We start from the raw sequence: 288,358 nt of genomic DNA, 5'->3' as shown, positions 1-288,358 counted from the left end.
TTAAAATGGCAAATCTGCGGTAGTCTGCTTTGTATATTTCATGTGAGTTAGCTGGGCTTCCAAGGTGATCACAGCAGCTTTTCTTTGGGCAGCAGTGTCCCTTTTAAAACCATTTATAATTCACTAACGTTTCAGTTATTAAAGTCAAAAAATCAAGATTGGCTATTGATTGTTCAGTGTTGAAAAATGTGGTGCTGGAAAAGCACAGCAGGTCAGGCAGCATCCGAGGAACAGGGGAATCGACGTTTCGGGCATAAGCCCTTCTTCAGGAATGAGGCTATTGATTGTTCAGCTTCACTACAATCATAACTCACCTCACCTTGGCACAGCTAGCTGAGCCTTACGTTCTGAATTACCCTTCTTATATCTCTCTGCCTCTCTATCTTGCTTGCATTCATTTAAGACTGTCCTTAAAAATTTACATCTTTGATCAGCTGTTGGTCATCTGATCTAATACTCCTTATGTGGCATGATGTGAAATTTTCTCTTATCATGTTCCTGTGAAGTGCTATAATGTATTTTATTACATGGATTCTGATTTACAAACACTCATACTTATAAACATGATCCCACTCAGGGTGGAAATTCCTGCATTGTGTTCTGACTTGCATACAAATTGACTTGCAAACAGACTCAAGAATGGAACCTGTTCATAATGCAGAGTCTGCTTGTATGTTAAACACCCCGCACGAATTAAAACTGTTGTTGTTCAGATAGAAAAAAAGTGATTATAATGGCCCCTTTCCCTCAACTGAAGCATTTGAATGTTTCATGGCCTAGTAAATAATATGATTATGGAGAAGGGTCCCATATTTAGATATTTCCATTCTCCTGCCTAACAAAAATCCAATCCATGGAAAAAGAGCCTGTAATGATCAGAAACACAAAGGAAGTTATATTCAATATTAATATATATAACAATCTGAATATTGACTATAGGAACGAACACTGACTCTGGATAATTCTCCATTATAAAGGTACCTGCCTCATCTTCAGTCACTCTATGTGTTTAATGGAGTAATTTTAGTCAGTCAGCCATCTGTGAGTAATTTACAGCAACATCAGTAAGCACAGAATCCAGACTGTATGTATGACACATTGTAGCTTTGTAAATAGTATTGTAAATAAACTTCAAAATATCAGTTTCAATGGATAACATACACCATACTACAAAGATCATCAATACTCTAGAATTTAATATCAAGGTATCTATCATTTTAATTAAGATCTTTAGCAATTTCAAACAGGCTGAATAGTGACTGTGGTTAACTTTTTGTTAACAGGATGATCCTGTATACATTTGTTCTTCAATGATATACACAATTATTGCACCTGTAACAGTTAATATTTGCCTGGGCCTGTTCATCACAAAAATACAAAAATGCACTAAAATAAGTTGTACATTGTCCTTGCATGATGTACAATGGTTTCTAGTAGGTCACAATAAGGAGGATTAACACCTAAAATACTGGTCTGCTTTTCAATGGCTTCAAGCTCCCAGTCATCAGAATGTACATCTGACAATTGATTTGGATTGTCTAGGCAAAAACATAGCTCTGAGCATTGAGGGGGGGAAGGCGGTGGAGGGGTGGGGGGGTAGGTGGGTGGTGGGGGGGGGTGGGGAGGGTTTGGGGATTGAAGTCTGAGAGTAGGAAGACAGAAGTGCAAGGATAGGTTTAAATGTGGACTGCATTGGATGATGAACAGGAATTGGAGATGCCGGTGTTGGACTGGGGTGTACACAGTTAAAAATCACAAAACACCAGGTTATAGTCCAACAGTTTTAATTGGAAGCACTAGCTTTCAGAATGCTGCTTCTTCATCAAGTGGTTGAAGGAGCAACGCTCCAAAAGCTAGGGTTTCCAATTAAACCTGTTGCGTGATTTTTAGCTTTGGATGATGAAGATTGCAAAGTTCTCAATCAGGGAGAAATGAAAATGGACTGCCAAATATAAAAAAAAAACTGCATAAACACAACCGTGAGTTGAGATGAAAATTATCAGTCATCTTCAGCACAGTTTTGAAATTTGTTATCCTCTTTATGATTGAAACATAAGGCACAAAATACAAAGGATTCATGAGTTGTGACCAAGTCTAAATTGTGCACACGAGGCAAATGTGCTAACTGTTGCAGATGCATTTTTTTAATGAGTCATAATGGTACAAAATAGGAACTGATCATAGAGTCATAGAGATCATAGAGCCTCAGAGATCAGTTTCAAAGATCAATACATTTCAATAAATATTTCTAACAGTGAGCAAACACTTTGGCTAGCAAACAAGATTGGCAAGGACCTTGTTCAGAAATGAATAGAGATTCAATTCAGCCATTGTAGCTATAGAAAAGGAAGGGAAAAGTTTAGTTTTCAATTACAGTAGGAACTGAGAAGGTCCACGATAAGGGAGAAATGAAAAATGGTGCAACTGAGTGATAGAATTCCATAAAGACACCAGAGAAGGATCTGTAAGCAGCTAAGGAGAAAAAAGAAAGATAATAGAACTCATAGAACAAAGAACATATAATAATACAGTGCTGGAACATGCCGTTCAGCCCACCATATCTTTGCCATTCTAAACTAATTCCATCCGCCTGCACATGGTCTATATTGCTATATTCCCTAAATGTTCATGAGTCTGTCTAAATGCTTCTTAATCATGCTACTGTATCTGTTTCTATAAATTCTTCCAGCAGCACATTCCAAGTACCTCCACCTTCTTCAAAGTCTTGCCGTGCACATTTCCTTAAACTTTTCCTCCCTCACATTAAGCCCATGCTTCCTAGTATTTGGCATTTCCACTCTGGGAGAAAGACTCCAACTAACCACCTTATCCATGCCTGTATAATTTATTGGATTATCCCGTTGCTCTTCTTAAATAAAGGAATAACGTTGGCTATTTTCCAGTCTTCTGGCTAAAGAGGATACAAAGGTCTCAGTCAAGGGCCAGCAATGTCCTCCCTTGTATCTTTCAGTATCCTGGGATAAATCCCATCAGGCTCTGGGGACTCGTATACTTCAACTTTTTTTTTCAAGACCCTCAATACCTGCTTTTTCTTAAGGTCAAGGAACCCTAGAATATCAACATACCCCCTCCTTAATTTTACCATCATCCATGTCCTCCTCCTTAGTGAATACTGATGAAAAGTGCTCATTGAGGACCTCACACAATTCCTTTGGCTCCAAGCGTAAATTCCCTCCTTTGCCCTTGAGTGAACCTATCCTTTCCCTAAATACTGTCTTACTCCTAATAGACATATAACATGCCCTGGGAAATTCCTTAATCCAACTAGCCAAGGACATTTCATGGCCCCTTTTTGTCCTCCTAATTTCTTGTTTAAATCCATGCCTGCTTTCTTTATGTTCCTCAAGGGTCTTGTCTGATTTCAGTTTCCTAAACCTTGCTTATGCTTCATTTATCTTTTTGACTAATCTTTCAATACCTCTTGTCATAACACCATAAGATATAGGAGCAGAATTAGACCATTTGGCCCAAAGAGTCTGCTCCAGCATTTGGTCATGGCTCATGCAATTCTCAAGATCATTCTCCTGTCATCTCCCCATAACCCTTGGTCCTACTACTAATCAAGAATCTCTCTATCTCTGTCTTTAAAACACTCAATGACTTGGTCTCCACAACCGTCTGCAGCAATGAATTCCACAGACTAATCACCTTTTGGTTGAAGACATACCTTCTCATCTCAGTTCCAAAGTGTTGTTCCTTCACTCTGAGTCTGTGCCCTTGGGTCCTAATCTTTTCTTCTAGTGAAAATATCTTCTCTGCATCCACCATATCCAGACCTCTCGGTATTTTGTAAGTTACAATGAGATTCCCCCATTATCCTTCTAAGCTCCTTCAAGTACAGAATCAGAGTCCTCAACAACTCCTCATATGACAATTCCTTCATCCCCAGGATCATTTTTGTAAACCTCCTCTGGAACCCCTCCAATGTGAGGACATCCTTCCTCAGATAGAGGGTCCAAAACTGCTCACAGTATTCCAATGCGATCTGACAAATAAATCATGCCCACAGTCTTTCTTCTTCTAACATGCTCATTACCTCCTCAAAGAATTCTAACTGATTTGTCAGGCATGACCTCCTCTTGACAAAGCTATGCTGAATCTGTCCTATCTCACCATGCACTTCAATAGAGTCATAGAGTCATAGAGATGTACAGCATGGAAACAGACCCTTCAGTCCAACTTGTCCATGCTGACTAGATATCCTGACCTGATCTAGTCCCATTTGCCAGCACTTGGCATATATCCCTCTAAGCACTTCCTATTCATGTATTCATCCAAAAGCCTTTTAAATGCTGTGCTTGTACCAGCCTCCAACACTTTCTCTGGCAGCTCATTCCATTCACACACCACCCTCTGTGTGAAAAAGTTGCCCCTTAGGTCCCTTTTAAATCTTTCCTCTCTCACCCTAAATTTGTGGCCTCTAGTTCTGGTCTCCCACACCCCAGGGAAAATACCTTTCTGTTCACACTATCCAGGCCCCCTCATGACTTTATAAACCTCTGTAGGGTCACCTCTCAGCCTCCGACACTCCAGGGAGAATGGTTCCAACCTATTGACCAAGGTTACCAAACCTTCCCATCCCCATTTTCATCCTCACAGGAACATGCTGATCCTGACGTCTGACTAACTGGCCTTTAAAAGGATCCTACAAATCAAGTGTAGATTTACCCTCAATCAAAGATCCCCAATTTAATTTCTCCAGTTTCTGCCTAAACTGGTATAATTAGCCTTCCCTAATTTAGCAATTTTACCGTAGGACCAGTCTTATCCTTATCCATAACTGTCTTAAAGTTTTGGAATTATGATCACTGTTCCCAAAATGCTCCCTTACTGAAACTTTGATCACCTGGCCAGGATCATTCCCCAGTACCAGGTCTAATATAGCCCTTTCCTCAGTTGGAATATCTACATATTGCTTCAAGAAATCATTCTGGGGGTGCACTTAACAAATTTTGTCCATCTAGGCCTCTGGAACTAAAGGAGTCTCAGTCAATGTTGAGGAAGTTAATATCACCTACTGCAACAACTCTGTACACCTTTCTATGATTTGCTTGATATCTGTACATCTATTTCCCATTGGCTTTTGGGGAGCCTATAGTACAACCCCATTAGAAAGACACAGACTGAATTTAGGTTTAAAGGCATAGCCATACATAGCATTAGATCAGAAGAAGATTGAAATACATTATAATCAGAGGTTGTGAAATACAGGGTGAAAGGTAAAAATCAATGAGACAAGAGTAAATAATGGAACTGATTCAAGGTTATAAGGAAGTGAGGAGTGCACATGATTAGGAGTTTGAGGAGGTAGCCCTACCAGCCTGCTGACAGGTAATGGAATTGATCTACAGGATGAATGGAGTTTGTGACCAAGGGAAATCATCATAAATCAACAAACCGGAGTTCATTCAACAGTAAAAGATTCAAATCAGAAAGGGATGAGGACAAGCCGGAAATTGTACCTAAAGGGGTAGGCAAGGTACTGGTTTTGAACCAGTCACGCAGAAAATGTAGTCTCAATAGAAAGCTGAGGTTACATTAAAATTAAATGTATCAGCAGAGTAATAGACTGCTTCCCAGCAGAGCTTCAGTCCAGGAACCCTATATTTGCAGAATACAATGTGCAGATCTTAAAATTCAAGCATCTTGTCTTATCGGTGTTTGCAAATTGCCTTATCTTCTAGGTAACTGGGTTTTCAGTCAGTAATGGTTGCTGCAGAACCATACAGAACAGGAATGCTTGTTCGAGACCTCCAGCTGATCATGCTGATCACCCCACACTCACATACCTCACAGCCAATTCCTGATTGAATCCCTCTGCTCTCTCCAAAGGCAGCTCAGCCATGGGACCCAAGGCCCAATTTCAGACCTGCCTCAAGCATGCCCTCCTTTTGTGGTGCACGGCTAACTGACCCAAATTACTACCCCTTAATGTTCTCACACTTAGTGTTTTATGAGTACTCCTGACATTCCATGTTGGACTCCTTTTCCCAGTTATGTAAGAAATAGATGTTAATTTGAGTGTGAACCATTATCAGATAGTGATAACCATACTTACTGAAAATGGTCCCAAATTTCCAAAACCAAATGAAGCGAATAATTATGATGTTGGCTACTGCCTATATGAGTTAAGGTATTCTGTTCTGTGGGTCATGGTGAAAGTTTAAATTCAGCACAGATATCTATGAAATGTTGTTAGAATTCTCCTTCCTTTATTTGAACTTGTACTGAATAACCTAGCCAGTTCCATAATGGAATGGAAGGTTGAAAATCTACTTTAATAAAGCGATGAGCACAGATGCTTAACCAGTCATATCACAGTGGGAAAAGGCACTTTAACTTTCCTCAGAACATTTTGTTGTTTTCAATAGGTACTTTGTGTCGTGTTGTACTCAAAAGAAAATTGCTAAACCGATTCAACAATTAAGGTGCTTGATTTAAAGCAGAATCTGTGCAGTATGTGAACTTGAAATTTTGTTGTGAACAATTTCTCAGATGCTATTGCAGACACAGAAAAATATGACATGCCTTTGCTAATCTTGTATCTGTGACGTTCTATTTGCTAAATTAAACCCTTTGAAAGAGGGCTGTTATAATCCTGAAGAACTCTTTGGTACTTTAAGATTTAAAAATGAACAACAGACAACAGGCAATAGGTGCAGGAGTAGGTCATTCTGCCCTTTGAACCTGCACCACCATTCAATATGATCATGGCTGATCATCCTTAATCAGTATCCTGTTCCTGCCTTATCTCCATAACCCTTGATTCCACTATCCTTGAGAGCTCTATCCAACTCTTTCTTAAATGAATCCAGAGACTGGGCCTCCACTGCCCTCTGGGGCAGAGCATTCCACACAGCCACCACTCTCTGGGTGAAGAGGATTCTCCTCATCTCTGTCCTAAATGGTCTACCCCGTATTTTTAAGCTGTGTCCTCTGGTTTGGCACTCACCCATCAGCAAATTTGATAATGTTATTACTAATACCATCTTCTATATCATTAATATATATTGTAAAAAGCTGTGGCCCCAGCACTGATCCCTGCGGTACCCTACTGGTCACTGCCTGCCATTCCGAAATGGAGCCGTTTATCACTACTCTTTGTTTCCTGTCAGCCAACCAACTTTCAATCCAAGTTAGTACTTTGCCCCCAATACCATGTGCCCTAATTTTGCTCACTAACCTCCTATGTGGGACTTTATCAAAAGCTTTCTGAAAGTCCAGGTACACTACATCTACTGGATCTCCCTCGTCCATCTTCAGAGTTACATCCTCAAAAAATTCCAGAAGATTAGTCAAGCATGATTTCCCCTTCATTAATCCATGCTGACTCTGACATATCCTGTTATTACTATCCAGATGTGTTGCAATTTCATCCTTTATAATAGACTCCAGCATCTTTCCCACCACTGAGGTCAGACTAACTGGTCTATCATTTCTTGCTTTCTCTCTCGCTCCTTTCTTAAAAAGTGGTTCAACATTAGGCACCCTCCAATCCGCAGGAACTGATCCCGAATCTATCGAACTCTGGAAAATAATCACCAATGCATCCACAATTTCTCGAGCCACCTCCTTCAGTACCCTGAGATTTTTTGGAATGAACTGATCCTGCAACTTCTGCATTATACACGGAAATATCTGTCATTGTTCCTCCACTGTCATCCCTGCTAAGGTATTGCACCATTGAACTATGGCCAGCTCCTCCTTCATAGCTCCATAGTTCCCTTTTTTCAACTGCAATATTGTCACTACCGATTGTACCCTCTCCCTTTCAAATTGCAGATTGAAGCTTATTGTATTATGGTCACTACTTCGCAATGGCTCCTTCACTTCGAGGTCCCTGATCAATTCTGGTTCGTTACACAATACCAGATCCAGAATTGCCTTCTCCCTGGTAGGCTCCAGCACCAGCTGCTCTAAGAATCCATCGCGGAGGCACTCCACAAACTCTCTTTCTTAAGGTCCAATACCATCCTGATTCTCCCAGTCTACCTGCATGTTGAAATCCCCCATAACAACTGTAGTAACATCTTTGTGACAGGCCAATTTCAGCTCCTGATTCAACTTATATCCAACATCCATACTACTGTTAGGGGGCCTGTAGATAACTCCCAAGAGAGTCTTTTTACCCTTAGTATTTCGCAGCTCTATCCACACTGACTCTACATCCCCTGACTCTAGGTCCTCCTGCGCAAGGGACTGAATATCATCCCTTACCAACATGGCCACCCCACCCCCTCTGCCTGTCAGTCTGTCCTTACGATAGCATGTGTAGCCTTGAATATTCTTTTCCCAGGCCCTGTCCACTTGAAGCCACGTCTCAGTTATCCCCACAATATCGTATCTGCCAATTTCCAAAAGAGCCTCAAGCTAATCCACCTTATTTCTTATGCTTTGTACATTCATATATAGTATTTTTAATTTGTTACTGCCCTCACCCTTCCCATCAACCCCTATTTCACTCAACCTTACAACATGATCCCTTTTTGAGTTTTCTGCTTCATTGATATAGTTGTTTTTCTTGACTTTCCTTGTTCTAACTTTCTCTTCAATTTCCTTTTTAAACATCCAATTTGTCCCCTCCCCCCGCTACTTAGTTTAAACGCAGCTGTGTTGCAGTAGCAAACCTGCCTGCCAGAATGCTGGTCCCCAACCTATTAAGGTGCAAACCGTCTCTCTTGTAGAATTTATGCTTACCACAAAACATACCCCAGTGATCCAAGAATTTAAATCCTTGCTTCCTGCACCAGTTCCCCAGCCGTACGTTCAAGTCCGTTATCTCCCTGTTTCTGGCCTCACCAGCCCGAGGAACTGGAAGCAAACCGGAGATAACCACCCTGGACATCCTGCTTTTTCGTCTTCTTCCTAGTTCTCCAAAGTCCCGCTGTAGTATGTTCCTCCTCTTCTTCCCGCCATCATTTGTGCCGACATGTACCACCACCTCTGGCTCTTCACCTTCGTCCTTGAGGATTTCCTGCACTCTGTCTGTGATGTCTTTAACCCTGGCACCAGGAAGGCAACACACCATCCTTAAGTCCTGCCTGCTGCCACAAAAACCCCAGTCAGTTCCTCTCGCTATGGAGTCCCCTATTACCACGGCTCTGTGCGATGTCCGACTCTTCTGCTCTGCCTCCACGCCAACCTTTGATTGACAGACCTGGCCGCCTGGCGGACTGGCAGTGTCATCTGTCTCTACTGTTTCCAAAAGATTCAACTTGTTCCTGACAGGTACTTTCCCCGGGGTCTCTTGCAACTGTCTCCTCTCTGCCGTCCTCATCATCTGCTCTCTTCTGGTATGGTCGGTGTAATAACCTCGCTGAAGGTCTTGTCCAGAAAGATCTCGTTCTCTTGGATGAGCCTAAGGTCCTCGAGTTCTTTCATCAGTGCTGCAATATGCTCTGTCAGTAGCTGAACGTGCACACACTTTCCACACTTATACGAGCCAGACACACCAGAGTCGTTGACCTCCCACATCAAGCACGTAGCACACTGAACCAGCTGGGCAGTCATGTCTTCACCCTCTTCAACTGTGGCGTAATCACTTCACTCAACCTCCTTGTCAAAGACTCCTGAGCTAAAGTCTCACTCTTCACTCCACAGGAACTTCCTTGGACCCTCTTTTTGGGGCAAGTCTGTGGACTTTCAATTTAGGTTAGAGGAGGAGGGAGGGAGGGAGGCCCTACTTTGTAGGACCTGGAGCCTAGAACACACCCACTCAAATAACAATCACTTACCTTCCCGACCGGCTTTGCGCTCCGACTTCACTTCTGCCCACCTCCCGCCGCTCTCTGCTGCAAAAAGACTTTTGGCGTTGAGATAAGTTCTTAAATACAATGGCTGTCTGTTTGCTGCGCTACAAGATAAAGGACTGACTCATTCTATATTTTGACAAAATGTCGCTTCCATCAAGTTTCATAGAGCGTTTTTCTCTATGAGAGCCGATGGGCTTTCTCATCTCAAATGCACCTCATTAACTACCTGCCAAGCATCTATTGTGCACCTCTCATCTGATGCTAGCCTGATTCCCCCATTCTCTGTACTCAGAAGTATCCACCACTTAGTGGGATATCCTCAGATCTCTGGCATGGGCACCATCTTTAAAAGGCCATTGTGCATCCAGTCAAGAACTGATAGTCTGGAGCTGCCCTATACTGTCATGAGGTTTCCTCTCTAGCACTGTCACCAACTTTAACCTCACTAAGTCTCTCCCGTTCTCTCACCCAAGGAGGAAGCAGCCACTATTGGGCAGGACCACACATAATGATGAGGTTTGGGGTGCCCGACATTTGGATCCTCAACCCCTATGAGGAGACAACTCTAATCCTGAACACCCTAAGCAAACGAATGATTGGAAAATTCACTTGGTTGAGTTTTCAAACTATCGGCAGGTTTGACCGGATTGGTTTACCTTGCTGGCAGTGAAGATACAAAACTATTGGCAATACATTAACTTACATTACATTTTTTGCATCTACACACTTGGCTCATAACCCCAATTAGACAAAAGAGCCAGGATGTTGCCAGGAATGGAGGGTTTGAGTTACAAAAATAGGCTGGAACCTTTTTTTACTGAGAGTAGGAAGTCGAGGGGTGACCTTGTTGAGGTTTATAAAATCATGAGGGGCATAGATAAGGTGAATAGCAGAGGTCTTTTCCCTAAGAAGGGGGAGTACAAACCTAGGGGGCATATTTTTAAGGTGAGAGTAGACTGTTTTAAAAAGGACATGAGGAGCAATGTTTTTTACACAGATTAGTTAGTGTGTGTCATATGAAGTGGTGGATGCAGGTACAATTGCAACTTTTAAGAGACATTAGGATAAGTACATGAATAGGAAAGGTTTGGAGAAATATGGACCAAATACAGGCAAAAAGGACTAGTTTAGTTTGGGAATATGGTCAGCGTGGACTGGTTGGACCGAAGAGTCTGTTTCCATGCTGTATGACTCTATTTCAGCATGGATTTAGGAATACAGTAAAGGTCACAGTTAAATTAATGGCTATTTAACTAGTCAATGGATAGAAAGTGGCCAATTCAGTCTTTACGTATGTTTATTCTTAAAACACATTAGATGTCTGCTAGCATTGAGCTTCAATGCTGGTGGAACTGCTACCCAACCTAATTGACACAACTTAGTAAATAGGATCATAGAGTCATACATCACAGAAACAGACACTTCGGTCCAAACTAAACAAATGTTTGATTCTGAAATTCCTCAGGATTTTTCCAGGCTTGGCAATATATGATATTCAATTCTATTTCCCTGATTGCAACTTTTGAGTTTGCCATGTCTTAAAAAGTTTAGGTCATCCTTTGAAGTAATATTATCTATTTTCTGGCATGGGAAAGAAGAGTTTTGCAGAAGCAATGTTTCAGTGACATGCATCAATATAGAAAGAAAAATGAAAGACCAGAACTAATAGTGACATTGAATCTGTTAATCATAAGACTTTGATGGTTGTTGGAGGTGATGCTAGACTGAGGAGAAATTATTTGGCGATCCCTAACCATTATCTGATCACAGTGACCTGGAAGTCATTATAACTGTCATCAAATGCAATTTGGCAAATGCTCTGTTCACTGGCATTAACTAATGGCAGGGACAAGACGTTCTTGAATGTCACTGTTGTACGATTTATTATCCCAATGTGACATTTCAGAATACATATTTTGTGAACGAGGCAATGTTCTCATAAAATAACAAAAGAAACTTTGACTGAAAACCTGTCCATAGTTTGTGTCTTCAGTCTCTGCTACAAAAAAAAGAGAAACTGAATCTGCTGTCTTTTTAAACTAAAGCATCTCACTATGAACTTTGCTGTAGATTTTCTGACTTGTGAACTGGAAAATCAACAAGATTTCAAATAAGACTGCAATTACTTAATTACCTGAGGTTTGGTGCTTTTTCTTTGATTAATGCCTTATTAAATGTTTTAGACTTCAAGCAAATTCCATTTGAAAAATTGCAACCACTTTATGTTTCAAAAAGGTTCACTTAATCTTAGATCACCTTTTTTTCACATTAGTTTAACTTAGATTTGTTTTTGTTTTTGAGTGAAGCTGGGGTTTAATTCACATCTTTTGTTTATCTCCAGAACTTGTAAAATCAAGCTTTGCTATTATTAATTTTACACCTTAATTTGTAAATGGAGGAGGCATTTGTAATGTATACAGTATGATGTAAAGAATGGATAAGATAATCACATAAAAGCAGTTGTGCGTCAGGCAGTTTGCACAGGCATAACACCAAAAAGAGACAAAATAAATAATAGACCTTCTATTTCAGCATTTAGATTATGTGCAGATAGCCATGTGGAAGGAAAGCTTAAATTAAAGGGTTTGGAGAATTTACAATTCTGTTTAGTTTCTCCTTAAGCTCAGTACAAAGTATTTTATATTAATAGCCTGTGCTGTTAAGCCTTACTTTGGTTGCAATCATAATGTCCAATGCTTTCCTGTGATGGTTCTTAGGAACATGAAGATTGATTGCTTACAGTTTTTAATTGTAGAGTGTTTCCTGCTTCATGTTGTTCACCTTCCCTAATCTAAATGAACTTCAATGTTATTGCAAGTGGTATTTTCAATCCCTCTCAATGTAAGTAAAGCAGCAATATAACTGATTGATGTGGACAGATAGATGATAAACATTTCATTTCAATCTTTTAATCTCTTTTACACACTTACCTCTCCTGCTGGCCCCAACACACCCAATCTACACTGAGTATTTTATCGATTACAGGCACCTTACCTACCTGGCACCCCAACCCTTGGACAAACTGCCACCCTTACTCCACACTTACTTTACATACTTAACCTTTCACAGAAATTGCCTGTGTCTGGACATTTAAATCTCAGAACAAAATGCACTACAGTGGAACTGCGTTGATTTCTGCTATATTCTGTATTTCTGAAGGAGCCAAGATTAAAATTCCTAACTAGAAATGCAGAGCTGAGAATTAGCATAAACAAAGTAACAGAGAGGCACTCTAACTCTGATTGCCACTACTCATAACACCCAGGCCAGTCTGTTCAAGACCTCTTTATGTTACATTACTTTGTGGTTTTTCCTCTAATGTTGTATGCCAAACTAGCACTTATACCCAATTAAAGAAAGAGGCTGGCAGTTGCCACACCCACACATTTGTAGCCTTATAGCATATGCAACATTCACAAACTGAGCTATCAGATTATCAGAATGAATTTTTTTTATGTTTCCCCTTTTCATTTAGTTATGTCCTGATTACCAGGACCTGTGTGTTGGTCATTGAGACACATTCTAGTCTTGTCAGCTGGCCAGCTAACATTTTCTATTAACTTCAAACTTGGCGAGTTGGAGGGTTTGGCAGAGGGTGAGGCGTTTAGATAATGTCCTTTAAATGATGAAATAGTTTACACAGAAGATGTGAGATGCTGATCATAAAAAGTGCAGAGTAGGTAAAGAGGGGAAGCTGGACTGATGGAGTGAATATATGAATGTGGTAGGAGATCAGGAAAAGGAACATTATGAGTACCAAGGCAGTAGATGTGAAGATATCATACAACTTGTCCATGCCAACCAGATATCCTAAATTGATCAAGTCCCATTCGCCAGTATTTAGCCTATACTCCTCGAAACTCTCCCTATTCATATACCCATCCAGATGCCTTTCACATGCTGTAATTGTACACAATTCCATCACTTCCCCAGGCTATTTGTTCTATACATTCACCATCTTCTGTAGCTAGAAAAGCTACTCCTCAGGTCCTTTTGAAATCTTTCCCCTTTCATCTTAAAGCTCTGCCCTCTAATTTTGGAGTCCCCTACCCTGGGAAAAAGACCATGGCTATTCACCTTATCCATGCCCCTCACGATTTTATAAGCCCCAATAAGGTCACCCCTCAGCTTCCAAAGCTCCACGGGAAAAGGCCCTAGACTTTTCATCCACTCCCTATAACTCAAACCCTCTAATCCCAGCAATATCTTTGTAAATCATTTCTGAACCTTTTCAAGATTAATAACATCTTTCCAGTAGCAGGGTGACCAGAATTGTATGCAGTATGCAGTATTCTAAATGAGGCCTAACCAATGTCCTGTACAGCCATGACTTGACATCCCAATTCTTATATTCAATGCACTGACCAATAAAGGCAAGTGTGCCAAATACCTTCTTCCCCACCCTGTCCACCTGTGACCCTACTTCAAGGAACTGTACACCTGCATCTCTAGGTCTCTTTGTTTGGTAACACTCTTCAGGGTTATACCATTAACTGTATAAGTTCTGCCTGGTTTGTCTTATCAAAATGCAAGACCTCACATTTATCTAAAATAAACTTCATTTGTCACTTCTCGGCCCATAGGTCCATCTGATCAAGGTCCCGTTGTACTCTGAGATAATCTTTACTGTTCATTACACCACCGGATTTGGGGTCATCTGCAAACTTACTAACCATACTTCCTACACTCACATCCAAATCATTTATGTGAATGATGAAAAGCAATGAAATCAATGCCATTCATTGTGGCACACCGCTGATCACAGGCTTCCATTCTGAAAAATAACCTTCTACCACCACCCTCTGTCTCTTACCTTCAAGCCAATTTTGTATCCAATTGGCTAGCTCCCCCTGGATTCCATGCGATTTAACCTTGCTAACCAGTCTACCATGTGGAACCTTGTCAACTGCCTTGCTGAGGTCCATATAGGCAACGTCCACTGCTCTGCCTTCATCAATCTTCTTTGTCACTTCCTCAAATACATCAATCATTAGTCATTAATATCATTAATCTACTTTGGCATTGTGGTCTGGTCCTGGATGATGAGAGCTTGACACTTACTTCTACTTAACCTCAGTTGGCAAAGTGTTCTATGGAAGGTAATCTGCATCTTTTCATCGCCAGGATATCTCCCATCTTCCCATTCACGACATGGACAAGGTCTTCAATGCTGCTTCATGCAACCAGGACAACCTCTCTCTTCATCTGTTTTGCTCCTTGCACATATTCCTGGCTTTCCTTATCCAGAGTGCACACCTTCTATGAGAGGTGTTGGCTGCCTTTAAGTAGCATCGGTGAAATTTGATTTCTCACCCCATCTTAACAGCAAACAACCAATGATTAGGGTGAGTCTTGCTAGCTGCGTATTTGCTTACTAGTAATGACCAGCCAACACCAATTTCACATCATACCTGGAGAGCAGGATCAGTATCAACTTCCACTTGCAATGTGCCTTTAGTGTTGAAAGCTGCTTCAAGGTGCTTCATAAAGGAAGAGAATCAAGAGGAAATATTTTGCAAAAAATACCAAATAGAGAAAAAGGGATAACACAGATTATTTACAAGGGCTATTGGATATTGATCTGAGAAGGTAGAAGACCAGTGATTCTTGAATGATCTTCCTTCAAAAGGAATTGTGATTAAGAAGCTGGAGATACAGGTCAACGATACAGTGTTTTTAATGACACTGAGGTGCATAGCAGTCTGTTAGTCTGCATCTGTCTGCTATGGGCCTTCTAATCCTTGAAATTATAACTTATATACCCAACGTTCAATACAACTTGCTTAATTAATTAAACAAAAGACTCCACTGAATGTCTGCTCTAATTCTAAATTCTAATTGATATGTGTAGAACTGAACCTCTCCAAGCTAAATCTTTCATGATAGAAGAAATATGGTTCTGTAGTTAACTGAAGCTATGCTTCTCTACTGTCCTGACCTATTGAGAAGGATGTTAACAGTCTTGTTGCATTATTGAAAGGCAAAGAATACTTCTGGTGTCACAGAATATAATCCCTTCCAACCAACACCATCAAAAATAAACAAATGGTGTGTACACCTTGTTACGGAATGCCATTGTTCAAAACATGGCTGTTATGTTTATATCCATCAAGTCTGCAACTGAGCTCACTTTATTTTAAACGTCTTCTGCCTTTTCAAAACAAAATTTTGGAGAAGGGATAAAGAGTTCAGCAGAAGTGGGGGCTAAGCTAGGAGATGTAATCAGAGTAAAAGTAATCATCTGTGTAGTGCCTAGAACACCGACAAACTGTGGGGGTTGGGTGGGGTTGGGGGCAGGGGTGGGATTTTATAAAAACCTGTAAAATTCTAATAGAACTAGGCAGGGTAAATACAGGAAAGATGTTCGCAATGACCTGGGAGTCCAGAACCAGGGATCACAATCTAAGGATACACAGCAGGCTATTTCAGACAGAGTTGAGAAAGTTCTTTATCTAGAGAGTGGTGAACCTATGGTATTCTCTATTACAGAAAGCAGTTGAGTCCAAAACAGTCAATTCTTTCAAGGGGGGGTTACCTTAAGCTCATAGAGCTAAAGGGATCAAGGGTATGAGGCAAACGCAGGAGCAGGGTACTGAGTAGGACGATCAGCCCTGGCCTGAATAGCCAATTCCTTCTCCTATTTTCTGTAGTACATGGGTGGGTGGGGTTGGGAGGGCATTGATAGTTAAAAAAAACTCATAGTTGAATAAAATGGCAAGATTGCGAAATTTGGGTCAGAGAGAATGGCTGATGAGGGGGTTAAAATCAAATGAAGAAAAGGAAGGCGTCAAATAAAATGTTGATTGGGGGGGAGATTGAGACACATCCAAGACTCTGTATTACCTGTTTGATAAATCCGTGTACAGCATATTGATTTACACCCTCATCAGATACTGGGAGAAACGTTGACAGCAGTGGTAAACCATGAGCTACGTTGTCCCTGTGGTGCATCTCACTTCAGATCTCCTTACAGCAGATCACAACCAGTCAGCCAGCTGGCCAGCAACTGTGCAGACAATTTTCCTGGTCATTGATAGTTAGTGTGCTATGTTTTGCAGATGTAGTTGGTGAGATAGTAGCAGGTGTGGACAATCTGCTTTATGTGCCTACTGATCTCTCTAATATGGCTTTATTTAGCTTGAACCACTTGAAGCATGAATACTGTGTTTGTGATGTAGTCATATCAATTCCTGTCATCAATTTTAACTTGACTTTGAGACCACCGAAGGATTCTGCATCATGTCTGTTTTGTTACTCACAGACCCCTCAGGAAGCTTTATATTGTAAAAGCTTCTTTCCATGATATGTTTTATTTTAACACTTTATATTTTACATTCAAGTCTGGTAAATGATTCAATTATGGTTGTTTTCTGATACAAAACAATTCCAACTGCAAACTGAAAAAAAATTGGAAATATAAATTTGATGGGCAATATCCAAATAATAAGCATAAAAATTAATACTAAAAGAAAACTACAGGAAAAGTTAAGATGAAGAAATTCATCAATTGTGTTAAGCTAAGAGTTTGGTTTTAAGACTTATAAAACTTCTAAATCTTAATTTGTTTTGTTTTTGTAAATCTATGATAGTGAAGAAAGCGAAGGCATTTCTTATACTTATACTGTGATTTCTCTCTTGATTGACTTTTAATATTCAAGATTGGTATTAAGTTATCCCAGGACAGTGTTTTGGGTCAGTAAGACTGTGCTAATGCTGCATTTTTAAGCAAAGTGTGTTGTGGTTGTTTTTAGGTAATTCCTGGGTCTGTAGTTTGTTAAAGGGGCAGAAATGGCTTTTGGTTGGAACCTGTGCCCCCACCTCCCCTCTTACCCCAAAGGAGCCTACCTCATTCATCAACGTTTCCCCTGCACTTCCACACATGTCATTTACTGTATCTGTTGCTCCCAATGCAGTCTTCTCTACACTGGGGAGACTGGACACCTTCTTGCAGAGCACTTTAGAGAACATCTCCGGTACAACTACACTAATCAACCTCACCATCACATGACTGAAAATTTCAACTCCCCCTTCCACTCTGCCGAGGACATGCAGGTTCTGGGCCTCCTCCATCGCCACTCCCTCACCACCCGATGCCTGGAGGAAGAATGCCTTATCTTCAACACCACAGCATCAATGTGGACTTCACCAGTTTCCTCATTTCCCCTGCCCCACCTTACCCCAGTTCCAACCTGCCAGCTCAGCACTGCCCTCATGACCTGTCCCATCTATCAATCTTCCTTCCCACCTATCCACTCCACCCTCCCTCCGATCTATCACCTTTACCTCCACCTCTATCCAACTATTGCACTCTCAGCTACCTACCCCCAGCCCCGCCCCCTCCCATTTATCTCTCCACCCCTGAGGCTCCCAGCCTTATTCCTGATGAAGGGCTCTGGCCTGAAATGTCAATGGTGTGTCAGGAGAGATGATTGCACAGTGTTCAGCACCATTTGTGACTCCTCAGATACTGAAGTAATCCATGCTCAAATGCAACAAGATCTGGACAATATCCAGGTTTGGGCTGACAATTGGCAAGTAACATTCGTGCCACACAAATGCTAAACAATGACCATCACCAATAAGAGACACTCTAACCACCGCTGTTTGACATTAAATGGTATTATCATCACTGAATCCCCCACTGTCAAATCCTTGGGGTTACCTTTGACCAGAAACTCAAATAGACTCACCACATAAAGTCAGTGACTACAAGAGCAGGTCAGAGAGTAGAGATACTGCAGCAAGTAACTCACCTCCTGACTCCCCAAAGTCTAACCACCATCTACAAGTCACAAGTCAGGAGTGTGATGGAATACTCCCCAATTGCCTTGATGGGAGCAGCTCCAACAACACTCAAGAAACTTGAAACCATCCAGGATAAAGCAACCTGCTTGATTGGCATCGCATCTGCAAATATTCAATCCCTCCACCACCAGTGCTCAGTCTGTACAATCTACAAGATGCGCTGCAGAGGTTCACCAAAGATCTTTAGACAGCACCTTCCAAACCCACGACCACTTCCACTGAAAAGGACAAGGGCAGCAGATGCTTGGGAACACCACCACCTGCAAATTCCCCTCCAAGCCACTCACCACTCTGATTTGGAAATATACCACACAGTCATTGGGTCAAAATCCTGGAACTCCCTCCCGACCAGCATTGTGGGTCAACCCACAGGAAGTGGACTGCAGTGTTTCAAGAAGGCAGCTCACCACCTCCTTCTCAAGGGCAAATAGGGATGGGAACATGGGACTGGGATATCATAGCTATTGTAGAAATGTGGCTCAGGAAAGGGCATGACTGGCAGCTTCATATTCTGGGGTACAGATACCATGAGAAGGATAGAAAAGGAGAGAAGAGTGGAGGAGGGTGGCGTCTTTAGTCAAGGAAAGCATTACCGTTGTATTGAGGGAGGATATTCTGGGAAATCATCCAGTGAAGGTGTATGGGTGGAACTGAGAATTAACAAAAGGAAGATTACCTTGTTAGGATTGTATTATAGGCCCCGAATAGTCATAAAGTCATATATGGAAAAAGACCTGTTGGTCCAATTGTACATGCTGACCATGTTCCCAAATTAAACTCGTCTCACCTCCCTATACTTGCCCCATATCCCTCCAAACCTTTCCTAATTAATATACTTATTAAGGAGAAAATTGAGAAGCAAGTATGCCAAAAGAACTTGGATATCTGTAAGAATAATTAGGTTGTAGTTAGGATTTAAACTTTCCTAACATCGACTGGGACTGTCATAGTGTTAAGGGTTTGGATAAGGAGAAATTTATTAAGTGTGTACAAGAAAACTTTTTTTATTCAATATGTAGATGTACCAATTAGCGAAAGAGCAATACTTGACCTTTTGTTGGGAAATAAGACAGGACATTACAGAGATGTCAATAGGGGAACACTTTGGGTCAAGTGATCATATTTCAATTACATTTAAATTGGAGTAAAGTCAACTTTGATGGTATCAGACAAGAACTTTCAAAAGTTGATTGGGAGAAGTTGTTAGATAAAGGGATGGTTGGGATGTGGGGGGCCTTTAAGAATGAGAAAATGCCAGTTCAGAGGCAGCATAGTCCTGTTAGTGTGAAGGACCATGCCAGTAGGTCATAGTCATAGAGTCATAGAGATGTACAACATGGAAACAGACCCTTCGATCCAACCCATCCATGCTGACCAGATATCCCAACCCAATCTAGTCCCACCTGCCAGCACCCGGCCCATATCCCTCCAAACCCTGCCTATTCAAATACCCATCCAAATGCCTCTTAAATGTTGCAATTGTACCAGCCTCCACCACTTCCTCTGGCAGCTCATTCCATACATGTTCCATCCTCTTCGTGAAAAAGTTGCCCCTTGGGTCTCTATTATATCTTTCTTCTCCCTAAACCTATGCTTTCTAGTTCTGGACTCCCTGACCCCAGGGAAAAGACTTTGCCTATTTACCCTATCCATGCCCCTCATAATTTTGTAAACCTCTACAAGGTCACCCCTCAGCCTGCGATGCTCCAGGGAAAACAGCCCCAGTCTGTTCAGCCTCTCCCTGTAGCTCAAATCCTCCAACCTGGCAACATCCTTGTAAATCTTTTCTGAACCCTTTCAAGTTTCACAACATCTCTCCAATAGGAAGGAGACCTGAATTGCATGCAATATTCCAACAGTGGCCTAACCAGTGTCCTGTACAGCCGCAACATGACCTCCCAACTCCTGTACTCAATGCTTTGACCAATAAAAGATAGCATACCAAATGCCTTCTTCACTATCCTAGCTACCTGTGACTCCACTTTCAAGGAGCTATGAACCTGCACTCCAAGGTCTCTTTGCTCAGCAACACTCCCTAGGACCTTACCATTAAGTGTATAAGTTGTGCTGAGATTTGCTTTCCCAAAATGCAGCACCTCACATTTATCTGAATTAAACTCCATCTGCCACTTCTCAGCCCATTGGCCCATCTTGTCAAGATCCTGTTGTAATCTGAGGTAACCCTCTTCGCTGTCCACTACATCTCCAATTTTGGTGTCATCTTCAAACTTTCTAACTGTACCTCTTATGCTCGCATCCAAATCATTTATGTAAATGACAAAAAGTAGAGGGCCCAGCACCGATCCTTGTGGCACTCCACTGGTCACAGGCCTTCAGTCTGAGGTGTTTCGGAATGCTGAATAACTAGAGAAATTGTGTCTCTGGTCGAGTAAAGGAAAAAGCATATGTCAGCTGGGATTGAGTGAATCCCTAGAAAAGTAAAAGGATAGTAAGAGTATACTTAAGAGGGAATTCAAGTGGGAAAAATGGACATGAGGCAGCTTTAGCAAATAGATTTAAGAATAATTCAAAAAGGTTCTATAAGTACATTAAAGGCAAAAGGGTAACTAGGGAGAGAATAGGACCCCTTAAAGATCTGTAAGGCCATTTATGTGTGGAACCACAGGAGATGGGTGGTATACTAAATAACTATTTCACACTACTATTTATTTTAGAGAAGCAAATGGAAGAAATAGGACTTAGGGAAATAAATAGTGATGTTTTGAAAAGAGTGCATATTACAGAAGAGGAGGTGCTGGAGATCTTAAAATGCATAAAGGTAGATAAATCCATGGGACCTGATCAGGTGTTTCCCAAAACCTTGTGGGAAGGCCTTTCCTGAGAGATTTGTATCATCGATAGCCACGGGTGAGGTACTAGAAAACTGGAGGTTGGCTAATGTGGTGTCATAATGTAAGAAAGACTGTAAGGAAAAGCCAAGAAACTATAGCCTGATGACCCTTACGTCAGTGGTGGGTAAGTTGTTGGAGGGTATTCTGAGGGACAGATTTCCAAGCATTTGGAAAGGCAAGGACTGATTAGGGATAGTCAACATGACTGTGCTTGGGAAATCGTGTCTCACTAACTTTTGATTGAGTTTTTTAAAGAGGTGACAAAAAAGATTGATGAAGGCAGAGCGTAGGCTTTGTCTCTACGGAGTTCAGCAAAGCAATCAACAAGGTTCTCATGGTAGACTGGATGGTAAGGTTAGATCACATGGAATTCAGGAGGAGTTAGCCAATTGGATACAAAATTGGCTTGAAGGTAAGAGACAGAGGTTGGTGGTCAAAGGTTGCTTTTTGGACTGGAGACCAGTGATCAGTAGCGTGCCCCAAGGATTGGTGGTGGGTCTACTGCTTTTTGTCATTTGCATAAATGATTTGTATGTTAATATAAGCAAGTGTGATTAGTAAGTTTGGAGATGACACCAAAATAGGTGCTGTAGTGGACACAAAGAAGATTATCTCAGAGTACTTCGGGATCGTGATCAGATGGGTCAATGGGCTGAAGAGTGGCAGGTAGAGTTTAATTTAGAGAATGTGAAGTGTTCTATTTGGAAAGGCAAACCAGGACAGGACTTCCCAGGGAGTGATGCTGAACAAAGACACCTACGGATGCCGGTGCATAGTTCCTTGAAAGTGGAGTCGCAGGTAAACTGTGTGGTGATGAAAGCATTTGGCATCTTGCCTTCAGAACATTGATTGTATGAGTTGGGGTGTCATATTGTGGCTGTACAGGACGCTTCTTAGGCCACTTTTGCGATACTGCATACAATTCTGGTTACTGTTCTATAGGGAAGAAATTATTAAACTTGATTAGGTGCAGAAAAGATTTCCAAGGATGTTGCTGGGACTGGAAGGTTTGAGTTATAGGGAGAGGCTGAATAGGTGAGGTCTTTTCTCCCTGGAGTGTAGGAGGCTGAGGAGTGACCTTAGAGAGGTTTATAAAATTATGGGGGGCATGGATAGGATGAAAAGCCAAGGTCTTTTTCCTGGGGTGGGGGGGTGAGTCAAAAGTAGAGGGCATAGGGTTAAGGTGAAAGGGGAAAAATTTAAAAATGACCTGAGGGGCAACTTTTTCACACAGAGGGTTGTGCATGTATCGAATGTGCTGCCAGGGGAAGGAAAGTAAATTAGGTCTCAAATCAACATCTTTAACTCAAATAAGGGCAGTTACTGAGATTGAAGGAAACAATTTTGGAAGTGATCTAGCAAAATAGCATCAAGGGAAGATCAGTAGATGTGCAGTGGCAAACATTTGATCAGATATTTCATAACGGTCAAAAAGAAGAACTGGAAAAGGATGAACCATCCATTGTTAATAAAGGCAGTCAAGGAAAGCACCTAGCCTAAACCTGAGGCATACAAAATGGTGAAAACTTATAATAGGCCACAGGATTGGGAATTAAGTATAAACAAGCAGCTGATGACTAAAAAGCTAATAAAAGCAATGAAATTTTTAATGCAAATAAATTATTAAGGAATATAGGAACAGCAAGAGGTTCTTTGAGTATATAAAAAGCAAAAGAGAGGAGGTAAAGTGAGTGTGGGATCCTTGGAGGTGTGACTAGGAATTGATAATGGGTAACAGGGAAATGGCAGATAATTTAAGCCTGTATTTTGCACTGTCCTTCACAGTGGACGACACTATAAACAGCCCTTTATATTAGATAAGCAATGTGCTGGAGGGAGGAAAGGTCTCATAATAATCTCTAACATAAAAGTATTTGATGAATTAATGGGGCTAAAAGCAGACAAGTTGCTAGGACCTGATGAGCTGCATCCAAAGGTTTTAAAGGAAGTGGTGAAGGCATTGGTCAAAATACAATGAACCTTTTATTATCCCGGACCTAGGGGACTGGGGCATGTGCCTGTTGGTCACATATTCCGGTTCATCAAGAGGTCAACATAATTGATGTAAAAACACACTTTTTCACACCATCAACTGACTACTCGGAAATTGTGATAAATAGTAAACTTCCAGTATTTCAGGTATGTTGAGATGTTCGGTTCATAAAGTGCTGATTAAAACAAAGCAGTATTCCTGAACTCACCATTTTCTGGGAAGTTTCCAGTGGATTGAAAAATCACTAATGTGATGTCCCTATTAACCTATTAAGGCAGGAATAAGACAGGAAACTATAGACCAATTACCCTAACCGAGAGGAAACTTTAGATTCCATTATTAAGAGGAGCATAACCTTCAGAAAAAATTTAACACAATCAAATAGAGTCAATGGTGCTGTGAAATGGACATCATGTTTGACTAATTTTCTAGAGTTCTTTGAGGATATAACAAGGAAAGTTGATAAAAGGGAATCAGTAGATGTAATGTATTTGGATTTCCAGGAGGCATTTGTTAAAGTGCCACATGAAAGGCTATTGTACACTGTAGGAGGTAATGATTTGCCATGCTTTGACAATATGTCAATACACCAAAAAGCAGTGTCAAGATTAATGTATCTATTTCAGGTTGAGAGTATGTAAACAATGATTTGCCAAGAGGATCAATCCTAGGACCTCAATTATTTTCCATCTATATTAATTACTTGGAAGAAGGGCACAATGTAATGTAACCAAATTAGTTTATAATTCAAAAATTAGGTGGGAGAGCATGTTGTGACGATGACATATGGGATCTACAAGGGGATATAGATAGGTTGAGTGAGTGGGCAAAACCTGGCAGAAGGAGTTTAATGTAGGAAAGTGTGAGGTGATGCACTTTGATAGGAAGAATCAAATGACAAATTATTATTTAAATTGAAAGAGATTCCAGAAAAAATGCATTACAGAGAGATCTGGGTGCCTTTGCACATAAATCATAAAAGGTTAACACATAGGCATTGCAAGTAATTAAGAAGACAAATAGAATTTTGGCCTTTATTGTGAGAGGGGTGGGGTTGGAGTTTAAAAACGGACTTTTTGTTACAATTCTGCAATGTGCTGGTGAATCTGCGCCTGGAATATTGTGTACAATTTTGCTCCATGCCCTTAAGAAAGGATGGACCAGTATTGAAAGTAGTTCCAAAATAATTCATTAGACAGATTTCTGGGACGTAAGGGTTGACTTATCAAAAATTGCCAAACAAGTTAAGCATTTATTTATGAGAGTTTAGAAAAATGAAGGGTGACCTTATTGTAGCATATAAGATTTTGAGGGATGTTAACAAATTAGTTTTCGAATAAGGGGATACTCAGTTAAAAATGAGTTGAAAGGGAATTGCTTCTCCCAGTCAATATCTGGAACTCTTTGCTCCTGAGAATTATGGAGGCTAAATCACTGAAAGTATTTAAAGAGGAGATGGATAGATTTTTGTAATATCAAGTTTTTCGAGGACTAAAGAGGCTCTGGCATGACATGCTACTTCTAACACCAGGAGTTGTTATCTTATTAAATAGCCTAATACATAGAACCTTATTGAATGCCTTTTGGAAACGAAGTGTCTACTGCCACCAATAATAAATTCTGACAGTGCATGTTCACCTCCAGATTGCACATACACATACACAAGATAAAGCTGATCTTTAGAAAATTAAATAAAAATCTACTTTGTTTAAATTTATGAAAGAAAGTTCACTGATTCTGCACATGTTCCAGGGTGTCAGCAGACACAGCATTTTGGAAATCTAAATATTTTACATTTACTGGTTCCCTATATTGTATCCTACTCGTTACCTATTCAAAAATTTTTAACAAACCTGTTCGGTATGATTTTCTCTTCAAGCAGCCTAACTTTGTGGATTATATTGTGCATTTATAAATGCTCTGGCTGTTTCCTTCCCTATCCTCATTGGTTTTTTGATCCAAAGGACCTCTAGGAGAGGGTTAGCAATAGTCAGAATCAAAGACCCAATGATGCATCTTTGTAACAAAGGAGCCCCAAAGGACCTTTCTCTCTTCCCTGGCTTAATATATTCTGGTTATTAGGTTTTGAGCATGGCTGTGGCCTGACATTGAAGTTTTTATTATGTCTTTGAGATTTTTCTGTTCCATTAATTTGACAACATCCACCTCTGATACTTTATCAGATAGTTCAATGCATAATCTAAGTTATTTGACTCAGTTTGAGAGGCAAAACACAGCAATTTCTCCATGGAATGTGTCTGCTGGGTAAATACAGCTTTCTGCATTTATAGCAAAAACGAGATTTTCAATCTTCAGTGATAACCAGTGCCTGGTTCCAAGTTGGTGCAGTGGGAACTACACGTGTCAGTGGATGTAAGTTGTTACAGTTCATTGTTTTTATCTAAAAGATAGAACATACAAACTTCATGAATCCTTACACTTTTTTTTCACAAAGTACTTTAATTTCTATTTAACATGAACACGACTTGTTCCTAACCGTGGGACAGACTTTGAGGAGTTAGGAGGTGAGTTGCTTGCCTCAGTATTCCTTGCCTTTGATCTGCTCTTGCAGCCACTATGTTTATGTGGTGAGTCCAGTTGAGTTTCTGGTCAATGATGACCCCTAGGATGTTGATAGTGGGGAATTCAGTGCCAAGGAGTGGTGGTTAGCTTGTCTGTTATTGGTGATGGTCATAGCCTGGCATTTGTGTGGCGTAAATGTTACTTGCCACTTGTCAGCCCAAGCCTCGATATTGTCCAGATTTTGTTGCACTTTAACATGGACTGCTTCAGTATCTGAGAAGTAGAAACATTGTCTGATCATCAGTGAATATCCCCACTTCTGGCCTTATGATGGAGGGAAATACATTGATGAAGCAGCTGAAGATGATTGAGCCTAGGACACTATCCTGAGGAACTCCTGCAGAGATGTCCTGGAGATGAGATAATTGACCTCTAATAACCATGACCATCTTCTTATGTGTCAGGTATGACTCTAATCACCAGAGAGTTTGCCCCCGATACCATTGATTCCAGTTTTGCTCGGGTTCCTTGATGCCATACTCAGTCGAATGCGGCCTTGGTGTAAAGGGCTGTCACTCTCACCTCATCTCTGTAATTTAGCTCCTTTGTCCATGTTTGAACAAAGGCTATAATGAGGTCAGGAGCTGAGGGGCCCTGGAACAACCCAAAGTGGGTGTCACTGAGCAGATTGTTGCTGAGCAGGTGCTGCTTGATAGCACTGATGATGACACCTTTCATCACATTACTGATGATCAAGAGTAGATTGGTGGGGTGGTAATTAGCTGGGTTAGATTTGCCCTGCTTTTTATGTATAGGGCTACTTGGCAATGTTCCACATTGTCAGGTAGGTGGCAGTGTTGCAACTCTACAGGAAGAGCTTGGCTTGGGGAGTGGCAAGTTCTGGAGCAGTTGCCTGAATGTTTAGGGTCCATAGCCTTTGCAGTGTCCAGTGTCTCCAAACATTTCTTGATATCACATGGAGTGAATCAAATTGGCTGAAGACTGGTATCTGTAATGCTGGGGACCACTGGAGAACACCAAGATGGATCATCCATTCGACATATCTGGTTGAAGATTGCTGCGAAAGCTGCAGCCTTATCTTTTGCACCAATGTGCTGGGCTCTTCCATCATTGAGGATGGGGATATTTGTGGAGTCTCCTCCTCCAGTGAGTTGTGAAATCATCCACTACCACTCACGACTGGATATGGCAGGTCTGCAGAGCTTAGATCTGATCTGTTGGCTCTGGGATTGCTTAACTCTGTTCATCACTTGATGCTTATGCTGCTTGGCGTGCAAGTAGTCCTGTTTGTTGGCCTCACTTGGTCGACACGTCATTTTCAGATATGCCTGGTAATGTTTCTGGCATGCCTTCCTGCACTGTCCATTGAATCTCGGTTGATCTCCTCGCTTGATGAGAATGACTAAGTTGGAGATACGCCAGGCCAGGAGGTTGCAGATTGTGCTGAGCTCAATTCTGCTGCTGTTGATGGCCCACAGCACCTCATGGATGCCCAGTCTTGAGTTGCTAGATCTGTTTGAAGTCTCTAGCTTATCTCTCCACGCTCCAGGCTCACTGTCTTTATTCCTGATGAAGGGCGTTTGCCCGAAACGTCGATTTCGAAGCTCCTTGGATGCTGCCTGAACTGCTGTGCTCTTTCAGCACCACTAATCCAGAATCTGGTTTCCAGCATCTGCAGTCATTGTTTTTACCCTGTTCAAAGTCTGTCCCATTTAGCATGGTGATAGTGTCACACAACACAATGGAGGTAATTCTTCATCTCTACAAGGACTATGCAGTGATCACTCTTACTGATACTGTCATGGACAGATGCATCTGCAGCTGGTAGATTGGTAAGGATGAGGTCAAAACTTTTTTCCCTCACTACCTGCTGCAGACCATGTCTAGCAGTTATGTCCTTTAGGACCTGACCAGCTCGATCAATCGTGCTGCTGCCAAGACACCCTTGGAGATGGACATTGAAATCTCCCATCCAGAGTACACTTTGTGCCATGCCATCCTCAGTGCTTCCTCTAAGTGATGGTGGTGACTCAGACAAGGGTATAACTTCATGAGTATGACAAACTTTTGCAAGATTAGAACATGCTTCACATAGAAGATCAAAGTTCCAGGGTCAGAGCTAATTAGAAAATAATGGCTCCAGCAGTGAACTTCACTCATCCCCTCATCTAACAACTATAGTTGAGGCCGCAACGGTTCATCCTACTTCTTAATTACCTAGATTATGAGATAAAAATCCACATATTTATATTTGTCTTCAATAATGAGATCGGCAGTATTGGAATCAATGTAGACAAAAGCATAAAAATACAAGATCAGTGTTGTCAGCATGCTTTAGGAAGGATGTGCTAGCTCTCGAAAGAGTGAGAGATGTATCAGCATTGTTCCAAGGTATAGGATTTTAATGACAAGATTAGGTTGGAGAAACTAGGGTTATTCCCCTTGCAACAAAGGTGATTGAGGGGACTTTTTTAGAGGTGTATGAGGCTGCCACAGGTTTGGGTAAAATGGACAAGATAAAGCTGTTGCCGTTTCCTATTCTGAAATATTGCGTTCAATTCTGGTATCCCTGCTAAAGGAAATATGTTGTTAAACTTGAAAGGAATCAGACAAGATTTACAGGACGTTGTCGGGGTTGGACGATTTGAGCTATAGGGAGAGGCTTAACAGGCTGGGGCTGTTTTCCCTGGAGCGACCGTCACTGAAGAGTGATATTATAGATTATTATAAATTCATGAGGAGCATGGATAGAGTGAACAGTCGTGGGTTTATTTTTTGCCAGGGTAGGGCAGTCCAAAACTAGAGGACAGTGGTTTAAGGTGAAAGGGGAGAGATATAAAAGGGACCTAAGGGGCAAACTTTTCACGCAGAGGGTGGTGCGTGTATGAATGAGCTGCCACAGGAACTGGTGGAGGCTGGTATAATTACAACATTTAAAAGGTATCTGGATGGGTATATGAATAGGAAGGGTTTCAAGGGATTTGGGCCAAGAGCTGGCAAATTGGACTAGAGTAGTTTAGGATATCTGATCTGCATGGACTATTTGGACTGAAGGGTCTGTTTCCATGCTGTACATCTCTATGACTCGATTATTTGGTGGTACAAAGATGGAGTCACGTGTTCTTTTGATAAGAATTGCAGGGTAGAAATATAAGGAAGGACTTTATTATATAAAACCTGAAAGAACTGCAGATGCTGTAAAGCAGAAACAAAAACAGAAGTCGCTCATAAAGCTCAGCAGGCCTGGCAGCATCTGCCGAGAAAAATCAAAGTTAACATTTTGGGTTCGGTGACCCTTCCTCAGATCCTTCCTCCAATTTTGGGAAAGGGCTACCAGAAATTCTACTTGACTTAGAAGTGGGTAGTATGGCCATTGAGGTGGAAGATATGTTTAAGGTCGAGCTAATGATTTAGGTATGTACCATCTTCACTCTCCCCTGTTTATCAATACATTTGTCCAACATTTCTGAGAACTTGGTTGGTGATGGCTGAGAGTTTTATCCTAACTTGTCTCTAAATGTGATCACTGCTAGTGATGCCAAACCTATATCCGGAGGTATAACTCTTAGCTACAGGAGAGCAATACAGAAACTTTGTTTTGTCACTCTGCACTTCATGATAAGTGCTTCAATGGTATGAATCATTCACTTAGCAAGACCTTTTGATCTAAGATAGGGTAGCAAGGCTGCCATATGATTTATGCCTGACAAGTCCCTATGAAGTCTGTTTCTGTGTTGTGGTCTATTTCAGATAGAGTTTCTTTAAGTGTATGAAATAAACTAAATATTACACTCATTGAAGTGTCCTTTAATAGTCTGACAAATTAAAATTTGGAGAAGGTGTCAGTGATGAGGAGAAAATTGACACCATGCATTATGAATAAACCTGTTGTGATTTTGGACCAAGGAACTAATTAGCCTTGTGAAGATATAGAAGTTCTTTGTGTTGTTGTGGTAGTTGACTCTGGCATGCCTCACACATGTTCACTACCTTCTCAACGTCCTTCTTGATCCCTGTCTGGTACACAGTATGTTGTAATGAGGGGTCAAGTCTGAAACGTCGACTCTCTTGCTCCTCAGATGCTGCATGACCTGTTCTGCTTTTTCCAGCAAAACATTTTATCGACTCAATGTGTTCTACCATGCACTTCATTGACTATGTCTATATAGCCATGAGGTAGCTGTGACAATATGCCCTGGTGAAGAGTTTGGGGGATAAACACTTGTTTGCCTATAAAATTACACCACTTGAAGTATCTAGCTCATCTTTGTAAAGACAAAATTAGTCGAGAGTCTCTGGTCCTTTAGTCTATTATAACTTGCCATAGTGCCTTTTCTTCCTGAAGTTGGTTGCATTTATGCTGACCTAAATCATCAGATTGACCTTAAGCATATCTTCCACTTCAATAACCATACTTTCTACTTATAAGTCAAGTAGAATTTCTGCATGCTTATTCTGAGTTTGTAATCTACTCAGTGAGGCTGAGGTAATCATTTTGATACCAGCTTTGTAAAACTATCATAATCACCTTGCTTTGGAGATGCCGGTGTTGTACTGGGGTATACAAAGTTAAAAATCACACAACACCAGATTATAGTCCATCAGGTTTATTTGGAAGCACTAGCTTTCAGAGCGCTGCTCCTTCATCAGGTGGGTTGTCACCTAATGAAAGAGCAGCGCTCTGAAAGCTAGTGCTTCCAAATAAACCTGTTGGACTATAACCTGGCATAATCACTTTGCTGTTTGTGAAAGCTTGCTGTGAACAGATTAGCTGGCACGCTTCCTACATTGCAATGGTAACCTCACCTCACAAGAATTTTATTTATCATCAAGGGCTTATTTGACCTTTGGTGATTGTGAATGGTGCTACATAAATGCAACCATTTCTTTTAAACCTGCTTTTTGTTTTGTTAGCGGAAGGTATTTACTGTTACTGAACAAAGACATGCATCTTGAGTTACATTGCAGGTCTGTCAGGATCCCATTGAATGGTGAAACAGACTTGAGGGGCTATATGGCTTACTCCAATTCCTATGCCCTTTTGTCCTATCTAGAAATCTGCACACTCTCCTCGCAGGAGTGTCAAATTATGATCTAGAGAGATTGAATCTAAGACTTCCAGGTATATATAGCTGTGTGCCACAGCAATGGTGCTGTTAAATACTGAGTCGCTCTTGTTATTAGGATACACTGTGACAAACGTACAGAATATTTCTCGTTTACTGTTGTATCTAATATCTGACAGGTTTGACTGTGCGCAGCAAACAATTGACATTCAGGCCATGTATGTTGCAAGTGGGATTGTTAAATTAGACTCTAAATTTAAATAACTGTAGCTAATTTGACGGTTTTGATTTATATTGAACAGTTTAAAAGGTACCTAATTACATTTGGTCTCCTCTTGGGTCAATACAACCAGTTTCAACTTTGTGTAATTTTACACAAATCAGGTGATTTTGCTTAAAATTGCAGCACTCTTGCCAGTAATGGAAACCCTGCTAATAAAGGGAGTTTACTGGAATGCCATACAAGATGCAGAAATTGTGCAGCACATTAATCACAGATCAATCGACTCTGGATGATAGACTATGAATCCCAATTAGCATCATTAACCATGGTGTCAGGGACATTGAGTCCGCTCTGTTTCACCTGCTTTAATCACAAATGAGAATAACACGAAAAATAAATGTTTTTTTCTCTGCGGCTAAATATTTGATAAATGATACTAAGATGTGTATGAGTGCGGGCACAGTCTGGAACGCAGCAGTGATCAATATTATGTGGGGACACAGCTGCACAGAAACGATTCAGTTCATGAGTTTTGACCTTATAAACATAGATGCCAATCCAGCAAGTAAAAATAATGTGCACGCTAAGCTGGAATTATCCACTTTGTGATACATTGCTAGTTCACATGTAGCTTTTTCGTTGTGGGTGTTTATAGGTACTTTGGGACCTGGTGCAACTATTCCATTGGCACTATTTAACAGCCATGAAACTGCAAGAATTGTTTTCAGGTAGTTTTTTGTGATTTTTGGCTTCTTTGTTTTCCCTATCCACTTCAGTCAGTAGTCAGGTTGACTGTCACAGATGACCCTTCAACTTCCATGCTAACCTTTTGTTCCTTTATGTTTGCAATAAAAGGGCACTACTCCTTTTATATTCCACAGTCAGCTTTGAACAATTCATTCCTTGTCCAGTTTAAATATGATTCTAATTCTGACTAATTTCTCCCTATCTTGACTTTGTTGGGTACAGTTTGATTTTAGTTCCTTCAGGAGTGAGGGCCATAAGGTATACCACATGTGGGGATACAGAGTTGGTTTCAGGTTGCTATTCAGTGAGTTCTGCTAGAAAGTGTCTATCATGAATATTTAATGAGAATAAAATAAGGATCACTATGATGACAATCACTGTTGAATAGTGTAGTTACATATTTAGAGAAAGATCAATTGAAAAAAGTACTGTTTTGCAACAGGCAGCTGTAGATTTGTAGCCCAGAATAAATCAGCTCCATCAGGAGAGGAGAGAAGGAAGTGAAAAGTTAAAATGACTGTCAACTGCAGATTCCATTCAGATTATAATGATAATAAACCATTTAAACTTGTCATAGCGACTGAAGACTTGTCATTTTGTAACCTGTTCTAAGCATAAAAATCATCAATTGGTTTGCATGCAAAACAATACTTTTCACTATATCTTGGTGCATGTGACCATAAATCAAAGCAAAACTTTCTTCAGTTTGAAATAGGGAACAAATTACACTAAGCGAAGACTTATTTGTTCCACTATTACAAATCTCAAAATAGTTTTAAACTTGTCTTTTCACAGATTTGAGCTTGTGACTTTTTATTAAACATCAGAACCTGTTGGGTCTGACAGTAATCTTCATTGGCTTATTTATTTACTTTCTGAGAAGGAGACTTGAAAAATATGTGGCAATTTTACAGATTACCTTCGAGCCATTCGCATCTGACAACACAATGAAATTCCTTTTTGGCAATACAGGCACACATATTCAGAGAAGCAGTCAATTGGTGCCATCAGCTATTACCAAGCACTCCTCTTGATGCAATGTTACAATTCAAGTTTGATGATTAGCATTGTGTTGAGATATGCAATAGCCTGACAAAGTAAATCAGCAGCATGTTGATATAAGCTTACAGTAAAATACATTTATGTCCACCAGTCAGTGTCCATATATTAACCAGTATAATAAGGCCGGTTTGATTTTCCAATCTCAAAATGCATGCATTGATTTTTCCCATTGATTTTTTTTTAAAAACTGATCTCACTATTAAAAATAAATGGGATATCTGATCTAAATTTGGGCCAAACTGCAGACTGCTAATGGCTTCAGCAGTGCTTTTTATAGTCAGGAGGTGGATTTTGGAGCAGCTGCCTTAATCTCATTTAAAAATTTTCAAAACCCTTGTGCCTAATCCTGTGAGTTGGCTTGTGGCGAGCAGCAAATTCATCAGCAGTAAGTTACACAGAAAATAAACAATTCTGGACCAATGAGCAGGTTCTGCACAGAAAAGAGACTCTCCTGTGTAACACAGCTTAGGCTATTATCGTGATGAATCTGGTCTTAAGATATACCAACTGTTCCTGTGTTAAAGTTGTAGTATCTCTTCTCATGGGCTTGCTGGAAACCTGTGTTAAATCAGAAACAGTTTCAGTATTTCTAGGTTATAGAGGGAAATTAAACGTTAGAAGTGGGGAGGAAAGTAAGCTGGATGCGTTGCGGCTCTTAAAGGCAATTTGGCAATTGAAGTTACCTAACAACAGTTTAGACTACCCATTAATCTGCCACTCATCACACCAGTTGCAGCTTTAACAGCAACTACATTGCTGCCACTTAACATTTTCCTCAGCATTTTTTTCCACTTCGGTAGACACAGAGTGCTTCATTTTTATCTCCTATTTTCAAGTAACTCTATAACTGAATACATGATGTCTCTCTTGAACAATAATTGCCACTAAAGAACCTTTGACCACTACCTGTGTCAAAATGCAAACATTGTGATGAGCAGATAACTCTTGCAAGGATTTTGTTGCACTGACAATTGCACCTACATTTAGTTTTATAAAAATTAAAGCTTATTTTGAACCTAATGATGGACCGTGGATGTGAGTTTAGTCATTGCAGCCAATGCAACAAAGCAAACGTGCATTTTGTAGAGCAGAAGTGAAGGAGAACACCCCAAACATGATATTTCATCTTTTTAGGCATTCTTAGTCATCAGTAACCACTCATCCCTTCCCACGATATCCATAGAGTTCAGAGCTGTTGCTACCAAATACTCTAGCTATCCTGACAAAAGTAAATTCCAGTAAACTTAAAGACAGTTATCTCACAGATCAAGTCCTGACAAGTAGAATAGGGCATGTGGACCGTAAAACCTAACAGAACTACACGGAGCAGGTATTACCAAGTCTTCACTGCTCTATTTTTAAAAGTATGTTTCTAACAGTAGCTGGGACAGATGACCACATGAACAGTCTGTGTGTTGTTATCGTTATCTCTTTACTACAAAGAAATCTGAAAATGCTGCAGTTGGTTTGAAAGGGAGCTTTTAATTTCTTTACAGAGCAACATTTAGCAAAAAGAATGAAAGCTTACACCAGCGTCTTTATAGTTTAAAGAATGACATCCATGCACAATAATTCTGATATAAGATCGCCGATATGAAACACTAACTCTATGCAGAATGTGACACCTCAAAAGGAGATATTGTTTGAAGCAAAGAAGATTGAGGGAGTTTTGATGGTGGTGTAGAAGACTATGATGGCTTTAAATACGATTGACAAAGGAGCATGCTGCTCAAAAGTTGAGAGTACAAGGACTAGAGAGCACAAATTGATGGTTTTGCAGAATAAAGATAGAAGGAAAATGTGTGGAAGGACGTTTTCATCCAGCAAATGCTAATATGCTGGAACTCGCTACTTATAAGGTTGTGGGAACAGGAGACAATCAGTGATTTGAAAAGGAAATTGGTTAGGCATTTGAGGGTAAGAAATTTACAGGTCTTCAGGAATATTTGGAATGAATGGATTGCTCTGTAAAAAGCTAGCATAGAAACAGCCTCACTCTGTTTCATAAGGACACTATAGTTCTATATTCTGCATTCTGAGGAAGGTAATTACGCAGACTAACAACAGAGTGAAACAAACCTCTCTTTGTCTTTGTCTTAAATGACAGACTCTTTATTTTAAATAATTGCCCAGTTCTTCTCTCTTCATGATCCATCCCAGAATTCAAGAGACAAGGGAAGAGATTGCTGAGGCCTTGGCAGAGATCTTCCTATTCTCTTTAACAACAAGTGAGGTCCCAGTGGACTGGAGAATAGCCAATATTGCTCCTTCATTTAAGAAGGACAACAGGGATAATGCAGTAGCTAGTCAGCCTTATATCCGATTCTCAAGGACAGGATTTACTCACATTTGGAAAAGAATGGAATGATAGTCAGCATGGCTCTGTATGACAGAGATGTTGTCTCTTAAATGTGAGTAAGTCTTTTATGGAAGTGATAAATGATTAATGAGGGTAGAGCAGAGGATGTATTCTAAGTGGACTTTACTAAAGCATTTGACAAGGTCTTTCATGGCAGGCTGGTCCTGAAGTTTAATTCACGTGGGATCTGCAGTGAGATTTTAAGTTGGATACAAAGTTAGCTTAGTTGTAGAAGATATAGCGTAGATGTGGAGGCGTGTCCTTCTGACTGGAGGTCTATGATCATTGGTGTTCTGCAAAGATCCATGCTGGAACCTCTTTTGTTTGTAAATGATTTCGATGAAAATGTTGGTCTGATTAGTCAGTTTGTAGACAGCACTAAATTAGTGGAGTTGCAGATAGTGAAGAAGGTTATCAAGGAATATAGCAGGATATAGATCAGTTTGAAAGTTGAGCGGAGAAATGACAGATGGAGTTTAATCCATAGAAAGTGTTAAAGAATGCATTTTGGAAGGCCAATAAATAACAGGACTCTTTGGAGTATTGATATACAGAGGGATCCTGAAGTACAAGTACCTAACTCCTTAAAAGTGGCAACACAAGTCGATAAGGTGATAAAGAAGGCATACAGCATGTTTGCCTTCATTGGTAGGGGCTATGAATATTGGATTGAATGTGCTTTGATCTATGTGTGTGTGTGTGTGGTGTTGGGGGAGTAAATGGTTCACTGATTAACGAGTTAGTATTTCATGAGTTTTTGAAACCATTACGAGATACTAAACTTTCAATGTGATAATGGTGGCTTGTTTGCATTGGCAGAGTTCTATGAGTAGATATGGTAAACACTGGGGATTTTTAATCCCCTTTTTTATTTTACATACCTCAATTAAATCTCATTCTTCTAAACTACAAAATTGGCTTGATGATAGAAAACAGAGGGTGGTGGTGGAGTTGTTTTTCAGTTTATGACCAGTGGTGTTCTGCAGGAATCGGTGCTGGGTCCATTATTATTTGTTATTTATATGAATGATTTAAATGAGAATTTAGGAAGCATAGCTAGTAAATGTGCAGATAACACCAAGATTGATGGCATAGTGGACAATGAAGAAGGTTATCTAAGATTACAAAGGGATCTTGATCAATTGGGCCATTGGGCTGAGGAGTGGTAGATGGAGTTTAATTTATACAAGGCGAGGTGTTGCAGGACTTAAGCAGGGTAGGGCCCTGGGAAGCATTGTTGAACAAAGGGATTTTAAGCTTCCAGGTACAGAGTTCTTTGAAAGTTGCAGCACAGGTAGTCAGGGTGTTAAAGAAATTGTTTGGCACACTTGCCTTCAATGCTTAACCCATTAAGTATAGGAGTTGGGGCATCACGTACAGGATGTTGGGGAGGCCACTTTTAGAAAACTGTATATAGTTCTGATCACCTTGCTATAAGAAGGATATTATTAAAATGGAGTAGGTGCTCAAAATATTTACCAGGATGTTACCAGAACTGGAGGGTTTGAGTTATAAGGAGAGGCTGGATAGGATGGGACGTTTTTCCCTCGAGTGTAGGAGGTTGAAGGGTGACTTTATAAAGGTTTACAAAATGATGAAGGGCATAGATAAGGTGAATAGCAAAGGCTTTTTTTCCCACTGGGGTAGGTGAGTTCAAAATTAGAGGGCCTAATTTTAAGGTGAGAGGAGAAAGATTTAAAATGGTTCGTATGTAGAATGAACTGCTAGAGTGGTAGATGTACGTACAGTTGTAACATTTAAAAGACATTGGACAGGTACATGAATAGGAAATGTTCAGAGGGATATGGGCCAAAGGTAGGCAGGTGGGGCAGTTTAATTTGGGAAAATTGGTGAGCGTGGACAAGTTTCATCAAAGGGTCCCCTTCTGTGCTGTATGACTCTTTGACTCTATGACTCTACCTGTCTGTCCATTGTTTGTTTCCATTGGATCTTCAACAAGGTACTATTAATGTATAGCCATCTTTTTGATGACAATTTTAACAAGTAATATTCAAGCAGGTTTGTATATACTACATTCCAATTTAATGTGGAAATGTGACCAAGAGGAGAAAGTGCTGTTTATTGAATGGTATTCTCGTACAGTCAGGCTTCTACTTTCTAAAGTATCGGGATCCATTGCTGAGCATTATGGCCTTGGTATACTAGTCATTAGTTATCTAAATAGGGTTAGATGGAGGGCCTTGTATATTACAATAATGGCAAAAATGGACTATCAATATTCAACTTCCATCACCTGATGGCAGATTGAGGCATTTCTAGGGAACCCAAATGGAATACATTAAATAAGCTAGACTGAAATCATCATTTTATCTTAATACAGTAAAACAAGACAACTAAGTTAGCGTCAAGAAATTTGCATTTATTTAGAAGACAATAGAGGTGGAGTCAGAAATATGCAACAAACCAGAATTTAGCAGCTTTCTTGGCAAAACAGAGCAGAGAATACGGGCTCACATTAACAGAATCTATAAGGCTTTCTCTCCATATTTCTCTGTTTCTCTCAACCTTCAAATTCAATTCTGGGTGAAAACGTAACTTGGCAAAACAACTACTCATCAAGATCTCCAGAACTCTGCCAAAGTCACCACTGGGAGGAAACAAGCCATAAGTTAAAGCTTTGGTTTTCCTCTCACATCTCAAAGACTTTCAGCACTTTCAAGCTGCAAGTCTTTATTCTCTCTGTACCTTTGTTCTTTTATAAATTTACCTGTGTTTGTTTGCTGTTATGCTCCATTATGTTTTCCTTAGGTTTAGTAAGTAATAAAATTCCTCTTTTTTCACTCAAGAAAACCTTAGCAATTGGCTCCTTCATTTTCCTGTGTACTATGTTTTAAATGAAGCATGATAGATGTATACTGAAAACTAAATTTAAAAACTAATAGTTACTGCCAACCAAAGGGGCTTCAAAAATTAGAGAACTGATTTCCTCTCCTCAACTGGTCGTTGGCATTTTGGATAGTCTCCACAGTTGAGCAACAGAGCTGGAGAGAGGAATATGTTGTTCCTTCAAAAGCTGTTTAAAAAAAGAAACTGGAAATAATTTATTTTTAATCTCCAATATTAATAGTACGATAATGCCCATGCTTGATATTAATGCTTTTATGGAGCAGGTTGGATAACTTATGAAAAATTAAAAGGACATAGCCAGGCACTTAGCAGTTGTGTTCCACCTGAAATCCATGGAATTGCAAAATTGTGGCAAAAGGCCAAGAGGTGGAAACTGAGAACTGTCACACAGATACATTAACATCGAAACAGCTAAGGATAGAACTGAAAATCCAACAGAGGCAAGAGAGATTTCCAGGAAAAGAGGGAGACAGAAAGAAGAACAGAGAATTCCAAGAAAGAGAAAGGGAATTCTAGGAAAGGAAACAATTACAAAGAAAGGGAGTTTAAATTGAAACAGTTTGAGATGAGTTGGGAGAATGAAGGAAGCTCTGGTCAGGGAACTGGGACTTAAGAGCCAAATTATTCAAGACTGTCCGTGTTAACCCTAAATCTTACAAGGAAGATGACACCACTTTTATTATTTTTGAAAGTTTAGTATAGCAGTGAATGTGGTCAGTCCAGCTGGGGAAAGTTCATGAAATATCTTTCTTACTACAGGAGAGTGCAACTGACTGTAAAGGAAACAAAAAGAGCTATTTTAATTATGTACCAGTTAATGCCAGCCCTTCGAAAGTTCTTTACCTCAAGAAATGGCCTGACCGGACATTCCTGCAAATTTGAATAGCCTAAGCAGTTCACTTTTGACTGGTGGCACTTAAAATTGAGGCCGCCTATGAAAACATCCATGAGATAATTCTCCACAGAGTTCAAAAACTCAATATCGTTTTCAATTTAGATGATATATAGAACAGAGGGTTTTGGTGTCGAGATAGGTGGCAATTTTGGCTGATTATTATGACTTAACACACTGAACATTAAGTTCAAGGAAGCTGAGGTCTGGAATCTGTCAGACAATTCGGGATAAGGGTGCGATGAAATAAGTTGGAGCAAAAAGGCAAACTAAGAAGAGAAAATGACATTGTCCCTGACCATGAGTTGGAGATATCTATGTGGAAAACAGTTGGGAAACCATCTCAATGGCTTCAGCAGTGGAAAAACAGGAGCTGTAAAGGTCCTGGCATTCCACAGGAACTCGATAAGCAAGGCCAATGTCTATAGCATTAAAGGGGTCAGTGTCTGCTCAAGCATGGCAGTTGCCCAGGATAAACAATCAGAGAGAAGTCAGTATTCTTTGACACACTGAGTGCTTGCGGATCTTGGTAATGGGGTAGTTAAAAATTGTTTCCACCTGGAAATAAATCAAATTCCATACAATTATAGAGTAATAGGGATGTATAGCATGGAAATAGACACTTCAGTCCAACTCGTCCATGCTGACCAGATTTCCTAAATTAATCTAGTCCCATTTTCCAGCACGTGCCCCATATCCTTTCAAAGCCTTCCTATTCATAGACACTTCCAGATGCCTTTTAAATGTTGTAATTATACCAGCCTCTACCACTTCCTCTGGCAGCTCATTCCTCTGCATGAAAATCTTGCCCCTTAGGTCCCTTTTAAATCTTTCCCTCTCACTCCTTAAGCCTATGCACTCTAGTTTTGGACTTCCCTACCCCAGGGAAAAGACCTTGACTATTAGCCCTATCGATGCCCCCCATGATTTTCTAAACCTCTATCAGGTCACCCCTCAGCCTCCAACACTCCAGAGAAAATAACCCCAGCCTATTCAGACTCTCCCTATAGCTCAAAGTCTCTAACTCTCCTGGGAATAGGACTCTTGGGAAAGTGAGTACAATGCCACCAATTACAGTTTAATTCGAGAGTGAACTTTTTAAAAGTTTGATATCAATAGGGGTCAATCCAAGCTCACCAATTCAGGGACAGAGATTGCATTGGGTAATAATTTGGCTGGAAGTACATCATCTCCCTCAACAGAAAAGGAAAGCTCAGAGGGGCTGGGATGCTGGAGAAAGCATCTTATAGTGAGATTTCAGATCTTAAAGTGAGCTGTAAATATTTGGAATCGTTCAGGGAGGATCACGTGAATTACACCTGTGGTAAGTGGCAATGCCCTTCTGAATTTGCACCAGCCTAAATCAATCTTCCTTAGTTAAAGTAGATTATGTAAGGGGCATTTAGCAGATGTTTACCATCACAAAGAAACCCAGCATGCACATGGGAAAAACTACAGCAGGAGTGTGACTGGGCCACAAGCTAACCTGATGACAGCTTCCTCAAATGTTTCCACACTGTAAGTAATCTAATCTAAAAAAAAACTTCCAACAATGTTGGCTGAGACCAGGGTCTTTCATTGATAACTGTGGGCTGAAAAGAGTTAGTTGGAAGACATTGTCCCACCAATGGGGCAACATCAGACTGATCAATCTGCGTCCTCGACTGACCTTTATCTTTCTTATAGTTACCTTAGAAGGTAATGATAATTTACAGTGGGCGGCACGGTGGCACAGTGGTTAGCACTGCTGCCTCAAAGCGCCAGAGACCCGGGTCCAATTCCCGCCTCTGGTGACTGTCTGGTTGTCTATTAATCTGTGGAGAAGCTACTTGGCTGGTATATATGCAAGTTCTGAATTACACCTGGCTGAATTCTGAAAGAGCAGGAGAATCGACGTTTCGGGCATGAGCCCTTCTTCAGGAATGAGGAGAGTGTGCCAAGCAGGCTAAGATAAAAGGTAGGGAGGAGGGACTTGGGGGACCTATCGCATTTCCAATGTCCCTCCTCCCTACCTTTTATCTTAGCCTTCTTGGCACACTCTCCTCATTCCTGAAGAAGAGCTCATGCCTGAAACGTCGATTCTCCGGCTCCTTGGATGCTGCCTGACCTGCTGCGCTTTTCCAGCAACACATTTTCAGCTCTGATCTCCAGCATCTGCAGTCCTCACTTTCTCCTGAATTCTGAAAGAGGCAGGATTGTCCATGACTGATCCCAAGCTGTTTATATCAATATCATAATTTCCATAGTGAAAGATACAGTTGTCCATAATTCTTTTGTTGGAGGCAGTTTCTGCTCTAGAATATTGTAGTTGACATTCACTCCAGAGTTTATTGTAGCCTTATACTGACTTGTGGTTTGTCCTTTATGGTGCCACAGACTTGGTTGGCAGGTTGCTTTAACTGAGTCGCTATCTCTGATAAACGTAGGAGCATTGCTCTCATTGTGTGTGCATATCTTCGATACTTTACAAGTGTATTTCTTTTGAAAGCATAATTCCTCAGGTCTCAGTCCCAAATTTCTACAATCAGGGCCGGGATCCCCTGATCCCCTGAACAATGACATCAATTGTTGCAGTCAGGTGATTGGATGTGTAGACTGCTATACAAAGTGATGATTCTGAAAAGATTAATACTGAAGACTCTATTAAGCTTAACCCAATCTAATGTTGCATAGGAACTTGGGTGGAGAAATGACAGGACCTCTTTGAGCCTCAAACACGTCAGACCTGCTATCCTATATCTCCCAATAGTCTTAGTAATAATGGCTACCTTGTTAATGGAAGTTGCACTTGGTTGCTATCATGTAATAAACAACACTATGTTTAAAATGAGGGCCTCTCCACTTTAGACTACCTAGTGATTTTCCTCTACCACTTGAGACTACATAGACCCTGCACACCAAGCTTGTAAAGGAGAATGGTGGCAGCAGTCTAGCCAAGTACATGTCAGCAATGCTTGGTACTACATGTTCACAGGACCTGGTATGTAATGATGTGGATTTGAATTTGATTTAATTGTACGGGAGGAGTTCCAGCAAAGCTGGGATAAATTTCTAGTTACAGCTTTCAGAACAACTAAGACGGACAATCAGCAGCACAAGATGTTGAATGATCCAGCAGTTTTCAGTGGATACATGTGTGGCAAGATTCCACAAGGCCCAATCAGCTTGTGTCGGAGAAACCACTCAGACCGGTAGGAGAAGTGCTAAGCAAGTGTTGGCTAGAATTCACAGAAGGTGGCAAATTAGTCTTATCTGGCAGATTAGAGCTTGCATCGGCAACCAATGACCTGTAGGAACAGTGCTGATTATTTTAGCCGCTCAGAGCAAATAAATATTGGAGACATCAGGAGAAAAGTTAAACTTCCTGGTGGGCAACGGCTTTCTAAAATAAAAGTAAACAGCACAGGTACAGGCTGAGAAAACTAAAGGCTAAAAAGGAGCATTTATATGTTTGACTGAGTCTTGCTGGGCAGGGATAATGATGCATGCCTACAGTAAGGCAAATTAAGAGCCATAGAGGTGATTTAAAGTGAGGTCACAGCACTGGGAATGTCACAAAACCAGAATTAAAATGATAAAGGGGCAAGTTAAAACTCTAAACAGACAGAGTCCAACAGAAGGATCCATCTAAGAGAAGGGAAGTCATGGTTAAGGCAGGAAGAACTTATTAAGGTTGCAGAAAGTAGGATTCATTCAGAGAATGGGAATCTTTACAAGATCAAGATATTATTTGAAACGTTGCAGACAGCATGAATCATCTAATGGGCTACTGTTAAGCTATTTGATTACAAATAGTATCATACTTTCATCAGCATGTGGTCCCCACTAAGATGAGTATATATTATACCTTTCAAAGATATCCTGCATACCAGCGTGAGACATAACACGACAGATCCAAAGACTGTTTCAGCATCAGAAGGGAATCTGTATTAGTTCAATTTTTGCCAAGTCGGTATTATAATTTTCCAGTTAGTCATATATGATCTGGTGCATTTTTTACATGTTTTTAATGACAAAGATTGAATAATATACCTGAAAAAGATGTGCTACTTCTCCTTCATCCGTCCTCTCACTGAAATATTACACAACCCTTATTGTGCATGATGCATTTCCCTCTACAACATGAAGGTAAAAGACAGACTGGATGACAGCTTTATAGAACTTGTCCATTCTATCTGCATGTGTGGCCTTGATCAAATCTGGTTCCCCACTTCAACTTTTCCACCACCCCTTCTCAATCCCAGTCAAGTGTCTCAGTTTTACACTTGCTGCCTTGTTCCAATGAAAAACACCACAAACCTCAGGATAAGAACTTTATCTGTCTCTTGGGCATTGCAGAACTCTTTAACCTCAACGTTGTTCTTGATCACTGAGACCTTCAATTTTCTACTTTCCACAGCATTTCCTATTTGCCTATTGTTCCAATCCAAATTTTATTTTCTCCTATTATGGACTGTTTTGATTTTCAGTTCTGAAGAAGGATTTACACACAAAACTCTTTTACCTTCACAGATATTCGTGGTCCTGACATGAATTTCTAACATTTTCGACGTTTATCTCGCATTTCCAACATCTTGCAATGTTTCTTTGTTTTTGAATGCAGACATAGATAAAGACAATAAACTTACAGCCTTTTGAACCTATGTTGGTGCAGTTCAATATATAAGAGTTAATACATGTCAGTATCAAAATCTGAAGCTTAGTTTACTGAGCAGAGGGCAGGTTTTTGCCAATCATGTTGATCTTTCAATGGGGTCACTGTGCAGCAGGCTTCCTGTCTTCCTCCATCAATCCTCATTTCAAAGCTTCTGATTTCTTTGCATGGATGGCTTCTACCACTGGTACTTTGCCAATAAGGATAGGGAATGCTCTCAGGCTCTGGCAGCTATAATATATCTACAGCTTGAGATTTAACGTGATTCATCCACATTAAGGTAAATGGTTGCATGAGGGAATAATTTTTGTCTGACAAAGACTTCATGGGACTGATTGTCTGTAAAACATTGTCAGATGGAAAAGCAAATTGGGAAGTTGAAAACTGGATAACCGATGGCGTGCAGTAGTAACTGAATCCCAGTTTGATGGAAGTGCAGGTGTTGTTGCAGGAAACCATTGAGAAGAGGGCTGCTTTGTTTGGCACTCCAGGCCACCCTCCACTAAAGATAACTGCATATCATGTCTAGCAGGATGTGAGCTAATAACAAAGTACCTGCAGATCTGGGAACAGATGCGGAAGCAGATGGACAGCCTTAAGAAAGCTGCCAATGTAAGGTTGCCCAACAACACCATACACCAGATAGATGTCCCATGTAAGTGTGCCAGCAAAGTGTTGACTGCCAACCTGCTAAACATTCATTGCTGTCCCATGCCAACCCTTCACACAACCTTACAATGCTTAACTATGCATGCCCATACTTCAGCATGGCACTCATTCAAGCTGCAACTTACAAGTGAAACCTATGGCAAACTGACATTGTATAAAGGGCAATTCACAAGTCAGGCCTGCTTAAGATACTTTCTCAATTTCAATTAGGTCAGTCACTGCTGGAAATGGTATAAACATCTTATTCTTATAGGGTCTGATTCATGTTGCCCTACATTTGCACATAAAGCCTTAATCTAAGGATGTGATCTGGACCAGATGCACAGATGTTCATTCAAACCCTTTGAAAATGGATTGAGAAAGCTGGAAATATGCACTGAATTATAAACTGCTTTTCTCATAGCAAAGTGACAGTTGCTTAGTTGAATTGAAATACTTTGGTTTAGTATAATGATATAAAAAATGTTAAATGAGTATCTCACTTTGGTGGGTTTTCTTACTAAAATTGAATAGCCCATAGATTCCTTTAAAAATAGTAATAAGCCAATGTTGCGTTGTAAAGGATCAGCAGTACCAATATCCCGAGAATAGCTACTGAGTATGTGTGTAAGGAGTTAGGTCATCACAATGTCAGATCACATGGGACTGAATCACAATGGGAGGAGGAACTAGCAAAGCTTGCTTCATGTGCTTATCTGCAAAGTTCATAGGCAATAACTATTTGTGGTTTGCGCCAGCCTTACCTTCGGCCTTCGTATGCTCCTAGAAACTTCCAGCAATATTTCTTTGTGGTAGCAAGCAGTTACCAGACCAAGAAAGATGACAATAAGCAGCAAGAGAAAGCCTGAGGAGAAACCTAGCAGCACTGGAGTGCAGGGGAGGCAGGATTTTGAAACCAGCTCATTTAATCAAACCACAGAGAGGGAGAACAATTGCAATAGTAACAAAGAACAGGAAATTAATAAACTGTGACGACCAGCTATTTTCTAGAAAAGACATGTACAACAATCACTAGAGCAGCTTATGGGTACTGGAGCCAAAAGTGAACATACTCCAATGATGGGAAAAGCCTTGCTTTCACTTGATCCCCTGAGCCATGTGGTTGAACCCAACCTAACTATATATTGGCTCAGCAGGCATTGACGTTTCACCAAGTATTGGACTACCTCTAGCCTCAATTATAACCAGACAAGGATCAGGCCAGTCCCTTGCTGTACACAATCAGCTACAGAGCAAATGCCATTCTCATTAGGTAGTGTATAGATGAACAAACCACCAAAAATGCTGACATCACGAAGACCTTTGACTCTTGTTTTAGTTTTATGATGCAACCTCACCATAGACTATGTGCAGTTTTTTCAGCACAACCAGAAGCTGGGGAAACTATTGATTTTTATTTTAAAAACTTGTACCACCTGGTTGATAATTACCAATACAGAATATTAAGAAATGAATTCATTAGGAATTCATCATAGTGGAGTTATAAATTAAGCTCTATCAAAATATTTGCAGTTGAAGTAGGATGTTACATTGACAAAGGCAGTGCATTTCATCATTCAGGCTGAATTCTACAGGAAAAGTAGGCTTTTTATCTGGTGGGGTCAGAATCTTTCCAGGACGCAGCCCACCAAGGCCATTTCAAGCTAGTTCACAGACACAGCAATAACATAGTTCCATCTCTGAGAGAAAAACTTCAAACAAGACCAGTCCAATCTGTAACTGTCCAAGAAGTAGATGCTACTGAGCAACAACGCACAATCTTGTTTGGGACTGAAGTAAACCTACAAGCTGATGTTCTGGCATTCAAATATCATGGTTCGTGGCAAGAAAATTAATTTTGAACTGAATATTGGAACAGGTGTATTCATTCCTTCAAATTTAACAGTGTAATTGAAGCCTCAAATTTCTCCAACCATCTTCAGTCACTAGCGGTGTTCCGCAAGGATCTGTTTTGGGACCATTGCTGTTTGTCATTTTTATAAATGACCTGGAAGAGGGGTTAGAAGGTTGGGTGAGCAAGTTTGCGGATGATACGAAAGTCGGAGGAGTTGTTGACAGTGAGGAAGCATGTGGCAGGTTACAGCAGGATATAGAGAAGCTGCAGAGCTGGGCAGAAAGGTGGCAGATGGAATTCAATGTAGCTAAGTGCGAGGTGATTCACTTTGGGAAGAATAACAAAAAGATGGGGTACTGGGCTAATGGTCGGATACTTGGTAGTGTGGATGAGCAGAGGGATCTTGGTGTCCATGTACACAGATCTCTGAAAGTTGCCACCCAGGTAAATAGTGCGGTGAGGAAGGCATATGGCGTACTGGCTTTTATTGGTAGAGGAATTGAGTTCCGGAGTCCTGAGGTCATGATGCAGTTGTATAAGACTCTGGTACGGCCGCATCTGGAATATTGTGTGCAGTTTTGGTCGCCATACTATAGGAAGGATGTGGAGGCATTGGAACGGGTGCAGAGGAGGTTTACCAGGATGTTGCCTGGTATGGAAGGAAAATCGTATGAGGAAAGACTGAGGCACTTGGGGCTGTTTTCACTAGAGAAAAGAAGGTTTAGGGGTGACTTGTTTGAGGTATACAAGATGATTAGGGGGTTAGATAGGGTCGACAGTATGAACCTTTTCCCGCGTATTGAGTCGGGTATTACAAGGGGGCATAGCTTTAAATTAAGGGGGGGTAGATATAGGACTGATGTTAGGGGTAGGTTCTTCACTCAGCGAGTCGTTAGTTCATGGAATGCCCTGCCAGTAACAGTGGTGGACTCTCCCTCTTTATGGGCATTTAAGAGGGCATTGGATAGGTATATGGAGGATAGTGGGTTAGTGTAGTTTAGGTGGGCTTGGATCGGCGCAACATCGAGGGCCCAAGGGCCTGTACTGCGCTGTATTCTTCTATGTTCTATGTTCTAATGAGACACTTAACTTCAAACGGCATCAGAACATTATGGTAAGTCCTGAGGTAATTAATCTGTGCATTTGCAAGTTGAACTCTGCAATTGAATCTCATCAAAGAGCCATTCGAGCACTCAAGTCTTCTTTCAGTGAAAACACAATGGTCCAAAGTACAGAACCTCTATCTTAGAAAAGCTTAAAGCCAAGAATCATATGGAGCTTTAAAATATTAAAATTTACCAAGAAATGGGAAAGTCAAAGCAGATGAAAGAGATTGCTGAATTTAAAACCTGGCTATCTGCAGCCATACTATCAGGCCACAGAAAAGGATTCACACACAACTCATGGAGCAACAAAAGAAATTGAATATTGGCGTGGAACAATGTTATCCTGCATCTAAAGGGATTAGCAAAGCATCAGACAAAAAGGTTCGGTATGGAACCGTTTTCTGAAGAAGTACCAGCACCAATTGTGTCTTTTGTAGAGAAAATTCCTAAGACCAGTGATGAGCACTCAAACAAGTCTGCAGATCAGAGAGCTACACAAGAGCTCCTCTAGATTCTCTTCTAGAATGTTATTCACCCTGAGATGTAGTGACCACCTTTTTGTCCTCGCTGCTGGAGACTCCAAAATTTCATTATCTGCAGCAGTGTAACTGTGGAAGTGATCCCACTACCTATAGCAAAAGTAGTTCATGCTCAGATTCAATTCAAATTCAGAGGGAAGTCCTAATTTCCTAAGTTCTGGCAATGTTTTGAGGTTGTTCTTTGTTCATCATTTCATCAGCTAGGCAAGTTGCTGGACCAGAGTGGCCCTGAGAATGAAATGAGAGAAAATTTCATTCATTGTCTTCCATTTCAAGGAATTGTTAATGTCCGAGTCCTGGAATGTGCTCTCATGAATCGGTTTTGCCTTAAATGTTCTTCACTGCCTTTACGTTCAGGTGTCATTTCATATGTGTGGCATCCAGGAGCAAACTATCATGGGAGCTGCCATCACACTGTATGATGTGTTTGTCCTCTCAGTAAATGTAAAGCAAGCATATAAAGCCTATATGACCTCCCAGAGAGCAAGAGCACTGTTGGAAAATGAAATGTAGCGAAAGATATGGTGGGGTGGGGGTGCTCAGTGGCAATTTGGTTGGAATCCACAAAGCTTCATACAGTGTAACAATTTTTAGAAATGTGAACTTGAAGGCATGTAGTGTAAATGGATAAATGTATCAATGTTCTGACAATTGCTTCCAGCATGTGTGCAAGGAGGTGATGTCATTGGTGGTGTCAGATAACATGGGGCTGAGACTGAATGGATGAAAGAACCATCTAAGCCCTACTCCATCAGTGGGAAATGCTAAGACAATACTCAAAAACATTTAGACTTTGCCTCATTTGCTAAATAACTATTGTGCATTTTAGTTTTAAAAACACAGTACTTAAAAGTGAAGATTTGAATGCAAGTCACATGGGCAAAAAAAGCACATACACGTTTGTTTTAGCATACAATGTAAATCATTTAATTTCAATTAAAAGAAAGGTATTACTTTGAACAATACAATACAAAACAAACTTTTGCTGATCACAAAGGCTGAGCACAAGTCTGGCTTTGTATTGAAAAACTCCAGGCCAAAGCCAGTGAGCTGTACCAGAAGCTGCCCCCATCTCATATTGGGTCACCGCTTACAGGAACACAAACACGAGGCTTGTGTTTGGCCCTTTAAAATGGGGCCATTTAAAATCTCCAAACAATATTCCTACAAATCACGCCCTCCCCATTAGTTAACACAAATTGCACCGATATTTCAGGTGAGGGCAAATGAAAGACTATGAAAATTGAATATGAATATGAAAATCCTGGATTATGATCTGCATCCTTCCATGGTGGAAATGGAACCTCATAACCAACTTACTATTAAAGTGCATTGAAGTATTGTTTCATGGAAGATATGAATAAATATAAATTTAGAGGGTACGATGATCTAGTTGTATTGTCAATGGACTAATAATTCAGAAACCCAAATAACTTTCTTGAACTTGGGTTTGAATCCTACCATGGCAGATGGTGGCGTTTGAACTTAATAAAAATATGGAGTTACAAGTCTAATGATGACCATGAAGTCATCAGATACATCAGTGTCCTTTCAGGAAAGAAGCTGCTATCACTGCCTGCCAACAAGTGACTCCAGCCACATGATGTGTTTGACACTTAACTGCCTTATGACATGGCTTAGCAAGCTATTGAGTTGTATCAACCACTAGAAAGGAAAAAAAGGAATGAAACTGGACGGACCACCTGGCAAAAGACAATGACAAACATACAATTCTGTCAACCAAACAAAATGCTCCACATCTGAGAGCTAGTGCCAAAATTGGGAATGCCATCTCACCGACTAGTGAAGCAACAGCCCGGCTCATGAAATCATATCTTACAGATAACACTATTACTAAACCTTGATGTGTCCTGTCCCATTGGCAGGACAGGCCCAGCAGAGGTGGCAATGCAGGAGAGAGCTGCCCTAGGAATTCTCAATATTGACTGCAGACCCTATGAAGTCTCATGGCATCACTCAAACATGGATTTGGAATCTTCCTGTTGATTGCCACATGTCACCTCCATACATACCGAGCCGATGAATCAGCACTGCTCGATGTTAAACAGTACTTGGAGGAAGCACTGAGTGACAAGGGTTCAAAATGTACTCCAGGCTGTAACTTCAATGTCCACCACCAAGAATGTCTCAGCAAAAGCACCACAGGCTGAGCATTGAATAAATCTGCAAGCTCCAGTCTGGGCATTCATGAGGTGCTGTCAGTCATTATCAGCATCTGAATTGTACTCAAACTCATGGTCCAGTATATCCTTTACTCTACCATTACCATCAAGCCAGGGGATCAACCGGATTCAATGAAGAGTGCAGGAGGATATGTCAGAAGCAGTACCATGCACACTTGAAATGAAGTGTCAACTTGATGAAGCTACAAAACAGACTACATACATGCCAACCAGCAATAAACAGCAAGTGATAGACGGGTCTAAGTGATTCCACAGCCAATGGATCAGATCCAAGCTCTATAGTCCTGCCACATCCAGTCTTGAAGGTTAGTGACCAATTATATAACTTACTGGAGAGGGATGCTCCACACATATATCCCCATTCTCAATGATTAAAGAGCTCCAGTATATCAATGCAAAAGATAAGGCTGAAGCATTTGCAGCAATCTTCAGCCAGACATGCCAAGTGGATGATTGATCTCAGCCTTCTCCAGTGGTCCCCAGAATCACAGATACCAGCCTTCAGCCAATTCAATTCACTCCACATGATAACAAGAAACAGAAGGAGGCACTGGAGACTGCAAAGGCTGTGGGCCCTGACAATATTCCAGCAATACAATTGAAGAATTGTGCTTCAGAACATACTGCTTCCCTAGCCAAGCTATTCCAGCAGAGTATAACACTGGCATCAACCCAACAATGTGGAAAATTGCCCAAGTATGTTCTTACACAGAAAGTAGGACAAAACCAACCTGGCCAATTACAGTGCAAACAGTCTACTCTTGGTCATCAGTAAATTGATGGAAGATGTCATCATGATCCCTTCAAGCCACTCACTATCCTAACTTGTTCAGTGCCATTCCTGACTCCTCAGATACTGAAGCAGTCCATGTTCAAATGCAACAGGATCTGGACCATATCGAGGCTTGGACTGACAAGTGACAAATAATATTCATGCCATACAATTGCCAGGGAGTGACCATCTCCAATAAGGATCAACACAAGCACCACTCCTTGACATTCAATGGTGTCATTATCACCAAATTTCCCACTATCAACATCCTGGGGCTTACCATTGACCAGAAACTTAACTGGTCACGCCACATAAATATAGTGGCAACCAAAGCAGGTAAGAGGCTAGGAATACTGTGGTGGGTAACTCACCATTTGATTCCCCAAGCCTCTCCACCATGTACAAGACACAAGTCCTGAGTGTGAGGGAATGTTCCCCACTTGCCTGGATGAATGCAGCTTCAACAACACTCAAGAAAGTTGACACCATCCAGAACAAAGCAGCCTGTTTGATTGGCACCATTTCATAAGAATCCACTCCCTCCTTGGCAGAATACTCAGTAGCAGCAATGTGTAGTATTTATAAGATGTACTCCTGGATCCTGAGACAGAACCTTTGTGGGCGGCACAGTGGCACAGTGGTTAGCACTGCTGCCTCACAGCGCCAGCGACCTGGGTTCAATTCCTGCCTCAGGCGACTGACTGTGTGGAGTTTGCACATTCTCCCTGTATTTGCGTGGGTTTCCTCCGGGTGCTCCGGTTTCCTCCCATAGTCCAAAAATGTGCAGGTCAAGTGAATTGGCCATGCTAAATTGCCCGTAGTGTTAGATAAGGGGTAAATGGAGGGGTATGGGTGGGTTGCGCTTCGGCGGGTCGGTGTGGACTTGTTGGGCTGAAGGGCCTGTTTCCACACTGTAAGTAATCTAATCTAATCTAATCTAAAAACCTTCCAGTTCTTTGACCACTTCCATCTAGAAGGATAAGGGCAGCAGGTACATGAGAACACCATCCTTGCAAATGCCTCACCAAGCGACTCACCATCCTGACTTGGAAATATATTGCCATTCCTTCAGTGTCATTGAGTTAAAATCCTAGAACTGCCTCCCTAACAGCATCCTGGGTCAAGCTACAAAACTTCACCAATTCAAGATGGTAGCTCACCACCACCTTCTCAAGGGCAACTAGGGGTGGGCAATAAAATGCTGGTCCAGCCAGCAATACCCCCATCTCTTGAGTGATATGAAAGAAAAAGTTGAGTCCAGATGTAGCTGGACCTTCCCTTCACTTTGTTAAGCAATTTTAACCTTGCTCAACTGGCAGAAGGTGGTTACACCATTAGAGTGTATTGGGAACAATATGCCCAGCACTCATGGTAATAGCAGTACAGAGGGAGAGAGAATATAGTCAGCAAGAAGTGGCAAGAGTGAGCCCACCAGTGAGGGCAATGGCAGCCCAGTGGTCAGCAGCAGGCACCATTATCACCACTAGCAGCCAACTCAAGATGTAACAGCACAGGGAAGGAGATAGTGACTTGTTGAGTGAGGAACTCGAAGGAGAAAGATGGATTTGGTTAGTTAACTCCATGAAAAAGGGGAACTGTCAGGAAAAGTCTGGAGAGAGGTGTGACCAGTCAGCTAATCCAGTGGGGCAGGGGAGGCCCAGAGCCCAGAGTTTAAATCAAGAACTCATTTTCAAATGCACCAAGGGAAGACTTGAGTGGCGATTTATGAAGCAGGCAGTTAGCTTTGGAGGCAGCAGTGATATTATAGAGGCTGATTGATATGGAACACCCTCTGTGCTCTGATGGCCACCCAGAAGCAAGCAAGGACATTGGGCTCCTCAGAAGGTAGGGTTCAGGTTAGATTAGAGGCAACAACATTTGTGCATATATCTGGCTTTATCTATGAAACATAACCTGCAATTATTTCTGCTAATCCTGTCACTGGACAAAGATCATCAATTCCTGATGAAGGCTTTTGCCCGAAATGTCAATTTTCCTGCTCCTCAGATGCAGTCTGACCTGCTGTGCTTTTTCAGCACCACTCTAATCAAAGATCTTTCTCCACCAGGACTGTGTGTGGGGTCATCACTTGATATGAGATATGAAGAGATGTAGACCATTCAAGCCTGCTGTGCCATTGAATAGGGTTAGGGTTCATCTGTTTTTGTCTCAGATTTCATGTTCCAATTCACCCCCAATAATGCTTGATTCCCCTGTCTAACAGATTTCTACCCTTTCTTTGGTTTCACTGATCTCAATCTCAGATCTAAATTAAAGATTGCCGCTGGGAGAGAGAAGGAGATTCCAATGGAGAGTGAGGGAGACCATAAGTGTGGGAGAGAGTCAGAGACTCCAAGAGTTGTTGAAGAGACAGGCATGCTGCAAGACAGAAGAAAAGAGAGAAAAAAGCTGCAAAGAAGTGAAAACCAAAAAAAAGTTTTGTCAACAAAGAAACACTTAACTAACTGGGACCTAGGAAAACTTGAAATCACTGAAGTAATTAATTACTTGCAATTGAATGTGATATCTCTAGCTTGAGGCTATTTCTGTTCAAGAGCTGTTCTATGGTGATAATTGTAGTTTTCCATTTGATTTATTATTGTCACAAGTAACTAGGCAAAGTGAAAAGTTTTGTTTTACATGCAGTACAGGCAGATCATATCATATAAAGTGCATGAGGGCAATAGAACAGAGGGAAGAATGCAATGATATGGCTACAGGGAAGAGCGAGATCCACGTTAAATTTGAAATTTGAGACGTCCAGTTAGAAGTCTAATAACCATGGGGAAGAAGCTGTTCTTGAATCTGTTGATACATGTGTTTAAGCGTTGTATCTTTTACCCCATGGAGGAGGTTGGAAGAGATTGTAACCGGTGTGGGAGTGGTATTTGATTATATTGGCTGCCTTTCTGAGGCAGCAGGTCATCTAGATGGAGTCAATGAATGAAAGGTTGGCCTGCGTGATGGACTGGGCTGCATTCATAACTCTCTGTAGTTTCTTAAGATCCTGGGTAGAGCAATTGCCATACCAAGCCGTGATGCATCTGGATAGAATGCGTTCTATGGTGCATCTATAAAAATTCTATGAGTCTTTACAAACATGCCAAATTTCCTTAGCCTCTTGAGGAAGTAAAGATATTATTGTGCTTTCTTGACCATTGTATCAACATGGGTGGATCAGGACAGATAATTGGTGATTGTCATTCCTCGGAACTTGACACTCGACCACCTCCAGCTCAGCTCCATTGAGGTATATAGGGGCGTGCCCTTCATCTTGCTTCCTGAAGTCAATGACCAGCTCCTTTCATTTTGCTGACATTGACGGAGAGATTATTATCTTTACACCATGCTACCAAGCACTCTATCTCTTTCCTGTATTCTGTCTCATCATTGTTTGAGATCTGGCCTACAATGGTGGTATCATCTGCAAACTTGCAGGTGGAGTTAGGATGAAATTTAGCCATGCGGTCCTGAGTGTACAGGGAGTATAGTAAGGGTGCATAACAGGCTCTTACAGATGGCAAGGTGCCAGGATGTCAGTCAATTCAAATGAGTGGTGGAGTTGTTCTGGAAACGGGGTATGGTAAAAGGGTAAATGTTAAAACAGAACTGAATGCGAGAGTAGGGTAGAAAGCTAATGAGCTGAGTTTGGCAAAATACTCTGAGATATGGCTGGGCCTCACAGTGAAAAATCCTCAAAAACCTCAACGCAACTTAGACTTCGCCAAAAAAACACAAGAAACAGCACAGTAATTCCATGCTGGTACTGGTTAATTTTCAGTGCCAGATAGATATTTTGGCAGTCATAAGACTTGTTAATTGCCCTAATTTTTTTGGTGAGATTTCTATTTATTGACTCATGGAATGTTCACTTCTCTGGCTTGAAATATATTTCCAAGTCAGGATGGTGAGTTCTTTGGAGTTGATATTGATGACACCTTCCATCGCTTTACTAATGCCCGAGAGTAGAGTGTTGGAGTTGTAATTGGCCAGGTTGGATTTGTCCTGCTTTTCATGTGCAGAACCATACCTGGGTTATTTTCCACATTGTTGGGTTGATGCCAGTGCTGTAGCTATACTGGAACAGTTTGTCGAGGGTTGAAACAAGTCTTAGAGCACAAATCTTCTGTAGCCTTGCCAGAGTGTTGTCAGGGGCCATAGCCTTTGCAGTATCCAGTGCCTTCAGCCATTTCTTGATGTCATGTGCAGTGAATTAAACTGGCTGAATCAAATTGGTTGTGATGTTGGGGACCACTGTAGGAGGCCAAAATGGATCTTCCACTCGGCATTTTCTGCCTGAAGATTACTGCAAATGTTTCAGCCTTATCTTTTGTACTGATGTGTTGGCACTTTACTCATTGAGGATAGAGATATTTGTGGAGCCTTTTCCTCCAGTAAGTTGCTTAACCGCCATTCACAGCAGGATGTGGCAGGACTACAGAGTTTGGATCTGATCCATTGGTTGTGCATTCGCTTAGCTCTGTCTGTCACTTGCTGCATATGCTGTTTGGCACGTACATAGTCCTGTTTGGTAGCTTCCACCAAGTTGACACCTCATTTTTAGTGTGCGTGGTACTGTTACTGGCATGCCCTCCTGTAGTCTCCATAGAACCAGGATTGATCTCCTGGCTTGATAGTAATGGTTGAGTGAGGGATGTGCCAGTCATGAGGTTACAGATTGCGCTGGAGTATAATTCTGCTGCTGCTAATGACCCAAGGCACCTTATGGATGCGCAGTCTTGAGTTGCTAGATCTGTTCAAAGTCTGTCCCATTTAGCATGGTGATAGTGCCACAGAACACAATGGGGTTTATTCTCAATGTAAAGACGAGGCTTCATCTCCACAAGGGCTGTGTGCTGGTCACTCTTACTGATAGACAGAAAGTAGGGCTGCAGGTGCTGGAGAGTCGAAACGTGTGACGCTGGAAAAGCACAGCAGGTCAGGCAGTATCCGAGTCAATGTGTTGGGCATAGGCCATTCATCTTACTGATGGAGTCATGGACAGATGCATCTGCAGCCAGCAGATTGGTAAGGATGAGGTAAACTATGTTTTTCCCTCTTGTTGGTTCCCTTACCATCTGCCGTACACCCTGTCTAGCAGCTATGTCCTTTGGGACTGGACCAGCTCAATCAATAGTACTGCTGCCAAGCTACTGAGGACATTGAAATCCCCCACCCAGAATACATTTTGTGCTGTTGCCACCTTTATTGCTTCCTCCAAATGTTGTTCAACTTGACAGAGTACTGATTCATCAGTCAAGGGGGGACGGTCTGTGGTAATCAGCAGGAGGTTTCCTTGCCCATGTTTAACCTGAAGCCATGAGGCTTCATGGGGTCTGGAGTCAATGTTGAGGATTCCCAGGGCAACTCCTTTCCAACTGTATACCACTGTGTCACCACGTCTGCTGGGTCTGTCCTTTCAGTGGGACAGGAAATATCCATGGATAGTGATAGTGGTGTCTGGGACATTGTCTGGAAAATATGATTCTGTGAGTGTGTCTTTGTCAGCTGTTATAAATACTGTATGTATTTCTTCAACATATGATATCTGTTTCTGCATTTGCAAGACAAGGTGATACCTCATGCAATATAGAGACCTGAACTGGAGGAAGACTCAATAATTAAAAGCCTTTGGAGCATGTAAGGAGACACTCTTTCCTTAAGAAGCTAAGGCCAATAAAGGAAAGTGATGCCAGAGGTTTGAACTCAAACTCAGAGTTTAGATCATCCTGCTGTTTTTTTTAATGCCTCAGATGACTTGATAATCATAGATTATTAACTTTCTAATACGTGCAACTGAGGTTTCTACATGCTATAAATAGATACTTGAGGTAGAGAGGGAAATGATTGTTGTGATCTAAGAAACTGTTCCTTGCCACCTTGAATGCAGTAAGGTTAAAGGCAGAGACTGACAGCTGTGTGGGGTTTTATACTTTGTTGGTGTTGAGTTAAACGGCAGACTGAACATCAGACTAACAGGTGTTGGACACATTCCAACCTCTAATTGACTGCGTGAATGAGGACCAGATTGGTTGAAATGTAAAACAGAGAACAGCATGTATGAAATCTACAGCAGAAGTACATTTCAGTGTATCTGGCTCAATACTTGTGAAGGATTGCTTTGGTTTGTTAACTATGGTGTCAAGTATATCAAGTTAAGGTTTTGCAACATGGTTCTGCTGTGAGGTTGACTACTCTAGTCCAATATCTAGTTCTATATTCGAAGACAATCCAATATCATTGCCTATTTAAACTATACACCCAATGTTCCAGCAGAAAGCTCCTCCATAAGCTGAAAGGGGACCTATTAACATAATGCTACACTGTTTTACATGATAAAATCACACCTGGTGCATTAACAGGACAGATCCATATAATTGTGCCGATAGTTTGAGCAGGATGCAGCTTTGCTTTGAATGAGGGTGACGTGAATGCTAACAGTTCAAGGCTTGCCAGGTGCTTCATTGTAATACTTGTACAGCCCAGGTTTTGATGGTGCTGGTGGAGGTGGGGGCAGGAGTCGGAGGGTTGTGGGTTCGTGCTGTTGATGTGAACTAAAGGTTTCCTCTTCTTTGCTGCTATTCATGTTGATTTTACGTTTTAGAATGTTGTCATCACTTATAAAGCTATAGCACTGAGCAAAAAGCAGCAATTATGGAGGCTATTACCGGTGATAACTGTACTGATGATATGAATGGTTACAGAGGAATTTACTGATAGAAACTTTGGAATGAATAATTGCCAGGTGGCACACAGGAGTCGGGACTAAAAGCTATTAATGGAGCTAAAGATCAGGTGATAACAAGACCAAACCCTATTTTGTTCAGCCTGAAATCATGTTACTTCAAATGCTCCCATAATACTTTTACTTTATTCTACCGTTTATGGTTCAGAAGCAAAACATAAAGCAAGTTGGAAGGAAAGTTGTTGCAATGTAAGAATTACTGAGCAGTCATCTGAGGAAATGGGAAATTTCGAACGAGGGCATGACAGTGTTACAAATGGAGTTAATGTGTTCATACTGCATGGAAATTTTATACAGGCAGTTTCCATTAGAAATTGGGCATAAGAACTTATAAGGGCAAGGTTGATGAAAAGATATGACAACAACATTTTAACAGGGAGTAATGTTCATAGGCAGTGCAAACGCATAACAGTTAATAGATTATAGGTAGATGCAGCATCTAACATATAAAAGAAATGATAGGTTTCTATTATAGCCTGCTTTATTTTTAACCAGATTTGTACATTTTCTCAATATATTTTTATTTTTTTGATAAAAATTTGTTGCTTCCTGCATCATCCAACACTGTCTCACAAATGATTTTATTTTTGGGACTTTCAGCATCATGATTTGGTGCCTGACCACATCTAATCGTGGACTGTCTCTACTTGGTATTTCTGTCTCTTTTGTTTAGTCTTTGCAGGCATTTTGTCTGCCTTTGCTGCATCAATTTGCCCACTGACCCTCTCCAACCTCTATTCTTTCTTTATATTTCATTGAATCAATTCCTAATTTTACATCTCCTTCCTAACCATTCGATGCCTCTAGTTTTCCTTTTCCAGCCTTTCTCCAGATCTGCTGTCCCTACTCTAGTCTTCACATGTTCCAGCCTTTCCCAATTCCAATCCTAAACCTTCTTTTAGTCTTTTTTACTGACTGCTTTTCTCACGGGGCCTCCAGCCCAGTTCAACGTCCTGATCTCACTCGTCATCCTTTTCTCTGTTCCAATTCCTGAAACCCCAATGGCTGAGCCTTTCCTTTTACTGCACCTCTTTAATTCCAGCTCCATTTTGATTTAACATATGCTGTTTACAACAAAAACCTTACCAAATCCCAAATGCTATGACCAGGATTCAAATCTCTTGTCCATAAGAACTTGAAACAGGAGTAGGCCCTTCAGCCCTAGAGCCTGCTTTGTTGTTCACTGGGATCATGGCTGATCCAACAGTCTTCATGACCACTTTCCTGCCCTTTCCTCATGAATCTTGATTGCCCTACTGATCAACAATCTATCAACATCAGCCCTATTTATACACAAGGACTCTGCCCTAACACCTCTCTGTGGAAAAGAATTCCAAAGACTCTCAACACTCTGAGAGAAGAAATTCCTCTTCATCTCCATCTTAAATTGACACCTCTTCATTCTGAGACTATGCCCTCTGGTCTGAGACTCACCCATGAGGGGAAACGTCCTCTCAGCACTTACCCTGTCAAGCTCCTTAAGAATTCTGTATGTCTCAATAAGCTCACCTCTCATTCTTCTAAATTCCAATGAGTTCAGTCCCAACCTGTTTAATCTTTGCTCATAATACAATCCCGAAAAAAAGGTCAAAGAATTAAAGTGAATTTATCTTTCCTAGATACCTAGGTGGCTTTCCTGGGCTGCACAGTGGCTCAGTGATTGGCACTGCTGCCTCACAGCACCAGAGACCCAGTTGATTGTCTGTGTGGAGTTTGCACATTCTCCCTGTGTCTGCCTGGTTACTGTCCCAGTGCTCCAGTTTCCTCCCACAGTCCAAAGATGAGGTGGATTGGCCATGCTAAATGGTCCATTGTGTCCAGAGGTGTGCAGGTGGAATTAGCCATGGGAAATGCACGGTTACAGGGATTGTGGAGGAGGCAGGGTCTGGGTGGGATGCTTGACAGAGTGTCAGTCTGATGGGCCAAATTACCTGCTTCCATACTGAAGGGATTCTATGATTCTAACACCCAGGACTACATCTGTCTGCTGGTGAAAGTGAAGAGGAACATATTATTCAAAATATTCAACATATCTAGGGGATTAGAACTCTCTTGATACCTAAAGGCAGAGCATGGACCCATTGGCCCTGAAATCTATCGGGTTGTGTCATAGTGACTTCAACAAGAAACTTTTGGCCCACCGGAGAAACTTCATTCATGTCTGATTACATTGTTTCTGCAGTAGTCCCCCTGAATATAAAACAGGAATCTGGATTGTCTTCTTTTTAATTCATTCCTAGAATGTGCATATCCACCTCCCCAATGATTTTTCCTTTTCTTCCTTTGGCATCTCTCATCCTTTCTCTTTTTTTCCATTGTCACTTTGTGCTTTCTGTCATTCTCCCTCTGACTCTGATCTAGCTGTTAGTGAGCTACTTACATGTTTAGATTTGCAACAATAATTTTTGCTTCTATTATAATTTTGCAGTCAAAATCAAAATGTATAGGTCTACGAGCAATGCCAGATTTCTTGCTGTCATGCCGCCAGACCCTGTGCAGTCTAGTAAGGGGTCTTGAACTTTATTTCCATAATGTTCCATGCAATCTATTGTTTCACAGCTGGTCCACAAACTTCAGATTTGATACTACTTGAACCATACAAACTCCAGAGTTGAAGTTCCTTTTCCCCATTCCACCAAAATGACACTTAATCCAATTGCAGGCAACATAAGAGACTCTTGTAACTATAGGCCATGTTTTCAGGTGAATATAGTTGAGCCCTCTTATGCCTCTTGATATGGCAGACACACTCGGGATGTAACAGTTTTTAAAGCAAATGTCATCATTAATAGCCCTTCTCAAAAAAAATTACAAAGAGTTATAATTAATTTTAACCCTTTGGTTGCTATGTTTTGACTCCTACAGTGATTTCAAATGCAATTTCATGTTTTCAGCAGACTAAAGATGAATATTTCTAATATAATTCTGGCATTTTTGACACCTTCAGCATTCACAAGAATACAGGGAAATCCAACTACTTCTGAACTCCTCTTGTATTGCTACACCTTACCTCGCTCTGGCCCATGCAGTCTCGAGCTTGAGAGTAAAGCTCATCAGATCTTCAGAGCCTGCATGGCCGTGGTGGTAGAGAATATTCTTGGAGGTGTTTAATTGTTTGGTCTGCCTCTCTGAAGTTGACAGGGTTTATTTGGCTCTACTTTACTGTTACCATTGAGGACTTGCAATAGATAACACCAATACGGACATGAATGTGACACAGTCAAGGAGGCTAGGATTCTTTGCCTGTTGATGGGACGAATTCCTCTGAGCCTGAGAATTTTTGTGACTTCCTCTGTACTGTGTACCTGAATCTGTATCATCAACTGTGTTGATCAGTTAGCAAGGCAGCAACTCTAGAGTTTACAGTCTAGAGGGTGAACATTGTGTTAGAACCTATCCCTTGACTTGAGCCTCTTTGTTGCTGGCCCTTTGTGACAGAGTGGATGATAGAGTCATAGAGATGAACAGCACAGAAACAGATCCTTCAGTCCAATTTGTCCATGCCAACCAGATATTCTAACCCAATCTAGTCCCATTTGCTAGCACTTGGCCCATACCCTTCTAAACCCTTCTTATTTGTACACCTGTCCAAGTGCCTTTTAAATGTTGTAATTGTACCAACCTTCACCATTTCCTCTGACAGTTCATTCCATACACTCACCACCTCTGCATGAAAAAGTTGTCCCTTCGGTCCCTTTTAAATCTTTTTCCTCTCACCTTTAACATATGCCCTCTACTGTTGGACCCCCAGCCCCACCCCCACCAGGAAATGATCTTCTCTATCCCTATTCATGCCCCTCATGATTTTATAAACCTCTATAAGGTCACCCCTCAGCCTCTGACACTTCAGGGAAAACAGCCCAGCCTATTCAGACTTTCCCTATAGCTCAAATCCTCCAACCCTGGTGACATCCTTGTAAATTTTTTCTGAACCTTTTCGAATATCACAACATCTTTCCTATAGCAGGGAGACCAGAATGCATGCAATATTCCACAAATGGCCTAACCAATGTCTTGTACAGCTTCAACATTACTTCCCATCTCCTTTACTCAGTGCACTGACCATTAAAAGAAATCATACTAAATGCCTTCTTCACTGTCCTATCTACATGCAACTCCACTTTCAAGGAGCTATGAACCTGCACTCCAAGGTCTCTTTGTTCAGCAACATTCTCCAGGACCTTACCACTAAACGTATAAGTCCTGCTCTGATTTGCCTTTCCAAAATGTAGCATCTCACATTAAACTCCATCTGCCACTCAAAGCCATGTTGACTTTCCATAGACAGTCCTTTCCTTTCCAAATACATGTAAATCCTATCCCTCAGGATTTCCTCCAAAACCTTGCCCGCTATCAATGTCAGGCTCACCGGTCTGTAGTTCCCTGGCTTTTCCTTACCACCTTTCTTAAATAGTGGCACCATAGTAGCCAACCTCCAGCTTTCTGGCACCTCACCTGTGACTTTTGATGATACAAAAAACTCAGCAAGGGGCCCAGCAATCACTTCCTTAGCTTTCCACAGAGCTCTCGGGTACACCTGATCAGGTCCTGGGAGTTTAACCACCTTTATGTATTTTAAGATGTTTAACGTCTCCTCCTCTGTAATATTGACATTTTTCAAGATGTCGCAATTTATTTCCCACATTCTCTGTCTTTCATGTCCTTCTCCACAGTAAACACTGATGCAAAATACTCATTTAGTATCTCCCTAATCTCCCATCATTCTTCACATTAAGGCCTTGTTGATCTTTAAGGGGCCTTATCCCTTTGTCCTTAATGTATTTGTAGAATCCCTTTGGGTTGTCCTTAACCCTATTTACCAAAGCTATCTCATGTGCCCTTTTTGCCTTCTTCATTTCCCTTTTAAATATACTCCTACTGCCTTTAAACTTTTCTGAGAATTCACTTGATTGCCACTGTCTATACCTGACATATACTTCCTTTTTATTCTTGACCAAAACTTCAATTTCTCTAATCATCAGGTCATTCCCTAAACCTACCAGCCTTGCCCTTCACCCGAAAGGAACATACTGTCTCTGGACTCTTGTTGTGTGATGAGAGTCAGTGGTCTGATCTTTCCAGATGTAACTTGCCTCCTTACAGTGGATGGACCAGAATCAGCAAACAGGACTAGATTATTAGGTAGCCAGCAGGCTGCACTGACTTGGTGTGTGACGAGCATTCCCAAACTGGGCAGGTTTGTCTGATGAGTAACATAAAGTAAGGGCTATGTTTATAACATTTTGATTTGGCCAGGCTCTTACAATATTATTTCTGGCTGTCAACTTCACTTTTAGTTTTATGACGTGATTTTTTTGGTTTAGGGTGTAACCTATTGCTGCCCCAAGATATACTTGGCTTAAAATTGTATGCTAGTGTTCTTCCATACCAGTGTAAAATGAAAGGAACTGATTTATTTCTTTTCAGGGTTGGCTTACAGATGATTGATTAATCGCAGCATTAAATAATCAATAGTCAGTCCATCTAATGCATTTTCAAGCAACTTCTCAATTGAAGGGTTGGTTCTAAGATGCTATGGGCATAGGTCATCAGCAAAAAGGAAACCTGGTATATGGATGAATGAAAGGGTTGTTGGTAGAAATATTGAACAGCAAGTGTCCAAGAAGCACTATCTTGAATCATTTTTCTGTATGTGCTATCTGCTTTGCTTATCATTTAGGTCAACAAAGAAAGGCTTTTATTGGCTTATCAGCTTGATTAATCTGGTATCTTTGGTGACATGGAATAATTTAAATCCAATAATTGACTGTGTCATATGCAGCAGAAAAATCTGTGAAGGTTGAATCTGTTTTTGTCACGTTTTGGAAACATCCTTAACTGGTCTGAAACTCACTTGTTCAAGAATCAGACTTATACAAAGTGGACCAAGTAATTTAGGATATGTCTCTCAAACAGTCTGTAGCTGAGGTACCACATTGGGATTGATCTGATGTGATGTGCTTGAGATTTTCTATATGTTAGGCCATGTAACACATAGCATGGAGAATTGGGTTCTTATTAAGGCAGCTATTTGAGTCATGGAATTTCTATAGCATAGAAAGAGACCTTTTAGTCCATCTTGGCTACATCAGTTAACAAACATCTTCCTTTCTAATTTGAGCCCTTGCCCCTAGTCTTGTATGCCATGGCCTTTCAAGCCCTTATTGAAATAGCTCCAAAATGTCTTGAAGATGCCCAGCTCTACCATCCTTCCAGGCAGTGAATTCCAGAAATCTACAATCCTCTGAGTGAACATACTTTTCCTCAAGTCCCTCTGAATCTCCTGCTCCTTACCTTTAAACAAGACTCCTGGTTATTGACTACTATACTAAGGGGGAAAGCTTCTCCATATCTACTACCTTTGCACACCTCAGTCATTTCCCCATCCACACAGTCCCCTCCCCCAACCTTCTGTGCTCTAAAGAACACATCCCAGCCTATCCGGTTTCTCATCATAGCAGAATCATTTCAGCAATACAACATCCCAACGAATCTCTTCTATAGCCCTCTCTAGTGCAAGTTCAGTTCAATTTCTGGTCAATTGTAATCTAATACCAAAATCCCCTCTAGGACATTCGCCTTTTTTAAGCAGAGTGGATTTGGAAGTGTACTAACAGTTGGGTGCAATAAATGACATCTCAGATTTATAGACACATGCTTATTGTCATATGAGATATATATAGGTGACTGACTTGCTAGCAGACTGATGGATTGCTTAACTGCTGACTGAATGAACAGATTATAAAATGGGGATATCTTATACTAGAATGTTATGTGTCATAATGTCAACTAAATGTGTTAAAGTTATAGCATGTTTCTGAGATCAGCATGAAGCTCTTAGGCCCGACTGGGTCATTTCTTGACTTCACTTTTGCCAATATTCCGGCTCAACTCCACAGCTTAAGAATCTTGTTGGCAACCATGCAATTGTTGGGCATACTGAGTCACCAAAGCGTTTGATATGTTTGCACAAGATATCATCAAGCCCACTTACTTTGTTTAACATTTTATTTGTATTTGTCACTTCAGTACAAAGGCAGAACAAATTCATTTTCTAAAAAGCTCCTGCATCATGGACAAGTTATTTTTGCTGAGTCTGATCTACAAATGGAATGTGATCACTTACAATGCAGTAGTGAAGCCCTTGTTCATGCAATTTAAAAAAAAGACTCAATTCATTTGATTAGGCTTGTGTTAAATGACATTCAATTGTTGGAAAATGGCACCCACTAGTTTTTAACATTTTTGCTTCTCAAGTTATTTCAGCTCCTCAGAAATTGAGGATGGGATCTGGGAGATTTAGAAATCTAAAGAATCAGTTTCCTTGGAAAAATTAGAACTGAAGCATGCCATTCAACCTCTTGTGTCTGTTTGCTGATCAATTAGATTGTAGCTGATCCATCACTTCCTGACATTTCCCAGACTTCACCTTTTTCGTGAAGTGGCTGCCTCTATTTTGGTCAATTTAATCGGTGCAGCATTCACCAGTCTTTTGGGGTAAGAATTCCACAATTCTACTGATCTGTGAATGAAAGAATTCTAAGTTCTAACTTGAAAGCTTCCATCTGAAGGCATTGTTCATCTCTACCTACAGTGTCCAATTTTAAACACATCAACCGCATCATCATACAACCTTCCAAACTCAAATGAATACAAGCCAATTATAAGCAACTCCATAAATACTTTAAACTGTTATAACATTCTGTTGTTTCGGCATTGTCCACCTGTCCTTTAGTACAGGGCTCAAAACTGGATTCTGTAGAATTGGCTCATGACTTCTGTCCTTTTGCTTTTCAATGCTATTGAAATAAACACCAATCTATTTGGCTTTTAGATTACTCTTTGTATTTTTGCATTTGATTTTAGTGTTTTCGCTTTACACACACACATATACATTACTGTCAGGTGTAGCCATTTCTCATCTCTTACCATTAAGGGAACATTCTGACTTTACATCATTGTGATATAGGCGTATAACGAATAGTTATAATTTGTGAATTTTGATTTTCACAATAAGTGCAGGTGGCTTTTGGATTTTTTTTTGTGAAGGTAACTGTTGATTTTTAAGAGGTCAGCAAGTAATTTGAAAAAGCGACCTGAATACACCATTTCCAAGAAAGCATGTGATATACTAAGGGCCTAGTCAGATACGTGTGGTACTAATTGATGAAATGGTTCCACTACTAAATTTATAACAGACATAAAAACACTGGTAGTTTAACTAAAGTTCATTTCCAAAAAACTTAGGTTCCAAATTCATCTTTACAGGTGAATCAGATTTTCAGTTCGGTAGAACAATTTCATTCGGTTTATACCATCACAAACTGGAGGAGAAAGTGAGGTCTGCAGATGCTGGAGATCAAAGTTGAAACTTTATTGCTGGAACAGCACAGCAGGTCAGGCAGCATCCAGGGAACAGGAGATCCTGTTCCCTGGATGCTGCCTGACCTGCTGTGCTGTTCCAGCAATAAAGTTTCAACCATCACAAACTGTGTGAGTTAGAATAATGTTTCAAGCTTGCAGAAATGAAAAGAGGTTTAGGCCATCAGATTCTACAAGAAATCTTAAAACTATTTCAGTAGTCCAAGAAGATCAGGAAACAAGTTTTAAGACTATTTCAGCAGTCCAAGAAGGAAATGGGAAAGATTCCATTGTTGGGGAGGCTTTCATTATACTATTAATCCAGAGTCCATCCCAGATAACGTCCTGGGGACCCGGGTTCAAATCCTGCCATGGTAGTTGGTTGAATTTGAATTGAACAAAGAAGCTGGAATTAAGAATCTAATGATGACCATCATTGATTGTAAGAAAAACCCATCTTTTTCACTTTAAAGAAGGAAATCTGTCACCCTACATGTGACTTCAGACCCACAGCAATGCGGTTGACTCTCTCTGGGACAATAAAGACCAACCAAGCCAGAGATGCCCACATCCCATGAGTAAATAAAATGGAAGAAATTAACAAGTTAAAATAGGTATAAAAGCAAATTACTGCGGATGCTTGAATCTGAAACCAAAAGAGAAAATGCTGGAAAATCTCAGCAGGCCTGGCAGCATCTGTAAGGAGAGAAAAGAGCTAACGTTTCGAGTCTAACTGACCCTTTGTCAAAGTTTTGTAAAATAGGTATAATATTCCCATGGAATTGAGTATCTGAAGAGCATATTGCTGACAGTAAAAAAAAAATTAAATGGCAAATGGAGTTTAATCCAGACAAATGCGAGGTGATGCATTTTGGAAGATTGAATGCGGATGGGAAGTATACAGTAAAAGGTAGAACCCTTAGTAGCATCAACATTCAGAGGGGTCTATGCACAAAGGCCCACAGTTGGCTGAAAGTAGCAACACAAGTGAATAAGTTAGTCAAAAAGGCACATAGCATGCTTTCCTTCATTGGTTGGGGCATAGAGTATAAAAATTTGGCGCATCATGTTGCAGCTATCTCGACCTTTAGTTAGGCCTTTGGAATATTGCATCTCATTCTGGTTGCCACATGACCCAAGGGATGTGAATATTTGGGGAGGGTACAGAAGGATTTACCAGGGTGTTGGTTGGTTCGGAGGTATTAGCTATGAGCAGAGATTGGACAATCGTGGTTTCTTTTCACTTGAATGTCAAAGGATGAAGGGTGAACTGACAGAAGTTTACAAGACTATGAGAGGCATTGATAGATAGTCTTTCTCTCAGAGTAAAAAGTCAATTACTAGGGAACGGAGATGTAAGGTAAAAGAAGTTAAGTTTAAAGGAGATGTGAGAGGCAGGTTTTTACACAGTGCCTGTAATGCACTGCCAAAGAAGATGGTGGAGGCAGATACAATTGTAACTTTTAAGAGGCATCTTATTGACTAGGCAGGGAATAGAGGGATACGGACCATGTTGAGGCAAAAGGCTTGTAGTTTAGGAAGGCATTATGTGTCAGGGCCTGTTCCTGTGCTCGAAAAGTGTAGTGCTGGACAAGCACAGCCAGTCAGGCAGCATCCGAGGAGCAGGAGAGTCGACATTTCAAGCATAATTTCTTCATCAGGAAGCACACTGTTCCTGTGCTGTACCGATCATTGATCTTTGTTCTTTGAGTTCTAGTTTTAAAAGAACATTGACAGCCTTGTTTAACCATGTTCTGTGCCTAACCACTGTTGTAACCAAATGCAAAATAATACTTACAATCTGCAAAGATAAATTAATTCCAGGAACCTGACCTGTCCATCATCTGGGATTATAACACAATTGTCTTGAAAAGAATAAACAGCAAATGTAGATGGCAAGTAAGCAATTGAGGGACAAAATAAAGTAGAAAGGAATTGTTCACATTTCTTACTGAAAGACAGCATGGAAATGGGTATGGTAATTGAGGGTGATTTCAGAAGTCAACCAAAGTACTTTCGATGGTATAACACTTTTAGAATGCTGCGGAGAAAGGGAAAAGAAAGGTACTTAATTGTGTCATCATGCTGGAGGTGCTGGAAATGTCACAGGATGATCTGTTGAATGTAAAAATGGTACAACAGAAGGTAAGAATGAAGGAGTTTTATTGTGATTCTAGGATGGAGTGGAAAAGTGTAAGGGCAAAAATGAGAGAAGTTAGAAGGACATGATCAAGTGATTTATCAGTCAATGTAGAAGGAACTCCTCGTGGTGCCAAGCATCGCAGAATGTTTATTTTTATAAGAGATTAATTTATGATAATGGGGTATTCCAACCACCTTCAAAAAGATATTGGAATGGCTTCCATTCATTGGGCATAGTAATGGTCTGAGTTAAACATTCAATGTTGACACTATCACTTACAAAAGGGGAAGGGCAAATATGTTGTTAATTTTGCTTTGCAAATCAGGCAGAGAATCGTCAAAACAGAGACCTGGAAAAGGGAAAGACTGAGCTTTAGTTATGGGCGCAAAGGAGCATTACTTTATCTTGAAATAGTTGAGAGGAAATAAATTTCACTAAGTATCACCAGTTAATGATCTCGGCCCATGTCAAATTTAATATTCTGCTATGAAGGGTAGAGTGAAGTGCTTGAAACTCATTTGAAAGCTATGATCTATTCATTTCTACATTCCATTCATGCATCAATGAATTTTCTTTGGATTACATTGGACTTTATCTCCCTGAAGTATATATCATTCCACCTTCCTGAAGATGACATAGAGAGGCATGTATAGAATGACAGAAGCCATTACCTGCAATGAGTACTCTTACCACAGAGGACCCTGGACTATAGTTTAACCAGGTGCTGAGCAATAAGGGTTTACTGCTTATTATTGGAATACTCAGATATCATTTACTGAATTCTGGATTAGTGGTGCTGGAAGAGCACAGCAGTTCAGGCAGCATCCAAGAAACAGTAAAATCGACATTTCGGGCAAAAGCCCTTCATCAGGAATAAAGGCAGAGAGCCTGAAGGGTGGAGAGATAAGCTAGAGGAGGGTGGGGGTGGGGAGAAAGTAGCATAGAGTACAATAGGTGAGTGGGGGAGGGATGAAGGTGATAGGTCAAGGAGGAGGGTGGAGTGGATAGGTGGAAAAGAAGATAGGCAGGTAGGACAAGTCATGGGGACAGTGCTGAGCTGGAAGTTTGGAACTAGGATGAGGTGGGGAAGGGGAAATGAGGAAACTGTTGAAGTCCACATTGATTCCCTGGGGTTGATGTGTTCCGAGGCAGAAGATGAGGCGTTCTTCCTCCAGGCGTCTGGTGGTGAGGGAGCGGTGGTGAAGGAGGCCCAGGACCTCCATGTCCTCGGAAGAGTGGGAGGGGGGAGTTGAAATGTTGGGCCACAGGGCGGTGTGGTTGATTGGTGAGGGTGTCCCAGAGATGTTCCCTAAAGCGCTCTGCTAGGAGGCGTCCAGTCTCCCCAATGTAGAGGAGACCGCATCGGGAGCAACGGATACAGTAAATGATATTGGTGGATGTGCAGATAAAACTTTGATGGATGTGGAAGGCTCCTTTAGGGCCTTGGATGGAGCTGAGGGAGGAGGTATGGGCGCAGGTTTTGCAATTCCTGCGGTGGCAGGGGAAGGTGCCAGGATGGGAGGGTGGGTTGTAGGGGGACATGGACCTGACCAGGTAGTCACGGAGGGAACGGTCTTTGTGGAAGGCAGAAAGGGGTGGGGAGGGAAATATATTCCTGGTGGTGGGGTCCGTTTGGAGGTGGCGGAAATGTCAACGGATGATTTGGTTTATGCGAAGGTTGGTAGGGTGGAAGGTGAGCACCAGGGGTGTTCTGTCCTTGTTACGGTTGGAGGGGTGGGGTCTGAGGGTGGAGGTGCGGGATGTGGATGAGATGCATTGGAGGGCATCTTTAACCAAGTGGGAAGGGAAATTGCAGTCTCTAAAGAAGGTGGCCATCTGGTGTGTTCTGTGGTGGAACTGGTCCTCCTGGGAGCAGATATGGCAGAGGCAGAGAAATTGGGAATACGGGATGGTATTTTTGCAAGAAGTAGGGTGGGAAGAGGTGTAATCCAGGTAGCACATCCACCAATATCATTTGCTGTATCCGTTGCTCCCGATGCGGTCTCCTCTGCATTGGGGAGACTGGACGCCTCCTAGCAGAGCGTTTTAGGGAACATCTCTGGGACACCCGCACCAATCAACCACACCGACCCATGGCCCAACATTTCAACCCCCCTCCCACTCTGCCGAGGACATGGAGGTCCTGGGCCTCCTTCACCACCGCTCCCTCACCACCAGACGCCTGGAGGAAGAACGCCTCATCTCCGCCTTGGAACACATCAACCCCAGGACATCAATGTGGACTTCAACAGTTTCCTCATTTCCCCTTCCCCACCTCATCTTAGTTCCAAATTTCCAGCTCAGCACTGTCCCCATGACTTGTCCTACCTGCCTATCTTCTTTTCCACCTATCCACTCCACCCTCCTCCTTGACCTATCACCTTCATCCCTCCCCCACTCACCTATTGTACTCTATGCTACTTTCTCCCCACCCCCACCCTCCTCTAGCTTATCTCTCCAAGCTTCAGGCTCTCTGCCTTTATTCCTGATGAAGGGCTTTTGCCCGAAACGTCGATTTTACTGTTTCTTGGATGCTGTCTGAACTGCTGTGCTCTTCCAGTACCACTAATCCAGAATCTGGTTTCCAGCATCTGCAGTCATTGTTTTTACCTAGTATCATTTACTGAATACTAGGTGTCCTTCTGATTCACATCATCTTTGGTCCCACTGATGGATGGGAGCTGAGAGAAGATCTTCTGGCCAGCATACTGACTCCCCAACTCCATCCCACCTCCAGGCCATTTCAGCAGTGACAGGACTGGTGGCTGACCATGCTCCCAGTTTACACACAGTGGATATCCATTAGCCTGATTAAGAATTTAATCTAGGCTCTTATAGGTGGGAAGCACTGGTTTAGGTGTCCGGATGTGGCCTCCCAGCAGCTACCAGAAAGGGCCCACTGCTCCACGCAGCACTGAAGCCCCCTCTTTCCTGCGTGGTTGTGGGAACAATCTTAAACCATACTATGAAAGGGCTCCTCTACAACTCAAAGTTTGTGCGAAGATTTGTAACTCGGGTGCTCGTTGTTGTGGTTCTGTTCACCGAGCTGGAAGTTTTTGTTGCAAACGTTTCATCCCCTGGCTAAGCGACATCCTCAGTGCTTGGGAGCCTCCTGCGAAGCGCTTCTTTGATGTTTCCTCCAGTGTTTATAGTGGTCTTCCCTGCCGCTTCCGGTTGTCAGTTTCAGCTGTCCGCTGTAGTGGTTGGTATATTGGGTCCAGGTCGATGTGTTTGTGGATGAATGCCATGCCTCTAGGAATTCCCTGGCTGTTCTCTGTCTGGCTTGCCCTATGATAGTAGTGTTGTCCCAGTCGAATTCATGTTGCTTGTTGTCTGCGTGTGTGGCTACTAAGGATAGCTGGTCGTGTCGTTTCGTGGCTAGTTGATGTTCATGTATGCGGATTGTTAGCTGTCTTCCTGTTTGTCCTATATAGTGTTTTGTGCAGTCCTTGCATAGTATTTTGTACACTACATTAGTTTTGTTCATGTTGGGTATCGGGTCCTTCGTTCTTATTCGCCAAAAACGGATACCCGCGCAGATGCCTAAGAGAAAGACCACGGAACGAGGACATACCACAACCAAAAGGACTAGCCACACTACCATACATCAGGAGCATCTCAGAACTGACAGCCAGACTACTGCGACCCCTAGGACTGATAACGGCACACAAACCAACAGCCACGCTCAGACAACAACTCACCAGAACAAAGGACACGATACCCAACATGAGCAAAACTAATGTAGTGTACAAAATACTATGCAAGGACTGCACAAAACACTATATAGGACAAACAGGAAGACAGCTAACAATCCGCATACATGAACATCAACTAGCCACGAAACGACACGACCAGCTATCCTTAGTAGCCACACACGCAGACAACAAGCAACATGAATTCGACTGGGACAACACTACTATCATAGGGCAAGCCAGACAGAGAACAGCCAGGGAATTCCTAGAGGCATGGCATTCATCCACAAACTCCATCAACAAACACATCGACCTGGACCCAATATACCAACCACTGCAGCGGACAGCTGAAACTGACAACCGGAAGCGGCAGGGAAGACCACTATAAACACTGGAGGAAACATCAAAGAAGCGCTTCGCAGGAGGCTCCCAAGCACTGAGGATGTCGCCTAGCCAGGGGACGAAACGTTTGCAACAAAAACTTCCAGCTCCTCTACAACTCTCCACATATTACGGAAGGTCTCTGATGAAATCCATTATTTAACGAAAGATTTTACAATGTTGAAGGGAGGTTGCCACCATCTTTAAGTACCCTCTCTCTTATCTTATGTCTCAGGTGGCTGCACTTTTCATGCTAGCCGGTCTCTGATTAGACGTCTAACTTACAGTGCCCATTAACAGTCCTTAATTCTACATTCAATGAAGAATGTGGGAAAGTGTACCAAGAGCAGCTCCAATCTTACCTAAAAATGATGTCAACCCAGTGAACCATTTCATTTTAAATACATTTATTGACTTTGCTTCCATAGCCTTGTGTATTAGAGAATTCCGCAGGTTCACCACGTCACATTCTGAAATAATCTACTGTGTATCCTGAGACTGCAAACACTTGTTCTGGACCGCCATCCGAGGAACATTATCCCTGTATATTGTCTGTCCAGCCATGTCAGAATTTGAGATGTTTCATTGAGATTTCTCTCTCATTCTTTTCTACTCCATCATATACAAGCCCATTGGACCTAATCTCTTCTCCTACTACTAAACCTGCAATCCCAGGAATCAGTCTGACGAATCTTTGCTGTACTTCTTTTATCCAAGTATATATTTGCTTAGGTAAGGAGACAAAAACTGTACACAATACTCCAGTTGTAGTCTCATGAAGGCCTGTACATCTGTTCCTTGTTCCTGTACTCAAAACCTCTTGCAATGAAGGCCAACAAACCAATTGCATTCCTAACTGCTTGTTGCACCTGCATTTCCATTTTCAATGACCAGGGCACAAAGGCACGCAGGTCCCTTTGTGAATTAACATTTCTCAATCCTTCACCATTTAAATAGCTTTCTGCCACTCTATTTCTCTTAACAAAGTGGACAACTTCATGTTTGTATGTTATATTGCATTTGCCATGTATTGGACCCCTCACTCAACTTGTCTAATTTGCCTTGAAGCCTCTTTACATCCTCCTCAGCATCAGGTCACTGAATTCCCCACAACTCCACAATAATCTAGCCCATTAACTCTGCCTTCTCCCTTCACAGATGCAGTCACCTTTTGTGTCTTTCCAGCATTTTCTATGACTTTCAGATTTTCACCCTCCGCAGCATTTTACTTGGAGAGGGTCTTGAATTGTATTGCTTTGGAATTTTTGAGAGACTCTGGAATTAGAAAGAGTTAGTTATAATATTACCAATTTGGTTGTCTGTTCAAATATAGGAGTACAAAGAAGATTAGTAATGAACAGAAATTACTAAACAGTTTGAATACTCTTTAGGAAGTCACTGAAACTTTTCTTTGATCGTGTCAACATTACTTGGAAAAAAAACAAAGTAATGAAGAAGTAGTGGAGGCTGATACTATTACAACATTTAAAAGAGAACTGAATAGAAAGGGCTTAGAGGAATATGGGCCAACTACAGGCAAATGTGATTAAATCAATTTAGGATATGTGGTTGGCATGGACAAGTTGGACCAAAGGGTCTGTTTCCATGCTGTATATCTCTATTACCTTGTGATTGGGGTCCAGCTGGACTCAATATGTCAAAAGGAGATCAGAGTCAAAACGTGTAGCACTGGAAAAGCACAGCAGGTCAGGCAGCATCCAAGGAGCAGGAGAGTCGTTAGGAAGGGCTATGCCCGAAATATTGCCTCCCCTGCTCCTTGGATGCTGCCTGACCTGCTGTACTTTTCCAATTCCACACTTTTTGACTCAATATGGCAAAAGACTTGTTTGTGATTTTGAGTGAAATACATGTATTCCTATATATTAAACTTGTCACTTTTAGCGCATAAGCGTAACTCAGTTCAATTTTACTTACTATCAGTGGACTTGAAATATGCGCATTGTTAAAAGAAATCTGATGGTTCCTGCCCAGCCTAAAGACAAAGCAAGTGAAGAATTAATTCAATGGTCAAGGATCATCTAAGCTCAAAGCCAATTGTTACTGGGAAACAACTCAAGTGTAACCAGAAGAAGTAAAAGAATGATACAAGTGTGTTTCCTTTTATGGCAGACAGAAGCAACTGTCTGTAGCATGTTACTTTGGTGAATTTCTCAACAATATAATACAAGTGATTTTATCTGGCTTTTGAAGGTAGTATTGATACAGAATAAACTGTTGGTAAACCATATGTCTGTTAAATGCGACTTTGTAGCAATTATACTCTAAGGTCTTCCCTTGTATTACTTTGACAGAATCTCCTAAATGGTCTGAAGGTAAAGTAAGTTATTGTCTGATATATTTGAATGTTTGTACATAACGTCACTAATCACAGAGGATGAAGAGTTCACACATCATGGAAGTGATTGCTGCAACTGAGCCGAAAAGGATATCAAATGCAAACCAGAAATGTACAGTAACTCAGCCAAATTTGTAAATCTGTGGCAATTAGGCTGGACAGCCAGGGTGTATGAAGTCATGGAAATGAATAAAGATCTGATGTCAGCTTGCTGCTTTCACTGGGTTATATGGCAGAAAATTCTTTAATTCTGAATTCACATTCAATGTCACAAAATCAAAGTACTGATTAAAAGGCAAGAGTGTTTTTAAGAGTAAGTTAAGAGAGAATGAAGTCATTCTTTGTTCTTTCTAAACTAGTTTGGTTACAAAAACCAGAGGCACAAGTTTGAGGTGAGAAGATCTCAGGAAAGACTTTTCACCCAGAAGGTGGTAAAAATATGGAAAGTGCTGCTTGATAGAGTGGTGTAGGCAGGTACTTTCACAATATTTAAGAAACATCTGGATGAGCACTTAAAATACCAGGGCTGTGGACCAAGTGCAGGTAAAGGCATTAGTGTGGTTTGATGTTTGTTAGTCAACATAGACATAGTGGGCTGAAGGGCCTGTTCAATGCTGTATGACTTGACTCTATAATCAGCAATGGGAAGAAAGTCAATGAAGATGGGAAGAAATTTTAACTATGAGGTTGTTTGGAATGGGTGGTTGCAATTCAATATCCCATTTCTATCTTTTCTGACTTGTACTTCGATTAAAATCAATGGATGGACATTTGGAAAGGTATGGAATGAGCTACTGACTTGTTCCTTTCACACTGTACTACTCAAGTTAAATTACCATTGGTGACGTTTACACTTCTGTGATGAGGAATGTTGTCGTCAGCAGTATCCAGACTTCCACTGAAGCCTGAACTATTTCATAATGCACTGGCTCTAGAATGCCAGCATTGGTAACTGTTAGATGAACCTTTCATCTCCATATATGTGAAATTATCATATATGTGTGAATTAAAAAAGGGTTGCAGATTTGATGTTTTTATTGCAAAAATATACTTTATTCATTAAAAAAAACTGTATTTACATCTGCAGGTACTAAAGCAGTTCTATATAGTCTTTGCATATCAAGAAATACAACCATTGGATTTTGACATTTCCTGCAGTTGCAAAATCCCAAAGGTATTTCTTACTCATGTAGAGACATGAAGGCAATGAGAGCATCTGGCAACTGAAAAGACCCTCGTTATACTATGGCAGAAAGACCTCAGACAGTGGTCTTTCCCCAGTGCACCATGGCAGCACCTTGTCCTGTCTGCAACACTCAGTGGAGGTCAGCTCCTTACACTGGAAAATCAACAGGTTTCAGGCAGACCAAAGAGAGTCTTTCACTGAGTTAATGGCCCTCTGGGCACTGTCGATATTTGTCTCAGTGCGCGTCCTGGCAAACAGAACGTATATCAGAGAGTTCTGTGTCATGGAGCTACTTGAGATGAACCTTGACAAAAACTACAGCATCTCCCTCCAGATTTTCTTTGGATGAAAATGAGAATTGCAATGTAGATAATTGCTATTCAATATGTGTCTCTCAAAGCTTCGCTCAACCTGCAGTCAAGGGACCGCTGCAGCCATTTTAGGTCCATGGTTCTTCTTCTTTTTGCCCATGCTAGGTCTAAGTTATAAAAATAAGATGATGGAAGTTAAAAAATAATGGTCAATACTTACCATTATTGTAAACACAGGACACATTTTATTCTTCAGCTAATGTATGCAATGTAGGTAAAGCCATCTATGGGTCTTGATCATGCTGATGATAGCCCATAATATCTTCCTAGCTGTGCTTTTACTGCTGAGTTCCTCGTGCGATTAAATGGAAACAAAAAACAAAGCCTAGAAATTTATGACAGCAGATTCAATGGTATAAAATGTTTTGAAGAAATTGAAATAATAGTTGCCACAATGAAAACATCTGCATTTTCTAACAGTAGGGGGAGTGTTCCAGTCAGTGAAAAAGAAAGGAAGGCTATGGACTGTCTAAATGCATTAAGGAGAAAACTGCCTCCCACATTCAGTTTATTTTAGTTTGTCAGTACTACATAAGCCGATTTAGTAAGAGTTAAGTAGGGAGTTAAAGAGGTTGTGACATATTCCTTATTGTGATAAACATATTTGAGGAGTGGATACTGCAAACTGATTAATAAAGAGGCAGAAGGTGAAAGGAATGGACAAAAAGATTCAGCCCACCCTCTGCAATTCAGAACAACATTGTATTCTTTCAATGTTTCTAATGTGAAAAGTGAATTGTATCTAGGTTGAGTCACGCTTTTGATCATAGGGAAAATGCATATGCTCTAGAGGTCATCCCACTTGGAAAGCCAATGTGTTTTAGTTTCTTTTAAAGTTCTTGCTCACATACTATCAGACAGTGGCTGAGCAGTTTAACTCTTGATGCATTCAGGACAACATCTGTATTTTTTTGATGAACTCTGAAGTTTGCAAGATTGTCAGCAAACCAAACATGCACCAATCCTGGCTTCAATTCAGTTCCTCACCATTCATTCCATTTGAGACTCCAAACTCTGCAGTGAAATCACAGTTAAAGCATCGCAGGATTTGGTGCCAATATCATGTTTCTGCATCCACTGTGCTGTAGGGGAACACTCCAGGCCCATGCAGTCACAATGCACATGACATCACTGCCAGCACCCAATTGAGACTTGGACAATGGTTTCATACTGAGCGTCTTCAGTGTACAAGGCTGGTGGCCCTGATGTAAGTGGTAGAAATATTGACTCAGAGGAATGCTCAGAAGTAGGCTCAGCCCGTCAGCTGCTACCTCCCTAAGTGGTGTGGCAAGCTGGGTGGTGAAGGGGAACAGAGACCAACACAGAGAGGTGGGCAGCAAGGGGAGCAGCGATCAGGGTGGAGAGGGGAGTGAGGACAGGGTGGATAGGCGAGTGGGGACAGGGTGAATAGAGGAGAGGGGACAGGGTGGATAGGGGAGTGGAGACAGGGTGGAGAAGGGAATGGGGACAGGGAGGATAGGGGAGGACAGGGTGGATAGGAGAGTGGGGACAGGGCGGATTGGGGAGTGGGGATAGGGCAGATAGGGGAGTGGGGACAGGGTGGAAAGGAGAGTGGGGACAGGGTGGATAGGCGAGTGGGGACAGGGTGGATAGGCGAGTGGGGACAGGGTGGATTGGGAAGTGGGGACAGGGTAGAGAGGGGAGAGGGGACAGGGAGGATAGGGGAGGACAGGGTGCATAGGGGAGAGTGGACAGGGTGGAAAGGGGAGTGGGGATGGTGGATAGGGGAGTGGGGACAGAGTGGATAGGGGAGTGGGGACAGGGTGGATAGGGGAGAGGGTCAGGGTGGATAGGGGATTGGGGACAGAGTGGATGGGGGGAGGGGACAGGGTGGATAGGGGAGTGGGGACAGTGGATAGGGGAGTGGCGACAGAGTGGATGGGAAGAGGGGACAGGGTGGATAGGGGAGTGGGGCAGGGTGGATAGGGGACATGGTAGTTAGGGGAGTGGGGACAGGGTGGAAAGAGGAGTGGGGTCAGGGCGGATTGGGAGAGGGAGAGGTTGGATAGGGGAGTTGGACAGTGTGGATAGGGGAGTGGGGACAAGATGGATAGGGGAGAGGAGACAGGGTGGATAGGGGAGTGGGGACAGGGTGGATAGGGGAGTGGGGACAGGGTGGAATAGGGGAGAGGGTGGATTGGGGAGAGGGGACAGGGTGGATGGGGGAGAGGGGACAGGGTGGATAGGGGAGTGGGGACAGGGTGGATTGGGGAGAGGGGACAGGGTGGGTAGCGGAGTGGGGACAGAGTGGATGGGAAGAAGGGACAGGGTGGATAGGGGATTGGGGACAGGGTGGATAGGGGAGTGGGTAAAGCATGGATAGGGGAGTGGGGACTGGGTGGATAGGGGAGAAGGGACAGGGTACATCACGGAAAGGGGACAGGGTGGACAGGGGAGTGGGGACAGGGTGAAAAGGGGAGAGGGGAAAGGGCGGCTGGGGAGAGGGGACAGGGTGGATAGGAGAGTGGGGACAGGTTTAATAGGGGAGTGAGGAAAGGGTGGAAAGGGGAGAGGGGACAGGGTGGATAGGGAAGTGGGGACAGGGTGGATAGGGGAGTGAGGACAGGGTGGATAGGGGACTGGGGACAGGGTGGATAGGGAGAGGGGACAGGGTGGATAGGGGAGAGGAGACAGGGGGATAGTGGAGAGGGTACAGGGTGAATAGGTGAGTGGGGACAGGGTGAATTGGGAGAGGGAGAGGTTGGATAGGGGAGTAGGACAGGGTGAACAGGGGAGAGGGGACAGGGTGGATTGGGGAGTGGGGTCAGGGTGCATAGGGGAGTGAGGACATGATGAAAAGGGGAGAGGGGACAGAGTGGATAGGCGAGAGGGGACAGTGTGGATAGGGGATTGGGGACAGGGTGGATATGGGAGAGGATACAAGGTGGAAAGGGGAGTGGGGAAAGGATGGATAAGGGAGTGGGCAATGATGGATAGGGGGGGTGGGGACAGGTTGGATAGGGGAGAGGGAACAGGGTACATCACGGAAAGAGGACAGGGTGGACAGGGGAGTGGGGACAGGGTGAAAAGGGGAGAGGGGAAAGGGCAGCTGCGGAGAGGGGACAGGATGGATAGGGGTGTGGGGACAGGTTTAATAGGGGAGTGAGGACAGGGTGGAAAGGGGAGAGGGGACAGGGTGGATAGGGGAGAGGGGACATGGTGGATAGGGAAGTGGGGACAGGGTGAAGAGGGGCATGAGGACAGGGTGGATAGGGGAGTGGGGACAGTGGATAGGGGAGTGGCGACAGAGTGGATAGGGTGGATAGGGGAGTGGGGCAGGGTGTATAGGGGACATGGTAGTTAGGGGAGTGGGGACAATTTGGATAGGGGAGAGGGGACATGGTGGATAGGGAAGAGGAGACAGGGATGACAGGGGAGTGGGGACAGTGTGGATGGGGAGAGGACACAAGGTGGAAAGGGGAGTTCGGACAGGGTGGAAAGGGGAGCAGATATCAGGGTGGATAGTGGAGTGGGGACAGGGTGGATAGGGGAGACGGGACAGGGTGCATAGGGAACTGGGACAGGGTGGATATGGGAGTGGGGACAGGGTGGATAGGGGAGTGGGGACAGGGTGGATATGGGAGTGGGGACAGAGTGGATGGGGGGAGGGGACAGGGTGTATAGGGGAGTGGGGACAGAGTGAATAGGGGAGGGGGGAACAGGGTGGATTGAGGGGTGGGGACAGGGTGGATCGTGGAGAGGGGACAGGGTGGATAGGGAAGAGGGGACAGTGTGGATAGTGGAGTGGGGACAGGTTTGATAGGGGAAAGGGGACAGGGTGGATAGGGGATTGGGGACAGGGTGGATAGGGAAGAGGATACAAGGTGGAAAGGGGAGTGGGGAAAGGATGGATAGGGGAGTGGGTAAAGCATGGATAGGGGAGTGGGGACTGGGTGGATAGGGGAGAAGGGACAGGGTACATCACGGAAAGGGGACGGGGTGGACAGGGGAGTGGGGACAGGGTGAAAAGGGGAGAGGGGAAAGGGCGGCTGGAGAGAGGGAACAGGGTGGATAGGGGAGTGGGGACAGGTTTAATAGGGGAGTGAGGAAAGGGTGGAAAGGGGAGAGGGGACAGGGTGGATAGGGGAGAGGGAACAGGGTGGATAGGGAAGTGGGGACAGGGTGGATAGGGGAGTGAGGACAGGGTGGATAGGGGAGTGGGGACAGGGTGGATAGGGGAGGGGGGACAGGGTGGGATAGGGGAGAGGAGACAGGGGGGATAGTGGAGAGGGTACAGGGTGAATAGGTGAGTGGGGACAGGGTGAATTGGGAGAGGGAGAGGTTGGATAGGGGAGTTGGACAGGGTGAACAGGGGAGAGGGGACAGGGTGGATTGGGGAGTGGGGTCAGGGTGCATAGGGGAGTGAGGACATGATGAAAAGGGGAGAGGGGACAGAGTGGATAGGGGAGAGGGGACAGTGTGGATAGGGGATTGGGGACAGGGTGGATATGGGAGAGGGTACAGGGTGGAAAGGGGAGTGGGGAAAGGATGGATTGGGGAGTGGGGACAGGGTGGATTGGGGAGAGGCGACAGGGTGGATAGGGGAGTGGGGACAGAGTGGATGGGAAGAGGGGACAGGGTGGATAGGGGCGAGGATACAGGGTGGAAAGGGGAGTGGGGAAAGGATGGATAAGGGAGTGGGTAAGGATGGATAGGGGGGGTGGGGACAGGTTGGATAGGGGAGAGGGAACAGGGTACATCACGGAAAGAGGACAGGGTGGACAGGGGAGTGGGTCAGGGTGAAAAGGGGAGAGGGGAAATGGCAGCTGCGGAGAGGGGACAGGATGGATAGGGGTGTGGGGACAGGTTTAATAGGGGAGTGAGGACAGGGTGGAAAGGGGAGAGGGGACAGGGTGGATAGGGGAGAGGGGACATGGTGGATAGGGAAGTGGGGACAGGGTGAAGAGGGGCATGAGGACAGGGTGGATAGGGGAGTGGGGACAGGGTGGTTAGGGGAGAGGGGACAATTTGGATAGGGGAGAGGGGACATGGTGGATGGGGAGAGGACACAAGGTGGAAAGGGGAGTTCGGACAGGGTGGAAAGGGGAGCAGATATCAGGGTGGATAGTGGAGTGGGGACAGGGTGGATAGGGGAGAGGGGACAGGGTGCATAGGGAACTGGGACAGGGTGGATATGGGAGTGGGGACAGGGTGGATAGGGGAGTGGGGACAGGGTGGATATGGGAGTGGGGACAGAGTGGATGGGGAGAGGGGACAGGGTGTATAGGGGAGTGGGGACAGGTTTAATAGGGGAGTGAGGACAGGTGGAAAGGGGAGAGGGGACAAGGTGGATAGGGGAGAGGGGACATGGTGGATAGGGAAGTGGGGACAGGGTGAAGAGGGTCATGAGGACAGGGTGGATAGGGGAGTGGGGACAGGGTGGTTAGGGGAGAGGGGACAATTTGGATAGGGGAGAGGGGACATGGTGGATGGGGAGAGGACACAAGGTGGAAAGGGGAGATCGGACAGGGTGGAAAGGGGAGCAGATATGAGGGTGGATAGTGGAGTGGGGACAGGGTGGATAGGGGAGAGGGGACAGGGTGGATATGGGAGTGGGGACAGGGTGGATATGGGAGTGGGGACAGGGTGGATAGGGGAGTGGGGACAGGGTGGATATGGGAGTGGGGACAGAGTGGATGGGGAGAGGGGACAGGGTGTATAGGGGAGTGGGGACAGAGTGAATAGGGGAGGGGGGACAGGGTGGATTGAAGGGTGGGGACAGGGTGGATCGTGGAGAGGGGACAGGGTGGATAGGGAAGAGGGGACAGTGTGGATAGTGGAGTGGGGACAGGTTTGATAGGGGAAAGGGGACAGGGTGGATAGGGGATTGGGGACAGGGTGGATAGGGGAGAGGATACAGGGTGGAAAGGGGAGTGGGGAAAGGATGGATAGGGAAATGGGAATAGGGGTGGATAGGGGAGAGGGGACAGGGATGGATAGAGGAGAGGGGACAGGGTGGATATGGGAGAGAATATAGGGTGGAAAGGGGAGTGGGGAAAGGATGGATAGGGGAGTGGGGGAAGGATGGATAGGGGAGTGGGGACAGGGATGGATAGAGGAGAGGGGACAGGGTGGATATGGGAGAGAATATAGGGTGGAAAGGGGAGTGGGGAAAGGATGGATAGAGGAGAGGGGACAGAGTGGTTACGGGAGTGTGGACAGGGTGGATAGGGCAAAGGAGACTGGTTGGTTAGGGGAGTGGGGACAGGGTGGATAGGGGAGTGGGGACAGGGTGGATAGGGGAGAGGGGACAGGGTCGATAGGGTCGTGGGGACAGGTGAATAGGGGAGAGGTTGGATTGGGGAGAGGGGACAAGGTGGATAGGGGAGTGGGGACAGGGTGGATTGGGGAGAGGGGACAGGGTGGATAGGGGAGTGGGGACAGTGGATGGAAGAGGGGACAGGGTAGATTGGGGTGTAGGAACAGGGTGGATAGGGGAGAGGATACAGGGTGTAAAGGGGAGTGGGGAAAGGATGGATAGGGGAGTGGGGACAGGGTGGATGGGGAAGAGGGGTGTTGATGGATAGGGGAGGGGGGACATGGTGGAAAGGAGAGTCGGGACAGGGTGCATAGGGGAGTGGGGATCAGGGTGGATAGGGGAGAGGACACAAGGTGGAAAGGGGAATTCGGACAGAGTGGAAAGGGGAGCAGAGATCAGGGTGGATAGTGGAGTGGGGACAGGGTGCACAGGGAACTGGGACAGGGTGGATATGGGAGTGGGAACAGTGTGGATTGGGGAGCGGGACAGCGTGCATAGGAGAGAGGGGACAGGGTGGATACGGAAGTGGGGACAGGGTGGATATGGGAGTGGGGACAGGGTGGATATGGGAGTGGGACAGAGTGGATGGGGAGAGGGGACAGGGTGGATAGGGGAGGGGGGACACGGTGGAAAGGGGAGTCGGGACAGGGTGGATTGAGGGGTGGGGACAGGGTGGATAGGGGAGTGGGGACAGGGTGGATCGTGGAGAGGGGACAGGGTGGATAGGGAAGAGGGGACAGAGTGGATAGGGGAGAGAGGACAGGGTGGATAAGGGAGTGGGGTCAGGATGCATAGGGGAGTGAGGACATGATGGAAAGGGGAGAGGGAACAGTGTGGATAGGGGATTTGGACAGGGTGGATATGGGAGATGATACAGGGTGGAAAGGGGAGTGTGGAAAGGATGGATAGGGGATTGGGGAAAGGTTGGATGGGGAGTGGGGACAGGGGTGGATAGAGGAGAGGGGACAGGGTGCATAGGGGAAAGGGGACAGGGTGGACAGGGGAGTGAGGACAGGGTGAAAAGGGGAGAGGGGAAAGGGTGGATGCGGAGTGGGGACAGTGTTGATAGGGGAGTGGGGCAGGGTGGATAGGGGAGAGGAGACAGGATGGATAGGGGAGTGGGGACTGGGTGGATAGGGGAGTGGGGACTGGGTGGATAGGGGAGTGGGGACTGGGTGGATAGGGGAGTGGGGACTGGGTCGAAAGGGAAGTTGGGTCATGGCGGATGGGGAGTGGAGTAAGGGTGGATTGGGAGAGGGAGAGGTTGCATAAGGGAGTTGGACAGTGTGGCTAGGGGAGTGGGGACAGAGTGGATAGGGGAGAGGGGATCAGGGTGGATAGGGGAGAGGGGATAGGGTGGATTAGGGAGGGGGGTCAGGGTGGATAGGAGAGGGAGGACAGGGTGGAAAGAGGAGAGGGGACAGAGTGGTTAAGGGAGTGTGGACAGGGTGGAAAGGGGAGAGGGGACTGTGTGGTTAGGGGAGTGGGGATAGGGTGGATAGGGGAGAGGAGATAGGGTCGATAGGGGCGTGGGGACAGAGTGGATAGGGGAGTGGGGACAGTGTGGATTGGGAAGAGGGGACAGAGTGGATAGGGTAGAGGAGACAGGGTGGATGGGGAGAGGGGACAAGGTGGAATAGGGGAGACGGTGGAAAGGTGAGAGGGGACAGGGTGGATGCGGGAGAGGGGACAGGGTGGATAGGGGAGTGGGGACAGGGTGGATTGGGGAGAGGATACAGGATGGAAAGGGGAGTGGGGAAAGGATGGATAGGGGAGTGCGTAAAAGATGGATAGGAGAGTGGGGACAGGTTGGATAGAGGAGAAGGGACAGGGTACATCACGGGAAGGGGACAGGGTGGACAGGGGAGTGGGGACAGGGTGAAAAGGGGAGAGGGAAAATGGCGGCTGGGAAGAGGGGACAGGGTGGATAGGGGAGTGGGGACAGGTTTAATAGGGGAGTGGGGACAGGGTGGATAGGGGAGTGGGGACAGGGTGGATAGGGGAAAGGGGACAGGATGGATAGGGGAGAGGGGAGAGGGTGGTTAGGGGAGAGGGGATAGTTTGGTTAGGGGAGTGGAGACAGGTTTAATAGGGGAGTGAGGACAGGGTGGATAGGGGAGTGGGGACAGGGTGGATAGGGGTGTGAGGATAGGGTGGATAGGGGAGTGGGGAGAGGGTTGATAGGGGAAAGGGGACATGGTGGATGGGGAGAGTACACAAGGTGGAAAGGGGTGTTCGGACAGGGTGGAAAGGGGAGCAGATATCAGGGTGGATAGTGGAGTGGGGACAGGGTGGATAGCGGAGAGGGGACAGGGTGCATAGGGAAATGGGACAGGGTGGATATGGGAGTGGGGACAGGGTGGATAGGTGAGAGGGGATTGGGTGGATATGGGAGTGGGGACAGAGTGGATGGGGAGAGGGGACAGGATGGATAGGGGAGTGGAGACATGTTTAATAGGGGAGTGAGGAAAGGGTGGAAAGGGGGGAGGGGACAGGGTGGATAGGGGAGAGGGGACAGGGTGGATGGGGAGTGCGGACAGGGTGGATAGGGGAGAGGAGACAGGGTCGATAGGGTCGTGGGGACAGGGTGGATGGGGAAGAGGGGACAGAGTGGATCGGGTAGAGGGGACAGGGTGGATAGGGGAGAGGGGACAGGGTGGAATAGGGGAGAGGGTGGAAAGGGGAGAGGGGACAGGGTGGATGGGGGAGAGGGGACAGGATGGATAGGGGAGTGGGGACTGAGTGGATGGGAAGAGGGGACAGGGTAGATTGGGCAGTGGGGACAGAGTGGATAGGGGAGAGGATACAGGGTGGAAAGGGGAGTGAGTAAAGGATGGATAGGGGAGTGGGGACTGGGTGGATAGGGGAGAGGGAACAGAGGTGGATTGAGAAGAAGGCACAGGGTACATCATGGAAAGGGGACAGGGTGGATAGGGGAGTGGGGGCAGGGTGAAAAGGGGAGAGGGGAAAGGGCGGCTGGGGAGAGGGGACAGGGTGGATAGGGGAGTGGGGACAGGTTTAATAGGGGAGTGAGGACAGGGTAGAAAGGGGAGAGGGGACAGGGTGGATTAGGGAGTGGGGTCAGGGTGGATAGGAGAGGGAGGACAGGGTGGAAAGAGGAGAGGGGACAGAGTGGTTAGGGGAGTGTGGACAGGGTGGATTGGGGAGAGGGGACTGGGTGGTTAGGGGAGTGGGGACAGGGTGGATAGGGGAGAGGGAACAGAGTGGAAAGGGGAGAGGGGACAGGGTGGATAGGGAAGTGGGGACAGGGTGGAAGGGAAAGAGGGGACAGAGTGGATAGGGTAGAGGGGACAGAGTGGATAGGGGAGAGGGGACAGGGTGGATAGGGGAGAGTGGACAGAGTGGATAGGGTAGAGGGGACAGGGTGGATAGGGGAGAGGGGACAGGGTGGATAGGGGAGAGTGGACAGGGTGGAATGGGGAGAGGGTGGACAGGGGAGAGGGGACTGGGTAGATGGGAGAGAGGGGACAGGGTGGATAGGGGAGAGCAGACAGGGGGGATAGTGGAGAGGGGAAAGGGCGGCTAGGGGAAAGGCGACAGGGTGGATAGAGATGTGGGGACAGGTTTAATAGGGGAGTGAGGACAGGGTGGAAAGGGGAGAGGGGACAGGGTGGATAGGGGAGAGGTGACAGGGTGGATAGGGAAGTGGGGACAGGGTGGATAGGGGAGTGAGGTCAGGGTGGATAGGGGAGTGGGGACAGGGTGGATACGGGAGTGGGGATAGGGTGGATTAGGGAGAGTGGACAGGGTGCATAGGGGAAAGGGGACAGGGTGGCCATGGGACTGGGGACAGGATGAAAAGGGGATAGGGGAAAGGGCGGCTACGGGAGAGGAGACAGGGTGGATAGGAGAGTGGGCACAGGTTTAATAGGGGAGTGAGGACAGTGTGGAAAGGGGAGAGGGGACAGGGTGGATAGGGGAGAGGGGACAGGGTGGATAGAGAAGTGGGGACAGGGTGGATAGGGGAGTGAGGACAGGGTAGATAGGGGAGTGGGGACAGGGTGGATAGGGAAGGGGGGACAGGGTGGATACGGGTGTGGGGTAAGGGTGGATTGGGAGAGGGAGAGGTTGGATATGGGAGTTGAACAGTGTGGATAGGGGAGTGGGGACAGGGTGGATAGGGGAGTGAGGACAGGGTGGATAGGGGAGTGGGGACAGGGTGGATAGGGAACTGGGGACAGAGTGGATAGGGGAGTGAGGACAGGGTGGATAGGGGAGTGGGGACAGGGTGGATAGGGGAGAGGGGACAGGATGGATAGAGGTGTGGGGACAGGGTTGATGGGGTGAGGATACAGTGTGGAACAGGGAGTTCGGACAGGGTGGAAAGAGGAGCAGAAATCAGGGTGGATAGAGGAGTGGGGACAGGGTGGATAGGGGAGAGGGGCCAGGGTGGATAGGGGAGAGGGGACAGGGTGAAATAGGGGAGTGGGGACAGGGTTGATAGGGTAGTGGGGACTGGGTGGAAAGGGGAGTGGGGTCAGGGCGGATGGGGAGTGGGGTAAGGGTGGATTGGGAGAGGGAGAGGTTGGATAGGGGAGTTGGACAGTCTGGATAGGGGAGTTGGACAGTCTGGATAGGGGAGTGGGGACAAGATGGATAGGGGAGAGGGGATCAGGGTGGATAGGGGAGAGGGGATAGGGTGGATTAGGGAGTGGGGTCAGTGTGGATAGGAGAGGGAGGACAGGGTGGAAAGAGGAGAGAGGACAGAGCGGATATGGGAGTGTGGACAGGGTGGATAGGGGAGAGGAGACAGGGTCAATTGGGTTGTGGGAACAGGGTGGATAGGGGAGTGGGGACAGGGTGGATGGGGAAGAGGGGACAGAGTGGATAGGATAGAGGGGACAGGGTGGATAGGGGAGAGGGGACAGGGTGGATTAGGGAGTGGGGTCAGGGTGGATAGGAGAGGGAGGACAGGGTGGAAAGAGGAGAGGGGACAGAGTGGTTAGGGGAGTGTGGACAGGGTGGATCGGGGAGAGGGGACTGGGTGGTTAGGGGAGTGGGGACAGGGTGGATAGGGGAGAGGGAACAGAGTGGAAAGGGGAGAGGGGACAGGGTGGATAGGGAAGTGGGGACAGGGTGGAAGGGGAAGAGGGGACAGAGTGGATAGGGTAGAGGGGACAGGGTGGATAGGGGAGTGGGGACAGGGTGGATAGGGGAGAGTGGACAGGGTGGAATGGGGAGAGGGTGGACAGGGGAGAGGGGACTGGGTGGATGGGAGAGAGGGGACAGGGTGGATAGGGGAGAGCAGACAGGGGGGATAGTGGAGAGGGGAAAGGGCGGCTAGGGGAAAGGCGACAGGGTGGATAGGGATGTGGGGACAGGTTTAATAGGGGAGTGAGGACAGGGTGGAAAGGGGAGAGGGGACAGTGTGGATAGGGAAGTGGGGACAGGGTGGATAGGGGAGTGAGGTCAGGGTGGATAGGGGAGTGGGGACAGGGTGGATACGGGAGTGGGGATAGGGTGGATTGGGGAGAGTGGATAGGGTGCATAGGGGAAAGGGGACAGGGTGGCCATGGGACTGGGGACAGGATGAAAAGGGGATAGGGGAAAGGGCGGCTACGGGAGAGGAGACAGGGTGGATAGGAGAGTGGGCACAGGTTTAATAGGGGAGTGAGGACAGGGTGGATAGGGGAGAGGGGACAGGGTGGATAGGGGAGAGGGGACAGGGTGGATAGAGAAGTGGGGACAGGGTGGATAGGGGAGTGAGGACAGGGTAGATAGGGGAGTGGGGACAGGGTGGATAGGGAAGGGGGGACAGGGTGGATACGGGAGTGGGGTAAGGGTGGATTGGGAGAGGGAGAGGTTGGATATGGGAGTTGGACAGTGTGGATAGGGGAGTGGGGACAGGGTGGATAGGGGAGTGAGGACAGGGTGGATAGGGAACTGGGGACAGAGTGGATAGGGGAGTGAGGACAGGGTGGATAGGGGAGTGGGGACAGGGTGGATAGGGGAGAGGGGACAGGATGGATAGAGGTGTGGGGACAGGGTTGATGGGGTGAGGATACAGTGTGGAACAGGGAGTTCGGACAGGGTGGAAAGAGGAGCAGAAATCAGGGTGGATAGAGGAGTGGGGACAGGGTGGATAGGGGAGAGGGGCCAGGGTGGATAGGGGAGAGGGGACAGGGTGGATAGGGGAGTGGGGACAGGGTTGATAGGGTAGTGGGGACTGGGTGGAAAGGGGAGTGGGGTCAGGGCGGATGGGGAGTGGGGTAAGGGTGGATTGGGAGAGGGAGAGGTTGGATAGGGGAGTTGGACAGTCTGGATAGGGGAGTTGGACAGTCTGGATAGGGGAGTGGGACAAGATGGATAGGGGAGAGGGGATCAGGGTGGATAGGGGAGAGGGGATAGGGTGGATTAGGGAGTGGGGTCAGTGTGGATAGGAGAGGGAGGACAGGGTGGAAAGAGGAGAGAGGACAGAGCGGTTATGGGAGTGTGGACAGGGTGGATAGGGGAGAGGAGACAGGGTCAATTGGGTTGTGGGAACAGGGTGGATAGGGGAGTGGGGACAGGGTGGATGGGGAAGAGGGGACAGAGTGGATAGGATAGAGGGGACAGGGTGGATAGGGGAGAGGGGACAGGGTGCAATAGGGGAGAGGGTGGATAGGTGAGTGGGGACAGGGTGGATGGTGGAGAGGGGTCAGGATGGATAGGGAAGTGGGGACAGGATGGAAAGGGGAGAGGGGAAAGGGCGGCTACGGGAGAGGAGACACGGTGGATAGGGGAGAGCGGAAAGGCTGGATAGGGGAGAGGGGACAGGGTGGATAGTGCAGAGGGGAAAGGGTGGCTAGGGGAAAGGCGACAGTTTGGATAGGGAAGTGGGGACAGGTTTAATAGGGGAGTGAGGACAGGGTGGAAAGGGGAGAGGTGACAGGGCGGATAGGGAAGTGGGGACAGGGTGGATAAGGGAGTGAGGACAGGGTGGATAGGGGAGTGGGGACAGGGTGGATACGGGAGTGGGGACAGGGTGGATTGGGGAGAGTGGACAGGGTGCATAGGGGAAAGGGGACAGGGTGGCCATGGGACTGGGGACAGGGTGAAAAGGGGAGAGGGGAAAGGGCGGCTACGGGAGAGGAGACAGGGTGGATAGGAGAGTGGGCACAGGTTTAATAGGGGAGTGAGGACAGGGTGGAAAGAGGAGCAGAGATCAGGGTGGATAGGGGAGTGGGGAAAGGATGGATAGGGGAGAGGGGACAGGGTGCATAGGGGAGAGGGGACAGGGTGGGTATGGGAGTGGGGACAGGGTTGATAGGGTAGTGGGGACAGGGTGGAAAGGGGAGTGGGGTCAGGGTGGATAGGGGAGAGGGGACAGGGTGGATTGGGAGAGGGAGAGGTTGGATAGGGGAGTTGGACAGTGTGGATAGGGGAGTGGGGACAAAATGGATAGGGGAGAGGGGATCAGGGTGGATAGGGGAGAGGGGATAGGGTGGATTAGGGAGTGGGGTCAGGGTGGATAGGAGAGGGAGGACAGGGTGAAAAGAGGAGAGGGGACAGAGCGGTTACGGGAGTGTAGACAGGGTGGATAGGGGAGAGGGGACTGGGTGTATAGGGGTGAGGGGACTGGGTGGAAAGGGGAGAGTGGACAGGATGGACAGGTGAGAGGGGACAGGGTGGGTGGGGAGTGGGGACAGGGTGGATAGGGGAGTGGGGACAGGGTGGAAAGGGGAGAGGTGACAGGGTGGATAGGGAAGTGGGGACAGGGTGGATAGGGGAGTGAGGACAGAGTGGAAAGAGGAGCAGAGATCAGGGTGGATAGGGGAGTGGGGACAGGGTGGATAGGGGAGAGGGCACAGGGTGGATATGGGAGTGGGGACAGGGTTGATAGGGTAGTGGGTACAGGGTGGAAAGGGGAGTGGGGTCAGGGCAGATGGGGAGTGGGGTAAGGATGGATTGGGAGAGGGAGAGGTTGGATAGGGGAGTTGGACAGTGTGGATAGGGGAGTGGGGATCAGGGTGGATAGGGGAGAGGGGATAGGGTGGATTAGGGAGTGGTGTCAGGGTGGATAGGAGAGGGAGGACAGGGTGGAAAGAGGAGAGGGGACAGACCGGTTACGGGAGTGTGGACAGGGTGGATAGGGGAGAGGGGAATGGGTGGTTAGGGGAGTGGGGACAGGGTGGATAGGGGTGAGGGGACAGGGTGGAAAGGGGAGCGTGGACAGGGTGGACAGGTGACAGGGGACAGGGTGGATGGGGAGTGGGGACAGGGTGGATAGGGGAGAGGAGTCACGGTGGATAGGGGAGTGAGGACAGGTTGTATAGGGGAGAGCGGACAGCGTGGATAGGGGAGTGGGAACATGGTGGATAGGGGAGAGGAGACAGGGTAGATAGGGGAGAGGGGACAGGGTGGATAGGGGAGAGGGGACAGGATGGATAGGGGAGTGGGGACAGGGTTGATGGGGTGAGGATACAGGGTGGAACGGGGAGTTCGGACAGGGTGGAAAGGGGAGCAGAGATCAGGGTGGATAGGGGAGTGGGGACAGGGTGGATAGGGGAGAGGGGACAGGGTGGCTAGGGAAGAGGGGACAGGGTGCATAGGGAACTGGGACAGGGTGGATAGGGGAGTGGGGACAGTGTGGATAGGCGAGAGGGGACAGGGTGGATAGGGCAGAGGGGACAGTGTGGATAGGGGAGTGTTGACAGGGTGGATAGGGGAGAGGGGACAGTGTGGGTTTGTGTGTGAAGAATAGGAATTAAGGGAGAATCCGCAACAATGGCTTCACCACAGCACTGCGGATGCATACCGCTGAAGTTAAGAGTGGAATGTTGGATGCTGGCCACCATAGTAATGTATCCAAAAGCTGCCTAGTTGAATATTTTTCACCATTTAATTGATGTATTGACATTGCTTTGTGCTTATGAAGCAATCAATTGGATTTTTACAGCAATTATTAAGCACAATGAATTAATATCTTTGTATCTACGCTATACAAGCAAATTAAACATTTTAAATCTATTTTGTTGGATATTTTGATGTACACCAAATGTACAGTTTATCCTATTGAATAGAGTCTGTTCAAATTGGTGGGTGATATGTTTGTATATATGTCTGTTCTTATGGATGTAATTAATGCTAAACTCAGCTTAATTTTACCCTTTGAGCCAAGTGACTGCTTATTCAGTTAATATTTTGTTGAATAAAACCATGAAAAATGTTTTTTTCTCTCTCTTAGGCCTGGATGTACTGCAGAATACCTCTGAATGACATCTTCTTAAAAACATGGTGTGCAAGTTTGAATGCTGTGTTTGGGACAGCGCTGATCTGTGCAGGTCCTGAATATGACTTGTTCACCACATGCTTAACTCAAAGATTGTTTTATTGGATCAGTGGATATTGCATTGAGGAGTCGGTATTTTGGTTCACTTCCAGCTGCTCTTTCAAAATTGCAACTATTTAACCTCTGGCCATCCAACGTTCATGGCATTTGTTGAGCTACTGATTTAATCATTCACACCTTCATTTCTACTTTCCATTTGCTAGTCCCTCTCAACCTGGCCATTCCCCCACCTAAGTATCTCTGTTGCCTAAGGATAAGTAATGCAAGCCTGAAACAAAATGATTTAGAACTGGTTTAGCTACCCACCACCAAATCTATCTGGACTAGTTCATCCACTATTGTCCTGTTCTCACACACTAAAACAGATCATGATTCCAGGATCAATCTGGAATAGAAAGATAACTCCCAGCTTATTTGTAAAATGACCCTTTGAAATCATATGTTCCTGTCTCCTCAACCCCCATCTCCAAGAACAAGTGCAAGTAGCTCCTGAACATCTTTTCCCCAAAGATTGAGATAATCCAATCAGCTTCCTCCATGGCATTCCTCCCAGCAAACCTGACCAAACTCCCTTTAATGGCTCTCCCCTGCCCGAGCCTTGAACTCACATCTTTCTGTAGTTACTCTCTTATCTCCCCCATGCCTCAGCCCATTTTCTCCATCACAGCTACCTATTTTTGTCACCAGAGCACCCGATCATTAAACTTCCCGTCTTGGCCACCACATTAGCTGACATTAGAGATAGAGACAGTGAGGTCTGCAGATGCTGGAAATCAAAGTTGAGAGTGTGTTGCTGGTAAAGCACAGCAGGTCAGGCAGCATCCGAGGAGCAGAAGAATCTTGATGAAGGGCTCTGGCCCGAAAAGTCGATTCTCCTGCTCCTCGGATGCTGCCTGACCTGCTGTGCTTTCCCAGCAACACACTCTCAACTCTGACATTAGAGATAGCTCATTCTTTTTTGCTGTAGTCTTTCTCTCCTTCAAATCTGCCATTATGACCCCTCTCCTCAAAAAGACCCCTTCACCTCCACTGTTCGTTCAAACCCCATTCCGTCTCCAATCTCCCTTTGTCCTAACAAATCCTTGAATATGGTGTTGTCTTCTGAATTTGTTCACAGTTTCTCAGAATCCCATGTTTGAATTCCTCCAATTGAAGTGCTTGCCCTGCCACGGTTCTAATGTGCCTTGCTGGTGTTTTTTCCATCTTTCCAGTCTTTTACAGCAAGTTCTCTTTATAACTATCAAGAGATCCAGATCCACAGGTTAAAGGGAGAAAATTCGCCAAGCATTAAGAGGAGATTTTTATTTTAGAAGTGTTCAGAATTATCTGAGGTTTCATAGAGAAGGTGGAGGGTGACTGTTTCCCCCTGGAGTAGGGACAGTAATCAGAAAAGACACGTTCAAGATAATGTTTAAAATTTCCAGAGGAAAATTGAGAATTTTCTTTCTTGACAAAAATAGCTAGTAAGATCTGGAATTCACATCGCTCAGCTCTCCAGAATGAGCAGCAAAGTGAGGCTAATTAGCGAGCTCTTTCAAGAGGTCAGCATAGACATGGTCGGCTGAATGGCGTTTTTCTGCACTTATCCAATTTCTCGATCAAGAGTTACAATATTAGAAAACTGCAAGCGTGTTTACTGCAGCACCACAGTTGTATGATGCAAGTGTGAAGAAAGAAATTGAAAAAGCAATTTAAAGACGATGAATATAAAACAGAGGAATATTATTCAAAATATTCAGTCCAAGATAAAATGAGGTCTGTGTTGTTTGTTTGTGTGTGAAACACTAATATGACATATACGGCATGGGAATGTTCAAACTCCAGCTGAGTAGAAACTGAGTAGTAAATGAAAGATCTCATTGATTTATGACATGCTTATTTACTCAACAGTCTTGTTTATCATATATATGCATATTTTACTTCAAGGTTTAAGTAAGTGGTTATCTGCTTTTCATCTTTAAACTATCTTTGAGGCTGTTTCACAAATGGTGACTTGCATTTTTCATTATTCTATTAGTTTTACAAAATCAGAGACTTTCCAAATAGAACAAGGATGTGGAAAAAAATGAATTATTCTTAAAAGTGCAGGCGTTGAAGGGTTCTCTTTTTTTCTCCAGACTTTGCAATGAGACATGCGGTTGGGACATGCAGTTTGCCAGGAAGGGGACAAGGTGCTGTAACAGTTTACAGCTTGTCAAAGTCTGAGCTCATGTAATATGCATGACCCCAATGAAAGCCCTACCTACCACTGTCATATCATTCCGTATATGCAATGCAGTGCAGTAAATCTATCAGGGGATTTTATAACCTTAAAAAGACATGGAGTTTAATTTTAAAGTTGAAGAATGAAGTGATATTTTTAAAAGAAAAATCTACCTGGCTCGACATCCAGAAAACCCTTCAACTTTTATTGTTTTCTTGTCACCAAATCATGAAGAAACCTCCATTTCAGATTGTCATTGTGTCTGTAATACCTGCACTAGAGGGTTTGTACTGTCAATTGGCACCAGTCAATCAGCTTTTTAAGGTGTTTCTTCCCGAAGTGGGCACTGTATTAATATTAACATAGATAAGTGCTTATCAGTGAAAACATTGACCTGTACAATTGCATTCTACTTCAAGAAATGCAATGCTTTGAGACTGAACTGGCTGTGCCAAAATGATATTGAATCTTTGCACTGTAGGATTTCAGTTTTCATTTAGACTGAAGCAAAATTTCTCCCTGAAAACTACCTGAATCCTACAGCCAAATGTGATTTCTGGAATCGGACGGTTCTGTGACCAGACGAGTCAGAGACGACAGCATTTCAATTTCATTTTCAATTACATGCATTTAAAAAAAATGAAAGCTGAACAAGCTTTAAATGATGACGAATAATGTGAAACACAGCTGCCAAAGAGCTGTTATTCTGAAATGAACTCAACCCTTTGCACTACTTGGTACTGAGGCCTACTTTTTATGAGGTGCAGGGCTGCAGTAAATTTGTAGAATTCAGTACGATGATTTAAAAAAGTGATTATTTGTAAAATAAGACGCAAATATATTCAAGTAGATAAGTACTGAGTGTTCCCTTCTATATCTTTAAGCAAACCAGCTTTAGCTTTCCAGAAACTAAGAGAAAGTCTGGAGAGACAAATCCTTTTCTCCGTGGCCTAATACATTGATTTGACACCATTGATTTGATAACCTTTGAACTGAAATAGAAATTAAATCTATTTGGATCTAAACTGAAAAAACCTGGATTAATTTAGATGAATCCACATGTCTCTAATTTGACTGTTAATGGTTTTATGCAAATCAAATGCTAATCATGTTGACATCGCATATATTCCATAAGAGAAAGCTTTCAACAAAATCTGTCTGCTGCAATGTGCAATCTTACTTTTCCCTTTTAGTGCCTTCGGAATGTATCAAGCTAGGGTGTATCTCTGTTTAGAAATGAAATGCTTTCAGTTCATGCATCAGCCACTTCTTCACATCGCATAGGTTATTTAATGGGTAAAATTTTCTTCATTCTGACCAAATAATATAGTTAAACCACTGCTTCAAGCCAGATTTTGCTGAAACACGAGTAAATGGCTATTGGGAACGTTTCTGGGACTCTCCAATTGCATTTTGTATAGTTTCTTATAGGGAGCAGAGAGAGGAAACCTCCATTTAACTGGGATTGGACTGAAGCTACATCCCAATGGAATATAGAGTCATAGAGATGTATGGCACGGAAACAGACCCTTCAGTCTAACTCCTCCGCGCCAACCAGATATCCTAAATTAATCTAGTCCCATTTGCCATCACCTGGCCCATATCCCTCTAAAACCTTCATATTCATGTACCCATCCAGCTGCCTTTTAAATGTTGTAAGTGTATCAACCATTACATTGCACACTCCCCTCATGTTGGTGTGTCTTAATCTAATGGAAAATTGAGATCTACTTTGCTAATCAATAGGCATGATAGTGAATAATCTGATATTTTACTAATTTGTTTCCAGAATGTGTAGACTAAGTGGATTAACCGTGGGAAATGCAGGGTTACAGGGATAGGGTAGGGGAGGTGGGACTGGATGGGATGATGTTTGGAGGGTTGGTGTTACTTGATGGGCTGAATGGCCTACTTCCACACTGTAGGGATTCTATGATTCTAAAATGTGAATACAAAACTCTAAAATTGTTCAAATATGAATTTACTGTTCATTCAATCCTGTTAGATCAACTGTTTTACCTCCACATGTGAGCAAATGATTCATAGATGCATAAGCGGCAAGGTCAATAGATTGGTGTTTCTGATATGACTTTGCATTGCAATTGACATTTGTTTTAAACTTAGTCCTGGATTGGCAATATCAGTTTTTTTAAGCTCATGATGTTGTTTAGTTCTCTAGAAGTGAAATTTCATTTTGTGAACGTGGCTTTAAGCCAATCGACAAGCTGGTACATGATTTTAGGTTGTAAAAGAAGACAAATGCTAGGAATTCTTCACAGGTCCAGCCGTAGCTATCTCAGTGGAAACAGAATTGGTGGTCCAGGTCAATGAACTCACATCACAACCCAAATGATAGTTCACCGAACTGAAACATTTGGGCTCAGATTTTGCCAAAATGGTCAGAGTTCAACAACAGCTGGGAACGAGCATCAGGAACTCGGACAGCCCCAGAAGGGAGACTCCCCTCTCAATTTGTATCGGTAACAGAGTGGCCATCCCAAACAGAGGGCCAGTCAGCAACTGACCAACCCCATCAGCGCCACAGTTGAGCCACACAGGAGCAAGTTGCAGATTGGGCTGACAAACTTATTACAAAATAAAAATGACATTATTGGAAGGGTGACCCATCTTCTTAGATCTCTGGGGCTGCAGCAGATTCCACTCCCCTCTGCAAGCCCCTTGATGCATTGAAAATGCTTCCCCCATGGACTGGTGCTGGTATATTCTGCTCGCAGCCTTCCCACCCAACAGCAACCTTTTCTGCTCTCTATAAAAATCTCTGATGGCCAGAAATGACCCAGCTTCCTATAATTTTAGCAAATCTCACCAACCCTATTGGGATTTTGCCTTTCAGTGGCTTGTAAAATTTTCCCGATCAACTCTGATCCTTTCTCCACAGATAGTATCAGACTTCTGAGCCCTTGCAACATGTTCAGATTTCAATTCAGATTTTCAGTAGCCACAGTATTTTGCAAGCAGACAGACTTGCATTTGTGTAGCACCTTTCACACACTTGAATAGGAGTAGATCATTCAGCTCCTCAAGCCTGTTCTACCTGTCAATGAGATCGACTGATATGAGGCCTAACTCAATACACCTGCCTTTGACCCATGTCCCTTATGACCTTTGCTTTTCAAAATGTATGCATCACAGATTTAAAATTACCAAATTATCCAGCATCTGCTGCCAGTTGTGGAAGAGTTACAAACATTTACTAGCCTTTGTGTGTAGAAGTGCTTCCTAACGTCTCTCCTGAACAGTCTGGCCATGATTTTTCAACTATTGCCGCTAGTTTTAAACCAGTGGTTGAGGGATTCACCTCATAAATAGTTCACCTTCATTTACATTGGTTTTTCTGTTAATATCTTGAAAACCCACCGGATCACTCCTTAAAATTCTATATTTTAGAGACTTAAACCTGAAGTCCAGGTGTCATTCTTGTAAACCTATGACATCTTAAAGTGCTTTATAGACAATGAGGTACTTCTGTGGCACAGTATCTGTAAATGTATCTGTACAAAGGTACAAAAAAAAGTTTTTAAAAATAACCCAGCTCAATCCCAACAGCTCATATGGCCCACTGTACCCAAATAATGTGCACAAAATTCAAATCCCAGGATAGCATCTCATTGCAACAAATATGTCTAAGCTGATAAATCAGTCCTGGCGCAAAAAAATTAGATGGAGCACCACATCGATATGAGGCATTTTATCATGATGGGGAAGCATGGAGATTATCTACAAATATCCCGCTTTGTAAGTAGTAATCAAAGAAAGGAATTGATAGCAGCTGAGGGTCTGATTGCTTCTGATTACCATAGGTTTGAGGCAGTTGGAGCCCCCCAACATGGCAGGCAAATCACCATACTTTCCCAGTCCAGCCACTCACCAGGAATGAAGGTGACTGAGGAGAGAGCAGGTTGAAACACTTAAGTGGTCACTAATTAAACTCTGTAGGGTCTCAGTTGCTGGCTAGTCAGGGAAGTTCCTAGTGGACCTTTTCTCTCAGTGCTTAATTGGAGAGGTAGGGAGAAGGGGGCGATTTTCCCTCCAGATTTGACTCACCTCATTATTTGTACTTCTCAATAGCTCCAGGGAGGGGGAAGAGCTGCACCTTTTATCTGGGTGTGTCAGTGCATACAGCGATCCCATTCCTACATCAGCAAACTTCAAAAACAAATGATTTTGTAGAATTCGACTGGTGTATTTGAACCAAAGGGGAAAGTAATGAAAACAAAATTAGCAACTTAATGGTTGTAAAAGTAGTAGTGTTGTAAAAGTACTAATTCTTTTCATGAAGAAACTGATGAATTATAATTCAAGCCTGCAGTACAGAAATTAACAAGAGAATTATGAGTCAGCATTTGAAGTAAGCACACCAAAGTTATTAGCAAAGATTTAGTGTTAGATAAGAACATGAAAATTAAAGCTGCCCAGTAGAGTTTTGATTCTTTTAAATAAGAATCAAAGAATGCATGTGCACCAGAGGGTTTCTTTTTGAATGAATACTGACTTCCACTGGTAGATTATCTCTTTGTGTAATGATATAGTTCAGGTGTACGGAAGCTACCAGCAAATAAAAGGCTTCCTGCTAGGACAGGCCTAACAGCAGGTGGACGGTTTTTGCATTTGAGGTGTTGATAACAGTGACCCTCGGTGTCCTTTTGTGCTTCATTGGTGAGGCATGAAAGAGAGGCTTGGAGAATTTGTCACATTAAAACTAACAGCCCAGATTGGGGCATCCCTTTTCAACAGCTCAGCCTTGGACTATGGATGAGGGCTGAAACGATAAAGAGATTATCCAAGGGGGATCAGTTCATTTGTAAAAGCAGCAAGAGTCTTCAATCATCAATAATACTGCTCTCTAAAGACCAATATGAAGGTTATCTAAATAGGATAGACCTGATCTAACCCATGGATTGAGGTCTCAAGGCTTTTCCTAACATTTATGGCTATTTGATTAGCCCATTCTTAGGGAAAAAAATAATGACTGGCTGCTTGCTTAATAGCCAGAGAGGCCAAATCTTTGCTTTGTAAACCCTAGGCCTGTGCAGTATATTCCATCTGCTTTAAGTAGATAAAATTCCATAATGAACAGACAAGCACATTATGAATTCAAAGTTTCTTCAATTAGAATTTGCATTTTTTTAGCTCTATGAGAGATGCAAATAAAAATCCAGGCGTGCTTTATCAGATAAATGAAACCTATTCCCAGTAGCTAAGTCCTGTATACTCATGTGAAAGAAGCTCTAGTGTTTTAATCCACTGCTTGTGAAGCAGAACAGGAAAACGGAAATTAAATATATGCATCATTTCTACACCAGCTTATTCTGCATCAGTCTATAGAGCTGTGCTGTTTATAGCGAGAAAAGGAGACGGTTGAACTAAAATCTGCACGTATATATTTCTCATATGCAGCTTCATGGTAAATTTTCTTACATATATAAATTGTCAGAACATCAATTGTGTTAGTGATGGTTATTTAAGTCAATTTCTGGTGCTCGCAAGCCCGATTATACACAAAATTATTTTGCCATGATTTATTTCACGTGTGCTGAATGGCGACTATAAAGTGAATTAGGAAGCATTCTTTTGAATGGGCTGGCGTCTCCCCAATTTTGCCTCTTGGTCCTTCTTTTCCTCTTGCACCACTGTCAGAAGTGAACCCTGATGCTGAAAGTCAGCAGATTTTCAATCATGGAATGCGTGCATCACAGCTAAGGCTGATCCTCTCCTTATCTGACATGTGTCCATTCCAGGTCGTGCTGGTGATCAGAATTGGGGACTCTGGCTGACCTCTCCTCCTTCAGCCTAGCCAAGCGATGCTGTTTTCAGCGATAGCATTAAGAGTATGGATTGACATGAGGAGTTTGCTACTCTATCGAGCTAAGCACCAGATTGAGTATTGACTCTCGAAAAAGTTGGGGGAAGCTCGGTTCAGTTCATCAATTGAAATGGTTCTTTGTTACTGATTTTTCCCGACACAGGACTGAAACTTACAAATTCATCTGCAAATATCCAGCTGTGCTCTTCCAATGTTTTCCCCTTAACCATTCAAGTAGTAATTCAATTGAGAATTTGCCCATCCAAACTCTGCAGAAGGATGACCACAACCTACAGAATCAAACCTAGCCCTTGTTTGTGTGTGAGATTGAATGCCATTCTGGGCAGTTAATAACCAAACCCAATCCTCGGTCAAGCATGTAGTTCCCAGTAGTTATGGATAGCACAGAGGCCAATATTAGTTAAAAAAGCACTCAAGGCTGGAATCATAGATATCTTTCCAAAGTTTTCAACATGACCTCATTACAATATTCTTTTGAATCTACCTCCCAACCAGCAGCCAGCTAAATCGACAGTCTGCCGACAGCCAGGAGAGGGAATGAAAAGAGTTATTGATTTTTGTTTAGTGGTGCTGCAGTTGAAGCTATAATATTTCATGGGACAGAAGCTGCAGGATTACTGCATCCTTCTCCACCCACCCCCGCCACTCCAACTTAACACATTTCGTTACAACAGTACACCCCATGTTATTAAATCAGATGATCTGGTTATTCCAGTTGGACCTTGCGACCATATTGGCTGTATGTTTCCTATGTGGAGAAGGAAGGATGAGGAGTAGTAATTAATTGGCTGTGAGAGTTATGTGGCACTCTAAGGTTGTGTAATGAAGGATGCTACAGAAATGCAAGTATCTCTTTTCTTTCTCTGTGGTCAGAGCAAAAATATTTTGTTCTATCTTACCCTCTAGTACTTTTATGGTTTAGGCAGCATTGGAAGGCCAAGACCTGGTAAAAAATGCATTCCTTTATATTCTAGCCAAGAGCAGTAAACAATGATTTCAGATAAATCTATGGTTACCCAGTGTGCTGGGCACAGTAGGGCAGCTGCTAAGCTGGCAACACAATTGTTTGCAAAGTGTAGCAGAAAATCCATCAAATATTTATTGGCTAGCTCAAGGAAGAATTCTAAGCCTTTAGGGAAAATTTTCTTTTCCTGTCTATTTACCCTGATTTTTTAGTTTTGTTTTAGTTTAGTTTTTTTAGTCTTGAAAATAGTAGTATGGAAATCTGGCTTGTATCAGCCAGACAGCATTAAACAACTGAATTAATCTCAGCAGTTAGTTATAAAAACAAAACTGCTACACTGATTATGGCACCTTGACAGAATATGTTAGCCCAAGTTCCTCTTACTCTCGACCTTAGTCTCTTCCCCAATCCAAGTCAACAGATGATATCATCATTACTCACTTGTTCATCCATGACTCTAGGTTTTCGGCTTCAACAGGACAAAACCTTACACTAATTATTCTTTAAAAGTGGATATTTCTGCATTGATGTTCTTTCCTCTTTTGTCCAAAGTGAAAAATTATACTGGGCTTTGCTAGTCATTGCCTAGTCATTTCCCTCAGCCACCCCATTCAAGTGTTCATTCAGTGTGTGAGCTTAGACAGTGAGCATTTGTAGGTCATTGAACTGCAGAAAAATGGTAACCAGGCCCAATCCTGTACACATCTGATATCTATCTGTAAATACTATACTTCCCAGCAGGGGTCACTAGATAGCACATTTCCTTTGGTCACATTGTGAGTTCAAACCAATTGTACCTTCACATAAACCTCACAAATATTTTCAATGGTTTAATCTTTGAAAGTGGAATTAATTGTGAAATTTCCTCCCGGGGTGAATTATTGTATAACTTTTTATCGAAAGCATCTTGAAATTACAGTCTAATTCTTATGATTTGAACTGAGCTTTTTTTTTAACAATTTAATCACAAACAAGCAATTTGAGATTACATGACTTTGAAGAAAAGATTTTTGCACTATTATAATTATTAAAACGTCGGAGCAGAAATTAGGATAACGACTGAGTTTGGACTGAATCAGAGCAATTGTGTACACCATAAAATCATTTCTTAAACAAAGCAGTTGTTTTCCTTGTTAAGAAGATAATCTGCTGAAGAAATATATTTGTAACAGAGTTGAAAATGATCTCAAACTGCTTTAGTCTTTCTGCGCTTCCAACATTCACATAATCTTCTCATAAAAGAGTATAATCTTTCAGTGGATGGTCTTTGATGAGCTTTACGTGTGAAAAGCTATTTTTAATCAACTTATTCAATTGGCTTTGTTTTTAGCTTGAAGGAAAGAGAAAGTGTTGCCCAAGAAAAGTAATGTTAAGCAATAATGTTCTGTGTATAACTTGAACACATCAATTGTAACAAAGATCTTTGTTAATACAGCAGCCATATGAATTATCTAATAAGTCTATTCGTTCAACAATTGTACTCATTGTTAAAATTAACCTGTAATTGTTGTGAAACTCATTTCATTTCTTAAAACATTTTGAGTGTTTAAACACTCAAGTCATTGCCATACCTCCCTTTCTTTACCTTGAATGGAGTGGTGATGGCCTCACAATAATGGGACTGGGCCAATAATCCAATATCCCTAGCTAGGTTCATGGTAATGCCACTGGGCCAGTAATCCAGTATCCTTAGCTAGGTTCTGGGGACATGGCTTCAAATCCCACCATGGCAGATGGTGAAGTTTGAATTTAGTAAAATCAGGAATGAAAAGTTAGTCTGATTATAACCATGTAACACTTGTTGTAAAAACGCATCTGGTTCACTAATGCCATTCTTCCTTGGTCTGGCCTACATGTGATTCCAGACACCTAGCAATGTGATTGACTCTTAACTGCCCATTGGGCAATTAGGTTTGGTCAGTAAATGCTGGCTCAGCCAGTGTTGCCCATGTTCTCTCCCTGAGCTGGAAGGTTCATTTTCAGACATTTCGTCACCATAAACGGTAACATCATCAGTGAGCCTCCGGATGAAGCATTAGTGGCATGGCCTGCTTTCTATTTATGTGTTTAAGTTTCCTTGGGTTATCCTGGGCCTTCTGCCCAGGTCAGTGAATGCTGTCCAGATCATCCAACTACACTGCATTCCTGACATTGCTCACCTGCATACTTGCAAGACATACAGCAAACAAGAAATGTGACTATATTGAAGTTCCTCATACTTGGTTTCATGCAATTACAGGAGGACGCATCTAGTTTGATTTCAAACCTTGATAAAGTTAGCCGCCAAGTGGCGAGGAGACAGAAGCTATTGGTACCAATGCTCAAATATGGGTTCAAGGAACATTTTAAAACAGATATATAACCTAGATTTCAGGAACCAACATTTTGAACCTTACATTTTAATGTGAATTCCTAGATATGATCAAGCTCCTGAATAGGATAAACCTCATCCAGACATTTCCAGCTGAACTATGCTTCCCATTGCATGAGGCAGTATGTCAGTGGTCACATAACGATGCATGAAATTTCAAATTCCTTCTTCCTGACCCAAGCATTGAGAGTGGCAGAGAACGGAGAAACAAATCCAATTTTTCTTTCCCTTAACAATGCGTTTGATAAGTACCATACTGCAGAAGAAGGAGCAAACCAACTTCCGAGTAACTTACTGCTTAAGTAGTCTCTTACTTTTAAAGTGTCTGCAATGATTCCTCCTAATCCAATCCAATGTAATTATTTTCTTTATTATGACCAAGCCTTTACATTGTTATTTGCAAAATTGTTGTACAACTTTTCTCTGATGTTCAGATTTGCTTTTTCAACATATATTCTCCATGTTTTAAAAAATAACAAATACTGGTGATAATTTGAAGACAGCGTTTCAGTCTTAAAGATCATTTAATCTTCATAAGCCACTTGAGCTTTATTGCATTGTTAGAGCTAGCCGATTAACTTAGTACCTGCTATCTATTATCCTCGATTTCATGTTAGCTTTGTAATTTTAGTTCATAATTTCTATTTAAATAATGAATATTAAGAAAAGCAGACCAATTAAGTTGAAAATTTGGTAAAGTGACATTGTTGGTTTTCATTTGCACAATCTTGCGCTTCAATTGAAACCCTTAAATAACAGTCTGTCTGCTTTGATCTTTGAAGAGGGTAGAATATTTCAACATGTCTATGTCCTACAAATTAGCTACCTTGTTGTCCCGAGCAACAATGACGGCTGTTTGTAACGGTTGTTTTCCATTTCTGTAATCCACAAATCTGTTCCTTTCTTTCATTCTCTTCCCCCACACCCTCAACCACCCCCACCCCCCCGCCCCTTTTAAGCAGCTGCCATCTTTTCTCATTATGAGTGCTTGTGCAATGCAAGCCAAGGCAGCTTGCAGACAATCGGTAACTAATGGACTGACTGTGCCTATTGTGAGTGTTTAGAACATGGATCTGTCATTGTGTCCTGTCACTGCTGCTGTTGTATAGGGAAAATACAGAGACAGATGTAATTCCTGGCCTCTGAGTCATCACAAACAGATGTAGATTTCTCAGAAAGCTTTTGTACACATGAAATTTACTATTCACATGCATTGGACAGTAAAAAAAGGGCGGAGAGGGGGAACGTCCCCATCCAGAAGGAGAGGGGAAGTGATTGATATCTGACAAGGAATGGAAACAAAAATCATTTTCTAGGTGAAGCTGTGACTCTTGGCATGATGGAGGGTGTATGTGCATTAGCAGCACTTTGCAAATTGTGTCCTTTAGTTTCTATTCACTATATTTAGGAAGTAACCATAACATACATTCTATGATATACAGTTGTATCCGACAGTCATAGCTCAGTTCAAGTTAAAGATCTGTGCAGGTTAGAGCTGGATTCTCAATTTAAAAGAATTACCTATTTTAAATTAGACAATTGTGGCTCATTGCAAACCTGATCTCCTGTCTGAATAAGTTCTGCTGAACAGCAAACTATTTAATAAAATAAATTGTTAGTAGTAGATGCATCCAATAATGAAAATTATTAGTCCACTGATTATAGAGTTTCATGTACCTGTAGTTGAGATTCAGTTCAATATACCAATGACACGCTTGAAGTCTGATTTGTTTTGCTACCAGATTATTTTCAGTATTTATTGTGAGAGGTGTGAGAGAGGGTTCTGTTTATTTTTCTGCTTAATTGAAGAGAAAATTTGATTGACAAGATGGCAGTGGCAATCAGCCCAGTGAAGTCTATGTTGGCAACAATCCATCATGTTGGATATTGTCTAGGTTGCCAATTGGTCACTGTGATTGATTTCATGTTTTTTTTCCATCATATGCAAATCTACCAGTCAAATTTAGTGAGATTAATCAGCATTGCTGTGCTTATATTCAAACCATCAACAATTTAACTGGATGTCCATTTCCACTCTCACTTCATCCAACATTGCTTGGTCAGTGAATATTGAAAAGTTTGATTCATGCTCAGTGTTTCAGAACATTTAAGCTATAAATTTAACATTAGGGCAAGGCCAAAATGAATTAAATCCACTTTGCATCAATGCTAAACATTTGATCAAGTACAACCACCCAAACTGACTCCAAAGATGAGCAAAGATGACTCCTTTCTCCAAAGGACGTATTAATTGTACCATTGCTGTAGTTAAAATATGAAGGCATGGTAAATTTTCATATTCTTTTTAAAAATTCCCCAACTTCTTCATTCAGTTTTTTGAGAATGCAATGGGTAAGTTGGATGTGATCCAAATTAGTAGCAGTCTGATTTCTGACATAACATTGTCTGTCTCAACTGAAGAATGAACAATGATCATCTTTATCCCAGCACCCTCGAGGAAATGATTCTGGATGCATTGGTGGTCATCTTCCAAAATTCTACAGACTCTGGAGCGGATTTCCTACAGATTGGAAAATCGTAAATATAATCTCACTATTTAATAAGGGGTGAAGAGAGAATGAAGAGAATTATAGACCAGTTAGCCTGTTATCAGTAGTGTGGAAAATGCTGGAGCCTATTATAAGGAACATTTGGAATGCATTAGCAGGATTGGACAAAGCCAACGCAAGTTTATGAAAGGAAAATCATGCTTCACAAATCTACACGAGTGTTTTGAGGGTGTAACTAGTAGGACAGATAAGGCAGAACAGTTGAATAGGGTATATTTGGTTTTTCAGAATGCTTTTGACAAGGCCCTTCAGAAGAGATTAATGAGCAAAGTTAAAGCACATAGGATAGGGTATTATGTTAGCATGGATCGAGAATCAGTCAACAGACAGGAAACAGAGAGTGAGAATAAGTGAGTCTTTTTCTGAGTGGTAGGCAGTGGCTAGTGGGGTACCATAAGGTTTGGGCTCCAGCTATTCATAATATATACAAATGACCTGGATGATGGAACAAAATGCAGCATTTCCAAGTTTACTGATGACACAAAACAGAGTGTGATTGAGAATTGTAAGGAGGAGGCAGGAAGATTTAGACGTACTTTAGACAAGTGGGGTGAATGGGCAAATACATGGCAAACTCAGTATAACATGGCTAAATGTGACGTTGTACACTTCACACAGTGTGAAGAGTATTATTTACATGACAACATATTGGGAAGTATAGAAGTACAAAGGAAATAGATATCCTATTACAACAACCAGTGAAAGTAGGCAGATGCAATAGCAAGTAGGAAGGCAAATGGTATATTGTCCTTCATTACAAGAGGATTTGAGTTCAGAATTCCTGAAAGCAGCTATATAGGGCCTTAGTGTACAGTTTATCTCTCCACCTAAGAAAGGATATAAAGAGGAAATGTGGCAGAGGTTTGTTAGGCTGATGCTATAGAGATGACAGGACTGTTCTAAGGGGAGAGATTGGTTCAACTGGACCAAACTTCGTAAGAGTTTAGAAAGTTGAGAGGGGATCAGTTGTAAATGTAGAAAATTCTAACAGGGCTGGACAGGCAGGATATTTTCCCTGGTTGGGGAGTGTAGAATTATGGATTCAGATTCAGGAAACAGGGTATATACAGGTCTTGATGAAGGGCTTATGCCCGAAACATCGTACCTCCTGCTCCTCAGATGCTGCCTGACCTGCTGTGGTTTTCCAGCAACACACTCTCGACTCTGATCTCCAGCATCTGCAGTCCTCAGTTTTTCCTCAGGATACAAGGTAGACAATTTCAAACTGAGTTGGGGAAAAATGTCTTCACTCAAAGAGTAGTGAACCTGTGAGATTCTCTACCACAGAAGGCTGTGGAGGCCAAGTAATTGAATATAATCAAGAAAGAGATCGATGAATGTCTAGACTTTAAGGACTTATGAAGAGAAAGCAGAAATTTGGCATTGATAAGCCATGATTCTATGGAATAGTGGCTCAGGCTCAAAGGGATGAATGATTAGATTAGACTACCTCTAGTATGGAAACAGGCCCTTCGGCCCAACAAGTCCACACCGACCCTCCGAAGAGTAACCCACCCAGACCCATTCCCCTACATTTACCCTGAACACTATGGACAATTCAACACTGCCAATTCACCTGACTTGCACATCTTTGGATTGTGTTAGGAAACCAGAGCACCCAGGGAAACCCCATACAGACATGGGGAGAATGTGCAAACTCTACACAGACAGTCGCCCAAGGCAAGAATCGAACCCAGGTCCCTGGTGCTGTGAGGCAGCAGTGCTAACCACTGAGCCACTGTGCCGCCAAATGGACTGCTAAAGCTCAAATCTCATTTTTTCTACATTTCTATGTTTCTTGGTTTCAATGAACCAACAAATGAAATTGTTATTCTTTCAGTTTCACCAGGTATGGTTCAACAGTAACTACAAAATTGTAACTATCTGATCTACTTTCAAGGTTTCTATATTTCTGTATAAAAGATACCAAGACAATATGTTTTTTAAACTCTTGCGGCAAGTGGGCACCAGCATTTATTGCCCACCCCTGATTACCCTTGAGAAGGTGGTAGGAAGCTGCTGCAGTGCAATTGCAGTGGGTTGGCCACTGGGGAGGGAATTCAAGGATTTTGACCCGGCGACAGTGAAGAAACAATAATACCAAAAGAGAAAATGCTGGAAAATCTCAGCAGGTCTGGCAGCATCTGTAAGGAGAGAAAAGAGCTGATATTTCAAGTCTAACTGATCCTTTGTCAAAGCTAAAACAAAAGGGAGAAATAGGGAGGTGTTTATACGAGGCTGAGAGAAGGTGAGTCATGGCTCCAGAAGCAAAGGTAGCAATAAAGAGGTGATACTGACAGCGCATAGAGAGATTATAGGGAGATTAGGAGCTGTGAATGACCAAGGTGCTATGTGACAAAATATGTGAGGGATCGGGGGAGGGGGGGTGGGGGTTGGGTGAAGCAGAGGCAAAATGGAAAACAGGGGAGAAGGGTAGCAAAGGGGGAAGAGGAGAGAAAAAGGCGATGAGAGAGTAGGGAGCAAGAGAAAGAGAGACAATCAAGAAATAAGAGGTACAGAACAGTGAAAAAAATATTTTAAAAAATAAATTAAATAAATGAAATAAAATTATGGAGCAGAATGAAAACAGATTGGTCGAGATGAGATAATCATCTGAAGTTGGTCTTGGGTTTCAAAGATGCTGACTAAGGACCTTTGGTGAATTTCTGCAGTGCATCTTGTAGATAATGCACACTGCTGCGACAGAGCGTCAGTGGTGGAGGGTGTGGGTGCTTGTGGATGTGGTACCAATCAAGCAAGCTGCTTCTATTACAAAGAAAAGCAGGGGAATTAACACTGGCTAATATTTATCCCTCAAACTGGAAAATTCAGTGATTCTGGTGTCATCTGGTGAGATCTCACTGCCCCTAGAAAATTGGGGAGGGGGGAGAGAAGGTGTTTACCTCACGTGGGCCATACTCACATCTGCAACAGGTCTCCAAAGTGAATAGGCACTGACAGTGTGAGGCAATGCACTTTGGAATGGCCTAGTGGTATGATCACTGGACTGTTAATCCAGAGATGCAGCTAACATGCTGGTGACCTGGATTCAAATCCTGCCATGACAGATAGTGTAATTTGAATTCAATAAATATCTGGAGTTAAAAATCTAATGATGACCAGAATGCATTGTGAATTGTTGGAGAAACCCATCTGCTTCACTAATGTCCTTTAGGGAAGGAAACTGCCATCCTTACCAGCATATTTGACCAAGTGGTATCATCACAAGACTATTAATCCAGCCACCTTAATGTTCTGGGTACCCAGATTTATATCCTACAATGGCTGATAGTGGAATTTGAATTCAAAAAAAGAGAAATTTGGGATTAAGAGTCCAATAATGATCTTGGAAACATAAAATACCACCCCCACGCTGATTGATGACGTCACTTCCGCCCCCATCATGGCCACTCCCACAGCCACTTCCGCCCCTCACATCATCGCCGATGCCACACGCTCAGTGACTTCTGCCACCCCTACTGCCGTGTCTGCCACCACTTCCGCCCCCACCAGCGCCACTCACCTGCATTCTACTGACACGCCCCCCCCCCCCCACAGACCCCACTGTCACTATCCCCACCCCCCAGAACCCCGAGGGGAACACTACCCCTGCTCATGCCTCCACCCCCATTCCCCCCACCATCACACCCACTCCAGGTACTGGCTCTGACCCCACTCCCAGCTCCACACCCACACCAGATCCCAGCTCCCAGCCCTGCCGAGTTTTCATCATCCCTCCAGACCTCCCACTCACTGAGGACGAATGATCAGTCCTCAGCAAAGGACTCACCTTCATCCCCCTCTGTCCACGCATCAATGAATTTAATACACGCCGTGACATCGAACACTTCTTCCGTCGCCTCCGCCTCTGAGCTTACTTTCACAATCAGGACTCCCGCCCACCTTCCGAGGACCCCTTCGCCTACCTCCAACACACTGCATCCACCTGGACACCCCGCGCTGGCCTATTACCTGCCCTCGACCTCTTCATTTCCAACTCCGCCGGGACATTAACCGCCTCAACCTGTCGACCCCCCTCCCCCACTCCAACCTTTCACCCTCACAACGCGCAGCCCTCCAATCCCTCTGCTCTAATTCCAACCTCACCATTAAGCCAGCGGATAAAGGGGGCACAGTGGTAGTCTGGCGCACTGACCTCTACACCGCTGAAGTCAAACGTCAACTCGAGGACACCTCTTCCTACTGCCCCCTCGACCATGACCCCACCCCCCATCACCAAACCATCATCTCCCAGACCATTCAGAACCTCATCACCTCAGGAGATCTCCCACCCACAGCTTCCAACCTCATAGTCCGGGAACCCCGCACTGCCCGGTTCTACCTCCTTCCCAAGATCCACAAGCCTGACCACCCTGGCCGACCCATTGTCTCAGCATGCTTCTGCCCCACTGAACTCATCTCTACCTACCTCGACACTGTCCTATCCCCCCTAGTCCAGGAACTCCCCACATACGTTCGAGACACCACCCACGCCCTCCACCTCCTCCAAGACTTCCATTTCCCCGGCCCCCAATGCCTCATCTTCGCCATGGATATCCAATCCCTCTACACCTCCTTCCGCCATGACCAGGGCCTCCAAGCCCTCCGTTTTTTCCTCCCCAGACGTCCCCAACAGTACCCTTCCACCGACACTCTCATTCGTTTGGCCGAACTGGTCCTCACCCTTAACAATTTCTTCTTTGAATCCTCCCACTTCCTCCAGACCAAAGGGGTAGCCATGGGCACACGTATGGGCCCTAGCTATGCCTGTCTCTTTTTTGGCTACGTAGAACAGTTGATCTTCCGTAATTACACCGGCACCACTCCCCACCTCTTCCTCCGCTACATTGATGACTGCATTGGCGCCACCTCGTGCTCCCGCGAGGAGGTTGAGCAATTCATCAACTTCACCAACACATTCCACCCTGACCTTAAATTTACCTGGACCATCTCTGACACCTCCCTCCCCTTCCTGGACCTCTCCATCTCCATCAGTGACGACCGACTTGACACTGACATTTATTACAAACCCACCGACTCCCACAGCTACCTGGATTACACCTCTTCCCATCCTATCTCTTGCAAAAATGCCATCCCGTATTCCCAATTCCTCCGCCTCCCCCATATCTGCTCCCAGGAGGACCAGTTCCACCATAGAACACACCAGATGGCCTCCTTCTTTAGAGACCACAATTTCCCTTCCCACGTGGTTAAAGATGCCCTTCAATGCATCTCGTCCACATCCCACACCTCCGCCCTCAGACCCCACCCCTCCAACCGTAACAAGGACAGAACGCCCCTGGTGCTCACCTTCCACCCTAAAAACCTCCGCATAAACCAAATCATCCGCTGACATTTCCGCCACCTCCAAAAAGACCCCACCACCAGGGATATATTTCCCTCCCCACCCCTTTCCGCCTCCACAAAGACCGTTCCCTCCGTGACTACCTGGTCAGGTCCACGCCCCTCCATGACCCACCCTCCCATCCTGGCACTTTCCCCTGCCACCGCAGGAACTGTAAAACCTGTGCCCACATCTCCTCCCTCACCTCTATCCAAGGCCCTAAAGGAGCCTTCCACATCCACCAATATCATTCATTGTATCCGTTGCTCCCAATGCGGTCTCCTCTACATTGGGGAGACTGGGCGCCTCCTAGCAGAGCGCTTTAGGGAACATCTCCGAGACACCCGCACCAATCAACCAAACGGCCCCGTGGCCCAACATTTCAACTCCCCCTCCCACTCTGCCGAGGACATGGAGGCCCTGGGCCTCCTTCACCACCGCTCCCTCACCACCAGACGCCTGGAGGAAGAATGCCTCATCTTCCGCCTTGGAACACTTCAACCCCAGGGCATCAATGTGGACTTCAACAGTTTCCTCATTTCCCCTTCCCCCACCTCATTCTAGTTTCAAACTTCCAGCTCCGCACTGTCCCCTTGACTTGTCCGGACTTGTCCGACCTGCCTAGCTCCTTTTCCACCTATCCACTCCACCCTCCTCCTCCTGTGCACCTTCATCTCCTCCCCCACTCACCCATTGTACTCTATGCTACTCTCTCCCCACCCCCACCCTCCTCTAGCTTATCTCTCCACGCTTCAGGCTCTCTGCCTTTATTCCTGATGAAGGGCTTTTGCCTGAAACGTCGATTTCGCTGCTCGTTGGATGCTGCCTGAATTGCTGTGCTCTTCCAGCACCACTGATCCAGGATCTGGTTTCCAGCATCTGCAGTTATTGTTTTTACCACCTTGAAAAACATATCTGGTTCACTCATGTCCTTTAGGGAAAGAAATCTGCCATTCTCACCTGGTCTGGTCTACATGTGACTCCAGACCCACAGCAATGTGGTTGACTCTCAACTGCCCTCCGGACAACTAGAGATCAGCAATAAATGCTGCCAAGTCAGTGATTTTTTTTAAAAGTAAGTGTACTCAATGAATGGCAGGACATTAGGAAGGTCAGAGGAACAGAGAGGCCTTGAGCCTCTTGGCCATGGATCTCTGAAGATGGCAGGACATGTTAATAGGGTCATTAAGAAGGCATATAAGCCTTTATCAGCTGTGGCTTAGATTATAAGATCAGAGAGGGTATGTTGAAGCTGTGCACAATGTTGGTTCAGCCTCAGCTGGAGGACATTGCAGTGTCAGAAGGATATGACTGCACTAAGTCATAGAGTCATAGAGATGTACAGTATGGAAACAGACCTTTCGGTCCATCTCGTCCATGCTGACCAGATATCCCAACCCAATCTAGACCCAACTGCCAGCACCTGGCCCATATCCCTCCAAACCCTTCCTATTCATTTACCCATCCAGATGCCTTTTAAATGTTGCAATTGTACCAGCCTCCACCATTTCCTCTGGCAGCTCATTCCATTCACATACCACCCTCTGAGTGAAACCGTTGCCTCTTAGGTCTCTTTTATATCTTTCCCCACTCACTATAAGCCTATGCCCTCTGGTTCTGGCCTCCCCCACCCCATGGAAAATACTTTGTCTATCTATACTATCCATGCCCCTCATGACCTTATAAACCACTATAAGGTCACCCCTCAGCCTCCGACGCTCCAGGGAAAACAGCCCTAGCCTAGTCAACCTCTCCCTATAACTCAAATCCTCCAACCCTGGCAACATCCTTGTAAATCTTTTCTGAACCCTTTCAAGTTTCACAATATCTTTCCGATCAGAAGGAGACCAGAATTGCACGCAATATTCCAACAGTGGCCTAACCAATGTCCTGTATAGCCGCAACATGACCTCCCAACTCCTGTACTCAATAATCTGACCAATAAAGGAAAGCATACCAAATGCCCTCTTCACTATCCTATCTACCTGCGACTCCACTTTCAAGGAGCTATGAACCTGCACTCCAAGCTCTCTTTGTTCAGCAACACTCCCTAGGGTCTTACCATTAAGTGTGTAAGTCCTGCTAAGATTTGCTTTCCCAAAATGCAGCACCTCACATTTATCTGGATTAAACTCCATCGACCACTCCTCAGCCCATTGGCCCATCTGATCAAGATCCTGTTGTAAACTGAGGTAAACCTTCTTCACTGTCCACTACACCTCCAATTTTGGTGTCATCAGCAAACTTACTAACTATACTTCTTATGCCTCCATCCAAATCATTTATATAAATGATGAAAAGTAGCGGACCCAGCACCGATCCTTGTGGCACTCCACTGGTCACAGGCCTCCAGTCTGAAAAACAACCCTTCACCACCACCCTCTGTCTTCTACCTTTGAGCCAGTTCTGTATCCAAATGGTGAGTTCTCACTGGAGGGGCTATAAAGGAGATTCACCAGGATGTTGCCTGATATGGAACAGTTTATTGATGAAGAGAGGCTGGATAAGCTTGGATTGTTTTCTTTGGAGCAGAGAAGGCTGAGAGGACACCTGATTAAAGTGTATAAGATTATGAGGAGCATAGACATGGTGGATAGAAAGCAGCTATTCCTCAGTTGAAAGGTCAATAACAATGAGACATAATTTTAAGATGAAAGGTAAGCGATTTAGAGGAGATTTGAGGAAAATTTTTTTTCAGCAGACAATGGTGGGAATCTAGAATGCACTGCTGAGAGGGTAGCAGAGGCAAGAAGTCTCATGTAAAATGTCATGGCATTCAAGGCTATGGGCCAAGTGTTGGAAAGTAGGACTGGTGTAGATTTATAGTAGTTTTTCGCTGGTGCAGAATTGATGGGCCAAAAAGCCTCTTCTGTACTGTACGGTTCTATGATTCAATGAACAAACACAGCTATAAAAGAGATTACTTGATTATTTATCTCATTTCTGTTTACGGGATATTTTTGTATGTAAATTGGCTGCCATTGTTTCCTATAACAGTGACTACACTTCAAATGTAAACCCTGAGTGAAGGACACAATATAATTGTATGTCTTTCTTTCTTCCTTCTCTTTTCTCTCTTTCATTACCATTTTTTTTTCTTTCCTTTTTATTGCTTCCTTTCATTGTTTGAGATTTTTATTCAAAGACTTGGAGCAAGTACCTTTTATGCATTACTTTCACAAAACCATTAAATGTGTACTTCTAGATTCAGAACCAAAGAGATTTCCTTGATATCATCTTCTCTCCAAATGTGCTCACACGCAGTTTCAGAATTACCACCAGGCACCAAGTAGTCATTCTTTCTCAGTGAACAAAGTCAGTGAGGATGGGAAGGCAATTTGACCAAGGAAGGCACGTTCCAAAAGATGTTAAATAACAATCAGCAGTAAGAACACTGCTACTATTTTTCCCCTCCCAAATAGAGAAACATGTGTCACAACTGGATCCCAATCGTTGGATGAACCTATGATAAAACTAGGCATTACATTTACTCTTTAAGTTACGGAAATCCTCCTGGAATTCTGGACCCAAAATTTCTGATTGACGGTATTTTGTTGCATTTATTTTAAATGATGGTTGATGGTATTAAAATATTGACAAATGGAAAATTTGGGCTTTGAGATTTTAGTTAATTGGATATTTATATATCCTAAGAAAGGTATATTGTACAATTTTGATTTCTTATAAACCATATATGCTTTTTTTCTCCTGCCTGTAGTTCAATCCATGATAACTTCATGCTCTATGTTCTTAACAGTAAAGTTCAGTTGCCCTTCCTCATCTTTTCAGATGGTATTGGGAAACACTCCAATATTGGGTCCACCCATTCTACGATCAGCACACATGCTTGAGTACTGTAAGAGGGGAAATAGAGTAATTCTGACACACATGAGGAAATTAAGTGAAGCGACTCTCAAGCAGCAATAAGTGCTTCTCTGTCCAATTTTTTAAAAACTGGCCTAGAATGAATGTAAGCAGAGATATCATGGAAACAAAACATGCTTCAATTGGGAGGCATGTACATTGAACATACTGTTAACTTGGTAAAAGTGCCTGCTGAGATCAGGATATACAATTTCTTATTGGTCAGGTATACTTTGATGCATTATTACAATATTAAGTGATTTATGGACAAAGTTGGCAAGATAAGAGAAACTAGGCTATATGGGTTTTTTATTTAAATATTGAGCAATTGTTAGCAAGAATATTGTTTTAAAATGCTGAATAAACCTTCCATCTTATTGGGGCTCTGTGTATAGCGTATCAACAAACATTATCACTGTTTTCTTTCTGGTGCTATGGAGACATTCAGCTCAAAATGTTTCTGTTATTATCCACCAGGAGACACCATTTCAGTTTATATCCACAGTATAATCTGGGCTGGATGGCATCACTTCTGTCAAGCATGTGATCTCTAACCATGTTAGATAATTGTCCTCAAAACTTGGACTCATTAAAGATGACCATTAATATATATTCTAATTAGGAACCCAATTCAAAACTGAGTTCTCAACATATGTCTACAAAGCACAAGTTGGATTCAGCGATGTCATTATGAGTTGAGTGCCCTACAGATATGAAATGTCAATCTGGGCAGTGGTGTAAATTAATACCAGGTGTTACAAGCACTAACCCTCCACAGTGATGCACAGCTCAGGACATTAGTTTCTGACTGATAATTTTTGCTTAACAGGTTCCTCCCAGCAGTTATATGAGCTGTTTCAGCAGGTACGTAGTGTGAACCAACTGTTCAACCTTGTTTCAATCTGGAAATTACTATTATCATCACAACTCTTTGTCTGTTCATCGCAAATTAGTTAAGATTAAGATGGCTTAGTGGATAAGTGTTATCCCCATAACATACTGTGTCACCCTTTATAAATAGTGTAAATTTTGTACATTTATATGTGAATGCAAATTTGGAGCAGGGAGAGGTAACTAATCCCCTTGACCCTGGTCCAACAGTCATTTAGATCATGGCTGAACTTATTACTCACCATTTCTGCCTGCTCCCTAGTAACTTTTCAAACCCTTGCTTTTCAAGAATCTATCAAGCTCTGCCTGAAAAATATTTTAAAACTTAACGAGTTTTGGGAAGATTTGTAGCAAAGGTTGAGGTTCTGGATGTAGTTTTGCTCGGTGAGCTGGATGATTCATTTCCAGACATTTCATCACCATACTAGATAATATCCTTAGTGGGCCTCCGGGCAAAGCACTGCTGATGATTTCTGCTTTCTATTTATATGTTTGGGTTTCTTTGGGTTGGTGACATCATTTCCTGTGGTAATGTCATTTCCTGTTCTTTTTCTCGGGGGTGGTAGATGAGGTCTAACTTGATGTGTTTGTTGATAGAGTTCTGGTTGGAATGCTATGCTTCCAGGAATTCTCCTGCGTGTCTCTGTTTGGCTTGTCCTCAGATGGATGTGTTTCCCAGTTGAAGAGATGTCCTTCCTTATCTGTATGTAAACTTCATCCCAACATTACTTCAATGAACCAACACACACTGCAGCACAGAGGAACTACGTAGAGCAGTGGAAAATCACATATACTGAATATTCAAAAAGAATGAGCACAGTCCGCCAATTTCCCAGCAACAAACCCAAACAAGCAGACAAAACACGTCCAGAAGCCTTGGTCACTCTCCCCTATATCAAAGGCATCTCGGAAATGACTGCCAGACTAGTCAGACCTGTTGGCATCATGGTAGCCCACAAACTCACCAACACACTGCAACAGCAGCTAATGAATAAAGACAACAAGCAAAACTAATGTCATTTACAAAATACCGTGCAAGAACTGTAACAAAGATTATTTTCGACAAACAGGCAGAAAACTAGTCACCTGGATACATGAACATCAACTAGTCACAAAAAGACATGGCCCACTCTCACTAGTGTCCTTACATACAGGTAAGGAAGGACCCCACTTTGACTGGGACAACACATCCATCCTAGGACAAGCCAAACAGAGACATGCACGAGAATTCCTAGAAGCATGGTATTCCAACCGGAACTCTATCATCAAACACATCAAGTTAGACACCATCTACCACCCCTGAGAAAAAGAACAGGAAATGACATCGCCCACCCAAACATATAAATAGAAAGCAGAAATCATCAGCAGTGCTTCGCCCGAAGGCCCACTGATGATGTTACTTAGTAGGGTGACAAAACATCTAGAAGTAAACCTTCCAGCTCACTGAGCAAAACTACTTCCAGAATATTTTAAAACTCTGACTTTAAGAAAGAAAGTTCCAAAGACTCCATGAGAAGAAAATTCCTATCATCCATTCTTTCACACCTTAGGGATTTTATGATATGGTTTCACCAGTGCCGTGTATAACTGAAACACAGCCTTTTTACTTTTGTATTCCTCTTGTCTTATTGATAGCATACTAATTACTCGAGGTACGAGCATACTAACCCTTCATGGTTCATGTAATAGGATTGCCATATCTCTCTGCCTTTCAGAACTCTGCAATATCTCACCATTTAGATAATATACTTTTTGAATTTTCCTCTCAAAACAGACATGTTCTAATTTTCTTGTGCTGAGAGTGTGTTGCCGGGAAGCACAGTAGGTCAGGCAGCATCCGAGGAGGGCTTATGCCCAAAACGTCAATTCTCCTACTCCTCGGATGCTGCCTGACCTGTTGTGCTTTCCCAGCAACACGCTCTCGACTCTGATCTCCAACATCTGCAGTCCTCAATTTCTCCCTATTTTTATTGTGCCCAATTCACATATTGGCTTCCACAGAAAAACCCATCTTCGCATTGCAATGCAACTTTATACGATGCGATTTGGAACATTTCATCCCCTGAGGTGACCAATAAATACGTTGCTGATAAATTCAGTGAAAAAATTCCTCATGTCTTTTTGCTGGATGGTCAAATAACACTTTAATAGACCATATCTATTGTCCTGTGTTGAGTGAAGCTTATTAAGAAATTGAATGAAACTGAAGCAAAAACAAATACAACCGATTTCATTCGATGAAAACACACCCCACAGGGTCTCTGTCAGTTTCAAAGTAAAAACAAAGAAGTCTGCTTTAGCAATTCTTTGCAAATAACTGTATTTTTAATTAAATAAAACCAGGGATGCTGGGCAAGACTGAACATCAAGCAGCAAATGTGAATGAGAAGCTGTGTTAGTGTTTGAGGTTGACGGTCTTTCGCCAGAACTTGATATATACTTGATGATATGTTTTTGCATAGGGAAGAATATCATTAAGCTTTCCATTAGCCTTCCATGCAAGGTTCAATACAATCAAAAGAGGATTGAGTGATTTGGGGAAGTGTACCACACATATATAGAATAGTCAGCTTCTGGATTTTGAGCGAGCCATCAAAAATAGAAGTCAAACGTATTAGATTGGTGCTCTGAAACCTGTTTCCAGTCCTTTAAAAATTTCTAAGACCAGGCAAGCTGTGTATCTGATAACCAATGTCTTCTTGGTTAAGACAGTCATGAAGCTGCTAGCTCATTGCAGCCTTGGTACAATATTACACAAAACAGCCTGTAAATCTGGAAGGATCACAGCCCTCATAGTTCATGTTAATTGCTTCTCTCACCTGGGTCTCACTCTGAGTCTTTTCTCATTTGCACAAGTGGATGATAAGATTTCAATTCTATCTCTCTGGCCTTGGCTACATATTCCCTCGCATGTAATTTGCAGCACCAGAGGAGAATAGGTATGAGCTGAGCAGTGTGTATATTTCAACTCTGGTCAGTCAGAGGAGTAATGAAATAAAATAATTATGGCCAAAGGTTCACACAAAGAATATTAAATTGTGGCATTAGGCAAAATCGATCTCCCATGTCACAGTTTCAGACCACAAGTACCTAGAGTTGATTTTTGGTCTATGATAGTGTGCTAATTGAGATGATATATTGTTAAAGGACTAGTAATCTGAAATTAATAATCTTGAGAATATGAATTCAAATCCCACCATGTCAATTTGAGAACTTGAATTCATTTTGAAAATCTGGAAATGAGAAGTGACCATGATACTGTTAGATTCTCAGTGAAATTAAACTGATTCCTCAGTTCCAGTTTATCCAATTTCTCCTCATAGTTCAGATCCTTTAGCCCATGCAGCATCCCAGTAAATCTCTGTTACCTCGCTTTTGCAATCTCATCCCTCCTACAAGGTGGTGACCTGAACTGCATGTGGTAGTCCAGCTATAGCATTACTAATATTTTAGACAATTCCAGCATAGCTTCCCTGGTCTTACCTTTTATCCCTCTACTAATGAAGGCAAGCTTTCCATATGTCTTAATACGAGAAGTTCATCTCACTCAGTCCCTCTTATTCCAGGACAAAATCTAGAAAACAGTGAAGAGGCCCAACATTCAGCTTGTCAACCCCAACGAGGAGAGGATTATGGCCTTGGCCTAGTGAGGACCATGACCATTCATGTGGTGATGCCAAACTTTCATATGCTGGCAAACAAGTACAACGCATCGTCCTTTGCTAAGCCGCACCCATTATTGCCTCTGTGAATGTGTGTGGGTGCTCTGGTTTCCTCCCACAGTCAAAGATGTGCAGGTTGGGTGTGTTGACCATGCTACATTGCCCATGCCTTCCAGTGATGTGCAGCTAGGTAAATTAACCATGGGCAATGCAGGGTCACAGGGCAAGTGTGAGGGGGGTGGGTCTGAATGGGATGCTCTTCAGAAGGTCGGTGTGGACTTGGTGAGTCAAATGGCCAGCTTCTGTTCTGTAGGGATTCTGGGATTCTATGATATAATTTCTAAGAGCAATGGTTAGACTGTCTCTTGCTGGAGGTGGTCATGGCCCAGTACTTGTGTGGTAAGAATATTACTTGTCACTTAGCAGCCCAAACCTGGATGTTATTGCATATAACATGGACTGCTTCAGGGTCAGCGGAGTCATCAATGGTGCTGAACAATGTGTAATCGATAGTGAATACATTCACCTTTGAGCTTGTGAGAAAGGAAAGATCATTGATGAAACAACTGAAAATGGTTGGCTTAGTTTCAATTGACTTGCAGTGAAGCTGCCAGATATTTTTCTGCCATTTTCACAGCACCTTGCAGAATTAGACATGGGTTCCAGGGAAAAAAAACTAAAGACACAACTGAAGCAGTAATATTAAAAATTGGATCCTGTTACGTATTATTTTGTTTGATGCTGTCCTCTGGAAAGAGCAACATCAGATGGGACAACCACTAAAATGCCTTCAAATCCCTGTTCGTCTTCCCACTGCTGTCCACCTGAAAAATGCATGTTAATGCAGAAAAAAAGATTAAGATATAACTGCATCCAGTCTCACAGAGGAGGATAACCATTTGCATCAAACCAGAGAGTATCCAGTGTTAATGAAATCACATCCCTCAAAAGTCTGTGTCTTCACATATGAAGAAGAGAAAGCAGAGGAAAAATATATGCTGAAGCTGCTCAGCATATTAGGAAATAATGAATACAATAGAGTCCATTTGTATTCTCAGCAATTGATTGGCAGGATTACTATCTGCCAAGTCACACAATGGAACAGGTGGAGTATGCTCTTTGCAGATATTTATCCAACTATCATCGTTACAGATTATGTATTTATTTTTTGCTTATTGTATTTATAATAAGGTAAAAGATATATAAATCAGTATTTCTCCAGTTAGATAGTTTTATGGACCAGTTTAAAGAAGCATTAACTAGCAGTCAGCATTTTAACCAGCACCTGCATTATAAAGTGATTTGCCAGATGCCCTTTGACCTGTGCGAGAGAAGCCTACCTACAGCTTGTCCTGAATCTCAAGGTTGTTTTGTATGGATATCATGCACAAGCACAGGATCAAACTAAAGTCCTTTGTTGCATGTAGTAACATTTTTTCACCATGTCTAAATGCAATGCATAGCTGGAATTTTCCTTTGCTCTTGTTATATTGTATATGGCATTTATAATGTCCTTGTGCAAAATTCAACTTTAATAATTAGATGTTTGCATGACAGAAGCAAATTGTAAACATGTAAATGCAATGTTCATCAAGTTTTTTTTATATATATCTGCATTTACACTATGCCGTCACCCTGAAGAGTCTAACTTCAGAAATGTAGATCACCTGGAGGCATCACTATTCTCCCAGAACATAATCTCTTCAGAAACTGAAAATTGACAGATCTCTAGACTGAAGACTGTTGACTTTTGATTCTGTTCTCAACGATATGAAGTCTGTAACATCCCTTAAACTGGAAGCCTTTTTACCTCTCAAATTTCCTTCACAGACAATATCTTTCCTTCTGAAATAGGAAATAATTCCATTACATTATCTTGAGGACATTCAATCTCATGAATTCCGTCATGGATTGTGGCTATCCTGATGAAATGGGCACTTTTTTTTGCAATACCCCGAGATCTCTAGGACACAATTTATTCTCGTACATTGTATCCAGTACAGGCAATTCTTTCTTTGCAATATCCTTAATCTGTGAACCAGACAATTTCCTTTTGATCACATCTTAAATCTTCAGATATTTGCCATCCCATTATGGTGGTGGGCTTGGAAGAAGTTGTATGCATTACATGTCCAATCTGTGTGGACAGTTGTTTATCCCAATCTGATGGTAAAACTGGGCTGAAGTGTAAAGCCTCTTTACTTCAATGTTTTCATGAGGTTAGTTGCCTCCATGTGCTTTCAGTGACTGCATTATTGGTGAAACCAACAAGTTCACCTCCTTAATCATACTACTTGAAGATTGTCTCTTGCTTTGTGTGATTTGTGTTACTGATTTCAATTATTCTTTCTGGGAAGAAAAATAAATACACTGCTCTGTTTGAACGTGCATGTTCCCAGCATCTAACATTAAATTTGAATCTGTCTCTCTGATTCATTCATCAAGCCATGTTGTATTTTGAATGACTTCTGTTAAAATATCATCTGGTACTCAAGTGGGGTGTATTGTTCATTCGCTGTCTCATATTTTGCATTGCCTCACAAACTGTGCTGCTCCTTCAGTGTATATAGTGGTCAATTTTTTTTTTCTCTACCAACTCAAGTCTCCAGCTCGCTGACAGTTTGCAACAAATTTCTTCGGTTAACATTGCTAATCTGTTTGACTTCCACTTTGAATCTCGAAAGCTCCATTAAATTTTCCAATATTTGTCCTTTGACCAACTATTCCACAGCCAGAAGTTTCAGCAATTAAAAGGTTTTTGACGTGTTGTTCCATCAATAGTGTTATTTGACCATTAGTTTGTTGACTTTTGCTACTTTGACCCCATCTACTATTTAAGGAAGATTCAGATCAAACACACTTTTATGTTTAAGAGTGATAGTTATTGATACTGAAGTATGTAAAATGAAGTACTGCAGACTGATGCCCGAATTCACCCTTTGTATTGCTGGTTTGCTTGTAGCATATCTTTTAATTTAACTGGCATACTTCCTGGATCACTGCTGTAGGCTATGATCAGTATTTCTTCAACCATGGCACATTGTTTAATAATAGTGACATTCATCCTGTATCAACTTTAAAATTAGGGAGATGTGTAAAGACATAAATATCTTTTCATCAAAAAGCTATGTCTGATCACTTATTTCTCTAAGAATAACTTTGTTTCTTCTGCTGCATGTTGTCTTGCCTCAAAGTTTTTAGTGTGAATAATTGTTTGTGTTCTTGCTTATCCATGACTGCATCCTACTTCAGCACATTTTCTAAAAGTGACTCTGTTGTCTCACAGATAAAACATTTCTTTTTAATAGCAGGCACTGCTTATGTCTGTGAGATTTTCTTGCTCCACAGTGCTCCAAGGAACTGTCAGTATCTGGTGTCTGTGTTGCTCACTGTACTGATATCTTACTTGTGTCTTTTTGTTTTTTGTACCTTAAAAGCTGAATGGATTCTGCAGATCCCCTATGATCTTGATCTTGACATTGACCTTCTTTTCTTCAGCTTGATCTGCGATGCTACTATACTGAAATTATAAGAAAGAGTCATAGCAAACTCAAAGCAAGTTCCATTGAATTCTTTTACAAGGAAGCCAGGTTTCTATATTAGTGGACTTGAGGAGACAGAGACTGGGAGACTTTAAAATATTTCAATTTCTAGTTTTTAAATGCATAAATGCTAATGTACTTTCAACTGTTATCTATGTAGCTGTGGTCTGCAGGCTGACTCTTTCCTTCTTCCTTCCCTAGGGTCTTGAGATAGAGAGATTCATTGTATGTAATCCATTTTGGTCACATCATCAGTATTTCTGTTGTACATCCAAAATGATTTAAAGTCATAAGCCATTGATATACAATGTCGAGTGGTTGGTGATGATTAACTTATACTTGGACTGGCTTCTCCAAAGTTCTCATTGTTACACTTTGTGCTTATAGACAGTAAATATAAGTTTTAGGTTTTGGTTTAAGTCCACAAATAATAGATGTTTTGTCCTGTTATATGCATTCAAGGGAGCATATCACCCACAGTCAACTAATTAGGATCTTTTCCAAGACTTGCGATAATCTGCCCAAAAGTTATAAAAGTCACCTGACCTTCAGTAGCCATTTTAGCAGCACTCTGATGTCCATTTTCTAAAAGGAGGCAGTTCCAGAAAATTCTATACTGACTATAATTCATGTTTAATACTATGAACACAGCTTGACTTTACTGAGCATGACAATCTGTCTGAGAGGGAATATGTTACCTAAACGTAGCTTCTCATTCAAAAGATGATAAATAAGACAATGTTGCAGCCCCTAGTGTCAGCCTCCTTTATCAAGTCTTTGAAGTGAGACTTTGACCTCAGTCTATTGACTCAGCTGTGAAGCTGCTTCTAACTGAGCTACTCCAGGCTGGACAATCACCAGATTTGTTATAAAACCTCAAATTGCTTTGCTAATAGCTTCCAGAGAAAGGAATCAGCTACCTAAGTTTGGCTCTGAATGGCTAAGGCTAATGAATACAGATTTGTCAGGGCCTCCCCTATCACGAAGTTTTTAAATGTGTTGCATTCCACCCTATTTGTTGCTCTAGCTTAGATTTCCTGAGTTGTAACATACTCTATCACACATGGGACCCCATGGGACACTCATCAGCAGCTGACCTGTATAACATGGGCAGGATGTTTCCTTCCCTGGTGTGGTGCAAAAAAATGGGAGAGAGAATCAAATTATTGATATCAAGAAAATCTTTCCTAAATTTCCCTCAAGACTTACATGGTGTGTTTGAAATCTCGCGTTTGAATGACAACTAATTTATTTCCAGGCATTTACATACTATTAAAAACCCAGGTCATTCTATTTCCTTACATTTCCAATTCTTTCCTCCATCAAGAAGCTAGTCAGCACAAATTCCTGGCATATTATCAGTGTGGGTACCTGGTGTCTGCTGCTTGTTGAATGTTTGCTCTGGCCGTCATGCAACTGCTCCTTCAGAACAACATCCTCACAATGTTCCATTTACCACCATCCCCCTCAACACACCATTCAAGCAAGCAATCATGAGCAAGCCACCATCATCACATCACCAACTCAGACATAACTTCACCATGTACACACTTGCAAGTTGCTGTCAGGTTATTTTGTGTACAGGAACAGACATCGCATGCATCTACACGGGATGCTTTTGCACTGACATGGACACATGAATCTCAAGGCTCTGAGCTTCTCCTGAGAACATACTTCATTGTACCAGGTCATTGAGGGAATGGTTACTGTGAGAGAGGTCAATATAGATTATAAAATGGGAGCTCCCACAGAATAGGACATATTCTGGAATGGATCAGTTCAAGAAGGTTACCGTAATCATGACCTCATAAAGGTGAGAAGGATGTAGTGCCAATAAAGACATCACTATGTCCAAAGTAATGGGCTCTGAGTGTAAAGTTGGCACATTAATAGCTGTGTAACAGGGCTGAACTGAAATGCAAAGAGGTTGAAAGTCTTCAGAGTTGTAGCAAAGGCAACACAAATGGGGCCATGAAGGGTCAGGCGAGATTCGTGTAATGGAGGCAGAGTCTACAAGTCACTTACACTGAAATGAAGTTGGAACATTGCCATTATGGATCTAAGGCCCACTACATAATAACTTCACAAAATGACTGCCAACATATACAAACTGGGCTGAGTAAGTTGGTGCTTTTTTCAACAGGAACAGAACAAATGCCTTCTGATTTGAGGCCTTGCCAGAAGTAATTGCAGTAATCATATCTCCAAAGATTAAATGCTGCCATGTATCTACCTTTAATTTGCACTTCATTGGCCAAGAATGAAGGGTCAAAATAATGGTTTGAACCAATCAAGAGCATTGCATTGTGCACTCTAATTGCCTCCTTGTCTGCTAAGCAGGTGGCATAAAAAGCAAAACCAGAAGTTCCCATTTCTTAACAAGTATTGGAAGACAATGCTTTGCAGCTGCCAGATTCTCTCACTGAAAGTACCATTCTCTTTCTGACATTCTCCAAGAAATTCATATGGAGAAGGTTGTTGCTGAAGTCATTGTCAGCTTGATGCAACACTGAACATAATGCAGAAGGAAACAACAGTTACAAGTTCTTCAGCAAGAGTGCAGTCTCCAATGGCTGCCTCACCATGTCCAGAGGAAGGAGCAGCAGATGAAGACCCACCAAGGTGGACGAAGCAAATGATGAAACCCTTGGTCCACAAGGCCTTGCTGTCATTTTCGTAAACTGGCTGATGAAGGCTGTCTCACCCCACCATCTCTGAACTGTAACATCTACTGGATGAGGACTCATGTTCAGAAACACTGGATGGTAATCTCCTCCTGGTGACTGTCTATATCACAACTGTCCTGAATTTGTACACCAGTGGCTAGTTTCCAGGAGCCACTGGGAACCTGTGTACCAACCCTCAATCTGAACTTATTAAAGCCTCGAGATATTACTGATGACAAATTTTCCAGAGCACAGTATTTCATATCCTTCCATCATGATGATGAGAGTCAAGCAGCCCAGGCGGAGCAATTCTCCACCATTACTAACTTCCCCAATGCACTACCAACTGCATCCACAGTGTTTTGACAGTGTTGTATCACCAACCTCCAGATTTTGTCAACAGGAAAGACTTCCACTCTGTAATTGTTCAAACAAGTTAAACATTACCATCAGTGTCAAATTTTGGAGATCTGCACGAAGTGTCTTGGAGCTACTGTGACTCTTACATACTCGAGAACTCATTGATTCTTGCCTCTTTGTAAAGTCCTTGTGCTATGCGGAGGTCACTGTTGGGAGATAAGGGACATCCCTTTCAAAAATGGCTCATCTTTACAAAACCCACAGATTAATGCAGAATGAAGATAAAATGCTGATCATGTGTCTTACAGGATCAGAGCAGAGCAGACCTTAGACTTTCTAAAGATGCAGTATTGAAGCCTATACTGCTCCAGACTAATGATTCTAATGAACCTAAATGGTTCAACATGCTGTGACCTTCACAAGTAGAGACAATAAACTGGAATATTCTATAAGCAAACACCATGAAGGAAGAAAAATGAACTTTGGAGGATAAAGGTGAGGCTGATGATCAGAACATCAAACAGGCGCATCAATCAAGTGAACATGATAAAACAATGCAGCGTCCAGCCTTTGAGGCCAGCCAGAATCTCCCTGCCAACTGCTTCCAGGATGGGTGTGGACTTCATTTCATTGTTCCAGGTTCTGTTGCTAGTATGTGAGGTCGTTACTCGTCAAAAGTGCTATGTAGCTTTGCTTTAACTAAGACACTAGAGGTGGGTAAGTAAGAAAATCTCTCCAATGGCAAACATCTCCACGCCTCCAGCCATTGGCTTCTCCAGGAAATAGGACCAACAGTATTGTGACACAATTAATAAGGTGAAAAATAGAAGATTTAAAGGTGACAATTCATCCCAGTCCATGGCAGATCAAACAACACAAAACATATTTTAATGGAAAGACATGATGTTTTTACTCCACCTATTACTGATAGGCAGCCCAATGTCCTTCATCCCTACATTTAGCCTATAGGCAGCCAATGTCCTTCATGCCTACATGTTAGCCTATAGTCAGACAATGTCCTTCATCCCTACATGTTAGCCTATAGTCAGCCAATGTCCTTCATGCCTACAAGTTAGCCTATAGACAGCCAATGTCTTTCATGTCTACATGTTAGCCTATAGGCAATCCAATGTCCTTCACTTCCACAAGTTAGCCTATACATAAAAACACCTTTCTGTGGATTGCCATCTTTCTGCAATGGACAGGCTTGACTGGTCCTTTGACCCTGAAAACGCTACCAAGATCATTGTGTACAGGGTGGTCATCCTTCTAACACTTTTATGTGGCTCCAAAATGTGGACTATGTATAGACTCCACCTCAAGCACCTGAAAATTACTATCATTAGTGTTTGAGAATGATTCTCTACATCAGCCAGGAGGACAGGCATGCTAACATTAACATCTTACAGCATTGAGGCTGGGATCGTCCAAAACTAACTCCACTGGGCAGCTTCTGCTTAAAATGCCTGTGTTCCGATGACCAAAGCAAACCTTCAGCCAGTTCAAAGAAGACACTCAAATAAGATGAGTACACAGAAAGTGTTTCAAAGACTCACTGAATGCTTCTCTCAAGAAATGTAATATAGGTGTCAATGCTGGGGAGACCCTGGTTCAGAAGAAACTGACCTCTACTGACTCCGGCATGAAGGGACACGATTCTTTGAGAATACCTGTTGGCAAGAGAGAGTATGGAAAAGAACCGGAGAAAAGGATGTCAATGATCTCGTGACCAAGGGCCAATTCCACTTCCCAGAAACACCTGCTAAATGTTTGGTTGGAAATGCAACTCAAGAATCAGGCTCATCAGCCACACAAGGACTCACAGCACCTATGATCAATGACACAGAATTAAATCATTTTAATTAGCAAGTGGCTGCCAATAATGACATAAAAACACAAGGAAACAGGAGCTGAAGCAGGCAAATCAGCACATTGTGTCTGCTCCACCATTTGAAATGATCATGGCTGATCTCACCTTAGCCTCAACTTCACTCACCTACCCATTCTCCAGAATCCTTCAATCCATCACTAATAAAACCTCTTCTATATCCCTCCTTAAATTTACTCAATGTCCCAATGTGCGAATTCCACAGATTCATACCTCTTTCAGAGAAATGATTTCACCTCATCTCTGTTTTAAATCTGCTACTCCTTAACCTGAGAGTATAACCTCTCATTCTAGATTGCCCACATAAGGAAACATCCTTTCCACATTTACTTTGTGAATCCCCTCTACATCTTCTCTACTTCAATTAGATCTCCTTTCATTCTTCTTAACTCCAGAGATGTAAAGACCTAAACGACACAATCTCTCTTCTCAGCCCAATGTATTTTCGATATGCCAGCCGAGAGGCAGCCCAATGCCTTTCAGTCTATATGTTAGCCTATTAGCCAGTCTAATATCTTTCATTTTATGTGTTAATCTATATATAATATGCTTCAGCCTGCATATAATCCTATGTTTAGGAGAATAGAAGAAATTCATTTGGTGCCTCAAACTATAGATTTTTATTGGATTGTCCCAACTTTTTATTGATTCTAGTGCTGCTTTCTAATAGTTTATAACATAAGCAGGTTTCCTTTGAAATAACTCTCTAATTTGCATAACACTTAAACACAAAAGTCAAGCAGGTGTCATTAAAAGTTACTTTAAATCAACCAGAAAGCTGGTTGCTACAAAGCCAGGGATTAGTACTGCCAGTCACAAATCCAGTGAACCAGATCTCAGAACCAAAAGTTACTCATAATCAATGATAAAAAGACACATTCCTTTTGGAGAACTGCACTGAACTAACTGCACAGAGGCAGGTATCCCATTACCAAGTCACTCTTTATTTACTTGTGTGCAGTATACTGGTTGTAGCCAGCCAGCTCGGAGTCAGTCCCCTCAACTGAGGAGATTCTAATCTCCTGGTGATTTTTTTTCTTTCTTATTTATTTTATTCCCATCTAAAAAAAAGAAAAAAGACAAACACAACAAAAAAAAACCAAAAGAACAAATGTCTTCCCTAAACAAGGGGAAAGAACAAGAAAATTCTCCTACAAAAACACAGGAACCAACAGCAGCAGGGACATGTTCACTGTGGCTCAGCCAGCACAGACTCAGTTCTCTAAACTAAAGGGACTCTAAATCTCCTTGTTATATTTTTTTTTAGAGGGGCAGGCAGTCGGCCCTAAATCTCCTGTTTATTTATTTATTTTTTAAAATTAACCCCCACACTACCACCTAAGCGCGGTAGTGCTTATTTTTCCTCAGCACCCATGGTGTGTGTGTGCGCAGGTGTGAGACACAGTGAAAGACACAAAGTGCACGAATCTTTATTCAATTTCCACCACCAGGAAGATAGGAAAACACCCGGGTGGCCAGTGACAAACACTGCCCTTCACATCAAAGGGCAGTGCTGTGTGATCAAAACAGTGAAGGGGAGGGTAGGGACTAAATCAAAATAGAGTTGGAGGGAGAAATGATGCACTCCACTCCCTGCAGCGCCCACCTCTCCCTGAACAACTCCAGGGTGTTGGTAGACACCGCGTGCTCCTTCTCCAAGGACACCCGGGCTCTAACGTAATCTCCTGGTTATATTTTTTTTTCTTTTTAGTCACCTTCAAGGAGAGTACTTGCACAAACACCCGGGTGGCCAGTGACAAACACTGCCCTTCACATCAAAGGAGATCTTCTGTTTATTTTTTTTCTCTCTTTTTTTTTCTTTTTTATTAATCTTCCGGTTATACCTCTTTTAACCCCCACACTACCACCTAAGTGCGGTAGTGCTTATTTTTTTCCCCAGCACCTGTGGTGTGTGTGTGCAGGTGTGAGACACAGTGAAAGACACAAAGTGCATGAATCTTTATTCAAATTCCACCACCAGGAAGATAGGAAAACACCCGGGTGGGCAGTGACAAACACTGCCCTTCACATCAAAGGGCAATGCTGTGTGATCAAAACAGTGAAGGGGAGGGCAGGGACTAAATCAAAATAGAATTGGAGGGAGAAATGATGCACTCCACTCCCTGCGGCACCCACCTCTCCCTGAACAACTCCAGGGTGTTGGTCGACACCGCGTGCTCCTTCTCCAAGGACACCCCGGCTCTAACGTAATCTCCTGGTTATATTTTTTTTTTTTTTTTTTTTTTTTTTTTTTTTTTTTTTTTTTTTTTTTTTTTTTTTGAAAAGGAACAGACTATGGGGCTAATGAATTCATTATTTTCCGAAAGATTCGCAAGTCGCATGCAACCACACTAAAAATGCTGTAATGTGACCTTAGAGGTTTTGTATTGCAATGGGTCATGCCAGAAGCTCTGGGTTTGAGTCCTTTTCTGGGACTAGATGGCAGGGGAAGGTGGATTTATTTTTTTCTCTTTTTTTTTTTTATTTTTTAACTGCGGTAGTGCTTATTTTATCCCCAGCACCCATGGTGTGTGTGTGCAGGTGTAAGACACTGTGAAAGACACAAAGTGCACGAATCTTTATTCAGTTTCCACCACCAGGAAGACAGGAAAACACCCGGGTGGCCAGTGACAAACACTGCCCTTCACATCAAAGGGCAATGCTGTGTGATCAAAACAGTGAAGGGGAGGGCAGGGACTAAATCAAAATAGAATTGGAGGGAGAAATGATGCACTCCACTCCCTGCGGCACCCACCTCTCCCTGAACAACTCCAGGGTGTTGGTCGACACCGCGTGCTCCTTCTCCAAGGACACCCCGGCTCTAACGTAATCTCCTGGTTATATTTTTTTTTTTTTTTTTTTTTTTTTTTTTTTTTTTTTTTTTTTTTTTTTTTGAAAAGGAACAGACTATGGGGCTAATGAATTCATTATTTTCCGAAAGATTCGCAAGTCGCATGCAACCACACTAAAAATGCTGTAATGTGACCTTAGAGGTTTTGTATTGCAATGGGTCATGCCAGAAGCTCTGGGTTTGAGTCCTTTTCTGGGACTAGATGGCAGGGGAAGGTGGATTTATTTTTTTCTCTTTTTTTTTTTTATTTTTTAACTGCGGTAGTGCTTATTTTATCCCCAGCACCCATGGTGTGTGTGTGCAGGTGTAAGACACTGTGAAAGACACAAAGTGCACGAATCTTTATTCAGTTTCCACCACCAGGAAGACAGGAAAACACCCGGGTGGCCAGTGACAAACACTGCCCTTCACATCAAAGGGCAATGCTGTGTGATCAAAACAGTGAAGGGGAGGGCAGGGACTAAATCAAAATAGAATTGGAGGGAGAAATGATGCACTCCACTCCCTGCGGCACCCACCTCTCCCTGAACAACTCCAGGGTGTTGGTCGACACCGCGTGCTCCTTCTCCAAGGACACCCCGGCTCTAACGTAATCTCCTGGTTATACTGGTCAGCCAGGGCTTTCCTGATTGGCCCAAGCAAGGGTCTCACAGTCAACTAGATCCAGCTGGTTCCAATCATTACATGCATGAACTAGATTATGCCTTTTTTCCACTGTTTTATTTTTGGATTTTATGCACATATTACATGTTAAAATTCTGTCTGATAATATTCCCTTCGGGCATAGAGATAACAAGTACTGTATAATGTTCTGTGTGAAAGATTTTGTTTTAAAAATTGCCTGGAAAGAAAGTCAAGAAAGTAGTTCCTTGCCGAGAATATCAAAATGTGAGATTGTCTCATGAGGATGCAGGCGTTTCTTTCATGAGGAACTAGAAATATTAAACTTATGAAAAGATTACACTAATTTCCATCATTCTTTTATTATCAAATATCTTAGTAGTTAATAACAATTAAATGGTTCTCTTCAGTGTATGCTTAATTGTGGTTTATTTTTATTCGGAAATTTGCCATTGCATACACTGTTCCTAATAATGCTTTTTTGCATTTTAGTTCTGTCGGTTCTTACCCATCTTTGGATGGGGAGACAAGGCATTCAGGTAGCAAATGGTAAGCGAATTGTGAGTTGGAAGATTGTAAATGATATGGTTCAATTTGTTGGTGCTTTTATGAGTCAATCATCTGGTAAGTGTGATGTAGAATTTTGTGTATAAGGAATTGTGACATTCAAAATGACGAGACAGCCATGACCCTACACCCTAGTGCGGCAGTAGGGGAATGGGTGAGAGGTGGTGTTTGGGGCATTTTAATACAAAACCTTGTCTATTGTTCCCATTGCCTGAACCTGGTGTGGCTCAGGTTTCAAATGCTCCACCTGATTGGAGATGCCAGTCCCCAGTAATATGTCGCAATCTGATTGAGCAAGGGAAGCTGGAACATCTATTATAAAACAAAAAAAACTAAAGTCACCATAGTCTTCCTGGACCATAGGGTACTCTCTCATTAGAGAGAGACATCTGGTGGTGTTGAAGCAAAGAGTCAATATGGGGGTCAGTTAGTTCAGTTGACTGGACAGCTGGTTTGCAATGCAAAGTAATAACAACAGTGTGTGTTAGTTCCTGCACCAGCTCATGTTACTATGAAGGTCCCTCCCCTTATCTGAGGCCTGGGAGCCCTCGGATTAAACCATGACCAGTTGTCTTTCTTTAATAAGAGGGCAGGACTCAGCCCCCTACTCACTCCCCAGTCTCTCACACCCTAATTTCTCTCACACACCCTCTCTCTCACCCTCTCTCTCTCTCACCCCTCTCTCTCACCCCTCTATCTCTTACCCCTCTCTCTCACCCCTCTCTCTCAGCCTGTCTCTCTGTCATGGTGATGACTTTAACTTTTATCTTTGTCACTACACATTAGACAAGGGGAGGGATTGAGAAGGTGGAAACTTTATGGTAATTTTAGCCAGGAGTTGAATCCATACTGTTGGCCTGATTCTGCATTGCAAACTAGTTATCCTGACAACTGAGCCAACCAACCCCGTTTAGATGTAGTATTTTCCCTGGGGTGGGGGAAGTCCAGAAGTAGAGGGCATAGGGTGAGAGGGGAAAGATATAAAAGAGACCTAAGGGGCAACTTTTTCATACAGAGGGTGGTACGAGTATGGAATGAGCTGACAGAGGAAGTGGTGGAGGCTAGTATAATTGCAACATTTAAAAGTCATCTGGATGAGTATATCAATAGGAAGGGTATGGAGGGATATGGACCACGTGCTGGCAAATGGGACTAGGCTAGGTTCAGATATCTGGTCAGCATGGACAAGTTGGACCGAAGGGCCTGTTTCCATGCTGTACATCTCTATGACTATGACTCTATTATAAGGAATATGATCTGGCTGTAGGTTTGCTCGCTGAGCTGGAAGGTTCATTTTCAGACGTTTCATCACCATACTAGGTAACATCTTCAGTGAGCCTCCAGATGAAGCACTGGTGGTATGGCCCATTTTCTCTTTGTATGTAGGCATTTGTGCAGGAAGTACAGCTGTTCGTGGGTGGCGCTCTGTCGGATTGCATTGGTTTCCCATTTTTGAGCAAATGTTCGTGTATTGCGCCCATAGGTGTTAGCGAGATTTGAGAAGAGTTGTAGCTCAGGTTGGGGTTCTGGATGTAGGTTTGCTCGCTGAGCTGCAAGGTTCATTTTCAGACGTTTCGTCTCCGTCCTAGGTAGCCTCTTCAGTGCTCCAGATGAAGCATTGGTGGTATGGCATATTTATATGTTCTACTGTCTCTAAGTTTGGGGATGCTCCTGTTGCATTTGGCCTTCACATAAACAACACATTACAAATTCAACCAAAAAACTCTGCAGTGTGTTGGGATGTGGCTCAAACAGGCTTCCTTTGTTTTCCAGTGATTCTGATGGACTCCCAATGCAGTTCAGGTGGCAGCTTAGTGTGACCCCTGAGGAAATCTGGTGTCGTGTACTGCTCTGATGTTAAAGTGCATGTGTGTATTTCTTTAAGGCAACAAATAAAATTACTGTTCTTCTTGTAATGAATGTTCTTGTTGGTTGTAGGTCAGGCTGTGGATCAGAAGCTGAACTTGCTGATGGGGGAAATGTTTCTGGAATTTGCAGGTATACTGGACTACAACATTATGATTTGTGCCTCAAAAAATGAAAGTTACAATTTGATTCAGTCAGAAAGTTAAGCTTTTTTCTCCATAACTTCAGTGTGATCATATTGTGCTTGCAATACCTTAAGCTAAATGAAATGAGTTGCCTAAATCTAAATTTGAGCATAGGCACCATCTCCGGGCTCAATGTGAAAAGGTTTTTGTGTGAAGGAATTGCTATCATAAAACGGTACTGGGGATATAATTGTATTTCTAAAACTACTGCTACCTATTAACTTTAAATATTTTATACTTGGCCAAATAATGAACCCCAAAGATCATCAGACATTGTGTTAATGAGGTAAAATAAAGATAACATATTTATTTTACAAAATACTGCAAAATAATTGTAGGTGTACCTTTAAGCTCAGTACTGATAGATGAAAATAAGAATTCCATTGCTGAATTCCTTATGGAAACTACAGTTCTGGGAGTGCATCAATTGTGTGAATTTTTTCCACATAAGCTGGAACTTGCTAAATCAGCCTGTGTGATCCATCAACACCATGGTGTCTGGCAGCCTGTTTATGGTTTTAAAGATTGCGATTACTGTAGGTGCCGTGACTGGAAACATGCTGTTTATTCAGAGCTTTCCCCCTGCGGTTGCAATGTTTTCTTTTAACATAACTCCCCCCTCCAAAAAAAGGTTTTCTGCCCTTGTAAAGAATAATATTATAAATGAACACTGTGTATCCATTATCTATAATGTGGAAATGTAATTTTATATTACTTTTGATTTTGGTTTAAATTTTAGTCTAGGCTTCAAAAGGCAGAGAGAAAGTGCTCTGTGGAATATTCCTGGTTCCTCAACTGATTGTAACAATGTTTCATGAATTATTATTTTTGCAGCCGCATTAGAAATTTTCACTATACAAGCTGGGAATTAATGATATCTCTCAAAAGTCAGCTCTGCCTCAAAATTATTGACACCCATTTTTTAAGGGTTAATAGCCTGACTAGATTAAATCATGTTTATTACATTTTTGTTCCTTTTTTTTTCACAGCATAGCTTGAACTCTTTAAAATTATGGGTTTTTTTCCCTCCCCTTTATTCAATGAACCTCTTCTTTTCAAGGTTGCTACTTCCTTCAATGATTTAATGTAAAGGTTTATTTAAAACTGTTTGAACATGTTTTTTTTATTTCCCAGTGGAAACTTTTCGAAAGGGCATTAGCCGTGTAAGCAAAACGGTCTGCAAATCTGTGATTTAATTTTGAACTGTTGTACACCATCTTCCATATGGAAATGAAGATAATCCAACTCGAGGTTTTTGCACCTCATTTAGGGGAGCCTGAGCCTTGAAGATTATCGCAAGCTCACACTGAGGAAAGATATTATTCAGCATGGATTGACCAACGCACACGTCCCTAAATCCTGTGCAACAGAGCAAGCTGATGTCAGAGGCTCCTCGATAAAGATTTAAAGAAGGAATAAAAAAAAGGGGGGAGTTCATGGGTAATGTCATAGGTCACAGGGATTTCATATATGATGTGCAAAAGCTGAAATAATCACTGAAGGACACCTCAGTGGGCCTGCTTAGTATTCCTTAATGCAGTCATATTTGAGCAATTATGTACATGGCTAAATGCATGAAGATCTAAACAGTAGTAAATATTTTCATACAGCTGCTTCTTTATCAGATGTAACCCAACTGAACATAATAATGAGTTTGAACAATTAACAAACATTTCATGTATTTTCTTTCAAAAGCACAGGTAGTGATAAATTAACATAATCTGCTATGGCCAACTCGGGCTGATAGAGATATCTATTAACTGGCACTATATTCATATTCATCATTTGTACTTTGTAAAATGAATTTTGAACAAAATATATATTGATGGTATAGAGATGCTAATGGGCCTTACAACACTTACTTTTCCTCATCTGGAAAGGTATCTAATCTTTTAAGGAATCACTGGCAATTAACTTAAGGAAAAACTGTAGAACAAATAATTGAAAGGGGGATTAAGGAGAAAGAAATCAACAAGAAAAAAACATTGAATAAATGAAGTGCTGACTAATCAAACTGAATGAAAATAAAGAAAAAAAAATCAAAAACAGAAAGTGTTGGAGAATCTCAACATGTCTGGCAGCCTCTGTGGAGAGAGAAACAGAGTTAATATTTCAAGTCCAGTGACACTTCTTCAGAGAAAAAAAATGAATGTCTGATTTCTTTAATGAGTAACACCAAACCAGAGTTTTGTTCCTTTGATATGACCATTAGCATCACAGTTTTGATGCATTCCTTTGTGGCCATGTCACTGAAAGGAGTGCAACTTGTCCTGTTTGGGATTTCGAGTGGTGTCTTGTCCCAGAGGAAGAAGAGGAGTCAGTCATGTTGGAGCTGATAACATAGGAATGATTAAGCAAGAGGTTTTGCTTGGGGAGATACCAAGGTTATAATCTGTAGCATATTGAAGGAGTAAAGAAGGAGAGAGTGGTTTCATTTAATGAGACTCTGGCATCTGTGCTGGGACAGCAAGGAACTTGCTAATTGGGAGAGGCACAACTTGAGCTGGGCTGAAAAGGATAAATTGGGTTGTCACAGGAACTTGAAACAATTAAATGAGGTGGAGAAGGGAAACAAATTGGTGGCTCTTCTGAAAAGACAGTATCAGTAATGGTTCTGAGAAAAGCCGAAGGGAAGACAGTACAGCAACAATCAGAAATTGTGTTTTAGGCATGACATGTAGAGAGCAAATGAAAAGATGTAAAGCAATTTCAGTGACAGCTGTGGCTCAGTTGGAAGCACTCTCACTTTGTGCCAGAATGCTAGCTTGTCTGTAATTTCTGACTTGGTAAAAAATATATCGTCATTCTTTCAATGTCGCTTAGTCCAAATCCTGGAATTCCCTTCCTAAGATCATTGTGGGTGGTCTAGAGGACATGGACTGCAGTGGGTCAAGAAGGAGGCTCACCACCACCTTCTCAAAGGCATCTCGGGACGGGCAATAAATGCTGACTAGCCAGCGACACCCATGTCTCATGAATGAATAAAATAATCATTTATTTCCCTCTTCTACATTGCTTAAATAATGAAGGGACAAGCATGATTTTGCAGTCTCGGACAGAATGACTTAACACCTTGAAACTTGTGGACAGATCAGAAAGAAAACTAACATGTGTTTGTGAAGGTTAACTCATGCCTGACAAATATGATGGAACCTTTCAGTGAAGCGGACAGGGCAATGTCAATAGGTGTAATTTATATGGACTTCTAGTGGGTATCTGATAAAGTCATTCATAAAAAACTTCTAGATCAAGTTCAAACTTTTATCATTTTCAGAAAATGATTCACCTGGGTGGGAAATTGGTTGAGTGGCAGATGACACAACAGTACTGGCTAGATCCTTTAATTGACAGGTCCTTTAAGTGATGTTCCACAAAGATCTATGTTGGGACTTCAACAATTCATCCCACATATTAACAACTTAAATTATGGGATAGAAAGCTACATACCCAAATTTAGCGATGACATTTGGATAGAGGACATTGTAAGCAATGTAGATGAAAGCATACATTACAAAGTAGTGTTATTAGATTAAGCAAAACTGTAGCGAAACATTTGAAATGTAGAAAATGTGGAGTTCTCCATTTAGAGCCTAAAAAGAGAGAAGAGAATGATTCCACAGTAACTGAGGGTTCAAAGAGACTTGAGAAGTTCAAGCATTTCATTAAGATTTCATGGGAAATTATAGAAAATAATCAAAAAAAGCTCATATGCTGGCCTTATGCCAAGAATATTAGAATTTAAGGGGATAGAAATTATGCCACAGATGCACAAGACATTGCCTGACCATGCTTGGAGGTAATGTGTTCATTCTGGGCTCCACACCTTAGGAAAGAGATAATGACTTTGGAGGAAGCACAGTCAATTTATTAGAACAATACCTGGGTTCCAAGGAAAGAGATTACACAACCTGACATTGTACTGTCTAGATTTTAGAAGGTTGAGGGGTAATTTGTTTGAAGCTTTTAAAATATCAAGGGGAGCAGGTGGGGTAAACAGAGAGAAACAATTTCTACTGATAGGGAATCTAAGACTAGGGGACTATTATAAAAATGAGAGTCAGTCCTTTCCAGAATGAAGTTAGGAAATACTTCTATACTTGAAGGGTGGTAGAAGTTTGAAATCCCTTTCCACAACAGCAATAGATGTCAAATCAATTGTTAATTTTAAAACAGTGACTGGTAGATTTTTGTCAGTCAAGGTTATGCAACAAAGGCATATATGCAGAGATATGGAGTTAAGGTCAGCGATTGGCTCTGATCTCATTGAATGGTTGAACTAGGAGCGAGAAGGCTAAATTGAAAGAAACCTCTGCTCCTCTCTACCCTTTAACGGTATCTGCTTTCTTTCACACAGTGCCTGAGAGCTGTACATTTGAGCTGTGTTATCCCTGTTTTGTCCTAATTACACCACAAAAAAGCTGTCACATCCAGCACCCCATGTTTAGGAGTGAGGATGGGGATGGGGGATAGTTAAAGATGAGGCGGAACCATTGTTGTGTATTTAGCTGACCAGTCTGTCAGTCTTCACTGATTACTGACTGCATGTGATTTGTAACCATGGGCCTTCTGAAGGCTTAACTTCCTGCCTTACAAAATACAATCAATGGGCATGTTTCAAACAAGCTTCAGCAGCAAGCTTGGATTTATTTTTTTTTTGACAATCAGGAAACGTGCATTTCATTAAAGCTTTGTTGTGTTCACGGCACTTCTTTTTCTGCAGTAATTCTTTTATCTTGCACTCACACCATGGGCATTATGAACATTCATCAAAGCAATTGACGTGGACAAAATTAGTGCTTCCTGCTATGTAGGTCAGATAAACTTTGCTGAATATTGATTTTTGACAAAGAAAATGACACTAGTCGGTCTTCACCCTTTATCTGAACAGCCCAGAAAGACATGGGAAAAGCTCACGTAGCGAAAAGTACCCAGAAGAATTACTGTTATCTCGTCTCCCACAAGACGAAGACAACAGATAAGCTCAGGGAAAAAAAAATCCCTGAATGCAGTGCTGTGCCAATGGGTGCATTGCAATTCCCAACTCAATTGTTCTGCTTGCTGGCACTGTTCATATTTTAAGTACATTAGGGAGGTTTATTGTCATGAGGCTTCGAAACCTCACGAGGGTCCGGTGTCAAGGTTTTTTTTATCGCTCTCTGTAACTGCGTAATTATAGAGTAAAAGAAGATAATTTTCAGGCAGTAAGCAGATAAAAGAAAGTACAGTGCTACAGTTGTAGCTGGTTATCTTGTGCTCGACAGGCCAGGTAGCATTGTTCATTTCTTTTAAAAAAAAACTGAGCTGCAATGGGGAGTCACAATGCTGGCAGATTCAGGAAGAATGATAGAGTCGGCATCAGTATGTTTCCTGATAGGAGAGGATTGAGGAAAATGTATCATCAGATCAACCCTAACCAATAGTCTTTGTGGAGAAAAAAGGCACTTCTTGCTGAGGATTCCGTATCTCTTTCTGACCTAAACAGGACATATATAAAAGGATTTTAAAATATCTGATTTACATAACACCATCTTTCATATGCTTCAGACTAGCCCAAGAATCCTGAAGGATTTGTTCAAATTTATGACTTAAGCAGTTCTGCAGACAGTCAGTAAGACAGTGCTGTGATATTTTATTGAGTGTGTGGAGCCTAAAACGATGGATATTCTTGGAACATTACATCAGAGCAATTACATTATAGTCTTAAAAGGAAGGTACCAACTCTCAGTGATGGTGAGATTCATGGAGACTGGCACATTGCACTTTTCTTCCAAAAGCTTGTTTAGAATGTGATCTTAATGATTTCACTAGAATCAGAACTTTATGTCCTCTTTTGTGTCATTGGGATCTTGGGTGGAAAATGTAAACTGCACAGCTAATGTTATTTTCAGAAATTTTTAATCACTCATGGGATGTGGATGTCACTGGCAAGGCCAATTTTTATTGCCCGTCTCTAATTGCCCAGAGGACAGTTGAGAGTCAACTATATTGCTGTTGGTCTGGAGCCATATGTAGGCCAGACCAGGTAAGGATGGCAGATTTCCTTCCCGAAAGGTCATTAGTGAACCAGATAGGTTTTTCCGATAATTGATAATGGTTTTAAGGTCATTATTAGTCTCTTAGTCCCAAATTTCTCTTTTATTGAATTCAAATTCCACCATCAGCCATGGTAGGATATGAACCTTGGTACCCAGAACATTAAGATGGCTGGATTAATTATATAGGATGATTCTTGAAGCACTTACAATAGTTTTGTATGTTGCTGTAAATTGCGTGTTTCTCTCTGTTTTGCTTTTGTCTGTCATGTACACAATAATGAAGATGAGAAATGTGGTAGATTGTGTGCAAGTTGGGAAGAAATGTTTGCTCTTAATGCTCTGAAATTTGTGATTTAAGGCATATTTTGGGGTGGGGGGTGAGGGCGGGGAGCGCCAGTGTGTTAGTCTTTTCATACCATTTGATTTTGTGTGTTCAATGTTCACATGAAGCATATCAAACATTCAGATTTTCACATGAACAATATTACTATAATGTTTAAAACTGCAACAATAATATTGCTGTCACAAGAGGTCAGTGGTTCATACCCTAACCTGCGCTTCTCCCTGAATATGTTTCAGCACCAAGGAACAAACCCTGAGACTGATGTATAAAGGTTAAATCAGCATCTTGGCATGTCAGGAATTAGACTGTCTGCAGAAAATTTGTGTTTAAATAATTACAAAGGCCATTTAGTATTCTTATTCATTTATACACTTTTTTTAAACTCCCATTTTGTATGAAGTTTAATGCTATATTTTCTTTTTATGACGTAACTCTTTTTGTGAATTGTTCTTTTTAAAAAACAACTTGATATAGCAATATTCAGCTAAACCGTTCAGTGTTTTAATGATGCATGTGAAAAAGCCATTTGCGAGTGACAGGGGGTGGAAATATAAGGTTTTAATTACAAACTGCAGCATGTAGTTGTCATGCTGCCAATGTTGGGATTGTCAATGCACTATTTTCATCATAACAGTATTGTGTTATTCAAAGTGTTGGCTGGTAATACCAACATTGGCACTTAACCCTTTGAGCTGTTATATGAGGATACAAATCACCAACTGAGTTTAAGTATTCCTGTGTTTTCTCAAGGAACCTTTAATAGGCTTGCTGCTAACAGGTTAAGGTATTTTTGAATGTAGGTCGCTGTGTTTCCAAGTGCTGGTGACCCCTTCTTTCGCTTAGGCAGTCCTCCCTCTCCAGAGTTGTGAATCCTGTGATGATTTAATAGTGCAGTGCTGGATTTGCTCACTCTGCTACAGGTAGGGCAGTAGTGTTTGAAGATATGGGTGGGTGAGATATTCAGGTTTTCATACATTTCTTCTGCCATTTGTTCTTAGTCTCCACCTGGACTTTTCGGAGATGTTCAAGACGGTCGACACTTTCACAAACACTTGTTCTCCAGAACTTGGGTACTAGATTCCCATGAGTCAGTGGGAATGTTCCATTTTTTTTCATAGAGACTTCAAGATCATCCTTTTGGAAGACTTGTGTCGGAATGGGGATGATGCAACCTTCCCCTCCCTTCTCCTCAAACACAACTGATTGACATAGCCAGTGCCTCAATGCTGATGTCTGGCCGTATGCAGTGCCCCAGATTTTTTTAGTTGCCTACTTCACATCCTGAAATTGCTAACTCATGCTCATGCCTCGTGCTCCTGGCTAGCTGGAGTCCTTTGAACCTTGCCCAATTGGCTATATTTAAATGTGAGCTCGAACAGTTAATGCTACTGGATCATTGACAAATAGAGAATGGTGGACCTGCTTCACTCCTCATTCTGTGTTTACACTGGAATACTGTTTACCTGGGTTTGTTGGAAGGGACCTCGCTAAATTTCCCATTCATACTTCAGGAACACTGAGGTGTCAGTCCACGGATGGAATCTGGGATCTTCATCTTCATTGCTCTTTATCTGACACCACATGGTGCATTTATCCAATGGCCTGTCAAACACCCTTCCTTCCTCATTAATTTTAGTTTTAATTAATACTGCATTGAAAGTATCTAGAAAGTAGCAGGAGTTGAGCTGGGGATTGCTGCTAGGCTCACATGACAAGACATCAGTTTTAAACTGCTTTTATGCTGTAACACATATTCTTTGGAGGGTGAGCTACTTATTGCTGCTTTCTCGTGACTAACTTCCTAAAACACAGCCGGATCTTGGTTGTATTGTGCTGCTCCACCATTCAACACCTTTGGAGCTTTTGTCTAGAAGGTGTGCTCGGAGCAATGATGTCACAATGTTTCCATGTGGTGACACAGCACAACTGATGACATCACGCTGCTGCCATGGCAGTGTCTGTCCTGCCCTCTTGGTTGATTTTTGGCTGACTGACGAAAGAGTCTAGCTTGCCGTTTTTAACAAAATTACATAAATGCTCCTGACAGCTTTACATTCATCTGCCCGTAGGAGATGATTTTCAAACCAGCTTGTGAACAGGGTGTTCCAAAGATTTAGCCTTTCTGAAGACTCCCCATGCAGTCAATAATGGTGCAGTATAAAGCATTCTGTGCTGCGTACAATTCAGCAATTGTACTTAAACACACACAAATTAATCTGCAGAAGTGTACTCCTTTCCTGTGCAGACCCCTATTTTGGAAATAAGCAAAGTCCATTCAGTGCTCAAAAGGTTAATTTCTAGCTCTCTGCAGCTCATGTCTATTAAAAGACTTCAGTTTACACCATTACCTCATTCAGTTAGGACTGTACAGAGCAGCCACTGCTATTTTGTTGTTATCACACTACACTTAAAGACTATTTAGCACAACAGAAGTGACATCAGCAGGTATATTTATGTAAAATTACTGAAATACCACAAAGTTTTGGTGTGTTATTGAACACAAACGAATGTCTCACTACTACCAGAAGCATGACAACAACCTCTATATTTTCACAAATATGACAGGGTTCCAGAGAGTTTTGCTCTTTTCTGAAAAAAACAAATTCACACAAAAGGTGTCCGTACCATATGCAGAATGTTAAAACATTTTGCTTGCATGGTGTGTATTGTTTCATGAGGTGTGTCTGAATCGAGAGATCAGGTTCATATTGATGCATCTCATTCAATATTGTTAAAAGGCTAGGAAATCCCCAACTGCCTTTTTAATCCATTTGTCTTCAGCCAGTTTCTCTTTATTTTTTCATTCAAGTTGTGACAAATATTTGAACAATTCTGTTCTGTCACAGAAGTCGCACTTGATAAAACTTGTTAACTAGTTAGGGCCTGGTACACAAGTTAACTGCTTTGTATTTTTTTCTTGATGGGAGCTGTCTGTTCGTCCATTAAAACAGAAAGCACCCACAAGAGGTTTGAAATATGAAATGTTAGGCCATATAGCAGTGGGACTATTTGCCTAGAGCATCTGTGAAGACTTCAGTTGGGAAATGAGTTGTTCTCCTTGGAATAAATGATCTTGATGGGAGATCTGACAGAGGTGCATAAGATTATAATACGGTTTAAATAAGATAGAAAAAAGAATGTTGCTTCTGTTAGCTGATGGTACAAGGACAAGAGTAAGAGATTGTTGGATTTTGGGAAAGAGACAAAAAGGAATCATGAAGGAGATCGTATTTTACTCAATGAGTGATCATAGCCTGGAACTGCTACCTATGAAGACAGAGGAAACAGAGACAAATAGTAATTTCAAAAGCAGATTAAATAGGCACTTAAGGAAAATAAACTTACAAAACAACTGTGCTAGAGCAGGGGAATGGGACTGACCTAATTGTTCCACAGAGTGCTAACATGTATTCAATGGGCCAATATCTGTTCCCTACATGGCCTCTTGACTCTGAAAGGATATGTGTAACTGAGCCCAGAAAACCAGAAGATCCCAATTTCGATTCTTGGTCTAATACAGGCTCTGATCCCCACAGGCCAGAGCCTGCATGGTGAGTTCACAATCTCAGGTGATTCTCTGTAAGAAACTGAAGGAGTCCAGCACAGGAAAACAAGGAAATTGAGAGATGCAAATTCTGCAGGTTTCCTAGGTAAGATTTCTGTGCAATTTGACTTTATTGGACCACAGAATGCGCTGGGTACACCATTCACCACAGAAAATAAAGCACAAAGAAGTCTGACTGGTTGATTCTATGAGTGCTCTGACCAAACAGCAGAATGTATACATTAAGAACAAGAAATCACTCTCAGTAATGGAGGCAACTTTAAAAGTACAATGTCAATTATAGACAGGTTTGTACAGCAGGAGGCAGTTTGCCAATACAGAGCTTGGGTGAATACCATGTCCACTGAGTGATTGTAGCACTGATCCCTTATCAATCAGACCACCGGAGGATGCAATGATCAGAATAGAGGAAAATTACCATAAGACAGTGGACTTGAATTATCTGCAGTCATTTCTAACCAAGTCATTTAATGTACAAAATAAACTCTCAATTTCTTTCCCACTTCTTTTGAAAGTGATGATTCATGCTTGGATACTTTTTCACTGAGTTGACAGACCCTCATTACCTGATCTGAGCAGTTATGCTTCACTGGTCGAGACTGTGTTAGCTGCTTTCTGTCAGCTAAGCAGTAAAACTTAATATCTTCTAATGACAGAGAAAAAAAATCAGTTGTTTTAATACTCTTGATTCCTTATTGTTTCCCATTTTGGAAAGTGAGTGCATGGGAATGGGGAGAAGCTTGTCCATGTGGCTATGCATGGTGAAATAGCCTGCTAACAGTTAGCAACTTATGTCTTACATGGCAGTCATGAATTCATGGTGGCAAATGGCTAGCAGTGGTCGTACAACCATCTGGTCAATACCACAATGAGTGGAGGGGAGATATTGGCCAGCAACTTGGAGGATAGTGTGTAGGAGTGGTGAAAGGGACATGACTTATATCTGGTATTAACAAGTTGATAATGTAGCTGGAGTCTTGCTCTAAGGTAAAGCACAGCCAGACTCATGGGCCTTTTATTAAAGCACAGATTTAATTACATCAAAATAACTACACATTGCACATGGTCTAAGCTAGTGTTCCTTCACTAAAGACTTCTCATTGTCACATTTAGCATCATGCATTCATGACATCATCAATGACACAGCTTCTTATGTACATGTTCAAGATTAGTCCTTTATATCTCCCCTCAAGCCTTTATCTGTAAACTGCTGTACATACATATCACCTCCTGTTTCTCTGCAGACAGTCTCTGTATTTTCAGGGATAATCTTTGTGAGGGTTTTATTAATCTTCACAATTAGAGTCTTCTTTGAGGTTGTTGATTATCTGTATTTTCCGGGCTCATTCTCTCAGCTTGAGAGTCACTGTTGCATCTCACTGATCTTTGAATCTCCTCTTCTTCCATTGTGGAAAGTATGCATTTTTGGAGCTGTGAATGTATATCTTTGTAGAGTTTCTATCAGTGACTGTTTTTCCTAATGGAATTTTCTACCAATGCCATCTTTCTGCATTTGAAACAATACTGCTCCTGTTGCTGATGCATTCATCGCTTCTAATAGTTTGTAACTCAGAATCACATAAACCAAAATCTCAGAAGCTGTTAACATTTCATTTATCAAATATTGCTATTGGATGTGATCCCAATTCCATGCTTGATCCTGTCTTCGGAGTTGCCTTAAAGGTTCACTAATATGAACTGTATTTGCAAGTATCTGCTATTGAAGCATGATTTCACCAGTGTCATGTTTGTTCTTGGAGTGAAATATTGATCAAAAGCTATTAAGGAGGTTGTCAAAATGAAGTTGTTTCTCATCAATCTGTTGTCTGCTTAACACATGATTTTATGTTCTTCCCAACTAATAGAGGTATGTGATAACCTGTTCTGTACCGAATTTGATGTTCAGTTTTGAAGATATTTGATACATCAGGGATTGTGCATTACACATTTTCCAATTTGCTGATCTATCAAGTGGATGTGATAACTTCAATTTTTCTGATGGAAAAACTGATACTAGTGAATGTTGTTCCATTGACTGATTGTTGATAAGAACTTGACATTGTTAGTCTTTTCCTGATTTGGATTATCATTGTTAGGATATTGATCTCCTTGTACTACACACATATTGTTACCTTGCGTATTTGTCATTGGCTAAAGTTGCTGTTGTATCATGTTGTTGCAAAGATTATTGCAGTAATACTAAAACTGAAAGCTTTTAAGGTTTCTGCAGTTATAAGTGCATTTTTCAATGTAAAATTCAGTTTTCCTCGACCAATATGGTATCTTTATAGAAATAAATGAAGACATTTCTTTTCAATCAGTATGATTCAGTTATTTGTGACTACCAAATGCTGCTCAGATATCGGTCAGATTGGGTTTTTTACCACATCTGAAGTATTTTTGTCCCTACAACAGTGTTCAGATTCATTTTTTGTCTTTATATCAATTTTTAAAAACAATTAAAATTGATAAAACCTTTTAGCAAATAAAACTTTGAGTTCTCATTAAAATCATCAAAATAGTAAATTTTAAGTAACTTTACTATTGGTACTCTGAAACTTCAAATTCCAGTAAATGATTTTTATTTCTGATTTTTCAATGTTCAATTTATTTTAAGCCTATGTGTGAAGAACTTTCTTAACTTGTGTTAGCTTATCATTGAACTAGTTTTCAGGCATACAGTTTAGAGATCATTGAATTACTGCGAAAAGCCTTATCTCTGTTTGCCATCCTGATTTTGTAGAAACAAAATTTTCAGTTCTTTTTCCTCTAATGGACTGAGTCTGTTTTGGATGTCCAGTAATTGGACTCATTTTATGAGTGCATGATCCAAATTTAGCTCCTTCCCTTCTTGTGGGCTTTTTTTACTCTCAGTGACTCTTTTAAAAAATGTGTTTCACTTTTGTGACACTGCAGGTTGTAGCTCTTGGTATTCTGGGTAACCCGCCCCACGCACCCCCCCCCCCCCATCCCAGCACAGAGTTCATTCAATTTTGTTTTGCTCCTGAATGCCTTGCTCTGTCTCCTGGTGTGAGTAAGTTTTATTTCTCTCATGGTGAACAGGTAGTTCTCCTGCTATCTCTGCACATAATGCTCTGTTCCCAGCCGCACTTTTATACGGTCTAAAACTTAAACATGATTACTATCCCAAACTGGCGCAGCATGCTTTCATGTCAGGTATTGATTTGTCTAAGTCTGGAGCATAGTCCCATCCAATATCTTTTAGCTATTAACTTGAGTGATTCAGATGAGCCTGCACAGATTGTCACAAGTAGTTTGGAAGGCGAATTGTATGTTAGCCTTTAACACAAGAGAATTTGAACACAGGAGCAGACAGTCTTATTTCAATTGTATAGAAGACTGGTTAAACCACACATAAAGTGTTGTGTGCAGTTCTGGTCCGCTTGCCTAATGGAAGATGCATTTGCTGTGGACAAAATACAGCAGAGGTTCACCAGACTGATGGTGGGACTGCCCAATGAGGAGATATTGAGGAGACTGGGCCTACACTCTCTGAAGTTCAGAAGAATGATAGGCAATTTCATAGAAACATATAAAAATCTTAAAGTAAAGGACAAAGTAAAGGCAGAATGCATGTTTCCCCTGAATGTGCAGTCTAGATCCTGGGAAACAATCTCAGAATGAAAAGAAATCTATAGGCTGGATAACTCAGCCTATAGGCTGGATAATTTGTGGAATTCACTACTCTGTAAGTCATTAAATAAATTCAAGATAGGGATTGATGAACTTGTATTACTGATCAAAGAACATAGGGATAGCATGGGAATATAAAGTTGAGATTGATCATGAGTCAAGATATAGACTAGTGGAGCAGGTTTGAGGCCTGGTCCTATGGCCTGCTCTTGTTCTATCCAATTCTTCCAGCTTTGATGTAATAGGAAGAATTATTCACGACTCCAGGCAAGCTGTTGTCAATGGGTTTCTATTCACCTTATGGAAATGCGCATGGAATTCCAAAATGTAATGTCTCTTAAGAGCCTTAAGAGGAGTACACTCTGGTTCCAAATATACTTGAATCATCAAGTGAAGACAGATGGCTTTTGGGAGCCACACTTGAAACATCCTTTCTGTCTATCTTTAAGAGGGGATTGTAGTTTGCCACAAAACTATAATATTGCAACTATTCATTGATTTTTGCAGTAGATGTTCAAAGTATTGGTGTTTTCTGATTGAACATTGTCTTTATATGTCCTTTATCTGTGGCTGAACCTCTTTCTCCTCCATTATTAGAACTCTTTGAAGATCATTACAACACATTTTAATCATAACACTATAGGATGATACCCCCAGATCTGACCAGACATTTGAAGCAAATACTTAAGATGCCTAGAGTGTGTCTGATAATGGAATTGATACTTGTATTGGCCTCATTGGTCCTTTGTTCTTCTATTGCACATGATTACGTCATTGGTATAACCCCCAGGGCTGAGTTGAATACTCGTGTTTTGCAGGAAGTTATCTTAATTGTCATATCTATAAAGTATGCTAGCACAGACAATTGGCTTAGATGCATGTGGAAGCTTGTGTCTGCTTGCTGGACCCTCTGCTTGTAATCATTCACCACTGAAACTGATATTGTGTTTCTCTGTGGCACAAGAACCATAAGACTGTTTGTCAGGAGCTGGATGAGATATTCCAGTCTGCAGTTACAAAGCAAAATAATGTGGATGCTCAAACTATGAAATAAAAGTTGAAAATGCTCAGCAGGTCTGGCAGCATTACAGATAGAGAAATAGAGTTAACAGGCCAATGAAAGTTCATCAAAACTGACCCTAAGCATTGTGCTGAATTTTATTGGGCATGGTTTTGATGGGTAAGATGGTAGAGAAAATTAAGTAGAGTGGGTGCACAATCCATTGGTTTCCCACTCACCCCTGAGCTCTCTCCCATGAGAATGTAGCTGGGTGGGTGCTAACTTTGACAGCCAACCTAACATATTTAAGTAATAAAACGTGATCAGAGTTTGTTAGCAAGCCAGTTGATCCTCATAATATGCTGTCTGCGCTATAATGTAGTAGTCAGGCAGTAGTAGGTAGCCCATAAGACCATAAGGCGTAGGAACAGAAATTAGGCCATTCAGCCCATCAAGCCTGCTCCACCATTCAATCATGGCTGATAAGTTTCTCAAACCTGTTCTCCTGCTTTCTCCCCATCACTCTTGATCCTCTTGACTATCTCAGTCTTAAATATACTCAATGACCTGACCTTTACAACCTTCTGTGGCAGTGAATTCCATAGATTCACCACTCTCTGGCTGGAGAAGTTTATCTTTATCTCCATTCTAAAAGGTCTTCCCTTTCCTCTAAGGCCATGCCCTTGGGTCCTAGTCTCTCTCTACCAATTCAAACATCTTCCCAACATCTACTTTGTCCAGGCCATTCAGTATTCTGTACATTTCGATTAGATTCCAACCCACTGCCCCCCATCCTTCTAAACTCCATCAAGTATAAAAAATCCAGAGTCCTCAAATGTTCCTCATACGTTAAACTTTTTATTACTGGGACCATTCTTGCTGTAAGACCTGTACATCCTTCCTGAGATATGAGTCCAAAACTGCGCACAATTCTCCAAATGTTGTTTGACCAGAGCCTTATAGAGCCTCAGAAGTACATCTCTGCTTTTATATTTAAGTCCTCTCAAGATAAATGCCATCACTGCATTTGCCTTACTAACTACTGACTCAACCTACAGGTTTACTTTGACAGAATCCTGGACTCCAGCTCCCAAGTCTCTTTGCACTTCAGACTTCTGAATTTTCTCCCCATTTAGAAAATAGTCCATGTCTCTATTCTTCCTACCACAATGCATGACCTCACACTTTCCCACATTGTACTCCATCTGCCACTTCTTTGTTCACTCTCCTAACCTGTTCAAATTCTTCTGCTGCCACCTTGCCTCCTCAATGCTCCCTGTAAATCTACCTATCTTTGTATCACCTGCAAACTTAGCCAGAATGCCCTCAGTTCTTTCATCTAAATCGTTAATGTATAAAGTGGAAAGTTGTGGTCCCAATACTGAGGCTTTCAAAACACCACTTGTCAACAGCTGCCATCCTGAGATGAACACTTTTAGCCCACTCTCTGCTTTCTGCCAGATAGCCAAGCTTCTATCCATGCTAGCACATTGCCTCTAACACCATGGGCTCTATCTTACTCAGCAGGGTCCTGTGTGGCACCTTGTCAAAGGCTTTCTTGAAGTCCAGGTGAATAATGTCCATTGGCTATTCTTGGTCTAACATGCTTGTTACTTCCTCAAAGAATGTTGTTGAAACTTTATTGCTGGAACAGCACAGCAGGTCAGGCAGCATCCAGGGAACAGGAGATTCGACGTTTCGGGCACAGGCCCTTCTTGAAGAAGGGCCTGTGCCCGAAACGTCGAATCTCCTGTTCCCTGGATGCTGCCTGACCTGCTATGCTGTTCCAGCAATAAAGTTTCAACTTTGATCTCCAGCATCTGCAGACCTCACTTTCTCCTCGAAGACTTCCTCAAAGAATGCTAGCATGACCTACCCATGATAAAGCCATGCCCTATTTGAACTCCCAAGTATTCAGAAATCTCATCCTTCACAATGGATTCCAGGATCTTATCCACAACCGAGGTTAGGCCAATCAGTCTATAATTTTCTGTCTTTTGCCTTACTCCCTTTTTAATCAGGGGTGTCATATTAGTGATTTTTCAGTTCTCTGGGACCCTCCCTGAATCTAGTGATTCCTGAAAGATCACCACCCAGGCCTCCATCATCTGTTCAGCTATCTCCATTAGAACTCCATAAGACCGTAAGACCATAAGACATAGGAGCGGAAGTAAGGCCATTCGGCCAATTGAGTCCACTCCGCCATTCAATCATGGCTGATGGGCATTTCAACTCCACTTACCCGCATTCTCCCCGTAGCCCTTTATTCCTTGTGACATCAAGAATTTATCAATTTCTGCCTTGAAGACATCTAGCGTCCCAGCCTCCACTGCACTCTGTGGCAATGAATTCCACAGGCCCACCACTCTCCGGCTGAAGAAATGTCTCTGCATTTCTGTTCTGAATTTACCCCCTCTAATTCTAAGGCTGTGTCCACGGGTCCTAGTCTCCTCGCCTAACGGAAACAATTTCCTAGCGTCCACCCTCTCCAAGCCATGTATTATCTTGTAAGTTTCTATTAGATCTCCCCTTAATCTTCTAAACTCCAATGAATACAATCCCAGGATCCTCAGCCGTTCCTCATATGTTAGACCTACCATTCCAGGGATCATCCGTGTGAATCTCCGCTGGACACGCTCAAGTGCCAGTATGTCCTTCCTGAGGTGTGGGGACCAAAACTGGACGCAGTACTCCAAATGGGGCCTAGCCAGAGCTTTATAAAGTCTCAGTAGCACAACAGTGCTTTTATATTCCAACCCTCTTGAGATAATTGACAACATCGCATTCGCTTTCTTAATCACGGACTCAACCTGCATGTTTACCTTTAAAGAATCCTCAACTAGCACTCCCAGATCCCTCTGTACTTTGGCTTTACGAATTTTCTCACTGTTTAGAAAGTAGTCCATGCTTGTATTCTTTTTTCCAAAGTGCAAGACCTCGCATTTGCTCACATTGAATTCCATCAGCCATTTCCTGGACCACTCTTCCAAACTGTCTCGATCCTTCTGCAGCCTCCCCACTTCCTCAGTACTACCTGCCTGTCCACCTAACTTTGTATCATTGGCAAACTTCACTAGAATTCCCCCAGTCCCTTCATCCAGATCATTAATATATAATGCGAACAGCTGTGGCCCCAACACTGAACCCTGCGGGACACCGCTTGTCACCGGCTGCCATTCCGAAAAAGAACCTTTTATCCCAACTCTCTGCCTTCTGTCAGACAGCCAAACCTCAATCCATAACAGTAGCTCACCTCGAATACCATGGGCCCTCACCTTGCTCAGCAGCCTCCTGTGTGGCACCTTATCAAAGGCCTTTTGGAAGTCTAGGTAGATAACATCCACTGGGTTTCCCTGGTCTAACCTACTTGTCACCTCTTCAAAGAATTCCAACAGGTTTGTCAGGCACGACCTCCCCTTACTAAATCCATGTTGACTTGTTCTAATCCGACCCTGCTCTTCCAAGAATTTAGAAACCTCATCCTTAATGATGGATTCTAGAACTTTACCAACAACCGAGGTTAGGCTAATTAGCCTATAATTTTCCATCTTTTGCCTTGATCCTTTCTTGAACAAAGGGGTTACAACAGCGATCTTCCAATAATCCGGGACATTCCCTGACTCCAGTGACTTTTGAAAGATCTCAACCAATGCCTCCGCTATTTCCTCAGCCACCTCCCTCAGAACTCTAGGATGTAGCTGAACTCTGTGGTTTAGTCCATCTGGTCCAGAATATTTATCCATCTTCAGGCCATTCAGTTTTTCTAGCACCTTCTCATTGGTGATGGCCACCATACTCAGCTCTGGTCCCTCACTCTCATGAATTTTTGGCAGATTACTCGTGCCTTCCACTGTGAAGCCCATTTGATTTAATGCTTTTAAACTGGCACGAAGGAAATGGGATTCTATCTTCAGGGGTTGACTTTACAAATCAGTTTTCTCCCAACCCCAACCAAAGATAGAAGCCCTGCTTAATTCATAAAATCTCTACATTATAGATAGAGGCCATCCAATCCAGGCCCACCCCTCCACCCTATCCCCTTAAGCCCATGTTTACCTGGTTGATCCACCTACTCTGCACATCACTAGGCACTATGGAGCAATTTAGCATGACCAATCCATCTACCCTACACATCTTTGGACTGTGGGAGGAAATCAGAGCACTTGGAGGAAACCCAAGCAGACATGGGAGAATATGCAAACTCCAAACAGACAATCACCCAAGGCTGGAATTGAATCCGAATCCCTGCTAACTACTGTTCCACCGTGTCATCCTGCTCTCCGAAACCCAAACCCCTTTACCCTCTTGCCCCTTGCTTCCCTCTCTAAGTTGGCCAAATCTTCCTTGCCCAATACACTGACATTTTAAAGTCTATAAAATGTGTCTGAAGGACAAGCCAGGAAACTATAGACCAGTGAGCCTGATGTTGGTGGTGGGCAGGTTTTTGGAGGGAATCCTGAGGGACAGGATGTACATGTATTTGGAAAGGCAAGGACAGATTAGGGATAGTCAACGTGGCTTTATGCATGGGAAATCATGTCTCACAAACTTGATTGAGTTTTTGAAGAAGTAACACAGAGGATTGATGAGGGCAGATCTATATGGACTTCAGCAAGACATTCAACAAGGTTCCTACTGGAAGACTGGTTAGCAAGGTTAGGTCTCATGGAATACAGGGAGAACTCGCCATTTGGATACAAAACTGGCTCAAAGGTAGAAGACAGAGGGTGGTGGTGGAGGGTTGTTTTTCAGATGGGAGGCCTCTGACCAGTGGAGTGCCATAAGGAATGGTTTTTGTCATTAATATAAGTGATTTGGATGTCAGCTTAAGAGGTATAGTTAGTAAGTTTGCAGATAACACCAAAATTGGAGGTGTAGTGGACAGCGAAGAATGTTACTTCAGATTATAAAAGGATCTTGATCAGATGAGCTAATGGGCTGAGGAGTGGCAGGTGGAGGTTAATTTCGATAACTGCGAGGTGCTGCACTTTGGGAAAGCAAATCTTAGCAGGATTTATACACTTAATGGTAAGGTCTTAGGGAGTATTGATAAACAAGGAGATCGTGGAGTGCAGGTTCATAGCTTCTTGAAAGTAGAGTCACAGGTAGATAGGATAGTGAAGAAGGCATTTGGTATGCTTTCCTTTCTAGGTCAGAGCATTGAGTATAGGAGTTGGGAGGTCATGTAGTAGCTGTACAGGACATTGGTTAGGCCACTTTTGGAATATTGTGTGCAATTCTGGTCTCCATCCTGACGTAAGGATGTTGTAAAATCTGAAAGGGTTCAGAAAAGATTTATAAGGATGTTGCCAGGGTTAGAGGATTTGAGCTATAGGGAGAGATTGAATAGACTGGGATTGTTTTCCCTGGAGTATCGGAGGCTGAGGGGTGACCTTATAGAGGTTTATAAAATCATGAGGGACATAGATATCTAAATAAACAAGGTCTTTTCTCTGGAGTGGGAGAGTCCAGAACTAGAGGGCATAGATTCAGAGTGAGAGGGGAAAGATATAAAAAAGACCTAAGGGACAACATTTTCACACAGAAAGTGGTGTGTGTGGAATAGACTGCCAGAGGAAGTGGTGGAGGCTGGTACAATTGCAACATTTAAAAGGCATCTGGATGGGTATATGAATAGGAAGGGTTTGGATGGAAATAGGCCTGGTTCTGGCAGGTGGGACTAGATTAGGTTGGGATGTCTCGTTGGCATGGACAAGTTGGACCGAAGGCTCTGTTTCCGTACTGTACATCTCTATGACTCTATGACTCTATAGTCACAGTTCTTATTTTGGAAGCACAGCAACCGAATTCCACAAAGCAAGCTCCCACAACATGACAATGAGCAGATTACTTGTTTTTGCAATGTTGATTCGGCAATAAATACTTGATATGATTCCCTTGCTCGTCCCTGATATAGTGTGATGGAAAACCTGACAATCAGCATCTCATCCAAAAGGCAGCAAGACATTCCTTTAGCTTTACATTGGAGTAACACTTTTAGGTTTCTTTGCTGAAGTCCTGGGAGTGGGGTTCGAGTCTCAATCGTTCGTGGAATGAGAGTGCTGGCAATGGCAGTTCAAATCTGTCTTATGTGCCAAATTTTATTGTTTATGATTGCAAATAACATCAAAATGTTAATGCTAAAGGCAGCCAATTTTGGAAACTGAACCGTGGCTCACTGTTGATATTGGTGGCATACATAATAATAGCTATGTCAAGCACTCTTTGATTGGTCAGTCGATTAAATTGAAAGGTATTCTATTTCAGGGGTAACATAAATATAGTTACAATTGGAAATGAAAGAGTTAATTTGGATTTGTTTTCAGTCAATGAATTTTTCCTTTGGGTTTTAAAATTAATCCTTGTTTTTAAATGAACTAGATATATTGTCAAACTAATGTCTATTTTACAGTCATACTGAAGGATCCCAGGGTGCTGAGCACATTACTCACATGTTGTAATCCTTTTCTCTTTTTAACATGCTGCATTTTGATTATTCAGCACATCAAAGCGATGTGACAGTCACAGCCCATGTTGTTTAATACCAGCCTCCTTTAAAATTTCCAGACGTTTAAATTCAGCAGCCATAACAGCGACACTTATTGACAGAGTGACTGAAATCCATCCATCCTCTGCCTCGGGCTAATGTCTGGGATAAAGGTTACAAATTACATCCTCAAATATCTTTGACGGTAGAAGTCGTGGGCAATTCATCAGTCCGATGCAGAACTCCAGCTTATCTTCTTAAAACTAAAGATCCAGAAAAAGGCCTGGCAGGTCCAGTCACACAGTGCTGGGCTCCAGGTCCAGAAGGCCATGAGTTCCAATTCTATTGCTGAACAACAGTCAAGTTCACCTGCTCTCATTGGCTGAGCTTCTGTATTTTCACAGCCAGGCTGCTAAATGGAGAGCTCTGTCTCAGGAGGAATATAAACTGGCACAAAGAATCCTCTCATTTTCTGAATCACACCTCCTAACAGCTAATCTCACAGCATCAGTCATAACAGGCATAGTAAAGGCCTTGACAGCTGCTCCACCCTCATGACCAAAGAACGAGTGATGGACTTGGTAGCAGCATTGCAACAGTGAAGCCTAACTAAATAGGTGGCAGATTCTTTTCCTTTGTCTCTCTCTCTCTCTCTTCCCTTGTGCCCTCTTAACTCTCAATTTCCCTTATCCTTCACTCTCTTTCCTAATTCTGCCTATGCTCTCTTCTCCTACTCTCCTCTTATTTTCTTCTTCTCTCCTTCTTTCCTTTCTCTGCCCTCCCTCCCTTTTTCCACCTTCCCTCTTTTTTTCTGCCATGTCTTCCTCTTCCACCAATTCCATTAACTTACCACATCTCTGTAAGGCATGCTATCACCATCCATTTTCAGTCTTGGAATCCCTTTGTGACAATTACTATATCACTATCAGTCACTGGTGAGATCTATGTCTCAAGATCATAAAATATTTGTAACTTAGCAGAAAACCATTTGGCCAATCAAGGCTGTGTCAGCTATCTGCAAGAACAACTCAACTAATTCTACCTTCCATGGTCCTCTCCCTGTAGTTTTACAAATGTTATCTCTTCCTGCACTCATCCAATTCTCTTTTGAAAGCCACACTCTCAGGTGGTACATTCCAAATTTGCTGAATGTGTACAAAATGTTTTTCCTTTTATCATAGTTGTTTCTTTGACAATCACCTGAAATTGTCATCCTTAAGTCTTCAATCCCTTCCCCTTTGAAAACAACTCCTCTCTATCTACTTGTCTCAATCACTGCTGAGCCCGACTTCCTGTCTCTCTCTTCCATGGTTTCCATTTACCCCTGTTGAGCAATTAAGCTCATATAATGCCTAGATATCTTTGTGGGAAAAAGCTTGAGGGAATTCCATTAGAATACAAATTTGTTTTTTTATTTCAGCTGAATTGACTTGCCATACATTTTCAAACCTTTTTCTTTTTGACCGTTGTTTATTTGCTCCTATTTATTACCATGGTTCCATCAATTATTGATGAAGTCTGCCTAACAAGCTGGTCTCATGCAAGTGGGATAAAGGCTAGCCCCATTGTTCCAGTTCACTCTTTGCTCATCCACGAAGCTGAATTCTAGAACAACATAGAATACTTGAAACATGGAAGCTGTCTGTCTCAGGAGAACATTAGAAAGTTCTCCTTCTAATTAGGTGTGGCTCTAATTCCCATGATTGCTTTTCTACATTTCAAATTCCTACTCAAACATAGAAGGAACTCACACAACGTAGGTATTGATGAGTGGAAAAGTTGTGTTAGCATTTTGGGACCCAGTGCAATTATCTACTACTTTTAAGTGATAGGTACCCGCTAACAAAATTCAGGGTCAGAACAGTCCTGGAGTAGTTTTTGATCATCCAAAGAGATGGGAGAGATTTTATACCCCACATTGGCTTGTACTTTCATCTGGTTTCTCACTCCTCATTGGAGATTACATGGCTTCTCGATAGGGCAGGTGTGCACAAGGCTTCATTACAGTTTGGCACATGACCTGGGCTCAAAGATATTTTCTTAAATGTTATTTATTAAGTTTACATGTGGAATAGATTTACTTTTAGCATTACGAGAATGCCTGGGGCTCAGTCACCATCATAATGATCAAGAGGAAGCACATATGTAAACAATGAAATCAAACTTTGTCCTGGAGTATGCACTTGTTATTGATATTTGGCTCTATGTCACAAGACAGAACAGAGTCCTCTGTAACAGAAATGCTGAAGAGTATTTCTCTTATACCTTCTCTAAGTCAGTGGCATACTGGTCAAAAAATTTAAATCCAATCCAAAACTATTTTCAATTGAATACGCTCCTGTCATTAACTTGGAAGTTACTGCTAACTGTCAAGGTAACAGCGTGATTTAATATGTGCAAAGATTTTCTAACCTTACAATTAATCGTCTGATATTACTCGTTCATTTATTTGCATTGTAATTCATAAAGCCATTAAATTTATTAGTAAAAGAGACTATCTATTGTTTACTGACTGCCCTCAGTCACTTGATGAGTAGATGGTGATTTCTTCTGTGGCTGTGTTCGGCAGAGATAACCTCCAAGCTGATTCATGCAAAGATGAGGAGAAAGCAGGAAGAATGCAATTGAGGAGGCTGAATGTCGCATATTACATGAAAAAACATTTGCTGGGCTTTGTTCAGCTGCTTGGCAAGAGCTGTAATAACATTAAGTGGGTGAAAAGGGTTAATCTATGCTATAGCAGTGAGGTTCTGCAGTGGCAGAGCTGAACAATTGCTTGTCTATTCTTTTGTGAGCACCTTTTATGCCTTATGTGAAAATGAAAGCTGCAGTAATCAGATGTCAACTTTCTTAAAAAGGCAACGCCTTTCCTCAGATTAAGACGCTTTACATTTTCATTTTGCTTTTCTTTTTAAATAAAATTAAAATGAAGAGCAGCTGGAACATTGAACAGGAAGACATGCTGATTTTTAAAAGAATTTATTGCAAATTTAAGCTGGATGATCTACATATTGGAAAATAATATTTGCAACAAATTTTCTAATACTGTTTCATTGGTTTCATAAAAGATGATGAACTGAAAGTGGTAATATTGAGATTGTGCAACAAGAAATGATAATGCATAAGGTAACTTAGAAATCTGTAATAATTATAATGTGTCCTCTTTTGCCATAAAAAAAATCAACTGTACAAGTGGAAGAACTGATCTTTGTTCTTTGTTTTGAGACAAAGAAGGTATTCTTTTTAACGTCCTTCACCTACCTAAAGAAATATCAGTAAGGAGTGCACACAAATGCATTGCATTTCAGATCATGCACACGGTACGTCAGATTGCTGTATAATTGTTTGCATAACATACTCACCTGTAATTCATATAAGGTTTTATGTTGGACTGTGCAACATTGAGTGTAATGTGCAAAAACAAGACTGATGTATATATGATGCATCATCAACAAGCCTTTGAAGGATCAAAGAATCAGACAATTTTTATTGTTGTCCATTGTCATCTCCACAAGTTGATGCCTCAAGGTGAGTTATTTGGCATCAACTTGTCCCATGGTAGGATAAATACAGCCAGTACTAATCCCAATACCAATTAAGCAGATTGAGGAAATTGTCCCAACATTCCTGCTCGTTACCCCTGATCACTGGCCCTTGTTGAAACAGTATATACATACATGAAGGGAAAACTGCAGGAAACTTGGTAATAATCTGGCAGTAGACACTGTAAAGCCACTCAATATTCAGAATGAATGAGTAGCAAACTACATACCACACTCACCCACCCAGAATGGTGCCAATCTTTTTGTGTATATCTCCTTGTCAAAGCATTAAAGTTTAGATTGACACAACTTGGAATTGTACCCTCTTGCGTATTTTGAAGTAGCAGTCTAAATCTACTGGTTATATTGAGTTTGTTACCTCTGTTAGGTGCTGTCTTTCAAGCTTAAATAGACAAACTTTCTCCAATTTGGATCTATTGGAAGCACTGTCCGAATTGAATCTGAAAGTTAAGTATTTAAGCATCATGTTATGGTTTCCGGGCTAAATCAGGACTGACAATCTGATGCTGCATAATAGGAGATGTTGTGTTTATGATGCAATATTTAACAACAGCATAAATTGTTTAGGCAGACATTAAAGATCAAACACTTCAAAGATGTGAGGAGTGTTCAGGACTTACAATGCTGAAATATTTTGATCATCTCAATTTACATAATTTGAGAATCTACTTTCGGGAACTTAAATGGTTGAAGTTTCAAAATAATGTGTTACTCATCATAGAAATTCCACAGAGGTATTATCAAACAAATCAGATGTTGAGCCACATCTTAGGCTAGAGGACTGCTTCAAGCTCTCAAGACAACAATCTGACGTGTACTGTGTACTGCGACCCTATTGAAACTCCTGCAAGATGATAGGCCCTAGTTATTACTTCAAGATAGAGGTCACATAACTATGACAAGGCATTGGTACAAATTGCATTTCTATCCCAAACATCTCCCTTTTCAAACAAATGAATTCTATGAATTCATGAATTCTATGCAAATGTTGAGTTCCCCAAGTCATCTAACATTCATGTGAGTGTTCTCTTGCAGTGAGTTCATTGTTCTCATCAATCTCTGCATTGAACACACAGTCTTTAAATATGTCAGTCCCGTAATAACACGCATGCATATTGTCATTGGCTATTCCCCTAGGTGATGCTTCCTTCCTGAGAAGTATTATTCCCACATCATTTGTTGTCGGTGTGTTACCTATTATTGTTGAGAGGTCTGCACTATTCGGTTTGATGGTTGATCTGTGAACTCTGTGAGTATTGAGTTCCACTTAATTCGTCACCTGCATTACAGTAACAGATCCGTAGTTGTGTGTATGAGTCTGCATATCCAGTTGGTCACTTAGACTGGATATGATCAATATGACAACTGTACAATGCAGGTGCTAAGTTGCCACTTGGACTTACTGTTTTTGAGAGCGCTGAAGGTTTGTACGCTGATTGATTCTCCAAAGTTTAATTTTGGCAATGGTTTAGCAGTCTTGTCCAGACAAAATTTGACTTTCTATCATTTCATTGATTTTTTTTCACTGACTCTTGGCTTCGCCAGCTTTTTTGCTGTTGTAAGAGCAGTTTGTTACTGACATGATGTTCGTCTTTGTACAGCAATATTCTGCATGACTTCAGTAAACGTCTTTCTCCACTAGAGGAGCATCTTGTTTACATCTGTGCTGGATTTGCTCAATTTCTTTATGATTTCTTTGGTAAATTTCTCTGCCACTTAACCTTTCTGTTTGACTGGAGATAATGTAAAGATGATAGATGATGTTAAATTTTACAATTCTTCATTAAGCGACTGAATTCTTCATTTGTGCATTGTTCCTCATCATCCATGATCTTTCTGGCACGTCAGGTCTCACCCACAGCCATCTAGCTTGACTAGCTTTGTACTCATTAAAAGCACGGTACCTGCTGATGGGGTCCTTGATTTTATTTCTCCTATTTGGCCAGTAGAGCACATCTTTTTCTTACATATGAACGAATGAACAAGGAGCAACAGTAGGACATCTGACCTCTCAAGCCTGCTCTGCCATTCAATAAGATCATGGTTGATCCAAATGTAACCTCAATTACATTTCCACCTATAAATCTTTCATTTTCTTCATTAAGAAGAACCTATCCATCTCTGCCTTAAAAATATTCAAAGTCTCTTGCCTTTCTCAGACTTCACTCAGTTCCTAATTGTGGCTGACATTGATGTGCTTTAGAATCTCCCTTATTAACTGCTGAGGGATAATGACTCTATTTTCTGTCTCAGCCTGTCAATTCATTCATGTTCTTAATGTTTTTAGGCCATTTCAGTACTACTTCTTCCAACACCTGGGGAGTTGCATCATGTTGGATAGATCACTTGATTTGAACAAGGCACTTGTCTATTAGATTCATTATCTCTGCTGCATTGATGACTTTCAGAGCCTGATAAGTTGCTGCTTCACATTGGACCTGTATGATTTCACATTCTGTTGCCACATTCTCTAGTTTCTTCATGGAGAGTGCTACACTCACAGTGTAACTGTGAAATATACCTGCTTCCCCTGCTTGTATGTCACATCCAAATAGTATCTCTATAACCAGAGATGCCTTGCAGCAAATAGGAATGGCTTGAGGAAGTGCTGTAAAATAACTTGAGGTTGGGCACAATGGTCACTTTATTTCTTCCTGACCAAACATGAAAATGTTCAGAAGCAAACACAAAGGCCAGGTACACTTTCTGGATTAGAGCATAGTGTTGCCTTGGTTGTGAATATACTGCTTGTCCTCCCTGCATTCAAGTTGCTCCAAGTAGTGACTTTCTGATTTCACATTGTGGAGGGATTTCATCTCTTGCAGCACAATGGGTATTTATGTCACTGGCAGATTGATTTTACTGAATGTTAGTTCTTATTCCATGCCCCAATATCACTGTACAATGTACTCTGGCAATTATTTGGCATATTGCCTCACAATGACAAATTAGGTAAGAATTTTGCAAAACAGTTGACAAATCCAACAAATTGTTGCAGTACTTTTACATGTTTTGGTTACTACATTGCTGCAACAGATCTCACTTTTTTGGTGAAGACCTTTTGCTGTCAGTACATGGCATTTGTTACTTGACTACAGGCATCATTAATTCCTAACTTTTCTTGTGCCACCAGGATCAACTCAAACAACCGAGCTCTATTTAAATTTTGATCATGGTCAGCATGATTTCTTCTATAGTGTCTTCACAACCATAGACTGGTTGATCATCCGCTATAGCTTCAACTCCAGGAAGATCCAGGAACTATCTCATGTCATCAGTGTTTATACTTCTCCAGGGCCAGAGAAATGCCAAACAACCATCTGTACCTCCCTAAGGGTGTCCAGAATGTGTTTTGAAAACTGCTACTTGCAACATGCTTCACTTCTCAGTTATCACCCTTCATATAGAGTCATAGAGATGTACAGCATGGATACAGACCCTTCGGTCCAACCCGTCCTTGCCAACCAATCAATCTAGTCCCACCTGCCAGCACACGGCCCATATCCCTCCAAACCCTTTCTGTTTATATCCCCATCCAAATGCCTTTTAAATGTTGCAATTGTACCAGCATCCACCACATCCTCTGGCAGTTCATTCCATATACATACCACCCTCTGCGTGAAAAATTGCCCCTTAGGTCCCTTTTATATCTTTCCTCTCTCACCATAAACCTATACCCTCTAGTTCTGGACTGTCCCACCCCAGAGAAAAGACTTTGTCTATTTATCCTATCCATGCCCCTCATCATTTTGTAAACCTCTATAAGGTGTCCCCTCAGCCTCTGACGCTCCAGGGAAAACAGCCCCAGCCTGTTCAGCCTCTCCCTATAGCTCAAATCCTCCAACCCTGGCAACATCCTTGTAAATCTTTTCTGAACCCTTTCAAGTTTCACAACATCTTTCCGATAGGAAGGAGACCAGAATTGCATGCAATATTCCAACAGTGGCCTAACCAATATCCTGTACAGCCGCAACATGACCTCCCAACTCCTGTACTCAATACTCTGACCAATAAAAGAAAGCATACCAAGCATAAGAGGTACAGTTAGTAAGTTTGCAGATGACACCAAAATTGGAGGTGTAGTGGACAGCGAAGAAGGTTTCCTTAGATTACAACAGGATCTTGATCAGATGGGCTAATGGGCCGAGAAGTGGCAGATGAAGTTTAATTCAGATGAATGCATAAACAAACCAAAATAAATGCAAGCACTATTATTTACAGTTACAAGTTAAACAAATTATAAAAAATATATTGTCTCAAAGAAAACTATATCATTAACAAAACAGTGTAGTAACTCTATTCAGTTCTAGATTGGAGGTGTAGTGGACAGCGAAGAGGGTTACCTCAGATTAAATTGGATCTGGACCAGATGGGGTCAATGGGTTGAGAAGTGGCAGATGGAGTTTAATTCAGATAAATGCGAGGTGCCGCATTTTGGGAAAGCAAATCTTAGCAGAACTTATACACTTATTGGTAAGGTCCTAGAGAGTGTTGCTGAACAAAGAAACCTTGGAGTGCAGGTTAATAGCTCCTTGAAAGTGGAGTCACAGGTACTTAGGCAATGAAGATTCTTGCTTTTGCAAGTTCAATGCTTGCATGTACAATGGTTGGCATGAGGTAGTGAGTTTCTTCAAGTTTTATTTGTTTCACATCTTCACTTTTCCAGATTGTTTTATGAATGCATTACACGAAGACCAAAGAACTATATAGCACAGGAACAAGCCTTTCAGCCCAACAAGCCTGTGTTGATTCCTAATCCTTATTGAGAACCAGTACTATTGTCCATGTGCAATTTCTATCCCTCTGTTCACCTCCCATTCATGTGTCTATCAAGATGCACCTTAAACATTGCTAACATGCCTGCTTCTCTCACCTCCACTGGCATGTAAAGCATATTGTGCTGCTGATCCATTCTGTAGAGATGTCACTTGCTTCATGATTTCCTTCTCTTTCAATACTTTTGTCTTGCTTTTCAAGCTGTCTTTGAGGGCAACTGGGATGCTGTTTGGTCTCACCCTTCCATCTATTTCAAGATAGTACTCTCCTCCAAGACAACCTAGTCCTGTAAACACATTATTGGACTCCTCTAGGACCTGACAGAAAATGAGGATTGCAGATGCTGGAGAATGAGTTTTGAAAAGTGTGGCGCTGGAAAAGCACAGCAAGTCAGGCAGCACCCAAGGAGTAGGAGAATGGATGTTTCAGGCATAAGCCCATCATTAGGTCCTTGAGGACTGTTTGGCAGTCAGTAGTTTAGTGTAATCCAACAGATTCCTGATGAAGGGCTTATTTTCGAAACATCCATTCTCCTGCTCCTTGGATATTGCCTAACTTGCTGTGCTTTTCCAGCACTACACTTTTCAACTCTGACCCTCCAGTATTTGCAGTCCTCACTTTCTCCTGCTCTGACACATTGCAAATTTCTCTAGGAGAATAAAAATGCAGATCAGTGAGATGAGATTAGACATGAATCCTTTCAGAGTGCTCACTAACAAAATTCTCATCCCACTGTTCAAAACTTGGTTACAGAATTGGACATGTAATCTCTTGAAGTTGAGAATCCAATTTGTACTAACCTTGACATATTTTAACAATTGATTTGCTATTGCCCATGGCAGGGGATGGAAAGATTCACCCCAAATTTCAAGTTATGAAGAGAATTGTCTGGACTGTCATTTTGACTTTATTCAAACCAATTAAAGATGGCAATTCTCTGTAGTCAATGTCTCAATATAGAGGTCACATGACTATGGCCAATCAAGATTGCATTTCTGCTTCCCCAAGAAATAAGTTAAAGTTTGATTTAACAAGTAAAGTAGGTTTTAAGGCAGGTAGGTTTTAAGGCAGGTCTCAGAAGAGGGAAGAGAGGCAGGGTGGGTTACAGAAAAGAATTCCAGAGCTAAGCGTCTCGGCATGAAGGCATGTTTGTCAATAATTAAGCAATTAAAGTTAGGGATATTAAAGACAGCAACATGGAGGAGTGCAGAAATCTGAGGATTGTAGGGATTGAAAAGTTTAGAAGTTTGGAAGGGGCAGGATCACAGAAAGATTTGAAAAGAAGAACAGGTGCTTTAACATCAAGGCTTTGCTAAAATTGAAGTCAGTGTAAGTCAGCGAACAGAGCGGTGGTGGGTAATTGAGACTTGATTTGATTTTGGGTGCAAGGAGCAGTGATTTTTATTACCTTTATTTTGCATGGGGAAGAATGTGAGAGTCTTGTTCTCCAACTCAAAAAAACAAGTTAATATAGGGCCACAATGGGAAGGGAGTCCAATTGGTTGGACTCTGAAACTCAGGCTGGGGCTCAGGTGTGCTGGTCCCCTACCATCAAATAGCCTGTGGATACTCATTGTTTAGCATCATGCATGAAAAATAGTCACTCGGGTAAAGCACCAGATGGCTGCTTGTGCCAGTAAAATCACATTCAGAGTTCAGTTAATACATTCAGGGGAAGAAGGAAGGAAAAAATATTAGAATTAGGAGTAGAGAAGGTATTTTATTATCCTGGGTTAAACTATTAAAGGTACAGGAACATAGAAAACAAATATGACTTTCACTATAAAGTATTCTTTTGTCCAATAAATAGAATGTATTTAGTCTGAACATTTTAACGTGTTTCAAGTCTGCCTGTCAATTTCTTCTCAATTGCTCAACAATTTAACTATTTTTTATTTATTTGTTATTGTATAAAATTATATTATTGTACAAAATCCTTTTCTTTAATCACATGCTTCCTATTATTAGGCCTTAATCATCTCATCCTCAGCAGTAGACTTCACATTATTTCTAGCTTATCACTTCTGTTTGGTTCTAGACCCAGGAACACCTTTTCTCTGCTCCTCAAGCCTTTTCTTAGCCTCAGCCCAGCCATCTCCTACCCTACCCAAGTACTTTAGATTTATTATGATATAATAATTCCAATATTGACTTTTTGCAATACTAACTTATAATTTTGCAATAATTTATTGAGTATATAATAATTTGAACTACCAGTTGATCCAATTGATCCTTGGTACAACTAATCAACAAATATATTAAACATGACTTTAAAATATTTAAAAGAAATTTAAAATCCTTCAATCTGTATATTTTGTTTGTTTAACAAGTCAATTTTCTAACGTTTCTTATTTCTCTCTAATATTTGGTTAGCAATCTCAAATTATTTTAGAATCAGTGCAATTAACTTTCTCATGATTAATTTTATTGCTTTAAAATGTGTTTACTTGAATACGACTATATTACCTTTGTATTTAATGCTCTCTGCATATATTCTGAATTTATATACTTAACTCTTAACAGGGTAAGGTGTGGTTAAATGTTTTTGGCCCTAGAATTGCTCCATAAAGTAGGAGAATAAATAGACGAAAGTGTTCATCTGAAATTCTTCTCTCTTATTTCAATGAAGATAATTAACATAAATAGATTTAACATGTTTTTTAAAATAGTTCAGAAAACAATTTTAAATAAACATATCAACCACTCATGAGAGGAGATCTAACAGAGATGTTCAAAATCACTAGAGGTTTTGGTAAATTTGATCAGGTGAAATTACACGCACATCTCAATGCCTTGTTGATTGGAGGGCATCAACACAAGAATGAAAGTTGGGATAGCATTGTTATAACATGAATTACCCAAACAGAAGGCAATAGCTTTTAGACTGGAAAAGCAAAAGTAATTGAAAAACAACTATTTAAAACATTGCTGGGAATGGAAATATGTTGATTGTCCTGATAGTGATGGGCTGAGTGGACTCTTTCTGTGCTATAATCTATTGTGGTTTCATTTGAGTATCCTGCAGTATTATTTCAGTCCTTTCTGTTAATTAAGTCAATTAATCAATTCTATGATTCCACCAGGGAACCATGTGCAGAGAGAACATGGGTCGGGGAGAGATTTAAAATGTGGTAATTTTGATTTCCTAGAAAACAAAACTGTGGATCTGGCATTTAAAAAAAGGTAAGGGTAAAGGGAATGAGTGATGATGTCTGGAGCTGATGGGGAAACTGAGACATATATGAGGAAGCAATGTTGCTCTGGAAGGCTTGCAATTGAGGCCAGAGCAGATCTAAAGGCAACAAAGCAAAACTAACATTTAACTGTGGAGTCAGAGTGGATTTTGTGGATCTGGTAAACTAGGAGAAGAGGATTGGTAGCAGGAGCTAGTCAGCTGAAGAATGAGATCAGGTAGACATAGCAATGCTGGGCTTGCAACATGGTGTGAGCCCTATGCAGCTGAAGGTTGTAATCTAGTTACTTGATTATGTCTACCTTTAGAGTATAATTGTGCAGGTATCTGGACAGCAGTTATGTCATGCAAAGACTTGGGCCTGACTTTCTGGCAATAATATTGGTTCAGCATTTGACTGAACTCTGAATGATATGGAGGCCTGGTAAATTATAGAAGTCATGGGTGACAGGAGGAGATGGTTCCAATCCTACGACAATATAAAATTAAAATTTCAGTGCTGTCATGTGCTGCGTTATCAAAGATGCTATTCTTCAGATGACATGTTAAACTAAGGTCCCTTAGACCTCAATCAAAAATAGTTAGAGACTTCCTGGACTTCTTCTGGCAAATATTCTTCCTTTAAAAGGTAACACCAAAATTAGATCAACTGAATAGTCGAAAATGGATTATTTCACGTTTCTCTCTGTGGTCATGTTATGCATAAAGTGGCTGCTACATCTGCCACATTTATACAATGACTTCACTTCAGACTAATTCATTGTCTGTGTAGCAGTTTGCTATCTTTCTAAGTGAAAAAGCATTTTTTGAATAGATTGTTTTAGCACTCATTTTGGGAAATGTATTCAAAGGAAACATTGAGAAAAAGGTTATTTGAATTATAATAACAGAAAATAACAAATTAAAGAAGGACATTTAAATATTTAATCAATGAGAAAGAAACACACTGACTAGTATCTTGATGTAAGGTCAAGGTTCAAGAAACATTGTTATAAAGACTTCATTATCTACTGGGTGTTTATGTAAGTTTAAAATGTTAAATGTCAATTTATAGCATTGAAATCATGCATCTATTGCATAGTTACACCATTACTTAACATGTTTTTAAAATATAAACTGAGCACTTAAGTAATAGTTTCTAATATTGGGTTGAATACTTAAAACAAATTGTATTTTGGGTTCATTGATCTCTTCAATAACTGCTCAAATAAAGAGAATCTGTCATTGTTAACAATCAGATCACTTAGATATGATTGGCTTGTGCTAAGTATGACTGTAAATGGATCATCAATCACACATTTAAAAGGAGCTGTTCTCATGCTGTCCAGCCTAACACTCTGCAGTCAGGCCACGTGGCTTGTTAATTAAGTCAGTGTCCTCATTTCCTCAAAGGCGCAACTCAAACGTAAGGCGTAATGTTCTGCGCTTCCTCTAAATAGAAGCCTTGAGTCTCTGTCCAGAATTTCAATCCACCCCAGGCCCAACAATAATGATGGCTAATACTGGATCTGCTTCTCTGTCTGAGAGACAAACCTGGTGCTTCCTGATGCATGACAGAAGAGAGCATATTTTGATCTTTCAAGTAATATGTTTAATTGCTTCCAGAAACTAAAGTGAAAGGCAAGTTATCGCAGACATAGACATTACATAATCAATTGCAGTTACAAGTTACCCAATATACATGGTCAACAATTCTAATCTGTTATACTTCATCTCTGCATGTGCATTTCATCCATTATTTCTAAAGTGTTTGGATATTTTAATGGCGAGCATGTGGACTGTTGTTCTTAGTTTGTGTGATCTCACACACCCTTTTAGCACATGCAGTTCAAAAATAACATTAATAGGGGCTGAAAGTATGTCTGCAAAGCCTCCACACAATATCTGGGGGGAATATTCCTTCCCAGGAGAATATTGTTGCAATGGTGTGTACTTGCCTAGAGCAACATGCTTGTTCTTCAGATGATCTTTGCTGGGTTGAAGACTTCCAAGAGGTATTAACTTGCTGTAATGAGTTGTAATATCTTCAATAGTTGCCATGGGATAAGAAGATTTCTTTAAAACATTTGTGAGATCCTTTGGATCTTAGTACATTCTGTCAAGTTTCAAGGTTGTTTTGCTGTTACTGTGCTGATATCCAGTATGTAGGAATTGTCGCTTTCTTGACTAGCTTGCTTCACTAATTCTTGCTTTCAGGTCAGGCATGAAGGTAGGAGGAATTCTGCTCAGTGGATACCTAGTTGGTCTGAAAATCTCTTCTCTTTGAGAAGATATTCAATTGGAAGACACCCAAGGCCTGTAAAATAACTTTATAGCCCTCTCACTTAAATAGTAAATGGGTTATTGGTCTGCAAATGCTCCAAATCTCTCCTGGTTCACTGAGGGTTATTAGACCAAGCTTTAGAATTGTTTCAGCTAAGAAGAATACACTTTGCTTCAGATCTACTCTCTGCAACACCAGGTCTTCATTCTTACAATTCCATTCCATTTGCAAATTCTTTAAGCCTCTTGGGAAGAGTATCACTTAGCATTAGTCTCATCCATACATGTGAGGACGTTATTTTCATGTAAATGTCTTGATTTACTTCATCCTCATCTATGAGGCTCATGGCATTAAATGAAGCACCAAAGTCTATCTGACACTTCACACTCACATGATACTCCCCTTCTGCAATCATTACGCCACCAGTCACCAATCATTTATCATCTTTAGATCTGATTATCCCAATATAGAATGGTTCATCAGAATCATTAGACACTTTTTCGTCAGCCTCCCTAATGGCATTGCGGGTCAGCCCATGGCAGGTGAACTGCAGTGGTTCAAGAACAGCTCGCCACCAGCTTCTCAAGGGCAACTAGGAATGGACAATAAGTGCTGGCCAGTCAGCGACACCCACATCCACAAATGAATTTTAAAAAGTCATCCTTATAGACATGTATTATCTCTTGCTGGCTAAATACTTGCATGCAAAGTGATTCAACTTCCTGGAGTTAAAACTTTGGTTTTCCCTCTGCTGGACATGATGCCTTTTCTTCACCTTTCTACTGGCTCTTCTACAAATAATTCATGATCTGAATAATTCTTCCTTTTCCCAATACACTGTTCCCGTTCAGCCTGGAATCTCTCTCAGCTCCATTAAAATAATGTCTTTTTTTCTGTTCTCCCATAAGTATGCTCTGACTGATGATTGACAATCTCAGAACTTCTGCACAGATCAACAACTTTCTTGAGAGTAGATGTTTTTTCTTTCTCAAAAACATGCTTTTATGGTGGGATCATTTATGCCTTGGACAATCCTATCTCTGATGAGATCATCTTTGAATATTCAAACTCTTCGGTTTCAGCTGGATGTATCAGTACAATAATATACTGATCAAAAATATCCCACTCCCCTTTAATCCATTCAGTTCAAAAATAACATTAATACGGGTTGAAAGTATGTCTTCAAAGCCTTCAAAATCTCTCCATTGTGCATTCTCTGCTCCTCAATGAGATCTGATGTGTAGGTTAATTTGTAGCACACTTTCCCCAGCATTGATGTGGAGATACCAGTGTTAGACTGGGGTGGGGAAAGTCAGAAGTCACATGACACCAGGTTATACTCCAAAAGGTGAAGTCACTTCACTTGACAAAGGAGCAATGCTCCAAAAACTTGTGGTTTTGTTGGACTATAGCCTAGTGTAGTGTGACTTCTGACTATCCCCACTATTGACAACAGACTTGCTCAACCTTTCTTTAATTTATTTCATAACTATTTCATATTTCTGCCACTGACAGTGGAAACAAGTCCAGTTCCAGTCTCATACCTCCTCTCATTTCCACAGAAGCAGAGAATGGAAAGCTCACAACCATTCTGACTCCACCAGCAATTCAAAGTTGCAGGCTCCAGTTTTAATTGCTCCTTGTTCACTTTTTTTAACAATTTACAGCTCTCTTACCCTCTGAAAATTCATTCAATCTCAAATTCAGACTTTTGATGTCATGTTTCAAACATGTGTACAATAGTTATCATAAACTAAAGTGAAAGCAAATTACTGCAGAAGTAGACCTCCATCTTGTAAAATATGTACAAATGCATTATCCAAGCATTGAACAAAATAAATCAAATTTCAACTTATCTTCCTACAAGTCTAAGTAGTATCTTTTCAGAGTACCTGCAAATACTCTAGAAATATCGAAGTTGCATTCCACCATCACTGTAACATCTGTTCAGAGTATATATGTAAATATTGCTTTGTGGTCCATTACCCAGAGTGGAGGATACTTGGCTGAGGCCACATCATTTTTGAAAGTCAAAAGACTTTCAGGCAGATGATAGTATTCTTGTTACACACACACTGTGTCTTTATTAATTGCAATGCAAGGGACTCAACCTTAAAGGGACAACAGTCGCCCTTACCTGGAGAGTATGTCTTTTGGTGGTTACAATCACATTTTATACAGAAATCCATGTCAATTATATGTCAGTTTCTTCTTATTGACCAATTACATATTGATTTTCAAGCCTTGGTAACATAATAGACCAATCACACTGTGCTTTGAGTACATGGCACTCAGCATTAAATTATTTACCTCAAATTTTGCAGCACAGTTTGAATGTGGTTTAGTTTCCTGTTGTCTCATTAAATTGGGACAATTGCAGTAAACTAGTTTAGGCCACATACATGCTTGGCTACATGTTTCTTTGTTTAAGTGGAATCAAGTCTGATTAACCCCACCTTATCTATGTGTTTAACTGCACATTGATTGTCCTCGCACTCAAATCACTTCGGTGACCTACTTTTATATCAGAGTCATAGATTCATAGAGATGTACAGCACAGAAACTGACCCTTCAGTCCAACTCGTTCATGCCGACCAGATATGCTAACCCAATCTAGTCCCATTTGCCAGCACTTGCCCCATATTTTTCTAAACCCTTCTTATTCGTATATCCATCCCGATGCCTTTTAAACGTCGCAATTGTACCAGTCTCCACCACTTCCTCTAGCATCTCATTCCATACACGCACTACCCTCTGTGTGAAAAGGTTGCCCCTTAGGTTCCTTTTATATCTTTCCCTAAACCTACACCCACTAGTCGCCCACCCCAGGGAAACGACTGTCTATTTATCCTATCAATGCCCCTCATGATTTTATAAAACTCTGTGAGGTCACCCCTCATCCATATTCTAGGCCCGTTTTTGAATCCTTCCACACTCTTCTCTTTTTGATCTGAAAGGACAATCTTAGATGTCAATGTGTACCAGTCTTTGGAATTTCACATCCTTATCCTCCAGTACGACCACCTGCTGGACCATGACACTGGCCATAGCTCTTTACACAACTGGTATAAAGGGCTCTAATGCATCCTACCAGGACTAAGGCCATCATGATCAGGAACAGTACCCCGATACACCACTGAACAACTGAGCTTCTCCAATTTCCAAAAAGGCTGTGGAACCAACTAAGGTGTCCCCAACCATTACTGGGTTCTTTTCACTTGTCCATCTCCTTTTGGATATGGCCAGCCAAGTTCAGTGATTTCTTCAAAGAGTTTCCAAAGATGTTGGTGCAACATTCCTGACCTATGAGGGCACAAGTGTCACTTCTGTTGGCTAAGATCCAGTCTAGAGCTATGCGATTCTGCAATAGAGGTGACTCGTTAACATCATACATGGACTCAAAATTCTCCAGTTCTCTTTTTCAAGGTATTTGCATGTCATTTTTTTTCCTTTCTCATTATCATTGTTTTAAAATCAGTTTCACTATGGATTATGTGCCAATGTGTTATCATTTAAACTATGCTCTTGTACCCTTCCAAGCCACAGTAATCTATTTGTCAAGTAGGTGGACATGTCTAAGACCTGTTTATATTGGTTAGGGTTTGGTGGTAAACACACTGAGAAAAAAGAAACAGGAGAAAATTGTTGAGGCAATGGATCAAAACAACTCTTCTTTGCTACTTTGTGGAAACATTACAGAATCATTTTTCTCATCTCAAGTTGCTGGAAATGAAATTTGATTAATTAATCACAAAACATTCCTACAGTGCTCCACAACTGTTCAGACCCGCATTACAATCTTTGATTTTAAAAGTCTGACAACCATTTACACTAACAAACACAAGCTCAAAGTAGTTTTGTTTATTCAGTCATGGGATGTGTATATTTCTGCTAGGCCAGCATTTCTCATCAATCCTCAATTGCCCAGAAGGCAATTAAGAATCAGCCACACTGCTGGACTCACATTTAGGCCAGACCAGGTAAGGATGACAGATTTCCTTCCCTAAGTGGCATTAGTTAACCAGTCAGGTTTTTTAAAACAAACAATAGTGATAGCCATTTGGCTATCAATTCCAGGTTTTCATTAATTTAAATTTCACCATCTGTCATTGTGGGATTTGAGCCTATGTCTCGAGAGCATTTGCCTGGGTTTCTAGATTACTAGTCTCTGAAAAACATCTCAATGCATTGTGCACATTGTTAATTACTTGTAATGCAAGGAGCTTTTTAATTGGAACTTTTTAATAGTGTTATTCCTTCCAGTTGGAGTGAAGAAGTTGGTATTCTTCAAGAGGACTTGGGGTTGTTATCGCTGGCACTGCCAACGTTCCTTAACCACTGATTTCACACTCCACTGCACACAATGCAAATAGACTAACTTCACCAGCAGGAGGGCACTCACAGTGTACTCTTCTCCCTGCTTGCCTTCTGTTATGATGCTTCTTATTAGTGAGTACAAAACCTGTTTTTTACTTCTATTACCATTGAATTCTGCATTCAGGTGATGCCTGAATAAGAATTTGCAATAAATGAGAGTGCAGGTCTTGAGCTGTATGCATTATGAAATATGATCTTTCTCCTTGAATGAATTCAAGAATATTTAAGATTAAAGAAATATAATTATAGTAGATCATACTTCAAGCTCCAGGATTAGAATTTGAATCTATCGAAGTTAATGAAATGAAAATTCTCTGTCTTTCTCAACTTTCTTTATCATAATATGACACTGCTTTAACCATTCTGTTATCTGTCCATCAAAGACTCTCTATCCCCACACACATTAGTTTGATTCCACTCATCAGATGTTTTTTTCAAGCATTTGATAGTGGACACATCAGCATCCTGCTTGTTCTTGAGTTGAGTTTGAAATTTTTAACATTACGTGGAGTGTTGGATTGTACGTTTGCAACATCATCTACCGTTGCCATTACCCCATCCTTAACACCATTGTCACCCTCACTACCACCCTCACCCTCACCACCTTCCTCACCCTCACCACCATCCTCACCCTCACCACCTTCATCACCCTCACCACCATCCACACCCTCACCACCATCCTCACCCTCACCACCTTCCTCACCACCATCCTCATCCTCACCACCTTCCTCACCCTCACCACCATCCTCACCACCATCCACACCCTCACCACCTTCCTCACCCTCACCACCTTCCTCACCCTCACTGCTATCGTCATCCTCACACCCAACCACACCCTCACCACCATCCTCACCCTACCACCTTCCTCAGCCTCACCACCTTCCTAACCCTCACCACCACCCACACCCTCACCACCAACCTCACCCTCACTACCTTCCTCACCCTCACCACCATCCTCACCCTCATCACCATCCTCACCCTCACCACTATCCACACCCTCACCACCATCCTCATCCTCATTGCTATCGTCATCCTCACCGCCATCCACACCCTCACCACCTTCCTCACCCTCACCACCTTCCTCACCCTCACCACCATCCTCACCCTCACCATCATCCTCACCCTCATCACCTTCCTCACCCTCAGCACCTTCCTCACCCTCACCACCATCCACACCCTCACCACCTTCCTCACCCTCACCACCATCCTCACCCTCACCACTTTCCTCAACCTCACCACGATCCTCACCCTCACCATCTTCCTCACCCTCACCACTATCCTCACCCTCACTGCTAGCGTCATCCTCACCACCATCCACACCCTCACCACCTTCCTCACTCTCACCACCATCCACACCCTCACCACCTTCCTCACCCTCACCACCATCCTCACCACTATCCTCACCCTCACTGCTATCGTCATCCTCACCACCTTCCTCACCCTCACCACCTTCGCACCCTCACCACCATCCACACCCTCACCATCATCCTACCCTCACCACCATCCTCACCCTCACCACCAACCTCACGCCCACTACCTTCCTCACCCTCACCACCATCCTCACCCTCACCACCATCCACACTCTCACCACCATCCTCACCCTCACCACCATCTTCACCCTCACCACTATCCTCACCCTCACCACCATCCTCACCCTCACCACCATCTCACCCTCACTGCTATCGTCACCCTCACCACCATCCACACCCTCGCCATCTTCCTCACCCTCACTACCATCCACACCCTCACCACCAACCACACCCTCACCACCTTCCTCACCCTCACCACCATCCTCACCCTCACCACCTTCTTCACCCTCACCACTATCCTCACCCTCACCACCATCCACACCCTCACCACTATCCACACCCTCATCACCAACCACACCCTCACCACCTTCCTCACCCTCACCACCATCCTCACCCTCACCACCTTCTTCACCCTCACCACTATCCTCACCCTCACCACCATCCTCACCCTCACCACCATCCTCCCCCTCACCACCATCCTCACCCACACTGCTATCATCACCCTCACCACCAACCAAACCCTCCCCACCTTCCTCACCCTCCCCACCTTCCTCACCCTCACCACCATCCGCACCCTCACCACCTTCCTAACCCTCACCACCAACCTCACCCCCACTACCTTCCTCACCCTCACCACCATCCTCACCCTCTTCACCATCCTCACTCTCACCACCATCTTCACCCTCACCACCATCCTCACCCACACCACCTTCCTCACCCTCATCACCATCCTCACTCTCACCACCATCCTCACCCACACCACCTTCCTCACCCTCATCACCATCCTCACTCTCACCACCATCCTCACCCTCACCACCATCCACTCCCTCACCATCTTCCTCACCCTCACAACCATCCACACCCTCACCACCAACCTCACCCTCACCACCTTCCTCACCCTCACCACCTTCCTCATCCTCACCACCATCCGCACCCTCACCACCTTCCTAACCCTCACCACCAACCTCACCCCCACTACCTTCCTCACCCTCACCACCATCCTCACCCTCACCACCATCCTCACTCTCACCACCATCTTCACCCTCACCACCATCCTCACCCTCACCACCTTCCTCACCCTCATCACCATCCTCACTCTCACCACCATCCTCACCCTCACCACCATCCTCACCCTCACCACCTTCCTCACCCTCACCACCATCCTCACCCTCACTGCTATCATCACCCTCACCACCATCCACTCCCTCACCATCTTCCTCACCCTCACAACCATCCACACCCTCACCATCAACCTCACCCTCACCACCATCCACACCCTCACCATCTTCCTCACCCTCACAACTATCCTCACCCTCACCACCATCCACACCCTCACCACCTTCCTCACCCTCACCACCATCCTCACCCTCACCACCATCTTCACCCTCACTGCTATTGTCACCCTCACCACCATCCAAACCCTCACCACCTTCTTCATCCTCACCACCATCCTCACCCTCACCACCTTCCTCATCCTCACCACCATCCTCAACCTCACCACCTTCCTCTTCCTCACCACTATCCTCACCCTGACCACCTTCCTCATCCTCACCACCATTCTCACCCTCACAACCTTCCTCACCCTCACCACTATCCACACTCTCAACAAGCAATCTTCACCCTCATCATCTTCTTCACCCTCACCACCATCCTCACCCTCACGACCATCCTCTCCCTCGCCACCTTCTTCACCCTGACCACCATCCTCACCCTCACCACCATCCTCATCCTCACCTCCTTTTTCACCCTCACCACCATCATCATCCTCATCCTCACCCTCACCGCCATCCCCATTCTCACTAACATCATTATCCTCACCACCTTGCAAACACCTACATATATGTGATTTCCACCAGGTTTGATTTTTCACCATTACCTTGCCAGATACCCAAACTGCACTGTAGATTAAAGCTCTGCTGCCTCAATGGTATTCCATATTAGAGGGCTGCTTCATACCAACTCTACTGGTTCCTGCCCTTCACAGATTAAAACAGTCACAATTTACCAATCCCTCCAGGGCGTCACTCCATTTTAACTTTGTTCCTTAACAATGTCTATCAATACTATGACCTTATCTCTTATACATACCTCACATTCCCAAGCCTTATATTGGTAGCAGAACGTTCAGTCATTTCAGATTTATACCCTGCTACACTCTTCCACAAGCAAATATCATGTTTTCTCTCCCCAATTCCAAATCGACTGTTCAAAAGCTCTCTTTTGGGTCATCACTACTATTCCATCTATACCATTTAGTGCTTTTTCTGTTCTTAAGAAATAGTTAATTTGTACCTTAAAAACACTCAGTTTGGACAGTTTTAGTCCAGGTCCCCAGTTGGTCTCAGACTCGACACAAACCTGCCTACAGCTTGTGAGGAAATGGTCTCAGTCTGACTCAGGGAGGTGTAGGGTTGTTTGTGTAGAAGAGTATTCATACAAATACACTCAGGGATGATTTTCTGAAGTTGAGGTATGGACATGTTGTTTGGTCAAAGGGAGCTTTACTCTGTAACTGGATATGATTAAAATTTCCTGAGGCTGCTTGATCCACAGAAGAAAAGATAAACTCAAAATCCACAATTTATTTCTAGTATTTGCCAAAATTATACAACATTGTCAGTGTTAAAAACGCAAATCTGTTTAATGGTCAAACCGAATAGGGCCAAGAATAGATTGAGAGCAGGTAAAGCTCATTGAACTTTGAATTAAGAGCTGGGGTCTTGGTATAATGGAGGCTGAAGTGCCTTAACTCCTCCTCCTTTGTGTCCAGTCCCCCACCTCCCTCCACCTCCTCCCACTTCTGTCTCTTTTTTATTCTTCTTACACTGCCACTGGTGGGCAGTGCTTGTAATTTGTTATTTGGTTAATTCGTCGACATTACAGTGAGATCTTATTTTGTTCACAAGGTATCAGAATTCGTTCTTTCCTGAGGCATTCATGAATATCTGATTCTTTCTCTCATGAAATATACTCAGTAATTTTACATTAACATGACCGCTTTCTGTGTAAAACAGTGTTCTTGTAAAAGCATTGATAGGACCAGGAGCATAAATTAATCAATATTAAAAGAACTATTAGCAATATCATGAATTATCATCTTCTGTACAATCTTCCCTGTGCATAGCTGTGTCAATGGAAGGTTACAAATAGTCCAGAAAATCTATTTGGGATGTTCATGTCTGATTTACAAGCCTCACATTTCAAAATCAGTACTAGGCTGTACCATTGAATATCATTGGACTGCTGGTTCCTGACTCATGATGAATCACAGACCCTACTAATAGTCATTCAATAACTTTCCTTATAGGATAAGTAAAGTGAAGAGACAGAGGCAAAACTGGCCAGATGTAACCTAATACACTATCTCGTGTTTGCATGAAGTACTAAGTAAAATCTTATTTTAGGTTAAGATGAAGCACAGAACTTTCCCAGTTTTGCATCCTATACAGTAATATTCAGCTTTGAAATATGATAGAATCGGATGCGTTGACTGTCGTTGGCTGGTCAAAGTACTAACTCAGTTGAATGAGAATTTCCATGCTGCTTCTGAAAGCTCTTCCACATTATATACGGCTTGCTGACAATTCGGGGTAATTTTGTTAAAGTGACACCGTCACTTCTTCAATAGATGACAGCTGTGTTAGCCAGGGTTTATTTCATTATACCAATATAATGTCCTAACCTTTCTAATGGATAAACCTTTTTGTTATTTGTTTTTGTTGATAAGATGAAAGCATTGCTGGCCATGTCATTTATTGCCTGTTTATTGCCCTTGAGAAGATGGCAATGAGTCTCTTTCTTGAATCACTGCAGTCCATGTGGCGTAGGGAGACTTAAAGAGTTATCAGAACGGAATTTCAGAATCTTTTCTACCTGGACCTATGTGATGAAAGATAAAGATTTTTTCAAGAAGTAAATCAAGGTAACATTTGGAACCATGTATTTCCCATTGATTTAAAGACCTCTTACTTTAAGGTGGAGGTGAAGAATGCAGTAATGATAACTTTTCCATGTTATCAGTAGACAGCACTTGGCTGCCATTTTGTTAAAGGGAAATTTGAAACAATTCAAAATATGTTTTAATTGGCTAATTACTTTCAAAGCATGCCATTGGTCTGCACAAAGTAAACTATGACTATTTTGCCCATCCACCTGAATGTGCAAGCTCAGAACACCAATGATTAGTGGATTTTGGCACTTAAAGAACAACTAAGAAAAATATTGTGGGATATTTTACTTGCATCTTCTAACAGAACTGTTCGTGATATATTATTTATTATATGTTTTATTTTCAGCCCTCTTTAAATTATTCAACCTTCCACCCGGTTGCCATGAACGCTAAGTGTTGAGATCATCGTTGGTAGGTGATGGTGTAAGTCAGGACTGAAAGGGTTAACTCATCCATTCCTAGCTAATGATTACACCTGAAGTAATAATTATATTAGAATTGGATGGCGATTCTTATTTTTTATCGTGTTTTAAGTGTAAAAGAAACTCATTCCATAACTTACTCCCTGTGTTTCATAAATTTTGATCAAAATCACTTAGTTTCTTATAGCACAATCATCTCCAAAGAGGTGGTTAGGTGTAATTATGGATATTTTTAGTGGAAAAACATTTCGTCCTTCTTTGTGATTTAAAATACCATTTTGTGTAATTAATAGTTCCTCATCTAGCTCATTACAGTGTGAAGGAGAAGTGAAACACAACAGCCTTATAGGTACTTAAGCTTGCCTCTCAGCTGGGCATTTGTAGGTGTATTAGAAGAGGAGCTCACTCTGTGCTGTCAAATTAAATCTTACCCAAGGGTGTCAATATAGGAGAGCACCAGGGGTCCATACATAAATCAAGGTTCTAGCATTCATATTTAACATGTTCTCCCCATCAACTTGTCACTGAAACCATTAATTAATTAACTGATTCAGAGATGAAGAGTTTTTGAATGATCCCCATTTAGGTAATTACTACTGAGGGACATTTGTTGGAGTAATTTACTGCAGGCTAGCTTGTCGGCAGCTGTAGTTTAGAAATGGTTTTTAGAAAATGATAGAGCTGCAGTCATTTTTATGAGAATGAGAGGGCAGTTTGTACCCAGTGAACTTGTGATATGTTGTAAATCTTTTCTTTTTTTAAAGGGCGATGTTAATTTTTTCTATGTAAGAATTCAACGGAAGTGTTTTTTTTATAATGGCAAGTGGGTAGACAACCTTATTAACTCAAACAGTGCTTGTGTTTTAAGAGCAGAATTGGATAAATTGATACAGTTGATTCCACTTAAGTAAGGAGCAACGCGTAAATTTTTCTGTAAAATGAGTAAATTGAATGCACAACTCTTTCAGCAGTGGCTATTGTCTTCATTCTTTTCGTGTAACTAGATTCAGCCAAGTACCCGACAGTATTTAGGTAAAACGATGGTTACCCTGTTTTACAGACACAATCATAGGTATCCACATTATGTTCCACATTCTGCATGCCCCACCAAATTGTACATTTTGACTTTTCATGAAAATATAGCGGATAAAACTGAATAACCACAGAACAGAGCTCTCTGACTGCTCCACATAACCTACTGGTCACACTTTTGATCTCAAGCAGGTTGTACCATTCAGCTGCTTGAAAACAATGAATGAAAGGGGGTGAAGAAAATAGAACTAAAAATGGAATTAAAAGGGCATCAAAGAGAACCAGAAGAGGCAGATGCACTTTGAGGAGGTCAAATAAAGGAGTGTGAGAGAGAGGGTTGGAGAAATGTTGCAAAACAGGTGTGAGGGGCTTAAAGGATTAACTCAATGTTCAGTGTTATTCATATGCTAATATATTCACAAGGCTAATGACAGGATAATTCACACATAGGCTAAGTGTGAGAGGGTTGAGGCGTGTGCACATATTAAATTCAGGTTAGCCCCAGCTAGCTGAGGTGCTTCAACCTAGAAAAATCTGTAACATTAAGCAGACTCTATCAAGATGAATGGAAACAAAACAGGATGAATGATATAGAAATGCTAGATGCAGATCTAAATGTTTTGGAATCCTATCGTAATATGCAGATTATGCTATTGAATGGTTGATAAAGACTGTGTTTTTAAAACATCTTTTCATTTCAGAACTGGCATTCGCATGTGTTTATGCCACAATAATTAAAAGGAAGACCAAACAATGAGAATTGTATTAGATAAGCGAGGGGTACAGATCTGTTTCGTTTGAAATTCTTTGTTGCTTTGCTTTGTCTGTTGCATTTTATTTCAGTCTTCAGCTGTTCAAGTGCAGGCATGCACATTTCAAGTGTGAAAATCATTTTTTGAAGAGTTAATTTTGTGATCAATCTGGCTTTTAGAAAAACAAGCAGAAAGGATTTGAACATAGAAATTGATTAAACAGCTTATCTTCTTTTTTGTAGATCAATCCAATCTACCTGTCTCCTCTTCACATGTGTCTGTCACTTGTCTCTTTAGAAATACACCCAGTTGTCTCTTGAACCCATTTATATGGTCTACTTGTGAACAGATTGAGTAACTCTTACATCCCTTGATTGAAAATACTCAACCGAGCTGCTGTTCTTGCTGTTAGCATTCTACTTCTTAAATCATGTCATTTTAATCCATTCACTATTGTTAATTTCCATCGCTGCTTTTTCTTATAAACAGTGAGTGCTGCACACAACACTAGGCTTGCAGGAATTATTCTGTTTGATGGTGCCAGAATTAGTTACTAACACTAATCTAGGTTCCTCGTCTTGTAGAGCTGGAGTTTCCAGTCAGTAAAATCCCACATGGGCACCGGGCCACGACTACTGTAAATTCCAGGATCAGTCTCAATTTAATATTTACGTTGGGCTCCAGGCCCTAGGAATAGCACTGATTGGGAATTCCTCTGCTGGGAGGTCAGACCATAATGTGCTTCTGTAGGAATTAAGGCCCTGCAGCAATTTAAAGCATAATCAGTTTTGTACTAACCCATGTTACTCAGATGCAGCAGTAGAAATGCTGCTGGAGGAGATCAAAAGCTGGGGCAGGGGAGCTGGTGGAGGAAGATCTTTTGTGAACAGAGGTAATTTACTCCAGTGTAGAGAGGTTTAAGAGCAATAGAAAGAGGTAAGCAGGACAGTGACTGCTAAAGCTCCTGTATCCTATGCATCATACTGCAAAAAATGTTTAGCAATCTTTCATGTCAGGTGAGGTAAGAGGACTCATTTCATGTTTAATGCAATCTACAGAGCATGTCAGCCAATTCCAATAACCTTTGCTATTCAAGTACTTGAAGTTACCATCAACTTCCAAGTGTTAAACTTTATGAGATGAGAGTGTAGTGGCACTGGAAAAGCACAGTAGGTCAGGCAACTTCCAAGGAGCAGGAGAGCTTATGCCCAAAATGTTGATTCTCTAGCTCCTCGGATGCTGCCTGATCTGCTGAGCTTTTCCAGCACCACACTTGCGACTCTGATCCCCAGCATCTGCAGTTCTCCCTTCCTACTAGTCAGTCTTTATGAGTCCAACTTTCACTTGCAAGTGTTGCCCCCACTAATATCCTTTCACCTCACTAAAAGCGTATAATTAATTTGTACATATCCGTACTATCACCCCTATTACAGACTGCACACTGACATCTACGTGTGACTGTATGGATGAAAATCAAAGCTCATTCTTGCTTCTTTTGTTCTTAAGAGGAGAGAAATTGGCAGTAGATAGTCAACCGCAAACCACCCTTCCCTTTCACATTTAAGAGAAAGAAACATTGATACACTGGGCAGAGAGTCATAGACAGGAAATCAGAGGCTAGTTTTATCACCAGGTCTGTCTTGATGTTCTTTTTATCTTAATGTAATCCATGTTGCCTGTAGGCAAATTACATTATTAAAATCTCACATTAATCTGTTTGAAGGCAGCTTGTGACCTCTGCCCTGAGATAATCCATTCCAATTTCTCTTATTTCTCTACATTTGCCCAAGGAAAATAAGTAAATAAGTCACTGTATATGTCCATTAGTTTTGAACACTCTCATACTTTTCTCTGTCTCCATTCAATGCAGCACCCCAGAACTATCCGCCTGGGAGATATAGAAAGGACTGGACGAAACACAAAGAACATGTTGAGCAGGAGCGACTTGGTGGTGAAATCCAAGGGAATGGATGTAGTAAATCTGCAGATCAGCAAAAGTTGTCTCTCGGCTGAAGATCTTACAGATCCAGCTCTCATGAATCTTGCTTTGAAAAGAATGTTTGCTGACAGAACATCAAATCTATACAAGGGATGATCTTTTTTTCTGACAGTTTGCTGCAGAGTGAGAGAAAGAGTCCATCACTCAGATGAAAACTTTGGCCTGCAGCCCTGTAGCCTGCCAGTAACCCCACTACAGAGGCCTAGGAGCTGCCAACTTTTCCATCTTGGACGTTCGGATTGCTGCCATTGAGACCTGGAGTTCAAAGTGGCCTGGGGCATCTCCTTCAGACCCAAAAAGACCAGGACTGGGAGTAGCCTACAGCTAGTCCTTTGCAGAAATTTGCTGCTGTGAAATAGACCTCTTTTAATCACTTTGGGACTATTCATATCAATCCTGTAAATCCAATCCGAAGAACCATGGCCAAATTGCCATGCCATCCATTTTTACTCATCTTGTGTAACAGTTAACAAACTGCTGCTCTAACCCAGTCAGCATTACTTTGGTAAGATTGTGAACTGCATACTTTCTTGAAATGATACAGAAAGCAAGTATAGGTGAGAAAAAGCAGTGCTTATTATTCTGCACTTACACCAGGAGGAGTTTTTGAGCCAATTATTTGTGCAAGATGACCAGTCTTTTGACAATATAATAGGGGCAATGAGACAAAGTAAAGTTGGCTTTGAAAGCTTTAGGAGTGACTTCTTTCAGAGAAGCATAACGTGTAAGTATTAACAAATAATTGCAAAGGAAACAATGACCAAACAGCAAGCCATTCTCAGGTAGCAACAGAAGTGACTCAGCAGAACCCACCCAAACAATTCAAGAGTTTAACTTTTTGACTCTACGGCTTCTTCTTTCATGTGTACATCGGAACAGAAGAACAAAGAGTTAAATTAGATTTTAGAATTATAGACCGACTTGACAAGCCTCACTTTTTCCAGTACCTCTGGGACTCAGTGCTTTCAGTTCCAATACAGCACAGTGTCTGTCCATTGCTGGCCTTGTCACTATACTGACCCGTGTCTTTTTAGATGTAGCAGCACTGCGCAATGACAATCAAATTGACTTGAACTCCCTTCTGTCTTTTGTTCAGGATAATGAAGATGTTTGACAGCTCTTTTCATGACTCTTCTTTAAGTGCTAGGTTAGCAAAATACCTTCTGTCAGCCAGAGCCGTAAACAAGGTCAAAGGTGACAGGAGAATGTAATGAAACTATTGGATAAAAAGAATAGGAAATATCCATTCACCGAGAAGGGTTGTCCACAGAAGGACAGGTCAACTCTGGTTGGTAGCTATTAACTTGTCTATTCCATGATTCATAAACATTCCATTTTTGCCAACCTGAATGGACTTTCCAGCATCTGGTGTCCTCACTATCTCATTATTTGAAATGCATTATTTCATTAAACTCTCAATTTTAAAAGTACTATTCCCATTCCAGGTATTAAGGAACTCAATTTATCAAACTGAAAATTAATAAAATTAACTTCCAATCAGTTTAGAAATTTAGAGACTAATTCATTGAGTCTTTATATATCTGCTTCCTGGCAACTGGCAAAACAGTAGCAGTGACTTAGACAAGGCTGCTTGTCTACTTTCTTCAAATGCAATGGAAATGTTTGAGCAAAGAATGCTGTAATGAGAAAAATATGGAAAATTTGTCCTTTATTGAGCAATCAAGCTATCTTATTCTTCCTGATTTCCTCTTCACCCTCCCTATCGTGTTGACCCTTTTATTGAAAATGGCTCCACAGGAGCCAGTTGTCCTTCATAACTCACCCAAGTAGCAATCATTCATGTGTGAGCCTTGATGCTTTGAATGTTGGCAAGGTTTTAGACTGAGTATCCCAGCCAAAATCAATTTTGCCCTCACCCAATGTCCATATGCATGCAGTCCAGCAGGAATAGCAATTAGGAGTGCAAACTGTGCCCAACTGTTCCCTGAGAATCGTACCTACATTCCTATACACTATGACTGCCAGCACAATGAAAACCTCACTGAGCTGTCAACAAAAGTCTGAATCCTCTCTGTTAAAAGCACTTTCATTCATTTGTGATGTAGGAGACTGAGGTTAAATTGTGAAGTGATGATAGACATATCCCTGAATTCCAACAGCACACTCTTATTGACCTCTGGATTGTGCCAATGGCTTTGAAGGTAACTGTTACTGTGCCTCACACTCTTCATTAAACTCTTTAGAAGCCTTGTCCAGTACATCCCAGTTGACAGTACATAGTGCATAGAGGCGGTGACAGTGTGCTCATGTGTGGGAGGACCTTCCTTATCTTGTAGAGAACTGGCCAATCCTCTGCCCCATTAGCAAACTTCCCTCTGGAGCAGTTAACTGTTGATTACAGTAATGTTATCATAAAGGGTCCAATTCAGCAAGCAGACAGCTTTAGCTGGAAGTACTTCCATTCAATCAAAATTCAGGAGCTCTGTGACCACAAGAAGATTATCTTAAAGTGTAAGCAAGGTTCCTTAGCAGCTGCCATGATTCCATCATATGAACATGTTTGCAACTTCCCCAGCAATTCCAGCCACCAGCGTGGATCCTTTGTTGGTTTTGATGGTTATCCTTTAAGAAGTCAGCTGATGACCTCCTTCAGAAACCTACAATCCAAGACAGAGCACAAGTGCAACAATAAACATGCTGTTATTAGCATGATTGAGTAGGCATTTTAACAATATCTTTCAGCCGCTTAAGTTGCTCTGCAATATATCCCAGGCAGGATATTAAAAATAGCAATATAATGTTGCATGGCAGAAGGGCCTACAAATTAATAATGATGAGGTCACAGGCAGATCTTCAGCCTCTAAGGAATAGAAAGTTGAGGAGAAAGGCTCTGTCCATTTTGCTGATTCTGAAATAGTTGAGGATGCAGGGCCTACCATGACGGAGCATTTGCGAGGCATAGCCATGTGACCAAGGCTGACTCTGTCCAGGACGGGATCATCACCATATAGATCATTGTGCAAAATAGATTCACTTAAGATCTTCTAATATAACAACTGTCATCAGACAGTCCCTGGTGATGAAAGAATACCTTACACATTAACAGCACAATTATTCAAGGGATTGTCCAACCCTATAAAGGAGTCAATAAACAAAGTTTGACTCAGTCACAATCATGTGGCTGCAATCCCCACCGTCATAAATATGAGAAACAAAATCAGAATTGTTGGAAAAAAATCAGAAGGTCTTGCAACATCTGAGGAGATAAAGCAAAGTTAATAGAGATGTCCAGCACGGAAACAGACCCTTTGGTCCAACTTGTCCATGTCAAACAGATATCCTGACCCCATCTAGTCCCACCTGCCAGCGCCATGTTTAGGGTCCAGTGATCCTTCTTCAGAATCCTTCTTCTGACTAAAATTTTTCACTTTGGCAGAAAGAGTGGCAAGATGAAGGGCTTATGCCCGAAACGTTGATTCTCCTGCTCCCTTAGATGCTGTCTGACCTGCAGTGCTTTTCCAGCTCCACACTTTTTGACTCGGACTCGCCAGGGTCTGCAGTCCTTACTTGCTCCTCAGAAGAATGAAAAAGCAGAGAATTGGTTAAACCAAGAGTAACTGTTGAATTTTGATGCGCAGAAGGGTTTAGGTGTTCTAATGCATGAGTTGCAAAACATTGGTTTGCAGGTATAGCACATAACTAGGTAAGTTGATGGGATGTTTTCTTTCATTATGAGAAGAACTGAAAATACAAGTAAGGATGGTTTCCTTCAGTTATACAGGTCACTGGTGAGACTGTATCTTGAATACTGTGTACAGTTTTAGTCTCCTTATTTAAGGAAGGATATAAATGAATTGGAAGAGGGTCAGAGGAGGTATCCAGGATTGATTCCTGGAATGAGTGGATTTACTTCTGAGGACAGGGTAGGTTGGGCCTGGTTCCACTGAAATTTAGAAAAGTGAGGGGTGACTTGATTGAAATGTATAAGATCCTGAATGATCTTACCGAGATGGACCTGGAAAGGATGTTCCCCCTGGTGGGTCTAACCTGAACTAGGGAGCACTGTTTTAAAATTAGGGGTCACCCTTATGGGACAGAGATGAGGAGAATTCATTCTCATGGAGGTTTGTGAGAACTTGCAACTCTCTGCCTCAGAAGGTGATGGAGGTAAGACCATTAAATATTTTTAAGTTGAAGGGAGATGAATTTTTGTCAGGCAGGTGAATTGATGGTCATTTGGAGTTGAAGGGGAAGTAGAATTCAAAACATAAATATATCAACCGGGACCTTACTGAATAGTGAAGCAGACTCAAGGGACTGGATGGCCTATTTCTGTTTCTATTTCATACATTCATAAGAACTAGATCCGAAGAGAGAAGCACGTGCAGATTACAGCCTCTGAACAATACAACTATAAGCCCTGAACCTAATAAGCCCGGTTACCCATGTATGGTACTATATAGTGTGAACATGAAATAAATAAAGTTCTTTAGAAGACTGAGCTTGAAATTACTTTGCCTCCTCCATTCCACACTCCACTGCTCTAAACCCCACGCCCCCAAAATGCAATAAAGATAGTGTTGACCTTGTCCTCACCCCCCCACCCCACTAGTCTCCACATCCAACATATCACCACAATGTATTCCACCAACTCCAACTAGATTCCACCATCAAGAACATCTTCCCCTCCCCACCCCTCTCTACATTCTGCACGGACCATTCCCTTCATCACTCCTTGGTTCACACCACTCTCCCCACCAACCCCCTGAACCCTCAAGTATCTTGCCTTGCAACCAGAAAAGATACAAACCTGCCGGCACACCACCACCTTCACCTCCATCCAGGGCCACAAACAGTCCTTCCAGGTGAGACAGAGGTTCACCTGCCTCTCCTCCAATCTAGTTTACTGTATCCGGTGCTCCCGATGTGGTCTTCGCTACATTAGGGAGACCAAACAGAAAGTAAGGGAACGGTTTGCCGAGCATCTCAGCCGGGCCCACAGGGGCTGACCAGACCTCCTAGTCACTGCCCATTTTAATTCCCCTTTCCACGCCCTTTCCAACGTGACCATCCTTGGCCTCCTCCATTGCCATAACAAACCAAACCGCAAATTGGAGGAACAACACCTCATCTTGCGCCTGGGTAGCTTACAACCCGGAGGACTCAACATTGAATTCTTCAATTTCAAATCACCTTCCTTTCCATCCCCCGACTCCCTTCTGAGCCCCTTCCCCTCCCTTCCATTCCTTCCTGCTACCAACCGAATTCATTTCTCCCATCGACCAACCCTCTACCTGTGTTGACCTGTCTCTACCTCACCACACCACTTCCCCACCACCCAAAACTGTCCCCCACCCTCCTCTTATCTGCAGGTCTGCTTACACCTACCCCCAAACCTAAAGAAGGGTTACACAAGAAACGTTGACTTCTCTATCTCCTGATGTTGCCTGGCTTGCTGTGTTCTTCCAGCCTCCTGCTTGTCTACCTTGCCTTTTCCTTGGCCAGTCTGTCTTGAACCCAAACTTCAAACTGTGGCCCAAAAACAAATCTTGCCAAAGTAGTCGGTACAACAGGTGATTCATGTCAGCAGAGTGAAACAATGTGAACACCTCGGTCAAAGTGCAACACTGCAGTGCAGATGCTTGCCTTACACTCAGCCTGAGATATACTTGTTGCCCAATGTCTGTTTGTGGAGTTGATCATTCCATTGAAGTCAAAAGTAGATGGCCAATGAAAGCAGCTCAGTGTTTAATCCTTTGATTCTTCGATTCTTGCATGACAGGGAAGCAATCATCCATCTTGCCACTTCCTGTCTCATTTTGATGGGATGTGTAGATGTGCCTCACTTACTGCTAAGATGTGCCTTTATAACTCTATCATTCTTTTTGAGCTCTCTTCTGTACGAACACACACCAAGTCATGCTTAAGTGTAAGTAAATATATTCAAGAAGTGCAATACCAGTGCTCTAGGCAAAACAGCACTCTTCATTTGTACATGCTCCTACAAAGCGTCCCATCTGTATTGTCTCAGAGAAGATGGAGGCAGGCTGCTCATGTTTCAGTCTGTACAGCAATAAGGACCTTATTGTGTAGTTACCCAATGGAGATCTCCTTCAGACTGCAGAAGCAGCCATGGTCACTGGCCCATGTGAAACAGACGATAGCTCTGGCAGAGTGGCTGAGGAGATACAAGATGGTAAGCGTGCTGAGAGGCTCTTGATACTTTTATCTTCCTCATGATCCCTCATGATCATGGGATGGCCTTCAGTTGGGGCCTGACTGCTGGAACACTAAGGCTGACCATTCCAAAAACTGCTGTGCTAACTGCCTGACTGCCCTATACACAACTCCTCATATATTCTGAGGATGTCAGCGCCATTCATCTGAGTGGAATGATCCTGGCAACTGAGGTAGGTTTGCACCTTTCCCTGGTCAGGACACTGCTGTCATATTCACACCATATCCTTCTATGAGATTGGCAAATCTCTCGTGGTCAGACCTCATGAGAACAAAGTGCTGGAACAATGCAGAACATGTAATGGCAATGGACTCCTCCATTTGCAGTCCTGAAGCTTGCACTGCCTGAAGGAACCCTACCAGATATCCAAAGGTCTGCTCCCTTTGCATAAGTACAGTGCCACAGCAGGAATCACTGCAAAGCTCCACATTCCTGCTCACTGGAGCATCATTGTGTCTCTCCTTCCCCCCTCCCTCCCTGCAAGGTGGATGGTGCACACACCCACAAAAATTCCAAATGATCAAATATCTCTGTCACCAAACTCACCACCTGGAAGAAGCCACTAAATTTTGCCGTTGGTGCAAAAATGACCCTATACCCATCATTTAAAATGGGTCCTAGACTGGTTCACATGGCACACATACTTTGCCCACACAATGAGTGAACTGTTTGCAATTAGTCACCAGAGTGCCAGCAGTACGCTCTAGCAATCACTACTTTTCCTGAAACAAAAAAAGTTGCTGGAGAAACTCAGCAAGTCTGTCAACGTCTGTGGAGAGGAAGCAGTTAACCCGAGGGAGAAGAGTCTGAAGAAGAGTTGCACTGGATTCAAAATGTTTACTCTGTTTGCACTCCACAGATGCTGCCGGACCTGTTGAGTATCTCCAGCAGTTGCTGTTTTATTTCAGATTTCCAGCATCAGTGGTCCTGTGTACTATTGTAATGCTTTTTTCTGATGCTGTTCCCACCCAGCTGCCACTTGTCAACAGGGAATGAAGGATATAACTAAGAGGAGGGAATGTAGGAGGAAGTTTGTGCAGCACTTGAACACCAGCCTGCACCAGTTGGATCAAATGTTTCTGTGCTGTACCCAGGCAGTAAGAAAGTCCTGTCATTTTCCTTTCACTCTCAGCATGTTGACAGTAGACAGGTGACCTCTTCCAGAAACATCAATGCAAAAGGATGTGTCACAGCTGGTGTTATCAATACAAAATCACTGAGGCTGATAAAGTCACTTTAGGCTCAGAAGACCGGAGAAAACAAATGTTCAAATAGTAGGAGTTACTGCAAAGGCTTTAATTCTGTCAGGAACTAAATCCTCTCCTCTCCACTTAGCACAATGTCAGGATGTTCCCCTACCAAATCTTTGTTCCCCTTCCTTCCATTTTGCACCTAACAGCATAGCTCCTGCCGTGCGACAGTTCCGCAAGCAGCAGCCACATTCCACTAGTTTGCCCAAGTGATCACACTTCATATACATTTATAGACATTTTCAGCAGGGTAGCCATCCACAGGGGACTGCAACACAGCTGAGCCCAGTGTTGTCCTCTCTTGATATCCATGCAGGTATATTTTCCAGCAGGGGTTACAGGAAAGTGATCGATGGCTGATTTATCACTCCTTCTGCCTGGGGACATGCAATCAATGATGCAGCTGCCACCAATACCCCAGCTAACACCAGTTCCTTTTTTTTCAAAAAGGAAGAAAAATGACTACGCTCGCTTCTTTTTTCCCTGAATCCTGTTGTTCTTCCAAAGGTGCCGACTCATGTTGAGGGACTACTTTATTCCTCATGTATCCCTTAATTAGGCAGTAGTTACAAGTCGCTTTTATTCATATATCAGTAACTCCTAACAGTTTGCATTCTGGCATATTGCAGACCAACATTCTACAATATATAATCTGAAATAACTTGAATAGATGTGACTAAAATGGATATTTCTGTGAAAGAATTGCCTGAGAGAGCTAAAAATTACCAAGTTATTATGTGAAATAGAAATCCCTCAGCTGGCCTCAATTTAAATGGAAAGACAAATAATAGCTGATTAGTTTCATTACTGAATATTGTGTCAAAACAGTATTATGGAATCATTGCTACGAAGGAATTCAAATTCAGTTCTTTAAGTGTGTATTTTATTAACTTCAGAAAAATCATTCAAAACAGGTTAAAATGTCAGTAGGAATCAATAAAGTCTGATTTTTAAGTTAGTATATTCCCTTTGTCACATGCTTAGTAAATGATATTTCTTTCAGTGTTTGAAAGAAGCAGACTTGTATTAAGGTGATCCAAGCATTTTAAGAAGGAGAGAAAGTCAAAAATTGGAATAGACTGCATAGTATGCTGGCACACATCTTTTAGCTGATAAATACAATGTTTCTATAAGCAAACACTTTGCACAAAAGCTAAGCTGATGAATTTTGCCAAGGAAGTTTGTTTTTGCAGTCTTCCAGAGATTTCTGCTGAATTAATGATTTGTTCTGTTTGGAGAGCAAACATACTAAAATGAGCAGACTGTGGCAGCCTTAAGAAACAAGCAGATTCCTCTGTCGGAAACTGTGTCCCTATATAATACTGAACCAGTCTGCCCTAGTCAGAACATTTTATTCTGAATTTTTAACACGTTGAATGTTCTGGTTTGTTAACTGAAGGAGGATACTCTGCCCATCATTGGCTGCACCAGTTCTTTGAAACAATGATCCAATTAGCTTCACTTTCCTGTCCTTTTTGTTTCAAGTAATGTGTTTTAATGCCTGCCACAGGCTGTCCACAAAGAGACTTACAGGAGAAGAGGAGAGCGCTCACATGGGCATGGTATGTCAGCCAGCATACTAAGTATAATTATATTTCTCCAAAATTCCCCTATTCATAAACAAACCAAAATAAATGCACGCACTATCATTTATAGTTACAAGTTACACAAATTATACAAAATATATTGTCTCAAAGAAAACTATATCATTAACAAAACAGTGTGGTAACTCTATTCAGTTCTACATTTCTGTCTCAGCACATGCATTGCATATGTAGTTTCTATAAATCGTGCAAGATTCCTAATGGCACATGTTTGCATTAGTTTTGGCTATTCCTCTGATATATGATTGTCTAATTTTTCAACTAATTTTCGTCTTCTTCTGCATGGACCTCTGAGGCCCACGTGCGTTAGTGACTTCAGGAAGTAGGAGTTAATGCTGCGATCTGCGTTGGCTATTCGATCCTGTGCGCAGACCCTCAGAGTGGCTGTGATGCCGTACCGTTTAAAGGGGAGACTAGGTATGTTCCTTCTCCAGGGAGTGTTGATCCATTCAAGTGTCATTATCATGGTTTCTGTTGTTGCTGTTCCACTTCTGTTGCTGGGGTGTGATGAATCTCTGGATTTGATGGTCATTCTGTACTCTGCGCAAATTGTGTGATCATTTCCTCCTGATACACTATCTGCAGGAAAAGGAACTGCTTCTTTCATTGTATGCGTATACATCTGTGGTTGCAATGATATATCTGCTTGTCCATTGGGGTTGGTTTAGCTCAGTTGGCTGGATAAGCAAAAGTAAGGACTGCAGATGCTGGAAAACAGAGTTTAGATCAGAGTGATGCTGAAAAAGCACAGCAGGTCAGGCAGCATCCGAGGAGCAGGAAAAGAAGGGCTTTTGCCCGAAACATCGATTTTCTCAGTTGGCTGGATGGCTAGTTTGTGAAACAGTGTGATACCAACAGCATGGGTCCAATCCTCACAATGGCGGAGGTTACCATGAAGGAGTCACCTTCTCAACCTTTTTCCTCACCTGAGGTTTGGAGGTCCTCACGTTAAATCGCCATCGGTTATCTCTCTTTAATGAGAGAGCAGCGGTCTGATCTGGTATGACTATCTTGTCTTGACTATTCATGTATGACTGAGGTGCTAAGTGGCCTTCACAGGTCTGATGTTGCATGTAGACTTGACTTTTGTTAAGAGAATTGGCTATTTGCACTCTGACTGACTCTCCAACTGACAATGACTTGGCAGTTTTTCAAAGTGACATTTGGTTCTTACACCTTGATTTTGTCTTTCACTCCTATTATTTCTCCTGGCCTCATCAGTTTTTTTTTACAATTGGATAAGTGTTTGTGTGTGACATGATGAATCATAGAATCCCTACAGTATGGAAGCAGACTATTCAGCTATCGAGTCTACAAACAGCATCCCATCCGGACCCATCCCCCTACCCTCTCCCTATAATCTGTCAATGTCTCTAATGCATTTCCCATGGCTAACTCACTTAGCCTGCACACCCCAGGCAATTTAGCATGGCCTATCCACCGACTCAGCATAATCCTTGGATTGTGGGAGGAAACCAGAGTACCTAGAGAAAACCCACACCAAGACAGGGAAAGTGTGCAAACTCCACACAGACAATCACCTGAGAGTGGAATCAAACCAGAGTCTTTGGCGCTGTGAGGCAGCAGTGCTAACCACTGAGCCACCCATTTAGGCTTTGGACTGGACTACATTTCATACCTTCAGTTTCTTTATGATCCCTCTGCTGATTTTCACTGGCACCTTCTCTGCATTAGGGAGGCTCCCAGAGAACTGGAAATTGCTTATGTAACCCCTTATTTAAGAAGGGAGTAAGTCAAAAGACGAGATATTACAGGCTGATTAGCCTGCCCTAGGTTGTTGGTAAGAATTTGGAGTCCATTGTGAAGGATGAGATTCCTGAATACTTGGAAGCTCATGGTAAAATAGAGCAAAGTCAACATGGTTTCATCAAGGGAAGGTCATGCCTGACAAATCTACTAGATTTAATTTAGAGTTTAATTTAGATCATTGTGAGGTGCTACATTTTGGAAAGGCAAATCAGAGCAATACTTATACACTTAATGGTACAGTCCTAGGGAATGTTTTTGAACAGAGTCCTTGGAATACAGGTTCACAGTTCCTTGAAAGTGGTGTCGCAGGTAGATATGATAGTGAAGAAGGCGTCTGGTATATTTTCCTCTATTTGTCAGAGCATTGGGTATTGGAGTTCTGAGGTCATGTTGCAGCTGTACAGGGCCATATAGATTTACAAGAATTTTGCCAGGGTTGGAGGATTTGAGCTACAGGGAGGCTGAATAGGCTGGGGCAGTTTTACCTGGTCAGAGGCTGAAGGGTGATCTTATAGAAGTTTATAAAATCATGAGGGGAATGGATAGGGTAAATAGATAAGGTCTTTTCCCTGGTGTGGAGGAGTCCAGAACTAGATAGCATAGGTTTAGGGTGAGAGGGGAAAGATTTAAAAGGGACCTAAAGGACAACTTTTTCACGCAGAGGGTTGTACGTGTATGGAATGAGCTGCCAGAGGAAGTGGTGGAGGCTGGAACAATTACAGCATTTAAAAGGCATCTGGATGAGTATATGATTATGAAGGGTTTACAGGGATGTGGGCCAAGTGCTGGCAAATGGGACTAGATTACGTTAGGACATCTGGTTGGCATGAATGAGTTGGACTGAGAGTCAGTTTCTGTGCTGTACATCTCTATGACTCTATGACTCTATGTTTTATGGTCTTATGCTCTAAATGAGGGTAATGTGGAGATGATGTTTAAATTTCCCAATTTTTCATAATGTTCCGAAAGTATATATAGATACTCATGAATTGAAGGCCATTGCCAGTCACTACAATGTGTGGAATGCTGTAACAACTGAGTGGGTTTTCAAATATTCTAATATCTAACTGGCATCATTGATCCAATTCCCAGTAATCTGATCCAGTTCCCAATGGTCAGAATAGTAGTTGATAGTGGCAAGGTATTGAGTTTTTCCGAGAATGAAGAACACTACTCTAATCTTCATCCATGGTCTTGGTTATCATGCATCATAAGTAGATGTTAATTTGCTTAACTTGATATTCATTACAAGCACTATACAGGCTGATGTGATTCTTAATTTAATTGGTCATGTTTGGTACTGCTCCTCGGATGCTGCCTGAACTGCTGTGCTCTTCCAGCACCACTAATCCAGAATCTGGTTTCCAGCATCTGCAGTCATTGTTTTTACCTTTTGCAGAGCAGATTCAATTCTTCATGGCTCAAGCAGATGTGCTTCACTGTTTCTTTTCTCATCTCCTTCCAGATAATAGCTCTGCTTCCTTTGTACAAAGTGCCACCTTGGGCTATCATTTCATCGTTGTAAGTCAAATACTCTCAGAATGTAACAGGTGTATCCTTGATATTTTCAGGCCATCCTTTCATTGCCGCTTCCTGCAGCACTTGGAGAGTGCATCTTGTTGACTAGTTTGCTTGATTTAGCAAGATGCTTGACTTTCAGATTCAATGTCTCTGCTGGGTTAATAGCATTCAGAGCATACTGAGCTGTTGCCTCATCTTGATTCTGAACGATTTCACGCTCTGTCTAAACAGTGTCAATGTTCTTCATAGGAAGTGCTACTCTTGATAGCACATCAGCAATGTAGAACGATTTCACTTGTTTTTATTTCATGTGAGACAATATCTCTGCAAATAAAGTAACATTCCTTGCTAACATTTTGAAGCATGTTGGGGAAGATGCTTTGCAGTTGGACTCCATAGTCACTTTGTCTTTCCCAAATAGATTCTGATTAAAATGCTCACATGCAAAGACGAAAGCCAAGCACATTTTGACGATCGGAGTGCAGCATCATTCTGTATGGGTTAATATCCTGGATGTAAATACAGCATTTGTGTTTGTTTTTGTAGTGATTGGAACTAGGTTGGTCAGGTGGATCTTATTGAGTATGAGTTCCCTGATTGGGGTTGTTAACCTGGGCCAATCAGGGAGCCCTGGCTGACAGATAGAAACAGGAGTCTCAGGGATTCTCCTCACTCTAGGGACTGGCTCTGAGCAGCTGGTCAGAGTCCATTTATTGTGCACGTGTAAATAAAGCATGTCTTGATGATGGGATACCAGCCTTCCAGGAGTTTCTAGTGAAAACTACTTTTTATTCTGTGCCCATCCTCAGCAGCAAGCCTGTATCAAGGCTCACACTGTAGTCATAACGTAGGCACAAACTTTGTTTAAATATGCACACACTCAACAAATCTTTGCACTGTGTTCACATCTGTTGACCACCGCTTCCCTGTTACAGTTCTCACCTTGTTAGGATCCAGAGTCATTTGCTGACAATACATGCATTCCACACTTGACTTAGGCATCTCAAATTGCATCTTTTCCTTTTTCAGCTTCTAGTTTATCTAGTGTGTTGTCTTTAGCAATTGCACTGGTTTCTACCATTGTGCCTCCATGTGCACAGTTTGACAGATTATCCACAATATTCCACTCTTTTCCTTTACATTCTCCATTACAACCCCCTCCCAATATTGTCAATGCTCAAGACACAGGAGCAATGTTGAGACAAATTAAAATCAAGTTCTACAAATTTAAGATAATCTGTACTACAGAAAAAAAATACATTCATGAAAGCTTATTCAAAACATATAAATCTCCTCAACATTTTTATATCTTGTGAAGACAAGCAGAGGTATTCTCAATCCCACACCAAAGTCATCTATCCTGTCTTAACTTTTAGTTGCCAAGCAAGCTATAAGCTCACAAACCCCTGCTGAAATAATGATAGGTTGTGGAAAGCAGATAATGGTTAATAATGATTTAACGATAGTCCTTGAGGTAATATCAACAAACAGCTATTATAACTGCTAGACCAGTTTGCTCAGCTCTTATTGACACAGGCCACCTATTAAAAAATTAAAGGTCTAGGGAATTAGATAATTGGCAGCTTCATGGTTTTACAGCCTTTATCTGCCCTTTTACAATGACACTTGTGACTATTACATTGTGTATTAATACCCTTGCTGCAACAAAAATGGGGTCCTTGAACTCAGCATTGCATTCAAATGCCCCTGCTGAGTTCATACTTCCTGCATTCGTTAGTCTCACCCATCACATCCCCCCACTGGTGAAAATAAGATCTGTGTAAACAGGGAAGAGACATTCAGATCAAAGTCCTACCTTCCCTGTGGAGCTTTCAAGAACCCCAGATCACAAGTGCTACTTACTTTAATTTAAACATCAGTCCCTACTTTAGCTTTACTGCCTTTCTAAGATCTGGACTCAACTCCTTCAAAACCATAGCTGAAAAATGTGTTGCTGGAAAAGCGCAGCAGGTCAGGCAGCAGCCAAGGAACAGGAGAATCGACGTTTCCGGCATAAGCCCTTCTTCAGGTTCCTGAAGAAGGGCTTATGCCCAAAACGTCGATTCTCCTGCTTCTTGGATGCTGCCTGAACTGCTGCGCTTTTCCAGCAACACATTTTTCAGCTCTGATCTCCAGCATCTGCAGTCCTCACTTTCTCCTTCAATACCATAACCATCCATAGTTAAATTAGAATTTGTTCAAAATTCTTCTGCCTATGTCTAGTTCTATCATACCAACCAATTTTTCTCCACCTTCACTAATCTGCATTTGTTCTCCCAGTTTCAACAATGAAATCTACAAGAATCTCTATGACCTTGCCCAAATAAACTTTCAAATATTCTTCCATTCATATCATCAGAATATTGCTCTGTTATACTGACATTGATGGTCTCTGTATCCCTTTTATGCTCCCATTGGTGGCCTTGTGTTCAGTTGTCTTGGCACAATATCTCCGCAACTCCCTTCAGAAATCCATCTCTTTCCAGAGCTTTAGAAAATTTCTCAAGATTCATTTCTTTGATCAGGCATTCTGTCAAAATACTAACTTCTGGGTTCGATGACTACTTGGTTTTGTAGCACTTATTTTGCTATCTTTTTAAACTGAAAGTCCCCAATAAATGTATCTTGCAATTGGTTTTCACAGTAACTTGGATCAATGCGATTTCATAAGGACAGAAAACTTACATCATATCACGTAGAATGCTCTGGTAGAGTATGGTTCTGTGCTGCTTTAATACTGCAAAGTCCAACAGCTATTAATTCTTTGTCCCACAATTTGAGTGAGATCAATCAGTACCAAGTGATTTAATTCAGAATTCAGTTGGCATTCAGGTTTGAACCTTGGGATTGTTTGTCATTTTAATGTGATGGCTAAGGTGAGTGAAGAGAATGTAGATATTCCAACTCCCTTTGTTTCTGGGCAGGTTCTCATTACATTGCAAATGACAGCATTTGATTGTTAATATTTTTGTGAATATTATTTACGGTAAGGTAAACGATCTGTTATAAGAACTTTAATATTATGACAAGCAAAGTTCAAGAGGGTAGATTTTCAACTTGCTGCCTGAGCATAAAACTGGCGTTGTAAATTGGTTCCTCATTATAGAAGCTGATTTTTATTTCCACCTTATGCCCAAGCAGAAAGTTGAAAATCTATTCCAATTCCTCTGTAAAACCATATGTTTATGGCTCTTTAAGGCAAAATATTTTCTTGTTTGCTTCTTGGTAGTTTTAGCATTTCCCAAATGTTTTAGATTGTTTATGTTTTGTTAATTGGAAGCACAATATTCCCCTTCTTGACACAAATACTTGCAATGTGCCAAAATGAAAGGTGTGTTCTAAATGCAAGACTCTTATGACATATACTTGTGTATCATTGACAGGTCCTATTTTTAGTGTGTATTATAACTATGATGAATTGAGTTTTACCAGACATTTAAAAATCCTTTTTCATCTCTGTCCACTGCCCTTAAAACTTAATATTGTCAAAAGGGTGCAAAACAACAAATCTGGTCCTTGAGGGTTCAGACATGAAAACTTTTTTTAAAAAACAAGAAAGGGAGTTCGACGGCAAAAAGTCAGTTTTTTTCCAGTTTATGTCACTGGGGCATGTCCAAAGGGAGCAACACTCATTATTGCGCTAATAGTACTATGCCAAAATTCGATTCTGAGTGTGGCTTCTGGTAGCGAGCAATCAAGAGCCTGTGTCACTACTTTTTGAAAAGACCTGTCTCAACTTCTGATGCTCAGTCCAGCAGTGACCATTTCTCCGAGATCTACTGGTCAATAGGAGACTGACAGCTCTTCTGTACTCAGCAGTGCCACTGAGAGGTGCTGGCTGCTCCCAGTACTACACACCCACCCTCGGCCTTTTATTGAGAAAAGACTCAAGAACAAGTGAGTGATAACAGAGACTGGGGTGGTGTAGAGGGGTAGGGCCTAGGGGGAGTTGGTAGCTTTCTGTGTCCTGCCCACACTTCCTGATGCTGAGACCCTCGATTGGGCACTGATTGTCTTTGCCGAATTGATTCCACTCTGTAATTTCAAGGATGATTTGTTTAACAATGGTGTGGTCTCCTACGCTGGGGAGAGAGCAAAAAATCATTCTTGCAGTCAAGTTTCCCAGCCATTTAGTCTCCTGGTCACATGTCATAACTGTTGTGCGAGCCCTGGAAAAGCAATAAGTTGTATATCTACTGATCCATTCAGAGAATGTCACTTTGAACTGTAAAACTCGATATTTTGAGTTACTGCGCAAACTTAATTTTCTCCCATTCTGAAAAAAAAAGCCAAATATTCTAGAGGGCACTGGAAAAGCTAAGTGGCCATTTTTAGCCTGACAATCATTTTCAGTGTCTCACAATGTCTTTCTGTTCCAAGACAACATGTACCTCTGTGTAAGTGCTGGTGTTCATGTTGCACCATGTTGCCCTGACACACACAGCCCCTGCTGGTTCGTGTGGAGGAAGACGCCTATCAGGAGTGCTCGCAAGGCAATAATTTTGAAAACTTGCCTTTCAATAAAAATTATGTTGCTCAGACCTTGGCTAGTTAGTGGGCTGTGAGGTTTTAAAAACAAAATTGTCCATCTATTGACCCATTCCATCCACTACCTGCTTCGGTGCAAATGGCACAGTTGGTTGGTGGGAGGTGTCCTCCCCTGTATCCCTGAGGGTTTGAGATATACTCCCATTCATCTGAACATTCTTTCTACGCTTGTTTCCATCCAGGCATATTTGGCTTGGGACACAGACCACAGCTAGTAGGCTGGGCTAATTTCTCCTCCCTGAGGTCTACTGGACTTAATTGTACAGTCGGTTCTGTTCTTGTGTGATCTCACACTACAAGAAAATCATGCAATAGCCATGCTATTTAAACTAATGGGCCGGAATCACGTTATAGCCAATGCAGATAAAGAAAGTTCACATTCTACAAAGAACAGTCTAAAAACTTCAATCGCGTTAAAGCCAATTCAGGTTGAAGAAACAGATGTCATATTCTTTGTTCAAAAGTTGGTCTTGTCATCTCTCCTTTTTTAAAGAAAGACACCATCTAAGTGGATTCTTCAGATTATCCACAACATTGCCAATGCATTAATAAGCAGTTACTTTAATATAGCTGATCGCCATAAATGTTAAATAAAGTTACTATCATTTGATGTTAAAACATTTTTCTGTCTTAACCACTGCCTGCAAAAGAGATTTTCAGTCACACCAGATATCATACTGACAGAATGTTAAAACATTCCATGTAGCTATTAGGAAGCCCTAATAATTTGTTTCCTGATCAGCACGTAATAGTCCAGCACTATATTTCTACAGCCAATGGTGTCTCTATTATGGTGCAGGCTCAGACCTATGCTCCAGCATTCTGATATAAATTATTCTTACTCAGGCCCTTGGGCCTTTTTAACTGCACACTGAAATGCTAGCAGCTGTATTGCATAGAGGATAGCAGATGAGTGAGATATCATTTTATTTCACTTCGCTTCTCAGGCTGCACAATGCAAGTTGTCACAGGTCTCAATGAGTTATTCAGGCAAAGTAAATTCCTGTGCTCTTACTTTGAACATATTGTTTACTATATGAGAAGGAACTTGAATCAACAATAAATATTTAGCTTTCTCTGTGACTCAGTTGCTGGCTGTCTTCTAAGATCATACATTTCCTTGAATTAGAATTAGAATCCCTACAGTGTGGAAACAGGCCCTTCAGCAAAACAAGTCCATACCAACCCTCCAAAGTGTAATCCAACCAGACCCATTCCCCTACCCTGTATTTACCCCTGACTAATGCACCTACATGCACTTGAACACTATGGGCAATTTAGCATGGCCAATTCACCTAACCTGCACATCTTTGGATTGTGGGAGGAAACCCACACAGATACAGGGAAAAGGTGCAAACGCCACATAGACAGTCACTCCAGGTGGGAATTGGACCCAGGTCCCTGGCGCTCTGAGGCAGCAGTGCTAACCACTGAACCACCATGTTCTTTCTTGTGGATATAAGTGGTTATAAATTATTTGATTGAGACATGCAATAATCCTGAATTTGATCACCACCTCAACTTGTGCCAACCCTGTGCACTTTCCAGCAAGATTCACTGGATAATGTTTGGACAAAATTACAACCAAATACGGTTCTCCAATCACCGTGCTAACTGAGATCAGAGACATTAGCATAGAACAGGATAAATTGGTGATTAAACTGCTATGTCGACAGTGCTCCTACCTACAGAGATTTTGGAACTGTTCTTATATTATTGTACACAACAAAATAAAGGATGATAATATTTTAAATAAACTGTCATTTACACGAATTGGAGAAAGAACAGAGGAATGGAATTAATTGTATTGCTCTTTCAGAGAACACAGACTCAATTGCCTCCCTCCGTGCTATAAATTTTTATGTAAAATTATCAACCAGCCAGAATCTAACTTGCTAAGCTTTACACCAATGATAAGCCTCAGCACCTTAGAAGAAGGGAATAAACTCAATATTCAATTTACCTGTAATTGGCATGAGGCAAACAGACTAGATTTTCTGGTGAGTGTAAGGAAGAAACGGATTGGAAGTTAGGGTTTGGCCTACTAATTATTTGTGAGTGTTGACAGCTCTGCTGTACTTGGGGATTGACTTGCATTAAGACATATTACAAATTCAGCTTTGTTACATTCAAAGTTACAGACTAACTAATTCTCCCTCTCCTGGGTATTGTATGACAGTTAGAATGTGTGTACTTTGACAGCTTCAAACTATGCTTGGTCCTGAGAGAGTGGGATTTTGATTATTGTGCTTGTGGACATTTGCAATTTGTGGAGGCGGAATACTATTGTCTCACAAACAAAAAGACTACACAAAGACATTGAGAATAGGGCATCCAAATACGTTCCAATTGGCTAAGCATGTATTGCACACAAGGGGGAAAACAGCAATTTTCTAAATGCGAGGGTAGCACATGGATTTGCAAATCATTTTTCACTTGGGAGACGAATGATCCATCCATAGATCAATTATTATATCTAATGATAATATTTTTCTACTGTGCCTTATACATTGTTCCTTGCTTTTGTCACAGATTTTCTTTAACTCATTCATTGCCAGCACCTTAATCTGAAGCAGACTCATGATTTTGCTGTTAGTTGCATTGATTGCTGAGCATCTGGTGTTATTTTTCGATTTGCCATGTCCTTACACGAGGTGATCAATTAAGTCTTCATGGAAAAGCATTTATTTTGTTGAGGTCAGGATGAAAATACTTGAAATAACTGCGTGGTAAGCAAAGAATAAAATATTAATTGGAGTTTAATTCATTGTCTGTGCCTCCCTGGTAAATTCCTGTCTGTGTTAAAACAAGCCAACATCCAATTTAAAATAGGACAGATGGGAATTTAAGGCAGATGCATTCCTAGCGATACAAACATCAAGTAGGGGGACTTGAATTTTCAATGTTTTGTTTCATTTGTCATAGTGTTTGAGTTATGCTACAGAGTTAGGCTCCCACTCTCTCCTGCACACAGCATATTCCCTTAGATTTTGATGGCTGTATGTTCCCTAATGCTAAAATTAGGAAGCAGTGATAACACAGATGCTTTTATGATTTTAATACTTAAGTGTAAATGGAGAGAATCTTCCCTTGGCAGAGGGGAAGCTGAATATACATGTGAATTCCATCCCCAGGTAATTACACCTGTTGTTATTTTGTTTTGAGATGTGTCCCCCTTATACAATGAAATGAAAGTTTTCTGAAAACTGTCTAAGTGTAATCTTTCTGGATGTTTAATTATGTCTTTTTGTTCCCTGTGGAGGTGTTGGTGGCATGAAATATATGTTATATATTCATATATTCATGGGAGAGGGGAGATCCATAAGGGTGGGTACCCTAGCTGCAAGTTTGACTTGCTATGAGTTGAAGATGGGTTCATTGTTTTGTCACTTTTTACCGTTAAAATATTGTTGGTGGTTCTCCTTTAACATCAGTCTGTTGGTACTTGACATCTTCAGTGTTAATATATATTTACTTGGAGTTGAAGTAAGTAATTGAATTGATCCTATCTTCACATACAGTCATTAGAGCCATGGAGATGTACCACAGAGACAGGCCCTTCAGTCCAACTTGTCCTTGCCAACCAGATATCCTAAGTTAATCTAGTCCCATTTGCAGCACTTGGCCCATATCCCTCTAAACACTTCCTATTCATATATCCATCCAGATGCCTTTTAAATGTTGTGATTGTACCAGCCTCCACCACTTCCTCTGACAGCTCATTCCATACATGCACCATCCACTGCATGAAAGAAATAAGTGTCTTTTAAATCTTTTCTCTCTCACCTTAAACCTATGCCCTCTAATTTTGGGCTCCCCTACCCAGTGAAAAAGACCTTGTCTATTTACCCTATCCATGCCCCTCATGATTTTATAAACCTCTGTAATGTCAATGCTCCTCCAGCCACTGATGATCTCGGGAAAATAGCCCCAGCCTATTCAGACCCTCCCTATAATTCAACACTTCGAACCCTGGCAACATCCTTGTAAGCCTTTCTAAACCCTTTCAAGTTTAACAACATTTTCTTATAGCAGGGAGACAAGAACTGAACGCAAAATGTTTACACCATCCACGTGGTACCTGTTCTTCCTCCTTGTTTTAAAGTACCTTGTTTTGATCTTCTTTTTCCAAAGTTCCAAAACAATGCAACGACTTAGAAAACAGCAATTACTGCTCCAAACAAATTGGGGAAATCAGCTTCAAACCTGGAAAAACCTCAAAAAAGGAGTGGCTCTTACAGCCACAATTTTCTCCCATCCTCCATCTTGGATTACCCAGAATCCTTAAAACTCCATTGTAATTCCCTTTGAACTTCCTAATATTTTTCAAAGGCAAATAAAAGTTGAAGACATTTATAAGAAATGTGAAAAACCCTCAGAGGTCACACTTTCAATTTCTACAGACTTGACCTCATTTGTGACCCCTAACTTGTGCTAAGTTCAGGAATCTAAAGCCAGCTGATGTGTTGAAGCAACCCTGGATTAGAGTGGGAAAATCATCAAGCAAACTTCCATATTGGGACTGTAGATGTAAGGACATTGGTTTAGGGAAACCAAGGCCCTGTTGGATGTTCTGCAAGCACTAGCTTTGAGGCTTAAGTATAAGTGATAACAAGCAGGAAGAACACAGCAAGCCAGGCAGCATCAGGAGATGGAGAAGTCAACATTTTGGGTATAACCCTTCTTCAGGTATAAGTGATAGCTGAGAGGGTGCAGATGGATGTTCAGTGCTTGGAAATTAGTAGCTTCCAAAAGGAAAGGGAGACCAGAAATTGGAAAGTCAGACGAAAAAAAAGAAACATGGTAAAAAAGAGAGAAGAAAATACTGAATTTCCTTAGGGCCTTGCAAGGGACTAGATAAATGAAAGGAATGTCAGATATTTATTATCTTCTAACTTGCTGCACAGCCACTGCTACTGTGTATATCTAAATGAGGAGAATAGGATTATAATGGGGTGATCCACTTCTACAAAGCATTTAGTTGGAAAAAGACAGCACAGTGCCTTGAAATAAATGCACTGCTCCGTTTTGGTAGGCATTAGCAGTTGGATTTTTGAATTCTATAAACTGATCAGAAATTCATGGTAACACTGCTGATAAAGATGTCGATTTTCTATAATGCCGCTTTGCTGAAGTGTTTGTAACCACGGTAATGCTAAACTGTGAGTGATTAGAACACAGCACTTACAAGCTTTTACAAATTCTGATGACATAAACCCAGAATGTATTGCATTCATTGAAGGAGGCTGCACCAATCAGAATCAGGTTTTCTTTGCTTTAGTTACTAATGCATATGTATCTCCCTGTGTCTGTGTCGGGTTTGGTGCCTTTAGTTTGCCCCATCATTCACATTCATGTTCACCTTATCATGCACACAATTTGCAAATGAACATATATCTCCTGCCTCTCTACTTTTTTTTGTAACCTTTTTCCAATAATAGTGCTGATTGGCAATTTAAATGTAAGCAGAATGCTGTCAATGTTAGCCTTTTTGACAATGTGTAACTCAATTTAATAAGTTAAACATTTTTCAGTTCATCTGAAAATTACTATCACTGCAAATGTATTGTGACTATATACACATTAAGTACAATTTTGTTACACAGATTGAGTGTTTGGAAATGATAGCTCTGCATCTAAATTTTCAGTCTTGAATGGGGGAATGTGTGACAAAAGACATCCTCTGCACTAGCATTTAGACAATCAATAGCAGACCAGATCAAGGTTTTAATGTTATATTGTGTGAATACTGGTGTACAAATGATTAATGCTTCCATATTAATTGCTGCTTTAATGGAGATGCTAACCAATTTGCTTTCAATGGGCTAATGTCTCTGATAAAATAAAGCATAAAAGAATTGCATCTGAGCAAGTTAAACATTCAAATGCTAATATGTACATGGCAAAAATTTCAAAGCCCAAAACTGAGTACATTGGGTATTCTTTAAGTACATACAGATTTTTTTTCAGTAGAATACTCCACTTCTGAATGCAATGATTCACTATGGGGCCTTTCCCTTGACAACATTCCTAACCCTCAGCCCTTTGCACTGATTCATTATGTGCGTACAAAGAAAGGTGAGCATAGGCTTGCTGACCATGGGAAGCATCACAGCAAAATATATTCTTGTCGATATAACCCTGGACTGGCAAGGGAAGATGGCCCTTTTTTTGCTCCCCCCACCCCTAAGTAATGTCGATGAGCTTTGCCTGTCCATTTCTGCTGGTGATTCCTTTCTGTAATATAATTCCATATTGTTCCCCAGGTATTAGTGTAATACTCTCATCATCTAATCATCATTGCAGGTAGACCACAAACAGGTTATTTATTAACTATGCATCATAAGTGGCAACTTGTAAACTTTTCACTGTACTCGTTTGAGTACATGTGACAATAAAGCTAATTCAAAGCAAAGTCACTGACACATACTCTAAAAGGAACACTGGATATGACAACATAAAACAAAGAACTGCACAAAACTAAGATCTGAAACAAAGTCAAGACTATTGAAGTTTAGAAAATCATGAGAGGCATGGGTAGGGTAAATAGACAAGGTCTTTTCCCTGGGGTGGGGGAGCCAAGAACTAGAGGGCATAGGTTTAAGGTGAGAGGGGAAAGATATAAAAGGGACCTAAGGGGTAACTTTTTCATGCAGATGGTGATGCACATATGGAATGAGCTGCAAGAGAAGGTGGTGGAGGCTGGTACAATTACAATATTTAAAAGGCATCTGGATGGGTATATGAGTAGGAAGGGTTTAGAGGCATATGGGCCAAGTGCTGGCAAATGGGACTAGATTAATTAGGGATATCTGATTGGCATGGATGAGTTGGACTGCAGGGTCTGTTTCCGTGCTGTACAACTCTATGACTCTACAATAACAGAGATATTTAACTCTAGCAAATCATTTGTGTTTAAAACCTACTGTAGTTGATGTCAGATAACTAAGATTAAACATGGAATGTTCCAATTCTGTATTAATCAGCATGACATATCATTACGTTTTAATTTATATAATGGGTCTCAACACAGATTGGCCAGATGCTGGGAACAGTTACACATGTGGGCTTGGCTCACACTGTGTCTTGTCAGCAGATATGCAGTCTCTCTCTCTCTCTCTCACACACACACACCCTCTCTCTCTGTCCCTCCCTCCCCCCACTGGCACCATCGATGTGCAGCCATGCCAGCCTTGGTTAGTGCCTGTAAGTGGGGATGTTACTCACTCAGCCACCCTCTCAAACTCACCAGTCACTGCCTCTGCTTCTTGTTGCCTGCACTTGGGGAAACAGTATTTTCCTCATTAGTCTGCTCCTGAAACTTTGCCATACCCTACCAGCCCTGAGTTCTTTTAGCATGTCTTTGCCACATAGTTCTCCAGACCATGACTCGTGCAAGAAACAAGGCTCTACCTTGTTCCTCTTGAGATTTAGCACCTCGGTCTCTAATCTGGCATAGTCCCTCCTCCCCTCTCTATTGCACACCAGAAAGGTGCTATACAGTTAAGCTATATCCCTCAACCACACATTATGTTTAACACTTCCTGCACAGGAAACACATTCACTCATTCAAACATTAAGATTTCTGAAATGTTGACACTACAACCATATACGCAGGAAGTACACTCTCTGCAGTTGTGCCATTAACCAAAGTCAGCCATTTGCTTATAAAATCATAGAACCCCTACAGTGTGGAAGCAGGCCATTCGGTCCATTGAGTCCACACCGCCCCTCTAAAGTACATCCCACCCAGATCCACCTCCCCCACCACCTTCAACACTCAGCAGCACCCTCCCCCCCCCCCCCTCCCTGATTCTACACCCTGTAACCCTGCATTTCCGTCAGCCCACCCATATAACCTGCGCACCTTTCGACTGTGGGAGCAAACTGGAGCCCCCGGAGGAAACCCACGCAAACACAGGGAGAATGTGCAAACTCCACACAGACAGTCGGCCAACACTGGAATCGAACCTAGGTCGCTGGTGCTGTGATTAGCTAATCACTGAACTACCCTGTCACCCATTATCTCAAACTATTGGACAATTACCATCTGTGCAATTTACCTATTTCTGCTGATTGAGAGAACATAATAGAGTCATAGAGATGTACAGCATGGAAACAGACCCTTTGGTCCAACTCGTCCATGCCAGCCAGGTATCCTAAATAAATCTAGTCCCATTTGCCAGCACTTGGCCCATATCCCTCTAAACTGAAAATGTGTTGCTGGAAAAGCGCAGCAGGTGAGGCAGCATCCAAGGAACAGGAGAATTGATGTTTCGGGCATAAGCCCTTCTTCAGGACTTATGCCCGAAACGTCGATTCTCCTGTTCCTTGGATGCTGCCTCACCTGCTGCGCTTTTCCAGCAACACATTTTCAGCTCTGATCTCCAGCATCCGCAGCCCTCACTTTCTCCCCATATCCCTCTAAACCCTTCCTATTCAAGTACCCATCCAGATGCATTTTAAATGTTGTAATTGTACCAGCCACCACCACTTCCTCTGGCAGCTCATTCCATACACGTACTACCGTCTGCGTGAAAAAGTTGACCCCTCAGTCTCTTTTATATCTTTCCCCTCTCACCCTAAACTATGCCCTCTAGTTTTGGACTCCCCACCCCAGGGAAAAGACCTTGTCTATTTACCCTTTCCATGCCCCTCATGATTTTATAAACCTCTATAAAGTCACCCTTCAGCCTCTGACGGTCCAGGGAAAATAGATCCACCCTATGAAGTCTCTCCAGATAGCTTAAACCCTGCAACCTTGCCAACATCCTTGTAAATCTTTTCTGAACCCTTTCAAGTTTCACAAGATCCTTCTTATAGCATAGAGACCAGAATTGCATGCTGTATTTGAATAGTGACCTAACCAATGTCCTGTACAGCATCAACATGACCTACCAACTCCTAACTCAATGCACTGACCAATAAAGGTAAGCATACCAAACACCTTCTTCACTATCCTATCTACCTGCAACTCCACTTTTAAGGAATAATGAACCTGTAATCCAAGGTCTCTTTGTTCAAAGCATTCTCCTGGATCTTACCATTTTTAAACTTCTGTGGATAAATCTTGATTTTATATGACGGTGTAAAACAGTTCATTCAGAACTAGTAAGCAGTCCAATTTCTTTCCACTGATTCAACAGTCTAACACCTATCTTATATAATTGCACAAAGCCAGCATTTATTCTTCTTGCTGTTTTTGCCATAAATTCTTGAAAAATACGTTGTTAAAAACAACAGGGATAATGGCACATTTTGAAGCCTTTGGTTATTTATTTCCAGATAAGAAAGCTGGACTGTCCCAATTCTTGATTCTTGCACATGACCAGTTTCTTCCACTCCAATATTGCCAAGCATGCTTCCAATAGCCTTTGTCTGAAAATCCAGAGTTCCCTGCTTGAACCCCTCTACCTGTCCTCTTTCATGGCTCTCCCTTAAATTACACCACTTCGAAATTCTTGTAAAGGGCCATTGAACAATTTACTACATCAGAGGTGCTATATGAACGCAAATTATTGTTGTACACAGGATGTTAGAACAGATTTTGAAGTTGCCACACAGATGTAAAATTGGCATAATAAATTGGTCAATTGTTATGCGATCTGCTCATTCATATCTAATTCTGTTGGGTTTCAATTTTAAATGTTTTTCTGGTGAAATCTGAAAGGTAACTCTTTTCAGAAGCAGAGTTAGATTCATTCGGCAGTCAGACTTTTGCCTAATCTGAGCTCTGTTTGTAAAAGTCCTCACCTATTGAAAAAATAGGAATATCCTATCCATAATTAATGTCCTGTTTATGAAGTTGCATTCTCAAATCGGTAGTATCAAATCTATGAAGAAAGGCACTTACCCTTTTGAGTTTACCATGTTGATACCCACTCTGCAATCTCCCCAATACAATAAACAATTTGTGAAACCTGTTCAAATATAGTTTATACATCACTGTAATGTATAGTCTGTGCAGTTAAGCAAAACCACAGTGTCTTTGAGGGTGAGGAAAATTACACATGTCTGCACTTTTTGCAATGAGTTTCAAATGCTGCAATAGCTGTTCAGGAACAAAAGGAGGAATCAAACTGTGTAGCAGCCAATGCTACGTTTTCTTCTTGTATTTACCACCAAAATATACTTAATACCAGAGGACAGAAAAAGAATATGTAACCATCAAATTGAAAGTGTGACGAATAATGCCAAGAGTTTGGTTTTGTTCTCAACTAACACATCGCAAAACCCTTCACAATACTGGAAGGTTCCTTACTATTTGCACAAGTGTTTTGCAGTAAATTGCTAATTTGCTGTGTTTCTTTATGCTGCTGTTATTTCTTGTAATGTCATGAGGCTTTCATACTTAGCCCAATCCAGCACAATGTTGTCAGTGCTTCACACCCTAATCTTGCTACATCTTGGCATTGTCATTTTAAACAAAAGTACACAGCCCCCGCAATGTTTTCATCGGTGTGCACAAAGCCGACTGTGTCTATAAAGCAAATCTTTCCCTTTGGACCTTGTTTGCAGAAAGCTTAAAATGTCAGGTGACAGAACAAGCGTTTCAGCTGCTCTCTGTCAGCAGAGCGAAGAGAAGAGAGCGAAAATAAAGCACTTTGAGACTTGGACTGTGCTTGTTGGTGGTAGGACACTGCAAATGAAGGGAAAGTGGGACTTTTTGGTTTTAAAGAAGACTTAACATGCTTTCACTTGAGAAGAATCAGCTGAAGAATGACATCAGAAGAAAAGTAGCAAGATTTTGGACAAGGCATTCTGAATAGCTCCTGATCTCCTTAAGCTTGTACTCTTCTCACTCTTTCTGAGAACAAATGAAATGTGCGAGAGAATGAGTCTGAAAACCATAATCCGCAGCCACTTTGCCCTGTGGTTATGCTTCAACTGACCTTTGATTTACATTTACTTGGTAGTTTCCTAAACCTCCCAGGGTTCCTCATGGTGAAGCCTTCAAAAACCTGATTAAAAGCCTACTGCAGTGGAATTCCACCATTCAAATGTGGTGAGAAGGATGAAAGGGAGATTCTTTGTGCCTGCTAATTCTTGTTAAGAACCCTATTTGGCTAGTCCTGACAAGATGCATCTCTGTTGAAAGCAATGTCACACCAAGAGAACTTGATGTCATTTTTCCCGTGCAAAGTTTTTTTTAAGAAATGGGTTTTGCAGCGTTTTAACTGTGAGTTTAATAGTGCCCAGCCTGTCTTTCAAACCTATTCATTGGTTTTATAAACTGCTATTAAGTCACAGAACAACATATTTATTGTTACTCAATAATAATACCTTTCAAATGATACTTGGACAGCCAAGTTACTGTATAAGCAAAATAAAAATAATTAAGCTTGCAGCATTAGAAGGCTTGATGCATGCTGCAGTAAACCTTCAGGTGTCCTGTTCAAGTCAGTTCTGTCACATTGCCTCATCTCCCAATCAGATTAAAAGGAGCCCAGAATCTAACATTGAGAAGAAAACTTTATTTTAATATAATGTATTGTATAGTCTTAGTACAATGGAAAGAGTGAAAAGAATACAACCCAAATATAGTTTTTCAATGAGAATCAGGAGCTGTTTAAGCTTAATATCTCTTATCAAATGATCCATTATGTCATATCTGTATCAAATGATCCATTATGCATCTTTTAAAGTGTTTAGATTCATTCCTTTCCATTTCTTCTTTTATATATCAATCTTGATTTCGAATGTTCTAACTTTTAAATAGTGGAACGTCAAATTAGGAACGGTTGGTCTAATGTTAGATTCCATTTTAAATATCTTGAACAGACTGCATTGAATAAACATTTTCAACTTGCCAGTTGTCTACTCTCAGTCATCAGTAAAGAGATGGAAGTGATCGAGTTAACAGTGTTATCAAGCAGTGCTTGCAAAGGAGTAACCTGCTTGCTGACTCTCAGTTTGGGTTCCACCAGGGCCACACAGCTCCCGCCCTCATTATAACCTTGTTTGAACACGGACAAAAAAGCTGGAATGCAGAGCTGATGTGAACAGGACTGCCCTTGACATCAGGCAGCATTTGACTGAGTGCACCATCAAGTAGTCCTAGTAAAATTAGAGTCAATGGAATTCAGGTGGGAGGAGCACGACATGATTGGAGTCATTCTTAGCACAAATGAGATGGTTTCGGTAGTTGTGGATCAGATGTCCAGGACATCTCTGCAGGTAATCCTCAAAATAATGTCCTAGACCCAACCATATTCAGCTGCTTCATCATTGGCAGTCCATCTATTTAAGGTCAGAAGTGGGGATAATCTATGATGTTCAACATTATTTATGACTCTTCAGATAATGAAGCAGGCCATCTACAGCAGATCTTTACAATGTTCAGGTATGGTCTGACATTGACAAGTAACATTCGCACCAAACAAGTACAGGGACTGACCGTGTCCAACAAGACAGAATCTAAACATCACACCTTGATATTCAATGGTATTACCATCACTGAATCCTCCACTATCAACATCCTGAGTGTTATCATCCTGAACTGGATCACACATATAAATACTCTAACTAGAACAGCAAGTCAAAGACTAAGAATTCTGCATAAGTAACTCACCACCCCAACTCGTCTCTGCAATCCCTTTACAGCCATATACAGGGTACAAATCAGGAGTGTGATGGAATACTTTGCCTGGATGGGTGCAGCTCCACCAACACTCAAACATCTCAACACCAGCCAGGACAAAGCAGCCTGCTTGATTAGCACCACATCTACCACCTTCAACATTCACTCCTTCCACTGCCATTAACTCAGTGGCAGCAATGTACCACCTACAAGAAACACTGAAGTGAGTCATCAAGGCTCCTTTTACTCCAAACCCATGACCTCTGCCATTGAAAAGGACAAGGACACCACGTGTATGGAACACCACACCTGCAAGCTCTCCTCCAAGCCCACACACCATCCTGAATGTGGACCATGTCACTGTTCCTACACCGTCACTGGGTCAAAATGTTGGAACTCCCTTCCTAACAGCAATGTGTGTGTGATCTAGAATTGCAGCAGTTCAAAATGGCTGCTCACCATCGCCTTCTCCAGGGCAATTTGAATATTAAATGTTGGCTTACCCACATCCCAAGAAAATATTAAAACAGACATTGGATCCTACATTACTCCATTTATTCATCTGTGCGCTGCCCAAAGGCAGGTTCTTGGCTTACTACCTGTTAATGTGTCAGCCTGAGCTGTTTTCTTGGTAATTTTGATGTGGAGGTGCCAGTGTTGGATTGGGGTGAACAAGGTCAGAAGTCACACGACACCAAGTTATAGTCCAACAGGTTTATTTGAAGTCACAAGCTTTCAGACTACTGCTCCTTCATCAAATGAAGTGAAGAAAAGCATACAGGCACAGAATGTATAGGCAGAGAGATCAATAGCCTGAGAGGTCAATAGATCAGACAAATGGTGTGAATGGAGGGTCAACAAGTTGAATATATGTTCTTGGGATGTGGGTAAGCCAACATTTAATATTCAAATTGCCCTGGATAGGTAGATGGAGGTGGGGGTGATGGTGATAGATTGGAGGGGAGGGTGGAGCTGATAGATGGGAAGGAAGATGGACAGGTGATCAAAAGTGTCAGATGGTGTGAGTAAAGTGTCAACAGCTGAGTAGCAAGTGAAGCGATAATCTATAATCTAATTAACAGAGGCAGAGAGATAATTACAAAAAATTAAAAATAGGGTGGTGCTGGAGATAAACCAAACATCTGGAATAACATGATAGGTACAAGAGTCACATGCCGAGGGTCTAACCAAAGTAACAAGTAATTCAAAATTGTACAAACTAATTAAGGTAGAGAGATCATAACAAGTTATCTAGGTGATGGTGTCAAAACAGGACAGTAAGGAATATTTTACAAATACAGAACAGGATGGTGGGGTTATGTGGTACATGACATAAACACAGCATCATGGTTGAGGCCGTCTTCATGGACACGGAACTTGGCTATCAGTTTCTCGGCACAACATCGTGGGCTGAAGGGCCTGTTCTGTGCTGTACTGTTCTACGTTGTTCTGCTTGGTGATCCTGCGTTGTTGTGTATCTCGAAAGCCGCCTTGGAGGATGCTTACCCGAAGATCAGAGGCTGAATGTCTTGATCACTGAAGTGTTCCCCAACTGGAGGGAGCATTCCTTTCTGGCGATTATTGCGCAGTGTCCATTCATTTGTTGTCGTAGAGTCTGCTTGGTCTTGCCAATGAACCATGCCTCAGGGCATCCTTGCCTGCAAGGTATGAGGAAGACAATGTTGGTCAAATCACATGAGTATGCATCGAGTACATGGTGGATGATTTTTCCCCGTGTGATGATAGTACGCAAGTCTATGATTTGGCATGTCATGCAGATGTTGCCATGACAGGGATGCGTGGTGTTGTGACGGTTGTCGTCCAAGGTAGGAAGTCAAAACGTGTGGCACTAGAAAACCACAGCAGATCAGACAGCATCTGAGGAATAGGAGAATTGATGTTTCGGGCATAAGCCCTTCATCAGGAATGTGGGGGGAGAAGGGGACTGAGAGATAAATTAGAGGATGGGGTGGGACTGTGGGGAAGGTACCTGGGAAGGCGATAGGTAAATTCAGGTGGGGAGGTGATGGTGATAGGTTGGAGGGGAGGGTGGAGTGGATAGGTGAGAAGGAAGATGGACAGGTAGGACAGGTCAAGAGGGTGGTGCTGAGTTGGAGGGTTGGATCTGGGATGAGATGGGGGTAGGAGAGATGAGGAAATTGGTGAAATCAGCGTTGATACCGTGTAGTTGGAGAGTCCTGAAGCAGAAGTTGAGGTGTTCTTCGTCCAGGTGTCAGGTGGCTTGGATTTGGCAGTGGAGGAGGCCCAGGACTTGCATGTCCTTGGTGGAGCGGAAAGGGAAGTTGCAGTGGTCAGCCACAGGGCAGTGGGGCTGTTTGGTGTATGTGTCCCAGAGATGTTCCCTGAGACATTCTGCAAATTAATGTCCTTTCTCCTAGGTAGCAAGGCTAGGTTGTTTGCTGCGAACGATGGTCTGTTTAAGGTTTAGTGGTTGTTTGAAGGTGAGAAGTGGATGTGAAGGCATGATTTTGGCAAGATGTTCATCGTCATCAATAGCATGTTGAAGGCTGTGAAGAACTTGACATAGTCTCTCCACTCCAGTGAAGTACTGGATGACAAAGGGTACTCTATCGGTCTGTCTTCTGAGGAGGCCACTGCGGTTTTTCGCTGTGGCACGTCGGAACTGGCAATCAATGAGTTGAGCATCAGATCCCATTCTTATGATGGTGTCTTTCAGCAGCTTTAGGTGTCTGTCGCATTCCTCCTCATCTGAGCAGATCCCTGAGACAGCTGGGCTTGTCTGCAGCTGATGGTTTCTTTAATATGTATAGCATGGAAGCTAGAAAAGTGCAACATCATGAGGTTATCCATGGGCTTGTGATAGAATGAGGCATAGAGGTGTCTGTCCTTGATGGAGATGTATGTATCCAAAAGTGAGACTGATTCTGAAGAGTAGCCCCTGGTAAGTCTGATGGTGAATGAATCTTGTTGACATCATTGTATAGTCATTTCAGTGATTCCTTGCCATGAGTCCAAAGGAAGAAAATGTCATTGATGTAGCTGGTACAGTGTTGGTTTGAGATTCTGTGCAGCAAAGAAGTTTTGCTTGAACTAGTGCATGAAAATGTGGGTGTATTGGGGTGCAAGTTTGGTCCTCATGGCTGTTCTGTGTGTCTGGATAAAGAACTCTTTGTTGAAGACGTTGTGATTGAGGATGAAGCAGATGAGTTTACAACGGTGCTCAGAGATTGGCAGCTGTTTTTTTTTTGGATTAGATAAGATTAGATTCTCTACAGTGTGGAAACAGGCCCTTTGGCCCACCAAGTCCACACAGGTATTGAGCTGTTGCAGTGATGCCGCCATTGTGGGGGATGTTGGTGTAGAGTGCTGAAACGTGCATTGTGATGAGGTATGTTCCTGGTTCGACTGGTCCATGAGTGCTGAGTTTCTGTAAGAAGTCTGTGGTGTCGCGACAGAAGCTGTGAGTTGCTTGTACAATGGGTTTCAAGATGCCCTCAACATAACCAGAGAAGTTCTCACACAGGGTCCCATTGCCTGACATGATGGTCCAGGTATGTTGGTCAAGATTCTTTAGCAGCATGTGTGGTCACCAACTCCAAGTATGTCCTATTTTGAACTGGGCCACACAAATTTTGAGACTGTGTACTTTATTGACAAATCCAGTATATGATGGTACCCAGTCTCCAAATGCAAAATGTTAAGGCAATGACACAAATGCTCAGAGACATGATCCCAATGATCTCCTTGGTCAGTGCAGACTTAAACTGTGAAAAAAAACGAAACATAAAGATGTCTATAGATTTAACTAATATGATGGCTTCATGCAAACTGAAAATTGGGAAGACACTATTTTCGGGGCCTTATGAAATGATTTGTACCTTAGTTACCAAGTTGTCAATAATACAAGAAGCTACTTTAATTCATATTATTTTATACCTGGATCAATTCCTGAATCTAATCAAGCATTAGTCAGAGGGAAATGGGTCTGGGTGGGCTGCTCTTCGGAGGGTCGGTGTGGACTTTTTGGACTGAAGGGCCTGTTTCCACACTGTAGGGAATCCAATCTAATCTAATTTGATTCACAGTTCTCATAACATGCCAGGTTACAGTTCCATGTGCCAAGGGAGTGTTATACTTTTTTGGAGGGACAATTATTGGATGAAATATTAAACTGCAGCCTTGTCTACCTTATCTCAGATGGACATGAAAGCTCCAAAGGCTGCAGTTTGACAAAGAGAAGAAAACTCCTCTATCAACATTATGAAAAGAGATTATCTCTTTGCTGATTGTGGGAAACCTCTTACATTACAATAATGATTCCACTCCACCGATTGTAAAATACTTTATAATGAACTGAGGTGGTGAAAGTGCCCATATAAATGCAAGTCCTTCTTTCTTTCTAGACTCTGACTTCTTTGAAATTTACATCACATGTAGGCAGGGTGTTAAGAAGGTGTTTAGCGCACTTGCCTCCATTGCTCAGACCTTTGATTATAGGAGTTGAGATGTGATGTTGAAGTTGTACAGAACTTAGGTGAGGCCTCTTCTGCAGTACTGTGTACAGTTCCGGTTGTCCATTATGGAAAGGATATTATTAAATTGGATGATGTTGCCAGGAATAGAAGGTAGGCTGGGAATTCTTTTCACTGGAGCGTAGGAGGTTGAGGTTATAAAAGCATGAGGTTTATAAAAGCATGATCTTGATAAAGTGAATAGAGAGGGTCTTTTCCATGGAGGGTGTATTTTTAAGTTGAGAGGAGAAAGATTTAGAAACGACCTGAGGGGCAACATTTTTATGCAGAGTGTGGTTTTTATGTGGAATGAATTGCCAAAGAAAATGATGGATGCTGATACAGTAACAGCATTTAAAAGACATTTGGTAAGGACATGAATAGGAAAGGTTTGGTGGGATATGGGCCAAATGCAGACAAATGGGTCTCGTTTGGTTTGGGAACATGGTTGGCGTGGACCAGTTGGCCCGAAAGGTCTGTTTCCACGATGTCTGAGTCTGACTCTGACAAAATAGAAGCCTGAGTGTGTGCTACCTCAGATGCAGTGTATGTCTCCACACTTCTCAGCAGTGGAAAAACACTTGGTTTCTTTGATTCCTTCTAATCTCTGGGTGCTGAGTCCAGTCGTCACTCACTTTTAGCCGTGACTAGCTTATGTCAGCACAGACCATGAACCAAGTCGACACCTTCCTGCTCCTTATGTTTTTGCGCATGTACAGTATGTTTGAATTTTGTGACTCCTCAGCGTATTTTGACTATGTCATTAGAGTGCACAACTCCAATTAATCGGATCTACATTGGTAAGCAACTGATGTGACGTGCTTTAGGCATTTGACAAATTTAAGCACTATCAAAATTCATTCCTTCTTATTAAATGATATTTATAAAGAATTGATAACATCACCATGGTCTGTTCAAAGATGCAGAAAGACTGGAGAATGGAGGGTAATGGGCAAATTTCAGAAAACTTATCCAAGTGAATGTTGCAATAAACAAACATCTCAAATAGCAGGTCCTTAGTACTAATAAATTTGGAATCCTCTGTGATGGATCAAAAAAGTCTTAGTCTCATGAATCCTTAATTAATTTTGATTATAGATAGCAACGGAATGGTTTCTGTCATTCCATTTAAACCTAATACTTAAAACACCAGTCTGCTTTGGCACTGGGATTCCTCATGTGGAGGCATCAGCCACTGAGTGTTTGGCACAATGTGCCTGTACATCATTATGTGAGAATGGATCTCCACAGGTCCATTACACTTTCTTTGTCTTGAATACACTTACACATTTAATCTAATTTCCTGACAACCTCAATTAATGGAAGAGGTAGCAATTAAGAATTAATTAAAGATCCTGGCGTTATAGGGTATGTTAAATACCTGTAAATGTGAACCATGGAATGGTACCAATAAAGAACCCCAGTAACTCTTGAAAAAGTATAATTACTGCTGCATTTAATTTAATTAAAGATAAACCACATCAGTTGCATTTTAACTCTTTCATGTAAAGTTGTTTCTGTGCCTCAAAGTACCAAGTTTTAATGAATGACTGAACAGTTTGTGTTCATTCCACCAATGATATATGAAATGTCCTATACACGATGCATTTGTGGACTCTTACAAAATATGTAATGGCATTAAAACTCTGTGGGGGATCTCACAATCTCCTGCTGCATCCTTGGCTGGAGACCAGTCAAACCCCTGACAGAAACAGGATAAACAGCCACTTTTTTCAGATTATGGTGAAAGATGAGAAAAAGCCTCAAGTAATTTCAGGGTCACTGTTTATTTCCCCAGTGAAAGACACCTCATTTACAAAAACCTTCATTTAGCTTCCCAGATGTACCTGTAAGAAGGAAGATGTGCATTTATACACCACATATCATGACATTATGATGTCCCAAAGTGCTTTACAGTCAGTTAAGTACTTTTTGAGGTATAGTCTCTATTACAATTGACAGCCAATTTACACACAAGATGCCACAAGCAGCAGGGTGATAATAACCAGATAACCTATTCAGTAATGTTGTTGAGAGATAAATATTGATCCAGAAACCAGGAATAGGTTATACCCCCACCTTATACCCCCACCACCACCCAGCACTTCTTCAAAATACCATAGTGGGATCTTTCTCATCCACTTGCACATACTGACAGGATCTCAGATTCACAACTCACTTGAAAGTTGTTCTCTCCAACAGTGCAATGGGTAGATCCTTGATGAGTTTACGATGAAATGGTTTTCTGAAGAAGAGCTTATGCTCAAAATGTCGACTCTCCTGCAGTGCTCTTCCAGCACCACACTCTGCGACTCTTACCATGAAATCAGTCATGTTCCAGTATATTGGGAACTTTCACACAAACCAGGGTACTGCAGGTCTGGGAGGTGTTGTCAATGACAGTTACCACCACCGTTGGAGGGACAGTGCATAATGATGATTGGCATAACTAAGCTTCAGACCTAAGGCTCAAGGGGTAAAGTTGTAAGATAAAGGATTAGGTGGGAGATGTGTGACAGTCTTTTCCTACCCCATAACTGTTTGCCGTGGCACACCGAGAACAGGCATGCATGAAGGGTCTGAGGGGTGGTGCCCTTCTCACCACCTGCCAAGCTACATCTTGATGATTGTTGCAAGTTCTGCATTGAGGCATTCTGCCAAATGACTTTGACAGTCTGTTCAGGCAACCACACGACAGGACCAGCCCTCTCCCTTACAAGCTGGGTCTCGAGGACATTATGTGCTGACTCCTTCCATGCAAATTTTCCCACCACGGCAGGTGATATGGAACAGTCCTTGAGGCGTTCTGCAGCAACGAGGCCAGACTCACCCTTCGCAATACCAGAGACAGGTAGTGACAACTTGATGTTAGCATACCGCGGATCTACACACAGCTTTTGCTTTTACAAAGAAGGTTTGGAGAGAGATGCAGTGGGTTTTGTTGCAGTTTGACTCAAGCAGTTCCATGACACAGGACTCTGTGCTCTATGTTCTGTTCGTTTGGACAGACAGTGTGGCACTGGAAAAGTACTGCAAGTCAAGCAGCATCCAGGAGCAGGAGAGCCGATGTTTTGGGCATAAGCCCTTCATCAGGTCATACCTTATGCCCGAAACATTGATTCTCCCGCTCCTCGGATGCTGCCTGACTTGCTGTACTTTTCCAGCGCCACACTTTTTGCCTCTGATCTCCAGCATCTGCAGTCCTCACATTCTCCCTGGGCCCACACTGAGACAAACATTGACGGCACCTGGAGGACCAATCAACTCAGTGAAAGACCGTCTTTGGTCTGCCTGAAACTTGTTGGTCTTCTCAATGCAAAGAGTTGATGTTGACTGAATGTTGTAGACTGACACATTCCAAGGTCCAGGATTGCGCACTGAGGGATGCACTAAAGCTTGGGGTAGCTGCCACCAAGGCACAGTGGGAAGACCACAGTCTAAGGTCTTTCTGTTGAAGTACAACAAAGGGTCCATTAAGTTCTCTGGATTAGAGAGGTGCTGGAAAAGCACAGCAGTTCAGGCAGCATCCAAGGAGCAGTAAAATTGACGTATCGGGCAAAAGCCCTTCATCAGGAATATATACCATTAAGTTATCTGAACCCCTCATTACCTCAAAAGAAATGGAAGTAGTTTTGTGCATGACTAAAAAATGCGTTTGCTTTGCAACTACAGGCAAGCTATGAGGAATGTCAAATTCCAATGTGTTGTTTTATTTTTGTGCTCTGTACAGAACTGTTTTGGGATCTTGCGTATGTACTTACAGATCAGTTTTTTTAAATGAATAAAGTACACTTTTACAACAAAAAAAGGATCAAGTGGGAAAGTTTGAGTATTTGAGAATAGTTGGGGATTGGCAGGGAATGTAAGGCAGGGAGCAACATGAGGTTTAGGATGACCTAGGGTGACTGGTTTCCAGCATCTGCAGTCCTCATCTTTGCCTAGTTGATTTTAACTTTACTGCGAATCATCTTGCAAGGATGCCTACCTTGAAGAAGTTTTCCTCCTCTCCCCATAAGACTTTCTCCCACCCCCCTCCCATTTGTCTCTCCACCCTGGAGGCTCCCTGCATTCATTCCTGATGAAGGGCTTTTGCTCGAAATATCAATTTTCCTGCTCCTTGGATTCTGCCTGACCTGCTGTGCTTTTCCAGCACCACTCTAATCTAGATCCTGGCTGAGCTTGTGTCTTACTCTGTGAAATGTCATCTGTGTTGCCTTCCGTCCTCATGGGGTGGGTCGGGGTAGGATATTTTTCAGAGAGTTGGTGTGGACTTGTTAGGCTGAATGGGATTCTATGATCTTAGGTACAGGGCCCCACAGTCCATATACAGGTAGCAGCCATGTCATGAACCCAGCGCATATACAATCTGGTACCATCAAGGGCTATACAATGTCTCCCAAAATGAAGTGCCCATTCTTACTCAGATGTGGGAGAATGGGTTTGTTGCAGATGTGGGCACCTACAGGATGCAGTGAGGTGATATGGTGGAGAGTGAGATTTTGAGAGAGCCACATCATTGTCCCAAGCAGGCAGATGAGGTTTTTCATCAGAGGAACATCCTACAGCTCAGCAGCATTGGCCACAACAACCCAGACTGGACCTCCTTTGACAACTGCTTTCAATGGAACAGAGTTGGGTGAAACCATCATTCACTGACTTTAAATATATTGATGCTGGAGAGGCCTGCATCCTCTGTTTAATTACAATTGCAAATGCATTTACTGGTTTGCTCTTTAACCACTTTTCCTTTCGTTTTACAAAAGTTACTGTTGCAAACTGATGGAAACCTTCACAACATAAAAATGTGGATGAACTTACATGAGAAGGAGCAATACTTGACCTTCTGTTGGGAAGTAAGGCATGGCCAGTGGTAAGGTATCAGTGAGGGAGCATTTTGGAGCAAGTGATCATAACTCTATTTGTTTTTTTAGTAAGTATGGAAAAGGAAAGAACTAATCAAAAAGTTAAAGATCTAAGTTGGAGTAAGGCCAATTTTGATTGATTGGGAGAGGCGTTCATTGGTAAAGAGACGGTTGGGAAATGGAAAGCCATTAAGAATGAGATAATGACAGTTCAGAGACAGCATGTTCCTGTTAGTAGGTTTATAGGTATTGGGAATGCTGGATGACTACAGAAATTGAAACTCTGGTACAGGAAAAAAAGGCATTTATCTGGTATAGACAGCTGGGATCAAGTGAATCCAAGAAGAGTATCATTGAATCCCTACAGTGTGAAAGCCCATTGAGTCCACACCGACTCTCCAAAAAGCATCCCGCCCAGACTCACATCCATATTTTATCCCATGGCTAATCCAACTAGCCTGCACACACCAGGATATTATGGGTAATTTAGCATGGCCAATCCACCTTACCTGCACATCTTCAGATTGTGGGGTGGAAACCAGAGCATCTGGAGGAAACCCATGCAGACACAGGGAGAATGTGCAAGGTCTACACAGTCGTACAAGGGTGGAATTGAACCCAGGTCCCTGGTGTTGTGAGGCAGCAGTGCTAGCCATTGAGTCATCATGCCACCCCTTAAAGTGAATTTCTGGAGAGACAGGTCCATAGAATGTCATATCTATGGATCTGAAGGAACCTTTAAACAATAGCCCTTCAAGGGGGTAGAAGAGATGAGTCAAACCAGACTGATTGTGATCTGCTATGTGTACAAAGGTAACAAGGCGCTGCTCTGTTACCTTGCCTTTGGTGGTGATCATAAATGACTGCAGTGATGGGTCTGTGTGCATCTCCAGCAGGCTCTGAGTGTTCTGCTGGAACTGGATTTCCATGACATTTGTGGAGATGTATGCAAACCAGAGCCTACATATTTCGAATCATGTTGGTGGACTCCTCCAAACTTTGATCCATTTTACTCAAAAGTCTAATCAATGCTCCTTGATGTTCACTCACTCACAATTTTGTGTAACCCTCTCAAGCAGCTGTATCCTTGAGGACATGGCCAGCTCAATACATAGTGATGCTAATGAGCCATTCTTGCTGATCAACATTGACATCCCCATCCAGAGTATCTATGTTGTTCATGCCGCACCCTCAGTGTTTCCTCCAAGTAGTGTTGAACATTGGCAGGGGGCTGGTGGTGATACGTAGTAATCAGTAAGACGTTTCCTTACCAATTTCAACCTGATGACATTCATTTTCATGAAGTCATGATTCGGAGATGCCGGTGTTGGACTGGGGTGTACAAAGTTAAAAATCACACAACACCAGGTTATAGTCCAACAGGTTTAATTGGAAGCACACTAGCTTTCGGAGCGACGCTCCTTCATCAGGTGATTGTCGCTCCGAAAGCTAGTGTGCTTCCAATTAAACCTGTTGGACTATAACCTGGTGTTGTGTGATTTTTAATTTTCATGAAGAACAGTGTCAATGCTGCAACTCTCAGGCCAAAGCTCTCCAGAATGAATACCACTGTGCCACTGCATCTGGGATGGTGAAGAAGGTGTCTGAGACATTAATACTGCATCTAGCCAGCTCAAACTGCTTTGACAGAGGTATCATTTAGAAGAAGCAATTGGTTTGGGATCAGACTGGGCTACCTCATTGGCTGATCAAGATTCATGTCTAAGTTGAGAAATTAATAAATCAGGATGGCAGCTCCTTCCTGGTGGCTATCAGCTCTTTGTCATCATGCACACAGCAAGTGTTCAAAAGTTTAAAAAAAACAGAAAAGAGTCGGGAATATCAATGGGAAGTAATATTTAGGATGAAGGCTGTGTACGTGAACTTGGCAGGAAGAAGGTAAGTAAGTGGGCACCGTCCCGTGGCTGAACCAACCGACCCCACCACCCCATGGCTGAACCAACCAACCCTACTGCCCCGTGGCTGAACACTTCAACACCCCCTCCCATTCGGTCAAGGACATGCAGGTCCCGGGCTTCCTCCACCGCCAAACCATTACCACCTTGGGACCCTGCAACCATATGGGATAAATGTGATGTTCAACAGTTTCCTCATTTCCCCTCCCCCAACATTATCCCAGTTCCAAGCCTCCAACTCGACACCGCCCCCTGACCTGTCCATCACCTTTCCCATCTATCCTCTCTGCAACCCCTCCTCCGACCTATCACCTTCTCCCTCACCTATCGCATCTTCAGCTACCTTGCCTCCAGTCCCACCCACCTTCCATTTATCTCCCAGCACCTCCCCCGGCCCACAAGCCTCATTCCTGATGAAGGGCTTATGCCTGAAACGTCAATTCTCCTGCTCCTCGGATGCTGCCTGACCTGCTGTGCTTTTCCAGCAACACACTCTCGACTCTGATTTTCAGCATCTGCAATCCCCACTTTCTACTAGTTGATTTTAACCTATCAAGTGGGCCACTTGTTATGTAATTTTGAACATTGAAAACAGGAAGACAAGTGCATACCAGACAAATAAATTGATGAATTGCAAAAGAGTGGATTGTGGAGAAACCATCAAACAGGTGCAAAGGGATTAAAGGATCAATTAAAGGCTTGAAATTATTCTTTTAATATATTTAGATGGATAATTATAAGCTAATTTATTCCAGGATTTAATGTGGTAAGATTTAGGTATCTTAAGTTCAGGTTTGCTGTGAATACGCAAATATTTTAATCTAAAAAATTACATGACTGTCTAAGATTTCAAATACAATTTATTGAACAGAATCAGTTACTGTGTAATTTGTTAGATTGATGCTTTGGAATTGTAGAATAATAGATTTTTCTATGAAATGATATCATTAATGGAGTTCACACACTATGCTGCCATTAAATGGTATCTTTAGTCTCATACTTTGCACTAATTCAGCTCCATGATACAGAGCATTGGAAAGTACAAAAATCATTTGTTACAGATGTTGTATGGTTAAAAACATTAAATTCAGTTAATGAAGCCATTCAACAATGGCAAGTCAATTATAATTAGCTAATTATATAGTTAGTACTTTATTAATAACAACATATCTGATATAGCTTGCTGATTCTCTAATTGGAAGATGAAAGCATTTATTTTGTTACGATCCAATTATGCTAGTTACCTTTCAAAAGATTTCCTCATTTGCACTATTTACCATTGCAAAACAAAGCTTTGTTATTCCACTTCAGTATTACAATAAACGCTTCTATTATATACATGGACATAATCGAATATTTATATGCACACATGAGTTTATTTTATATTTGTTATATAATATATAAACTAAAGGATGATCATGATTATAAGATTGATAGTGTGCCAGATTTGCAATGTTAAATTGTACCATACATTTATACTTATCCCATGCATTTCCACTGTATCTTCAATGCTCTGCTCTGTTAGTTTTCAATTTTAAATTCATTGAATTTGTTCATTTTGATTGCTGATTTCAACATTATTAGCCAAGGTACTTGGTCCCAAACATTCATTGCTAAGAAACATGGCCAAGAGTCTTGGACAAATTAATCTAGTTTTAATACTACTAAAGACCCACATAGATGGTTTTACACTAATTGAGTGTTGACTATAATACACATTAATTTAAATAATTCAATATTTCCAGGACTTAACATAATTGAAGATCCACACTTTCATGGGTTTTTTGGAATGCCATCAGGTCTCCAATTTAAAAAAACTCTCAGACAGAATATTCTCTTTTTTAGCATGGTTGTAGCTTGAAGTAAACTTGATGGAGAAGACCAGCACAGGTCTCTGTTTGAGCACTATTTCATTGGGGTCACTTTATATAATACAAAAGATATATAAGAGAGAATGTGAAACATCAGCCAGTAGACATTTTGTTACACGTGGCAGCTGCAGCTTGTGAAGAGAGCAGAAAAGGCCATGCCCAATGGAATGGGTTTACCAACCCCACTAATGTTTTGTGAAATAGCCGTGCAACATTTTCAGAGGTCAGATGAGGCCTGGTTGAAATTCAGTATTTCCACATAGAGATCTTCAGGGTCAGATGACAACAAAGCATCAGAACCACCGAGGAACAAAGTGATGATGTGCTAGTATGATTGATGCAGAAAGGTTGGCTGAATCTATGTGTTTTACAGACTCCAGCACGTAAACCAAGGTGACAGAGGGATTTTCTTCATTTTGGATTATCTTCCATAAGCCAACAGGATTGTAAGGTGGCATAGCTCCTTTATAATTTTGTCTTTATCAATACTAAATCTCTATTTACGTACAAGCTTATTTAGATTAGTACAGTAAAAGCAAAACAATGGTCAAAATGCATAGGCATTCTAGGCAAATTTGTACCCAAACTGCCTGAGTAATTTCAATCACGGGGACAACCAATCAGAGAAAATCAAACAAAAACTGAAAGAACAGTGGGTGCTATGAACCAGAGACAAAAACAGAAGTTGCCGGAAAAGCTCAGCAGGTCTGGCAGCATCTGTGAAGAGAAATCAGAGTTAACATATCAGATACAATGACCTGAAATGTTGCTTTCTCTTCACAGATGTTGCCAGACGTGCTGAGATTTTCCAGCAAGTTCTGCAGAGAAAGTTAACCTCCCCGCCCTTCAGTAGAATTGTCAGAAGATGAGAATAATTGCTCTTCCAATCACAGGGTGTTTATTTCCCACGTTGGTGTTGATAGGTTTACCAGTGAACCTATCACCAGCAAGGAAGCGAGGCAGAAAACAGCTTGTGGTTAGAGGAGCACTGAGAAGATGGGCAATGGTCACTAATAAGGCTATTGGGAGACTGGAGACTGGAGTCTGGAGTCTGGAGTCTGGAGTCTGGAGTCTTTATGGGGTGGGACCTTGACAGGAGGGAGGTTGGGGATCTAAGCTGCTGTTTAGGGAAGCATGAGGTCTTTGGGGGCTGAAAATTGGAGAGAGGAGCTGAAAAGGGACAGATGTTGTACATGGAGAAAGGGACTGCAGAAAAGACCATAAGGGGAATATTTTAAACACTTCCAGAAAGAAATGTGGAAGCTATTGTAACATACACTGTTTCAACTGGATAATTTAATATGAAACTGCTTCATTCCATAAAAAAAAGTGCCTTTATGTGTTGTTATTATCTAAAATTCTTTCACTGTGTCTTACTTAAAGTGCAGTGACTGACAAACATCCAAATGTTTAGTTATAATCTCACCAGTCCATGAAAATTGTGTTAATGGTGTCATTTTATTTGCAGATGTTTGTGTCAGTTTCATTTTTAAAAAGAATTTTGTTGTTATCTTATGCCTGTTGTCTTATACCAATTTTAAATAATATGATATGTCCTTATGTTTTGTGACTGTTTCATGGATTGGTGATGAGGATTGGTTAATTCTTCTAATTCTGCTTCTTTGAATCCAAATATATCATATACTGGCACATGTGGGCTGAAAAATGGCAAGTAATATTTGTACCACATAAATGCCAGACTGTGACAATTCCCAATAAGGGGCAATCTAACCATACTCCTTGACATTCAATGGTGTTGCCATCACAGAATTCCCCCACTGTCAATATCCTGGGGTTACCATATAAACACAGTGCTACAAAAGCAGGTCAGAGGCTAGGAATTCTGCAGTGAGTAATTCAACACCTGTTTCCCCAAAGCCTGTCCACCATCTACAAGGCACAAGTCAGGACTGTGATGGAATAGTCCCCACTTGCCCGGAAGAGTGCTGCTCCAACAACACTCACGAAGCTTGACACCATGCAGGACAAAGCAGCCAGCTTGATTGGCACCACATCCACTGCCTCCATCACCGACACAGTCACAGCACAAGATGCACTTCAGAAATTCATGCAGGATGCTTAGACAGCAAGTTCCAAGTCTATGATCCCTTTCATCTGGGATGACAAGGAGTCCAAATCCCTGAATTCTCTCCCTAACAGAATTGTGGGTCTACCTACAGCACATGGACTGCAGCAGTTCAAGAAGGCAGCTCTCTACCACTTCTCAAAGGCAACTAGAGATGGGCCAATAGATGCTGGCCCAGTCAGTGATACCCACATCCCATGAGTGAATTTTAAAAGAAAACATACGGAGGATAGCTTTACTACATGAGTTCACCACCTGTTAGAAGAGTTACAGAGAATAAAAACAGAGTCCCTAAAAATTCAAAAGGCAGCCATAAGAAAATCTCAAAAGGAGTTCTGGAGTTGGGGTTAGTGCGGGTGGTGGTGGGGAGGTGGAGTCAAGGTGGGAGTTTGGGGGGGGTTAGGTGGAGTCGTGGTGGGGGGTTCGGGGGGTTGGTGGGATAGGTGGAGTCGAAGTGGGGTTTGGGGGTGTCAAGGTGGGGGCTTGGGTGGGTTGGGGGAGGTGGAGTCGAAGGGGAGGTTGGGGGGGTTAGGTGGAGTCGAGGTGAGGTTGGGAGGATTAAGTGGAATCGAGGTGGGGGTTGGGGAGGTTAGGTGGAGTCGAGGTGGGGTTTGGGGGGGTTAGGTGGAGTTGAGGTGTGGTTTGGGGAGGTTAGGTGGAGTCAAGGTGGGGTTTGGGGTAGTTAGATGGAGTCGAGGTGAAGTTTGGGGAGTTAGGTGGAGTTGAGGTGGGGTTTGGAGGGGTTAGGTGGAGTCGAGGTAGATTTGGGGGTTTAGGGGAAGTCCTGGTGGGGTTTGGGGGGGATTAGGTGGAGTCGAGGTGGGGGGTTTGGGGAGTTTGGGGGTTAGGTGGAGTTGAGGTGGGCAATGATATTTTCATCCCTGGCGCAAAATATCACTAATACAATGTGAGCAAAACTGAAGGAAAAATTGGAGCCTGGAAGGTTGTGAAAATTCCACAGAAACACAAAACTCAGCCTGATATAATGGAAAGAGAATGTGTGCTGAACTTGAAAAGTTATGTTTTTAAATAGTTGTTGTGATCGCCTTTGCTAACATGTCAGAACCAGAGACCTCATATCTTGACCAACCTCTTCAAAATAGAAAATAGGGAATGATGTTTGTCTATACACTGATTATAGATTGACAGATTAATTGAGAGCAATGAATAATTATGCGATAGTACACGCCTTCTTAAATATATTTTATCTTAAACATCTGACAAACATTCATTCTCTTTGTCTGTTTCTATTTCTAGGTATTGATAGCTAACGTACAACACCCGAGAACACCTTGACGGCATAGGGACAAGGTAAGCATATTTCTTCTTGTGGGTTAAACTAGAACTAAACACAATATAATTATTTTTTGTTCGAATTTTAATGTATTAGGAGATGTGACTGATGTTTATATGTAAATATCAAATTTATGGCAACTTGCGTCTCTAATCAAATTGTTTGATTATCTGTCTTCCATTAGCAGACTGGCATTTCTCCAAATGACATTATAGCTTCAATAATCATACTGACATTCAATAATTAATCCTCCAACCCCGGCAACATCCTTGTAAATTGTTTCTGCACCTTTTCAAGTTTAACAACATCTTTCGTATAGCAGAAAGAGCAGAATTGAATGCAGTATTCCAAAAATGGTGTAACCAATGTCCTGTACAGTTGCAACATGACATCCCAACTTCTATACTCAATGCACTGGCCAATAAAGGCAAGCATATCAAACACTACCTTCAACTACCCTATTTACCTGTGACTCCACCTTCAAGGATAAATGAACCTGCTCACCAAAGTCTCTTTGTTCAGCAACACTCCCCAGGGCCCTACCATTAACTGTATAAGTCCTGCCATGATTTGCCGTACAAATGCAGCACCTCACATTTATCTAAATTAAGCTCCATCTGCCACTCCTCGACCATTGGTCCATCTGATCAAGATCCTGTTATATCCTGAGATAACCTTCTTTGCTGTCCACTACACCACCAATTTTGTTGCCATCAAAGTAAAATTTGACACCAAATTGCATTACAAAGTGTTAGGTCATATGACCAAAAGCTTAGAGAGGTTTCTTTTGAGGCAGAGAGAATTGAAGATCTTAGAGCCTTGGCAGCTGAAAGCATGGCTACCAATAGTGGAGCAATCAAAATCTGAGAGAAATGTATGAGCCATAATTGGAAGGGCTGTAGGGCTGGTGAGGATATAGAGAGCGGGATTGGTCAGTATTGTCCTATAAAGTAATTATTCTGAGAGAGTTAATGTTGAAATTACTTTAACTCCATCCAATCTGATGTCACATAGTTCTTGGGTGGAGAAACAATTAGCCATGCACATGGTCCAAATATGCCTGACTAGTTAGTGTTAATTGTATCTATTGCTGCCATGCAATGAACAATGCCTTGTTATGTAAGTCATGGTCCTCATGCTAAAATTCTCAACCAGTCTATTCTCCACCATTCATAATTATGTAGGCCACCAGATTCAGGTAAATGTATGTGTGATAGAGAAGCCATTGTGACATGTTCACCAGGGTGGAGAGACACACCAATGTGCTTCTTGCTGACTAACTGCTGGAGAAGTCTATTTCTGCAAAGGAAAAAGAACATCTGCAATGACATGGAAAAGATGTCTCGAGAATAACATCTTTGTTCACCAATCTGCTTGAAAGCCACAGACTCTATTGGCCTGGTTTAGTCCAGTTACTTAAATAGCCTCAGAAGTTGTCTCTGATAAGTAAGAGGAGGGAAAAGCCCAGTAGGAAATCCACACTATCTGTTGTTGCTACTCCTTGGAGAGAGAGAGAGAGTTATTGGAATTGTAACATGTAATGGTAAAGGGGTAAGTATGCATATGAACAGAAACAACTATAACAACATGAAGATGTTGTGGGGAAAGAAAAAAGCACTAGGTGGTTGCTACTTTCCAGTTTTCTTATGGACTGTAGCCATACATTTGGTGGAAGAAAGAAAATAAAGGTGTAATCTACCAGGATAGTCCTAATTGCTTCAGTGAAGGATTATAAGATGAAAACTAGAAAATTTGTAAGGGTTCCAGCTGGGGCAAAAGGGAGGAACTTGAGCCTAATGAAAAGAGGTAAGTGGCAGAGGCAGCTGATTAGATAATCTTCACCTTAGACCATAAGAAATAGGAACAGGAGTAGGCCATTCAGCCCCTCAAACCTGCTCCGCCATTCAATAGGATCTCAGCTATTCTGGCCGTCCTCACATTCCATTCTTTCCCTGTAACCCTTGATTCCTATACGGATCAAGAATCTATCTTAGCCTCATCTTAGTGAACCTTCTCTGAACTGCCTTTAATGAAATGATAACTTTCTTTAAATTAGGGGACCAAAACTGCTCACTGTACTCCAGATATGGTTCTCACTACTACTGTCCAAGGTGCGGGTAAGACTTCCCTGCTCTCAATTCCAAACCCCTTGAAGTAAGCACCAACATTCCATTCACCTTCCTGATTACCTGCTGCCCGCTGTGTGCTAGCTTTGTGCACAATTACCTCTCAAGTCCCTTTGTGTTTCAGCTTTCCTCCTTTTTAAATAATATTCTGTTCTTTTTCCCTCCCTTCCAAAATAAAATATGAAATCCCCGAAAGCCTTGCAGTTGTTGTTGTTGTGGAAAGAGAGATTTAAGAAGAGAGTTTGCAGTTCAGAGAAGAAGCCCATCATTTTTATATTTGATAATTGACAGTATTAGAATAGGGAGCTGTGAGAACAGGTTTCACCTGTTATGGGCTTTGTATGTAAATATCTAATTGACGATATGAGTGGTGGTTAGTAGGTCAACAATAAAAGATTTCATGGTAATTTGGTGATGGGGGATAAAAACTGTTCAGTTGTGAGTGATAACACTTCTGGACATATATTTAAAAATATAGTTGAAAAAAAAAAGCAGGATTTGGTATTGCCTTATTTTCCAGACAGATCTATTAGCAGATGAGCTAAACTAATTATCTGCCACATTCAGAGAAGTCTACACTCTTTGGACTGCAGGAAGGAGAGATGAGAAACGTACCAGACAAATATTATTTTTTGAAATATGTCATTGCATGGTTCACTTGCAATTATATGATTCTCCTTTCCATGAAAGCCAGACTGAACATATTCTTACAGATGGAAGCAAAAAATTGTTTTACTTCTGCGAGAATGTAACAGATTTTCTCTCCAAACTTAACAAGCACCCTTCAGTTTCAATTTTATCATTGCAGTCAAGTTTAACTCATTGCTTGAACAAGTTCAAAACATTAGAGGTAAACAGCTGGAAAGTTTCCCTCTAATATTTTGTTCCATGGGTCCGTGCGCTGTAATGGCTTTCAGAAGTTGTAGCCAATGCATTGGCATGTGTAGATGCTCTCAGCAGTTACACAGACAAGCAGGTTAGAGCGAACATCACTCACAACCCTCTGAGAGGGGAGAGAAAACATTCCTCATCTGTCTTAAATGGACAACCACTTATTTTTAAACCATGGCCTCTCGTTCTAGAATCTCCCACACGAGGAAACATCTTTTCCACATGCCTCATGTTAAATTCCCGCAGGGTCTTGAATGTATCAATCAAGTTGCCTCTTATTCTTCTGATCTCCCATGGATACACACTGAGTCTGTCCAACTTTTTCTCATTATACAACCCATCAAATTTAGTCTGATAACCTTCTCTGAATTGCTTCCAAAGCATTTATATCCTTCCTTGAGTAAAGTGACCAATACTAGATGCACAAAGTTAAAAATCACACAACACCAGGTTATAGTCCAACAGGTTTAATTGGAAGCACACTAGCTTTCGGAGCGACGCTCCTTCATCAGGCACAATCACCTGATGAAGGAGCGTCGCTCCGAAAGCTAGTGTGCTTCCAATTAAACCTGTTGGACTATAACCTGGTGTTGTGTGATTTTTAATTTTGTACACTCAAGTCCAACACCGGCATCTCTGAATCATGAATACTAGATGCAGTCTCATCAATACCCTAATAATGTTGAAGCATAGCCCCTCTAGTTTGGTATTCAATGCCCCTTGTGATAAACAATAGCATTTTATTAGCTACTCAAATTGCTTGCTGTACTTACATAGTACCCTCTGTGGTTCATCCACGAAGTAATCTAGATCCCACTTCATCTGAGGTTTGCAAACTCCCTCTATTTAGAGAACCAGATTCTTTTTTATTTTTCCTACAAAACAGAAAAAATCAGATTTTCCCACATTTTACCAGACCCTTGTCCACTCAATCTACCTATATTCCTTCATAACCCCTTTATTCCCTCACAAAATACTCCTACCTATCTTTGTGTCTTCTGCAAATTTAGCAGCCATAACTTCATTTCCTGTATCCAAATCACTGATGTAAATTTTAAAATGTTGAGGTCTCAACACTGATTCATTATTAATTAACTATTTATTATATCTTGCAAACCAATTTATACCAGCTTTCTGTATCCCTAATACACCAAGAGCTCTTATTTTCAGCCATAACCTTTGACGTGTATCAAATGCCTTCTGGAATGATTAGTACAATCTGATAGCCATTGCAGATGGCTGCAGGATAGTGTAGATTAGGATTCAAATATTGAACATACACCCACCAGTTCCCTTAGACACAGCACATAATACGTCCTCAAAGAACGCCAGTAATTTAGTTATACATGTTCTCCCTTTACAACGCTTTACCATGTTATAGAGTCATAGAGTCCTACAGCACAGAGACAGGTCCTTTGACCCAAACTGGTCCATTCCAGCCAAAATGTCCATCCAGACTAGCTCCATTTCACTGCACTTGGCCCATATCCTTCTAAATCTTTCCTATCCATGTTTTTGTGCAAATGCTTTTTAAATGTTGTTGATGTACCTGCCTCAACCACTTCTGCTGGCAGCTCATTCCAAATGCGTACCACCCTCTGTGTAAAAACGTTGTGCCTCAGGGTCCCTTTTATTCTTTCCCCTCTAACTTTAAATTGATGCCTTCTTGTCCACGATTCCTCAACACTGGGAAAAAGATTGAGTTCATTCATGCTGTCCATGCCTGTCATGATCTTATACACCTCTTTAAGATACTCCTCAGTCTTCTACGCTCTAAAGTAATAAGTCCTAGCTTGTGCAACCTCTCCCTATAACTCAGACTGAGTCCTGGCCACATCCTAGCAATTTTCTTCTACACTCTTTCCAGTTTAATAACAACTTCTTATGGCAAGGTGACCAAAACTGAACACAATGTCCTGTACAACTGCAACATAACTTCCCAACTTCTATACTCAATGCCCTGACTGATGAAGGCCAGTATGCCAAAAGCCTTCTTCACTGCCCTGTTTCCTGCTCTTCAGATGCTGCCAGACCTGTTGTGCTTTTCCAACACCACACTCTCGACTCTGATCTCCAGCATCTGCAGTCCTCACTTTCTACTACCCGTCTAACTGTGACTCAACTTTCAGAGAAACGTGCACCTGAACTCCATGGTCCCTCTGTTCCATTACACTCCTTAAGGCTCTACCATTCACCATGAAAGTCTGACCTTGATTTGACTTTCCAATATGCAAGGCCTCACACTTATCTATATTAAACTGTGTTCTTACCAGGCCACAGCTTTAACAATTTGCTGAGCATCACTTGCCTTGATGATTGAATTACCTAGAGTTTCCTCTCTCCTTTGCAATTCCTGATTTGTATCTGTTTCTAGGATGTTATTTATAGACAATAGACAATAGACAATAGGTGCAGGAGTAGGCCATTCTGCCCTTCGAGCATGCACTGCCATTCAATATGATCATGGCTGATCATTCCTAGTGAGAATCCTCTTCCTGCCTTATCTCCATAACCCTTGATTACACTATCTTTTAGAGCTCTATCCAATTCTTTCTGAAATGAATCCAGAGACTGGGCCTCCACTGCCCTCTGGGGCAGAGCATTCCACACAGCCACCTCTCTCTGGGTGAAGAGGTTTCTCCTCATCTCTGTCCTAAATGGTCTACCCCGTATTTTTAAGCTGTGTCCTCTGGTTCGGCACTCACCCATCAGCGGAAACATGTTTCCTGCTGCCAGAGTGTCCAATCCTTTCATAATCTTATATGTCTCAATCAGATCCCCTCTCAGTCTTCTAAACTCAAGGGTATACAAGCCCAGTCGCTTCAGTCTTTCCGTGCAAGGTAATCCCGCCATTCCAGGAATTGACCTCGTGAACCTACGCTGCACTCCCTCAATAGCCAGAATGTATTTCCTTAGATTTGGAGACCAGAACTGCACACAATACTCCAGGTGTGGTCTCACCAGGGCCTTGTACAGCTGAAGAAGCACCTCTTTGCTTCTATACTCAATTCCTCTTGTTATGAAGGCCAGCATGCTATTATCCTTCCTCACTACCTGCTGTACCTGCATGCTTGCCTTCATTGACTGGTGTCCAAGAACACCCAGATCTCTCTGTACTGCCCTTTTATCTAAATCGATTCCATTGAGATAGTAATCTGCCTTCCTGTTCTTTCCACCAAAGTGGATAACCATCCATTTATCCACATTAAACTGCATCTGCCATCCATCTGCCCACTCACCTAACTTGTCCAGGTCACCCTGTAATCTCCTAACATCCTCTTCACATTTCACCCTGTCACCCAGCTTTGTATCATCAGCAAATTTGCTAATGTTTTTGATGATACCATCTTCTATATCATTAAATATATTGTAAAAAGCTGCGGTCCCAGCACGGATCCCTGCGGTACCCCACTGGTCACTGCTTGCCATTCTGAAATGGAGCCGTTTATCACTACTCTTTGTTTCCTGTCAGCCAACCAACTTTCAATCCAAGTTAGTACTTTGCCCCCAATACCATGTGCCCTAATTTTACTCACTAACCTCCTGTGTGGGACTTTATCAAAAGCTTTCTGAAAGTCCAGGTACACTACATCTACTGGATCTCCCTCGTCCATCTTCAGAGTTACATCCTCAAAAAATTCAAGAAGATTAGTCAAGCATGATTTCCCCTTCATAAATCCATGCTGACTCTGTCCCATCCTGTTACTACTATCCAGATGTGCCGTAATTTCATCCTTTATAATAGACTCCAGCATCTTTCCCACCACTGAGGTCAGACTAACTGGTCTATAATTTCCTGCTTTCTCTCTCCCACCTTTCTTAAAAAGTGGTATAACATTAGTCACCCTCCAATCCTCAGGAACCGACCCTGAATCTATCGAACTCTGGAAAATAATCACCAACGCATCCACGATTTCCCGAGCCACCTCCTTCAGTACCCTGGGATGTAGACCATCAGGCCCCGTAGACTTATCAACCTTCAAACCTAACAGTCTCTCCAACACCTAATCCTGGCAAATATAAATTCCCTTAAGTTCAGGTCCTTCAGCCACTGTTACCTCAGGGAAATTGCTTGTGTCTTCCCCAGTGAACACAGATCTGAAGTACCCATTTAATTCTTCTGCCATTTCTTTGTTCCCCGTAATATATTCCCCTGTTTCTGTCTTCAAGGGCCCAATTTTAGTCCTAACCATTTTTTTGGCTTGCACATACTTAAAAAAGCTTTTACTATCCTCCTTTATATTATTGGCCAGTTTACCTTCATACCTCATTTTTCCTCTGCGTATTTCCTTCTTAGTAATCCTCTGTTGCTCTTTAAAAGCTTCCCAGTCCTCAGTTTTCCCATTTATCTTTGCTATGTTATACTTTTTCTCTTTTAACTTTATATGTTTCTTTACTTCCCTCGTCAGCCACGGCCGCCCATGCCTCCTCCTGGGATCTTTCTTCCTTTTAGGAATGAACTGATCCTGAAACTTCTGCATTATACACAGAAATATCCGCCATTGTTCCTCCACGGTCATCCCTGCTAACATATTGCATCATTGAACTTTGGCCAGCTCCTCCCTCATAGCTCCATAGTTCCCTTTATTCAACAGAAGGACTGTCACTTCTGACTGTACCCTCTCCCTTCAAATTGCAGATTGAAGCTTAATGTATTATGGTCACTACTTCCCAATGGCTCCTTCGCTTTGAGGTCTCTGACCAATTCTGGTTCGTTACACAATACCAGATCCAGAATTGCCTTCTCCCTGGTCGGTTCCAGCACCAGCTGCTCTAAGAATCCATCTTTGAGGCACTCCACAAAGTCTCTTTCTTGAGGTCCAATACCATCCTGATTCTCCCAGTCTACCTGCATGTTAAAATCCCCCATAACAACTGTAGTAACATCTTTGCGACAGGCCAATTTCAGCTCCTGATTAAACTTACATCTGACATCCAGACTACTTTTGGGGGCCTGTAGATGACTCCCAAGAGGGTCTTTTTACCCTTAGTATTTTGCAGCTCTATCCATACTGACTCTACATCCCCTGACTCTAGGTCCCCTCGCGCAAGGGACTGAATTAATCCCTTACCAACAAGGCCACCCCACCCCCTCTGCCCATCAGTCTGTCCTTACGATAGCACGTGTAGCCTTGAATATTCATTTCCCAGGCCCTGCCCACTTGAAGCCATGTCTCAGTTATCCCCACAATATCGTATCTGCCAATTTCCAAATGAGCCTCAAGCTCATCCATCTTATGTCTAATGCTTCGTGCATTCATGTATAGTATTTTTAATTTGTTACTGCTCTCACCCTTCCCATCAACCCCTATTTCACTCAACCTTACAGCATGATCCCTTTCCGAGTTTTCTGCCTCGTTGATACAGTTGTCTTTCTTGACTTCTCTTGTTCTAACTTTCCCTTCAATTTCCTTTGTAAACATCCAGTTTGTCCCCTCCCCCCCGCTACTTAGTTTAAATGTAGCGGTGTTGCAGTAGAAAACCTGCCTGCCAGAATGCTGGTCTCTAACCTATTAAGTGCAAACCGTCTCTCTTGTAGAATTTATGCTTACCACAAAATATACCCCAGTGATCCAAGAATTTAAATCCTTGCTTCCTGCACCAGTTCCCCAGCCACATGTTCAAGTCCATTATCTCCCTGTTTCTGGCCACACCAGCACGAGAAACTGGAAGCAAACCGGAGATAACCACCTTGGACGTCTTGCTTTTCAGCCTTCTTCCTAGTTCTCCGAAGTCCCACTGTAGTATGTTCCTCCTCTTCTTCCCGACATCATTTGTGCCGACATGTACCACCACCTCTGGCTCTTCACCCTCGTCCTTGAGGATTTCCTGCATTCTGTCTGCGATGTCTTTCACCCTGGCACCAGGAATGCAACACACCGTCCTTAAATCCCGTCTGCTGCCACAAAAACCCCGGTCAATTCCTCTCACGAAGGAGTCCCCTATTACCACGGCTCTGTGCGATGTCCGACTCTTCCGCTCTGCCTCTGCACCAACGTTTGATTGACAGACCTGGCCGCCTTGCGAACTGGCAGTGTCATCAGTCTCTACTGTTTCCAAAAGCTTCAACTTGTTCCTGACAGGTACCTCTCCCGGGGTTTCTTGCACCTGTCTCCTCTCTGCCTTCCTCATCGTCTGCTCTCTTCTGCTCTCTTCTGGCATGATTGGTGTAATAACCTCGCTGAAGGTCTTGTCCAGAAAGATCTCGTTCTCTCGGATGAGCCTAAGGTCCTCGAGTTCTTTCATCAGCGCTGCAATATGCTCAGTCAATAGCTGAATGTGCACACACTTTCCACACATATACGAGCCAGACACACCAGAGTCATTGACCTCCCACATCAAGCAGGTAGCACACTGAACCAGCTGGGCAGTCATGTCTTCACCCTCTTCAGATGTGGCGTAATCACTTCACTCAACCTCCTTGTCAAAGACTCCCGAGCTGAAGCCTCACTCTTCGATCCAAACTTCCTTAAACCCTCTTTTTGTGGCAAGTCTGTGGACTCTTAATTTAGGTTAGAGGAGGAGGGAGGGAGGGAGCCCCTACTTTGTAGGACCTGGGGTTTAGAACACACCCACTCTAATAGCAATCACTTACCTTCCCGACCGGCTTTGCGCTCCGCCTGAACTTCCGCCCAGCTCCCGCCGCTCTCTGCTGCGAAAAGCTAAACATGCTATTTAGTGAAGACCATTGCAAAATGCCAGTTCTATTCATTTGCTATTTCCTTATTTCCTTATTTCCTATTTATAATTTCCCAGACTCACTTGCTATAGAACCAATGTTCACTTTGCTAATGTTAAGTGTCTGTAGAACTACTATCTAATTAGTAGTTCAAGCTAGCATTCTTTCAAACTTTATTCTTTTTCCCACATTAATCATTTCATACTGTGTTCTTATGTTCTGACAAAGCTTCTGACCTGCTTATAATTTTGGTTCTTTTATATGCTTTCTGTTTAAGTTTGGTAAGAAGTTGTCAACTTGGAATTTTTCTTTCTTGCATCTGCTCTGCATATTCTGAACTATCCCTTAAATATCTGCCATTATATTACTATTGACTCATCCCTTGGCCTAACTTGCCAGTTCATTTTAGCCAACTCTACTATCATGCTTTCATAATTGCCCTGATTTAAATTGGAAATACCCGTCTGGGAAATACCTGTCTCTCTTGCAAACTGAATGTAAAATTCAGTCATGCTGTGATTGCTGGTACTTAGGGATGCTTTCACTACAATGTCATTCATTAATCCCATCTTGCTGTCCAATGCCAACTCTAGTGTATCATGCTGTCTGGTCAGCCTCAGAATGTACTGTTCTAAGAAACCATCCTGAAAACATTCTTTGGTCTCCTTATCTAGGCTTTCTTTGCCCATCTGATTTTTCCAGTCTGCTTTTTGGTTGATATCTCCAATAATTATCAGTATACCTTTCTGACAAGCTCTTCTTATTTCTTCCTTTATACTCTATCCTACTGTGTATTTACTGCATGGGGACCTGTACACCATTTCCACAAGTGACTTAGAACAAAGAACAAAGAACAAAGAAAATTTACAGCCCAGGAACAGGCCCTACGGCCCTCCAAGCCTGAGCCGATCCAAATATATTGTCTAAACCTGTCGGTCAATTCCTGAGCATCTGTATCCCTCTACTCCCCACCTACTCATGCATTTGTCCAGACGCATCTTAAATGAATCTACTGTGCCTGCCTCTACCAACTCTGCTGGCAACGCGTTCCAAACACCCACCCCCCTCTGTGTGAAGCACTTGTCGCGTGTATCCCCCTTAAACTTTCCACCTCTCACCTTGAAAGCGTGACCTCTCATTATTGAATCCTTCACCTTGGGAAAAAAGCTGGTCTCTATCCACCCTATCTTTCCCCTCCATGATTTTATAAACCTCAATCAGGTCCCCCCTCAATCTCCTTTTTTCTAGTGAAAATAAACCTAACCGACTCAACCTCTCTTCATAGCTAGCACCTTCCATACCAGGCAACATCCTCGTAAACCTTCTCTGCACCCTCTCCAAAGCGTCCACATCCTTTTGGTAATGTGGTGACCAGAACTGTACACAGTATTCTAAATGCGGCCGAACCAATGTCTTGTACAATGTTAACATGATTTGCCAGCTCTTGTACTCAATACCCCATCTGATGAAGGCAAGCATACTATATGCCTTGTTGACCACTCTACCCATCTGGGCAGCCACCTTCAGGGAACAATGGAGCTGCACTCCCAGATCTTATGATTTGTTTTTCTTCATCCTTACCCAAATAACGTCTACATTCTGGTTTCCTGAAATTAGATCAAACGCACCCATTGTTCAGAGCCATCCCTCACCTATTCCTAGCTTCCTGTCCTCCCAGCATGTCTGGTATCTTTCAATATTTGAGTCCAAATCTATTCTATCACATAGTCATCAGTAATGGCTATCAAATCATACTTACTGATTTCTTTTTGTGCTATCAGTTTACCTGTTTTATGTCAAATGCTACTTGCATTCAGACATACAGGCTACAGTTTTACCCTTTTTTATTATGTTTGCAACCTCTAGATGCATCTGTTGAATCACATTTAGATTACTTCTCATTTTTCCTATTAACACCATTCTCTCTCTTGACTCTGAACTTTGATCAAACTTGGAAAGCTCTGATAAATACTTTGCCTCCAGTGCTTAGTTTTGAGAAGAATGTATTTCTCTCCTTCCAGGTGCAGGTGCAATATCAGCAGCTGAGGTGGACGGAGACTGTAGACTCCTGTGCTCTGGTGACCTTGAAGATATTGATGGGTGTCCTTGAGGCTTAGTCGGGCCCCTGCCTACTGAGAATATCCTGCAGAGATATAGGTACATCCTCCTCAGCCAGAACTGCTGGAGGCAATTGGACTTTGAGCAGAAGGAATATTAAGGGCCAGACACCCTGGAGTATCCTAAGGAGGAGCACCCATGGTGCCTGTCTGATTACATATCATCCCTGTGGGTGCCTAGCAACACCCTATCTCCTGGAGTGAGGTTGATGTGCCTGAGTGCAGGAACGCTTAGCGAGCATGAGAGCTGGTGAGCCATTCCCACTGTGAGTAGGAAGCACAGTGCCCCAAGATGGATTAATAGCTTCACAGAGTGAGGTGAGCGTGAGCACTTGAAGGTGCATCATGCTTGCAATACAGGGCCTGGCAGGCCATAATTATGAGATGTTTGTGCAGTGCCAGATTTAGACAGAGTGCCCCTGAAGAGTATGAAGTAGCAGAGAGAAGACAATGTCACTTAGCAGAATGCAGGTATCATTAATTTTCCAGCAGCATTGCCTGCCATCCCTTGTTTTTCAGTACCAATGGCACTGCTGCCAGATTTCTTGGCGCCTTCCCCTGAGACCAGGGTGGACCTTCTCTTGGTAGCTCCATATCGATAAACAAGCTCTGAGATCTAGACAGACCCTTCTGGAATGGGAGGGATGGTGCCGGGGGTAGGGGGATGGGGTGGGGGGTTGGTGGAAGGGGGGAATAGGAAGAAGAGACAGAGAGAGGCCATCACTGGCTCCTGTGAAGTTCCTGGCTTGTAGCAAGTGAAGTGGTGTCCAGTTGCTTCTTGTTGACTTGTGCTTATTCTGTATATAGCTATAACATAACTTTTTTTGCTTCATTTCTCTATTCTAAGGATTATATCTAGGTATACAGAGTACCGAAGATGGCACTGTTACACTGTAACTATTTTTTTTAATTTCAAAAATATACTTTATTCATAGAAATCTTTGCTACCTGTACAGTTGGTGATGCCATTCAGGTGTACACTTTTCATGTCTTTACATTCAGAGAATAGACTGAGTCATTGGTATTTACACTTCTGTATGTTAACCTTTCAACCTCTTGGCCTTTAGCTGAGGCATCAGCAGAGTCCAATTACTGATTAGGCCCCCCCCATTATTCTTTAGCAGAAGGACTTTACATGGTGGTCTTTCCACAACATGCCTTGGCGGCAGCTGCCTAAACCTTCAGCGCATCCCTCAGCATGTAGTCCTGGATCTTGAAATGTGCCAGTCTGCAACACTCAGTTGGGATCAACTCCTTCAGCTGGAAGGCCAGCAAGTTTCGGGTAGACCAAAGAGCGTCTTTCACCGAGTTGATGATTCCCCCAGGTGTAGTTGATGTTTGTCTCAGTGTGTGTCCTGGGCAACAGACTGGAGGGCACGGAGTCTCAGAACCTTGACAAACGCCACTGCATTCCTCTCCAGATTTCCTTTCCACAGGTACATTCCAGAAGGCGGTGTGTGACAGTCTCATCCCCTGCACAGCTGCTTTGAAAGCAGCGTGCGGTGGCGCAGAGTGTCCAGGCATGCATAAAGGATCTCACAGGCAGAGCCCTTCTCACCACCAGCCAAGCCATGTCTTGGTGCTTGTTTGAAAGTTCTGGCAATGAGACATTCTGCCAAATGACTTTGACAGTGAGCCCAGGGAACTGCTCAACAGGATCCGCGCTCTCTTTTTCCCGAAGGGTCTTAAGGACACTATGTGCTGACTACTTCCTGATGGACTGTGATCAAAGGTCTTTCTCTCCAGAAATTTCTCCACAAAGGACAGATAATACGGAACGGTCCAACTATTTGGAGCGTTCCACAGCAGCGAGGCCAGGCCCATCCTTTGCAACACCAGGGACAGGTAGAACCTCAGTTCTTAGCGACGCTTGGTATTTGCATAACAGGGATCCACACACAGCTTAATGCAGCCACACACAAAGGTTGCCATCAGGGTGAGGGTAACATTGGATGTGCTTTTTTCCCCTTTGTCCAGATCTTTGTATATTGTTTCCCTTCAGACTTGGTCCATCTTTGATCTCCACATAAAGTGGAAAAAGGCTCGGGTGACTGCAGCAGCACAGGTTCGGGAGATAGGCCAGACCTGTACCACATATAACAACACTGAGAGTACCTCACACCTGATGACCAGGGTTTTACCCGCAATGGAGAGCGACCATTGCTCCCATCTGCCCAGTTTCTGCCTCACTTTGGTAACCCGCTCCTCCCAAGACTGCTCGCGCACCCCAGCCCCTCCGTACCAAATACCCAGCACCTTCAGGTGGTCTGTCCTGACGGTGAAGAGGATAGAAGATTGGTCGGCTCAGTTCTCAAAGAGCATGGCTTCACTCTTGCCTCGGTTTACCTTGGCTCCCGAGGTCCATTCAAACTAGTCACAGATGCACATGAATCTGTGCACAGACAGCGGATCTGAGCAGAAAACAACGATGTCATCCATGTACAGGCCCCCACTGCCAGGAATAGACACCCCTCACAAGCTCACATCCTTGGACTCAGCAAAGGGCTCTATATAGCACACAAACAAGGCAGGAGAGTGTGGGCAACCCTGCCTGACTCCAGATCTGACTGGGAATCATTCTGATTCCCACCCATTGATTGAGACTGCACTAACCATGTTGGTATAGAGCAGTTGGATCCAATTGCAGATTCCCTCCCCAAAGCCCATTTTGGAGAGAACATTTCTCATGTCCGTGTGCAATATCCTGTCAAAGGCTTTCTCCTGGTCCAGGCTGATGAGGCAAGTGTCCACACCCCTATCCTGCACGTAGGCAATCATATCCCTGAGGAGTGCAAGACTCTCAGTGATCTTCTGCTTGGTACAGCTCAGATTTGGTCAGGGTGAATCAGCGACCCTAGAGCACTGTGACTAATCTTGTAATTGAAGGAACTGTATCTGGGTATCTTTGTACCGAAGATGGCGCTGTAAATGGCGATTTATCAACTTTCACCTTAGAACATAGAAGATAGAACAATACAGCACAGAACAGGCCCTTCGGCCCACGATGTTGTGCCAAACATTTGTCCTAGCTTAAGCACCCATCCATGTACTTATCCAATTGCCGCTTAAAGGTCACTAATGATTCTGACTCTGCCACTCCCACAGGCAGCGCATTCCATGCCCCCCCCCCCACTCTCTGGATAAAGAACCTATCCCTGACATCCCCCCTATACCTTCCACCCTTCACCTTAAATTTATGTCCCCTTGTAACACTCTGTTGTACCCGGGGAAAAAGTCTCTGACTGTCTACTCTATCTATTCCCCTGATCATCTTATAAACCTCTATCAAGTCACCCCTCATCCTTCGCCGTTCCAATGAGAAAAGGCCTAGCACTCTCAACCTATCCTCGTACGACTATTCTCCATTCCAGGCAACATCCTGGTAAATCTCCTCTGCACCCTCTCCAAAGCTTCCACATCTTTCCTAAAGTGAGGTGACCAGAACTGCACACATACTCCAAATGTTACCTTACCAAGGTTCTGTACAGCTGCAACATCACCTCACGACTCTTGAATTCAATCCCTCTGCTAATGAACGCTAATACACCATAGGCCTTCTTACAAGCTCTAGCCACCTGAGTGACAACTTTTAAAGAGCTATGAACATAGACCCCAATATCCCTCTGCTCCTCCACCTTACTAAGAACCCTACTGTTAACCCTGTATTCAGCATTCTTATTTGTCCGTCCAAAATGGACAACCTCACACTTGACAGGGTCGAACTCCATCTGCCACTCCTCAGCCCAGCTCTGCATCATATCTAAGTTCCTTTGCAGCCGAGAACAGCCCTCCTCACTATCCACAACTTCACCAATCTTCGTATCGTCTGCAAATTTACTGACCCACCCTTCGACTCCCTCTTCCAAGTCATTAATAAAAATTACAAACAGCAGAGGACCCAGAACTGATCCCTGCGGAACTCCACTTGTAACTGGGTTCCAGGTTGAATATTTACCATCTACCACCACTCTCTGACTTCGACCGGTTAGCCAGTTTTCTATCCAACTGGCCAAATTACCCACTATCGCCATGCCTCCTGACTTTCCGCATAAGCCTACCATGGGGAACCTTATCAAATGCCTTACTAAAATCCATATACACTACATCCACTGCTCTACCCTCATCCACATGCTTGGTCACCTCCTCAAAGAATTAAATAAGACTTGTAAGGCAAGACCTACCCCTCACAAATCCATGCTGGCTGTCCCTAATCAAACAGTGTCTTTCCAGATACTCACAAATCCTATCCCTCAGTACCCTTTCCATTACTTTGCCTACCACAGAAGTAAGACTAACTGGCCTGTAATTCCTGGGGTTATCCCTATTCCCTTTTTTGAACAGGGGAACAACATTTGCCACTCTCCAGTCCCCTGGTACCACCCCCGTTGACAGTGAAGACAAAAAGATCATTGCCAACGGTCTGCAATTTCCTCTCTTGGTTCCCACATAATCCTAGGATATATCCCGTCAGGCCCGGGGGACTTGTCTATCCTCAAGTTTTTCAAAATGCCCAACACATCTTCCTTCCTAACAAGTATCTCCTCTAGTTTACCAGTCCGTTACATACTCTCCTCTTCAACAATACGGTCCCTCTCATTTGAGTACATGTGACCAAGCTCATTTAATTCAATTCAGTTGGATAATGATCTGAGAAGCGCATGATTGCATGAGATAACTCACACAAGACATTAACTGAAATTATGCCATATAAACACTCACTGCTGTACCTTTACTAAAAATAGAGAATTAATCATTGTTCCTCACTGCCACTGGGTCCAAGCTCTGGAACTCCTTTCTGATTAACGTTGTGGGTGTACCTACACCACGTGGATCACTGTCGTTCCAGACGTCAGCTCACCACTAACATCCTGAGGGCATTCAGGGATGGGCAATAGCAATACCCACACAACATGAATGAACAAATAAAATAAGTCCAGTACAGAACCTTGGCTTGGCAATCAATTTAGCAACCTGATTTTCACCTTTGTTACCAACTATTCCAACCCACTCCTGGCTGACCTCCTGCATTTAATCCTTCATAATTTCAATGTCATCCAAACTCTCTTGTCCTGACTTTTTATATTTGCAGTGTCTTATTCATGGTTGGCATGGAAGAGTTTGACTGAAAGTCAGTTTCCATGCTTTACATCTCGATAACCCGATGTACCATTTTGTGTTTACTGACCCGTGTTGGCTTTCAGTCAAGCGATGCCTTAATTTTGAAACTCCTCATCCTTGTTTTCAAGTGTCTCTATTGCCTTACCCTTCCTTATCTCTATCATCTGCTCCAGCACTAAACACTGTAAGATATCTGCAATCATAAGATTCTGCCTTCTGAAGTACCTGACTTTTTAATTGTCCGCCCATTGGTCACGGTCGCTTCAATGCATTGGGCCCCAAGTATTGGACGTATTTCGTTCACTTCTCCAACTCTTTACCTCACTCTCTCCTTTCATTCCTTAAAACATTTCAACTTGACAAATATCTCCTGAAGTGTCTCCCCATCACATTTGAGTAATGTATCTATGGGACTGCATAGGCACAATTGTGCTATATAAATATAAGTTTTGTGTAATCATTGTACAACTTTACAGTACAGACTTTACTGTAATTCGCTCAAAAATGAATCAAGAAATGCAACTAGCTATTAGAGCTTGCTAGGTGCTTCCGTGCCCTGTTTCTGATATATGCACTTGCAAGTTCATTTTATCCTGAATGTTGCAGTGTTTCAGCTCTTTGTGACCTGTGAATTTCTTACCTGTGAATGTACAGTCAATACTCCTTTACATGAATTTGTGTCACAATCGCCTCACACTCTGTGCTAAGTCCTAAATTTAGTAAGATAAGCAACAAAGCCAATGATTCATTTTGGATTCTTGTGATTTTCATCATGATATACCTTGAAAAACTGTTTGTAACACTGTGTTCCAATTTCAGGCTTTGTTCTCAAAAGGAGAACATGAAGCATTGTGAAGCTTGAGCTTAGACTTTAATTTGAATTTCATATTCCTACATCAGTTTCTCTTGCGTACATGGTTATGGAACAATCATGCATTAAGCAACTTGGTCTCAATGTTCCAAATTTCTACTGAAGTCACTTATTGACGTAACTTTCCTATTTTCATACCATCATTATTGTTTCCATGAACAAGCTGTTCTTCGTCTTATGCCTTCTTGAAGCCTATGACATGTCTAAGGCTCAAATTTTGTCATTTTCACATTAAAAATCTCCAGTCAGAAAATTCCTTTCTGCAAATTTGGAACTCCAACTTCAACAAGATCAACTACTTTGTGGGCGGCACGGTGGCACAGTGGTTAGCACTGCTGCCTCACAGCACCTGAGACCCGGATTCAATTCCCGCCTCAGGCGACTGACTGTGTGGAGTTTGCACGTTCTCCCCGTGTCTGCGTGGGTTTCCTCCGGGTGCTCCGGTTTCCTCCCACAGTCCAAAGATGTGCAGGTCAGGTGAATTGGCCATGCTAAATTGCCCGTGGCATTAGGTAAGGAGTAAATGTAGGGGTATGGGTGGGTTGCGCTTCGGCGGGTCGGTGTGGACTTATTGGGCCGAAGGGCCTGTTTCCACACTGTAATGTAATCTAATCTAATCTACTTCCAAGTTTCCCTGATGCATGTACAATCCCTTTATTACTCTCTCTTTCCTGAATGCTCCATACCTCTGCTGTCCTTATTACTTTTCTAGGGGAGGGCATTTATGGAACTTTTTTTTGTTCATTCATGGGATGAAGGCATCGCCGACTAGGCTGAATTTATTGCCCATCCCTAATTGCCCAGAGGGCAGTTGAGAGCCAACCACGCATTGATGTGGGTCAGGAGTCAAGGAGACTAGGTCCCCTGAACATTATCTGGGTCTCTGCATTAACAGTCCAGCACTAATACCACTAGGCTATTGCCGTCCCGGAATATTCCCATTAAATCAAAGTTAAAAATCACACAACACCAGGTTATAGTCCAACAGGTTTATTTGGAAGCACCAGCTTTTGGAGCGCTGCTCCTTCATCCGGTGATTGATGAAGGAGCAGCACTCCGAAAGCTAGTGCTTCCAAATAAACCTGTTGCACTATAACCTGGTGTTGTGTGAATTTTAACTTTGTCCACCCCAGTCCAACACCGGCGTCTCCAAATCATTAAATCAGGATTTGCTATTATGGTAGCAGCTCTAATTATATCTTTGTATCTATAACACACACACAAAACTTATATCCATAATAACACAAATATTTTATATTGATAATATGTAAGTATAACATTTATACCTATATAAAAGTTATATATTTTATATTAAATATAACTCCCTAGCACCTAGAGTTCATCCAAACATTTCATCATTGAGTTGTCACATTTGTTGGCCTCCAACGTCTGTCTACTCCAGGTATCTGGTTCCCTACGTTTCTTGTAGTTTGCAATATGAACAGTTAGACATTTTTTGCTTAATATTATATCAACTCTTTCTTAGCAGTTCATCTATTGAGGTTTTCTCATATATACTGATACCAAGATAAGTAATTTCCAAACTCAACTCCAGAGAGCATTTGTCCAGAGTTTTGTGTCTGTAAGTTAAAGGTTGAGTGTAAACAGTAATGCTACAGTCAGAGTGATACATGTGATGCCTCCTTTATTGGAAATGCTATGTCAGTTCAAATCTCAGTAAGAAAGTTATGTGAATTAGTGGTGAGCATGACAAACAGGCTTAGAAAACGAGGAAAATTGGGAAGAAAATGCTTTTAAAAAGAGGAAGTTTATTCTTTCGCCACATTCCCCAATCTTAGCTTGCACAGATAGTTCTCTAATGACCACCCAGTCTTTTGAGTACTCAGATGTTATGCTATCAAAGCTGCTTACATGCCAATAAATTGAACAAAGAAGGACAGTAGCACTGCCAGGAGCTGATACCAAGGGAGGGCCTGTTGATTTTCTTCGCTTTGTTAATGGCCCGAGGCCCAGTGGACAACACTGAGATGAACTATTGTCAAAGAGTTGGAATCCGTCTTTCACATCCTACACACAGTGCATCGGAAATTCTCAAAGCTCTGCAGCCCATTGAAATGGAAGTTGTACTAAATTCCTGCATTTTTACTTGCTCCTCCCTTTTCAAGCTCACCTCCTTTTTCATTCAGAAAGCAGCACTGGCTGTGAGCTGAGCTGTGGGGGGAGAAATACACAAAAAAACTTTTGCTCTTAATTGTCCTGTTTGCCAAGCAGTTACAATGGGACAGGTTGAATATATAATACAAAGCGTGAGTCAGCAGGGCATATGGAAGATAAAAGGTAAGTTCCATAAATGTTAATAGGGTGAACTGCAAGATAAAATAGTTTGGTATGAACTGATAATGCAAGAAAGCACAATGTTGCCCCTGTGGACATGTTTGTTTTCCTTAATTGCTTTAAAGAGCGCATGAGAATGTAATCATTAGTGAAGAATAGAAATGGTCATGTGAACCTTTAAACTGCACCCACCCGCACTTAGTAAAGAAAAGACCTGTCAGTTTATATTGTTCATCATTCCAAAGATCACTAGTAAGATGCAAATGGCTCGCAGTGGTGGCTTTTGTATATCGTACTTTTAAAGAGTATTTTGGAGGAAAACTAGAGTAAAGAGAGCTTGTACCAGGCCACCTTCCATTTTCCAATGAACAGGCACTTTCGGTATAACTAGGGAGGTCTGGGCAATGGACAAGTAGAAACTCATGATTCTCATGTTCCTCACGTTATTTAGTAAAGATAAAACTCAATGCCGTTTTAATAATGGATTACGGCTGAGGCTGTTGTGAAAACTTCGCAAAGGGCTTCACAGGAGGGTTTTATCCTGATCCATGCTGGTGGTAATATTTTGGCTAAGCAATTGTCAGTTCTTTCCATATATTTGCCACTGAACAAAAAAACCCTCTCAGCATCATCCAAGATGGCGGTGGAGTCAGGTTCCTTAGCCGGAACTTATCAGCTTTGTTGCTTTTTCTTCTTTTTTTTGTGTTATTTTTCCTTCATTCTTTTTGCCTCCTGTTGAAGTCAGCATAGACACTCAGCCTCAGCACAGACTTCTGGCGTTAACCTCTTGTCCTTGAGCTTCCTATAACATTGGACTTTTTAATTTCTTTATTTTTCTAATTTATTCCCCTAAGTATTTGTTCTTAAGAGTCTGTACCTGGGTACCTTTGTACCTAAGATGGCCCTGTGAGTGGCAATTTGTAAAGTTTTCACTGTACTCATGTGAGTACATGTGACAATCAAGCTAATTCTGATTGAAATTCTAATACTTGACCAGATAGATCTCAGAGTGGCACCTGGTTTGACAGACCATTAGCTTAACTTGAAAGTTTGTAGTCAGTCACCTAACATATTCACACAAAGCTGCTAATATCCTTACAATAAAAGAACACAAATTTACTACACACAAAAAAGCTATACGTAGGTATGATAGTTTTGGAAGATATTAAGACAAACAGCAAAATGAAAGTCGAGAGTATGGTGCTGGAAACCACACTCTCGACTCTAATCTCCAGCATCTGCAGTTCTCACTTTCGCTGAGCCAGATGAAAGTCTCAACTCTTTTCCTCAGTAATGCCCTTTGTGGAAACTTTCCCCAATGAAATAGCACTCCTACCTTAATTTCATATATTATTATTTAACTGGTGAGTTTGCAAGCATTTCCTCTTGAACTTCTTGAAATTAAACCAGGTATGATTCTCTCCATTCTATCTCCCCAAAGCTACGCAGATGGTTGTCTGATGTTTCCTAACTAATCTTTCCAGAAATGTCTTGTCTGCTTAAACTGCCAAAACAGTTTAAGGCTTATTTCAAGCTCTAAAAATCTGTAGGCTTCTAATAACTTTTTTAAAAGCCTCCCTTTTGCTAAGAAGACTTTTCTCCTTTTTTCTAAACTTAACCTACTCGTGACCCCTGGCCATCTGCTTCTGTGTCATGAAACTCAACTTTGTAAACTTGCAGCAAATAAAATCTCAGGTGGTTGAGTCTTTTTTTTTAACTTGAGTCATGTGCTTTCTAGGAAAAGTTGTCTTTATCACACTACTCTCCCCACAAACACTGCCAGAACTGTTACATTTCACCAGAAATTTGCTTTTTTTGTGATCAAAACTGCTTGTTCAAAATGTTTATTAGTGATTAGCTCTAGTGATTAGCTCTCACTTCAAAATAAACCCAGGAAGCTGGCTTTCCTCTCCATCACTAATCAGAAACCCATACTGCCCCTTCCAAAGAAGGCCCACTGTAGTGCCAATCAGGCAGTGAGGTGGTCACTGACCAGGGCTTTCCTTGAAATCGAGATGCATGGTCATAAGCCTTGAGAGCCACTGGCCAATCAGAGGCCGGCAGCTCTTGCCCTCGGTGGCACATGTAGGAGACCAGGAAAGTACCTCGATGTCCAAGGATCTAGGAGTAAGGCAATTGATTTGTGGAGAGTTCCCTGGCCGGGGACAGTGGTATCACAGTCAAGATCAGGGAGCATTGGTGTTTGGGTGCACTGCCATCCACCTAGTTAAATGCCTTTCCGACTTCCAAACATGTCATCTCTGGGAGCAGAAGACTCTGTTTCACTCTCTCTCTCTCTCTCTCTAAAATATCAGCTTTGTTGCTGCAGCAAATCCTTGTTGGAGACTGACCATTTCTGATTAGTGATGGAGAGGAAGGCCAGCTTCCTGGGTTTATTTTGAAGTGTAGACCCTGAGCGACGCACCATGTGACCTTCATGCAGATAAATAGGCAGAATCTTCCCAGTCCCTGAACCATGTGGGTATTGGTGAAAAAGGTGGGATCATCACAGGAGGGTCATCAGTGAAGGGGTTCCTGGTGTTAAAAACAATAATTCACATTTTCTAACCGATTGTTGAACAGTGAGTCAAGATTCTCACTAGTGAGGGGTGAAAGGCCTATTTTCATGTGTTAGCACATATTACCATGCGTTAACATTCTCATCATTGTCATCTTGCCTCATTGATATGCAGTTGTCGTTCCTCCCAAACATCTGATTGAAAATAGACAGCAACAATTTCTGACATGAAAGTCAGAGTAGTGACCAGGTAACTGCAGCTCACTGCTGTCTCCTCCAGCCTTCCATCAGTAAATAACATCTCAGGGCATTGACCACGAGTGCACCTTATTGACCAGGCCCTCCTTCTGCTTGTCCAGGCCCTCCTTCTGATTGGAACCAGATTAACCACGTTGACTATGAGGTAGTTGACTGGCCCAGGTTAACAACCCCACTCAGGAAGGACCTGGCTGAACAATACAACCAGAAGATTAGAATCTCCTCAGAACAAACAAAATGTAGCCAGGAAACTAAAATCTCCTGAGTTCAGAGAAAAAAAAATCACTTGGAGATTAGATCTCAGTTCAGGGGTGTTACGAATTTGTGGGTGTGTGGTACCTTTAAGATAGTTAAAAGCTAGCAGAACTACCTAACACAGCACCAAGCGTTCAGAATAAGGTAACAATGTAACACTTGGTCAAAAGCTAGATTAGCTGGTTGCCTGAAGACAATAAAACAAATTCCAATTAGGCCAATCAGTTTAAATTAAACCCCGAAAAATACCAAACTCCAATCAAATTTGAATTGAGTATATTGACAATCTTAAAAGCCAATGACACGATCCAATGCTGTGGGGGTATAACACCAGGGAAAATTAAATAGTTGGGAGGAGTACTGCCAAGCCACCAGCATCTGCAGACTGCCCAGAGGATAGTTCTCTTAAAGGTATCTTTATCGATCAGTGATCCGTGAAACAGAAATCCCTAAGAAGAAGAAAAGAAGACCAAGGAAGAGAAGATTTAACATCTGACTTGATTTGAAAACTGGAATTTTTGGTAAATCTTAATCGGGGGGGCTGTTTTTGGACTGATATTGTAGAAGGAGAAAGTAAAAGATAGGTTAGAGGAAGGAGCTATAAATAGTTGTTAACTGATTATTCTCTGCTATACCTGAAGAAATAAATTTGTTAATTTTTACTTTAAATAGTTCTTGGTCTCTTGAATTTTCACAGATTACTATGTGGGATAAATCTTTTCTATGTTGCTGGTTTAAATTAAGCAAGAGGGTTTACTCCACGTCATAACAGGTGACTGACTCCAAGCTGGCTAGCCACAGCCAACGTACTGTGCACAAGTAAATAAGGGGTGACTTGGTGATGGGATACCAGCCTCTGTGCAGTTATTTTATCTGCAAAGCAGGATCCCAGTTTCTTTCTGTCTGATGTGTTCTGGGGCAATTGACAGTTCAGGACTGCCAGCCCTTAACCTGGTGCATAACTGGGGTTTAATGATGGTGCTAATGCAAGAACTCTGGGTAAACCTGGCAATGGTCTTTATGTCCCCCGTGATGAGTGGGAGAATATAGCAAGTTGGGTTGGGTTAGGGTTAGAGTTAATGAAGAGTCAAAAAGTGTGGTGCTGGAAAAACACAGTAGGTCAGGCAGCATCCGAAAAGCAGGAGAGTTGACACTTTAGGCATAAGCCCTCCATCAGGGATGTTGGCAGGGGGGAGCGGGCTGACAGATAAAGAGAAGGGTGGGGCTGTGGGAGGGGAAGGTAACTGGGAAGGCAGCTGCAGGTGGGGATTAATAGATTGGTGGGGAGGATGAAGCGGATAGGTGGGAAGGAAGATGGACAGGTAGGACAGGTCAAAGGGCAGTCTCGAGATGGAAGGTTGGATCTGGGATGAGGTGGGTAGAGGGGAAATTTGGAAACTGAGAAGTCGATGTTGATGCCGTGTGTTTGAAGGGTCCCAAGGTGGAAGATGAGGTGTTCTTCCAGGTGGCTGTGATTAAGGAGGAGGAGGATTGTTTGGTGAATGTAGCCAACCACTTCAACTCCCCCTCTCTCTCCCCCAAGAACCATACAAGTCCTGGGCCTCCTCCACTGCCAATTCAAAGCCACCCAATGACTGGAGGAAGAACGCCTCATCTTCTGCTTTGGGACCCTTCAACCACACAGCATCAACATCAACTTCTCTAGTTTCCAAATCTCCCCTCTCCACCTCATCTCAGAACGAACCTTCCAACTTGGCACTGCCCTCTTGTCCATCTTCCTTCCCACCTATCCACTCCACCCTCCATACTGATCTACCACCACCTCAACCTGCATCTACCTATCACCTTCCCAGCTACCTTTGACCTCCCCAGCTCCACACCCCCCACCTTCATATTTATCTCTCAACCCCCTTCCACATTCCTGATGAAGGGCTTATGCCCGAAACGTCAACTCTTTTCAATGCCACACTTTTCAATTCTGACTCTCCAGCATCTGCAATCATCACGTTCTCTTAGAGTTAATGAAGCCAATCGGGGAGGAAAGTGTGAAAAAATCACACGTAGGTTGAAGAGAAGCCACCCACTAGACTCACCAAAAATGACATTTAGAGTCAAGAGTGTGACACTAGAAAATCACAGCAGATCAGGCAGAATCCGAGGAGCAGAAGAGTTGACATTTCGGGCATAAGCCCTTCATCAGGAATGACATTTAGCCAATTTTTCATAAGATTCAGCCTTATGTCTACTGCACATTCAGTACTCCATCATTTAGATTATGAAGTGTCAATGGGTGCAGGAGTATTGCAAATACATATTCAATGATGGACCAATTCTAAATGTGCGAAACATTTTCTGGATATTGTAACTGACAACTTATGAACTAAAATAAGCATTTTTTGAAAATTGTAGCTTACTGCTTTCTCGCTTAATCAGTGGATAGGTTGTTAAAGCTGGACTTGTTCACCTTAAAGAAGAGAAGTTTCAGAGTAGATTGGTTAAGAGTTATAGAGTCATAGAGACGTACAGCATGGAAACAGACCCTTCAGTCCGACCCGTCCATGCCAACCAGATATCCCAACCCAATCTAGTCCCACCTGCCAGCACCAGGCCCATATCCCTCCAAACCCTTCCTATTCATATACCCATCCAAATGCCTCTTTAATGTTGTAATTGTACCAGACACTACCACTTTCTCTGGCAGCTCATTTCATACATGCACCACTCTCTGCATGACAAAGTTGCCCCTTAGGTCCCTTTTATATATTTCCCCTATCTCTTTAAAACAATGCCCTCTAGTTCTGGACTCCCCCACCCCAGGGAAAAGACCTTGTCTAGTCACGCTATCCATGCCCCTCATGATGTAATAAACCTCTATAAGGTCACTCCTCAGCCTCTGATGCTTCATGGAAAACAGCGTCAGTCTATCCAGACTCTCCTTGCAGCTCAATCCCTTCCAACCCTGGCATCCTCCTCAAATCTGTTCTGAAGCCTTTTGAGTTTCACAACATCCTTCCAATAACAGGAATTCCAAAAGTGGCCTAACCAATGTACAGCCGCAACATGACCTCCCAACTCCTGTACTCAATACTCTGACCAATAAAGGAAAATATACCAAACACCTTCTTCACTATCCTATCCACCTGTGACTCCACTTTCAAGGAGCTATGAACCTACACTCAAAGGTCTCTTTGTTTAGCAACACTCTCTAGGACCTTACCATTAAGTGTATAAATCCTGCTAAGATTTGCTTTCCGAAAATGCAGCACCTCACAGTTATCTGAATTAAACTCCATCTGCCACTTCTCAGCCCATTGGCCCACCTGGTCCAGATCCTGTTGTAATCTGAGGTAACCCTCTTCGCTGTCCACTACCCCTCCAATTATGAAGGATCTTGATTGGAAGAGTAGGAAAAGAGAACTACTCCCATTGGCGCAAGTGTTTCCTGATGTGATAGTTGACAGCAAATAAATACAGAAAAATAACATGTTGGAATTGAACAACCGAAAATCTTTCAGATACTGGAGTTGATGTTCAATTCCAGCACCTCTGCTTTTAAATCTCAATCTGATACAATACAAATGACCAAAATGCAACAAGGGATCAGTACCGGCTCCATTTTTGCTTTTCATTTATAGAAATGATTTGGATGAGAATGTATGAGGCACGGCTTGTGAGTTTTGCAGATGACACCAAAGTTGGTGGTATAGTGGACAGTGAAGAAGGTTATCGAATATTACAAAGAGATCTTGATCAATGGGCTGAGGAGTGGCAGACGGAGTTTAATTTAGATAAATGTGAGGTATTGCATTTTGATAGTGTAAACAAAGACAGAACTCATACAATTACAGAGGATCCGCGATTATCCGGCATTCAATTATCCGAATATCAGATTATGCAGCAAGATTCCAAGGTCCTGATGCTTGGCTGAACTAATTAACTGAACGAAATGCTCCCCACCTGTGTCCTTCGGATAATCAATGTTCTGTAATGTTAGGACTCTGGGTAGTGTTGTAGAACAGAGAGACCTAAGAGTTTGGGTACATAGTTATTTGAGTTGTGTCACACATAGACAGGGTGGTTAGGAAGGCATTTAGCACGCTTGCTTTCACTGCTCTGACCATTAAGTATAGGATTCGAGAGTGTGGTGCTGGAAAAGCACAGCAGGTCAGGCAGCATCGGAAGAGCAGGAGAATCGACGTTTCAAGCAAAAGTCCTTCATCAGGATGAAGGGCCATGCCCGAAATGTTGATTCTCCTGCTCCTTAGATGCTGCCTGACCTGCTATGCTTTTCCAGCACCGCACTCTCGACTCTAATCGCTAGCATCTGTAGTCAACACTTTCGCCTCATTGAGTTGGGACATCATGTTGAGATTGTACAGAATATTGATGAGGTCTCTTCTGGAATACTGTAAGCAGATCTGGTCACCCTGTTTTAGGAAGGATATTATTAAACTGGAAAGGGTTCAGAAAAGATTGACCAGGATGTTGCCAGCAATGGAGGCTTTGAGATATAAAAATAGCCAGGAAAGGCTGGGACATTTTTCACTGGAGTGTAGCAGGTTGAGGGGCGACCTTATAGAGGTTTATAAAATAACGAAAGGCATAGATAAGGTGAATGACAAGGGTCTGTTCCCCAGGGTGGAGGAGTTCAAAACAAGGATTAATATTTTTAAGGTGAGAGGAGAAAGATTTAAAAAGGACACGAGGGGCAACTTTTTGACACAGTGGTTCATGCATGGAATGAACTGCCAGAGAACGTGATGGATACAGGTCCAGTTACAATGTTTAAAAGACATTTGAATAAGTTTATGAATAGGAAGGTTTTGGAGCGATAGGGACCAAACACGGCAGGTGGGACTAGTTTAGTTTGGGATTATGATCGACAAGGGCTCATTGTACTGAAGTATCTATTTCCATGCTGTATGATTCTATGAGACTAAACATCATTGTTTGAAGTAACAGAGGGTTAAGGAAGGTAGTACAATTGAAGTGATGGATGCAAACTTCCACGAGTCATTTGATAAGGTTTTACAGTTTGTCAACAAAGTCAAAACCCATGAAATGAAAGAGACAGTAGCACCATGGAAACAAAGTTAGCAAAGTGTATGGAAACCAAATTGTGATACATGGTTATTTCCCACTGGAGGAAGGTATGCAGTGGGGGTTACTGTGGTGGTGCACTGGAGTTGTCACAAAAGCTAAATATTTTATACAAGTAAAAAAAATTCCCTAATTTATCTGTTCTTTTCAGACCCAGGTTGAAAGAAAGTATGGTCCATGTTTTTGCAACTAACAAGTAAATATGTTCTAGCTACAAGTTTTCAAACAGTTCTCTCACCATTTCTGCAATTGGAAAACCTGAGAAAGTAAATGAAACAGTCTATGCAGGTACCCCAGGAGGACAGTATTTGATCTACTGCTTTCTTGATCCATATTAATGCCTTCGATTTGGGTGTGCAGATTACGATTGCAAAATTGTTAATGATACAAAACCTCAGACATACTGCATAATGTGATGAGGATAAAGATCAGCTTCAATATGGCAGGCTAGTGGAAATGGGCTGGCAGATGACAGATAAAGTGTGATACACAGGAAGAATGAAAAGGAGTACTATACAATAAAATATACAATTCTAAAAGGATCAGAGAGACCAAAGAATTTATGCACACAAATTGTTGAAAGTGGTAGGCCAAGTTGAACGGTGATTAATAAGGCTTATTATATTCTGGGCTGTATAAATATGGATGTCAAGCACAAAAGTAGCAAACCTTTATCAAACAATGGTTCAGGCTGCAGCATTATATTCACTTCTGAGCACCGCACTTTAGAAGGTATGAGAGAGGTGCAGGAGCAGTACGAGAGAGTTGCAGCAACGATTTACAGGAAACTTTTTGTTTCATGAATATGTGGAGAAACTTGACTTAGAGTCATAGAGATGTACAGCATGGAAACTGACCCTTCAGTCCAACCCATCCATGCCAACCAGATATCCCAACCCAATCTACTCCCCACCTGCCAGCACCCAGCCCATGTCCCTCCAAACCCTTCCTATTCATATACCCATCCAAATGCCTCTTAAATGTTGCAATTGTACCAGCCTCCACCACTTCCTGTGGCAGCTCATTCCATACATGTACCACCCTCACCGTGAAAAGGTTGTCCCTTAGGTCTCTTTTGTATCTTTCCCCTCCAACCCTAAACCTATGACCTCTAGTTCTGGACTCCCCCCACCCTAGGGAAAAGACTTTGTCTATTTATCCTATCCATGCACCTCATAATTTTATAAACCTCAATAAGGACACTCTCAGCCTCCAATGCTCTGGGGAAAACAGTCCCAGTCTGTTCAGCCTCTCCCTATAGCTCAAATCCTCCAATCCTGGTAACATTCTTGTGAATCTTTTCTGAACCCTTTCAAGTTTCACAACATCTTTCCGATAGGAAGGAGACCAGACTTGCACTCAATATTCCAAAATTGGCCTAACCAATGTCCTGTACAGCCGCAACATGGCCTCTCAACTCCTGTACTCAATATTCTGAACAATAAAGGAAAGCATACCAAATGCTTTCTTCACTATCCTACCTGTGCCTCCACTTTCAAGGAACTATGAACTTGCACTCCAAGGTCTCTTTGTTCAGCAATACTCCCTAGGACCTTACTGTCAAATGTATAAGTACCGCTAAGATTTGCTTTCCCAAAATGCAGCACCTCGCATTTATCTGAATTAAACTCCATCTGCCACTTCTCAGCCCATTGGCCCATCTAATCAAGATCCTGTTGTAATCTGAGGTATCCTTCTTTGCTGTCAATGACACCTCCAATTTTGGTGTCATCTGCAAGCTTACTAACTATACACCTCTTATGCTCACATCCAAATCATTTATATAAATGACAGAAAAAAGTGGACCCATCCTTGTGACACTCCACTGGTCACAGGCCTCCAGTCTGAAAAGCAATCCTCCACGCCACCTTCTACCTTTGAGCCAGTTCTGTATCCAAATGGCTAGTTCTCCCTGTATTCCGCAAGATCTAACCTTGTTATCCAGTCTCCCATGAGGAACCTTGTCAAAAGCCTTACTAAAGTCCATATAGATCATGTCTACCGCTCTGCCCTCATCAATCCTCTTTGTTACTTCTTCAAAAAACTCAATCAAGTTTGTGAGACATGATTTCCCACGCACAAAGCCATGTTGACTATCCCTATTCAGTCTTTGCCTTCCTTCTCCTAAGAAAAGACAATGTCCACAGAAGATTTGTTTGTATCATTCAAAATTGTAAGGGATTTGGGTGGGCAGCGTGGAGAGAGGGAAACTGTTCTCTTTGATGCAAGTGTCAAGAACCACAGGACACCAATTTAAGCTGAATATGGCATGTTGTGAGTTGTTAGATTTGGAATGTGTCTCGTATCTCTTCCTGACCTTCCATTTCATGAGGTGGTTTGCGACTTAGTGGTCAACTCTGTGTTCAACAGTGCTCAGTGTAGCTCAGAAACTGCACTCTAGCATGGCATGGCACAATCTGCCACACTGGCAGAGGAAGATGCCTTTTAAGACCATGAGAGATGATGAGGTTGAATGAGTGACCATGAATATTTGTTGGGGAGTTCATATAGAGGACGAAATTCAGGAAGGTTGAGGCCAATGAACTAAGGCAATGAAGTCAAAATGATGAGCTGAAATGGAATTTGAAATGAATGTGAATGAAAAGTTGTTCAGTGCGGAGACTGGGAGAAAAGCAATGAAGATGGCTTGGTGATAAAATAGTCATTGTCCTTGAAAGAAATTGCACTTAAAATGTATTTCGGAGCACACCAAATGTTTTACTTTTAGAAGTTATTTTGAATGCTTCAATATTTTTGCCATATTTCTTTTGTCAGTCTGCATTCGAGAAACACTGAGGTGAGATCAGCACTGGCCCATGCTGCTGAACAAGGGAATCACAATGCAGTGATAACAAATAATACACACGTGAGGGTTGCCTTCAATTTGATTCTATTTGTTACATCTCCATTAGATATGGACAGGAGAAAGTCTCAGTGTGGAAGATTGTACACAAGCTTTTTTTTATTCTAAATTTTCTTTTACCCGTTTTTTTAAAAGAAAGCTGTGTCACGTAAAATGCATTGAGGAGCTCTTTGTGGGTTCTATGACAATGACACAAACTGGTGCAGTTATGGTAATGATTCAGCTAGTAGTTCATGGAATAGAGAAGGTTAATGCAATGACCCTGACTTTCAGTGTAGAAGCAATCATCCATCCAATCAAGAGATTTAAATAGTTCTTAACCCTTTATGGATTTCCTAGTAAGAGTTAACTAATAGATATGCAAAGACTGTAACAGCAAGAAACTAAAGCTAAGAATCCAAATCAAGATTTGGACTGCTGGGTCAAGTTCCTCAATCAAGTTTCTGGTCGATAATTCTACCTTTCTTTATGTTGTTGCTATTATAGTTGCTTTCTAAAGGGCTAGTTTTCAGAGGATTTGCTTTGCAATTTAAAGAAACAATTTGGTGGAAATGGGATCTGAAGATATGGCACAGCAAAAATTAGCTTCCATTTTACTTGGTGCTCAGGTCAGGAGGGTGTCAGTGTAGACTGAGGGAAATGTAGTTGTTCTGTATTAGCAGCAAGATGCCGTTCAGGATAGAGCAAAGGTTTCTTTCAGACTGGGGGTTGGTGGGGGTGGGTGGAGGGGGTTGGTCTCAGGGGAATAGGAGTGAGGGAGAGGGAGTCATTTAGGGCAGCGCATGGGTGAGGAAGAGTGATGACAGAGCGATTGCTGGGGCATACAGGGTCTCCTCCATCAGCACCTGGCAGAGGGCTGCAATTCCTTCAAACCCTTTGTTCTTAATGATGCCTTGTCACCTTCAAACTGAAGGAAAAACTAAGTGAAAGGCATATGATACTACTCTCGCTTACTCAAAGATCACCATCACCCTTGATTCTGCTTCTTTCTGTGATCCCAGCTCATGGTCGAGGGCAATCACCTCAATTCTCCTTACCCCAGGGATGATGTGGAGGTGCCAGTGTTAGACAGGGGTGGACAAACTTAAAAGTTACACGACACCAGTTTATAGTCCAACAGGTTTATTTGGGCGCACTAGCTTTCGGAGTACCGCTCCTTCTTCTAGTGCTTCCAAATAAATCTGTTGGACTATAACCTGGCGTTGTGTGATTTTTAACCTTACCCCAGGGATGGTACTGCATGTGAGTCAGAGGTGGGGGAAGGGTGTTAATTGGAGATGGGGTGAATTTCAATCAGGGTGTAGATTAGGAATTGGGTGAGGGTTGTCATTGGGGATGGTTTTGTTCATGGTAGAGGAGTTGTTGAAGGTGTCAGGAGGGAGTGCATTTGCAGTGGTGTGGCAGGTTTTATTTGGAGTTGAGATAAGGTGGTGTTGAACAGAGGCCACAGTTGGGTGGAATGGCCTGCTTACTTGGTGCACTCAACAACAGGCTGACCTTACAGAATGGGTGCAGCTCCTTCCAGCTAAGCATCAGATTATTGTTGTCTGTGATCTGAGAATTCAGTGCATGGTAAATGAAGCCATTCAATATTAAGAAATTTAAACAATGATATCCACCTTTGAATATTCCCTTCATGTTTGACAATAATGCTCCAACCTTTTTCAATATTTGATCGGGCGTGACTAATGTTCTATTAGAAATGTGCCCTTGCTTCCTGCCTACCATACTGTTAAGGAAGTCAATTGACATTCGTAAATTGACCATTGTGTGACTGCATTTCTTGGCCACAATTAGGCAAGAGATCTCTTTGTGTTGGGCATTGTTCTGTTAGATAGGAGAAAGTGCGGACACCCGATGCTGGAGATCAGAGTTTAAAAGTGTGGTGCTGGAAAAGCACAGCCGGTCAGGCAGCATTGGAGGAGCAGGCGAATCGACGTTTCGAGCATAAGCTCCTCATCAGGAATGTCACAATGTTGACTCTCTCGCTCCTTGGATGCTGCCTGACCAGTTATGCTTTTCCAGCACCACACTTTTTGACTCCCATAGTTCTATTAGTGCCCAGTTTATCTAAGCAATCAAGTTATTATGTGCAAATAACAGATGGGGAACTAATGATCTATATGATTCTCTAACTAAGTTTGGCTTAGTAAGTAAGAAAGTCTGGAATCATGCCCCATTCCGGACAATTATCACATAATCACAGCTACTACTTCAGTTAGTACTAAAGAAGTGATGTCACCCTTTTGGATGATGTGGAGGTGCCGGTGTTGGAATGGGGTGGACAAAGTTAAAAACTCACACAACACCAGGTTATAGTCCAACAGGATTATTTGGAAGCTTAGCTTTCGGAGCGCTGCTCCTTCATCAGGGAGTTAGTGGGGCAGGATCATAGGACACAGAATTTATAGCAAAATATCATAGTGTCATACAATATATTGCATCAGTGTTGTATGATTTGTAACCTTTTTGGACGCAACAGTAAAAAGAAGCTTAAGTACATCAGAAATTTTAAAGAGAGCAGGGGAGTTCATTGAATATGTGGAAACAGACTATTCATCCTACTGTGCCTACACTGACCCAACACCCAACCACCCCCCTCGCCCCCCCCCCCCCCCCCACCCCCACCCCCTCTGTAACTCTGCATTTCCCATGACCAATCTACCTAACCTGCACATCTTTGGACTGTGGGATGAAACCAGAACACCTAAAGACACCCATGCAGACACAGAGAGAACTTGAAAACTCCACAAGGAATCAAACCCGGGTCCCTGATACTGTGAGACAGCAGTGCTAACCACCAAGCCACCGTCCCACCCAGTTCGCTTGATAGACTGGCCATCAATTTTGCCTCGACCATCACCACCGCAATTGGATTAACTGACCACTTATTTTGCTACTGTCTGTTGGACCTTGCTGTGTGTAAGTTGGCTGCTGCTTGGATAACCAATGACTATACTTGAACAGTAATTAATCAGATTTGAAGCATTTTGAATGTGAGAGGTGCAAAGTAAATGGGATCTCCGTTCCAATTTGAGAAATTGGATCCAAACCATAATTTGACCCTAGTAATGGAGCCACATAGTTTGCTTGCCGTTTGTGATCAACAGCTTAAAGGTATCTAATCAAAGGTCTGGATATGAAAAATATTTTTGAAACAATAGATTTTGTAATTGGTTGCTGTAGTGGTAGAAAATCCTTGGTACTGTTATTCGGGCCTTTTTAAAAGAAATTACTGCAGCTGTCAATGTTAGCTTAATCGCTGTTTAGGTCAGTGTTTGTTATTTGATTCAAGTCTGTTGAAAAATATCAGAACAAGATCCAAAAGCAATAATAAATGGGAAGATTTGTGTTTACCATGCCAACTATCCTTACAGGTTTTAGTCCTTGTCAAAATAATGACTAGTGCAACATGTACATGTCTATATCTAACCCAAACCTGTTAGTTCTCTTGTCATGATGCATGGGTGTGGGAGGCATTGAGGTGAGATGGTTGAGGACAGAGAAAGTTGTGTACACTCTCAGCCAGTAATGGTAGTTCAATACATGAGTGTGCATTCAGTAGAGAATAAATACCATCCAGATTAGGGGCAGTAACTTAAAAGAAAATGTATTCAGTTCACTTATTTACAAATAATAAATGAAAGAAATACAAGTCTTGTATTTACATGGTGCCTTTTCTTGGGTCAATGCAAAATGCTTTACAAGCAGAAAACCAGGTTGTGTTTTTTTTAGTGGTGTTAGATGGGTGCTTCAGCACCAGCCAGGACACCATGATGGAAAATCTCCTGCTTTTCTTCTATTTGGAATCTGGCTGGTTGATGTTCACTGTGAGAGGGCAGATGGTGGTGGGGTGTTCAGGGGGGAGGGGCGCTCAGTTTAACATCATAGCTTAAAGGTGCTACAGTACTTTGTACCCAGGTTTTGGGATGGGACTTGAACACATAACATCCCATGGTGACTCTGCTACCAAATGAGTTACCCTGACACTGTAACGCTAAAAAGTATTGCTTCTTTTTAACTTTAAGAGTATCTTGGATAATGGGAGCCTTTATGGCAATTGTGAGTAAGCAGTGTGTGCTGTGCCTGAAGACACATCCTTGGCACCTTGTCTGCTGATGCTTTATCCTGAGCTGTTTCCTTGGCCTTTTTTTAATCAATGATGGTTTGTTAATGTCTTCAACTCTTCAGGAACGGGAAAGAGGCAGGACCCAGTCTACCTCCGATGAAGGAGTATTCAAGCCTTTGCTGCTGGTAATACTCTGAACAATAACCTGAATATTTAGTCAATTGAGCTAACTAGTCCCCATGGCAACAGTATCACACAGAATTTATTTCAGCCATATGAAACTGGTTTGGTCATTCCCGTGACTGTACCAACTGAAAATGACAAAATTGACTTGAGGTGCATGCTGAAGAACTACAAAGGTCCATCCCAAACTCTAAACATGCTGCATCAATCAGAAAAATCTTCACTGAAACAGTCAAAGTTCCTGTATGAGCTTTAGGCAATTGTAAAGAAAAAAATATCAAAAGAGAATGAAACCAATGAAGTGTTTTAGACGAAAGTGTAGTTATAGTGTAGATCATTTGGCAGCTAATTTGAGCACAGCAAGCTCCAACAAACAGCAACGTGTCAATGACCAGATCATCACTCCTTTTTGTGATGTTCAAGGAATAATTATTGGCCAATACACCAGACGTATTTCTACAACACCTCTTCCAAATAATTCCCTGGACTTTACCTCCACCTGCAAGGACCTCGCTTTAATGTCTCATCGGATTGATTGCGCCTCAGTATTTCATTGAAGTCTCAGTCTTGATTTTCATGCTCCAATCCTGAAATGACATTTGAATTCATAAACTTCAGACTCGCTGGCAAGTGTGCTAGCAACTGAGTCACAGCTGAAATAAAATCTTGATTCAATTGACTCTACTTATGCATATCCCTCAATTTATTCAAGAAATAAATACAAATAATGACTTTCTATTGTGGATGTACTTTGGCATAAACAAAATGTAAGCTATTTTTTCATGTGATATTCAGTCCTGTCTGCAGGAATCTATGCTTGAGTCAAATCTTAAGGTAATTTTTGGCCAGCCAGTGAAGAGCTCCAGATTTAAGCACTTGTTCAAATTCTGAAATATTGTTATGGAAAAGCAGAAACTAAATGCACATTTTAGGATGAAACATATGGTTTCCTTGAAGACTCACTGAGTTCATCGAGAAAAAGAGCTAAGATATGCAGACTAAGAAGTTCTCAGATTCAATCCCTGCTTCTGCTGAATTGCCTGACATGTGGTGTTAGGCTGCTGCAGTCAGTCTCTTAGAACGAGAAAACAAACTGTGTTTTCTGCATTGAATTGATATGCAGAAGATCTTACTGAGCTTGCCTTGCACAAAAGCCAGGTGAGTCACAGAGTCATAGTGATGTACAGCACAGAAACGGACCCTTCGGTCCGACACATTCATGCCCACCACATATCCCAACCCAATCTAGAACCACCTGCCAGCACCCCACCCATACCCCTCTAAACTCTTCCTGTTCAAATACCATCCAGATGCCTTTTAAATGCTGTAAATTTACCAGCCTCCACCACTTCCTCAGGCAGCTTATTCCATACACGCACCATCCTCTGTGTGATAAAGTTGTTCCTTTTATATCTTTCCCCCTCACCCTAAACCTATGCCCTCTAGTTCTGGACACCCCCACCCCAGGGAAAAGACTTAGTCTATTTACCCTATCCATGCCCCTCATGATTTTATAAACTTCTGTAAGGTCACCCCTCAGCCTCCGACGCTCCAGGGAAAACAGCCCCAGCCTGTTCAGCCTCTACCTATAGCTCAAATCCTCCAACCCTGGCAACATCCTTGTAAATCTTTTCTGAACCCTTTCAGGTTTAACAACATCCTTCTATTTGGAAGGAGACCAGATTTGCAGGCAATATTCCAAAAGTGGCCTAACCAATGTCCTGTACAGCTACAACATGACCTCCCAACTCGTATACTCAATGCTCTGGCCAGTAAAGGAAAGCATATTAAATGCCTTCTTCACTATCCTATCTACCTGCAACTCTACTTTCAAGCGACTATGAACCTGCACTCCAAGGTCTCTTTTTTCAGCAACACTCCCTAGGACCTTACCATTAAGTGTATAAGTCCTGCTAAGATTTGCTTTCTCAAAATGCAGCACCTCACATTTATCTGAATTAAACTTCATCTGCCACTCCTCAGCTTATTGCATCATCTGATCAAGATTCCGTTGTAATCTGAGGTAACCTTCTTCGCTGTCCACTACACTTCCAATTTTGGTGTCATCTGCAAACTTACAAACTATACCTCCTATGTTCACACCCAAATCATTTATATAAATGACAAAAAGTAGTGGGCACAGCATCAATCCTTGTGGCATGACGCTAGTCACAGGCCTCCACTACTATCCTTTGTCTTCTACCTTTGAGCCAGTTCTGTATCCAAATGGCAAGTTCTCCCTGTATTCCATGAAATCTAACTTTGCTAACCAGTCTCCCATGGGGAACCTTGTCGAACCCCTTACTGAAGTATATAGGGATCACGTCTACCGCTCTGCCCTCATCAATCCTCTTTGTTACTTCAAAAACTCAATCAAGTTTGTGAGACATGATTTCCTAGCTTCCAACGGACTTCTAGTGTACAACTAATCAGATCCTGGGGATTTATCCACTTTTATGCATTTCAAAACATCCAGCACCAACTCCTCTCTAATATGGACATTTTTCAAGATGTCACCATCTATTTCCCTACAGTCTATATCTTCCACATCCTTGTCCACAGTAAACACTGACGCAAAGTACTCGTTTAGACTCTCCCCCACCTCATGCTGCTCCATACATAGGCCACATTGCTGATCTTTGAGGGACCCTATTTTAAGCCTAGTTACCCTTTTTTCCTTAATATATCTATAAAATCTGCCTGGATTCTCCTTAACCCCATTTGCCAAGGCTATCTCATATCCCCTTTTTGCCTTCTTGATTTCCCTCTTTAAGTATACTGTTACTGCCTTTCAACTCTTCTAAGGATTCACTCGCGCTCTCCTATCCATACCTGACATATGCTTCCTTCATTTTCTTAACCAAAACTTCAGTTTCTCTCATCATCCAGCATTCCCTACACCGACCAACTTTTCCAATTTGTTGAAGATATGTAACCAAATGATAGAGTTTTAAGGTAATTGGCAAAAGACTGGGGAGAAGAGAAGATAAGGAGAATTTGAATTTTATTCAGTGAGTTATGATCTGGACTGTACATGAAAAGGAGAGACCTTCATGGTAACCTCAACTGGGGTGGGGACTCAATCCACACTGTTAGTGTCACTCTGCATTGCAAACTAGTCATCCAACCAAATGAACTAGCTGGCAAAGAACAAGTTCTGTGTTTGCAGCTGTCAGCACATGAAAGTGAGCCATATGGGAATGCAACTGGAAGGATAACACTTTGTCTATTCCAAATTATCCAGAAAATTTTGTCCAATTGCTGAATAATGACTGGATGAACAAGTTTCAAGAGTGCAACTGGTGGGTATGGTCAGTATCTTATTTATTTTGAACAATATCAAGGATATGCTATTTGATAAGATCTGCCAGTCTTTGGGATGTATGGCCTACATAACAGGTATCACAGGCACTGAAATTCACATGTTAATTTGCGATATAAGCTGAATGGCATTTTGATTTGTCAGCAGCATCCTTGGTAATGCTACTGCATCGTAACAACATGAATCAAGTAGTTTCACACGTTGCTCAAATATTTCAGATGCCTTGCCCTTCAAGATAATCTGAGAAAGACTGGGCAGGACCAAAAGTGATGGCTATAGGGTCATGCATGAGCTTGTGCAGTATACTGTGTAACAGAGGAATGATTTGACTGCTGAATACACAGCTTGCACAGTGAACAAGTAGCTTGGGCCATATTTTTGAGGTTGCTGCTGAGGCCAATTCTTTAGTGCATGGTACTGTAGGAATTCCAATGTGAACACTGACCAGTGAAGGTAGTTTTACTGAAGATAATCATAGAAGACCCCCGTGATCAATTTCTCAAACAGAAAGAGTTCAGGAAAGATTCACAAGGATGTTGCCAGGGTTGGAGGATTTGAGCTATAGGGAGAGGTTGAATAGGCTGGGGCTGTTTTCCTGGAGCATCGAAGGCTGAGGGGTGACCTTATAGAAGTTTATAAAATCATGAGGGACATTTATAGGGTAAATAGACAGGGTCTTTTCCCTGGGGTGGGGGAGTCCAGAACTAGAGGGCATAGGTTTAGGGTGAGAGGGGAAAGAGGCCTAAGGAGCAATGTTTTCACACAGAGGGTGGTATCTGTATGGAATGAGCTGCCAGACGGAGTGGTGGAGGCTGGTACAATTGCAACATTTAAAAGGCATCTGGATGGGTATATGAATAGGAAGGGCTTGAAGGGATATGGGCCAGATGCTGGCAGGTGGGACTAGATTGGGTTGGGATATCTGGTCGGCATGGACAAGTTGGACCTAAAGGTCTATTTCCGTGCTGTACATCTCTATGACTCAATGACTCTGTAACTTCCAGGAAAGATAGCTGACTTGACTGATCCATTTCAAACACGAATTTGATTCCAAGATGGACCCCACTAAGATGAGTAAGGAAATGTTTGCATTTAACTACAAATTCAAATACAGCAAATGTGACATCCTCATATTGGACATTTGACAAGGGTTGGAGGTTAGATGTGATTCCATCGAAATCTGACAAAGATTTGAGAGTGTTGAGCCCAGCAGGGATATAATGGCATCATCGTCTATTTCAACAGTGTTGTTAATAATGAAGTCAAATATGTGAGTTATTTAGTTCATAAGTTAAATGAATACTGATTGACGCAATGGTGGCTGTCTACATCACCATAATATGATGTTGCAGGGCAAATGTAACAGACTTCATTGAATGGTACACTGGTAAATAAGCTAGTAATATCAAATGAACTCATGGTGTGACCACATCTGTATAATATTTGTAAATTTGAAGGAACCCTTCATTGTGCAAATTGAAACTTTTCTTAAAATTTGACCAATCAGCATCAACCTGCCTGGTTCAAAATTTAAGCACAGCCTGGTAGTTAAAAGTCAATCATCATTAACTGGTGCATTCTCTATGACAATACTTATATCAATCTGAGTCCACTTACCAACCAATCAGCACTGTAGAATATCAACATTGGTTTTCTTTTTAAATAAGCCTTCTTGTGAATTGTCCTCGTGAGTGAGTGCATGATAAAACGCTTTGACAAAATATGTTTTTTTCTTCATCAATACTAAAGGAGCGACATGAAAGTAAGTTATGGGTGGCTCTTTCAAAGAGCCGACACAGGCTCAATATGCCAAAAGGCCTGCTTTGGTAGTGTATGATTCTATGTCACCCTAGCAACACAATACTGACAAATCTCATTCTACCCATTTTCTCAACATCACCTGCTATTCACAAATAGGAATCATCAGGTAGAGATCAGGAATTTTCCCCTCTCGCCAAACCCAAACACATGGAGACCAATTGTAACATCATAATAAGTGGAGTGAGCTGCACAAAATAGGTTAGAAACTAATCCCTTCTTTACAATAATAGGTGGTACAAGAGGCATTCACTGATGTCCTTCAGAATCCTGAAATTTTATTGAGATGCCAATGCAATTAAAATTGGCTTTATTTGACCCTGGATGCTGCCTGACCTGCTGCGCTGTTCCAGCAACACATTTTCAGCTCTGATCTCCAGCATCTGCAGACCTCACTTTCTCCTTTATTTGACCAATATCAGCCTGGCACATAAAATAAATCTTACTGAGAATACTCTCACTTTGACACCTTTTTTCTAATATCAAAGTTGTGCCATATTCGTTGCCTTAAACATTGACTATATTCAATATAGATTTTTAAGAACTGCCTTTTTGAGAAAAAAAAGAACATTTGAGAGTACTTTAGATGGTTATTGAGGGTCAGGAGATTTTTGCAATATCTGCAAAGACCACCTCAAATCTTCAGAAAGTTGTTAGATAAAAGGCTGTGTGTGGGGTTTCGCTTGAGGGGACATACCAATATAGAAACCATCTTGTGGAATCCACACCTGTCAATGTTTGTGGACTTGTTTACAACTCTGATTTATTAGATCGACTCTCTCTCCTCTACAAAGAAGACTACGAGTCACAAACTTACGACCACTGAAAATCGGTCTCTTTGAGGGAATCTGACAATAATCCTGCTGTATGATTCTGGCTGTTCAAGCCGCTGAAAACATCCTTCTGGAGTAAACGGTTTTCTTCCTGGGTCTACAACTCATTTTTTTTAATGAGTACAAACCAAAAATGTAAATTACGACCAATGTTTTTGTCGACTACTTGTTAAAGTGTGTCATCTGTTAACTGTTGTACTTTTTCTCAGGCGTGTGTGTGAGAGAATGCCAAATTGACTTAGCATCAGTCTTTTGGGGTGAACATATAATAAGTAATTGCTTTTATTCTACCCGATGAAAATTTCTTGTTAGCTTTTCGAAATGACCACACACTCAGGGGTTAAAAAACCTATGTATCTGCTTATGATTGATGTCAGACAGTAAGTGAGGTGAATTGGGCATTTGAGTTCTCTCCCATCCCTGTATCTAACATTTGAAGAAACATCTTAGCAAAATGGCAGCTTATTACACCAAGCTTTTGAATTTTTTTTGTAAACTTCACAAACGCAGTTAATTTGTCAAGTCAACATTATATTTAAATATTCAACAGCCTTTCCACCCTGGAAACATGAAATAGAAAACTTTGCCTAATTGCACAGTTAAGAAGCATTAATATCTGGGTTGATACTCAAATAATCATTCAGCTTCAGTGCACATATTTTCCTCTGTGATATACAAAACATTCTGCTCATTAGTGCTGTTTTCAGAGATAGACAGAATTTTATGCTGGCTTTTACAGATGGATAGATAAGGTCCATATTATCAGCATAAACCAGACAATTAACATAGTGGCCAGCAGCATCTCTTCGCACAGCAGTTTCTCATAGTGCTACATCAAGGTCATGCACATAAGCATCAAACAACATGGCTGAGGGATTTTTTTTCCCCTTTCACTTTATGCAGGGGGTAGATAGGAGAAAGAACAGATAAAATAAGAGATGCAGCATTTTAATAGGCTTCTATGTATCTTGACCTGCTACACACTTGACTATATTCTGCTGTGTAGAAGTGGCCTGAGGTTCTTGACTATAGTGAGTAACATTATAAGATGACAAATAAATAACCAGAAATGAAATAACATGTTTATTACTGAAGTCTGGATTGTTTTTTGTGATGTTTATGGTCTTTTTTTATGAGAACTGTTAAAAGATTTGAGCAGGACTCATGTTTCATTATGTTATTAGGAAAGCAGAGAGAACCAACATTTATATAAGAGTCTTTAAAGATCAGGTGATGTCCCAAAGTGTTTTACAGCCAATGGGATACTCATGAAGTGTAATCACCATTGTAATGTAGGGAAAGTGGCAGTCAAATTGCGCATAACAAGGTCTCGCAAATTGCAATGACATGATGGCTAGTTAATCTGTTTTAACGCTATTGCTGAAGGATAAGAATGGGCCTGGTCACTGGGAGGAAGGCTAGAGAATAGAAATGAGGAGTAGAACATTTTTTTGACAGCTGCTGAGGAACAGCTTATAGAATCTAACAAAATCTTATTCAAATGGTTTGGAAATCTATAACCACAGAGGGAAAATATGAATGGACCACATCCATAAATTGCTCAAAGACTAAAAGAAATCACAAAAGTGGATGAATCAGAAGTATTCAGTACAACAATGTCTGTCTTAACATAGTAACCCTATTGCTAACTGGTAATCTATTTTACTACAAGGAAAATAGCTATTTGAAAAAGGAGATGTGAATACAAGTGAGTCACAGCAGACATATTGCAGCCAATTGTTTCACTTTTATTCTAATCACAGACAAACTACTACTTGAGGCTGTAGCTACAATCAATGTGATGTGAAGCTGTAATAATGTAAAGTTTGAAAGGATATATGTTTTATGTGCAGAACAAAGTTTGAAATCTTTGTTGTCAATTGAATTTCAGGCAGCTGCAGTGCCTATTGTACTTAAAAAAAATTAAATGCTGTATATCTCTTCAACTGCAGACAGTGCCAGAGAATAGAGACGGGAACGCTTGCTCTGAATTCATGGTTAACATCCACCATGATAATTGTGCCCAGAGGCTGTGGTTCCTCTACTCCGACCCTATCTATCCTCTTCATTGTATAGATTTTGGAAGCACACACAGCCCAATGTTTCCTCATGTCCTTTCTGTAAATCGGAACTATTTATACTTTATTTTTGCTGCTCTGACTTCTACACAATTGCCAGATGCATCACTCTACAAAATGTATTGGTTGTGCATTATTTGTAATGAACCTGTTATGAAAAAGTATGTAACCAAGGGAGGGTGAGACTTAAAATATCAGGATGTAATGTTTCATTGAAACAATGGAGACTAAATGCCTTGGTCCATCACTTTCAGAGCAGCATGGATCTTGCAGCTGTCTTGTGATTGCAGGCTTAGTTAAAAATTTATCGTAGTTTTATTACAGTTATTACAGCTATTACATTTCACTATGAGAAGTAATGAATAGGAAAGGTTTGCAGGGATATGGGCCAGTAGCAGGCAGTTGGGACTAGTTTAGTTTGAGATTATGTTTGGCATAGACAGGTGGACAGAAAGGTCTGTTTCCATGCTGTATGACTCTATAACTCTATTACCACAAAATCATAAGATTATTATGATCGAAGTGAAGAGGTCTATTCTGTCCATTATGTCTACTACTTGAGGCTGTAGCTACAATTAATGTGATGTGGAGCTATAGTAATGTAATGTTTGAAAGGATATCTGTTTTATGTGCAGAACAAAGTTTGAAGTCTTTGTCATCAATTGAATTTTAGGCAGCTGTAATGCCTGTTGTACTTAAAAAATATTAAAGACTGTATATCTCATCAACTGCAGACAATCCCTGAGAATAGCTTTTAACTTACTGCCAAAATCTTACCTTTTTCTCATAACTCTGCACATTGGATGATTATTTAAATAGAAACAGTTCCTCTTGATTCAATTAATCCTTAGAAGAGTATAAAGACAGTAGGAGTACACTTAAGAGAGAAATCAGGAGGGCAAAAAGGGGACATGAAACAGCTTTGGTAAATAGAGTTAAGAAGAATCCAAAGGGTTTTTACAAATACATTAAGGACAAAAGGGTAACTAGGGAGAGAATAGGGCCCCTCAAAGATCAGCAAGGCAACCTTTGTGTGGAGCCGCAGGAGATGGAGCAGATACTAAATGAGTATTTTGCATCAGTATTTACTGTGGAAAAGGACATGGAAGATATAGAATGTGGGGAAATAGATGGTGACATCTTGGAAAATGTCTATATTACAGAGGAGGAAGTACTGGATGTCTTGAAATGCATAAAAGTGAATAAATTCCCAAAACCTGATCAAGCATATCCTAGAACTCTGTGGGAAGCTGGGGAAGTGATTGCTGGGCCTTTTACTGAGATATTTGTATCATTGATAGTCAGAGGTGAGGTGCCAGAAAACTGGAGGTGCTTATGAAAGGAGGGACTCCTGAGGGACAGGATGTACATGTATTTGGAAAGGCAAGGACTGATTAGGGATAGTCAACATGGCTTTATGTGTGGGAACTCATGTCTCACAAACTTGGTTGAGTTTTTTGAAGAAGTAACAAAGAGGATTGATGAGGGCAGAGTGGTAGATGTGATCTGTATGGATTTCAGTAAGACATTTGACAAGGTTCCCCATGGGAGACTGGTGAGCATGTAATATAGGGAGAACTTGCCATTTGGATACAGAACTGGCTCAAAGGTAGAAGACAAAGGGTGGTGTTAGAGGGTTGTCTTTCAGACTGGAGGCCTGTGACCAGTAGAGTGCCACAAGGATCGGTGCTGGGCCCTCTACTTTTCAACATTTATATAAATAATTTGGATGTGAGCATAAAAGGTATAGTTAGTTAGTTTGCTGATGACACCAACATTGGAGGTGTAGTGGACAGTGAAGAAGGTTACCTCAGATTACAACAGGATCTTGATCAGATGGGCCAATGGGCTGAGAAGTGGCAGATGGAGTTTAATTTAGATAACTGTGAGGTGCTGCATTTTGGGAAAGCAAATCTTAGCAGAGTTTATACACATAATGGTAAGGCCCTAGGGAGTGTCGCTGAACATAGATACCTTGGAATGGAGGTTCATAGCTCCTTGAAAGTGGAGTCGCGGGTAGATAGGATAGTGAAGAAGGCAGTTGGTATACTTTCCTTTATTGGTCAGAGTATTGAGTTGGGAGGTCATGTTGCGGCTGTACAGGACACTGGTTAGGCCACTGTTGGAATATTGCATGCAATTCTGGTCTCCCTCTTATCAAAGGATGTTGTGAAACTTGAAAGGATTCAGAAAAGATTTACAAGGATGTTGCCAGGGTTGGAGGATTTGACCTATATGGAGAGGTTGAATAGGCTAGAGCTGTTTTCCCTGGAGCGTCAGAGGCTGAGGGGTGACCTTATAGAGGTTTATAAAATCATGAGGGGCATGAATAGGATAAATAGACAAAGTCTTTTCCCTGGGGTCGGGGAGTCCAGAACTAGAGGGCATAGGTTTAGGGTGAGAGGGGAAAGATATAAAAGAGACCTAAGAGGCAACCTTTTCACTCAAAGGGGGTACATGTATGGAATGAGCTGCCAGAGGAAATGGTGGAGGAGGCGAGTACAATTGCAACATTTAAAAGGCATCTGGATGGGTATATGAATAGGAAGGGTTTGGAGGGATATAGGCCGGGTGCTGGCAGATTGGGTTGGGATATCTGGTCGGCATGGACGAGTTGGGCCAAAGGGTCTGTTTCCGTGTTGTACATCTCTATGACTGTATGGCTCTAAACCTACCTAACTGCATGAAGACATTTTTCTTACTTACATTCACTTCTTTTGCAAAACACTTTAAAACAGTGAGTTTGGTGCTGGTAAAGCACAGCAAGTCAGGCAGCATCCGAGGAGTAGGACAATCGATGTTTCAGGCAAAAGCCCTTCATCAGGAATGAGCTCATTCCTGATGAAGGGCTTTTGTCTGAAATTTTGACTCTCCTGCTCCTCGGATGCTGTCTGACCTGTTGTGCTTTACCAGCACCATACTCTCAACTCTAATCTCCAGTATCTAAAGTCCTCACTTTCGCCTACTTTACAACAGTCCCCTATGTTTCTAGATCCATTTGCAACTGGGATCAATTTCTCACTATTTGTTCTGTCAAGATCCCTCATGGTTTTGAAAATGTTTATCAAATCTTCTCAGCCTGAAAAACAGTCCCAGCCTCCAATCTTTCCACATAGCTGAAAGTTCTCACCCCTAGAGATATTCTCGTAAATCTCCACTGCTCTCACTCTAATGCATTCACATCCTTCCTATAGTGTGTCTCCTAGAACTATGCGCAGTACTCTACCTGAGGTCTAATGAGTGTCTTATAAAAGTTTATCATAACCTCCCTGCTCTTGTACCCTATGCCACTACTTATGAATCCAGAATGCTCTATGATTTATTAACAGCGCTCTCTACCTGTCCTGCCAACTTTACTGGCTTATGTACATATACATCCAGGTTTCTCTGGTCCAGCACACTCTCTACAAAAGTACCCTTTTTCTTATACTGTCTTCCCATGTTCTTTATATCAAAGTGAATCACTTCACATTTCACCACATTGAACTTCATCTGCCGCATATTTGCCCACTTCATTCATGTGTTAATCACCTTTTGATGTTCTGTATTGTCCTCATCACAGTTTTAGGTTATCTACAAACTTTGAAATTGTCTCTGCAACCACAATCTCGATCATTTATATTTCTCAGGAAAAGCAAATATTCCAGTATTGCTGTCTGAGGAACACCACTACAAACTTTCTTTCAGCCCAAAAACTATACATTAACCATTTCCTCCACTTCCTAACCCTCAGCCAATTTTTATCTATGCGGTTACTACTCTTATTCCATGAACTACAACTTTCCCCACAAGTCTGTTTTGTGTGGCATTGTATCTAATGCCTTTGGAAGTCCATATATACTGAGTCAACCCTTACCCTCATCAAATCTTTCTAGTATCTTTTCAAAAAAAAACTCTAGCAAGTTAGTTAGACACATTTTGCATTCACAAATCCATGCTGACTCTTCTGAATTAATCCACACTTTTCCATGTGACTATTAATTCTATCCCTAATAAAGGTTTCTAGAAGATTCCCCACCTTCGACATTAAATTGAATGATCATTATAATGTTTTTTTTTGAACAAGGATGCCATGGTTGCAATTCTCCAATCCTCTGGAACAAACCCAAACCGCGGGGAGATATCTGGATAATCTAATTCAATCCAGATAAATATAAGATGATGCTTTTGTGTAGGACAATCAAGGCAAGAAAATACATAATGAAAAGTAGGATCCTGGAAAGCACCAAGGATCAGAGAGACATAAGTATGAGGGGCAGAAGTCGGGTAGAGAAGAAGAAACTTCTCTTGATGGAGGGATCAATGATCAGGGACATAGGTTTAAGGCAGATGGTTTAGAAGAGATGAGTGGAAAAATCTTTTCATCCAGAGTGTGGCAGAAATCTGGAACGCACTGTTTGAAAGAATGGTAGAAGCAGAAACCCTCATCACATTTTTGAATTATTTAGATGTGCAAGACATAGAAGATGATGGGCCAAGCACTGAAAAATGGGATTTAGAATAGTTCAGTGATTGCATCTGCACCAGTCAAAAACAATGGGCCAAAGAGTGTTTTTCTGTGCTGTAGATCACTATAACTTTGCTTCACTAATCTATGAGATCATGGCTGATCTAATAATCTCAAGTCCCCTTAACCTTTAATTCCATTTCTGATTATAAATCTGCCCATCTCAGATGTAAATATACTTAACAGCCCAGCCCCTGCAGCTCTCTCCAGTAAGGAATTCCACAGATTCAATACCGTCTGAGAAAAGAAATTCCTCCTCATCGCATCTGAAATGGGCAACTCCTCTTTCTTCATTCTGAGATTATGGCCTCTGGTCTGAGACCGTCCAAGGGAAACAACCTCTCTACATCCACCCAATCAAATCAGATAAGAATCTCATATGTGTCCATAAGGTCACCTCTCATTCTTCTAAACCCTGGTAAGTATAGCCCAACCTACTCATCTTCTCCTCACAAGACAGTCCCTCCATACCTGAGATCAGCCGAGTGAACCTTCTCAGAATCGTCTCCAATGCCAACTTATGATTTCTTAAATAAGGGGACTAAAACTATTCACAGTATTTCAACTATAGATTGAGTAGTCCCTTGCATAGTTTTAGCAAATTTTCATATTTTTTATAGTCCTATACCCACAATAATAGTTATTTGTAATTTAGTTATTGACTTAAGAATATTGATCTAAGTTGATCTGGAAATAGATTAGTGTCATAGTCACAGGAATAAACAGCCACGGAAACAAATGCTTTGGTCCAACTCGTCCACGCCGACCAGATATCCTAAATAAATCCATTCCTGTTTGCCAACATTTGACCCATATCCCTCTAAACCGTTCCTATTTCCTACCCCAGGGAAAAGACACCTGCCGTTTAGCTTATCTATACCCCTCATGATTTGATTTTATTTGGTTAAAAAAATAGAATGACCAGAGCAGGAGTCAGTCATTCAGCCCTTTGGGCTTGCTCTGCCGTTCCGTAAGACCATGGGTGATCTTCCAACACAGTACATTGTTCCAGCTTCCTACCTGTAACCTTTCACCCTTTTTGCCCTAAGAACTATATTTATCACCACCTTGAAAACATTCCATGGTTTGGCCTCCTCCACTTTCTGTGGCAGAGGATTCCACGGGCTCCCACTCTCTGGATGAAGGCATTTCCCCTCATTCTCAGTCCTACAGGGCCTACCCTGTATCTTTCGATTGTGACTCCTGCTTCTGCACTTTCTGGTTATCAGAAACATCCTTCCTGCATTTAACCTGTCTATCACTGTTAGAATGTTATAGGTCTCTATGAGATCTCTTTCAGCTTTCTAAACCCCAGTGAAAATAGTCCTAACCAATCCAGTCTCTCCTCATATGTCAGTCCAGCCATCCCAGGAATCAGTCTGCTAAACCTTCGGTGCATTCCTTCCATTGCCCGAGCATCCTCCTTCAGATAGATCAAACTGCTCACAATATTCCACATGTGATCTCACCAAGGCCCAGGACAATGGCAGCAAGATATCCCTGCTCCATTACGCAAATCCTCTCAGTACCATAAAGTTTACCACCTTCACTGCCTGCTTGCTTTCAGTGGCTAGTGTACAAAGGCCTTGTTGCACCTTCTTCTTTCTCAGTAATGTAATAATCTGCCTTTTTGTTTTTGCGACCAGAGTGGATAACCTCACATTTCATTAGGTTGACAGATTCACAAGTGTGCTGGGTTTCGCCTTTCCCTAGCTTCTCCTGAGAGAGCCCTATTTCCACAGTTGCTTTTGAATGTCTTGCTTTGCAGGCCTCAAGGAGAATTCATTCATCAGCACAAAACCGTGAAGGCCGATTGACAGATTAACCCAGGAGCCAGTGCCATGTATAATGCAGGACAATATCTCGAAGCCTCCCCAACTCTTAGCAGGACTTATACACTGAGTGGTAAGGTTCTAGGGAGTGTTGCTGAACAAAGAGACCCTGGAGTGCAGGTTCATAGCTCCTTGAAAGTGGAGTCGCAGGTAGATAGGATAGTGAAGAAGGCGTTTGGTATGTTTTTTTTATTGAGTACCGGGGTTGGGACGTCATGTTGCTGCTGTAGAGGACATTGGTTAGGCCACTGTTGGGATATTGCGTGCAATTCTGGTCTCCCTCCTATCGGAAAGATGTTGTGACACTTGAAAGGGTTCAGAAAACATTTACAAGGATGTTGCCAGGGTTGGAGGATTTGAGCTATAGGGAGAGGCTGAACAGGCTGGGGCTGTTTTCCCTGGAGCGTCAGAGGCTGAAGGGTGACCTGATAGAGGTTTACAAAATTATGAGGGGCATGAATAGGGTAAATAGGCAAAATCTTTTCCCTAGGATCGGGGAGTCCAGAACGAGAGGGCATAGGTTTAGGTTGAGAGGGGAAAGATATAAAAGAGACCTAAGGGACAACTTTTTCACGCAGAGGGTGATACGTGTATGGAATGAGCTGCCAGAGGAAGTGGTGGAGGCTGGTACAATTGCAACATTTAAGAGACATTTGGATGGGTATATGAATAGGAAGGGTCGGATGCTGGCAGGTGGCACTAGATTGGGTTGGGATATCTGGTCGACATGGATGGGTTGGACCGAAGGGTCTGTTTCCATACTGTACATCTCTATGGCTCTATGACTCTGTGAACTTGCTTTGCTTGGGTATCGGTCAGTTCACGAGACCTACAGCCCCTCGATATTGTAAAGAGGCCAAAACTGCTGTAATATTGAATGGAAATGGGGCAGGTCAGAAAAGAAAGTACACTGTAGGTGTGGAGACTTTGGATAATTGATAAACTTCTCCCTTCTTCCAATTGGTCCTGTGTTTTGGAGGAAAAGTTTAAGGGAGATATATGTGGAAAGTTCTTTACGCAGAGGCTGGTGGGTGCCTGGAACACGTTGCCAGCAGAGGTGGTAGAGGTGGGCACAATAGCGTCATTTAAGATGTATCTAGATAGATACCTGTATGGGCAGGGAGCAGAGGGATATAGATCCTTAGAAAATAGGTGGCAGGTTTAGATAGAGGATCTGGATCAGCACAGGCTTGGAGGGCCAAAGGGTCTGTTCCTGTGCTGTCATTTTCTTTGTTCTTTGTTCTTATTCATATACCCATCCAATTGCCTTTTGAATTGAATTGAATTGAATTGAATTGAATTGAATTGAATTGAATTGAATTTATTGTCACGTGTACCAAAGCACAGTGAAAAGCTTTGTCTTGCGAGCAATACAGGCAGATCACATAATTAAGTAGCATAGATAGTAAATAATAGGTAAACAGTGGCAAAAACAAAACACAGGTACAGTTTCCGAGCCCATTCAGTATTGTAACAACAGTAGAGTAGAAACTGTTACAAAACTGGCTGGTGCATGTGTTCAGGCTTCTATACCTTCTCCCAGATGGTAGAAGTTGTAGAAAAAAATTGCTAGGGTGGGATGGATCTTTAAGAATGCCGGTGGCCTTTCCTTGACAGTGGGCCTGGTGGATGGATTCTACAGATGGGAGGTTGGCTTTTGTGATGTCGCCGATCTTGAATGGTGCCATACCAGATAGTGATAGATCCAGACAGAATGCTCTCAATGGCACACCTATTAAAATTTGCAAGGATATTCACTGTCATGCCAAATTTCCTCATCTGCCTGAGGAAGAAGAGACGTTATTGGGCCTTTGTAACCAGTGCGTCCACATGAAGAGTCCAAGAAAGCTTGTTGTGGATAACCACTCCCAGGAGCTTGACACTCTCCACTCATTCCACATCGATGTTGTTAATGTCTAGGGGGGCATGAGTAACATTCCTCTGAAAGTCAATAATGAGTTGCTCGGTTTTGCCAGTATTGAGAGTTAGGTTGTTCTCAGTGAACAATTTTTCCAGGTCTTCCATCTCCCATCTGTAGTCTGTTTCATCACCATCTGAGATTCAACCAACTATGGTGGTGTCATCAGCGAACTTGGAAATGGCATTAGTCTTTTAAATGTTGTAATTGTACCAGTCTCTACCACTTCCTCTGGCAGCTCATTTCATGACAAAGTTGCCCCCTAAGTCCCTTTTATATATTTCCCCTATCACTTTAAAACAATGCCCTTTAGTTTGGACTCCCCCACCCCAGGGAAAAGACCTTGTCTAGTCACCCTATCCATGCCCCTCATGATTTTATAAACCTCTATAAGGTCACTCCTCAGCCTCTGATGCTCCATGGAAAACAGTGTCAGTCTATCCAGACTCTCCTTGCAGCTCAATCCCTTCCAACCCTGGCATCCTCCTCAAATCTGTTCTGAAGCCTTTTGAGTTTCACAACATCCTTCCTATAGCAGGGATTCCAAAAGTGGCCTAACCAATGTACAGCCGCAACATGACCTCCCAACTCCTGTACTCAATACTCTGACCAATAAAGGAAAGCAAACCAAACACCTTCTTCACTATCCTATCCACCTGCGACTCCACTTTCAAGGAACAATGAACCTGCATTCCAAGGTTTCTTTGTTCAGCAACACTCCCTAGGACCTTACCATGAGGTGAATTGATTCCATGAAAAGAATAAAATTAAAATAAATAAAAATATAAATTAAATAAATAAATTCATGTTTTACTGTTCATCAATTCAGCAGATTTGATATAATACATATGATTTTATATTTATTATAATTGTTACACTATTCAAAATCTTTCAAATATTAATCATTTTTCTTATGTACATATATCTTTGCAATTTCAGTAGATTTCATTTTTGAATCTGAACAACATTTTACTCTTCAAACTTTTCTCCATGTTCACCCACTTTTAGGTTGTTTTGAGTTTAAGAACAGATACAGATTCAGCAATGGAGTTACACAAAGTGTTAAAGTAATCCAGATACTTTCCTTCATTCTTGGATCCCATCATATCCTCTGCTGCTGTGAAGCCCCAGGAAAGAAGTGCAAGGAGCAGGACTGTCGGAACCTTGGCTGCTCTGATAGCTGCAAACAGCAGGAGGGAGGCATATGTCAGTCTGAAGGAACTGTACTCCAGTCAGATTTCCCTTTCTATTCCCAACCACCTCTGCTAATACCTGGTGCGGAAATGCATTTCAAATATAGTCGGCACTTGACAGACAGAAATGATAATCTCTGATGGGAACTCTAACCGACCATAATAGAGGTGTGAATGGATACCTTCCTGGTACAGATTTGCACAAATAATTAACAGTAGTTCATAAATAATCTCATGATGCAAAAATATTGCTGAATTTTAGTGCTTTGTGATTGTCCAGCTTGTTCTTCAAGAACATTAGCTTACTTATATTTCAGTCTAATCATTCATACATTCAAAACTATCCCAGCTTTTTTTTCTGGTGACTATTTATTAGTTGCTGTTGTACATTGTGTTATAAACTGTGTTCAGCTGAGAAATTCATCATTAAAACTCAAATTCAATGTTGGGCTAAGCATAATAATTTCTAAAAATGGAACATCATAATATGTTCTCCTTTCAGATTTTACATTTATGTTACTTCAAATAGGAGGGCATAACAATCTCCATCACACAAACCACCATCATCATTGTTTTCAGCCATCAGTCAACATCTCAAAATATTGAGGAAAAGAAAATGGAAATTTTCTGTGCCTTTCCCTTCACACTTCTAAAAATTGAACCTTTTTTTTAAGTCTCTCATTCTCTGTTGGGTTTCCTCTCCTTTATGGCTGCCTTCATTTGAGAGATTGGTAGGGTAAAGAGAGCTATAAATAGCTGCTTCGATGCCCTGAATATTTCACCTTGGCTAACCCTACAATCTATTCTCAAGGATAAGTAAGGATTGTAAAAGTTGGTGATGAATGAGCATTACCTGCTTATAATTTCCAACGTCGTAACAGTTTCATGCTTTTCAAGAAACAAGGATTGAGTGTATAATCGTAACTTTGTATCCTATAAACATTTTTAAAAATTATCCCAGGAAAATCGAAAAGCACAACAAATATGTAACTGTGCATACTGATAGAAGAGAAATGGATCAGATACAGGAAAAGCCACAAGAGTCATCGAAGAGTTAAAATGATTGCAAACTACTTTTTAAAATTTGACATTGCACCCTACTGTCCGGCTGCATCTGTGTGGCAGAGAATCTGTGACTGCTGGCATGGAGTTGAAGGCAGAACAAGTGCAGGTGCAGAGAAGCCCGTGTGGTTTGAATGTCTGGGAATGAGTTCAGTGCAGCTTCCTCTGTCATTGAAGCTACACTTCTGAGGGTGTTTGAGTGACATTCCTGGCCGGTATGTTAGCCCTGGTGCTGAGAACTTCTGTGTTTTGGCACGGGCCCATCCTACACGAAGGAAACCGCAGTGCAGTGGTTCTCTACATTAATAAGGAAAAGCTCCTCAGTGGATCACTCTGAAGCAGTAATTGTGTACTGTGGCAGTCCACAGCATCAACTTCTGCTGCTGTTCCTGGAGACCGCAAGTAGATTGGTTTATGTATTTTCTGTCTCATTGCTCTGAAATACATTCGTTTAGAGTAGAGCCAAGGCATGACTTGGAGGTTTAGGGTTGGGGGTCGATGGTGGTTTAGTTCATACACTACCCGATAACATTTGAATTCACCTGCCATGGTTGTAATGAGTTTCATAACTCTTGGTTAGGTTGCTAAGAGGAATGCCTCTCAAGAGCTGAATATTTCTATCTGGAGTAAGAGGGAGAAAACAAGCAGATTACCCATGCTTCCCAGAGTTAGGCATTTTTCCTGTCAAAAGACCATGATAAAAGTTATGGATAACATGCATGGAAACCCAAAGATGCTGAGTTCTACTCCCACAATGACAATCTTTATTCATAGAACATGGAGCTGTACAACACAGAAACAGGCCTTCAGCTCACAATGTTGTGTCAAACATGTCACCAAATTAAACTAATCCCTTCTGCCTGCCCTTGGTCCATATCCTTCCATTCCTTGCATATTCATATGCTTATCTAAAAGTCTCTTAAATGCCCCTACCATACCAGCCTCCATCACCATCCCTCGTAGCATGTTCTGGACTCCTACCATTCTCTATGTAAAAACAAACTTGCTCCTCACATCTCCTTTGAACTTTCCCCCTTTCACCTTGAATACATGCCCCAATAAGTTCTGCTCCATATATTTGGCATCAGTAAAAATAACAAAGTATTTTGAGAATGTTGCGGTTGTTTGTCCCTCGAATAGTGTTCTGAAAATTCATACAAATTTCAATGTGCTAATTTGAATGTAGAATCTTTTTTTAAGAAAACAGAAATGAAAAAAAAATTAGTAGAATTAACCAATAAGTTACCATAAAAATCTAACTGGTTCACTGCAATCATTGGAGAATGGTCCTTTTTTTCAGCTTATGTAAGTAATGTTCTGGGAGTAGGAGAAATAAACACAGCAGGAGGGAAAAAAAGAGAAGAAAACAGATGGCAATATTACAGGGATTCTCACTTAAAGCATGCTTTTGTAAGGTGAGACACACGGCTGAAAGAACAGAATTTTTTATCTCATTGTGGAAATCAGTTATTCAAATAAATGTGTGCATTGGGAGATTTGTTGGTAACTGTGCCATTATATTCAGGCAGGCTCTCCTGTTTGAACACAATGCTATTTAAACAGATTTTGTGAACCTGACTTCACACCATCTCTCATTCATGTATCACCACTGTACTCACTGACCTACAATTGGCTGCTAGTTCAGAAAAGCCTTGATTTTTAACATTTTTGATCTTATTTTAAATGGCCTTAACCCTCCCTAGCTTTATAACCTCCTCCAGTCCTACAACCCTCTCAGATATCTGCACGCCTCCAATTCTGGCCCCTTGGTATCCTTGATTTGTATCATCTACTTTTGGTCATCATACCTTCAACTGCCTTGTTCCTAAATTCTGGAATTCTCCCTGAAAATATCTCCACCTCTCTCTTCTCTTAAGATGCTGCCAAAAACTTACCCCTTTAACTGAGCTATTGGTCTTTTGTCATAATTTCTTCTTATGTTTGTCCACCCTCGGGTGACTGTCTGTGTGGAGTTTGCACATTCTCCCCATGTCTGCGTGGGCTTCTTTCGGGTGCTCTGGTTTCCTCCCGCTGTCCAAAGATATGCAGGTTAGGTGGATTGGCCATGCTAAATTGCCCATAGTGCCCAGAGAGGTGCAGGCTAGGTGGGTTAAGCATGGCAAATGCAGGGTTACAGGAATAGGGTAGGGTTTTGGTCTGGATTGGATGTTCTTCTTGGGTTAGTGTGGACTTGATGGCCTGAAAGGCCTGCTTCCACACTGCAGGGATTCTATGATTCTCTGAATGTTCCTGCAGTGTGTTTACTACAATGAAGGTGCTATATAAATGTAAGTTGTTGTTTTTGCTACCATATACTGTACGCACGGTTCAGGTTTGGCAAGGATCTGAAGTAGCAGCAAATGGGAAATGACAGCAAAATTCAGTTTAGAACAGAATACAGATGAGGTCGACAGAAGCTCAGGTTAAAGAATGCATAATCTCAGTTCAATAAAATATGCAAAATTTAACACTGAGTCAGGAGCACCAGGTTTATAAGAAGAAGCACAGCTTTTTAATATGTTAAACATCTCTCTCTGTTATTCATGAGAAATTCAGGCAGCTTATCAAAAGGTTTCAGGGCTTCAAATTTTACCTGTAATTACTGGTACCCAACCACAAAAGTTGACTAAACTATTGAAAAACCAGCTGACAAACCATTAGACAGGGAAATGTGGTTTCAGAGCTGATTCTGTTCTGAGGATCAAACAGAATTTCTGCCAGTTTTTATAATTGCTGACATTGTGCAATTCAAAACATTTCAGATCCAGAGCCTCTTCGCCAGCTCATAGTACTCTTGTAAAATGAAATGAGAAGAGCAGTGTCTCCGGATGAGTGGAGAGCAATTTTTCCCTGTCCCAGTCACATCACTCGGGCGACTGTCTGTGGAGTTTGTACATTCTCCCTGTGTCTGCGTGGGTTTCCTCTGGGTACTCCGGTTTCCTCCCACAGTCCAAAGATGTGCAGGTCAGGTGAATTGGCCATGCTAAATTGCCCGTAGAGTTAGGTGCATTAGTTAGGGGGAATGGGTCTGGGTGGGTTACTCTTTGGAGGGTCGGTGTTGACTAGTTGGGCTGAAGGGCCTGTTTCCACACTGTAGGGAATCTAATGTAATCTAATCACTGTTTAAAAATGGGGCTGAAGCAGGATCACAACAGGAGTGCCTCTCTTTAGATCATTTGAAATTAGATACATTGTGCTCTTTGTTAATTTTATGTCAATCATATTGTTAAGATCCAAAGGTGAAGGGCATTATGTAATTTAGACCTAAACAAGATGTATAAAGAGAGACTGCTAAGAATGGGTTTGCCAAGCAAGAAGCAAATGCATGTATTGCTACAACCTGTGAATGAATCCACTCTCCTTATTATTGACGCAGAGAATGCTAGAGAAACTCAGCAAGTCTGGCAGCATCTGTGAAGAGAAAAACAGTGTTAACACTTCAGGTCCCGCATGACTGTTCTTCAAAACTAATACGTTTACTCTGTATATCCATACTATATTCAAAGATGGCGGTCGAATAGGACACTTCAGACAGAACTCGTCCGCTCCTTCCACTTCCTTCCCTTCTTTTCCTCTTTTCTTCCTTCATTTTTGTATCATTTTCCCTTCTCTCTTTTTTCTCCAGGCCACGGACCCAGTGCAGACCCAGCGGAGCAACCTCCAGCCTGGCATAGCCTCAGCGTGGACTTCCAGTTTCAAGTGATTCCTCGAAATACAGTCCCACTGTGGCTAAGCACATAAGAAAGACTGTAACGTTTGAACTTCCAGCTTTATTTCTTTATTTTCTACTTAAAACTAAGAACATCTGCAATGTGTAACTTTTAACCTTATTTTGTATGTTTTATGCTGAACTATAATTACTGCAATGTTTAACTTTCAACTTTGTTATGTCTTTCTACCTTGTTCTTAAGATTCTGTACCTAGGTACTTGAACCTATGGTGGCGTCTTTTGTGGAGACGTTATATACTTTTCACTGTACTCCTCTACTTTTGTACTTCAGTATACATAAAAAAATCAAAATCAAACTTGACCAGCTGGTTTACAATATTACATGCTCTCTCGATCACTAAACATCAATACATACTTCTCTCAGGATGTCACCAGCGATGCAGTTCAAATTCTCCCCCTTTCATTTCCAATATTTTCAACATACACCAACAACTCTGTTTTCTAGCCAACAATTCCATTCCTCTTCATGACCACTGTCTGAGGCAGAACATGACTGCTTGTGACATTGGTGTCATCTAAGATGAGCTTCTACAATATATGGATGTAAGCATTCAGATCTCTATTGAAGAGACTGACTCTCCCCTGCCTCATCTCTTCAGTTACTGAAACCCTCACCCATATTTTTGTAGTCTGATACACAACTGGTTGGTCTCCAAATATGCCATCCTGCAGAAATTTGGAAATATCTAAAACTCTGCTGCATGTGTCATTCCATACTAGGTTTTGTTCACCTGTTATCCCTCTGTTCATTAGTTATATTGGGTTCCAGTCAAGTGACAAGTGGATTTACAAACTTTCATCTTTATTTTCACATTACTCCCAAGCCTTACATGTTCTTATCCCCATCATTTTATTCAGCTTCGAAAACCCTTTGACATATCTGTGCTCCAATAAATGCAACATGCCTGGTTTTGACTGCTCCAAATTTAGTGGCCTTGACTTCAATTGCTTACAACCTTCTGGAATTCCTCCTCAAAAGCTCTTCACCTCCCTACTTCTCTATCTTCCTTCACAAATTCTTTCAAGTCTACCATTTTGATCCAGCTTTAAGTCATCTGCTGTGGGATTTCGACTCAAATTTTGTCTTATAATATTTCTGTTCAGCCCCTTAGGACATCTTATTGTGATTTTTTTTCAAAAGAGTCAAGAGTAGTTTTATTTGTAATTTCTAATATATACGACGGATACAGTAAAAACAAGACAATGTTCCTCCAGGACCAAGGTCCTACGTTAACAGCAATAATAACAACAACACAAACTACAGTGTAATAATGAATGAACATTAATAAAAAACATTGTTTCAGCAGTAACTCGAAAAGATGGAATAAAGTGTGATCATAGTGTTCAGGAGCCGGATGGCACTTGGGGAAGAAAGTGTTGCATTGTCTGGTTGTGAGAGACCGAACGCTCCAGGCTCCAGTATCTTCTGCCAGATGGCAGGAGGGAGCATAATGACATTATTGTTACTATTTAAAATCAATCCACCTTTAAGGAAAGGGATGGATTGAGGAGTTGCAGAGAACCAGGATATCTTTAAAAAACATCTTTCTCACTGGTGATTTGTGTTGAAATGGCCCATTTAGAAACACAGCAGAAAGTTGCCAGGTTTTCATGTGAAATCATGATCTCATAGCATCACACAGATTACCTAAACTCATCTGCCTGTCCTTACAGTTGCATCATAGTATAAGAACATGATAATGCAGTTGTTACATTCCTGAAAATAGTTGCAATAAGTAAGGTTGCATAACTTGAAACAAATGGCCCCATAGAAACCCATGTAAATGTTCAGGCTGCAG

Source organism: Chiloscyllium plagiosum, unplaced genomic scaffold (assembly GCF_037043375.1).
Source record: "Chiloscyllium plagiosum isolate Xiang-an unplaced genomic scaffold, Cpla_swu_hap1 HiC_scaffold_24, whole genome shotgun sequence".
NCBI classification, from domain to species: domain Eukaryota; kingdom Metazoa; phylum Chordata; class Chondrichthyes; order Orectolobiformes; family Hemiscylliidae; genus Chiloscyllium; species Chiloscyllium plagiosum.
The sequence above is the reverse complement of the archived record's forward strand: the minus strand, read 5'-3'. Positions refer to the sequence as shown.